Consider the following 288,358-nt stretch of genomic DNA (forward strand, 5'->3'; position numbering starts at 1 on the left):
GGCATATGGGGGCTAATGATGAGGCATATGGGGGCTAATGGAGAGGCATATGGGGGCTAATGATGAGGCATATGGGGGCTAATGATGAGGCATATGGGGGCTAATGATGAGGCATATGGGGGCTAATGGAGAGGCATATGGGGGCTAATGATGAGGCATATGGGGGCTAATGATGAGGCATATGGGGGCTAATGGAGAGGCATATGGGGGCTAATGGAGAGGCATATGGGGGCTAATGGAGAGGCATATGGGGGCTAATGGAGAGGCATATGGGGGCTAATGGAGAGGCATATGGGGGCTAATGATGAGGCATATGGGGGCTAATGATGAGGCATATGGGGGCTAATGATGAGAGGCATAAGGGGGCTAATGATGAGAGGCATAAGGGGGGCTAATGATGAGAGGCATTTGGGGGGCTAATGATGAGAGGCATATGGGGGGCTAATGATTAGAGGCATAAGGGGGCTAATGATGAGAGGCATTTGGGGGGCTAATGATGAGAGGCATTTGGGGGGCTAATGATGAGAGGCATATGGGGGGCTAATGATGAGAGGCATAAGGGGGCTAATGATGAGAGGCATAAGGGGGGCTAATGATGAGAGGCATTTGGGGGGCTAATGATGAGAGGCATATGGGGGGCTAATGATTAGAGGCATAAGGGGGCTAATGATGAGAGGCATTTGGGGGGCTAATGATGAGAGGCATTTGGGGGGCTAATGATGAGAGGCATATGGGGGCTAATGATGAGAGGCAGCATATGGGGTCTAATGAGAGGCATAATAACAGTGTCATCCACAGATGCCCCCATAACAGTGTGTCTTCCACAGATCCACCATAACAGTGCGCCTGCGCACTGACGAGAGACAGAAAGAAGGGGAAAGAATCCGCGGAAGCAAGCAGAGGACGGCACAGCAGACGACTGAATGGCTTCTTTTGTAAGTAAATAGTTTTAGTATAAATGTATCCCTGCAGACCGCAATTCTCTCATATTTTGTAATCCTATTTATATATACTTATTTTGTTTTTGCCCCCCCATATTTGACTGTGGTATCTTTGTGCTCCCCCTATATATTATTCCTAGAGTCGCCACTGTGCAACAGTAACGCCCTAGTTGCACCAAGGGGCTCATTAGCTTCAAGTTCGAAAGCTAATTTCTCCATATTGGGGGCACATATGAAGATAGGACCAAAAGGATTGAAATATGCTGACAAGTGTACATCTGCACATGGGGAAGGTTTTCTGTTCAAGGTACGCGGCTGATCTCCTTCAGGTTGAAAAATGGGACTTTCCCTTTAAGGAGGAGTTTCATGCCACTTCTCCAATACCTGAGCAATCTGTTTCTCATGTGTCCTGCAGAGAAGCTACGATTCCCAGTCATCATATGTAATGACACAAGATGGAAATAAGGCTCCTTTAAAAGACGGGGTTACTGATTTGAAAGCCTCATGCACACGGCCCCAGTGCACGAGCAACGTCCGTGCGGCGGCCGGGACGGATCGAGACCCATTCAACTTGAATGGGACCGTGATCCGCCCGCACCGCAAAAAAATAGAACATGTTCTATTTTTTTGCGGTGCGGAGGCACGGACAGACACACTCCGTAGTGCTTCCATGGGGTTCCATGCCTCCTTTCCGCACCGCAGCTCCGGATTGCGGACCCATTCAAGTGAATGGTTCTGCATCCGTGATGCGGGCAGCACACGACCGACGCCCGCATATTGCAGACCCACTGTTTGCGAGCACAATACGGCCGTGTGCATGAGGCCTAAAGGAGAACTTTGCTCGTAAGTAAGATGTTGCAATATTCCACAGTATAATTCGACACAAAGAAAAAAGTCACTCTGCCAATTTTATGCTTTTCTTATCTTGTTATGTTTCTTAATTACAGGATGTTTTATTGCCCTTTTACACTAGAAGAGACAATTAGCATTGTCCTGGGATTAGGGAGCGGTGCATTGTGGGAGCTCAAAAGCTGTTCGGTTACATGACCGATTGGGGTGGAGCTAAGTGTTCTCTGCAAGTAAAGGATTTACAGATTTACTCAATTTGTTTTCAAGTCATTCTGGTTATAACATGGCTGCAATTGCTACAATCTTACTTTGAATGGCAGGTTTACTGCTATTACGTAACATTTTGCAATATTCCATGGTATAATGTTACATAAAAAATGAAGTCTGCAAATTGTTTGCTTTTTCATTTACTTTGTTCTGTTTCTTAAATGGCATCTGTCAGCAGTTTTGTCCCTATGACACCGGCTGACCTGTTACATGTGCGCTTGGCAGCTGAAGGCATCTGTGTTGGTCCCATGTTCATATGTGTCCGCATTGCTGGGAAAAATGATGTTTTATTATATGCAAATGAGCCTCTAGGAGCAACGGGGGCGTTACCATTACACCTAGAGGCTCTGCTCTCTCTGCAACTGCTGCGTCCTCTGCACTTTGATTTGACAGGACCAGGTGTGATCATATTTACGCTGCCTGGTCCTGTCAATTAAAGTGCAGAGGGCGTGGCATTTGGAGAGACAGCAGAGCCTCTAGGTGTAATGGTAACGCCCCCGTTGCTCCTAGAGGCTCATTTGCATTATATAAAAAAATATCATTTTTCTCAGCAGTGTGGGCACATATGAACATGGGACCAACACAGATGCCTTCAGCTGCCAAGTGCACATGTAACAGGTGAGCCAGTGTCATAGGGACAAAACTGCTGACAGATGCCCTTTAAATACAGGATGTTTTCTTAGTCAGTCAACCTGAAAGTGACAATTAGAGATGAGTGAATTTTTCAAAAATTTGATTTGCGGTACGCCACATTTTTTGGGAAAAATTTGGTTCGATCCGAATAAATTTGCAGCGAATTGCGTTAAAAAACGGCTATTTCTGGGCTGCAGAGAGCCTGTACAGTGGTAGAGAACACTGTGCCTTGCAGTAACACACATAAGGAGTCTGCTGTGGTAGTGAAATAATACTGTGAGTCAGAGTGACATGCAGATGACAGGCGTCGCTCTTAGAATCACTGCACACTTCACTTATTAGGGCAGTTACGGGGCCAAAACTGACCAAATAACTCAAGTATGAACTCAGCCTTACAGGTCGATGTTGGCGCCAAGAAGAAGCGCACTCCTTTTACACCATCATCAGTAGTGTTGATCGCAAATATTCTAATCGAGAATTTTTATCATGATTATCGGCACTTCGAGAATTCGCGAATATATAGAAGATAGCGCTATATCTTCGTAATTGCGAATATTCTAGATTTTTTTTCATCAGTACCCATGATCCCTCACTGCTTCTTGCTTGTGGGCCAATGAGAAGGCTGCAATGTCTTTGACTTTAGGAGTAGTGTTGATCGCCAATTTTTATATCAAATTTTCCGATTGCCGATTTTCGCAATCAAGAAAATAATGACTGGAGATCACGAATTCGCGAACATATGACGAATATTCGCGAAATATCGCGGATTCGAATATTGCCCCTGCCACTCATCACTGGTCGTCAGTTGATTCCACATAGATGTCTACAGATCCTGTTCTATTAAATGCTTATACAAGTAGAGCCCCCGACAGAGTGGAGAGGGTGTCAGCAGTAAGTTTGTGTTGATGTCACTGATTATTTTGCTCTTCCTCTGATCCGTCAGGACAATAACCCCCCAAAAAACGGATCCTGTCTGTGGAGCATCTGCCTTCACTCGGTCAGCATTTAGTCAGTAATCCATCAGTATTGCTAAAGCCAAAAGAAACAGGAGTGGATCCAAAACAGAGATGACACATGAATGGAATATTTGCATGTCTTCTGTGTTTTGTACCCACTCCTGCTTTGGGCTACCAAATCACAAACCAATTTTTTTTTTTTTAAACGGGCGAGAAAAAACAACATTTATTTAACAAAATAATAGCAGTGTGTTTATGAAAGTGAATAAAGCTCAAATTCCTTCTAATATCTTTTATTTCTATACACACAAATGCATTGGGAACACTAGACATTCTATTCCAAATCAAAACATGAAGAAAAATAGATCAAATTGAATATTAGACTGTTCAAAAAAAAAGCAGTGTTTGTATTCTTCTTTACAAACTCAAACATTCATTATATAAACTGAAAAATGTTTGAAGATTTTGCTTTCCTTTGAATCACTTCACTAATATTTAGTTGTATAACCGCTGTTTCTGAGAACTGCTGGACGTCTGTGTTACATGGAGTCAACCAACGTCTGGCCCCTGTGAACAGGGCCGGACTGGGGATAAAAACCAGCCCTGGAAAAAGTTGCACACCAGCCCCACAGCGTTGCGTCATTATTTACTTGTTTATAATAGGAGAAAGCATTCATTTTAAAACACGTGTGTAAACGCGAATATGAACTTTGCCCCACGATAGCTCTTTTGTAGAACCCCCATAAAAACTTACAGTTACTTGACTTGGCCCTTGGGGATCTCGGACGCCACTTCAACACTTTGGCCGGGGGCTCGGCGGAGCTGATGTTGTGCTTTAACCTAATGAGAAAGATTTCATAATAAGGATTTGGAGAAGGGGCAGAGGAATAGCAGAGCAGGGAGAGGCTGGTGCTGCTACTAGGGGGTCATACCATGGGGGAGTAATAAAACCCACCATAATGCCCCCCAGTAGTAATAATTCTCCTTATAATATGCAAAACATACCCCCTTGTAATGCCCCAGTTGAGCTAATGTTCCCATAATGTGCCAATATAAAATACCCCTTCTCAGTGCCCCCGTAGATGACCCCCATAGTGCTCCCCCCCTTCCCCATAGTACCCACCATAATGTGTCCCAGTATAAAATGCCCCTATACAGAGCCCCCATATAAAATATCTTATTTTTAGCCTCAGTAGATGCCCCTATAGTGCCCCCCAATAATCTGCAGTAAGATGTGCCCCCATTGATGCCCCCAATCATGTGCCAGTAATAAGAGCCCCCCCACCATCATGTGCCAGTAGCCAGAGCCCCCCCATATCATGTGTCAGTAGCCAGAGCCCCCCATATCATGTGCCAGTAGCCAGAGTGCCCCCAATCATGTGCCAGAAATAAGAGCCCCCCCACCATCATGTGCCAGTAGCCAGAGCCCCCCATATCATGTGCCAGTAGCCAGAGTGACCCCATATCATGTGCCAGTAGCCAGAGTGCCCCCATATCATGTGCCAGTAGCCCCCCCATATCATGTGCCAGTAGCCCCCCATATCATGTGCCAGTAGCCAGAGTGCCCCCATATCATGTGCCAGTAGCCCCCCCATATCATGTGCCAGTAGCCCCCCTTATGTACCAATAGCCCCCTTATGTGCCAGTAGCCCCCTTATGTGCCAGTAGCCCCCCTTATGGTCCAGTAGCCCCCCTTATCATGTGCCAGCCCAGTAGCCCCCCTTATCATGTGCCAGCCCATCCCAGTAGTCCCCCCATTATCATGTGCCAGCCCAGTAGCCCCCCTTATCATGTGCCAGCCCAGCCCAGTAGTCCCCCCATTATCATGTGCCAGCCCAGTAGCCCCCCTTATCATGTGCCAGCCCAGCCCAGTAGTCCCCCCTTATGTGCCAGCCCAGTAGCCCCCCTTATCATGTGCCAGCCCAGCCCAGTAGTCCCCCCCCTTATCATGTGCCAGCCCAGCCCAGTAGTCCCCCCATTATCATGTGCCAGCCCAGTAGCCCCCCTTATCATGTGCCAGCCCAGCCCAGTAGTCCCCCCATTATCATGTGCCAGCCCAGTAGCCCCCCTTATCATGTGCCAGCCCAGCCCAGTAGTCCCCCCTTATGTGCCAGCCCAGTAGCCCCCCTTATCATGTGCCAGCCCAGCCCAGTAGTCCCCCCATTATCATGTGCCAGCCCAGTAGCCCCCCTTATCATGTGCCAGCCCAGCCCAGTAGTCCCCCCTTATGTGCCAGCCCAGTAGTCCCCCCCCTTATCATGTGCCAGCCCAGCCCAGTAGTCCCCCCATTATCATGTGCCTGCCCAGTATTGTACCTATATAAAAAATAAAAAAAAGAATACACTTATACTTACCTCCAGCGATGCGATGCAGGCCGCCTCTTCCGTCTGTTTCCCTCGCTATACGGCTCAGGCGACGCAGTGACGTCATCGCGCCACCTGCACCGGCCTCTGATAGGCTGCCAGCACTAGGCCGGCAGCCTATCAGAGGAACAGGAGGGGACACGCCTCTCCCTCCTCTGCCGCAGCACAGGCATCTGTATTGCCGTCCTGAGGACGGCAATACAGATGACTATGGAGATGAGCGCTTCCGCAATGGAGGCGCTCATCTCCTGCTCTGCCCTGCCGCCGGCCGCCCCCACTTGTCACCAGGGCCGCAGCCTTGCGGCACTCAGGCTTGCCGGCCCACCGGGAAATTTCCCGGTATCCCGGCAGGCCAGTCCGGCCCTGCCTGTGAACAGGTATTCCAGCCCAGGATGATTGGACTACATTCCACAGTTCTTCTCTATTTCTTGGTTTTGCCTCAGAAACTGCATTTTTGATGTCACCCACAAGTTTTCTATTGGATTAAGATCCGGGGATTGGGCTGGCCACTCCATAGCGTCAATCTTGTTGGTCTGGAACCAAGATGTTGCACGTTTACTGGTGTGTTTGGGGTTGTCTTGTTGGAACAACCATTTTCCTCAGAATTTCAGAGAGAAATGCACTGTAAACAGCATGTACAACATTTTCTAAATTACTTCCTTAAATAAGGGCAATAATTGGCACCTGTTTTTCAAAGAATGAATGTCCTCACTAATTGAACTCCACACTGCTATTATTTTGAACATGCCCCTTTCAATTAGTGATTCAATTACACAGAATCATCAGCATGCATGTCATGACTGTTGGGTCTGTTGGGTTTCTATTACTCTACTACACCTGCTAGTAAATTATTTGCCATGTAGAAATATCATTTCTACCAAAAACAGTGATTATTAAGGTTAGTGATGTCTGACTGCTATTATTTTGAACACAACTGTAAAATACAACACAGAAGGGGAAAAAACACAAGATTCAAAAGACAAACTAGAAAAACAAAGTGTTTCCTCAACAAGAATGGATTGACGACCAGTGTCGGGGTGACATGGCTTGTATACACTACATGTTTCCAACATAATTTTTGGATCTCTACATGAAAATAATGTATTTAGCGTAAATCGCGAGAGGGGCATAGTTGGAGACATTGACGTTACAAGAGATACAGAGCAGCGGAATTTGCTTTGAAATGTAAAATTTCAACACTGCGTAATTCAGCCCATACACCAAAAGGAGGTGTACAGTCACCCATCAATTTTCCCAAAAAAAGCCCGTTTCACATAACACATTTATCCACTATGTAATTCGGCCCATACCGAAAAGGAGGTGTACAATCATCCATAAATTTTCCCAAAAAAAGCCAGTGTCACATAAAGAATTTCACCACTAAGTAAGTCGTTCCACACCGCAAAAGGAGGTGTACATTCACCCATACATTTTCCGAAAAAAAGCCAGTGTCACATAAAGAATTTCACCGCAAAAAGGGCTTTACCACATATAACTGCACAGCTGAACGGCAATTAGGCCCTTAATTGAGAGGGGTCGCACATGGCTTGCATACACTACATGCGTCCAACATAATTCTTGGATCTCTACAGGAAAATTATGTATTTGCTGTAAATCACGAGAGGGGCATTTCTGTAGACATTGACTTCACAAGAGATACAGAGCAGCGAAGTTCAGCCACCTCTATTTGCTTCCCGCTGTTTACTGCTCCTAAATTCAAATTGGGGCAACCAGCTTCAGCTTCCTCTGATGTGCATGCCTACGGATTCCTTTTGTTATGGCTTTGCACAGGGAGCAATATTGTTACGCACAATTCTGATGGAACTTCTGATCTTAAGATACTGGACTTGGACTCCAAAGCAGAGGCTCTCCTGTCATGTCTTGTGTGTTGTGGAGATCGAATGCAGATGGAGCAGATAAAAACTCATGAATGTTTTCAACTTAGTGAAGCTACTTGATTTAATTGTGAATAGATGGTAAAGGCAAAGTCTGCTGGTGTGTTGTCATCAGCGTCTTCATTATGTTTACTGCAGGACCCACGAGGACATTATTCGGGCCATACCGCAAAAGGAGGTGTACAATCAGCCATCAATTTTCCCGAAGAAAAATTGGTTGAAATAAACATTTTCACCAAAGAAAGGATAATAAAATTAGATTCATACAGAAGAAAGTCTACTATCACCCATCAATTTTCCCAAAAAAGCCTGTTTCCCATAAAAAATTTCACCACTACCTAATTCAGTCCAGCCCGCAGATGGAGGTGTACAATCACTCATCAATTTTCCTGAAGACAACATGGTTGAAATAAAAAAATGTCACCAATAAAAGGATAATGGAATTCGGTTCATACAAAAGAAAGTCTACTATCACCCATCAATTTTCCCCAAAAAAGCCTGTATCAGCCTGTGCCTGTAAAAATTTCACCACTACGTAATTGGGTCCAGCCCGCGAAAAGTGCTTCACCACATATAACTACATTTCCTTTCTCCATGTCCTCACACATGCAGCAGCCATTTTAGGAAAAATGCTATTCGTTACCACGAAGCGCAAGGGAATTCGCATTCGGTGCGAATCTAATTGTTCCTGAAATTCATAACAAATTCCACTTCGATTCGTTCATCTCTAGTGACAATTAATATTGTCCTGATATCAGGAGGAGGTGCATTGCGGGAGCTCAGATGCAACACAAGTAAAATAAATCCTAGAAGTTGAAATAGATCCTAAAAACAAAACCTACAGGGCAGGAAGATGTAAATCCAGTTCTTCCAGATCTTCTTGTTTACCATAACATGTTGTGTCATCCATACATTGGATCAGATTCAGGGCCGCTCTAGAGAGTGTATGAAGGGTGACGCCACAAGCACTTAAGGAGTCCACAATTCACCTAATGAACGAGCATTTCACCCGTTTAACCTGTGCGGCAGCTTTAGACGGGCAGATTATCAGAAACGAGCGTTCATTTCCAATAATTGGCCCGAACAGCAAGCCGTGTAAATCTAGCTTTAGGGAGCTGCTGCCCAAAAAGCTAGTAAATAGATGTCTCTCAAGTGACAAATCCTCGTAATCCTTAAAGGGGTTGTGTCATCTCATGCATTGGGGGCATATTGCTAGGAAATATCTTATTGGTGTGGGTCACACCTCTGGGACCCACACCTACAGTATCTCTAGAACGGAGCCTGCAAAGCGAAGGAGGGCGCACTGCGCATGCGTGGCTGCCCTCTATTAATTTCTTTGGGAGTGCCGAAAATAGCAGAGCAGCGTGCTCGGCTATTTTCGGAAGCGCATCGTGCATTTGGAGGTGTTAGTACCAGAAACTAGGGGCAACAAGGGGTAAATACCCTGCAATTCCAGTGTCAGGTGGTTGTATGATTTACTCTAGTTGATACATGTAAAAGTGATGGACGTGTTTGCGTGGGTTTCCTCTGGGTTCTCCGGTTTTCGCTCACACTCCAAAGACATCCTAAGAGCAAAGGATCGGTATCCTAAAGGTAACTGATTACAAATTTATCAAATTTGGAAAGAATTCACCACATCTCACTGTCCCAACTGTCATCTATTTCGTATAGATACCTGAGGCAACTATAGCACGGGCTGAATCTAATCTGTTAGGGAGCGATGTCCGTAAGGACAGCTGGAATATGTTGCCCCGTTTCCATATGATTATAATGGCCAGGATCTAATAATTAGGCAATCAAGACCAAGACATAATGAGAACAAAACCTAACAAAAGGAAGAGGGAGGGGGAGAGGGGGAGGGAAAGGAAGGAAGGTAGAGTACCTAATTGATAGCAAGATATGTGCGTGTCAAGTATGGAGGAAGAAAAAGTGAACTGAACTCGATCAATATAGTTCCCAAATTGGGTCCTAAACTGAAAAATTTGGTAGCCAAATTTAAAATACATATAATTATAATAAAAAAGACATGGAGGAGAATACAGCACCACATACCTCTTACATCCAGTGACATCTCCTGTCATGTAGAGCTACTCTTTCCTCTTCTCCTCCATTTGACCCAGACCACCATGGCAAATTCTTTCAGCCGCATCTCGCCTCTACAGTTTGTAACACACCTCATCCTGGTGTCCCCACAGTGTCATCCTCCTGCCACCCCCAATACTGTGCCCGTTTTGCTCCCCAATGCCCCAGGTACTATACTGCTGAAAAATAGTGACCCTAATAGACAGTCATTTATCAAACTGGTGTAAAGAAGAACTGGATTTCCAAAAGAGCTGTCAAATATGAAAGGTGGAATCTGATTGGCTGCTATGGGCAACTAAGCCAGTTCTACTTTACACCAGTTTGATAAATTACCCCAAATGTTCCTATAGTGTCTACAGCAGCTATAATGTCCCCTAGAGTGCCCAGAGTAATAATAACACCCTCTATTGTGCTCCAGGCAATAATCCCTGTATAGTGTCCCGAAAAATAATAGAATTGCCCCTACAGTGCCCCCCCAATAGCAACACCCGCATATAGTAATTTCCCCCACACTGTCCCCACATAGCAATTTCCCCCACACTGTCCCCACACAATAGTTTCCCCCACACTGCCCCCACATAGTAATTTGCCCCCACACTGCCCCATATAGTAATTTGCCCCCACATAGTAGTCCCTCCCATAATAATTTGCCCCCACATAGTAGTCCCTCCCATAATAATTTGTCCCCACACAGTAATTTGTCCCCACATAGTATTCCCTCCCATAATAGTTTTGCCCCACAGCCCCCACATTCTCCCCCCATGTACTCGATGTCTCTTAATATGTCCTACTGTTTGTCCCCCAACCCCCCACATGTCCCCCAAAGTAGGCACATGAAATAAAAAATGAAAAAAAAAAATGAAAAGATAAATACTCACCTATGTCCAGGGCCAGGCGCTTGCTCGCAGAGGAAGGCGTGATGAGGCAGTGCTGCGTCCCGGCACAGGCGCGCGATGACGTCATCACGCACGCCTGTGCCGGGATTTCACTACCGCATAGGCCTCAGGCGCTCCCGTCCCCCACCGCAGTATGTGGGCGTTCAGGTCGGCGTTGGGCAGCCAATCAGCAGCCAGCCAGCCCCGGGAAAGATTATTCAAGGTGTAGGGAAAGTGTAGGGAGGTATCATCTACACTATAAAAGGAGATCAGGATGCAATAGGAGAGTGTACAGCCTGGGTAATAGGAGCGATTCTATTATACCTTGCTGCACTATTTGGGGATCCAAATTGCAGTTATACTGCTGCTGTTAGGTTGTTTGCACTTTATGATACATCACTAATTCCAGCAAACCTTGCTTGTGATTGGGGTGAAAGTTCTGTGTGACACAGCCATTTATGGGGTGTTTTAATTAGCTGTTCTGCGTTGATTTTATATTGTTTTACATTTTGAGGGGGGGATGTATTAATAGGAAAAAAAAGGAAAAAAATATGTCATAATTGTCGTTCAGCTGTGAAGATACATTGTACTACAGCCATTTACGGGGTGTATTGAAAGGAAATAAATCTACTTCCTATTATCCGTTCTGCAGTGAATTGTGATTGCTATTTTTTTTTTGGGGGTGGGGGTTTATTAATCAGAAACAATATACGGTATGTCTTAAATGCCATTCTGCGGTGAAGTTACTTTGTACTACAGCCATTTACGGTGTGTATTGAAGGGAAATAAACCTACTTCCTATCTATTATCCGTTCTGCGGTGAATTTTTTTTTATTGTGATTATTTTTTTTTGGGGGGGTGATTTATTACTCAGAAAAAATATATGTCTTAATTGCCGTTCTGCGGTGAAATTACATTGTACTACAGCCTTTTTTTGGGGGTATTATTTTAATTTTCATTTTTCTTTTATTATACAGTATGTCAGACAGACAGGTGACAGGCCCTTCCAAGGAAACGGCAGTGGGCAAAATGTTTCTGTCGCAGTCAGCAGAAGAAGGGGGGTGGCAGCAGGAGTCGCAGCGAGAGGCCTGAGCTCCCAGTGTCATCTAGCGGTCGTGTCTTGACCGGCAACCAAGCGGTGCTTGAATAGTTGACTTGGTCTTCGACTTCATCACAAGTGACATCAGACACCCCTGCCTCTGTCATTTTCTGTTCCCTCAGCACTTTTCAGCGAGGGCGAGCTACTAGAGGACAGTCAGCAGCTACTGCCCATCCAAAATCTGGAGGAGAGATCCGCTGCTTCCTCCATTAGGCAGGCAAGTAGTGATGATGAGAGTCGCGTGGGAGCTGGTGTTGCGAGCGGTCAGGCTTCTGACCCTAAAACCGTTGAGGGGGACATCAGTGACGTGCAGACAGTAGCGGATGATGATGATGATGTATCTTATCGCACTTGGGAGCTGGGTGAAAAAGGGGCTTTATCATCATCATTAGGAGAAGAGGGTGGCAGCTTGCGTATGAGGCAGCGTCTGAGCCAGCATGGTGGTAGCGTCGCCGTGAGTCAACGGGTTGGGAGGTTGGAAGCCAAACGTGCCCAGGGTAGACCACCCGCTTCGAGGGAGCCTACCTGCCCGGAAAGTAGCGGTGCAGGGGTTCATGGAGGCAGTGGTAGCAGGCAGTCAGCGCGGAGTGTTGCGGGGAAAATGCCATACTCAGCAGTGTGGCAATTTTTTGTTAGGCCGCCGGAGGAGGTGAACATGGCCATTTTCCGAATTCGTCGGCAGAAGGTGAAGCGTGGCCAGGGTGCAAATGTTGGCACCACGGCCCTGCGTCAACACATGCAGCGTCACCATAAAGTGACCTGGGAGAACTGTGGCTCCGATGTGGTGGTCCAGCATGCCGCAGAAACTGCGGCATCGCCCAGTGGCATGCACCCAATTTCACGCAGTCAAGGCTCCACCACCTCAGCCGAAGGGAGCTCTGTCCTTCCCATCATCTGCTGGTCCTAATGTTCCTGCTCCTCCCACTCCTCGTCAGTCATTTCGTCAGCAATCGATCACCGAAGAAATTGCCAAGAGGCAACAGTATGCGTGCACTCATACAACGGCGCAGAAGCTGAACGTGCTCCTGGCCAAGTTGCTGGTGTTGCAGTCCCTCCCTTTCCAAGTGGTGGACTCTGCACCTTTCAGAGAACTGATGGCTTGTGCCGAGCCAAGGTGGAGAGCCCGAGGCCGTCATTTCTTTGCCAAAAAGGCAGTTCCAGCCCTGCACACATATGTAGAACAGAAGGTGGGCCAGTCCTTGAACCTTTTGGTGTCTGCCAAAGTGCACGGCATTGCCGACGTGTGGAGCTGCAACTATGGCCAAGGACAATATATGTCCTTTACGGGACACTGGGTAAATGTGGTTCCTGCCCAGCCACACCAGCAACTTGGCCAGGTGACGCCACTTCCGCCTCCACGTTTTCACGCCATTGGTCTTGCGACAATGTCCGCCTCTGCCTCCTCATCCTCCACTGTGTCCCCAGCCTCCACTGCAGGGACAATTCACATTGCTCCTCCAGCATACCACATGTGCAGGCCACGGTGGTGTCATGCTGTTCTGCACCTAGTTTGCCTGGGCGAACGGAGTCACACAGGGGAGGAACTGCTCCACGTCCCTCATTAAGGAATCAAATCCTGTCTTTCTCCTCGACAACTAAAAATCGGAACCATGGTGACCGATAACGGGAAAAACATGGTGTCAGCGCTACATCAAGGAGGGCTGAGAAATGCGCTCTGTTTGGCGCATGTGTTCAATTTGGTTGTAAAGCGGTTCCTGAAGTCTTCCGCCCATCTGCAAGACATCCTGAAAATGGCCAGGAAACTTTGCATGCACTTCAGCCACTCGTACACTGAAAAACACACCCTCCTTGAGCTGCATCTGCAGAATGGTGTCCCCCAATGACGTTTCCACCCGTTGGAATTCCACCCTCCATATGTTGAACCAATTACAGTCAGGTCCATAAATATTGGGACATCGATATAATTCTAACATCTTTGGCTCTATACACCACCAATGGATTTTAAATGAAACAAACAAGATGTGCTTTACCTGCAGACCGTCAGCTTTAATTTGAGGGTATTTACATCGAAATCATGTGAACAGTGTAGGAATTACAACAGTTTGCATATGTGCCTCCCACTTGTTAAGGGACCAAAAGTAATGGGACAATTGGCTTCTCAGCTGTTCCATGGCCAGGTGTGTGTTATTCCCTCATTATCCCAATTACAATGAGCAGATAAAAGGTCCAGAGTTCATTTCAAGTGTGCTATTTGCATTTGAAATCTGTTGCTGTCAACTCTCAAAATGAGATCCAAAGAGCTGTCATTATCAGTGAAGCAAGCCATCATTAGGCTAAAAAAACACAACAAACCCATCAGAGAGATAGCAAAAACATTAGGCGCGGCCAAAACAACTGTTTGAAACATTCTTAAAAAGAAGGAATGCATCGGTGAGCTCAGCAACACCAAAAGACCCGGAAGACCACGGAAAACAACTGTGGTGGATGACTGAAGAAATCTTTCCCTGGTGAAGAAAACACCCTTCACAACAGTTGGCTAGATCTAGAACACTCTCCAGGAGGTAGGTGTATGTGTGTCAAAGTCAACAATCAAGAGAAGACTTCACCAGAGTGAATACAGAGGGTTCACCACAAGATGTAAACCATTGGTGAGCCTCAAAAACAGGAAGGCCAGATTAAAGTTTGCCAAACGACATCTAAAAAAGCCTTCACAGTTCTGGAACAACATCCTATGGACAGATGAGACCAAGATCAACTTGTACCAGAGTGATGGGAAGAGAAGAGTATGGAGAAGGAAAGGAACTGCTCATGATCCTAAGCATACCACCTCATCAGTGAAGCATGGTGGTGGTAGTGTCATGGCGTGGGCATGTATGGCTGCCAATAGAACTGGTTCTCTCGTATTTATTGATGATGTGACTGCTGACAAAAGCAGCAGGAGGAATTCTGAAGTGTTTCGGGCAATATTATCTGCTCATATTCAGCCAAATGCTTCAGAACTCATTGGACGGTGCTTCACAGTGCAGATGGATAATGACCCAAAGCATACTGCAAAAGCAACCAAAGTTTTTTAAGGGAAAGAAGTGGAATGTTCTGCAATGGCTAAGTCAATCACCTGATCTGAATCCGATTGAGCAATCATTTCACTTGCTGAAGACAAAACTGAAGGGAAAATGCCCCAAGAACAAGCAGGAACTGAAGACAGTTGCAGTAGAGGCCTGGCAGAGCATCTCTAGGTATGAAACCCAGCGTCTGGTGATATCTATGCGTTCCAGACTTCAGGCTGTAATTGACTGCAAAGGATTTGCAACCAAGTATTCAAAAGTGAAAATTTGATTTATGATTATTATTCTGTCCCATTACTTTTGGCCCCTTAACAAGTGGGAGGCACATATGCAAACTGTTGTAATTCCTACACCGTTCACCTGATTTTTGTCGATGTCCAAATATTTATGGACCTGACTGTATGTGAACAGAGAAAGGCCATAAACGATTTCTTGATGATACAGTCGGACAGAGGTACTTCACTGTGTAACTTCGATGTTAGCCAGTTGCAACTCATGCGTGACACCTGCTGTTTGCTCAGGCCCTTTGAGGACGCCACTTTATTTGTCAGTCGCCAGCACTACGGGATGAACAACGTCATTCCACTGATTCATGTCCTGGAACAGATGCTGCTAAATCTGGCTAGTCAGAAAACAGGCAACATGGCGACTACATCTCACGACCACATAAGCCCTGTGGGGGCTGAACTAGAGGAGGAGGAGAACATTCGCGCACAATCAATGCATAGAGAAAGGGGTGTTTTTTCTACACAGGTGACAGGAAAGGAGGAACAGGAGAAGCAGGAGCAGCTAGAGGAGCTACAGGGCGATGAGGAGGACCCAGAGATACTGTGGCAGTATGCAGTGGAGATGAGGCAGGGAGTCCCTCTGAGTCACTTGAGCAAATAGCCCGATTCATGCTCAATTGCTTGCGTAGTGACAGCCAAATTGTCACCATTCGGCAGATGGATGACTACGGCTATCCCCCATGTTAGACTCTTGCTACCCGTCCAAAATGGGAGCCTTTTTTACACCGGCTGAGAGGGAGGACAAACTGAACTACTATTGAGACATCCTATGTAGTCAGTTGGCCGCTGCCTTTGTGCGCCATCTCCCATCCTCACGCAAGTCTAGAGTCGCTGATGAGCAGTTTTCTTCAACCGCCTACTGAACAAACTACTCACCAGCAGCAGCAGGTAGACATAGAGCGGGACCTGAACCAGCAGGTTGTGGCATACTTGGAGTGCACACTGCCACCCCACATTGAAGATCCCCTGGACTACTGGGTAGCCAAACTCGATTTGTGGCCGCAACTGGCCGAGTTTGCCCTGGACAAACTTTCCTGCCTGGTTAGCAGTGTGGCATCAGAGCGTGTGTTTAGTGCAGCGGGGGCAATAGTTGCCCCAAGAAGAACTTGCCTGTCCACCCAAAATGTGGAGAAACTGACCTTTGTGAAAAAGAATCAGGAGTGGATCAGCCAGGATTTTCAAATATCAGTGCTGATGCATCAGACTAGATCATACATCTACACTTTGTCAAAAGAGACTTGTTTCTTCTGGCTACCTGCTTCAGCTACTATTCTGATGCTGCCACCCGCCTGATGCCACACCTGCTGCCAGGTGCTCCTACTACCACCCACCATCTTCAGCCCCCCACCTTCCTACTTTGTCACTGGTCCACTCTGTGGTCTCTTCATGTTACTACCACCTCATCACTCTGTGGTCTCCTCATGCTGCTGCTTCCTTCCCACTATGCCACTGGGCTACTTTGTGGTCTCCTCATGCTGCTGCCACCTCTTCACTATGTCACTAGGCCACTCTGTGATCTCCTCATGCTGCTGCCACATCACCACTCTGTGGTCTCCTCATGCTGCTGCTTCCTCCCCACTATGTCACTTGGCCACTTTGTGGTCTCCTCATGCTGCTGCCACCTCTACACTATGTCACTGGGCCACTATGTGGTCTCCTCATGCTGCTGCCACATCACTACTCTGTTGTCTCCTCATGCTGCTGCCACCTGAACACTATGTCTCTGGACCACTCTGTGGTCGCCTCATGCTGCTGCCGCCTCACCACTATGTCTCTGGGCCACTCTGTGGTCTCCTCATGCTGCTGCCACATCACCACTCTGTGGTCTCTTCATGCTGCTGCCACCTCAACACTATGTCACTGGGCCACTCTGTGGTTTCCTCATGCTGTTGCAACCTCATCACTATATAACTCTGCCACTCTGTGGTGTCCTCATGCTGCTGCCACCTGAACACTCTGTCATTGGGCCACTCTGTGGACTTCTCATGCTGTTTCCACTCTCCCCACTCCATGATGGGACCACTATTTTGCCTTTTTGGCCTTGTTGACATCAACATTTATTTGACCCTTCTTCTGATCTGTCAGAAGGAAGGAAAAATGAGACGCACTACGGATCCTGTCTATGTAGCAGCTGTAAGGCCTGCATGACCTGGTCCCATCAGAATTGGCTTATGATTTGATAGCCAAAAGCAGGAGTCGGTGCAAAAGAAGACATGCAAATATTCCATTCACATGTCATCTCTGTTTTGGATCCACTTTTTTTGGGCTTTAGCAATACTGATGGATTACTGACCAAATGCTGACCGAGTGAAGGCAGATGCTTAACAGACAGGATATGTTTTTTGGGGGTTATTGTCCTGACGGATCAGAGGAAGAGCAAAATAATCTGTGACGTCAACACAAACTTACTGCTGACACCCTCTCCACTCTGTCGGGGGCTCTACTTGTATAAGCGTTTAATAGAACAGGTTCTGTAGACATCTATGTGGAATCAGCTGACGACGGTGTAAAAAGAGTGCGCTTCTTCTTGGCGCTAACATTGACCTGTAAGGCTGAGTTCATACTTGAGTTATTTGGTCAGTTTTGGCCCCATAACTGCCCAAATAAGTGAAGTGTGCAGTGATTCTAAGAGCGACGCCTGTCATCTGCATGTCATACTAACTGACAGTATTATTTCACTACCACAGCAGACTCCCTATGCGTGTTACTGCAAGGCACAGTGTTCTACACCACTATACAGGCTCTCTGCAGCCAGGAACTAGCTGTTTTTTTAATGCGACTCGCCATGAATAAATTCAGATCGAATCAAATCTTTTTGGAAAATTTGGCAAACCGAATAAAATTTTTGAGAAATTCGCTCATCTATAATTGTATGCAATGTTGCAGTAAAAGGCAAAACACAATGAAGACACCCAGCGCCACCAACCAGTTCAACTTGGTATCACAGTTTAGTCAATACTAGGCTTGAGCAAATCAAGCTTTGGATCATATATTCGAAGTTTATTCATTCAAAAACGTTGTTTGAAATGCTTTTTCCTTACAACAATAAAATGTATTGGCTCCGTGGAGGAAAACCTTATATAGCCCGAAGTTGGGGAAGACTTCGGTAAATAACTTCGGTATTCCTATGTACTTATTTAAAAACATTTTAAAATTGAAATCTGGTCAGGTTTGGTACTGGCTGGTACCTCGGTACCAAATCCTACTTCAGATTACCGAATACCGAAGTTATTTACCGAAGTATCGAACAACTTCGGGCTGACACGAGGACAATTGTGTGTGAACGGCCAAGAAAACATCCTGTAATCAAGAAACAGAACAAGATGAGAAAAGCAAACAATTTACAGAGTGACTTCATACTCTATGGAATATTATACCGTGGAATGTTGCAAAATGTTACTTGAGTGACTTCCCTTTAAAATGAGTAACCCCGCAGGGCAGCCAATCAAAAAGCTTTTAAGCTGTGGGCACTTAGAAGCCATCACAGCCATGCATAGTAATGGCATGGCCGTGATTGGCCGGTGCATCATGTGACCCAGCCTCTATACAAGCAGGATCACGTGTAGCACCGCCCATCGGCTCTGAGTAGTGCAGGGACAGGAAGCAGGCAGCTGAAGTGAGGGAGAGTGTTAGGAATCTGGCTATTTGTTTTGTGGGTGACCTATAATGATTTGTTGTGGGTGCAATGCATCATTTTTGTACCCCTGACACAAAAATATAATAGTTAATGCATCTGTTACTTCGATGGGTGTGAGATACACGTGCACTGCATATGTGACAGGGAAATTAATATAGTTAATCTGACTGTTAGTTCGGCCGATGACATATACCCATTTTTGGTGTGAGGCACACCTGCACTGTATATGTGACAGGGAAATTAAGAAAGTTAATCCGTCTGTTAGTTCGGTGGGTAAAATATTCCCATTTTTAGTGTGAGGTACACCTACATTGCATCCGTGACAGGGAAATTAATATAGTTAATCTGTCTGTTAGTTCAGTGGTTGACCTCAAAGAATAAGGAGACCATCAAATAAGGGACGTGGCCCTGGTTGTGGAGCTCCTGTTGCTGTGCCAGATACACGCCCAAATGAAACACCTTCCTCAGGTGCACGTAGGCGACAGGATGTTCAGCGTCATTTGGTATGCCCGAATACCGGTGTATGAATGGTGAGGCCAGAACAAGTAGAGGGGGTAGTGGATTGGATGGCTGACAGTGCCTCCAGTTCCTTCACATTGTCTCCCACCCGGTCCCCTGCTGAAACCGCACGGTTGGCACTTGCAGCCCATGGGCATCAGTCTTTCACCTCACCCCCTTGCAAATAAGCCAAGCAGTCTGAGCCGCAAGTCATGCAGCAGTCTCTTATGCTTTTTTTGATGACTCTGCTGGCAGGGTTTCCATGGGGCATCCACCTAGCCGTGCCCTAAAAGTGGAAGAGATGATGCCCAACCACTTATGTTTCAGGATGTGGACATGGGAGGACCACCACAGCACGTCTCTGTCTGGCTCCCATGCTGCATAAGCCTGGGGGCCATTGACTGAAGTGCGCAGGGGGTAGGAATGTGTTAAGTGGTGGGAGGGCTCTTGCTGGACCGAGCGCGCCTAAACGGGGGTATATAAAGGTTTAACTCCTCCTCCTCTTCCTCTTGGTGTGCGCTCGGCCAGCGAAGAGTTTTCCCACCCTCCCTTCCTGTTGTTTTTTCAATGATTCTGTGATGGGTATGTTGAATGCGGTTGTTTTGTTTTTATTTCTTGGTTAGCTCATAATACCTTTATTTTCAGATGTCACAGCTGGCGGAGGGAGGACCTTGTCTAAGAAGAAGACGGAGAAGTGGCAGTCACCTGAAGTTTCCACAAAGACATGCTCACCGTGGCCACAGTGACCAGGCATGCGAGGTGACGAAGAAAGTGCTATTCAAGGGTAGACAAGGTCCTCCTGTTTTTTGTAATAAAGCTGTGGCCTCCCCCACTTTTACCACAAATCAAGACTCTGTTAATTTATTTGTTAGTTAGAGAGCCCCTGTATGCGTGTTGGCTGTTGAATGTCTCTTCAGTCGATGATGATGACGAAACACAGGTGCTAACTGCTGCGGCTTTCTGCATTGTGCAGACTGGCAACGAGGGCAGGGGTGAAGGGTGGGTGGAAGATGATGAGGAGGATAATGAGGTCCTAGACCTCACATGAAATCAAGGTCATGCGAGTGACGTGTGCAGTTCGGAGTAAGAGGTGGTGGTCACACAGCGCCAGCCGCACACACACTTCGGGCGATGATAGAAGAGGATGTGGCACAGGAGGAAGAGGAGGAGTAAGAGGGATCATTTCCATGGTTATCAGGGCAGTCATCCACATGTGGCTTGGAGGGTGGGCTCCTGCACCAACAAAGGCCAGGTACACAACTGTCCAGCCAGGGCACAGTTCTGGAGGATGGGGAGGAGGATGATGATGAGGAGGAGGAAGAACCGTGTTCACAGAAGGGTGGCACCAAAAGCAGCTCATGGGCATCACTGGAGCGTGGCTGGGGGGATACAGAGGACACAGACGATACACCTACCACAGAGGACAGCTTGTCGTTGCCTCTGGGCAGCCTGGCACACATGAGCGATTACATGCTGCAGTATCTGCGCAACGACCACCGAGTATCCCACATTCTAACTTGTGCTGATAACTGGGTGGCCACGCTGCTGGATCCCCACTACAAGGACAACGTACCGTCCTTAATTCTGTCACTGGAGCGTGATCGGAAGATGCGCAAGTACAAGCGCACGCTGGTAGGTGGCATTCCCACCTGACAGCGGGGGCACAGTGGAAGCACAAGGCGAAGGCAGAGGACGAGGAAGAGGTCGCCAACGCAGCTAGGGCACCGCCAGCACCTCAGAAGGCAGGGTTAGCATGACCGACATGTGGAAAAGCTTTGTCAGCACGCCACAACAACCAGCACCACCAGCTGATATGACACGTCTTAGCAGGAGGCAGCATTTCACCAACATGGTGGAGCAGTATGTGTGCACACACGTACTGAATGACGGGTCTGCCCCCTTCAACTTCTGGGTCTCCAAATTGTCCACATGGCCTGAGCTTGCCCTTTACGCCTTGGAGGTGCTGGCCTGCCCTGCAGCCAGTGTATTGTCTGAACGTGTGTTTAGCACGGCAGGGGGCGTCATCACAGACAAGGGCAGCCGCCTGTCCACAGCCAACGTGGACAATCTCACGTTCATTAAAATGAACCAGGCATGGATACCACAGGACTTGTTTATATCTTGTGCTGAGTAGACATGTATACCGGCCAAACCCAGCCATTGTTATACTCCAGAGCACTTTCTCTTTGCATTCTCTTTTTTATTTCCCAATGTTTTGGGGTCTTCTCAAATTTATAAAAAATAAATAAATAAAGGAGAAAATAAATAAAAAAATAACAATAAAAACAGTGCTGGCTACCTCCTCCTCCTCTTCCTCCTCCTCCACCTCCTACTCCACTTTGACCTCTGCCTCCTAGTTCAAGATTATATTTTTTTGTTTTTTTTCTATTCTATGTTATTTTAAAGAGGACCTTTCACCGATTATTACACTATGAACTAAGTATACAGACATGTAGAGCGGCGCCCGGGGATCTCACTGCACTTACTATTATACCTGGGGGCCGCTCCGTTCTCCTGCTATGTCCTCCGGTATCTTCGCTCACTAAGTTATAGTAGGCGGAGATACCAGTCACTAAGTTATGGTAGGCGGAGTCTGCCCTTGTTCTGCTGTAGCGCTGGCCAATCGCAGCGCAGAGCTCACAGCCTGGGAGGTTCTTTTCTCCCAGGCTGTCAGCTCTGCAATGCGATTGGCCAGCGCTACAGCAGAACAAGGTCAGACTCCGTCTACTATAACTTTGTGAACGGAGATACCGGAGGACATAGCGGGAGAATGGAGCGGCGCCCGGGGATAATAGTAAGTGCAGTGAGATCCCCGGGCGCCGCTCTACATGTCTGTATAGTTAGTTCATATTGTCAGGATCAGTGAAAGGTCCTCTTTAAGTCATTTCCCTATCCACATTTGTTTGCAGGGCAACTGTCCTTCTCTTACCCCCATTTTGCTTTCTTTTGCAACCCTCACTACGACTATCTTACAGACATTTTAGTGCCCCAAAGTTCAGGTCCCCATTGACTTCAATGGGGTTCGATTTTGGGTCAAGTACAGGTCCCGAACCCGAACTTCGGGTCAAACCCGGCAAACCCGAACATCCACGGGTCCGCTCATCCCTATATGCCACCACTGATATTTCTGGCAGACTGCAGGAATACAGGTGTCACACCCTCACTGATCGTATCTTCATGACCTAAGTATAGTTCATCAATATTTAAGAACCTGGACAACCCCTGTAAGTTATCTTCTGTCTATAGTAATTTAGTGATAAACCTTCACCTTAAGAGATTTAATCACAGGCAAATACCAGCACAATACAGAAGGTGATGAAATGATTGATCGCTGCCTAATCAATGAGACTCCCACCAGTATACGGTAAATAGTGATTGTATTCAGAGCCCAGGCTTCACCTCTCCGATGTCCACACCTAACACAGATACTGGATATTAATAGAAGCCGCCTATTTACCTCCTTGTATGAAGATAAACCTATAAACCGAGAGGTGAAAGCTCCTAGATCAGGGATCAGCAACCTCCGGCACTCCAGCTGTTCTGAAACTACAATTCCCAGCATGTTCCTTTCGCTTCTATGGGAGATACAAGAACAGCCAAGCAAGTGTGCATGCTGGGAGTTGTAGTTTCACAGCTGCTAGAGTGCCGAAGGTTGCTGACCCCTGTCCTAGATAATGGAGGTCCCTAGGCAGCTGCCTTATTTGCCTTCAATATAGGTGCAGTTTGAAAAAAAAAAAAAAGCCAGTCCTGCCAAAGGAGCGGTACAGAATAGTGTGATCTGCTCTTCTAATATAAGCCTTAGGCCGTGAGGTGAACGCATTGCACCCGCACTGAATCCGGACCCATTAATTTCTATGGGGCTGTGCAGATGAGCGGTGATTTTCACGCATCACTTACATACAGTCCCCGTTAAATAATCCCAGCTCCCAGCATTGTTCTGCCTCTCCCCTCACTTACCTCACCAAGCGTAGCAGACATCACCATAGCTTCTTTTTTATTCTTCACTGCCGTCCTCTGCTGAGTGATGAAGTGCGTTGCGTGAAAATCGCAGCATGCTCTATTTTGTGCATTTATCACGCAACGCAGACCCCATAGAAGTGAATGGGGCTGCGTGAAAATCGCAAGTGCGGATGCGGTGCGATTTTCATGCATGGTTGCTAGGAGATGATCGGGATGGGGGACCCGATCATTATTATTTTCCCTTATAACATGGTTATAAGGGAAAATAATAGCATTCTTAATACAGAATGCATAGTAAAATAGGGCTGGAGGGGTTAAAAAAAAAAATAATAATAATTTAACTCACCTTAACCCACTCCGGCATCTCTTCTGTCTTCTTCTTTGCTGTGCAGGAGGAAAAGGACCTGTGGTGACATCATTGTGCTCATCACATGGTCCGTCACACGATCCATGGTGATGGATCGTGTGACGGACCATGTGATGAGTGCAGTGATGTCATCAAAGGTCCTTTACCCAGGTCCTGAAGAAAGAAGAAAGAAGAGAAGCCGGGCTGCGCAAACAAGTGGATTAAGGTGAGTTAAAAAAAAAATGTTAACCCCTCCAGCGCTATAAGGGAAATAATACAATCTACACAACACCTAACCCAAACCCGAACTTCTGTGAAGAAGTTCGGGTCTGGGTACCAAACATGCCGATTTTTTTTCACGCGCGTGCAAAACGCATTAAAATGTTTTGCATTCTCGCGGAAAAATCACGCAATTTCCGGCGACGCACCCGCATCTTATCCGGCCCAAATCCATGACGCCCGTGTGAAAGAGGCCTTAGGCCTCATGCACACGACCGTAGTATTTTGCGGTCCCCAAAAAACGGCAAAAATCGGCAAAAAATAAGTCCGTGTGCATTCCGTATTTTGCGGAACGGAACAGCTGGCCCCTAATAGAACAGTCCTATCCTTGTCCGTAATGTGGACAATAAGGACATCTTCTATTTTTTTGTGGAACGGAAAGATGGACATACGTAAAGCACACGGAGTAACTTCAGGGTTTTTTGCGGACCCGTTGAAATGAATGGTTCCGTATACGGTCCGCAAAAAGAATGGAACGGACACAGAAAGAAAATATGTTCGTGTGCATGAGGCCTTAAAGGGATTGTCCATGCTTTTAATATTGATGACCTACCCTCAGGATAGGTCATCAATATCAAATCGGTGGGGGTCCGATACCCCTTCCAATCAGCTGCTTGAGGAGACGGCGCGGGCACTGACCGAATCACTGAGGTGTGAATGAGGCATTAGGGTTTTTTTTTTAGTCCCACTTCTAATCCTTGTGGGTTTCAACTCTTTTTGGATTTAAATCCTTTAATTTAAAGGGTCCCACTTACCAGACATTTCGCCAGAGTTCCTGCAGTTCCAACTACCGTATCATTCCTGGGGCCCCCACTGAGGATACCCTAGGCCTTTAAAGGGGTTGTTCCATTGCATATAGTGAACGGAAAAATGAAACAAAAAGTTATGGCTCCAGGACGCCAGGGAAGGAAAAACAAAAAACACAATCATCTGAAAAATCTCCAGTCAGGAAAGGGTTAAAGATAAACAACTGTTTCTGTAATATTAGGGTGGGTTCACACTAGCATTAGGGATTCCGTTACGGCTTTCCGTTATAACATGGTTGTAACGGAAAATAAAGGAATCCATAAGACGGAAGGACGGATCCGTTCTTCTGCCCATAGACTTGTATTATGATAGAATGCAAACCGGAAGCCTTTAAAAGACATTCTGTTTGCTTTCCGTCCTAATAGAAGTCTATGGGAAAGCATGATGGATCCGTCTGGGTCCCGTTATGCAAGCAAGACGGAAAACAAAGTCCCGTCGACGGGACTTTCCTATAGACTTCTATTAGGACGGAAAGCAAACGGCTTCCATTTTGCATTCCATCATAATACAAGTCTATGGGCAGAAGAACGGATCCGTCCTTCCGTCGTATGGATTCCATTATTTTCCGTTACAACCATGTTATAACGGAAAGCCGTAACGGAATCCCTAACGCTAGTGTGAACCCACCCTTCTGAATTGATTTTTTTCTTAAAGGGAATGTGTCATCAGAAAATTACCTGCTGTTTAAATTACTTTTTATGTTTAAAATAATTTTATTTTTAAAAATTTTTTGATGATGTTTTTAATTTTCCATGTCATTTTTTATATTTAAACTAAAACCAGAAATTCAGCATTTTTTGCACTGGTCACTAAGTCTAATCATTGGCGCCACTTCTTGGTTAATACAGATCACTTTACTGCAGTTAACTCATTGTAATCCTGCTGTAATCCTAAGACAGATACAGATAAGACAGGATCCACCATTAACAATAGGTGATTGTCAGAGCTTATCTATTCTTTCCTTGTACAATGACCCAGGGTCCCCTCCTGACCATTGTGTCTATGGCCCATCGGGCTGCCATAAAGCAATTTTTTTTTAATGCTGTGTAAATGCTGCTAAGAACAGCTCAGGCAAGATGGCCGCCCCCATAATCATGTTCAGTAAATAAAATTAAAAATCTCCAATCAAAAAATAAAAACGGATCAGAAAAAAGTAGATGTGCTACTATCTGATTTTAACTTGCAGATACAATTTTTGGTGACACATTTCCTTTAAGACAGCGCAAATCTTTTTGGATTTACAAAAAGGTAGCTTGCAACCGAGTGGACTAAATTTTGTTGGACTAAATGATGTTGGGGTCCTCATTTTAGTTATCAGTTTTAATCTTATGTTTTAATTTTTATTTGCTTTTTGAAATATTGTTTTTATGCAAACATATCTGAGAAACAAGACTGAGGTCATAGCAGGTGGCAATGGAGCAATGGCGGAAACAGTCTAAGATCAGGGCAGGCGGCGAAGAATCAGGGTAGGTTATCTGGCAGAAGTTTGGTACACGGGCAATGAGATAGAATACCGCACCTTCACTGGTTAACTAGGGACTAGGAACCTAAAGCTCAAGCACCCTCCCACTAGGGAAGGCTCCTTATATACCCACGGGTGGCCAGCCATAGGCTAGCGAAGAATTTGGATGCATATGTAGGCCCTTTAAGAAGCTGGTAAAGAGAACACACCTGCCTACACAGGGAATATTTTTGTTTGAATAAAGACTTTTAAAATTTTCCTTTAACCTGCACCCTTGGGGTCCTTTCTGACCTTGCGGCTGCAGCGCAGTGTTTCCACAGTTTGGGTTGGAGGAATGAAATGTCTTTCACCTCCCTGAAGATCGTACCTATACATACATATACAAGATAGTCAAAGGATCTATATCCTTGGGGTGCATTCTTAGCATAAAAAAAAATGGCTGGGATTTATCTCATCTGCCGTGTGCCATATGACTAGAGATGAGCGAATCGAAGTTGATGAAGTGGAATTCGATCCGAATTTCCTCTGGCTGCTGCACGTGTGAGGACATGGAGCAAAGAACTCTGGAAACGAGGGATCACCCACAATGCCATGCATGCAGCCAATCAGCAGCCAGCCAGCCCTGTGATGTCACAGCCCTATAAATAGCCTCAGCCATTTTTCAGTGTACTTAGTGCAGGGAGAGACGTCAGCAGGCGCTAGGGACAGTGCTAGGAAAGACTTCATTGTGCTGGAAAAAATGATTTACAAGTTCAGGGAAAGATTATTCAAGGTGTAAGGAAAGGATAGGGAGGCATCATTTACACTATAAAAGGAGAACAGGGTGCAATAGGAGAGTGTACAGCCTGGGTAATAGGAGCGATTACTATGACACCTTGCTGCACTATTTGGGGATCCAAATTGCTGCTGTTTTTAGCTTGTTTGCACTATACAGTCAGGTCCATAAATATTGGGACATCAACACAATTCTAACATTTTTGGCTCTATACACCACCACAATGGATGTGAAATGAAAAGAACAAGATGTGCTTTACCTGCAGACTGTCAGCTTTAATTTGAGGGTATTTACATCCAAATCAGGTGAACGGTGCAGGAATTACAACAGTTTGCATATCTGCCTCCCACTTGTTAAGGGACCAAAAGTAATGGGACATAATAATAATCATAAACCAAACTTTCACTTTTTAATACTTGGTTGAAAATTCTTTGCAGTCAATTACAGCCTGAAGTCTGGAACGCATAGACATCACCAGACGCTGGGTTTCATCCCTGGTGATGCTCTGCCAGGCCTCTACTGCAACTGTCTTCAGTTCCTGCTTGTTCTTGGGGCATTTTCTCTTAAGTTTTGTCTTCAGCAAGTGAAATGCATCCTCAATCGGATTCAGGTCCGGTGATTGACTTGGCCATTGCATAACATTCCACTTCTTTCCCTTAAAAAACTCTTTGGTTGCTTTTGCAGTATGCTTTGGGTCATTGTCCATCTGCACAGTGAAGCATCGTCCAATGAGTTCTGAAGCAGTTGGCTGAATATGAGCAGATAATATTGCCCGAAACACTTCAGGATTCATCCTGCTGCTTTTGTCAGCAGTCACATCATCAATAAATACAAGAGAACCAGTTCCATTGGCAGCCATACATGCCCACGCCATGACATTACCACCACCATGCTTCACTGATGAGGTGGTATGCTTAGGATCATGAGCAGTTCCTTTCCTTCTCCATACTCTTCTCTTCCCATCACTCTGGTACAAGTTGATCTTGGTCTCATCTGTCCATACAATGTTGTTCCAGAACTGTGAAGGCTTTTTTAGATGTCGTTTGGCAAACTCTAATCTGGCCTTCCCGTTTTTGAGGCTCACCAATGGTTTACATCTTGTGGTGAACCCTCTGTATTCACTCTGGTGAAGTCTTCTCTTGATTGTTGACTTTGACACACATACACCTACCTCCTGGAGAGTGTTCTTGATCTGGCCAACTGTTGTGAAGGGTGTTTTCTTCACCAAGGAAAGATTTCTTCAGTCATCCACCACAGTTGTTTTCCGTGGTCTTCCGGGTCTTTTGGTGTTGCGGAGCTCGACGGTGCGTTCCTTTTTTTTAAGAATGCTCTAAACAGTTGTTTTGGCCACGCCTAATGTTATCTCTCTGATGGGTTTGTTTTGTTTTTTCAGCTTAATGATGGCTTGCTTCACTGATAGTGACAGCTCTTTGGATCTCATCTTGAGATTGACAGCAACAGATTCCAAATGCAAATAGCAGACTGGAAATGACCTCTGGACCTTTTATCTGCTCATTGTAATTGGGATAATGAGGGAATAACACACACCTGGCCATGGAACAGCCGAGAAGCCAATTGTCCCATTACTTTTGGTTCCTTAACAAGTGGGAGGCACATATGCAAACTGTTGTAATTTCTGCACCGTTCACGTGATTTGGATGTAAATACCTCAAATTAAAGCGGACAGTCTGCAGTTAAAGGGAACCTGTCACCAGGATTTTGTGCATAGAGCTGGGGACATGGGCTGCTAGATGGCCGCTAGCACATCTGCAATACCCAGTCCCCACAGCTCTCTGCTCTTTTATTGTGTTAAAAAACCTTTTTGATTAATATGCAAATTACCTGATATGTGTCCTGTGTCCGGAGATGAGTCAAGCAGAAAGGAGCCCAGCACTGCCCCGCGTCCTCGGAATCTCCTCCTTGCTGGCTGACGTCACAGAGCTGGAGCGCCGAAATCTCGCGATGCGCAAGCTAGCGCATGCGTAGTTCGTTCCCTGTGCTGATGCCAGCACAGGGAATGAACATGATGCCGACACTGCGCGTGCGCTAGCTCGCGCATCGCGAGATTTCGGCGCTCCAGCTCTGTGACGTCAGCCAGCAAGGAGGAGATTCGGAGGATGCGGGGCGGTGCTGGGCTCCTTTCTGCTTGACTCATCTCCGGACACAGGACTCATATCAGGTCATTTGCATATTGATCAAAAAGGTTTTTTAACACAATAAAAGAGCAGAGAGCTGTGGGGACTGGGTATTGCAGATGTGCTAGCGGCCATCTAGCAGCCCATGTCCCCAGCTCTATGCACAAAATCCTGGTGACAGGTTCCCTTTAAAGCACATCTTGTTTGTTTCATTTCAAATCCATTGTGGTGGTGTATAGAGCCAAAAATGTTAGAATTGTGTAGATGTCCCAATATTTATGGACCTGACTGTATGTTATTTTAAGTCATTTCCCTATCCACATTTGTTTGCAGGGCAACTGTCCTTCTCTTACCCCCATTTTGCTTTCTTTTGCAACCCCCACAACGACTATCTTACAGACATTTTAGTGCCCCAAAGTTCAGGTCCCCATTGACTTCAATAGGGTTCGATTTTGGGTCAAGTACAGGTCACGAACCCGAACTTCAGGTCAAACCCGGCGAACCCGAACATCCACGGGTCCGCTCATCCCTATATGCCACCACTGATATTTCTGGCAGACTGCAGGAATACAGGTGTCACACCCTCACTGATCGTATCTTCATGACCTAAGTATAGTTCATCAATATTTAAGAACCTGGACAACCCCTGTAAGTTATCTTCTGTCTATAGTAATTTAGTGATAAACCTTCACCTTAAGAGATTTAATCACAGGCAAATACCAGCACAGCATGGACCTGACTGTATGATACATCACTAATTCCAGCAAATCTAGCTTATGATTGGGGTGCAAGTTCTGTGTGATACAGCCATTTGCGGGGTGTATTAATAGGAAATATACGTATGTCATATTAACCGTTCTGCAGTGCATTTAAATTGTTCTACAGTTTCTTTTGGGGTGTATTAGTGTAAAAAAAAAGTACGTCTTATTTTAAGTTCTGCAGAGCAGTTACTTTGTACTACAGCCTTTTTTGGGGTGTATAAGTGTAAAAAAAGTAGATCTTATTTGCCGTTCTGTGGTGCAGTTACTTTATACTACAGCCTTTTTTGGAGTGTATACGTGTAAACAAAAGTACGTCTCACCACTATGTCACTGGGCCACTTCGTGGTCTCCTGATGCTGCTGCCACATCATCACTATGTCACTGGGCCACTCTGTGGTCTCCTCATGCTGCTGATACATAAACACTGTGTCTCTGGGCCACTCTGTGGTCTCCTCATCCTTATGCCACCTCACCACTATGTGGTGTTCTCATGGTGCTGCTATCTCAACACTCTGTAAATGGGCTACTCTGTGGTCTCCTCATGCTGCTACCACATCACTACTCTGTGGTGTCCTCATGCTACTGCCATCTCCCACTCTGTCACTGGGCCACTCTGTGGTCTCCTCATTCTGCTGCCTTATCACTACTCTGTGGTCTCCTCATGCTGCTGCCACCTCAACACTATGTCAGTGGGCCATTCTGTGGTCTCCTCATGCTGCTTCCACCTCACCACTAAGTCATTGGGTCAATCTGTGGACTTCTAATGCTGTTCCCACCCTATGCACTTCATGACTGGGCCACTATTTTGCCTTTTTGGCCTGGTTGAAATCATCATTTATTTGACCCTTGTTGTGATCGGTCAAAAGGAAGGAAAAATGAGACGCACAACGGATCCTGTCTGTGTAGCAGCTGTAAGGCCTGTATAGTTCCATCAGAATTGGCTTATGATTTGGTAGCCAAAAGCAGGAGTGGGTACAAGACACAGAAGACATGCAAATATTCTGTTCACGTGTCATCTCTGTTTTCGATCCACTCCTGTTTTTTTTGTCTTTAGTAATACTGATGAATTACTGACCAAATGCTGACTGAGTGAAGGCGGATGCTCAACAGACAGGATCCATTTTTGGGAGTTATTGTTCTGATGGATCAGAAGAAGGGCAAAATAATGACGTCAACACAAACTTACTGCTGACATCCTCTCCACTCTGTCAGGGGGGCTCTACTTGTACAGTACTGATCAAAAGTTTAAGACCACTTGAAAAATGGCAAAAAATCATATTTAGCATGGCTGGATCTTAACAAGGTTCCAAGTAGAGCTTCAACATGCAACAAGAAGAAATGGGAGTGAGACAAAACATTTTTTGAGCATTCAATTTAATGAAAACAACGAATAAACTGAAACAGGCTGTTTTTCAGCTGATCAAAAGTTTAGGACCACACCTCCAAAAAAAATCTAAACCCCCCCAAAACAGAAATCCAACTTCCAAACATGAACTCAGTAATGAGTAGCTCCGCCGTTATTGTTTATCACTTCCAAAATTTGTTTCGGCATGCTTGATGCAAGCGTTTCCATGAGGTGAGTGGGAACATTTCTCCAAGTGGTGAAGACGTCTGCACGAAGGCCATCTACTGTCTGGAACTGTTGTCCATTTTTGTAAACTTCCCTTGCCATCCATCCCCAAAGGTTCTTAATTGGATTTAGATCAGAGGAACACGCAGGATGGGCCAAAAGAGTGATGTTATTCTCCTGGAAGAAGTCCCTTGTCCTGCGGGCATTGTGTACTGTAGCGTTGTCCTGTTGAAAAACCCAGTCGTTACCACACAGACGAGGGCCCTCAGTCATGAGGAATGCTCTCTGCAACATCTGGACATAGCCAGCGGCCGTTTGACGCCCCTGCACTTCCTGAAGCTCCATTGTTCCACTGAAGGAAAAAGCACCCCAGACCATTATGGCGCCCCCTCCACTGTGGCGCGTAGAAAACATCTCAGGTGGGATCTGCTTGTCATGCCAGTAACGTTGGAAACCATCAGGACCATCAAGGTTAAATTTTTTCTCATCAGAGAATAAAACTTTCTTCCACCTTTGAATGTCTCATGTTTGGTGCTCTCTTGCAAAGTCCAAACGAGCAGTTCTGTGGCGTTCAAGGAGACGAGGTCTTTGAAGATGTTTTTTGTTTTTGAAGCCCTTCAGTCTTAGATGCCGTCTGATGGTTATGGGGCTGCAGTCAGCACCTGTAAGGGCCGTAATTTTGGTCGAGGGTCGTCCAGTGTCTTGACGGACAGCCAATTGGATCCTCCGGCTCAGTGCTGATGAAATTTTTTGGGGTTTTCCACTTGACTTTTTTGTTCCATAACCCTCAGGATCATTTTATAAATTCCAAATTACTGTCTTACTGCATCCCACCTCAGCAGCAATGGCGCGCTGTGAGAGACCCTGCTTATGCAGTTCAACAACCCGACCACGTTTAAAAAGGGAGAGTTTTTTTGCCTTTGCCATCACAACGTGTGACTACCTGACAGAAAATGACAATGAATCCACATCTTTGCACATATTTGGCCTTTTAAAGGCATGTGGTCCTAAAATTTGGATCAGCTGAAAAACAGCCTGTTTCAGTTTAATCATTATTTTCAATTAATTGTATGCTCAAAAAATGTTTTGTCTCACTCTCATTTCTTCTTGTTGCATGTTGAAGCTCTACTTGGAACCTTGTGTCACGGATGGTGTTGCAGAAAACTAGAAGTCACAAATAAAGATCCGACTGACTTGATCCAAAACTAAGGAACATATGGGTGAGCCCTATAAAAGCCCTAAAGCTCTCCCTGACTGCTCAGCCCATGGAAAGATCTTTATGATAGAAAGTTGCATGCCCCCGTACCTAGACTGAGTGACACCTGAAAACCCTATAATAGTGAGGGGACACGACCACCGGCTCCCTGCACTCAATACGGAGGGAGTCAGGGTCACCTAGAATCAAGCCAACAGGAAAACACAAATAAAGGAAAAGACTTATCTGAGGAACCAGCAGTTGCAGCCTCTAGCAGTGAGCACAATCCAGGAAGTAGTATAAACCGCAAAGTGAAGCAGTATGGGACGGGATATAAAGGGAGGCGATCACTGATAATAGAAGACAGCTGGGAGAGGGAGGAGAGATGACAAAACGAAACCAAACTAAAGAACATCATGCAAGATGTACTGAAGAACGTCTGTCAGAACTTCTCAGAGATCTGGCGGTGACACCTTGTTAACCTCTTCACGACCGCAATCTGTATATATACGTGATAGCTGCACATACCCCGTGCAGCTATCACGTGTATAGACGTCAAGCCAGCTCTTTAATCCAAGCGCTGCAAAGCGCTTGGATTAAAGCTTCTGCCCGAGCCCTGCTGCTGTCACGGACAGCATACAGTCTAGTAATGCCAGCAAGGGGCCAATCAGAGTGGCCCCTTGCCGGCAATCGATCCGATTGGTTAGTCTGTGCAGACTAACCAATCGGATTGCGGCAGTGTTAAAATGCCGGTTTCAGGCTCTGATCTGCGCTCTGCAGATCACAGCCTGAAATCGGTAATGTGTCCTGAAGCCCCCGATCTGTGCCCCCTTCTTGTCCTTCTTCTTACCCTGCCCCCGATGCGGTCCGCCCCCTCCTGCCCCGATCTGTAATAAATAAAATGCTGCGCCCTGCCCCCGATGCGTCCGCCCCCTCCTGCCGCCATCTGTAATAAGTAAAATGCTGCCCCCTGCCCCCGATGCGTCCGCCCCCTCCTGCCCTGATCTGTTATAAGTAAAATGCTGCCCCCGATGCGGTCCCCCTTCTGTGAGTGATGGCGGCGTCTCCATTCCTGAGCCGCCGCCATCACCAGCGTGTGTCAGCTCTATGCTGACACTGCTGTAACCGCATAGATGCCGCAGTAGCGGCATCCATGGGGTTAATAGAGGGAGGGGGCTCCCTCTCTCTCAACCATTAGGGCTGCTGCGATCGCAGCGCCCGATGGTTGCCATGGCAACCGGACGCTTTGCAAAGGCGTCCGGTTGCCATGGCATAGGCGTCCGGTGCTGCCACCTACTGGCATCTGATTGTATTATACTTTGCAATGCAAAAGCATTGCAAAGTATAGTACAACCATCAGCCCCACTGGATCTTCAAGATCCAAGAGGGAACTGATAAAAAAAAAATTGAAAATAATAAAAGTAAAAATAAATAAATAAAAATGTAAAAAAAAAAATCCTTTTCCTATAAAAAAAAACAAAAAAACTAACAAAAACCACACATATTCGGTGTCACCGCGTCCGTAGCGACCATCTCTATAAATATATCACATCATCAACCCCGTCCAATAAACACCATAAAAAATAAAAACGGTGTAAAAAAATAAGCCATTTTTGTCACCTTACATCACAAAAAGTGCAACAGCAAGCGATCAAAAAAGGCGTATATACCCCAAAATAGTACCAATCAAACCGTTACCTCATCCCGCAAAAAAAGCCCATATTTAAGACAATCGCCCAAAAAATAAAAAAGCTATGGCTCTCAGACTATAGAGACACTAAAACATCATTTTTTTGGTTTCAGAAATGCTATTATTGTGTAAAACTTAAATAAATAAGAAAAAGTATACATATTAGGTATTGCCACGTCCGTAACGATCTGCTCTATAAAACTGTCACATGACCTAACCCCTCAGATGAACGCTGTAAAAAAAAAAAAAAAAAAAAAGGTTCCAAAACAGCCAATTTTTTGGCCACCTTGTCCCATAAAGTGTGATAATGAATGATCAAAAAATCCTATGTACCCAAAAATGGTACCAATAAAAACCTCAACTCTTTCTTCAAAAAATGAGCCCCTGCACAAGACGATCGGTAGAAAAATAAAAAACATATGGTGTTCAGAAAACCAATCCAGCAAAATCTGCCTTCCAAAAACCATACGGTGTTCCTTTCCTTCTGCGCCCTGCCGTGCGCCCTTACATCAGTTTACGACCACATGTTGGGTGTTTCTGTAAACCGCAGAATCAGAGTAATAAATATTGAGTTTTGTTTGGCTGTTAATTCTTAATGTGTTAAAGAAAAAAATGTAATAAAATAGAAAATCTGCTAAAAAAGTGAAATTTTGAAATTTCCTCTCCATTTTCCTTTAATTCTTGTGGAACACCTAAAGGGTTAATAACGTTTGTAAAATTGGTTTTAAGTAACTTGAGGGGTCTAGTTTCTACAATGGGGTCATTTATGGGGGTATCTACTATATAGGCCCCACAAAGTGACTTCAGACCTGAACTAGTCCTTAAAAAGTGGGTTTTGGAAATTTTCTTAAAAATTTTAAGAATTGCTTCTAAACTTCTAAGCCTTGTAACGTCCTAAAAAAATAAAATAACATTTCCAAAATGATGCCAACATAAAGTAGACATATGGGGAATGTTATGTAATAAATATTTTATGAGGTATCACTTTCTGTTTTAGAAGCAGAGAAATTGAAATTTAGAAAATTGCTAATTTTTATTTATTTTTGGTAAATTTGGGATTTTTTCATAAATAAAGGTGATATATATTGACTCAAATTTATGACTGTCATGAAGTACAATGTGTCACGAGAAAACAATCTCAGAATGGCGTGGATAAGTAAAAGTGTTCCAAAGCTATTACCACTTAAAGTGACGCATGTCAGATTTGTAAATTTTGACCTGGACACTGGGGCATCAATGACCTTTGGTCATGAAAGGGTTAAGATCCAACAATGTAAAATATGATTTTTTTTCCATTTTTCAAGTGGTCTTAAACTTTTGATTAGGACTGTATAAGTGTTTAATAGAACAGGTTCTGTAGACATCTATGTGGAATCAGCTGACGACGGTGTAAAAGGAGTGCGCTTCTTCTTGACGCTAACATCGACCTGTAAGGCTGAGTTTATACTTGAGTTAGTTAATTTTGAAGAAATTCGCTTATCTCTACATATGACCGGTGATATGCTGTTTTTAGAAAACTGGTGAATCATGTGAATCGATGCTATTTCTGCTTCCATCCTACGCCACCAGCAGAAGGTATTTTGAAAAGTATACAAGGAGATACATTATATAATATTCTCATAACGCCCAACTTTTTAGATAGCCATAGAGGGACACTTTGAGTTCATTATACATAGTGTATATTGTAGTGTATATGTGATAATGCAAATCTATACCTCAGATCCAAACAGAGGGGCATTTAAGGAGCAAAGAGGGACAGAGTGACTTGGGTAAAAAGTAGGGACTGTCCATCCAAAAGAGGAACGCTTGTGAGGTCTGTATTCTGCAGTTCTGGGCTCATACAGGTTCCATGTGGCCCATGGTAAAATCCTTTCCAGGTTATAAAGAGACAAGGTTGGTGAGCATATCTTTGTTTTAGCATTGGGGTGTTCTTTACTGACCCAGCACCAGGTTGGGACCCTATACTTCATCTCTTACTTCTCTCCGCAAGGTATAAATTATTTTTTTTTAAAGGGTAGTTTAGTCTCCAGAGAGACATCTACATTGTTTCCTTTAATCCTCTCCGACAACTGAGGAACCACACTTGTAAGTGACAAGTGCCTATGTCCTCAGGCATCTGAAGGACATTAAGAAGATGGAAAGAGACAGCTTCATTCAACGTGAACTGACCTCTACATAGATGTAAAACATGATATCTAGTGATATAGGAAATACTAATGTTGACTGGATCCTGTTAATTAAAGGGTTGTGTCATCTCATCTAGAATCAGATATTAGGACAACCCATAAGGACACCTAATAGAGATGAGCTAATGGAGGCAACTGCAAATATTAAAAGAGCTCTCTGAATAGGATAGGACTGGTGTATCACAGGTTCTGATATCACAGTGGACTTCGAAGGTCCAACAGACGACAACTCCATCTTTAATTAAGTGGAATGAAACAAATAAATTCTGACTGCCTTCTGCCGCCACCAGGGGGAGCCCCTGAGCTTAAAGCACATCATTGCAGAACACAATACACTCTTAAACTCTCCTAGTGATGGATGTAGGAAGCTGATCACAGGTTTGTCTTAGAATAGAATGCAACTTATAAAAAAAAAAAACAAAGCCTTCTACACACACTTCCATCTTAGACACATTGCTACCCTCCAAAATGAAGGGGTCATGGTCACTCCAATAGATTTTGCACAGTGTTGTTTTGGACATGGCGCTGTGCAAGTAATGTCTAGAACACCCCATTCCAGTAAGTGAAGTTATGCAGGAGTTACTGTGTTTACTAGCACTGTGGACTCTTATTTCATGAAATCTTGGGCATCCCAAAGGTCTGATCTCAACTGCTTGTTAAGATCTAGCAGATTCTAATGATGCCATAGTAAAGCATACCAGGTGAAAGTGGATTTCCTTTCCACTGAAAATAATCTGATACTCAGACAAAAAAGGGAAAAAAGGGTTGTCCACCACTTAAATGACTGCTGCATATTACATCGGGCCAATGCAACCAGTACTAAATCTTCTCTATGTACAGTGGATATAGGCCCCTTTCACACTGGCGTTGCGGATTGGGGCCGGATGCGTTCAGGGAAAATGGTGCGATTTTGACACTAAAACACTGCGATTGCGTTCCATGTTTGCGTTTTTTCTGCGCGGGTGCAAAACATGGTAATGCGTTTTGCACTCGCGTGAGAAAAATCGGCATGTTTGGTACCCAGACCCGAACCCGGACTTCTTCACAGAAGTTCGGGTTTGAGTTAGGTGTTGCGTAGATTGTATTATTTTCCCTTATAACATGGTTATAAGGGAAAATAATAGCATTCTGAATACAGAATACATAGTACAATAGGGCTAATTTAACTCACCTTAATCCACTTGATCGCGCAGCCGGCATCTCTTCTGTCTTCTTTGAGGAATAGGACCTTTGATGACGTTACTGCGCTCATCACATGGTCCGTCACATGATCTTTTACCATGGTGATGGATCATGTGACGGACCATGTGATGAGCGCAGTGACGTCATCATAGGTCCTTTTCCTGTGCACAGCAAAGAAAAAGACAGAAGAGAAGCCGGGCTGCGCGAACAAGTTATGTTATAAGGGAAAATAATAATGATCGGGTCCCCATCCCGATCGTCTCCTAGCAACCGTGCGTGAAAATCGCGTTCCTCTTCATGTTCAGCTTTCTAGCAGAAGCCTGAAGGTTTTGTGCCAATATTGACTGGTATTTGGAACTGTTCATAATTCCCTCTAGCTTAACTAAGGCCCCAGTTCCAGCTGAAGAACAACAGCCCCTTGGCATGATGCTGCCACCACCATGCTTCACTGTGGGTACGGTGTTCTTTTGGTGATGTGCAGTGTTGTTTTTGCGCCAAACATATCTTTTGGAGTTATGGCCAAAAAGTTCAACCTCGGTTTCATCAGACCATAACACCTTTTCCCACATGCTTTTGGGAGACTTCAGATGTGTTTTTGCAAAATGTAGCCTGGCTTGGATGTTTTTCTTCTTAAGAAAAGTCTTTCGTCTTGCCGCTCTACCCCATAGCCCAGACATATGAGGAATACGGGAGATTGTTGTCACATGTACCACACAGCCAGGACTTGCCAGATATTCCTGCAGCTCCTTTAATGTTGCTGTAGGCCTCTTGGTCGCCTCCCAGACCAGTTTTATTCTCGTCTTTTCATCAATTTTGGAGGGACGTCCAGTTCTTGGTAATGTCACTGTTGTGCCCCACTTGATGATGACGGTCTTCACTGTGTTCCATGGTATATCGAATGCCTTGGAAATTCTTTCGTCCCCTTCTCCTGACTGATACCTTCTAACAACGAGATCCCTCTGATGCTTTGGAAGCTCTCAGTGGACCACGGCTTTTGCTGTTCGGTGCGACTAAGAAAATTTCAGGAAAGACCAACTAGAGCAGCTGAACTTTATTTGGGGTAAATCAGAGGCATTTTAAATGATGGCCGGTGTATGCTGACTCCTATTTAACAGGATTTAGAATGTGATTGCTTAATGACTTAAGAGATGGAAGATACCCAGGCAATAAACCACCCATCTACCTTACCGCCCCTTCCTGTTCCCCAATTAACACACAGAAACATCTTCTTGGGAAAAGAGCCTTCTCGGCCAATTTATTTAACAACATTAATTATCACTTCACAGAAAATACGTAATAACACGCATAACATATCAATTACCATAACAATTATCATAACATCTGAACCATTGAATAGGATCCTAGAAGGCAACAGGTAAGCTGTGTTCTCCACCATTCACCTCCACTTGTAATATCGCCTTACCCTCGGCCGCGGTCACGGACCCGAGAGCACCGAATACTCCAACTGTAATTAGTCTCCCCTGTAGGCACATCTGCCCACAGGAGCCCCATGCACAAGCTTACCGAACCTCCTGAGATGCACACTCCACCTTTGTCATGCACCTCTTAAACCTATCATTGCCTTCCAGGACCCTCCATTACCACGCCACAACAAACCCTTTCAACCCCCTGCCGATATACCGGGCGGGCGGGCGGGAAAAACCTTCCTGCTTCTTCACAAGCTCCTGTCTGATAAACTCCGCCCCCTATTCCCTTCATATACTGCCCGGGAAAATAGCTGACCGAGGCCCCTCCCCACGACCTAACCTTAACCCTCAGCTGCCTGAACTTCCCCCCAAGTCAAAGAGCACTACGCCCAGGCTGCGCCCAGCTCCGTTGCTCCCATTCTGAACACAGCTACATCCCCAGTTATAAGAGGGTGCGCACACTTATGCAACCACAGTATTTTCGTTTTTTTGTTTTCTTCCCTCCACCTAAAAGATTTCAGTTTGTTTTTCAATTGAGTGGTACAGTTTATAGGTCACAATCAAGTGGAAAAAGTTCATAAATTATTTTTTTTTTGTCTTATTTTTTTTTTACAGCACAGAAACCTGACATTTTAACAGGGGTGTGTAGACTTTTTATATCCCCTGTAGCTTTCATTTACTTGGACCATCTCCTGGACATGGCCAAATACAGGTAAGGCCTCATGCACACGACCGTTGTGTGCATCCGTGGCCGTTGTGCCGTTTTCCGTTTTTTTTCGCGGACCCATTGACTTTCAATGGGTCCGTGGAAAAATCGGAAAATGCACCGTTTTGCAGCCGAGACCGTGATCCATGTATCCTGTCCGTCAAAAAAATATGACCTGTCCTATTTTTTTGACGGACAACGGTTCACGGACCCATTCAAGTCAATGGGTCCGTGAAAGAACACGGATGCACACAAGATTGGCATCCGTGTCCGAAGATCCGTCTGCATTAAAGCTTTTTCATAGCTGAGTTTTCACTTCGTGAAAACTCAGAACCGACAGTATATTCTAACACAGAGGCGTTCCCATGGTGATGGGGACGCTTCAGGTTAGAATATACTAAAAGAACTGTGTACATGACTGCCCCCTGCTGCCTGGCAGGTGCTGCCAGGCAGCAGGGGGCAGCCCCTTTCCCCTGTAGTTAACACATTGGTGGCCAGTGGGCCCCCCCCTGTAGTTAACACATTGGTGGCCAGTGCGGCCGGCCCCCCCCTCCCTCCCCTGTAGTTAACTCGTTGGTGGCGAGTGGGCCCCCCTCCCTCCCCTGTAGTTAACTCGTTGGTGGCCAGTGCGGCCGGCCCCCCTCCCTCCCCTGTAGTTAACTCGTTGGTGGCCAGTGCGGCCGGCCCCCCTCCCTCCCCTGTAGTTAACTCGTTGGTGGCCAGTGGGCCCTCTCCCCTCCCTCCCCCTCCTAATTAAAATCTCCCCCCCTATCATTGGTGGCAGCGGAGAGTACCGATCGGAGTCCCAGTTTAATCGCTGGGGCTCCGATCGGTAACCATGGCAACCAGGACGCTACTGCTGTCCCGGTTGCGATGGTTACTTAGCAATTTGTAGAACCATTATACTTACCTGCGAGCTGCGATCTCTGCGTCCGGCCGGGAGCTCCTCCTACTGGTAAGTGACAGGTCTGTGCGGCGCATTGCTTAATGACCTGTCACTTACCAGTAGGAGGAGCTCCCGGCCGGACGCAGAGATCGCAGCTCGCAAGTAAGTATAATGGTTCTACAAATTGCTAAGTAACCATGGCAACCGGGACAGCAGTAGCGTCCTGGTTGCCATGGTTACCGATCGGAGCCCCAGCGATTAAACTGGGACTCCGATCGGTACTCTCCGCTGCCACCAATGATAGGGGGGGAGATTTTAATTAGGAGGGGGAGGGAGGGGAGAGGGCCCACTGGCCACCAACGAGTTAACTACAGCGGAGGGAGGGGGGCCGGCCGCACTGGCCACCAATGAGTTAATTACAGGGGAGGGAGGGGGGCCGGCCGCACTGGCCACCAATGAGTTAACTACAGGGGAGGGAGGGGGGCCCACTGGCCACCAACGAGTTAACTACAGGGGAGGGAGGGGGGCCCACTGGCCACCAATGAGTTAACTACAGGGGAGGGGGGGGCCGGCCGCACTGGCCACCAATGTGTTAACTACAGCAGGGGGCAGTCATGTACACAGTTCTTTTAGTATATTCTAACCTGAAGCGTCTCCATCACCATGGGAACGCCTCTGTGTTAGAATATACTGTCAGATTTGAGTTTCACGATGTAACTCAAATCCGACGGTATATTCTAACATAGAGGCGTTCCCATGGTGATGGGGACGCTTCAAGTTAAAATATACCATCGGATAGGAGAAAACTCTGATCTGATGGTATATTAACTCCTGACTTTACATTGAAAGTCAATGGGGGACGGATCCGTTTGAAATTGCACCATATTGTGTCAACGTCAAACGGATCCGTCCCCATTGACTTGAATTGTAATTCAGGACGGATCCGTTTGGCTCCGCACGGCCAGGCGGACACCAAAACGACTTTTTTTTCATGTCCGTGGATCCTCCAAAAATCAAGGAAGACCCACGGACGAAAAAACGGACACGGATCACGAAAAAACGAAACCCGTTTTTGCAGACCGCAAAAAAATACGGTCGTGTGCATGAGGCCTAAGGCTACTTTTACACTCGCGTTTTGTGCAGATCCGTCATGGACGGATCCGTTCAGATAAAACAACCGTCTGCATCCGTTCAGAAACGAACCGTTTGTATTATCTTTAACATAGCCAAGACGGATCCATCTTGAACACCATTGAAAGTTAATGGAGGACGGATCCGTTTTCTATTGTGCCAGATTGTGTCAGTGAAAACGGATCGGTCCCCATTGACTTACATTGTGTGTCAGGACGGATCCGTTTGGCTCAGTTTCGTCAGACGGACACCAAAACGCTGCAAGCAGCCTCCAGTGCGGAATGGAGACGGAACTGATGCAAACTGATGCCTTCTTAACGGATCCTTTTCTATTCAGAATGCATTAGAATGCAAACTGATCCGTTTTGGACCGCTTCTGAGAGCCTTGAACAGATCTCACAAACGGAAAGCCAAAACGCCAGTGTGAAAGTACAGTAGACTAAGTCACCAATTATTTTTGAAAATTGATCCTAGATACACGCTATGCAGGAACATGTAAATCCAGTTCTTCCAGTTCTCAATAGACTGGATCCTGTTCTGAGTTCATCACAATGGAAAAGACGTATGTAAGCAGAAAAGAGGGACTTTACAGTATGCAGTCAAGACAAAAACAAAGTCCACCCTTTTTGAATTTTATGGTTTCACGTGTAAAGGCATAATAAATAACACCTGATCCGTAGAAGGTATTGAAGAAGGTAAATACAACCTCAGTTGAACAATAACACACAACACATTCCATTGTGTCATTAATTCTTTAACAAAAACTAGGCCAAAATGCAGTGTGTGTGAAATATAAAGTACACCTTTACTATTTCCATAGGAATTAAGAGGATAAGTAGCAGCCCTTGATTAATTGATTATCTCTGTAAAAGCAGACATTTTGGAAGTTTGCTGGTCTGGAACATTCAGTCGTGTGTTAACACGATGCCAAGGAGGAAAGACATCAGCCATGATGTTAGAGAAGCAATTGTTGTTGCCTATTAATCTGGGAAGGGTTTTGAGGTTATTTCTGCACAATTTGAAGTCCATCACTCTACAGTGAGAAAAATTATGCACAATTGGAAAACATTCAAGACACCTGACAATCTTCTCAGGAGTGGACATCCAGATTCCCAGCAAATCCACCCCAAGGTCAAACCGTGCAATACTCAAGAGCTACATCTAAGACTTGATAGATGTCAGTTAGCATGTTAAAAGGGATATATCTCCTCAGACATTGGTGATATATCACTAGGGTATTTCACCAATTTCAGATAGGTGCTTGTCCCACCTCTCGGACCCCCACTTATCTGTAGAACAGGGCCCCCAAAGTGAACAAGAGTGCTCTGCGTCTATGCAGCGTGCTCTCCATTCACTTCTAGGGGAGTTCCAAAAATTGTCAAGTAAGTGTGCTCTGTTATTTCCGGAAGTGCTATAGACATAAATGGAGAGTGCACCATGTAAGCACTTCCAAACACTTCTGAAACAACATGCAGTGTAACGAACAGGAAGCACAGCTCACATGGAGCGCCGCCTCCTCTTCAAACAGCTAATCAGTGGGGGTGTCGGACCCCCACCGATCTGATATTGATGACCTATCCTGAAGATGGGTCATCAGTATATATGGCAGGACAACCCCTTTAAGTTTGCAAAATTACATCTGAACAAACCACAAGACATCTGGAACAATGTTCCTTGGACAGATGACACCAAAGTGGAGATGTTTAGCCATAACCACAGCACCATGTTTGGCGAGAACCAAACACAACATATCAGCATAAACACCTCATACCAACTGTCAAGCATGGTGGTGGAGGGTTGTTTCATAGCCACAAGACCTGAGCACCTTGCCATTTTTGAGTCGAACATGAACTTCTCTGTATACCAAAGTTTTCTAGGATCAAATACGAGTCCATCTTTCCAACAGCTAAAGCTTGGCCAAAACTGGGTGTTGCAACAATCTGTAGCATGTGCCATTTATAATACTGTTGCCTTCTAACGAGGCTGAGGAACCTTTGGGCCACGTTAGGCACCAGAGCCTGCGTGCAACTGCTAGATGTACTCCACTTATAGTTACACCACTCGGGTAACCGAGTGATAGTTTAGAGGTAGCTAAATATCAGAAAATATGCAAATCATAGAGTCTCCAAAAAATGGGATGAGACCAAGAAGACTTTTGCAACTAGATTTGTAGACTAGAATGCTGAGGGTTGGATGGCTACTACATGAAAGTGGTATATAGAGAATACGAGCTGCACAGTCTGTATGTCTATATACTACTTGACTCTGGATAATAAGCATGCATGATACAGCACCCAGAAAGAATTGTAGAATTTTTGCGAAACTCGTCATGCAGTTATGTCTCAGGCACATATATAAATTATTACAGGAGTGGTCTAATTAGACACTGGGTCTTTCTACTAGAAGGCATAAAAGTGCTTCCCCTGCTGCCCTATAAAAAGGCTCTCAGAGGCTACTTTTGGGTAGTGTATCAACAAGCACAAGCAGTTCCCACAGTTTTGCTGTCCACCATCCAGACACAAGAGGCTCCTTCATTAGACACTCCTGTCTCTACCTGGACCATTTCCAGGCACTTAGCAGAAGGGAATTTCATGTCATGGTGCCCATTATGTGTCCTGCCATTGACAGTCAGCCACCTTCTCCTTTGTCTGCAGTGGTGTCATGAAAAGAAACCTGAACTGCTATGAAGTGAAACGATGAATCCAGGATCTGTCGGGTTTGAGTATGGTCAAGGCCTGGTGGTGAGCACATCAATCCTGCTGTGGAGTGACACACTGCCCCGACTGCTGATGTGATCATCTGTGGAGCCATCACATACGACAGTCGGTCACCCCTAGTAGTGATATGAGAGACACTAACAGCTAGGCGATATGTGCAGGACATCCTGTGGCCACATGTGTTCCTCTCATGGCAGGGCTTCCACTTTTCAACAGGATAATACTTGTCCACACACAGCAAAAGGTTTCCCAGGAATGTCTCCAGCAGATTACAACACTTCCTTGGCCAATATTAACATACGATATTAAATTTCATAAAAAAAGGATTACTTTCGGAGGCATTGTTCAGACCAGTATTATCAAATGGGACTTTATTAACAATCATGGATTGGTTGTTTTACCACATAGGACAGAAGGGTCTGGGGTTTGTTTCCATTCTGTGCTCTTTTCTAAACCCTCACTCATTTTTTGGCAAAAATTCAGTTCCTCTACAGGTTAAAAATTCTCCACTCATTATCAAAGTGGATCAATCAGGGTTGGACCACTTCTCTCTATTAACACATATCAGCCTCTATATACAGTACATACAGTCAGGTCCATAAATATTGGGACATTGACACAATTCTAAAATTATACCCCACCACAATGGATTTGAAATGAAACAAACAAGATGTGCTTTAACTGCAGACTGTCAGCTTTAATTTGAGGGTCTTTACATCCAAATCAGGTGAACGGTGTAGGAATTACAACAGTTTGCATATGTGCCTCCCACTTGTTAAGGGACCAAAAGTAATGGGACAGAATAATAATCATAAATCAAACTTTCACTTTTTAATACTTGGTTGCAAATCCTTTGCAGTCAATTACAGCCTGAAGTCTGGAACGCATAGACACCACCAGACGCTGGGTTTCATCCCTGGTGATGCTCTGCCAGGCCTCTACTGCAACTGTCTTCAGTTCCTGCTTGTTCTTGGGGCATTTTCCCTTCAGTTTTGTCTTCAGCAAGTGAAATGCAGCTCAATCGGATTCAGGTCAGGTGATTGACTTGGCCATTGCATAACATTCCACTTCTTTCCCTTAAAAAACTCTTTGGTTGCTTTTGCAGTATGCTTTGGGTCATTGTCCATCTGCACTGTGAAGCGCCGTCCAATGAGTTCTGAAGCATTTGGCTGAATATGAGCAGATAATATTGCCCAAAACACTTCAGAATTCATCCTGCTGCTTTTGTCAGCGGTCACATCATCAATAAATACAAGAGAACCAGTTCCATTGGCAGCCATACATGCCCAGGCCATGACACTACCACCACCATGCTTCACTGATGAGGTGGTATGCTTAGGATCATGAGCAGTTCCTTTCCTTCTCCATGCTCTTCTCTCCCCATCACTCTCGTACAATTTGATCTTAGTCTCATCTGTCCATAGGATGTTGTTCCAGAACTGTGAAGGCTTCCTGTTTTTGAGGCTCACCAATGCTTTCCATCTTGTGGTGAACCCTCTGTATTCACTCTGGTGAAGTCTTCTCTTGATTGTTGACTTTGACACACATACACCTACCTCCTGGAGAGTGTTCTTGGTCTGGCCAATTGTTGTGAAGGGTGTTTTCTTCACCTGGAAAGAATTCTTCGGTCATCCACTACAGTTGTTTTCCATGGTCACCCAGGTCTTGTGGTGTTGCTGAGTTCACCGGTGCGTTCCTTCTTTTTAAGAATGTTCCAGACAGTTGTTTTGGCCATGCCTAATGTTTTTGCTATCTCTCTGATGGGTTTGTTGTGTTTTTTCAGCCTAATGATGGCTTGCTTCACTGATAGTGACAGCTCTTTGGATCTCATCTTGAGAGTCGACAGCAACAGATTCCAAATGCAAAAAGCAGACTGGAAATGACCTCTGGACCTTTTATCTGCTCATTGTAATTGGGATAATGAGGGAATAACACACACCTGGCCATGGAACAGCTGAGAAGCCAATTGTCCTATTACTTTTGGTCCCTTAACATGTGGGAGGCACATATGCAAACTGTTGCAGTTCCTACACCGGTCACCTGATTTGGATGTAAATACCCTCAAATTAAAGCGGACAGTCTGCAGGTAAAGCACATCTTGTTTGTTTCATTTCAAATCCATTGTGGTGGTGTATAGAGCCAAAAATGTTAGAATTGTGACGATGTCCCAATATTTATGGACCTAACTGTATACCCTTGGTTGGTTTCTCAGTAGAGAATGGATTGTTTTATAGACATTCAGGAGCTACAGACTTTAGAGAACAGGTGGATTTCCCAGCAACTAAATTATTTTTGGAATATTTTAATAGTAAAATGTGTGGATTATGCATGCCATGATAGGTAGTATTAAAGAGCACAGGGAGAAGACAGCTGCTGACATTGGTGGTTCTGGATATGATCATCTAAGGTCTATGGTTGGCTATAGTAACGATGGAAAGACATCCAAAAACCTTCCAATCTGGGAAAACAGGTTGGACAAGAAGAGAAGCCATACTGTAACTCATTAGGTATGGAAAGGTCATGGATAATAAAGTCATGCAGTTTGCTGCCCTAGTCTTTCATCTACATAGTCTGGTCATAGCAGAATAGCTTGTTGGCCACTCCTCAGCAGCCAAAACTTGAGCAACTTGTACAACCAACCAGTAGCTCGAGGCTGTAACACTTCCAGGGTACATCCACTACATCCAGAAGATAGATGGTATCACCATCAGGATGGAAAGGAGTGTTCACTAAAAGAGCATTAAATAAATTTCCACCAGGGGGTACTATGATGGATCTTGCAATATTTTTAACCTTTGACGTCTTCCCTCAAAATTGGATGTCCCGTATAATCCATAGATCCCATCAATATTAATTAAACAGAGGCCCATACCTATATGGCCCCATTACAAGGAGGAAAAAAAAAACTTTTGTGGTGACATTAATCTGCCACCCCTTACTACCCTAGACGACCAGGGATGCTTACATAGACCAACATGAATGCTTACATGAACTTTTTGGTTCCCTTAGATCATTAGGATTGTTACATTAACCCTTATTCCCTTGGTTGCTAAAATTAACTCTTTTTCTCTCGGAGACCACCAAGGATGCTTATATTAAACCCCTTTTCTCCTCTAGACCACCGGGAAACCAATATTCAGACCATAACGAAAATTAGTGCCATAAACCACTTGGAACAATTTCTTGAGGTTGTCCGCTTTTTTTTTTTTTACTATTGATGACCTATCCCCAGGATATCAGATCGGTGGAGGGTCTGACACTCGACAAACCCACCAGTCAGCTGTTTGAAGAGAAGGCAGCGCTCACAGGAGCGCTGCCTTCTCTGCTGTTTACCTGCTCGCTGCAGCAATTGCAGTGGTCAGCAGGTGTAATTACAAGTATGGCGATTCTATTCACTTCTACGGAACGGCTCAGTCTGTTCAAGTGAATAGGGACGTCGCAATTGTAATTATACACGTCACCACTGCAGTTGTAAAAAGAGCAGAGAAGGCAGCGCTCGTATGAGCACAGCTTTCTCTTCAAACAGCTTTGGAGTCGGACCCTCACCGATCAGATATTGATGACCTATCCTGAGGTGAGGTCATCAATAGTAAAAAAGCGGACAACCCCTTAAACCCTTTCACTGCCACTGCCTATCACTTTTTTTTATCTGTTTGGCTTTTTTTGGTAGTAAAGTTGTTAACCAAACACCCAGCGTCACAGGCAGATGCGCCACCAGCCCCACCGCCGCTTAGCTAAAGGGTAATGGGTGGTGGCAGCTTGTAGGCACACCAAGAGATATTTTAATTTTGCAATGGAGAAACCGTATATTGTTCTCCTTACCAAGTCTAATGATGTTCTGTCTGCTACAAACTTTAATATCATTTGGGATTGGTCTTTGACAGGGGTATAAGAAAGCGAGTGACGGAGGGCAGGTATAAAACAGTGAACCTGGTGTGATCTGGCGCAGACTCAGGTGGCACGTCTAGGCTCAGTGACGTATCCTTCTACAGTGACTTGTCACACAGGCGGGGGTGAGGTGTGCAGGGGGGAGGGTGGGCTCATTTGCCTAATAATAGCATGTAAATACAGGCAGGGCTCAGGTAGACTCAGTCCTCAGATCCACACTCACCTGGCGGCAAAGAAAAGAAAACTCAAGAAACAAACCAATTAATGATTGGCAAACAGACAGAAAGACAGATACAATAGGCCAATGTTTAACCAAGGCAAGGACATTACTGGCTGCTGCTGCTGCTGAAGAAGTAGGAACAATACTAAGGAAATACAATATAAGACCCGGGGACTGGAGGAGGGAGACCAAACTTGGACTGTGACTTGATGGTTGCTTGAAGCTCCTTAAGGTAAACTGCGTTCCCATTGAGACGACTACCACTGGGGTCTTGTGTCCCGAGACTCTAGACATGATTATTGTTAAGTCTTAGGCACCTATGTAGTTGTGGAACTAACGGTCCCAGCATAACTTGTAACTATGGGGCTTGCTGGGACTTGTGGTCATAAAAAAGTTGAATTTCCATTCATTCAGGTAGATACTACAGACTGCTTTCCTACTATTGTAAGGCGTGTGCAGATTTCTAATGTGTTTTCCATTGGTATTAATATTGGTTTCGGGCAGAGGGGGCTCCTAAAGGAGGCATGGGGGGGGGGGGGGGATGCAAAAAGGTGGTACGTGGGGCAGACACTGATCTGGGCACGACAAGGAGACTGAAAGGTGGCACCTGGGGCTGGGATGCTAGAAGAAGCACCTGGACCAGGTACATTTAAGGCAGCACCTGAGGCATCACATTAAACTTGGCATCTGCGACAAGGACGTTGAAAGGGAACATCTTGGGAAGGGAGACCAAAGAGGCACCTGGGTCAGAAACTAAACTGGGCGATGAAATGCAGTACCTGGGGTAAATACTAATGTTCTTCTAATCAGTCACATGTGAACCCAGCCTAAGACTACATTCACACAACCGTAAGCGTTTTGCGGTCCGCACACGGGCAGCCCTATGATAGAAATTCCTATTTTTGTCTACTTATGAGGGACGTGACTGTGAACAGCTTACAATTTATCAATTGTTTTAGATATGTATGTTTTTATATATTTTTATTCAGATATTATGTTTGAAAAAAATTGCCTATAGATATCGCCTTTTGCGAGACGGCCATTTGTGTATATTAAAAATAGGACATGTTCTTTCTTTTTTTGTGGGCCTGCGGAATGGAACTTCGGATGCGGACAGCGCACGGTGTCATTGGAATGAATGGGTCCGTACTCGTTCCCGCAAAATTGTGGAACAGATGCTGACCCAGAAATACGGTCGCGTGAATGGACCCTAAGGACCCTTTCACACGAACGAGTTTTCCGCGCGGGTGCAATGCGTGAGGTGAACGCATTGCACCCGCACTGAATCCGGACCCATTCATTTCTATGGGGCTGTGCACATGAGCGGTGATTTTCACGCATCACTTGTGCGTTGCGTGAAAATCGCAGCATGCTCTATATTCTGCGTTTTTTCACGTAACGCAGGCCCCGAAGAAGTGAATGGGGCTGCGTGAAAATCGCAAGCAAGCGCGGATGCAATGCGATTTTCATGCACGGTTGCTAGGAGACGATCGGGATGGAGACCCGATCATTATTATTTTCCCTTATAACATGGTTATAAGGGAAAATAATAGCATTCTTAATACAGAATGCATAGAACAATAGCGCTGGAGGGGTTAAAAAAAATTAAAAATAATATAACGCACCTTAATCCACTTGATCACGCAGCCGGCATCTCTTCTGTCTTCTTCTTTGCTGTGCACAGGAAAAGGACCTTTGATGACGTCATTGCGCTCATCACATGGCCCGTCACGTGACCCATCACCATGACAAAAGATCATGTGATGGACCATGTGATGAGCGCAGTGACGTCATCAAAGGTCCTATTCCTCAAAGAAGAAGACAGAAGAGATGCTGGCTGCGCGAACAAGTGGATTAAGGTGAGTTAAATTATTTTTTATTTTTTATAACTCCTCCAGCGATGTTTTACTAAGCATTCGGTATTCAGAATGCTATTATTTTCCTTTATAACCATGTTATAAGGGGAAATAATACAATCTACACAACCTTGAACCCAAACCTGAACTTCTGTGAAGAAGTCCGGGTCTGGGTACCACATTCAGTTTTTTATCACGCGCGTGCAAAACACGTTGCACCTTCGCAATAAAAACTGAACAACGGAACGCAATCGCAGTCAAAACTGACTGCAATTGGGTACCTACTCACGCGGGTTTGACGCAACGCATCCGGACCTTATCCGGACACGCTCGTCTGCAAGGGGCCTAAAAGTGGCATCTCTGAGACAGACACTAAAATGGACACCTGGGGCAAGGAGGCTGAAAGGTGGTACCTTGGGTCATGTACTGATATAGGCTTAGGTAGGCAGTGAAGTGAGGTATTTGGAAAAACTATTTACAGAACAATGTAGAGGAAAAATATGCTGCGGATTCTCAGATTTGCAGCCTGCCTGGAGAGTCACAGATTTCCACCATGGACTTCATCATTTCTGGAAATTCTGTGGTGGAAAAATACTTCTGAAAGCCTGCTAAGAGGTTTCTAAAAAAAAAAATTGCCATTTTGTGCGGTTGTTCATAGCCATATGTAAGTGAGCAAGTGTATATGTCCCATGGCCTGTGTATGATCCCTCTAGGTAGTGTGCAGACTAGATAGTGATGGACAAACATTGTCCGGGATGTTTTGCGGTGGGCCCCATTGACTTTAATAGCAGGCGAACCTGAAAAACCTTCAGGTCATATTTGCAGCCACCAAATACTTACTAGAAGTACACAAATCGTCCCACAACATGGACAGTGACATACCAGAGGGGGATTAATGGCAAAAATTCCCACAAAATATATGTATTTTAATCAGGGGCCATTTTTATGCATCTTAAAGGGAAACTGTCAAAAATGTGCCCTGCTGGAGCCTAAAAAACTTATATTTTAGGCCACGGGAGTATAGGCCCCAAAAATTATGCATTCACCTGACAGAAAAGAACTTGTGATTCTGTGGCTGGACGTACATTAGGCGGTCACTGGATACAAATTGTACTGTACGCCAGTACAGGCCCCAAAAATTAGGCATTCACCTGACATAAAAGGCCTTTTATGCCGCTGTATATACATAAGACAAGGACCATTCTTTGTTCTGGGTGGTGGCGGATATGTGTGGGCTGGCATGAGGAAATTCAATTACACGTGGTCGTCACAGGTGTTGAATTCCTCCGAGATCCATGCCTCATTTATTTTTAGAAATGTGAGGTAGTCCACACTGTCGTGAGATGGGCGAGTGCGCTTATGGGTCAAAATCCCCTCTGCTGCACCGAACGTCCTTTCAGACAGGACACTCGACGAGGGGCAAGCCAAGAGTTCCATGGCAAATTGTGCCAGCTCTGGCAACAGGTCAAGCCTGCACACCCAGTAGTCCAGGGGTTCCTCGCTTCTCAGAGCGTCCACATCGGCCGTTAACCCGATGTAGTCGGACGCCTATCGGTCTAGGCGTTCCCTGAGGCTAGATCCGGAGGGCAGCTGTCGATGGGTTGGTTGAAAGAATGATCTCACATTCAAGGTGACCAACACATCTTCAAACCACCCTCTTCTTGCAGGCGCGGTAGGATTGGTACCCGCAACTGTTTCTCTGTGTGTGGAAATTCCTCTGCCAGCGCCCGCAACAGCAGAATGCAGCATTTCTCAAAGCAAGGCCTGGAAGTGCTGCATTCTGACAGCCCTCTGTGATGGTGGTAACATGTCCATCATTTTGTGTTTGTACCGGGGGTCTAAGTACGTTGCCACCCAGTACTGGTCCTTGCCCTTTATGCTTTTTATACGGGGGTCCCTCTTCAAACACTGGAGCATGAATGCCATCATTTGCACTAAACTGGAAGCGGTAGAGCGGCCTGGCTCCTGCTCATCGTCCAGGATAATGTCGTCCGCGGTCTCCTCCCCCCAGCCACGGACAACACCAGGGACCCCCTAAAAGTTTAAAGTCCCCCTCAAAGCCTGATCTTCTTGCTCCTTCTCCTCTTCGACAGACATCACCATAGCACCCGCACTGAATCCTGACCCATTCATTTCAATGGGTCTGTGTACATGAGCGTTTTTTTTCACGCATCAGTTCTGAGTTTTACCCGCAGCCCTGTCCCCATAGAAGTGAATGGGGCTTCAGTGAAAAAACGCATTGCATCTGAAAGCAAGTGCGGATACAATGCGTTTTTCTCTGATGGCTGCAAGGAGATGTTGTTTGTAAACCCTAAGTTTTTTCATCACGCGCGTGAAAAACATATCAAAACGCATTGCACCCACGCGGAAAAAACGGAACAACTGGACGCAATCGCAGACAAAACTGACTGAACTTGCTTGCAAAATGGTGCGAGTTTCAGCGAACGCACCCTGAACGCATCCGGACCTAATCCGTCACGCTCGCGTGAAAGAGGCCTTAGGGTCAGAATAATTAGTATTTTTTTTTTTTTCACAAAATAATCTACTAAATAATTAACAATAATAAATTGAAACTTTGTTACATTGTGTTTATCGTTATGTAAACAGAAGCCTTTTATTTCTAAACAAGAATGAACTAAAAACTGTGCCTTGGGAAATTGTCTTTTTTAATTATTTTAAATTATTTTAATGAGACGTGTAGAAGTGCCTGACAAGACTTGGAAATTGCTTTACATTGTAATCAGATGTAGAAGCTCCCATGGTATAAAAACTATAATATTGAAAGGGGCAAAAGTCTTCGCTGGATAATTCACTTATGTCTGGCTAATGGTCTGTCCATCCCGCAGGGGAATACACTGTATATACCGGGTCCATAGCCATCAAAATGCAAAACTTTTTCAATTCCTGTTTTACTTGGGCCAAATGTTGCTGAGTGTAGGACATTGAATTTCCCTTAAAGGGGTGGTCCAGTGTTAATATAGCTGCTTTCTTCCAAAAACAGCACCAGAATTGTCCACAGGTTGATTGCAGACCAGCCCTATTCACTGCCATAGAGATGAGCTACAATACCAAACAAAAACCTATGGACAGGAAGAAAGCAGTTATTTTTATTGTAGACAACGCCTTTAAGGTGCCCATACAATTTTAATGGCTGTCATTAAACTTCCCCATGAACATGCTCACTTGGCTCAAATTAGCATATATGTGTTTTCAGTGGGGGGGAGAGGAGAAAGCCATTGCTCGATTCTTCAATTCCCCAACATCATTTGATTTTGAGTTCCCTGAATATTGGCCAATGCTGCTGAAAATGTCAGGTTTGGCTGGCCATAGATATTGAATGTGAATGGCCGCCCGAGGGAAGAGATCTCAGATGGAGAATGTCATGGACTTCGACTGGACTCGGACTGGTCTCAGCCTAATATTTTTTTTGTTTTGGGTAAATGCCTGATCAGATCCTCACTCCTCTAAATGTTCTATAGATTCCTATTGAGCAGTTAGAGATCTAAATCCCAAGAAGAGATCAATTAATTCTTTTACAATTTATAAAAACGCTTCATCTACAAAACACGGAAACCCTTAAATGCCAAAGATCCCAACTAGAGATGAGCGAATTTCTCAAAAATTCAATTGGGCCGGATCGGCAATTTTTTTCGAAAAGATTCGATTCGATCCAAATTTATTTGTGGCAAATTGGGTTAAAAAAAACTGATATTTCCTGGCTGCAGAGAGCCTTTATAGTGGTCTAGAACACTGCCTTGCAGTAACCCGCATAGGGAGTCTGCTGTGGTAGTGAAACAATACTGTGAGTCAGTATGACATGCAGATGACAGGCGTCGCTCTTAGGCCCCTTTCACACGGGCGAGTATTCCGAGCGGGAGCAATGCGTGAGTTAAACGCATTGCACCCGCACTGAATCCTGACCCTTTCATTTCTATGGGGCTGTGCACACGAGCGGTGATTTTCACGCATCACTTGTGCGTTGCGTGAAAATCGCAGCATGCTCTATATTCTGCATTTTTCTTGCAACGCAGGCCCCATAGAAAGTGAATGGGGCCGTGTAAAAATCGCAAGCATCCGCAAGCAAGTGCGGATGTGGTGCGATTTTCACGCATGGTTGCTAGGTGACGATCGGGCTGGGGACCCGATCTGTATTATTTTGACTACAGAATGCAAAGTAAAATAGTGATGGAGGGGTTAAAAATTAAAAAAAATTAACTCACCGAGTCCACTTGATCGCGTAGTTGCGGATCTCTGTCTTCTTCTGTAATGTTGAGCTGCCGGCTAAAGACCTGAGGTGACATCACATCACATGATCCAATCACATGGTTCCTCACCATGGTGATGGACCATGTGATGAGCACAGTGACGTCATCAAAGGTCCTATTCCTGTGCACAGCAAAGAAAAAGACAGAAGAGAAGCCGGGCTGCGCGATCAAGTGGATTAAGGTGAGTTAAATAATATATATATTTTTTTTAATCCCTCCAGCACTATTGTACTATGCATTCTGTATTAAGAATGCTATTATTTTACCTTATAACCATGTTATAAGGGAAAATAATACAATCTACAGAACACCGATCCCAAGCCCGAACTTCTGTGAAGAAGTTTGGGTTTGGGTACCAAACATGCCGATTTTTCTCACGCACGTGCAAAACGCATTACAATGTTTTGCACTCGCGCGGAAAAATCGTGCATTTTCCCGCAACGCACCCGCATCTTACCTGGGCAAAAAACATGACGCCCGTGTGAAAGAGGCCTTAGAATCACTGCACACTTCACTTCTTTGGGCAGTTACAGGGCCTAAACTGACCAAATAACTGAAGTGTGAACCTTACAGGTCAATGTTAAGGTCAAGAAGAAGCGCACTCCTTTTACACCGTCGTCAGCTGATTCCACATAGATGTCTACAGAACCTGTTCTATTAAATGCTTATACAAGTAGAGTTCCCCCGACAGAGTGGAGAGGGTGTCAGCAGTAAGTTTGTGATGATGTCACTGATTATTTTGCTCTTCCTCTGATCCGTTAGAACAATAACCCCCCAAAAAACGGATCCTGTCTGTTAAGCATCCGCCTTCACTCGGTCAGCATTTGGTCAGTAATCCATCAGTATTACTAAAGCCCAAAAAAACCAGCATCTGTTCTAGGATATAAAGCAGTGGAATGACGTTGTTCATCCCGTAGTACTGGCGACTGACAAATAACGTGGCATCCTCAAAGGGCCTGAACAAACGACAGGTGTCACGCATGAGCTGCCACTGGCTAACATCGAAGTTACACAGGGGAGTACCTCTGTCCGCCTGTATCATCAAGAAATAGTTTATGGCCCTTCTCCGGTCATATAGTCGGTCCAACATATGGAGGCTGGAATTCCAACGGGTGGAAACGTTGCATATCAGCCTATGTTGGGAAATGCTGTTCTGCCGCTGCAGCTTAAGGAGGGTGTGATTTGCGGTGTACGAGTGGCTGAAGTGCATGCAAAGTTTCCTGGCCATTTTTAGGATGTCTTGCAGATGGGTGGAAGACTTTAGGAACTGCTTGACAACCAGATTAAAAGGGGCGCATGACTCTGCCCTCCTTGACGCAGCGCCGACACCATGTTCTTCCCGTTATCGGTCACCATGGTTCCGATTTGGAGTTGTCGCGGAGAAAGCCAGGATTCAATTTCTTGATGAAGGACACGGAGAAGTTCCTCCCCTGTGTGACCCTGTTTGCCCAGGCAAACGAGGTGCAGAACAGCGTGACACCGCCGTGCCCTGCCCGTGTGGTATGCTGGAGGGGCTTTGTGAATTGTCTCTGCAGTGAAGGATGAGGAGGCAGACATTGTCGCCGGACTAACGGTGTGAGAATGTGGAGGCGGAAGCGGCGTCACTGGCCAAGTTGCTGGTGTGGCTGTGCAGGAATTACATTTAGCCATTGGGCCGTAAAGGACATATATTGTCCTTGCCCGTAGTTACAGCTCTACACGTTACACCTGCCACACCGCCAAGTAGGTGATTTTACCCCAACACTCCGCACTGACTGACTTCTACCGCAGCTGCCTCCCTGAACCCCTGCACCACTACTTTCCGGGAAGGTAGGCTTCTGCTAAGCGGGTGGTCTACCCTGGGCACATTTAGCTTCCAACCTCCCACTGCTGCCACCCTGCTGACTCCCGGCCACGCTATTGACTTGCTTGCTCTGCCGCTGCCTTATGCGCAAGCTGCCACCCTCTTCTCCCAATGATGATGAAGCCCCTTTTTCACCTGGCTCCCAATTGTGATCGGCTACATCATCATCATCGAGTACTGTCTGCACGTCACTGATGTCCTCCTCAATGGTCTCTGAGCCAGGAGCCTGACCGCTCGCAACACCAGCTCCCACGCCATTCTCCTCATCACTACTTGCCCACCTACCGGAGGAAGCAGCGGATGTCTCCTCCGTATCTTGGCTGGGCAGTAGCTGCTGACTGTCCTCTAGTAGCTCGTCCTCGCTGTATAGTGGGGCTGAGCCCACAGCATATAATACTTCTCTGACTGAGGGAACAGAAAAGGACAGAGGCAGGTTGAGGACAGGTGAGGGCACAGGGCCTGCTCCCGGGTCATGCCAACTGTAACGGATCCGCTTCCGTTAATGGGCGCTTCCTAGCTTGCGCCGAGGACCACAAGAACCGCACTGGACACTACAAGCACCGCAGACTCCACAACCGCCGTAGCTTAACTGGAGCCGTGCCGTCTTCCTTCCACCCTGAATGAACCTCCAGCATTCAGGACCGTGTGGGAAAGATCTCTCCTCCAGGGAATATGCAGAGCATATCAATCCCCAGCGTGATGCAGCAATTCCCTCCACAGAATCCCCAGCATACACCGCTGACCGCGTTCGGTCCCACCAACAGTCCAGACATGCGGCACAGTTCTGTCACACTGTTCTTGAAGGGCAACATGTCCAGGGCCATAGTCGTAGGGCAGGAGGCTAGCCATAAGTCCTCTACAATGCCCAGTGGCAAATGGCAGTTTGTCACACATCTCCCCTTTGGGGGGAAGACAAACCAGGCACCTGACCTTCTGTCGGTCAGTGCCTCCGTTAGTCGATCCACCAACCCACCCACAAGAAACAGTTACTGCACCTGGGTATTTTGCTGTGGTGATGGGGCAACATGCTGTGGGGACTTGAGGGAGGGCAGAGGCCGACTGCACTCTGCCCAGCTGCCAGCTCTTCTGCTGGGGTGCTGAGACCATAGTCCGGCTCAGTAGCCAGAGGAACATGGGAGTCAGCAGGGGTTAACATCGCCTCTGTTAACCCTGAGGCCACGTTAGGAGTTAACTGGGAGGGGAATTTGTACTTACCCCCTCCTCCTGTTGTCCTGGTGAGGGTAGTGGGGGATCTGGACAGGCTGTCCAGCATCCCAGTAGGTCAGGCGCAGAGACCACGGTCCCATCTGCGCCGTCTGGGCGATTGGTGTCTCCCCTTGTTATGGTAAGCTGCCGCTGGGGAGAGAGGGTGCTTCGCTCCTCTCCCTGAAACACAGGCTGCCGCTGGGGAGGAAGGAGGACACCTTCAGCTCCCTGGGGTACACACTGCCACGGGGGGGAAGGAGGACACCTTCAGCTCCCTGGGGTTCACACTGCCGCAGGGGGGGGGGGAGGGGGGACACCTTCGGCCCCCTGGGGCACACACTGCCGCTGGGGAGGAAGGAGGGCACCTTCAGCTCCCTGTAACACACACTGCTGCTGGGGAGGAAGGACGCCACCTTCAGCTCCCTGGGGTTCACACTGCCGCTGGGGGGGAAGGACGACACCTTCGGCCCCCTGGGGTACACACTGCCGCTGGGGGGGAAGTACGACACCTTCGGCCCCCTGGGGTACACACTGCCGCTAAAGGGGGGGGACGACACCTTCGGCCCCCTGGGGTACACACTGCCGCTGGGGGGGAAGTACGACACCTTTGGCCCCCTGGGGTACACACTGCCGCTGGGGGGGGAGGACGACACCTTCGGCCCCCTGGGGTACACACTGCTGCTGGGGGGGGAGGACGACACCTTCGGCCCCCTGGGGTACACACTGCCGCTGGGGGGGAAGGACGACACCTTCGGCCCCCTGGGGTACACACTGCCGCTGGGGGGGAAGGACGACACCTTCAGCTCCCTGGGGTTCACACTGCCGCTGGGGGGGAAGGACAACACCTTCGGCCCCCTGGGGTACACACTGCCACTGGGGAGGAAGGACGACACCTTCAGCTCCCTGGCGTACACACTGCCGCTGGGGGGGAAGGAGGACACCTTCGGCCCCCTGGGGTACACACTACTGCTGGGGGGGAAGGACGACACCTTCGGCCCCCTGGGGTACACACTGCCGCTGGGGGGGAGGACGACACCTTCGGCCCCCTGGGGTACACACTGCCGCTGAGGGGGAAGGACGACACCTTCAGCTCACTGGGGTTCACACTGCCGCTGGGGGGGAAGTACGACACCTTCGGCCCCCTGGGGTACACACTGCCGCTGGGGGGGAAGTACGACACCTTCGGCCCCCTGGGGTACACACTGCCGCTGGGGGGGAAGGACGACACCTTCGGCCCCCTGGGGTACACACTGCCGCTGAGGGGGAAGGACGACACCTTCGGCTCCCTGGGGTTCACACTGCCGCTGGGGGGGGAAGGACGACACCTTCGGCCCCCTGGGGTACACACTGCCGCTGGGGGGGAAGGACGACACCTTCGGCCCCTGTAACTCACGTTTCTGGGGGCGCAGGGACGGAATACTTCGATTTCTCTGCCCGATATTCTGCTTCCTGCTGCAGATACTCCGCCAGTTCTCTCCTCACTTCCGGTACAAGTTCCTCTGTTGGGTGGGGCCCGTAGATAGCCAACCGCCTCTTCAGCATAGCGTCAAACCGTACGTGACTATACCAGTATTCCAGCTCTGCTTGGTGTTCCCAGGATGCTGCTCCTCGCACTAGGGAAGACATCCCACCGCTTGCCACCAATGTAACGGATCCGCTTCCGTTAATGGACGCTTCCTAGCTTGCGCCGAGGACCACAAGCACCGCACTGGACACCACAAGCACCGCAGACTCCACAACCGCCGTAGCTTAACTGGAGCCGCGCCGTCTTCCTTCCACCCTGAATGAACCTCCAGCATTCAGGACCGTGTGGGAAAGATCTCTCCTCCAGGGAATATGCAGAGCATATCAATCCCCAGCGTGATGCAGCAATTCCCTCCACAGAATCCCCAGCATACACCGCTGACCGCGTTCGGTCCCACCAACAGTCCAGACATGCAGCACAGTTCTGTCACACTGTTCCTGAAGGGCAACATGTCCCGGGGCCATAGTCGTAGGGCAGGAGGCTAGCCATAAGTCCTCTACAATGCCCAGTGGCAAATGGCAGTTTGTCACACCAACTAAGGGTTGTGTCTGACCAACCCACCGACTGTTGGCTGGGGGTGTCTGATGTCACTTGGGACAAAGTGGATGACCGAGTCAACCATTCAAGAACTGCTGGGTTGCTGGTCAAGACACGACCGCTAGATGACACCGGGAGCTCAGGCCTCTCGCTGCGACTCCTGCTGCCATGCTCCCTTACTCTGCTGCGACCTGTGCCTGCGCTAAAAACATTTAGGCCTCTGCCACTCCCCTGTGCAGGGCCTGGCACTTCTCTATCTGACATACTGTTAGATCAAATAAATAAATAAAAAGGAAATTAAAACATCCCAAAAAAGTCTGTAATTTTCTCACTTCACCGCACAACGGCTAAAAAGTCCTTTTTTCCCCACTAATACACGCCAAAAAGGCTTTAGAACATATAACTGCACCGCTGAACGGCAAATAATATAGTTTTTTTCACTAATAGACCCGAGAAAAGGCTTTAGAACATATAACTGCACCGCACAAGGGCTAATAAGACATAGAAATATTTCTTATTAATAAACCCTGTTAATGGCTGTACCAAACAGAGCTTACACCCCAGGTATCATCCATTTCAAACCTGAAAGCAGCAGAATGATTCCTCTCTATCCTTTCCCTACACCTTGAATAATCTTTCCCTGAACTTGTAAATAATTTTTCCAGCACAATGAAGTCTTTCCTAGCACTGTCCCTAGCGCCTGCTGACGTCTCTCCCTGCACTAAGTACACTGGAAAATGGCTGAGGCTATTTATAGGGCTGTGACATCACAGGGGCTGGCTGGCTGCTAATTGGCTGCATGCATGGCATTGTGGGTGATCCCGCGTTCCCAGAGTTCCTTGCTCCATGTCCTCACACGTGCAGCAGCCGTTTTAGGAAAAAATGTGATTCGTTACCACGAAGCATAAGGAAATTTGGATTTGGTGCAAATCAAATTTTTCCTGAAATTTGGATCGAATTGCACTTCGTCAACTTCGATTCGCTCATCTCTAATCCCGACTAAACATTTCTGTCCTTAGAGCGATATTTTCCCCTCCTTGTGCTTTTCCTCCGATGGAACGTCCCGGGTCCTAAATCTTCACCTAATGATCCGCACTGGAAGCCAAACAACTCTTCAGCCATTGATTTCTGCGGCAGCGACCAAGGAGATGGACTTTAATGTACAATCTAATACAATTCCAGCTCCAGGAGCCGCTCCCTCCTCGGACGCCTCTTCAGGCTCCATTAGCTTCATCTCAGATAATTAGATTAGAAATAATTTGTTCTGGGGAAAAGTGTAAGATTTATGTATAAAGAGAAGGATGTGAGAGCGATGGATGATCCACCCAGAGTCTACATAACCCATAATTATCTATCTATCTATTATCTATCTCATATCTATCTATTATCTATCTCATATCTATCTATCTATCTATCTATCTATCTATCTATCTATCTATCTATCTATCTCCTATCTATCTATCTATCTATTATCTATCTATCTATCTCATATCTATCTATCCGTCTATCTATCTATCTATCTATCTATCTATCTATCTATTATCTATCTATCTATTATCTATCTCATATCTATCTATCTATCTATCTATCTATTATCTATCTATCTATTATCTATCTATCTATCTATTATCTATCTATCTATCTATCTATCTATCTATCTATCTATTATCTATCTATCTATCTATCTATCTATTATCTATCTATCTATCTATCTATCTATCTATCTATCTATCTATCTATCTCATATCTATCTATCTCTCATATCTATCTATCTATCTATCTATCTATCTATCTATCTATCTATCTATCTATCTATCTATCTATCTAATATCTATTATCTATCTATCTATCTATCTCCTATCTATCTATCTATCTATCTATCTATCTATTATCTATCTATCTATCTATCTATCTCCTATCTATCTATCTATCTATTATCTATCTATCTATCTATCTATCTATCTATCTCATATCTATCTATCTATCTCCTATCTATCTATCTATCTATCTATTATCTATCTATCTCTCTATCTATCTTATATCTATCTATCTATCTATCTATCTATCTATCATCTATCTATCTATTATCTATCTATCTATCTATCTATCTATCTATCTATCTATCTATCTATCCCCTATCTATCTCCTATCTATCTATCTATCTATCTATCTATCTATCTATCTATCTATCTATCTATCTATCTCCTATCTATCTATGAATCTATCTATCTATCTATCTATCTATCTATCTATCTATCTATCTATCTATCCCATATCTATCTATCTATCTATCTATCTATCTATCTCATATCTATCTATCTATCTATCTATCTATCTATCTCCTATCTATCTTTAAGGAATCATGGAGTCTTGATCAATCTGGCACTGATCACGTTGGCCTGTAATTAGCTTGTGCATTGAGAAATCACCTTTGTTAATTATCTGGTGCATTAACAATCATGTTTATATAATTATTTTTTAAATCTCAGAATTATGTGTTGATTTTCATTCTATTTGGTTGTTCATTTTGGATTTATCATAATCTTTCTATTCTTGGTTTATTGTTACCCAGTATTTCTCCCCTGATGAACCTATATTTGGGGAAACGCGTTGGGATGTTTAGGGTAATATGAGGGTGAGTCAGGACAGGCACGAGACCACGGGCCATCCACCATCAGGGTGTTCCTACTAATCAGGGTCCTCGTAGGGTTAGTTTGTTCCCACGTGGCCCCCCCCCCCCCCTTCCCCACTGTCTGTCTCCCCATTTTTTTTTTTTTGTACTAACAGATTGGAAACGAGGATATAATATATTTTTTTGTTTTTCATTTGTTTAATTCTTGCCTTCTGTGATTCACCTGGACAATGCTGTGAGCGTTGAACCGCCCGGCGTCCAGATCTATACTTTGTATCAGTGCAGGTATAAAGTAACAAGCTGATGGGTTTACTTCCCCGAGGATTGTCTAGGCTGGATACAACTGTAACAAACATCAGCTGTGAGAAGTCTTGGTGTATATGTGTTTTTTTAAAAATATTTTCTAGAGTCTGTGAGGTAGTGACAGGCCTCACGGCTGCTAGGGGAGAGATATGGCAGGAGTTTCCATTTCTTCGCTGTCAATCAGCAGGTCAGGGGCCGCACCAGGTGGAACAATCAGTCTGGGATAAGAGCCCAGTCCAGACTGTTAGGCCTCTTTCACACAGGTGTTGCGGGAACATGCGCGATTGCAAAACATTGTAATGCGTTTTGCACGTGCGTGAGAAAAATCGGCATGTTTGGTACCCAAACCCGAACTTCTTCACAGAAGTTCGGGTTTGGGTTAGGTGCTGGGTAGGTTGTATTTCCCCTTATAACATGGTTATAAGGGAAAATAATAGCATTCTGAATACAGAATGCATAGTACGATAGCGCAGGAGGGGTTAAAAAAAATAATAATATTAATTTAACTCACCTTAATCCACTTGCTCGCGCAGCCCGGCATCTCTTCTGTCTTCCTTTTTGCTGTGTGCAGGAAAAGGACCTGTGGTGACGTCACTCCGGTCATCACATGATCCATCACCATGGTAAAAGATCATGTGACGGACCATGTGTTGACCGGAGTGACGTCACCACAGGTCCTTTTCCTGCACACAGCAAAGATGAAGACAGAAGAGATGCCGAGCTGCGCGATCAAGTGGATTAAGGTGAGTTTAATTATTATATATTTTTTTTAACCCCTCCAGCGCTATTGTACTATGCATTCTGTATTCAGAATGCTATTATTTTCCCTTATAACCATGTTATAACTGGAAATAATAATGATCGGGTCTCCATCAGCCTGGAAGTGCTGGATTGTTAGGCTGGGAAAAGCCGCATGTTCTTCCCGTGTGTGAACGGGGCTTTCAGTGAGGTAGGTAGTCCTCATGTTTAGTTAGAGCCCAGCCGGGCAGGTGTTTTATTTGAATTGTTTGTTTTGGTTTTGCTGAGGTGCCAAATAAAAGCAATGTTTGGCCCCTAACCCTGTGGTCGATGAAGATCATTGTGAGAATGACCCCCGAATAAGAAGCGATCCCTTACATATGGTGGAGGATGCGGGCAATAACAACAGCAGGTTGCTAGGGGCAACGACCTGACTGAAAAGAGCAGGTGCTGCTGAATGTTGCCAAGGAATTGCTGTGTTGCTGTGCAGTGATTTAAAGGGCCGGAAGCCTGCTTGTTCGCTGGAGCTGCTGGAAAACTGCTGGTTAATCTGGACTTTTTTTTCTGAGGTGCAAGCTGTGCAGGGATTTAAAGGGCACAGTAAAAGAAACTGACCTGTCAAAATGGCTGCCAAATGGTGGAGCACATGGGAAAAGTCCTGTGAGATGGTGATCGGGGGGATCCCGCTGGGGGTTATACTAGACTCCCGCCAACAAGTGTCTCAGGTACTGCCCGAAATTCTGGACTTTGTGACAAGAGGGCCAGAGACAACCACTAAGGTGTCACTTACCTTTATAACAGACTATGGCTCTGTGCAATGGGAGCTCTTAAAATGTGAGACCCTGGAAGTGGAGTTTGTGCTTGGCAAAGACTTCCCGTTATTTTGGCCGCTGTGGAGCGGAGAAAATGCTACAAATTGTGTACCTGGAGAATCCGATGAACAGCAGATATGTGCCGTTGCCGCGGGCAACCGTCGGGAAGACAAAGAGGTGGAGAGCGGTGCGGTTCTCAGGAGTGCATATCCTCCCTGCGACTGTGTCCGGAGTCCTAGAGAGGAAGTGCGGAGGTGCAGGAAAGCTGTTGCTAGGAGCAACCACAACCTTGATGAGTCCGCGGGAGAGACTGTCACTGCTTTACCGGAATGGTTGATTACAACAAGGGGTAAGATCGTTCCAGCAATTACTTGTATAGCTGACAAAGTGAGAGTGAGCTCAGCTCTGGAGGGTGGGCATGTTAATGACCCGTGCCCTGGTACCTCAGAAGCCGTGAACTGGGGTGTGAGCCGGTCGGGAGGTGTTGAGACACCGGGAATAGAGACTGCTAAACAAATGTGTGACATTATGGTAAAGTGCAGTCCAGTCCAAGTGTTGGTGGACACCGAAAGCCAGATGAGCCTGGTACATGCCAGCTTGGTAGCTGGGGACTATGCCAGGAAGCTGCACAATGGTTTAAGTGATATGACCATTGAAAACAATGGTGCCAAGTTTGGAGATAGGCATAATGGCAATGTGGATACTAGTGAAAAATATCATGATGATGATGATGATCCTTTTCCTTTGCAGGCTGTGATTGGGGAAGGAGCTCCCCCTCTTGGTAAAAATGTATGCGTTATAAAAATGCTGATTGATGTTGAAAGCTCACAGCTGAGTAAACCCACTGTAGTGAATGTGCAGGAAACTGTGGCAATGCTGAGGGGTGTACCACACGTACCAGAGGTGGATGTGCAGTCTCCACAGGTTTCTATGATTAATAAAATGTCCCAGGTGGGGATTGACTCGTGGGTGCCCCTAGAGGTCAGGCTTAATAATGACACGAGCAGTATAAGTGGCGTATGTGCTGTGACAGTTAGCAACTCCGAGAGTGAGGCTACCATGTCAAGACCCAGCAAAACTAAAGTGGTTACTAGTAGAGACCAGATGACAGTTATATCTGACGAGACGAGAGTTCAGTCGGGTGACAGCCTAGTGTCTGAAGCTCATATCCAGTCAGTTGTAGATGACCTGACAGGACAGTACAGCTACAAACTTGAAGATGTTTTCGCTCGCTCTGCACAGTCCCTAGTCACACTAGAGATGGGGCTAGCGGTTCTCGCAGGGCAACTGCAGGAATCTCCAGAGGAGTCACAGAAAGAGATGAATGAACTGAAGGAACTAGAGTCACTAATAGAAGCGGAAATTCTCCAACTTCAAGAGGAACTTGCAGCTTCTGAGCGATCCAGACTTCATGCAGAGCAGGAAAGAGATGTGCTGGCTGATGAGGTTCTAAACAGCGCCTCAGAAAAATCTGCTCTCTTGGAGGAGAAAAGACATTTGGAAGCCAGGATGGCTTAACTTGATTAAGAGTTGCGTGATCGGATGGTAGACCTGGACCATCAGAAACAAATTGTGTCTAAATTGTAGAAGAAACAGAAGATGTTGGACAAGCTCCTGGCTGAAGAGAAAACCAACTCGGCCAGATATGCCGAAGAACGTGACCAAGCGGAGACTGATGATCGAGAGAAGGCGACCAGAGCAGAGATAGAAGATCTCATGAGCTCAAAAGATGACGTCGGGAAGAACGTCTATGAGTTGGAGAAGTCTAAGCGTGTTCTCGAGCAGCAGGTGGAAAATGAGAAACCTCAAGAGGAGAGTCCTCTGAAGGATGTCAAGAGGTCTAAACCAGACCCTGTTAGGAGGCGGTCTGGAGATGGTGGCGCTGTAGTACTGCCCGAGGCAGAGAAGATGGAAGGTCTTTCTGCTGAACCCGTTGATGGGGCTGATGTGAATGCAGAGGCCAAGAGTCTCATGGCAGTGTGTAACCAGGACCAGGTCGCAAAAGACGTCCCCTCCGCCTACAAGGCCTTCCAAGTAGCCAGCAGCCTGCTGGGGAAGAAATATGAGGAGATGGACGACCAGTATGCAGATCCTGTCTACTATTGTGGGCTTGCTCTCCTGAATTCCTCCCAAAAGGAGAACAGTGTCCTGGGTGAGCCTCTGGAGAAAAAGAAGGACTTAAAAGGCCAAGTATATGATGCCGGGTCCAAAGAAACAAAAGCTGAAGAAGTTAACGCCGAGGTGTTGGGGGACGTGAAGTCCTCAGGTGCTGCAGAGACCGAAGGAGTGGCTACTGGTGTGGAAAAAGCCACTAAAGAAGCAGAGGTCTCTGAAACTGCTGCCAAAGTAGGGGAAACCACAGCTGGGAAGATGGAAGATGTGCACCGGAGGCACTTTAAAAAAGCATGCGGGGATAAGCCTGCTCTGCTGAAGGAGAAAGGGTTGAGACACAACCATGAACTGGAACCGTTCAGTCAACAGTTGTAGCAGTCCAAGAAAGGACATGAGGAGCATGTACAGAAGCCCGAGAATGAAAAAAGAGAGCTTGCCGATCATATAAAAACATCTTCTGAGAGAAGTTCCAGAGGCCGAAGGCCAAATGTGGAGAGAAAAAGAAAGAAAAGAGAGAGGCCACGGGTGCGAAGGCGTAACATCCTCGCTCGTGAAAGAGAGTACCTGCTCATGAGATGGGGAAGAAAGTCCCATAGATATGATCTACTCCATGATAAACTCGTGTTCGTGACAAACCAAGCGCTGTTGTCCTGGGTCTGGCAGAATAAAGGGAAGACTGTAGGCCAGGTAGATGCCCTCTCACAAGCATCTGGGTTTGGTGCTAGTGTTCACCCCTACGGGCTTGAACAAAGGGGGGGGGGGATATGAGAGGCAGTGACAGGCCTCACGGCTGCTAGGGGAGAGATATGGCAGGAGTTTCCATTTCTTTGCTGTCAATCAGCAGGTCAGAGGCCCCACCAGGTGGAACAATCAGTCTGGGATAAGAGCCCAGTCCAGACTGTTAGGAGGAGGAAGAGTCTGTGTGCAGCAGAGGCCTGGGAAGGCTCTGTACAAGTGGGCTCAGCCGAGCTGGCTGAGGGGCCACGGGGCTAGGTGTTAGCCTGAACTTTGGGGGACTCCGCGAGGTCTTGGAATCGACGGTCGCTAGGCCGGAGTCAGGAGGACTTCTGGGCCACAATCCCCCAAAAGGTACTGGACTTTGTTACAGCCTGGAAGTGCTGGATTGTTAGGCTGGGAAAAGCCGCATGTTCTTCCCGTGTGTGAACGGGGCTTTCAGTGAGGTAGGGAGTCCTCATGTTTAGTTAGAGCCCAGTCGGGCAGGTTTTTTATTTGTATTGTTTGTTTTGGTTTTGCTGAGGTGCCAAATAAAAGCAATGTTTGGCCCCTAACCCTGTGGTCGATGAAGATCATTGTGAGAATGACCCCCGAATAAGAGGCGATCCCTAACAAGTCCTATAGTGTCAGTTGCTGCTACAGGAAAGATTGTTTTATGTCGGCAGAATAACTTGTACTATATCACTTTAGTCACATCCTCTGGTCACAGGGAGAGATATGTGACTTCTTTCAGTTTGATGGAGGATACAGTATAAAGGGGTGTAATGCCAACCCATGGAAATAAAAGGGGTTGTCCGAGATTTTGATATTGCTGGCCTATCCTCAGAAAAGGTGATTGGTTGGGGTCTGACTCCTCTGCTCTGGTGAGCGCTGCCGCCTCTTCCTTTGTCAGTGACGTCACGTTCATCAGTCACATGACCTAGGCGCAGCTCAGCCCCCCTTCAAGTTAATGAGCCTGGGCTGCAATACCAAGCACAGCCACTATACGATGGATGGCGCTGTTCTTGGTGAGCTGCAAGGAGGCGACAGATCTTCCCAAAGAGCCTCAGTCCCTACAAACAGCTGATCGTCGGGATTGCCCGGCGTCAGACCCCCACAAATCTGAGGATAGGTCATCAATATTAAACACCTGGAAAACCCCTTTGTCTAATTAAAAGGTTCCTTTAAAGGTGCAGTTCTCCCTCTATAAGAAACATGGAAGCTGAGGAAGTGCAACCACCTTTCCATCCAGTCTGCTGCAGCTTTTCGACACTGTTTCTGTTGGAAGGGTGGGCAGAAGATCCTTCAATCCCAATAAGACGTAGAAAAGCCCTGGATATATGCCATAAAGGCTGTATATGGCAGTACCCCCTTCTTGTAGTATCAGTATCACTGGTCTGTCATTTTCTAGGAATGATGTGCTCGGAACAAGTCATTGACAAGGCAATAAACCTCTGGGTAAACATTCGTGCAGAGCTGTAAATTACATTGGGACATAGATCCAAAGGGTCATTTACGTAGAGTGCGGATCTACCAGAGGTGACAGACTGCAGAGGTGGTGAAATATTACTACATGGCCGCTAACAGTCACAGGGAAATGTTTTACTAAGATATTAGAAAATTCAGGGCTTCTGATCAACTTAAAGGGGTTGGCCCATCAGGAACATTGATAGCATATTGCTAGGATATGCCATCAGATAGGAGCAGGTCCCAGAGGTAGGACCCACTGCTATCTAGGGAATGGGTCCACCAAAGTGAAGGAGAGCACACTGCGCATGCACGCCATTCATTGTTATGGGAGTTCTGAAAATAGCCAAGCAACCATGGAAGTCCTGAAGTCCCATGGACTGCACTCTGCCCAAGCGCGTGCCACCTCTGCCGTAAATAGCTGAGCCGGTGCTAGTTTTAGAACTCCCATAGCAGTGAACGGAGGGTGGCCGCTCATGCGCAGTTGCCCTTTGTTCACTTCATGGGTCCCTTCCTGGACATAGGAACTGGTTCTAGAGGTGGGACCCGCACCTATCGTAACAATATACCATGAATACCCCAGATGGGAATACCCCTTTAACCATAGAGCAATTTTTGCAAGGTCACATGACATTGCCTTGTGAACAATATTTTCTCCTTGTCCATGTGTCACATGGATGTTCCCTTTAATTTGAATCACCGGCTTGTAATACTACATTTCCTCCTCTAGGGGGCACAATTGCATCCACTTTACCAGTGTGACTATAGGCTGGAATATAGCTTGCCAGTTATGCCCCCCACTACTGTCACCCCTCTCGAACATTCTGCAAATTTGAGATGGGTCACATTACATAGATCCCGAAGAAAGACGAGGAGTCCTGTTTCTTAAAGGGGTTTTTGGCACTTGAATGACTTGGCTGTCCGCATTGATAAACTGAACCACTTTTGCTCATGGGGGTGTATGAGGTGACGATTGGATGAGCTGCAATGATAGATACAGCCTATGGTCACAAGTGGTGCTGGTTCTGCAAGAAGGCAGCCATGTTTTTGTAATTTTATATAAGGAGTCAGGAAGGCGGTTCACATTTTTTGCATATATGACTGGCACTTTTTTTGGATGCAATTATTCAGATGCCTCAATCTTTTACTCTATTTTTTTTAACTGTTGTTAAGGCTCCAGGGCCTTTGCACACTCCTATGTGCCATTAGAGGTAAGCTATAGATCCTGTAAGTGAATGTTAGACCAGTTAAACAGGCCTTGTAACATAAGATAGGATTATAACCAAGCCAGAACCTCAACTGTAGCCATTGCAGGTGCCCTTAACCTACCACGTGCCATTTCTCTAGGCATTTTGTTAGCCATCTGACTGGCCTTCTTAATTACAATGACTTGTACAAGAAACATCCTGCATTAAATACGGATGCCTCATGCTTCAGTCAGTATAATCTGTTTGTCATAATAAACACAAGGTCAAGGACCTCATAGAGGTAAGGTTTTGGATGCAATTTTTCATTCTTGAAGCTATTAGGTGTGATTTACCTACCTCAGGAGAGGTGTTAGAACAGCATTGTAAGTGGCAGACAGAAGATGAGACCCTTCTATATGAGAATGAGAACCTGGTGTCTTCGTATGTATCATAAGTGCCTTTGAACCCCCTAAGGCACCAGGACTTGGGTGAGATTGCTACCTCTGCATCCCTTATAGTTACATCCCTGTTTATAGCCATGGCCACATCCATAATTTGAAGTTATGGAATAGGAGGAGGAACCTATTGGGACCCTCAGGTTCCAGACCCCGGATGCATCTCCAATATCTGCACCCTACTACTGAACTACTGAAAGTATCTTCTATAACGGAAAAAGTTTATTTATTTCCGGGTGAGATGAGTACAGAACAGACGATATATTACATAACATGAAATGCAGAGGTATTACGTCTTCGCTTGGAAAGGCCCTGCGTGACCTCGCTTGTGATTTTCATGGGCCAATTATCTTTATTTGCTTTAATTATAACACTTGTATGAAGAAAAGCCAAGTCAGAACATGAAAAGCAGGAGAAGAGATAAAAGCGAGTAAATTGAAGGTCGGAAACAGCGGAACAGTCGGTGTACTTGGCTCCCGCTGTTTGTACAGGAAATCAAGTTGTTTGTATGCACCGAGCGACATATAACGGCGCGTCTGATAATAACCCTCATCAGATCTTCTGATTATTCATTATAACATAGAAGATGTTGTTAAAAGTGTCTTAAATTTGTTATAGTTTTGCTAACTTTTGAAACTATTTTTTGTTTGCTTTTACTACTACTGGATGAAATATAGAATTCTCTGGGTAATTGCATCGCCTTCCCATCAGTGTATTAGAAGTACAGAGACGGCTCGTGTGTTGGCGTTTCTATGACACTTGAGCTGGCCATGGACATTAGAACGTCAATTTGCTTCTAATTTGAATAAAATGATTTGACTGCTTACAGGAATGAACAAGGCAGTGAAAAAATATCCAGTACTTAAATGAGGAGATATGAGCTCCTTCCAGGTGATCTCTATGGTGCAGTCATTCTCCAAGCCTGCAGGTTGGAAACATTTTAAAGGGGTTCTCTGAGCTTTTTAGGAAATCAGTCCTTTTCTTCTGTCCTGTGTTTATGGAAGGCATGGATTTAAAAAACATAGCTTTTATTATATATAATTAAAAAGACACTAATATGGTTCAAAAATAGGAAAAAAGAAGGAAAGGAAACCAAAGGCTATTTAGAGGCTGGAAGCTATAGCTGAGGTACAGCAGGGAGGGGATACTCTCTCTAGCTACCCCTGACCACAGGGAATCACCCTGTAGCGGAACCTACCCCTGGATTACCCTAACACACCCTACACTGACCCAATGCGTTTCTTCCTGTTGGGTTCATCAGGACCTATAGAGACAACGAAGTTATAAATACGCTGCACTGATGATCTCTACCAGACCAACCACCCTAAGATAAAGAAATAAGTCCAAGATAGATGTCTTCTGTCCTGTAGAAAAAAAGACAATGTAGTGGGTACTTACCATTTAGTTGTGCCGCCAATGCCATAATTTCCGCTGCACTCACACAGACTGCTGGCTCTTCCACCCGGGTCCTGACTGGATGTGCGTCCTACTCTTCTGGTTCAGCTGCATTTACAAAAATTACAATAATACCTTCCACACTAGGGATGAACGTGCAGAGGTATAATGTCTCAGCTGAATTTACTATTAGGGCACACAACCAGTCAGGACCCAAGTGGAAGAGCCTGCAGCCTGCATGAGAGCAGCGGAGATCCTAGCATTGGTGGCAGGACGGAGGGGTAAGTACTCACTAAGCTTTCTTTCTTCCACAGGATAGAAGAAAGGACGAATTTCCTTAAAAAAATTAAAAAGTTCATAGAACCCCTTTAAAAGGTTCCCCACTTGCAGGTTTGGAAAATAACTGCACCGTAGAGATCACTTGGAAGCAGCTCTTATCTCCTAATTTAGGTACTGGATATTTTCCCCTTTATTCAAATTAGAAGCAAATTAATTTGTAAATAAACAACGTAAATTACAGTTGGGATGTTGATACTTTGAAGGTACACTGACGGGTTTGCAAACCGAATGTCTGCCTAAGTAGTGAAATCTAATGGTCAGTTACATAGATGACGTTTTTTTTATAGCTACTAATATCATATTGTGTAACTCTTCTGTTTCCTTTGATAGCCTTAAGCCATAATGCCAATCCCCGGGGTATATCAAAAAGTGGCAGAGGGGCAGCAGTCCCAGAGAAAAACTGGGACCGTAGAGAACCCCAAAAAGTTCAAAGGACAAGACTTTAACAGCATACGGGACCTGTGCATCAGCAGAAAGCAGCTGTTTGAGGATGAAATGTTCCCGGCCAACCTCTATTCCATCGGAGAGCGTTTACTATCTCAGGACAAACTGCTGAGCATCAAATGGAAGAGGCCAACAGTAAGTTAAAATCTTTGAAAATACTAAATATGTTTATTATATTATTGTTCTGTAAATATGAAAAAATGGATATCAAGTGGTTCTCAGATGGCTCCAAAACTACTTATTTGTGCAACGAAGGATTAATGGGAGTCAACATTTGCAGAAGTGAATAATGAAAAGATATTTGTGTCATGTTTGCTCCCTGAAGCTCTTGTCTGGTTTCGAAAGCCAATTTGCAAATATTCTACTAAGGACTAGGAACTTTTGTGTCTTTAGTATTCCTTTAATTACGTAAAGGGCTTGTCCAGGATTATAATATTGATGGTCTATATGCAGGATAAGCCATCAATATTGTTATGTCGGCGGCTCATGCCCGCTGCTGTCTCGCTTTCTGTTACCCTGCTGCAGTCACTGTTGCTAATCCGGCCCCCAGGGGCTCTCTGGAATCCTATGTGCAGTCTTCTACTGCAGCCTGCGGCCTGTGCTTTCGCAGCCACGTCTTCTCTCCGGCTTTTAAACGGCCAGCATGCGTGCACCCTAATTTTCCCCACCATATGGCAGGCTATTTCTGGGTACTTAAGGCACCTACTCCCAGGAGAGGTTGCCTGAGCAATAAGTTTACTAGCTTGCTAGCTTCTGTGAAGTTCTCTGTCTGTCTATGTAGTAAACTGCCCGTTTCCTGGATTTTGACTCCCTGCTGCCTGATCTGACTCATGCCTGATTACCATATTGACCCTTCGCTGCCTTTCCTGAAATCGGACTGTTTAATGGATTCACACGTACCCTGCCTTCCCTAACATTGGCTTGCTACTGACAACAAGCCTGTCCCTTTGGTGCTATGCACAAGAGTGTCTTGACCCCCATGAGTCAACAGCCAATCAGATGAAAACTACTTCAAGAGTTAGTGGCCTGGTGCTTTCCCTGCAGTGAAGTCCAGATCCCTGTATAGGCGTTGAAAGAGTAAAAAACAGAACTGCCAGGATAACGCCCTTAGGTTTAGCCCAAAGTCAAATACGTTTGTTGGCACAATGGTTCTACACCCACTGCAGAAACAAATATCATATCAGTAGGGGTCATACACGCCATAACCCTGCCGATCAGCTGTTCAGGAGTAGGTCCAGTACCAGAAGCAGGCTCCAGAGCTACACAGCCCTGTCCATTGTGTAGTGGGTGGAGGTGGTTACCACTCAATTGAACGGGAGCGGTGCTGCAGTAACTGGCTCCATCCACCACAAAATGGAAGGAGCTGTGCACTGCTAGTAGCACAGTTACTCCTGAACAGCTGATTAGTGAGCATGCAGGGTGTCGGACTACCACCAATCTGATATTGATGTCCTATGCTAAGGATAGGCCATAAATATCAAAATATTGGAAAGCCCATTTAACAACCCATAATGAAAATGCATGTCATGGGCATCTATCTGGATGTACACTAACGAGCAAAAGGGTAACAATGTTTGGAACTTTTGACTTTCCGGCTCCATAACTCACCATCCACTACAGCTATAAACGTGACACTACTATCATTTTATAGACAATCATCTTGGCTATCTCATACATGAATTGGACTTGCAACTATTTAGCATATGATTAGTTATGCAGATTCTTGTCATGTAACTGGAGTGTTACTGTTTTGCTTCTAAAATTCTAAATTTAGATTTTTATTATTTTGTTAGTATTTTGTAAATCCACCTTTGGCTTTCATCACTGCCTGAATCCTCCTGGGCATGCTCTCGATCAGATTTAAGCATATCTCGACTGAAATCTGTTCCCAGTCTCTTCTAAACATTCCCAATGTTGGTGCATACTGGTCGACTCACTTGGGTACAAATACAGCTTTTTCTTCAACTCTGTGTTTAATTGGGCGGAGGTCTGGGGACTGTGGGGGCCAATCCAGCACCTCTACTCCATTGTCATTGAACCATTTCTTCGCCAATCTTGATGTACGCTTTGGGTTGTCCTGCTGGAAAACTATGTCGTCCTCGAGTGTACGAAGTAACTCGTCTTGTAGGATACTCACATAGAGTTCAGCATTGAGACCACCATCCGATTGCCTGTGAAACAACCCCATATCATCAGGCTTCCTCCACTGAACTTGACAGTTCCTTCAGTTTCTTGATTCGTTAGCCCATTTTTCCCTTGTTTCTTCTAGACCCATTTGCACCCATCAGAGCCCAGTCTATTGACTTTCGTCTCATGCCCCCAAATCACCCGTTTCCAATCTCCTACTGTCCACTGTTCGTACTTTTTTGCAAACTCGAGACGATGCTTCTTATGACGATATTGAAGGGGAGGCTTCTTCACCTTTTTTCGGGCCACCATTCCAGACTTGTGTAATGCGCGTTGCACGGTGCTTGCATTGACGTCTGTGATTTCACGATTACGAAGCATACGAGCCGCCTCCAATGCCATGTTTGTGGCGCCAAAACTGATGTACCTTGTGATGGGCCAACTTGTTGACTCCGATATTTTGCCTGGATGTCCACCTCTTGGCTTTGAAATAGATGGACAGACTTTATTTTGTATTCTTCCAACTGTCATGGCGCTCACATGATGTACTTTGGCGATTTTCTTGGCAGAGATACCGCTATGGATGAGCTGGATGATGCTATTTCTCTTTTATTGGGAAATCTTCTTCATGGCTGCTCCTGGATTCCAACCAGTGACCTTTCAGTTGGCAATCAACCAAATAACACACTGAGCTATTAGGGAATGTGAGAACAGGTGGTAATTTGTAGTCTACAAGAAGAAAAAGATTGTTCCACCACCAGGAGCAAAACAGTAACAATGCAGTTACATGACGAGAATCTGCATAACTAATCATATGCTAAGTAGTTGCAAGTCCAATTTATGTATGAGATAGCCAAGATGATTGTCTATAAAATAATGGTAGTCTCACATTTGGAGCTGTAGTGGATGGTTACCCTTTTGCTCATCATTACGTTACCACACAGACGAGGGCCCTCAGTCATGAGGAATGCTCTCTGCAACATCTGGACATAGCCAGCGGCCGTTTGACTCCCCTGCACTTCCTGAAGCTCCATTGTTCCACTGAAGGAAAAAGCCCCCCAGACCATTATGGCGCCCCCACCACTGTGGCGCGTAGAAAACATCTCAGGTGGGATCTGCTTGTCATGCCAGTAAAGTTGGAAACCATCAGGACCATCAAGGTTAAATTTTTTTCTCATCAGAGAATAAAACTTTCTTCCACTTTTGAATGTCCCATGTTTGGTGATCTCTTGCAAAGTCCAAACGAGCAGTTCTGTGACGTTCAAGGAGACGAGGTCTTTGAAGACGTTTTTTGTTTTTGAAGCCCTTCAGTCTCAGATGCCGTCTGATGGTTATGGGGCTGCAGTCAGCACCAGTAAGGGCCTTAATTTGGGTCGAGGATCGTCCAGTGTCTTGACAGACAGCCAATTGGATCCTCCGGCTCAGTGCTGATTACATTTTTTGGGGTCTTCCACTTGACTTTTTTGTTCCATAACCCTCAGGATCATTTAAGAAATTCCAAATGACTGTCTTACTGCGTTCCACCTCACCAGTGATGGCGCGCTGTGAGAGACCCTGCTTATGCAGTTCAACAACCCGACCACGTTCAAAAAGGGAGAGTTTTTTTGCCTTTGCCATCACAACGTGTGTCTACCTGACAGAAAATGACAATGAATCCACATCTTTGCACAGATTTGGCCTTTTAAAGGCATGTGTTCCTAAACTTTTGATCAGCTGAAAAACAGCCTGTTCCAGTTTAATCGTTATGTTCAATTAATTGAATACTCAAAAAATGTTTTGTCTCCCTCCCATTTCTTCTTGTTGCATGTTGAAGCTCTACTTGGAACCTTCTTTAAGATCCAACAATGTAAAATATGATTTTTTTGCCATTCTTCAAGTGTTCTTAAACTTTTGTTCAATATATAATACGTAGGCCTACATAACATTAAGGGGTTGCCATTTAGGCAGGGAAACCATTACTAGTCTTCTCTAGAATGTCTTCTGTGCAGAAATAGCAAATTTTGACCATTTTAAATTTATCTCTCAGAAGACCGAATCCCTACCTTTCTTGAAGCACCAAATCTGTCACGTAGGGATCGAGCGGTAGATTGTGCAAAACCTAATACAATAAGAATTGAACAGGGACGTCTGGTCGTTGTGGCAGGGAGCAGTGGGTGGCATAGTGGCACTGGGTGGGGTCTGGCACAGGAGGCAGTTATAGGACAGTCTTATACACGATATATTGGACTGTTGCACAGTATAGTGTACCCTATAGTCCTCCCTGTGATCTCTGGGCAGTGCACTCCATACATAAACCATACAGGAAAATAGACCCTTCAGTGGTCCAGGGTACTTACATAGAAAAACTAATAGCCAAGAGGCTAAACAAAACCCTGTTTCTGACCCTTATGTTAAAACGTAACTTTCATTTCATTATTCTAATACCTAAAGGAAAAAAAGAATTTAAAAAACCTGCTGTTTCTCTAGAGGACCTTATGTTGATAGTAAAACTATCAGTATTTTTGGAATATGAGAAAAAGCTGGAGTATTGAGAGGAAACCCACATAGATAGGATATACAAACTCCTTGCAGAGATTGCACCTTGCAGAGGTTGCACTTGGACAGAGTCGACCCCATGATTCTAACGATGCAAGGCAGAGGTTCCGACCACTGAGAGACACCGTGCCACCTAAATCAGGACTTGAAGGGAATATCTTTGGTGTCATTTACTGCAAATCATAGCAAACATAAATCAGTAGTTGTTCTATGAAAAACCAGCTCACTGCCCTGTAATAAAGATGATCCTGACCAGTAACACCAGTTATACATTTATGACCTAGTCCAGTACTACCAGTTATAAATTCCAGCAACACCAGATTCTATGTAAATGACCCCTATTAAACTAAACAAGCATACCTATCATAAAGAGAGTGTCAGACTAGGGGTTCCTTGGGCCCACCAGAGGAAATGATTCTCAGGGCCCAGCCCCATATCATCAAAAAATCTAATAGATTGGGATTCAAAGAAGTAGACCCTGGTGGGAAGTGACTGGCTCCAAAGGCAGCTCCAAATGTTTTCCTTTACCAGACCTTTTGGTTCTACTATATGGTATGAGTGCCTGGGCCTACCAGAGGATTCTCTGGTAGGCCAGTCCGACGCCGACAACTCTGATTGTGCACAATACCGCAGAAGTGGACTTCACCTATAGCAGTCGTCCTTACAGTGCCTCAGTACTTAGATACCCTCAGGACTTATGGTAGGAATTGCACATTGCACGTATCAATAATGGCAGAACCGAAGGCTGAGGCTCAATCCTCAAGAATCCAAGTCAAGAGCCTGGACTATACAACAAAGCAGCAATAAACAAATCCCAAACACAGTATGTAAGTCCAGAGGTCTGCAGATCCCAGAATACAAAGAAAACACACTAGACTAGAACAGGAAACAATTGTGTAAAGACAACTTACCGAACACAGATCAAAATGCTGAATGTCTGGAAAGAAGTGCAACTAGCAAATACCAGACAACCAGAATGAAGTAAGGCCTGGATATATAAAGGCTCAGCAATCAGCAACTCTACCCTAACCGACCAGGCAAAGCTAGCCAAAAACTTGAGCACCTATTGACTTTTTTGGGACAGTGTGGTGACCACGCTGTATGACCTGAGTAGAGGTCACTGTACAGGAAGGGATGGAAGATAAACGGTCACGTCGGCTATACTGAAGGGTGACCCTGTGTCATCTGTATGTAGGTCTTACCTGTTATTGAAATCGTGCTCGGGATGATAATGGGCTGACTATTGATAAGTGATCTCTACAGAATTGGAAGTGTCAGATTATCACAAGGCTTAGAGTGAAAACTGCAAAATTTCTGGATTTTATTTAATGTACGGTATGTAACCATATTAATATTTTAAAAAAATCTACAAAAATTCTTAAAACAGAATCTAAATAATATGTAATTTTCTAGCAACACATTCTCTATGAGACAGTACATTTTTGGTATTTAGTTACCTGAATAGGTAGTAGTATGCAATGTCTTAAAGTGGGTTGTTTAGTTTATACAATTTCATACACCCCATCAGGGAATTTTAAGTTGTACTGTTCAGGATCCTCATCCCGTGGCCAGTTGATACAGGAAATATATAATAGAAAATTGTAGAAGATAGTCAGGGTCCTGGACAGTATAGCGCTGTTGGAACTCCCATTGATCACCTGTGATCTGTGAGGGAAGTTGGCAGCAAGTATTTAATTTCCCTGCAGCCCCCCCACAGGAGAAAAGCTGTGTTGCACAATACTCTTAGATATCAAGCGGCTGTTCATTTAGTTCCTGGACCAGCTGGGTCATCCAGAGAGCGATAAGCTCTTTGTATCTGCTCTGGCTGATAGATAAGGGTCCTAGATGACCAACATATTACCGAAAGGCTTTCTACTGTATACCATGTAACCAAGTGACCCAAAAATATCACCTTCTATAGAATCAGGTCTTTTCAAATGCGGAATTAACCTGTTGGCATAAAAAAAATTGATGAGACCGAAGTTCTTTATTTGGACTAATCTGCTCCATGTTGACAAAAGGCTTGTTCTGGGATCTGATGTATGGCTTATCAAGAGTTGTACAATGAGGAGGCTAGGATTACACACCAACACTAATCCACCACTAAAACCAATATGTAAATTCTGGGTGTGCCCCAGGGGAGAGAGCGAATATTCCCATGAAATCTATAGTGCAACAAATGTATACATTATGTATAGCTCAATGAATGTACAGTATGCTGCCAACTGCGGCCACTAGAGGGGGGATGAGGTATTACATGCCGTTTCTTTCAAGTTTCCACTCCTGCTCGTACAGGGGGTCCTAGGTGGGGAGCCACTCTCCATGATGTCCATTTACATTACTAGGGTAACAGCTCTCTCTTTTGCAAAAAATACTGTAACCCGTAGGACTAGTCATCTACTAATCCTGTATCTTTTCCAGGTGGGATTTTTTTGCTAAAATTATTATGCCAATCACTTAGTTTTATCACATGTTAAAGAGATTGTCCACTATTAGAAAAAACATGGCTGCTTTCTTTTCAAGAACAGAGCCACCACTATCCACAGGTTGTGTGCCGTATGTTTTTCTAATCTTGGACAACCCGTTTAAGCAGATAACACAGGTCTTTGCACCACAGAGCATTGCTCATATATGCATAGTCACCTAATGATGGAAATATGTTATTCATTTTCTTAAAGTAAATGTTGATCTTGTATCATCATGTTGTTTTGAAGTCCAAAATTCTGTGCTAATTCATGTCTTAATATATCATATTTTTTGCCCTATAAGACGCACCGGGCCATAAGACGCACCTAGATTTTTAGAGGAGGACAATAAGATCAGATAAGCAATCAGACCCCCAAAGTTAATCAGACTTCAATAAGACCTCAGATCAGACCCCCAAACAGACCTGAGCTAAGACCCCAATGTGAATGACCCCCAATCAGACCTCAGTTAAGAGACCCATGCCTCTCATCCGCCCCATATGCCTCTCAGTCTCATCCGCCCCCATATGCCTCTCATCCGCCCCCATATGCCTCTAATCAGTCCCCATGCCTCTCATAAGCCCCCAGCAGCCTTTCATCAGCCCCCATATCCTCTCATCAGCCCCCATATGCCTCTAATCAGCCTCCGTTGCCTCTAATCAGCCTCCGTTGCCTCTCATCAGCCCCCATTGCCTCAGATCAACCCCCATGCCACATGCTTGATAAAATAAAAAACAATTACCTCTCCTGCTCCGGACGCCACCTGTACTCACCGCCAGCGCGATCTTCTTCCTCCTGCTGTCGGCTGTGCTGTGAACCAGCGCGCACAGCATGAGGTCACAGAGCGCCCTCACGCTGTGCACAGCCACAGCACAGCTGACAGCAGAGGACCAGGAAGTACAGAGCCTTCACCGCTTCCCGGTCCTCCGGTACTAATGAGCACTTCCATAATGGACATAGATTTAAACAAAAATATTCAAACTACAGCCACCAATAGAGGGAGCTCAGGAGCTTAATGCGTTATTATTGCGTTCTATGCATAACCAGTATGCAGTAAACTCCTGAGCTCCCTCTGGTGGTGGCTTCTGGTAGTTAGAATATTATCTTGCCACTGTAGAGATTTGGAGCTCCGATCACTATAAAGAGATATTAAGAAATGAATTACTGCAGAATGTTTAGCCTATTAAGATTACAATAGAAGAAAATTGTGTTCACGGCTGGAAATTCACCATCACAGGGGGTCCTGGCCGTCAGTAGCTTATCATTATGGGACCTTTCTGACTAAGGGATTGTACAAATGAGTAAACAGTTTCGATGGGTGGAGAGAGGAGCCGTGGGTTATTCAGATTTCTTTTCCTGCAGGTGTTTCTCTGCAGTCCGGAGTCCTGTAACATGATCTATGTGGTTATCATAGTACTGTACTATTATACTGCCCTCACAATGAGCTATGTATAGCTAATACTCTGCACACACACAGGTTCTAAAGTTCAGCTGCTTTTATTTTTTTTTTTTCTTGATCTCTTGCCGCATAAGCTCACAATTAATTTGACAACCAGGACCCTTGCTTCTGTGTACCAGCTCCAGCTGCTCATGGACATACAGTATGGTGAAGGTGCGGTCCACTTATAATAACCTCTATATTGGCATGGGGAGCTAATTATGGGGACATGTGTTTTAGCCCCTTGCATACACCATTTCTATTTGTCCCTTAGTACTCCCTCCATAGAAATCAAAGCTGACACTGTGGTCAAAACTGGACAATCTCTTTAAATGTCAATGAGAACAGTTGTAATCAGATGCCAGATGTTTCCAGCGCCACTTATTTACCCTTGAGAATAATACTGTGTATATACACTCACCTAAAGAATTATTAGTGCCCCCATACTAATACGATGTTGGACCCCTTTTGCCTTCAGAGCTGCCTTAATTCTACGTGGCATTGATGCAACAAGGTGCTGATAGCATTCTTTAGAAATGTTGGCCCATATTGATAGGATAGCATCTTGCAGTTGGTGGAGATTTGAGGGATGCACATCCAGGGCACGAAGCTCCCGTTCCACCACATCCCAAAGATGCTCTATTGGGTTGAGATCTGGTGACTGTGGGGGCCATTTTAGTACAGGGAACTCATTGTCATGTTTAAGAAACCAATTTGAAATGATTGGAGCTTTGTGACATGGTGCATTATCCTGCTGGAAGTAGCCATCAGAGGATGGATACATGTTCTCATTCTGTTTACGCCAAATTCAGACTCTACCATTTGAATGTCTCAACAGAAATGGAGACTCATCAGACCAGGCAACATTTTTGCAGTCTTCAACAGTCCAATTTTGGTGAGCTCATGCAAATTGTAGCCTCTTTTTCCTATTTGTAGTGGAGATGAGTGGTACCCGGTGGGGTCTTCTGCTGTTGTAGCCCATCCGCCTCAAGGTTGTGCGTGTTGTGGCTTCACAAATGCTTTGCTGCATACCTCGGTTGTAACCAGTGGTTATTTCAGTCAACATTGCTCTTCTATCAGCTTGAATCAGTCGGCCCATTCTCCTATGACCTCTAGCATCCACAAGGCATTTTCACCCACAGGACTGCCGCATGTTTTTCCCTTTTCACACCATTCTTTGTAAACCCTAGAAATGGTTGTGCGTGAAAATCCCAGTAACTGAGCAGATTGTGAAATACTCAGACCGGCCCGTCTGGCACCAACAACCATGCCACGCTCAAAATTGCTTAAATCACCTTTCTTTCCCATTCTGACATTCAGTTTTGAGTTCAGGAGATTGTCTTGACCAGGACCACAACCCTAAATGCATTGAAGCAACTGCCATGTGATTGGTTGACTAGATAATTGCATTAATGAGAAATAGAACAGGTGTTCCTAATAATTCTTTAGGTGAGTGTATATATATATATATATATATATATATATCTCATGTATATAATAATAATAATGTATCATTATAGTGTTTCTGATACAGAGCACTGAATCTCTTACATAGATAGAGTAAAATGATAAAATTCTTTCTGTCTGCAGTCACCACTAGGGGGAGCTCAGCTTACTGCATTTTATGTTATTACTTAGTTCCATGCATAAACAGTATGCAGTAAGCACCTAAGCTCTCCCTAGTGGTGGCGGCAGAAAGTAGAATTTCACCATTTATTTTTATGTCTACGCATAGGATTTGGAGCTACAGTATGTATTAACAATGCAGGATGGTAATAGATACAGTGTATCTCAGGAGAGGTGGAGAGTGTCAGTAATGTCCTGTCATTCCCACCTGCCCAGCAATTTACATGCAGACGTGTCTATTGTTGTAACTATTAGATTTTTCCTTTTTAGTAAATTAGTTCTTCGTTCACTTCCTTATGTAACGTTCCATCATCATTAATCAAACACCACAGATACAGATCAGCCGGTGATTTGAGGCCAAATGAGAGCAAATGATTACAAGGTAATTAGAGTGTTACTAAAACCAATCTCCTTTGAATGACTTTATAGTGGAGCGATTCCTACCGGACAGTGTAAAATCTTAAATTAGCCATTCACTTTCCACAACTACACATAATAGCTGGTGCTGAGATAACTGACGGGTTCGGCCTACTTTGTCCTTTAGTGTATGGGCACCTTTAAAGTTTCTTAAAGGGATTCATCACAATTGGTGTAAATCTTCTTTTGTCCATCAAACTTTTATTACAAACATTAAATTTTTCCATGCTTGCCATTTTTATGACATCTCCTGTCTCCTGCAGCTTACTTTTCAGCTTTACTGTTTAGACTGGGAAATGATCAGCAGAGTCATCTTACTATCATTAAAGGACTGGGTCAGCAGTTATCTCATCATTGTTATCTCATCACTGCAGGGTTAGCAGTCATTACATTATTATTATTATTATTATTATTATTATTATTATTAATAATAATGCATGGAGGTTAACGGAGTTATCAAATTATTGTTACAGGGCAGCTCATTATCAAATGAGGTGTCAGCATTGCTATCAAATGACAAGGTTCATCTCATTATCATTAGTGGACAGATTGAACAGAGTTATCTCATTATCTTTTGAGAGCTTAGTCAGCTCAGGGGCGTGGCCATGGGTAGCCCTTGTGCCCCTACTTATACCAACTTATATCTGGGCTGGTGGGAGAGAGAGATTGTATCTGGCGAAGGTATGGGAAAGTGGTCGGCCCTAATTGATTTATGGGCCAGGTATATCGATGATATAATTACAGTCAGGTCCATAAATATTGGGACATCGACCCAATTGTAAAATTTTTGGCTCTATACACCACCACAATGGATTTGAAATGAATCGAACGAGATGTGCTTTACCTGCAGACTGTCAGCTTTAATTTGAGGGTATTTACATCCAAATCAGGTGAACGGTGCAGGAATTACAACAGTTTGCATATGTTCCCCCCCACTTGTTAAGGAACCAAAAGTAATGGGACATAATAATAATCATAAATCAAACTTTCACTTTTTAATACTTGGTTGCAAATCCTTTGCAGTCAATTACAGCCTGAAGTCTGGAACGCATAGACATCACCAGACGCTGGGTTTCATCCCTGGTGATGCTCTGCCAGGCCTCTACTGCAACTGTCTTCAGTTCCTGCTTGTTCTTGGGGCATTTCCCTTCAGTTTTGTCTTCAGCAAGTGAAATGCATGCTCAATCGGATTCAGGTCAGGTGATTGACTTGGCCATTGCAGAACATTCCACTTTTTTCCCTTAAAAAACTTTGGTTGCTTTTGCAGTATGCTTTGGGTCATTGTCCATCTGCACTGTGAAGCGCCGTCCAATGAGTTCTGAAGCATTTGGCTAAATATGAGCAGATAATATTGCCCGAAACACTTCAGAATTCATCCTGCTGCTTTTGTCAGCAGTCACATCATCAATAAAAACAAGAGAACCCGTTCCATTGGCAGCCATACATGCCCACGCCATGACACTACCACCACCATGCTTCACTGATGAGGTGGTATGCTTAGGATCATGAGCAGTTCCTTTCCTTCTCCATACTCTTCTCTTCCCATCACTCTGGTACAAGTTGATCTTGGTCTCATCCATAGGATGTTGTTCCAGAACTGTGAAGGCTTTTTTAGATGTTGTATGGCAAACTCTAATCTGGCCTTCCTGTTTTTGAGGCTCACCAATGGTTTACATCTTATGGTGAACCCTCTGTATTCACTCTGGTGAAGTCTTCTCTTGATTGTTGACTTTGACACACATACACCTACCTCCTGGAGAGTGTTCTTGATCTGGCCAACTGTTGTGAAGGGTGTTTTCTTCACCAGGGAAAGATTTCTTTGGTCATCCACAACAGTTGTTTTCAGTGGTCTACCGGGTCTTTTGGTGTTGCTGAGCTCACCGGTGCTTTCCTTCTTTCTAAGAATGTTCCAAACAGTTGTTTTGGCCACGCCTAATGTTTTTGCTATCTCTCTGATGGGTTTGTTGTGTTTTTTTTCAGCCTAATGATGGCTTGCTTCACTGATGGTGACAGCTCTTTGGATCTCATCCTAAGAGTTGACAGCAACAGATTCCAAATGCAAATAGCAGACGTGAAATGACCTCTGGACCTTTTATCTGCTCATTGTAATTGGGATAATGAGGGAATAACACACACCTGGCCATGGAACATCTGAGAAGCCAATTGTCCCATTATTTTTGGTCCCTTAACAAGTGGGAGGCACATATGCAAACTGTTGTAATTCCTGCACCGTTCACCTGATTTGGATGTAAATACCCAAATTAAAGCTGAGAGTCTGCAGGTAAAGCACATCTTGTTTGTTTCATTTCAAATCCATTGTGGTGGTGTATAGAGCCAAAAATGTTAGAATTGTGTCGATGTCCCAATATTTATGGACCTGACTGTATTTTTTGGAAAGGATCCAGAGAGGACTTTGCCAGTTTTGTGGAGGCCTTGAACGCTAACAACTTAGGCCTCTTTTTTTACCTCAGAGATATATGAGACCACAATTACGTTTTTAGATCTACGAATTATCAAGGAGTCAGATGGTAGTGTGGTGACTGATCTATTTCGTAAGCCCACCGCTACGAACAACTTATTAAGGTGGGACAGTTGGCACCCACAACCACTGAAACGTGGTGGCATCCTCAAAGGCCAATTCCTACGGGTCCGATGTAATTGCTCCACTATCTCGGATTTTCAAAGAGCGGCCAGTGACCTTACCAACAGGTTTCAAAGGCGGGGGAATCCGCGAAAGGCACTCAAATCCGCCTATCAACACACCTCAGGCAGTAACAGGGAATCCCTCTTACATCCGAGATCTAGGGCTGAGACCAAAGATACCATCCGCATTGTGGGCACATTTGATGTTGCCCATCAAGAGGTGCGGCAGATACTGGGACAGTTCTGGGGTATCTTGCAGGCGGACCCCGATATTTGTCATCTGGTTGGGTCCGCCTCGTCTAATTGTAAGGCTGTTACCAGCCTGCATTTGTGGGAGGGGCGTCTGGCTATTTAGTCACCCCCCTCCGTTTCAGCCGGGCGCCCGAGTCTCACGCATCACAGCGTATCGCGCTCCTTCTTCCGACCAGTGTCCTTACTTCCGGTATACTGTGATCACGTGCCGCCGACATCCGCATCGCTACACGCCAGCCTGCCAGGTAATCGGGGCTCAGCTGGCTCCGTTCCAGCTGTGCCTCACGCCCGTCCTGGTCTCCAGCCCCCGGGGTGCGCGGTTGTGATGCCGCTCTCCCCCAGTTTGTTCCGCTCACAGAAGTGCGCGCGGCTGGGTTGGGGGAGCGGCATCCTAGCTTCAGTGATCTGCCGGTCACATGCCGGCTCAGGATGAGTTCCTTTGAATGTATAACATGCTCGTTCAGCATATACTGATTCCTGAATCTTACCTGGAAACCAGTTATGCTCCTAGGGCTTCCAGCACAGGAGGTGTTCTCAATTGTGGTTTTATGATGCAGGCAGTATTCCTGTGTCTCAGGGGGGGCGCAGTTTTATTAGTGCTCCCCACCTACAGCAGTGTTTCTGCGGGCTAAAGCACCAGCCCTTAATGCACGTGACCATTTAAACTCAGAGCAGCTATACTTAGGCTGTTCAAAAAAAAAAAAAAAAAAAAAAAGGCAGCATCATAATACCAGAATTTGCGGTTCAGGTGCAAGGGATGTTTTCACTTTTACTGTTTTGTGACAGCGGGTTTTGTTGTCTGTCTCGATCTGCTTCTGTCTCCTGGTCTTTTCGTTTCCAGGGTCCCTGGTTCACCCCTATTTTCAATGTTCCTGGATCGCCCAGGTTTTCAATGTTCCTGGATCGCCCAGGTTGTCAGTGTTCCTGGATCGCCCAGGTTGTCAGTGTTCCTGGATCGCCCAGGTTGTCAGTGTTCCTGGATCGCCCAGGTTGTCAGTGTTCCTGGATCGCCCAGGTTGTCAGTGTTCCTGGATCGCCCAGGTTATCAATGTTCCTGGATCGCCCAGGTTGTCAGTGTTCCTGGATCACCCAGGTTGTCAGTGTTCCTGGATCGCCCAGGTTGTCAGTGTTCCTGGATCGCCCAGGTTGTCAGTGTTCCTGGATCGCCCAGGTTGTCAGTGTTCCTGGATCGCCCAGGTTGTCAGTGTTCCTGGATCGCCCAGGTTGTCAGTGTTCCTGGATCGCCCAGGTTGTCAGTGTTCCTGGATCGCCCAGGTTGTCTATGTTCCTGGATCGCCCAGGTTGTCAGTGTTCCTGGATCGCCCAGGTTGTCAGTGTTCCTGGATCGCCCAGGTTGTCTATGTTCCTGGATCGCCCAGGTTGTCAGTGTTCCTGGATCACCCAGGTTGTCAGTGTTCCTGGATCGCCCAGGTTGTCAGTGTTCCTGGATCGCCCAGGTTGTCAGTGTTCCTGGATCGCCCAGGTTGTCAGTGTTCCTGGATCGCCCAGGTTGTCAATGTTCCTGGATCGCCCAGGTTGTCAGTGTTCCTGGATCGCCCAGGTTGTCAATGTTCCTGGATCGCCCAGGTTGTCAGTGTTCCTGGATCGCCCAGGTTGTCAATGTTCCTGGATCGCCCAGTTTGTCAATGTTCCTGGTTCGCCCAGGTTTTCGTCTGCATTTTCTTAGGTTTTTACATCTATGTCGATTGTTCCTTCCTTTAGATTGGGCAGTTGTTATTTTTCCTTCGTTTCATCTAGGGATCTCGAGGCAATTCCAGGTAAGTCGGCTCAGAGACGGTCACTGGGGTAGGGTTAACTCTCAGTTTGATACTCAAGTCCGTTCTTTTTGTTAGTTCCCACTTAATCGTTTGGGGTTTTTGGAAATCAGCATTCTAAACCGTTCACATTCCCGTCAGGTAGGTTTTTCGTTGGTCACTTTTCACACAATTCAGTCTCTCACCTTCTTTCGGCCGCTACCACCGCTTCCGTCTGTGCTTCTTTTTTGTTTTCCGGTAGACATAAGTCCCCTTTCTTTCCCAGGTCGTCATGTCTCACATGTCCGATATGGAGGACAATCTCTCCATGCCAGGATCATCCGTCTCGGGGCATCTTAGCAACACGTCTCTGAGGAGTTGGACCGTGCCAAAGTTAATCGCCGAACTCAATCGCAGGGGGATTCGGCATCCCGCGACGGCCCGCAAGGCCGAATTATTCCGGCTCCTGATGACCACTCCGGGTCCGTCAGCTGAGCAGTCCAACAGCGACTCCATCCGGCTGGCTCTAGCCCAGATCCAGTCATCCATCACCGGACTTGTTAGCTCAGTCACGGACATTCAGAACAGGGTCGCGGTTTTAGAATCCAGGCCAGCAGCCTCACCGCAATCTCCAGGTTCGGCAGTCATTTCTGCCATTCCTCCGGACGTTGCAGGTAGGCCTTCTGCCACCCCCCAAATTGCTCCTTCCCACTTCGTTCCGGAGCATATTAAGAAGGATATCCTGGCAGGCAAGGACGTTAATTTAGCATCCATTTTGATTGCCTCCCAGGATATCTCCGAAAACCGGGTGATTAATTGCGGAGAGGTTTCCGTGGTCTTGAAGGCCAAGGATGCTCGGTTAAATAGGAAGCTGTCGGTTTCCGAGTTTGTCCTGGCCTTCAGTCTCTACAGGGATGTAATATGCTCCGCCCATCCCACTCGTAGGGAGGAATTGGATACTTACTTGTACCGGATTGCGGATTTGGGGCACAAGTACGGCGGCTCGGCATTTTACGATTATCATCGTTCGTTTTCTGCCAAAGCCGCCGCAGCCCTGAATCAATTCCAGTTCATGTCCAACTGGGCAGACTTGGACATGGAATTATTCTGCCGGCACTTCGCAGGTCTGAAGGCTCCCCTGTGTGCCATCTGCCAGTCCATCTTTCATTCCACGGAATGGTGCCCTAATCCGGTGCAAGATCCTCAGTCAGCGCCCACTCCAGGTCCGTCCGGGTCCTCCAGGTCTTCCTCATCATTAGATAAATTGGGTAGGCCCATTGTGTACCTTGGCAGTAGCCAGGTGTGCAATAATTTTAATGCTAAGGGCTGTGCTTTCAATGCGTGCCGGGCACTACACATCTGCTCCCTTTGTTTTCGGGCCCACCCCCGTTCCTCCTGTCCCAGGAAGTCAGCCAGGGACTCCTGACTAGCCGACCTCAACTTGGAGTTACTGGCTACACTCCTGCAGGACCACCCTGATCGTTCCTTTGTCGCCTTCTTATTGGATGGGTGCAGAGACGGGTTTCACACCGGCATTATCACGCCCCCTCAGGGCTGCTGGTTGGGCCCCAATCTGCTATCCGCCTCCAGTGACCCTGAGGCGGTGTCCACTCTCATTCAGGCAGAGGTCGACAAAGGGTTCGTCATTGGTCCTTTCCTTCAGATCCCATTCCGGTCGTGGCGCATCAACCCTATCGGTCTGGTCACGAAGTCATCTTCAAATAAAAAACGTCTAATTTATGATCTCTCCGCGCCTCATATGTCCTCCATCCCCAGTCTTAATTCACTCATTCCGTCTGAAGAATATTCCATGCAATATTCCTCAGTTGACGAAGCCATCCAGTACATTCTTCAAGCAGGTGTCGGGGCTTGGTTGGCCAAGGTAGATATTGCCGATGCCTTTAAGCTGCTTCCAATACACCCGCAGCTTTGGAAGTACTACGGCATCCAGTGGGCAGGTAAATTTTATTTTGCCAACCGGCTTACTTTTGGCTCCAAGAGCAGCCCCTGGCTTTTTGAACAGCTTGCTAAAGCTTTGCACTGGATTCTCAACCATCACGGTGGCTTATCCATGGTCGTTCACTACCTGGACGATTTTCTCCTCGTTGAAAGGCCCAGTCAGGTCCCTTCCATTCCCCATTCACTTCTGGACATTTTTTCCCGACTCCAGGTTCCCGTGGCCACGGCCAAGACTGAGGGTCCGGCCACTACAGTCACCTTCCTGGGCATTATTCTTGATACCGTTAGAATGGAAGCTAGCCTCCCCAGCGAGAAGTTGCTCAGGATTCGCTCAGCCATCTCCCGGGCAGTCCAGTCTCACTCACTGACCAGGGCGGAGCTCCAATCCTTGCTGGGGATGCTTAATTTCGCCACCAGAATCATGCCTCAAGGTAGGGCCTTCCTTTCCAGGTTGCTATGTCTCCTGCCCTCGGCCCCGGAACAAGATTCTGTCGTCCATTTGGACAGCCAGGCCATTGCAGATCTCGACATGTGGAGCAGTTTTCTCGCTAACTGGAACGGCATTTCCTTGTTCGTTCCGCAGTGGGATTCCTCTTCCCCCATGGTTTTCTCAGACGCCGCCGGTTCCTCCGGGTTCGCTGCCATCTTCAGATCTCATTGGCTGGCTGCCGGATGGCCGCCAGAATTAGCCTCGGACTCTGCAGCTCTAAAATCTTCCCCCCTTTTGGAACTATATCCCATAGTGGCGGCTGCTCAGGCCTGGGGTCACCTCTGGTCTAACTCTTCTGTGACGTTCGTTACGGATAGCCAGACCTTGGTGGACATCGTCAACAAGGGCAGAGCCCAGTCCCTCAGGATCATGGCGTTATTACGCAAATTAGTGTGGTTATCCCTCCACCATAATTTTCACATGCGCTGCGTACACATCTCAGGCGAGCAGAATAGGGCTGCGGACGCGCTTTCCCGTGCTAACTTTGCAATTTTCTTTCAGGAAATGCCCGACGCGGATCGGTCAGGCACGCCGGTGCCTCAATTCAGCACCCTCACTCTGGTTTAAGCTCACTCTTAGAGGAGGCCAAGGGCCTGGTCGCCAAATCCTTGTCACGTAATACGGCGAGGAATTATGAGGCTGGTCTAAGGGCGTTTGATAAATTCTCTAGGAATCATCCGAGGGGTCAACTCTCCGAGATCTCCTACATCATGGCCTTCCTGGCCTATTGTCATTCGCATCTCTCCCTGTCGTATGGTACCATCAGACTTTATTTGGCCGGACTTCAACATCACGCTATGCTGGCCAATCCTCGTCACAGGTCCTATTTTTCCATCCAAGCTATTAAAGCCACCCTTCGGGGCATTCAAAAGGAAGGGAAGGGATCCGTGGGCCATAGGCAGCCAGTATCCGGCCAGTTGTTCAGGGATCTCTCCTCGTCATTGGATGGTAATCCTTTTGGGCCCTCCACTAGCCTGATTCTGAAAGCGGCTATGTATCTCGCTTTTTATGGGTTCCTCCGGCCCGGTGAGGTTCTGGCTGGTCCAAATCGGAAAAACCATCCTCTGAAGCAACATCTGTCCTGGGGCCAGGGCCACTACACTCTGCTTCTACCCTCCACCAAAACCAATCAGACGGGTCCTCCCTCTGAAATCAAGTTCTACCCGACCTTGAACAATTGGTGCCCAGTTCACGTGCTGCACCAACTGACGGCACTCATCCAAGGTTCATTGCCCGACAGTCCACTCTTGCCGCACGCAGGCAAGCCTCTCAGCACCTCGCAATTCATAGCTTATATCCGTGCTCTCGCCCAGGGTTTAGGCTATGACCCCAAGGTAATCTCAGGGCACTCGTTTCGTATAGGGGCAGCCTCCGCTGCTTCCCGTCATCGGGTGCCGGCCCACGTCATCCGGTCTATGGGGCGGTGGCGATCCTCCTGCTTTACCAGGTACATACCCAATCCCCAAACGGAGATATCCCATGCCTTTCGTTCTCTGGCTTTGTAATTTGTAAATAAAAGTGTTGTACCTACCTGTTGTTTTTTTGCCCCCTTTTTCCCTCACTGGTGTACCCGCGCCCGTGGCTTCCGGCACAATTCAGCCACTATGTTCAGGGCAGGTTTCTCTGCGTACGCCGATGTTGTCCTAGCCCTGACCATAAATTGTAAGGCTGTTACCAGCCTGCATTTGTGGGAGGGGCGTCTGGCTATTTAGTCACCCCCCTCCGTTTCAGCCGGGCGCCCGAGTCTCACGCCCCTCCCTCCCGACCCCTTTTTTCTCAGGTTTCCATCAGGTATGCCCCCTTTTTCCCTCACTGGTGTACCCGCGCCCGTGGCTTCCGGCACAATTCAGCCACTATGTTCAGGGCAGGTTTCTCTGCGTACGCCGATGTTGTCCTAGCCCTGACCATAATTACATTTAGACGGGGTTGTAATTTGCGTGACCGTCTTTTACACAGCCTGTATGAGTCGTCCACTCCCCGTACTTGGCTGGCTCACGGCCTAACCGGCACCTTCAGATGTGGTAACTGTGTTGCCTGTGATTTCATTGGCACTGGTAACTCTTTCATGGGTATGTCGGATCATAAAACATACTATATACGGTCGTTTATTAATTGCAGAACCACAAGACTAATTTATCTGATCTCTTGTGTCTGCGGGGTAAAATACGTGGGCAAAACAATCTGTGAGTTTAGACAAAGGATTGGAGAACACCTTGGTGATGTGCGCAATGACAGAGACACCGCTATTGCGCGACATGTCGTGACACATGGTGACAGTGATGACAGGGTGCCGCGTTTCCAGGGGATTGAGAAGGTTCGGCCTTCTCCCCGAGGGGGCGACTTTGATAGATTCCTCCTCCGAAAAGAAGCTCAATGGATCTTTCGATTAGATATCATGCAACCGAGGGGTCTCAATGAGCAGATCTGTTTTGCATGTTTTTTTTATAGTAGCCGGATTTCATGGCTATTTATTGCATGTTTATTGATTTGCGTTGCTGATAGCTATCCCCTCGTCTTTTTATTATCTTCTACCCCTAGTTTTGCTATCCGTCTTTGGCTACTGCATGGGTATCATTTTATCCCATGCTTTTGGGGATATAGTTTTGTTTTTTCATCTTTATGTTTCATCTTCCCCCATCCTCTTCCCCTCCTGTTCCACCTACCCTTGCGACTTGCCTTTTGCCGCTTGGGATTCCCTCCTTCACATATGTTTGTCACTATCGTGAAGCACACACTCTGCTGGGCTTCAGATGGGGAGGCGGAGCTTAGGGAGGCTCGTCCCGCTCCTACAACCCGGCTGGCTACAGCTGCGCGACTTGTTTCGCCCTATGGGCGCGCCTTTCCCTTTATCAGCTGGTCCTGCGGTGCGCGCGCCGGACGCCGCACCATGCTGTACCAGTGCAGACATAATCTTAGCCTATGTGTTTGTATGTCCTCGGCTCCTGATGATACTCCTTATTTAAAACGCGTCGAGCCCACAAATTAATCAATTGGTCTCTGGGTCCCCGGCTATGCGCCATTGAGCGCTGCAATATTAGATGTTCGTGGGGGACATGTTAAATGTGCACTTGTAGTATAGGTCCCTAGATCAAGAGACACATTGACTGTGGAACTATAGGCTTCTTTTAGGGGTTTTGCGCTCGAATACAGAGGTGATTGCCGTGTATTCACCAAAGGTGGATGGTACTAAACTTATTCACCCCATTTTGTAGCATCTCCTGCTGTTGTTTACAATACCCCTAGCACATATCCTCTGTGCTCTGCTACCTATGCACACGATATGTGCCGTCTAGGCTGTGATGTCTAGTATCTGGCAGCAACTTTTTAGGTATATTGGTAGCTTCGGGTGTTGGTTTTCGGGTTGGCCTTTGTCATATTATTGAGGTGGCATCCTGTAGAGCATCACCTGCTCTTGCATACCGCAGCCCCAGTCTAATCCAATTTTACCTATTTATCTCCTCGGTGTCTACACCTAGCCTACACCAGGGGAGACGCTTTTCGGTGTGTAGAGGAGACGTTTGTTACATCTAGGCCTGTTCTTCTGGGTGGTGATTTTCTTTTTAACCCGTTATTTCAATAAAGATTTATTATTTTGCTTTTAGCGTTTATTTCAGGCAGTGACCCGAATTTATATATTAGACGCACACCCTATTATCTTTTTCTGTGAAATTCTTTTGAGAGCTTAGTCAGCAGAATGTTCTCAGTATCTTTAGAGTACCAGTAAAGCAGAGTCCTCTCATTATTATTAGAGAGTGAGGGCAACAACAGAATCATATACAAACCGGATTCCAAAAAAGTTGGGACACTATACAAATCGTGAATAAAAACTGAATGCAATGATGTAGAGGTGCCAACTTCTCATATTTTATTCAGAATAGAACATAAATCACGGAACAAAAGTTTAAACTGAGAAAATGTACCATTTTAAGGGAAAAATATGTTGAATCAGAATTTCATGGTGTCAACAAATCCCCAAAAAGTTGGGACAAGGCCATTTTCACCACTGTGTGGCATCTCCCCTTCTTCTTACAACACTCAACAGACGTCTGGGGACCGAGGAGACCAGTTTCTCAAGTTTAGAAATAGGAATGCTCTCCCATTCTTGTCTAATACAGGCCTCTAACTGTTCAATCGTCTTGGGCCTTCTTTGTTGCACCTTCCTCTTTATGATGCGCCAAATGTTCTCTATAGGTGAAAGATCTGGACTGCAGACTGGCCATTTCAGTACCCGGATCCTTCTCCTACGCAGCCATGATGTTGTGATTGATGCAGAATGTGGTCTGGCATTATCTTGTTGAAAAATGCCGGGTCTTCCCTGAAAGAGATGACGTCTGGATGGGAGCATATGTTGTTCTAGAACCTGAATATATTTTTCTGCATTGATGGTGCCTTTCCAGACATGCAAGCTGCCCATGCCACACGCACTCATGCAACCCCATACCATCAGAGATGCAGGCTTCTGAACTGAGCGTTGATAACAACTTGGGTTGTCCTTGTCCTCTTTGGTCCAGATGACATGGCGTCCCAGATTTCCAAAAAGAACTTCGAATCGTGACTCGTCTGACCACAGAACAGTCTTCCATTTTGCCACACTCCATTTTAAATGATCCCTGGTCTAGTGAAAACGCCTGAGCTTGTGGATCTTGCTTAGAAATAGCTTCTTCTTTGCACTGTAGAGTTTCAGCTGGCAACGGCGGATGGCACGGTGGATTGTGTTCACTGACAATGGTTTCTGGAAGTATTCCTGAGCCCATTCTGTGATTTCCTTTACAGAAGCATTCCTGTTTGTGGTGCAGTGTCATTTAAGGGCCCGGAGATCACGGGCATCCAGTATGGTTTTACGGCCTTGACCCTTACGCACGGAGATTGTTCCAGATTCTCTGAATCTTCGGATGATGTTATGCACAGTTGATGATGATAGATGCAAAGTCTTTGCAATTTTTCGCTGGGTAACACCTTTCTGATATTGCTCCACTATCTTTCTGCGCAACATTGTGGGAATTGGTGATCCTCTACCCATCTTGGCTTCTGAGAGACACTGCCACTCTGAGAAGCTCTTTTTATACCCAATCATGTTGCCAATTGACCTAATTAGTGTTAATTGGTCTTCCAGCTCTTCGTTATGCTCAAATTTACTTTTTCCAGCCTCTTATTGCTACTTGTCCCATTTTTTTGGGGATTTGTTGACACCGTGAAAATTGGAATCAACGTATTTTTCCTTTAAAATGATACATTTACTCGGATTAAACGTTTGATCTGTCATCTACGTTCTATTACAAATAAAATATTGACATTTGCCATCTCCACATCATTGCATTATGTTTTTATTCACAATTTGTTTAGTGTCTCAACTTTTTTGGAATCCGGTTTGTATTTATCACTAGAGATCAATGTCAGCAGAGTCATCTCATCATTAGTGGACAAGGTCATCGGAGTTCCTTCATAACCATTGGAAGGCAGGATCATAGGAGTCATCTCGTTATTAATAGAGGACTGGGTCAACAGAGTTGTCCCAACATCATTAGAGATAAATGTCAGCAGAGTCATCTGGTTATCATTAGAGGACTGGGTCACAAGACTTATTATCTTTACAAGGCAGGATCAGCAGTCATCTCATCATCATTAGAGGACTGGGTCAGAGAAGTCATCTCATTAACATTAGAGAAAGGTGTCAGCAGAAAAGCAGGGTCAATAGAGTCCTCTCATTCCCTTTAGAGGACTCATTATCATTAGAGGATAAAGTCAAATAGGTCAAGTTCCTTTACTGCTGCTGCTCCAGTTCCATCTGCTTTCTACTTCACATCTTAGCTCAATATATCAGAAATGCCCGGAAAGGCTCACTCAGTCACTAGTAGAGCTAGGTCACTCAGTGATGGGCTGGGCTGGACTTTCCTGACATTTCCGACATATTAACTTGGGGTAGGAAGTGGAGAGCAGCAGAGATCGGAGCAGCAGTGGATTGGTGGAGTAGAGCAATGCTTTATTTTTAACATTTTATGAGTGGTCATCTGTCGGTGGGCAGTATTTTATTTTTTTCTGGCTGTATGGCTATTTTTCCAGATGGCACACTGACAGACAGGCCTCTGAGTTGGTAGGGCCCCTGACAGCAGTAAACCCTGTACTGCCCTGATGGCGGCTATGTATGCAGGTACTGATGCAGAATTAGACATATATACATGCGTGTTATTTTGTCAGCCTGATCTTACATGCACCTTAACAAACAAACATGATAACAAACCCAGAGTGATATTTCTCCTTTTCCTTTGGTCTTCTCCTCGGCAGCACTAACCAAAGTGCATCTGTCAGGCTGTTTTCCCTTCACTGCAGAATTTGCACTTTAAGGTACACTGAGCGCCCCGCAAAGCGTCTGCATGTTTATCATTTGCATCAAAGCCCTACAGGGATCTGTCAGTAAAATTAAGTTGTGTGAAGATCAGGGCAGAGCCTCCGCTTCACAACACGTCTCTCGATAGAGGTTTATTTCACAAGGTCTGCTTACCCTTCATACTTTCAGATTCCCCTCCCCCACCCCCAACGCTATATGTCGTACTGCTCCATTTACCATCGCAGTATAGCAAAATCTACCATCTGCTGTAAAGCTTAAGACGCTCTCAAAAGGCAGAAATGCATCTCACTACATCTAAAAAAACTTGATAAGGGTTGCCAAGAGCTGCTTTTCATGTCATTCTTAGGACCTTATAATAATACAGCAAAATCACATGCAAAATAGGAAAATTCAACTTCACTGACTCCTGGGACAATGGTAGAGTTATTTACCGCACCATTAACCAAAGATTCATTAGAGCTACCATATTCAAATGGAAAAAATTTAGCAGAGCTGAAGCTATAATTAACTTGATACCTTAGCAGATTGACCTGCCTCCCTATGGACAGCACAGCTTGACCAAGATGATATCAGGAAGTGATAAATGATGGTGTCAGCTCTGCTGCATCTATAAGACTGCTCGGGAGTGGGATTTATGATGTTAAGATGTCATCCTGGCACAACTAGATCACCTAGTGTGAGAAAATAAGCTATTTCTGTAGCAAGTCACTCCACTAGCTTTCAGCTGGAGGTCCACCACCTTCCAACGCTATGTTGGCTACCAGCCCTCCAAGCTGCTAGACTTTTGGATTTAGAAAAAGTCTAATCCTGAAAGGCAATTCCTATCCATATGTAGTATTATGGGTGTTTAAAAGATGCCAAGAACTACATCACATGTTAAGAATTCATTCTATGACTTCAGGACCTTGCATGCGAATAAGAAAAGTCTACAAAGTTATTGGAGATCAGGTTTTGAAGACCTTTGATGACTTCTTGCCATGAAATGGAGCTTTTGGCATCTTCTAAACTACTCCATAGGGTATATAACCTTCATACAGGGAGATATGGACATCATGGAGTGAGGTCCACCACTTGGAACTCCATGGAGAGAGGTCCACGACTCTGGACAAGAAAGACTTCCTTTCCCAGGAAAGGGCCTAGTCAAGAAAGACATTGCAAAGATTGTCAGCTTTCATCAGAGACTGGGTTGAATTGATATGACCACGATAATGTCCCCATAATGCAGCTCTCTATTGGGCTCTAATCATAGTAGTAATACTAGCAGGGAACTTCTTTAACCCACAAAAGTCCAATGAGCTTCATGTATGAAATCAGTGGTATCGTCCATGTGCATCATTGTGTACCTAATGAACAAAATATTTGAGGAGCTCCAGGTGGACTTCCATGAATGAAAGCCTTCTTCATACTCTTGAAGGCTCTGCCAAGATGACCTCAGACCAAAGTAACCTTAGGGTATTCCATCCTCCATATCTCAGGTATAGTTTATTGCAGGGAAAAATTTACGTCTTTAGAATTTATATTTTACATATGATGCTGTCCAGCTGGACCTGAGACGCGCCACCTCAGTGCACATCATAAATCTATACAGTTATGTAATGAGAAAGCAGTCACCAATTAATTCCTCCTGAAGGTGACCTCCAGCCTGAGCTGTGGGCTGCGCTGCTTACCTGCCGTATCTCCAATCTGCATGAGACTGTGTTTGAGGAGACAGAACTCTATGTGACATCTAATAAATATTTAAGACCACATTAAACTGGAGCTGAAAATATAAATATGGAAACAGGAGGAACAAAGACGGGAAACAAAACCATTAACCGGAAATAACTGACACCTGCTGAACATTGTGATGTGTCCAAAATATGAGATTTATAATAATCCCGAAATATCATCTGTCTATAAGACTACAGAGAAACACCAGCCACGTATGAAAATAGCCCTAGATGCAAAATGCCACAATTCTATCCAGAGGGGGCAGTATTATAGTAGTTATATTCTTGTACATAGGAGCAGTATTATAGTAGTTATATTCTTATAGGAGCAGTATTCTAGTAGTTATATTCTTGTACATAGGAGCAGTATTCTAGTAGTTATATTCTTGTACATAAGAGCAGTATAATATGAGTTATATTCTTGTACATAGGAGACAGTATTATACTAGTTATATTCTTATAGGGGCAGTATTATAGTAGTTACATTCTTGTACATAGGAGCAGTATTATAGTAGTTATATTCTTAACCAAATTTATTTTTATTAAAAGAATAAAGTACACCATACAATTACATACCATCATACTTTGATGAAAGGCAGTATGACAAGCATTTCATGGAAGTGAAGTGACAGATAATGCAAATCAAAGCTGTACATGGTGTCTAAAATAAAACCATTAATGGCAAAATAATAACAGTAAGGAACAATGGGAAAGGAAAGGAATGGTAAGGGGGGGGGGGGGGGGGGTTGGGGGGGGAATCAAGAGATATCTAACTCTGTCAAGTAAACTTTCTAAAGTTTTTCCATGGTGACCAGATTTTAAGAAATCGAAGGCGGGTGAAGGATTCCCAATGGGCCAGCTCTTCAAATCTATAAATCTGATCCACCTTGTCTCTCCACATCATTACAGTAGGAGGTTCAGCATTCTTCCAAAGCAGCGGTATCAGCAATCTCGCCGCCGTGATGAGCATAGTGGGAAGATCAGATCTACAGGGGGACAGCGAGTCATTGGGGCACCAAAGTAAGATCAGTTTGGGATCTAGTTTGACCTGCGTAGCACAAACCTCATTGATCAATGCTTCTATGCTTAACCAGAACGCTTTGATCCTCTCACAATACCACCAAATGTGTGATAGGGAACCTATATCCTTCCCACACCTCCAACACTCACTTGAGATGTCTACTTTGAGCTTGTGTAGAAATTCTGGGGATTTGTACTATCTGGTAAGTAGCTTATATGAATTCTCTTGTATTCTAATACAGCGACTAAAGCCATGGGAGTGTGAGAGGATAAAAGCCCTTTCCGGATCTGAGAGCCAAATAGAGAGCTCCCTTTCCCAAGAATTGAGGAAGTGTAGCTCAGGAGGGGAGGATAGGAGCAATTTTTTATATATGGTAGACACCGGTTTAGGAATCTTACATGTGTCTGAAATCCGTTTTTCTAACCAAGAAGGGGAGCTAGTGGTAGTTGAAGGTGGAAGTTTAATTAATTTAATATCTTTCTGCAGGGCGAACACCTGAAGAAAGTGGGCATTTTTAATTTTGAGGTCATTCAAGACTGGAGTCCAATCTAGGTTCCCATCTGGAGTCTGGATCTCACTAATGGGAATTTCAGCCAGATGCCTGAAGGCGTCTTAGCTTCCGGGTAAACGTGGAACTGTAAGGAGGAGATTGGTGTGCCTGGGATAGGAAATGTAAGCACTTTGGCTTTGTATTGCCTGGCCCATTCTACCAATAGGCTCTTCCATAGGGGCAAGAAGGAGGAGCTACCAGGTGAACAAGGGGATAGACCTCAGAGTATCCGTCTCATTTTAGTGGTAAGCAGAGAGCGCTCTAGACGCACATATGGCGCATCATAGGAGTTATTAAGAAGAGACAGACCTCGGAATAGTTGATAAGCCGCATAGTAGGAGCGCATGTCAGGCAGACCAAAGCCGCCAAACCTTTTCTCTCTATAGTAGTTATATTCTTGTACATAGGAGCAGTATTATAGTAGTTATATTCTTGTACATAGGAGGCAGTATTATAGTAGTTATATTCTTGTACATAGGAGCAGTATTATAGTAGTTATATTCTTGTACATAGGAGCAGTATTATAGTAGTTATATTCTTGTACATAGGAGCAGTATTATAGTAGTTATATTCTTGTACATAGGAGCAATATCATAGTAGTTATATTCTTGTACACAGGAGGCAGTATTATAGTAGTTATATTCTTGTACATAGGAGCAGTATTATAGTAGTTATATTCTTGTACATAGGAGCAGTATTATAGTAGTTATATTCCTGTACATAGAAGGCAGTATTATAGTAGTTATATTCTTGTATATAGGAGCAGTATTATAGTAGTTATATTCTTGTATACAGGAGCAGTATTATAGTAGTTATATTCCTGTACATAGGAGAAGTATTATAGTAGTTATATTCTTGTACATAGGGGGCAGTATTATAGTAGTTATATTCTTGTACATAGGGGCGGTATTATAGTAGTTATATTTTTGTACATAGGAGGCAGAATTATAGTAGTTATATTCTTGTACATAGGAGCAGTATTATAGTAGTTATATTCTTGTACATAGGAGCAGTATTATAGTAGTTATATTCCTGTACATAGAAGGCAGTATTATAGTAGTTATATTCTTGTATATAGGAGCAGTATTATAGTAGTTATATTCTTGTATACAGGAGCAGTATTATAGTAGTTATATTCTTGTACATAGGAGCAGTATTATAGTAGTTATATTCTTGTACATAGGAGAAGTATTATAGTAGTTATATTCTTGTACATAGGGGGCAGTATTATAGTAGTTATATTCTTGTACATAGGGGCGGTATTATAGTAGTTATATTTTTGTACATAGGAGGCAGTATTATAGTAGTTATATTCTTGTACATAGGAGCAGTATTATAGTAGTTATATTCTTGTACATAGGAGCAGTATTATAGTAGTTATATTCTTGTACATAGGAGGCAGTATTTTAGTAGTTATATACTTGTACATAGGAGCAGTATTATAGTAGTTATATTCTTGTACATAGGAGCAGTATTATAGTAGTTATATTCTTGTACATAGGAGGCAGTATTATAGTAGTTATATTCTTGTACATAGGAGGCAGTATTATAGTAGTTATATTCTTGTACATAGGAGCAGTATTATAGTAGTTATATTCTTGTACATAGGAGGCAGTATTATAGTAGTTATATTCTTGTACATAGGAGGCAGTAAAATACACTGCTCAAAAAAATAAAGGGAACACTTAAACAACACAATGTAACTCCAAGTCAATCACACTTCTGTGAAATCAAAATGTCCACTTAGGAAGCAACACTGAGTGACAATCAATTTCACTGCTGTTGTGCAAATGGGATAGACAACAGGTGGAAATTAGAGGCAATTAGCAAGACACCCCCAATAAAGGAGTGGTTCTGCAGGTGGTGACCACAGACCACTTCTCAGTTCCTATGCTTCCTGGCTGATGTTTTGGTCACTTTTGAATGCTGGCGGTGCTTTCACTCTAGTGGTAGCATGAGACGGAGTCTACAACCCACACAAGTGGCTCAGGTAGTGCAGCTTATCCAGGATGGCACATCAATGCGAGCTGTGGCAAGAAGGTTTGCTGTGTCTGTCAGCGTAGTGTCCAGAGCATGGAGGCACTACCAGGAGACAGGCCAGTACATCAGGAGACGTGGAGGAGGCCGTAGGAGGGCAACAACCCAGCAGCAGGACCGCTACCTCCGCCTTTGTGCAAGGAGGAACAGGAGGAGCACTGCCAGAGCCCTGCAAAATGACCTCCAGCAGGCCACAAATGTGCATGTGTCTGCTCAAACGGTCAGAAACAGACTCCATGAGGGTGATTTGAGGGCCCGACGTCCACAGGTGGGGGTTGTGCTTACAGCCCAACACCGTGCAGGACGTTTGGCATTTGCCAGAAAACACCAAGATTGGCAAATTCGCCTCTGGCGCCCTGTGCTCTTCACAGATGAAAGCAGGTTCACACTGAGCACATGTGACAGACGTGACAGAGTCTGGAGACACCGTGGAGAACGTTCTGCTGCCTGCAACATCCTCCAGCATGACCAGTTTGGCATTGGGTCAGTAATGGTGTGGGGTCGCATTTCTTTGGAGGGCCGCACAGCCCTTCATGTGCTCGCCAGAGGTAGCCTGACTGCCATTAGGTACCGAGATGAGATCCTCAGACCCCTTGTGAGACCATATGCTGGTGCGGTTGGCCCTGGGTTCCTCCTAATGCAAGACAATGCTAGACCTCATGTGGCTGGAGTGTGTCAGCAGTTCCTGCAAGACGAAGGCATTGATGCTATGGACTGGCCCGCCCGTTCCCCAGACCTGAATCCAATTGAGCACATCTGGGACATCACGTCTCGCTCTATCCACCAACGTCACGTTGCACCACAGACTGTCCAGGAGTTGGCAGATGCTTTAGTCCAGGTCTGGGAGGAGATCCCCCAGGAGACCGTCCGCCACCTCATCAGGAGCATGCACAGGCGTTGTAGGGAGGTCATACAGGCACGTGGAGGCCACACACACTACTGAGCCTCATTTTGACTTGTTTTAAGGACATTACATCAAAGTTGGATCAGCCTGTAGTGTGTTTTTCCACTTTAATTTTGAGGGTGACTCCAAATCCAGACCTCCATGGGTTAAAAAATTTGATTTCCATTTTTTTTTTTTCTGTGATTTTGTTGTCGGCACATTCAACTATGTAAAGAACAAAGTATTTCAGAAGAATATTTAATTAATTCAGATCTAGGATGTGTTATTTTTGTGTTCCCTTTATTTTTTTGAGCAGTGTAGTAGTTATAATTTTTTACATAGAAGCAGTAGTATAGTAGCAATATTCTTGTACATATGGGCAGTATGATAGTAGCTATATTTTTTTTTACAAAGGGGACAGTATTATAGTATATTTTTGTACATAGGAAGCACTATTATAGTAATCCTCTAGTATTAAGAACAGTATTATATACTTACGGTATACTGGGTAAAATCAACTGTATCTTGTACAACATTACCGTATGACTGTATATATTATATCATTTATTTTCAATTTCGTATATTTAAAATAATCACAGAAATTCTTCTATTCCTGCCTCTTTCCGTGTTACATTATGATCCATATTTTCTCAGATTTCTCGGCCACATTCAGTGTTTGACTTATTCTTATTTCTCCTGGGACTGCAGGCTGTAAATGTATCATGAATAATGTACCTTTAATGTTCCCCTGGACTGGATTAAAGGGATTAATGCTCTGTAAAATGATCTGCGCTTTTCAATTTTGTGTGTGTTTTTAAGCATGAATCAGAGAATTATTTTTTTTATTGTCTTTTTACTTTTCAGGCGTTTTAGAATGAAGTTAATAGTGTGTGAAGAATTTAATTTATTTGAATGCGGAATTGTATACGTAATGTAATGTAACCTAAAAAAATAAATAAATAAAATGGCCGTATAATGAGCGAACATGATCTTAAATACAGGAAGCGATGAGCTAAAAATATTACATTGAAGATTAGCAAATTTACAAATGCTTGGATGTAAATCATTTTAGAAGAAATAAAAAATTGGGAAGAGGACGAGATGATCATATATGCAATAGGGGTAATCACCCTACTCCCACCATGGCACCTGGTGTTCATGTTGTATAAGTAGCATATGATACTGATATATGCGCATTATTTGGCTCTTCTTTGTAGACACTACACAATACAATGCTATGTGATGGACATTGTATGGGAATCTAGATCTGTACGGTTGTCTTTTTAGGAATTATATGACACTATTTCCATTTCCCACCTTTCAAAACAAAAACAACGGGTCTCAAAAGTCTTGTCTTGGATCCTCCCCAGGCCTAAATCCAACACTGATTGGGAAGGAAAAGGTTTGGAATATGGAAGTATAAAATTAATTATGAAAAAATGCTTCTTAATGATTCTAATCTACTCTTGGAGTCCTTTTTAAAATTCTGACCTACAATAGTCCGCAAGGAAAAAGAATAAATAAATAAGAAAGTGCACAGAATTTTTTTAAGATATACACTCACCTAAAGAATTTTTAGGAACACTTGTTCTATTTCTCATTAATGCAATTATCTAGTCAACCAATCACATGGCAGTTGCTTCAATGCATTTAGGGGGGTGCTCCTGGTCAAGACAATCTCCTGAACTCCAAACTGAATGTCAGAATGAAACCAGACGGGCCGGTCTGAGTATTTCACAATCTGCTCAGTTACTGGGATTTTCACGCACAACCATTTCTAGGGTTTACAAAGAATGGTGTGAAAAGGGAAAAACATCCAGTATGCGGCAGTCCTGTGGACAAAAATGCCTTGTGGATGCTAGAGGTCAGAGGAGAATGGGCCGACTGATTCAAGCTGATAGAAGAACAACGTTGACTGAAATAACCACTCGTTACAACCGAGGTATGCAGCAAAGCATTTGTGAAGCCACAACACGCACAACCTTGAGGCGGATGGGCTACAACAGCAGAAGACCCCACCGGGGACCACTCATCTCCACTACAATAAGGAAAAAGAGGCTACAATTTGCACGAGCTCACCAAAATTGGACTGTTGAAGACTGGAAAAATGTTGCCTGGTCTGATGAGTCTCGATTTCTGTTGAGACATTCAAATGGTAGAGTCCGAATTTGGCGTAAACAGAATGAGAACATGTATCCATCCTCTGATGGCTATTTCCAGCAGGATAATGCACCATGTCACAAAGCTCGAATCATTTCAAATTGGTTTCTTGAACATGACAATGAGTTCACTGTACTAAAATGGCCCCCACAGTCACCAGATCTCAACCCAATAGAGCATCTTTGGGATGTGGTGGAACGGGAGCTTCGGGCCCTGGATGTGCATCCCTCAAATCTCCATCAACTGCAAGATGCTATCCTATCAATATGGGCCAACATTTCTAAAGAATGCTATCAGCATCTTGTTGAATCAATGCCACGTAGAATTAAGGCAGTTCTGAAGGCAAAAGGGGGTCCAACACCGTATTAGTATGGTGTTCCTAATAATTCTTTAGGTGAGTGTAGTTCCCCCTCCATAACCACTCCTGCATATTCAGAGAATCACCTCTCAATATTCTGGGGGCCAACCCTGAATTTCCTAGGTACTACCCGTAAATACTCAGGAACCACCCATGCATATTCTGAGAAGCATTGAATGCCCAGGAACCACTCCTGAATATCATGGGAGTCATCGCTATCCTCAGAACCATTCCCAAATATCTTGGAAACCTCCCCTGAGTATCTAGGAGCCATTCCTGAATGTTCTGGAAACCACCCCTGAATTTTCTGGGAAACACCCCTGAATATCCTGGGAACCACCCCTGAATTTTCTGGGAAACACCCTTGAATATCTTGAGAGCCATCCCTAAGTATCTTGAGAACACCCCTGAATATCCTACAATAATCTTGTCTCATGGGCAGAAGAGTTTTAAGTGGAGACTTTTTTGAGTATAAGAGATTCACACCAATAGTAAAATACACTCCTCAACATTAAAATTGCAGCTCCAAGAAGGAAAAGTTGTGGAAATGTTAATGATATGCAAATGATAATTAAATGAAAGTATTGGGTATGAGTGCCACCTGTAGGAATACACAAACATACACGCCTTGGCATGCTATTGGTTAGGTTACTAATGGTTGTCTGAGGAATGTTCTGCAACGCTGAATGCACTTGGGCACATAAATCATCAAGATCCACTGCTGGCAGCTCTCTTTGCAATTGCTGACCAACAATGTCCCAGATGTACTCGAGTGGAGACAAGTCAGGAGACAATGCAGGCCATGGTAACATGTTTAGGCCCCGCAGGCTACTCACAGCAGCACAAGCAACATCTGGCCTGGGGTCCTGACACACTTTGAAAAAATGGCCGTACTACTGGTAACATGACCAAATCCATGTAACGCCGAACTGTTAGTGTACCTGAAATGAAGACTAGATGATGCCACCCTACACCCTAATCCTAGGAGTAGGACCGGTGTCTTCTTTATGGCGTTTCCCACGTGCTCTCCAGACCAATCTCCAGCTATCATTGCGTCCAAAACAAAAACAGGACTTATCGCTCAAGAGGACAGACCTCTTTTCCAGCTGTCATTGCCATCTTGTCGTGCACCATGATAGCTTTTAAGAACAGTGACAAAAGTCAATGGAGCACCTGGAACTGGACGTCTGGCTCGTAGCCCAATGTCAATCCAGACGCCTGATGGTTTGTGTAGACACTGTTTGCCGCCCTAGGCTTGGGATGTGACATCCAATTCCACTTGCAGTACAGAATAAATTATTGTGCATCATTCTTCTAATAAGACAATCAGTCCATGCAGAGGTTCTCCTCAGTGCACCTCTTACTGTCATTCCAGTTTGTTGTTCTCCCAACCACCGGGACACACATAGGTTGAACAGTACTGACATCATGGCCTAGGCATGTAGCAATCTGCCAGAGTGATAAACCAAGGCCTCTCAGTTCAAGGATTCTATCCCTCTCAGTTTGTGACAAGTGGTGATAAAGGGGCATGTCGATGAACAGGAGGTAATGCACAATCATCTCACATGTTTGATTTTTGAGGTTTTATGTGGCAAAATTCTTTTTTCAATCAGGCTTTTATGCCCCTCCCACATGCCACCGATTGGAGCTAGGTGCTTGAAAATGTCATCATCTACAAATCTTAGCAGCACCTACGACTTCTTCGATTTGCATAACTTTATGGCTTATCCTTCTTGATTCTGCAATTTCAATGTTGAGGAGTGTATGTTTTACTACAGAAAAACCTTTTGGGGGTCAATGTTTTTTATAGCTTTTATTTCCATTTTTTGTGAGTTGGAATAAAAGTTATTGTTCTATATACATTTTCATGTTTTTTTTTTAAAATCCCACTATGCGATCTCTTATTCGTTATAATACACTGCAATACTTCCGCAGTGTACTACGCCTGTCAAGTAATGCTAACAGGCATTGAATTAGGCCCTATCTCTGGCAATCACACTGTATAAATTTGGTGCATGTCGCCAAGGGTTTAAAAGGCGCTGTATTTGTGAGGGACGTTGCTGACATTATTGTTTTTAGAGGCCACGTTGTTGGCATTTCATTGGGGCCACTCTGATGGGGACACGCTGGCTGCTGTTATGGGGTCGTGGCCTGTACTTTTGGGTGGGTTTTACACAAAATGTCTACAGTGTACAAAGCATTTTGTATCAGGTCTCTCACCCTGTGGATCTTCTCAGACAAGATGTGCAAAGTAAAAGTTTCTCTGGAGAAGTTGCAAATCACAAGTGATATTTTTTCAGTCCCTCGAGAAGCGATGAAGGAGAGCGCCGAGTACAGTTCAGTTATTAGACGAAGGCGGCTTCTCAAAGGAAAGCAAGTGAAATAATCACTTCACCTCTGAATAAGATACTGATGAAAATCTCCTCTGTAATTGAGAGGCGCAGATTACAATCTGCACTTATTGTGAGAATCCTGAATATGAAATCTAATGTGACGGGAGAGTGTTAGCAATGGAGTACCACGGCCGAGATTTCCAGTCTGAGCTTCACGCTTGTATTTATGTAGCCAGATACATATGAAGGGGCCCCATGGCTAGACCTCTTTACAACCCTAGACCACCATTGATAAAAAAGTATTTTAACCATTAAACCACCACAGGCCCTCAGGGATATGATTGCTCCCAAGCCACGCTCATTAACCCTTAAGATTCCGCATTCGCCAGCAACCTACACAACTCCTTTTTATATTGTCTCAGGGCTTCTAAAATGAAAAGTGAAGCAACTTTGCAAACTATTAATGCAAATATCAAGATGGTGGCTCACTCCAAACGAGATACAGGAACAGGTGCTGCTAGCCCAAATTAGAGGGACACCCACCCTCTGGTAGAGTTTATATAATAGAAGCTATAACGATGGGCGAGCACACTTCATTTGGACTGATGCAATTAATAAAATTTCATTAAATCACACAATTGTATACTGCACACGTGTATAACATATAGTAATCTAAAATCAGATATAAACAATATACTGTCAAATACACTAAAATCGAATAAAAATGAATATAATGCACTTATATTCTTATTCAGTCAATATTTTCCGTGCATACTAGATGTAGATATAGTATGCACGAAAAATATTGACTGAATAAGACGATGTGATGACAAATTTGAAAATTATATAACTTTGTAAGGCAATCATAAATATCAATTCTGTTTATACGATAAGTCCACAAGGTTAAAAGGAACATATAGCATAAAAAACGCATATGTACCATAAAAATCGCATGAAAAACGCATGAACAGCCCCCTTTTCCAAAAGGAAATCCAGCTTTCCACAATTTGAGTGCTCTCTCGGAAATAAAAGGCGGAGGCTAACAGGTGTTGCGATACCACTGATGAAGGGAAGGCTAATTCCCGAAACGCGTCTGGGCGGGATCGGACACCTGTAAAGAGCACCTCCGCAGTTATAAGAGTGGCCACGCTATGAAAATTGAAACCAAAGGACAGCTGAAAAAATATTGGAACTAAGATCTATAGACCGAAAAGAAAAGAAAAGATACCTTCCTCTGTACTACGCTGGAAGAGAAACAAGCACGGACCAAGTATACACTGAAGTCCCGTCCGAATTCCGGTAAGCTGGCTAGAGGAGTACGGAGTGAGACGCCGGCATTGTCCCGCGCCGCCCGATCCTTGCCAGAATATACTATTGACGCCGAGGAAGGTAAGAGGACCTTACCTACAAATATATCATCCATTATATATGTGGGAAAAATAAACTAACGGTCTATCAGCACAAGAGACTGACATTTCAACAATTCATTAAACGCCAAAGTGTCTGAATACCCGTATAACAAGATTTTGGACATACACCTATATCTATATGTGGATTTATCCCCATGGGACTTCAATCAAATACTATTAAGAATTTTGACACAATATAGCTAGTCTATTATTGTGCGAATTAGGAACCATCTTGGCAGTTGCTGCCAAATCCTGTGGACCTTGCCAGATATATGTGGTGGTATTAGCCTTCATGAAGTGCATTATATTCATTTTTATTCGATTTTAGCGTATTTTACGGTATATTGTTTATATCTGATTTTAGATTACTATATGTTATACACGTGTGCAGTATACAATTGTGTGATTTAATTACATTTTATTAATTGAATCAGTCCAAATGAAGTGTGCTCGCCCATCATTATAGCTTCTATTTGCAAACTATTGTTTTGCGCTTTCAGTTTCTTTGCAAATCTATGTGTCACCATGGTAACAGACTGCAAACATTTGATTCCAATGTGTCATTTGATTCCATAGTCATATTTACTTCCATTTAGCCCTTACCTCTGAAGCTGGACATGCACTATAGATACATGTTGGTCAAACCTGCCAACTGGACATCCATCTAAAGTGTATGTATCATGACTTTCCTCCGAAGACAGATGTCGCAGGTAATAAGGATCGGACAGGGAGATGAGTCTGGCAGTATCTTTCTTGTCTCTCCCCTAAGCCAAGGGTGCAGGTGTATGGGGGGGGGGGGACCAAGAAAGAAAGCTTTCAGCCAAATAAGCATTCACCAGGCATGGGGAGGCTTAGTAACATATTTGTACAGTTAGTAAGAACCATGAAAAACATGGAGGACAAAGACTCCAGGATCAGACTACACAAGGTTTGTTTGTTGTCTGTTGCTATGGAGACACATAGGTCTGAATAAGAGCTGCACACACAAAAGAGTAGAAGATTAGACTTTTATGAATATTATGTACAAAGTTTGCTTTATTTTTAACTACAAAGTAGTTGTGAAGATGGACGCAGCCTTTAAGATCTCCACATTCATGAGTGTAGTAAATGTTGTCTGTCCTGGAAGCCACCATGTCAGGGTTACAATTTTCTGGGTCGATGGTCATCCTGTTTCTCAGAAACAATATGTAGTATTATTACATAAGATGATACAAGGTGAATTTTATGTGATGATTTAAAGGGGTAGTCTGGGTTCAGAGCTGAGCCCGGACATATCCCCATTTTCCCCCCGGCAGCCCCCCTGACTTTAGCATCGGAGCAGTTCATGCTCCGATGCTCTCCTTTGCCCTGCGCTGAATCGCGCAGGGCAAAGGCATTTTCTGGAGTTCCGGTGACAAACCGGGTTCTCCATGGGGCTGCCAGGCGGAGGCTTCCGCCTAGCAGTGAGCCCGGTGACATCACCGGAACTGATGGGCAGGCTTTAGCGCTGTCCTAGCCTGTAAGACGGCCGGCAGTGTGTTATTGTAAACAAAAGAGCCCTTGCCCTGCGCGATCCAGCGCAGGGCAAGGTAGAGCAACGGAGCATGAAATGCTCCAATGCTAACATCAGGGGGGCTGCCTGGGTGACACTATGGGTATGTCCGGGTTCAGCTCTGAACCTGGGCGACCCCTTTAAGTGCATATGAGGGAGTTACAGTTCTGGAGAAGAAGAAACACAAAGCCATATCTCACTGATACAAAGTTACAAACTCCAATGATGTCAGCAGTAATAAAGGATGTGCGCTTGGCAGCTGAAGGCATCTGTGTTAGTTACATGTTCATATGTGTCCAAAGTCAGTCAGTTTCATAGGTCCACATCTCCCGACAGATACTATTTAAATAAATGCATCGTATCAAACCTCAACTCTAAATGGAGTGTAAAGAATAGAGACTTTCATTATGGTCATAATAGCTGCGTCCTGGGACATGTGCACTGTACATTTGTATCATTGTCTTTGTATTTCTTGCAAGAAATTTTGCAAACACACATAGATAGATAGATAGATAGATAGATAGATATGAGATAGATAGATAGATAGATATGAGATAGATAGATAGATAGATATGAGATAGATAGATAGATAGATAGATAGATAATAGATAGATAGATATGAGATAGATAGATAGATAGATATGAGATAGATAATAGATAGATAGATAATAGATAGATATGAGATAGATAGATAGATAGATAGATAGATAGATATGAGATAGATAGATAGATAATAGATAGATAGATAATAGATAGATAGATAGATAGATATGAGATAGATAGATAGATAGATATATATGAGATAGATAGATATGAGATAGATAGATAGATAGATAGATAGATAGATAGATAGATAGATAGATAATAGATAGATAGATAGATAGATAGATAGATAATAGATAGATAGATAGATAATAGATAGATAATAGATAGATAGATAGATATGAGATAGATATGAGAGAGATAGATAGATAGATGGATAGATAGATAGAGTCACAGAGATTTTATAATGAATTACTACGTCTTCCATTTCTCTAAATTCTCTGTTTTAACTTGAACATTTTCATTTCTGTTATCAGGAGCTCCAGAGAGACGCCAGGTTCCTGGTAGATGGTGCCAGCCTATTTGACATTATGCAAGGAGAAATAGGTAGGAATATTTTATGGTCCTACTTATAATAGCTGCGTATTGCATAATACCAATCATCATAATATTACATATAAGCAATAAATATAATAGGATAATTATTTTTGATACTTAAAAAAGTAATTAATTAGTTAGGAACAGCCTGCCAGATTCACCATATCCAGCAGGCCAAATAATGCTGGGAACCCCCGGCTACCCACTGACTATAATGGGATCCGGCCACTTTCTGCCAAAAATGCAGTATTTCAGCCGGACAAGTACAGATGCATGCGGTGGATTTTATCCGACCTGTTCCGGATCCCCAGAGCAGGCTGCTGGATCTCCTCACCACTGTTAACCTAACATCAGGTCTCGTTTACATTTCAGTGAATTACGGACACGTGCTCTCCATGTCCTCCTCAAACAGCACATTGATTTTTAATGTGTTTGGCCTCATGCACACGACCGTTGTTTTGGTTCCCATCCGAGCCGCCATTTTTGCGGCTCGGATGCGGACCCATTCACTTCAATGGGGCCGCAAAAGATGCGGACAGCACTCCGTGTGCTGTCCGCATCCGTTACTCCGTTCCGTAGCTCCGCCAAAAAAATATAACATGTCCTATTCTTGTCCGTTTTGCTGACAAGAATAGGCATTTCTACAATGGGCTGCCCATTCCGTTCCGCAAATTGCGGAAAGCACACAGACGGCTTCCGTTTTTTGCGGATCCGCGGTTTGCGGACCGCAAAAAACGGAACGGTCGTGTGCATGAGGCTTTTGTTCACACATCAGTGATTTTCCACTGACCGTGGGTCAATGGAAAAATCACAGAGACAGGCACCATTTTTCTCCGCGATGCGGACCAAGCCCCTTGAAGTCTATGGGTCCATGAAAACCACTGACGGAACACAGATAGCATTTGTTTTCTGTCAGTGGCTACAGTGGTTACCTGGATATTCATTTTCAGCTGACCAGTGACCAGTAGTGTCCGTGGAATACAGAGGACATAAAACGGACACACGGACCAAACACAGATTCTTCACGGACGAATTTTCCACGAGGCGAAGCCTTACACAGACATAGAATAAATTGACACAATTCTGTATACCTGAGGCCACCAATAGGGGGAGCTCACAGTATACAAATTAATACACTCCTACTGAAATCAGGGCTAACAAGATATATTTATGTGAAGAGCTCCACCTGCTGGTGGCTGCAAGGAGAAATCATTTTACCAATTAATTTTCTATGTTGCTTCTGTGTTGTTTCTTCCTGAATCTGCGTGACTTCCTGAGACCCTGAGCCACCGGAAACTATGGCCGTAGATTCTCTTATGTTTATGGTTCAATCTTTGGTTCCGGCAACATCTATTAAGATCCTTACAAGATTTCTTTTTGCTCTACAGGAGACTGTTGGGTTCTCTCTGCTGTCGGGGCTTTAACTTTGAATCGAAAATATCTGGAAAATGTTGTTCCCAAAGATCAGGAGTTCACGTCCAAGTACGCTGGGATCTTTCATTTCAGGGTAAGTGGTGAATAGTTTTGTTGGATATTTATTTGGCAGCATGGGGTGTGCAGAGATACTATGGGGGGAGGTTCACCATAGACTGACATCCTAAGGCGCATCCTCTGGCAGTCCATGTACCTGGACTGAAATCTACAGCAGTTCTCAGGTTTCTCTAACAGTGATTCAGCTTCGACTTTACGTGATGAAACCCTTTAGACCGGGGAAGGTTACAAATCCTTTCCTACCACTGAGCTGCCTTAAAAAAAGCATTAGAGGTCACATGTGAAGATATTTTGCTGTGCTCCTGCAAGACACCTCAAGACAACTCTCAAGTCCTCATCACTGAAATGAAGAATGATGGAGGAAGCGTCCCAAGAAAAATAACCCCGAATGGGGTCATCCAATTTGGAAAACCAATTTTCATTTACCAGTTAGGAAATTTTGAGTTAATAGAGGTGGGGTCCTCTGGTAGGGATTGTCAAGAATAGACACTTGCTTGAATGAGAAACAGGAGGAGCCCAATCACTTCTCTTACATCTGTAAGATGTCCAAAAACACCTAAACAGTGGTTCTGGAAAACCCTTTTCCTAGAGGAACATGTCCAAGGGGCCACATACTGAAATGTATTCTTACTATTGAAGGAGCCACCATGTTGTACAGCGCTGTACTGAGTCAATCTGAGAGTCAACTTAGGTAAACAAGAGAGGGATGAGATGACCCTTTTAAAAACAGAAATCTCGGGTTCAAGAAGTCATGGAAAGCCACTTCTTCTGGCCTCCTTACATACATTTGCTCACACAAGATCACATTTGATGGGGTGGCCTATGTATGGACCAATATGGGGACACATTCTATCCTATAAATGCTACTCAGTAGACCTACTAATCTGATCTTCTGGGATGTCGCAACATTGTATCAGGTAGAATGTTTATCTAATAATCCTCTTAGATGCAGTTCCAATTTTTTGGCTGCAATTTGTAAAAGAGAGAATTATGGAGCAGAATTCATTTAAAGAGATAATTGATTGTTAATCCTTACCCATAATGAGTAGAATTTTTCGTATAATAATTATAAGTATCAGTTGATGTAATGAGGCAGACGTATCACCCGCAGGAGCCTCGTCAGGTGTTTTTTCAGTTCAGCTCTAGAAGTCTTAATCCCATTTTAAGAAGAGTTTTGTTTGTCCTCACACCTGGATTAGTCTGGATATTTTATTCCAAACAATGGGCAGATTACCAGAGGAGAGCCCGGTGTGCAAACATTTGTCTATAGTACGTGACGGGGGTGCTATGAGGTGACCTTTCTGTGTACATATAAAATGTGACTATGTAGGAGTCAAAAAACAAAACAAAAACAACGCCTATGCTAGGAGATTCTGACTGGAAGGTATCACCCATGGTGACTATGTCTGATGAGATTTGTGCTTTTCTCCCTTAGTTCTGGCAGTATGGAGAATGGGTGGATGTGGTTGTCGATGATCGGCTGCCGATGCTTAATGGAAACTACTTGTCTGTGCAACCACGTGTCAGCAATGAGTTTTGGCCTTCCCTATTAGAGAAAGCATATGCTAAGTATGTATCATCATTATATGTATTTATTTTATTCACGGGTGTAACAGTGATGTCACAGTACAGGGATAATAAACAGAGTGATGTCACAGTACAGGGATAATAAACACAGTGATGTCACAGTACAGAGATAATAAACACAGTGATGTCACAGTACAGAGATAATAAACACAGTGATGTCACAGTACAGGGATAATAAACACAGTGATGTCACAGTACAGAGATAATAAACACAGTGATGTCACAGTACAGAGATAATAAACACAGTGATGTCTCAGTACAGAGATAATAAACACAGTGATGTCACAGTACAGAGATAATAAACACAGTGATGTCACAGTACAGGGATAATAAACACAGTGATGTCACAGTACAGGGATAATAAACACAGTGATGTCACAGTACAGGGATAATAAACACAGTGATGTCACAGTACAGGGATAATAAACACAGTGATGTCACAGTACAGAGATAATAAACACAGTGATGTCACAGTACAGAGATAATAAACACAGTGATGTCACAGTGCAAAGATAATAAACACAGTGATGTCACAGTACAGGGATAATAAACACAGTGATGTCACAGTACAGAGATAACAAACACAGTGATGTCACAGTACAGGGATAATAAACAGACTAATGTAACAGTGATGTCACATGCAATTTCAAAGCACATACAATGTCATGGGATATGCAAAATGCAAAATAAATGCTGCACAAAAGGGATAAAGCAAATAAGATGAAACCATGAGGCTTCATGGTCATTAGAGATGCAGTCATTAAAGATAAGCAACTTTTTCAAAAATTCGATTCGGCCGGTTCACCGAATTTTCCGAAATGATTCGATTCGATCTGAATTTATTTGCAGCGAAACACGTTATAAAAACTGATATTTCCGGGCTGCAGAGAGCCTTTATAGTGGTGTAGAACACTGTGCCTTGCAGTAACACGCATAGGGAGTCTGCTGTGGTAGTGACATAATACTGTCAGTCAGTATGACACGCAGATGACAGGTGTCGCTCTTAGAATCACTGCACACTTCACTTATTTGGGCAGTCACGAGGCCAAAATTGACCAAATAACTCAAGTATGAACTCAGCCTTAAAGGTCGATGTTAGCGCCAAGAAGAAGTGCACTCCTTTTACACCGTCGTCAGCTGATTCCACATAGATGTCTACAGAACCTGTTCTATTAAACGCTTATACAAGTAGAGCCCCCCGACAGAGTGGAGAGGGTGTCCGCAGTAAGTTTGTGTTGACGTCACTTATTATTTTGCCCTTCCTCTGATCCGTCAGTGTGTTTTGTACCGACTCCTGCTTTTGGCTACCAAATCATAAGCCAATTCTGATGGGACCATACAGGCCTTACAGCTGCTACACAGACAGGATCCGTTGTGCATCTCATTTTTCTTTCCTTCTGACAGATCAGAAGAAGGGTCAAATAAATGATGATGTCAGCCAGGCCGAAAGGCAAAATAGTGGCCCAGTCATGAAGTTGGAGGGTGGGAACAGCATGAGAAGTCCACAGAGTGGCCCAATGACATAGTGGTGAGGTGGAAGCAGCATGAGGAGGCCACAGAGATGCCCAGTGACATAGTGGTGAGGTGGCAGCAGCAGCATGAGGAGGCCACAAAGATGCCCAGTGACATAGTGGTGAGGTGGCAGCAGCAGCACGAGGAGGCCACAGAGTGGCACAATGACAGAATGTAGAGGTGGCAGCAGCAGCATGAGAAGGCCACAGAGTGACCCGGTGACAGAGTGGGGAGGTGGGTGGTAATAACAGTACCCGCTGACGATGGTGGGTGTAAGAAGGAGCACTTCGCATCAGATATGTGGCATCAGGCGGGTGGCAGCATCAGAATAGTAGCTCAGGTCAGTCTCTCCACATCTTGGGTGGACAGGCAAGTTCTTCTTGGGGCAACTATGGCCCCTGCCGCACTAAACACCCGCTCTGATGCCACACTACTGGCCGGAAAGGACAGCTTTTCCAAGGCAAACTCGGACAGTTGCGGCCACTAAACCAGTTTGGTTGCTCAGTAGTCCAGTGGATCTTCGATGACGGGTGGCAGGGTGCACTCCAAGTATGCCACCACCTGCTGGTTTGGGTTCTGCTACAGGTCTAGCTGCTGGTGATTAGTTTCTTTACTATGCAGGTGAAGAAAGCTGCTCATCAGCGACTCTAGACTCAGGCTGCTGCTGATGGAGCTGGTACTGCTCCTGCCACCCTCTCCCTCTCTGCGGGTGTAAAAAATGCCCCTATTTTGGACCGGTAGCGAGGGTCTAACATGGTGGAGAGCCAGAAGTCATCCCCCTGGCCAATGGTGACAATTCAGCTGTCATTACCCAAGCAAGTGAGCATGCATTGGGCCATTTACACAAGTGACTCGGAGGGACTCCCCGCCTCCATCTCCAATGAATACTGCCACAGTGTGCCTGGGTCATCTGCCTCATCTTCCTCATCTCTCTCTTGCTCCTCCTCTCCTGTCACCTGTGTAAAAAAAACACCCATTTTGCTACACATTGCTTGTGCTCCAATGTCCTCCTCCTCCAGTGCAGCCCCCACAGGGCTCATGTGGCTGTGAGATGTAGTCGCCACGTCTCCAGTCCCATGACCAGCCATTGTTACCACCATCTTTTCCAGGGTATGAAGCAGTGGAATGACGTTGTTCATCTCGTAGTCCTGGCGACTGACAAATAAAGTGGCCTCCTCAAAGGGCCTGAGCAAACAGCAGGTGTCACGCATGAGCTGCAACTGGCTGACATCGAAGTTACACAGGGAAGTACCTCTGTCCACTTGGATCATCAAGAAATTATGGCCTTTCTCTGTTCGTACAGTCGGTCCAACATATGGAGGGTGGAATTCTAACCGGTGGAAACGTCGCATATCAGCCTATGTTGGGGGATGCCGTTCTGCCACTGCAGCTCAAGGCGGGTGTGCTTGGCGGTGTACGAGTGGCTGAAGTGCATGCAAAGTTTCCTCAATTTTTAGGGTGTCTTGCAGATGGGTGGAAGACTTCAGGAACCGCTTTACAACCAGATTGAACGCATGCACCATGAAGGGCGCATGGCTCAGCCCTCCGTGACGCAGCGCCGACTCCATGTTCTTCCCGTTGTCGGTCACCATGATTCCGATTTTGAGTTGTCGCGGAGAAATCCAGGATTCGATTTCTTGATGAAGGACACGGAGCAGTTCCTCCCCTGTGTGACTCCGTTCGTCCAGGCAAACGAGGTGCAGAACAGCGTGACACCGCCGTGCCCTGCACAATTAGTATGCTGGAGGGGCACTGTGAATTGTCCCTGCAGTGGAGGCTGAGGACACGTGGAGGATGAGGAGGCAGAGGCATACATTGTCGCAGGACCACCGGCGTGACGTGGAGGCGAAAGCGGTGTCACTTGGCCAAGTTGCTGGTGTGGCTGGGCAGGAACCACCACCATTTACCCAGTGGTCCGTAAAGGACATATATTGTCCTTGACCGTAGTTACAGCTACCGACCATTTTTCCCAAAAAAGGCTGTATTACAAACAAATTTTACCACTGAATGGCTAATCGACGCAATTACTCAGTCCCTACAGAAGAAAGTCTACATTCATCGACCAATTTTCCCTAAAAAGGCTGCATCACAAAAAAATGTCACCGCTGAATGGCAATGTAAATTCACCGCAGAACGGCTAATAAGACGTTCTTATTTTTCCTTTAGAACATATAACTGCCGCCGTGAACGGCAAATAATACTTTTTTTTGCCACTAATACACACCAGAAAAGGCTGTAATTTTTTCACTTCAACACACAACAGCTAATAAGACCCTTCCCCCTCCCTCCACTAATACATGACAAAAAAAAAGGGCTCGTTCCCAGAGTTCTTTGCTCCATGTCCTAACATATGCAGCAGTCATTTTAGGAAAAAACGCGATTCGTTAGCATGAAGCGTGAGGAAATTTGGATTCGGTGCAAATCGAATAATTACTGAAATTCGGATCGAATTCCACTTCGTCAGCTTAGATTCGCTCATCTCTAGCAGTCGTATTACATTTTCCATGGCACCCAGAACAATCCTTCTTGTGTGGCATCTTGCTGAGGATTAGCTGATCTTGGGGGACGGATGCCATCCTGGGTGGACAACCCCTTTAAGAGAGTGTACGAGGTATATGCACAATGCCTGCTTTTTACCCTATTATACTATGGGGCAGATTGAAGCCCTCTGCTTATTTTGTAGGGAATAATTTAGTGACCGTGTGAAGTGCTTGGGTGTAGCAATTTCCCCTTACATCCTTCAAATTGTTGCTTTTATCTTTTCAGGCTGCGAGGGTCGTACCAGAACCTGCACTGGGGATTCATCTCCGAGGCACTGGTGGATTTTACAGGAGGGGTGCAAATGGATTTTAACCTATCCAAACCCCCATCAGACCTGAGAGACATTGTTTTAGCTGCTGCACAATCAGGATCTCTTATGGGATGTACAACACCAGGCGACGTAAGTATATAATCCAATAAAAAGAGCAGCGGCAAAGAAAAGCTATGAAAGTATTTACCATATGTATTGTAAACAGATAACATTACAGAACGTTATAAAACTTTGCTTTTGCCAATTTTGTGGGACTGTCCAGCAAAGCAGATCATAGGCTGAGTTACATTCTGTATCAGAGTACATTAATGGTGCAGATTTCCTCCAGTGGAAATGTTGCATGTTGAAAATCGGAAAGTCCTGTGTTAAACAGTAGCAGCTCCATCCAGAGCATTTTAAATCTTTAGCATGTCAAGCAGATTTCCACTGTGAATTTCACATAGGGTTAAATCTACTGCAAATCAACAACACATTTTTATTGGAAATGATAATGTCCCAATCCTTATATTAGATAGTTATGTTCAATTTTCTGCTGGTGCAGTCACTGTGTACATACATTACATTACTTATCCTGTACTGATCCTGAGTTACATCCTGTATTATACTCCAGAGCTGCACTCACTATTCTGCTGGTGGAGTCACTGTGTACATACATTACTTATCCTGTACTGATCCTGAGTTACATCCTGTATTATACTCCAGAGCTGCAATCACTATTCTGCTGGTGGAGTCACTGTGTACATACATTACATTACTTATCCTGTACTGATCCTGAGTTACATCCTGTATTATACTCCAGAGCTGCACTCTGCACGCTATTCTGCTGGTGGAGTCACTGTGTACATACATTACATTACTTATCCTGTAATGATCCTGAGTTACAACCTGTATTATACTCCAGAGCTGCACTCACTATTCTGCTGGTGGAGTCACTGTGTACATACATTACATTACTTATCCTGTACTGATCCTGAGTTACAACCTGTATTATACTCCAGAGCTGCACTCACTATTCTGCTGGTGGAGTCACTGTGTACATACATTACATTACTTATCCTGTACAGATCCTGAGTTACATCCTGTATTATACTCCAGAGCTGCACTCACTATTCTGCTGGTGCAGTCACTGTGTACATACATACATTACGTATCCTGTACAGATCCTGAGTTACATCCTGTATTATGCTCCAGAGCTGCACTCACTATTCTGCTGGTGCAGTCACTGTGTACATACATTACTTATCCTGTACTGATCCTGAGTTACATCCTGTATTATACTCCAGAGCTGCACTCACTATTCTGCTGGTGGAGTTACTATGTACATACATTACTTATCCTGTACTGATCCTGAGTTACATCCTGTATCATACTCCAGAGCTGCACTTACTATTCTGCTGGTGCAGTCACTGTGTACATACATTACATTACTTATCCTGTACTGATCCTGAGTTACATCCTGTATTATACTCCAGAGCTGCACTCACTATTCTGCTGGTGCAGTCACTGTGTACATACATTACATTACTTATCCTGTACTGATCCCGAGTTATATTCTGAATTATACTCCAGAGCTGCACTCACTATTCTGCCGGTGCAGTCACTGTGTACATACATTACTTATCCTGTACTGATCCTGAGTTACATCCTGTATCATACTCCAGAGCTGCACTCACTATTCTGCTGGTGCAGTCACTGTGTACATACATCACATTACTTATCCTGTACTGATCCTGAGTTACATCCTGTATTGTACTCCAGAGCTGCACTCACTATTCTGCTGGTGTCAAATGTGTACATACATTACATTACTTATCCTGTACTGATCCTGAGCTTGTACACTGACATACCCCTAACAGTTTAGCTGAGCTCATATAATGCAGGAAAATAGGGAGTAGACATTTGCCAGGAGGGTTCCCTTAAAGGGTTTCTATCACTTCGTTTCACATAATTAGCTGTCAGACACTAGCGATCCGCTAGTGTCTGCTCTGCCAAACCATCCTAATATAATTGCTTTTTGGGCAGCCGTTTTACTAAAAAAAGAACTTTTATTAATATGCTAATGAGCCTCTAGGTGCTATGGGGGCGTCATTAGCACCTAGAGGCTCCGTCTACCTTCACAAACTGCCGCCGCCCAGCGCGTCCCTCCAGCCCGCCCATCTCCTCCTGAATGCGATCCTCCCTGTGAGCGCCTGTATTCGGCGCATGCGCAGTGAATGTCTGACCGCTTCCCTGCTCAAACATCTCCACTGCGCCTGTTCCTCGGAACACTATGACATCATCGTGCAGGCGCAGTGGAGATGTCTGAGCAGGGAAGCGGTCAGACATTCACAGCGCATGCGCCGAATACATACGCTCACAGGGAGGATCGCATTCCGGAGGAGATGGGCGGGCTGGAGGGACGCGCTGGGTGGTGGCAGTTTGTGAAGGTAGACGGAGCCTCTAGGTGCTAATGACGCCCCCATAGCACCTGGAGGCTCATTAGCATATTAATAAAAGTTTTTTTTTTAGCAAAACGGCTGCCCAAAAAGCAATTATATTAGGATGGTTTGGCAGAGCAGACACTAGCGGATCGCTAGTGTCTGACAGCTAAATATGTGAAACGAAGTGATAGAAACCCTTTAATGAAAGAATAACATCTCTCAGGCAATAAAACAGGAGGAAGGACCTCACATGAGCTCATGTTGCAGTGCCACTGTTTTGTGGTGGTTGTAGAGCATCGCTGCACCTTTAAATACTCTGCTCAATCCTGCATGAGATCTTCACTTCTGTTTTTCCCCGGCCGTCTTATTTGCACATCATTGTGAACACAAATCCCAACCTGTATTCGAGCTTCTCCTGCCAGCAACAGTCAGTAAACTCTCCTAAGCCTTCACTAATCTGTCCACCGGGCAGGAACCTGGCACCACAAGCAGAGGTGAATGCAAAGTCTAACAAACCGAGGCAAGACTTAGTGGTTTGTATAAAAGGGGTTGTCCGGGATGACAGTCTTTTTAACTAACATTAGTATTCACCGTTAAATGTATCTGTAATGTCCCACTGAAGGTTTCCAGTTGTTTTTTTATTCACTCCTACGGGGCTCCTACGGGTCCCCGAGGCTGCGCTCGGTATTGTTTACATTGCAGCGCTCCCTCTATGTAATTTCTTGCCACACTGCCTTATGGGTTCCGCAATATTCCTTTGCCTTCCATTCCTCCCCCTCATCTGTAAGGACATGGGAGGCGTCCCATATGCATAATCCATGCGGCCCCATTCAGTGTAAACGCAGATGAGAGGCGTGCACTATGCTAAACAGAAGTGCTCCCTGCCTCCAAATCAACCTCCTTCAGCCCAGAATAACGCCCCTTTGTGCCCGGTCACGTAACCGGCACAGAAGGGCGTTCTCTAGCGATGCCAGTTCCCTCCTACAAAACACGTACCGGGCTCCTTACTGGTGTGCTAAGCCTCGTCTTCCGCTTAGCACACCAGTAAGGAGCCCGGTACGTCACCAGCTGAACAAAAAAAAATCACACTTCCGGTCCGCAAATCCAGTGGAATGGGGTCATCCTCCGCAAATCCAGTGGAATGGGGTCATCTCCGCAAATCCAGTCTGAGGAATGGGGTCATCAGAATAAAGAAATAAAGATAGCACCCACATATATGTAGGCTGTTAGTGAAAAGCAGCCTATTTACTAATAATCACCGAACCCGGACAACCCCTTTAAGGCCTGAAGTTTGTACATATCCTTACCTGAAACGTCTGATCAGATCAGCTGATATTGTAAGCACTAAGAAGGGGAAATTAAAGGACACTGTCTCATTACGGTCAACTCCTTTAATCTCAAAAGTTTCTCAGAGTCCAAGGCAGGGACTCTTCCCATGATGTTCATACGCCCAAATAATGCATCAAATGCAACAATCCTTTTAAATTGTGTGAACACCTTTAAGCCAAATTATTTATGTTTTTATTATTTATTTTCTTACTAAATGCAATATGAAGCTGTCACAGCCAGACAGCTGAGAAGCTCTGACAGGTGCCTTTCAGATCCTCCTCCTTGAATTTCTTTGTTTTGGTTTAGTTCCTCATCTCGTTAGTCTATCTCAGCTGTCATGCAGTTGGACTGATTGCTGCCCTTTGAGTTCCTCCCCAGAATGCAGTAGTGTGCGGCTTATACAACTTCCTGGAGTGTGTGTGCATGCTGTTCCTAGTTCCCAGTCCACAGTCCCCAGTCGTCTGCAAGATAAGTTCTGTTTATGTATTTATGATTTTCTGTTTTCTGGATCCAGGTGACCCTGACTCCCTCCGTGTCTGTGTAGGGAGCCGGTGGTTGTGTCCCCTCACTATTGTAGGGTCTTCAGGTGTAAGATAGTCGAGGTACGTGGATATGCGCCCATCCACCTTTGGGGTGGTCGCATAGGCTGAGCAATAAGGGAGAGCGGCAGGTCCCATGCAGGGGTCTCCCTTTTGTTCCTTAGTTGTGGATCCAGTGAGTCATTGTTTATATTGTATTGTCTTGTTTCCTGTACACCATCCGTGACATTATAAGCCGCCCAAAACCGTCTCAAGCATGGATCCGGTTTCACTTTTGGCTGAGCGCTTCCAGGATCTTTCATTGGAGGTAGCTGATCTCCGTAAGACTTTTTCTCAGTTTCAAGTGACCGGTTCAGCTTGCGTTCATGGAGTTTGTTCTGAGCCTAAGATCTCGCTCCCGGATACGTTCTCCGGGGGTAGTGAGTATTTTGTGCGTTTTAGAGAGGCTTGCAAACTCCATTTTCGCCTTCTTCCCCATTCCTCTGGTGATGAAGAACGGAGGGTGGGGATCATTATATCGCTGCTCAGGGGTAACGCTCAATCCTGGGCCTTTTCGCTGCCGGAGGGGGCACGGCCCCTCCGTTCAGTGGATGAATTCTTTTTAGCCCTGGGTCAGATATATGGTGATCCGGATCGTATTGCTCTGGCTGAGTCTAGACTACGTCTGTTATGCCAGGGTAAACAATCCGCAGAGATATACTGCTCAGAATTTCGGAGATGGGCAGCTGATACTGGTTGGAATGATGCTGCACTCCGAAGTCAATTTTGCCATGGTCTTTCAGAGGGATTGAAAGATGCATTTGCCTTTTATGAGAGACCTACCTCCTTGGATTCTGCTATGTCTCAGGCCGTTCGTATTGACAGGCGTCTTAGAGAAAGAGGAGAGATCTCTCCTTCCTGTCATACTCAGTCCCGGGACAGTGCAGCGGTCTCTTTCTGTGCGCAGGGGTCTCAGTCGCTGTTAGCCCCCTCTGAGCAGGAGCCCATGCAGCTGGGGTTGATTGCCTCAGACAATAGAAGATTCAGCCCGCATGGGAGGGTTTGTTTTTGTTGTGGAGGTATAAATCATTTGGCAAATGTTTGTCCCTCTAGGAGATTCAGGCAGTTTTCTGGGAGTAATAAAGAAACAAAAAGGAAAAAATCTTTTAAAAATGTTCCGTCTGTTACTATTGGCAGGGTTGAGGCAGAAATTGAAGGTTTTCCGGTTGCTTGTAGTTCCCGTTTTGTCCTGCCTGCTAGGGTGGCGCTAGAGAGCAAAAGCATTTTTTGTGAGATTTTTGTGGATAGTGGAGCAGCTGTCAATCTCATTGATAATCAATTTGCAATAACTCATGGTTTCCAGGTATGCACTTTGGGAAAGGATATTCCTGTTTTTGCTATTGATTCCACTCCACTTTCTCAGAAATCATTAAAGGGCATAGTTCACAATATCCGTTTAATTGTGAGTGATGCTCATGTTGAGGATGTGTCATGTTTCGTCCTTAGTGGTTTGCCTACTCCTCTAGTGTTGGGGCTACCCTGGCTCACTAAACATAACCCCACCATTGATTGGCAAGCGAGGCATATAAATGGTTGGAGTGACTTCTGCAGAGAGAATTGCCTCATAACATCTGTTTCTGAGGTTTCTACTAAGACTGTACCACCTTTCCTCTCTGAATTTTCGGATGTCTTCTCTGAGAGTGGAGTTCAGGATTTGCCCCTGCACAGGGAGTACGATTGCCCTATTAATCTCATCCCAGGCGCCAAGCTGCCTAAATCTCGTTTATACAATCTTTCCCAACCTGAGAGGGTCGCTATGCGTGCTTATATCTCTGAGAGTCTGAGAAAAGGACACATACGACCCTCGAAGTCACCTGTTGCCGCTGGTTTTTTCTTTGTTAAGAAAAAAGATGGTTCTTTAAGACCTTGTCTGGATTTCAGGGAGCTGAACAGTATCACTATTCGTGACCCTTATCCGCTTCCTCTGATCCCGGACCTGTTTAACCAGGTTGTTGGGGCTAAAGTCTTTTCCAAATTAGACCTAAGAGGGGCATACAACCTGGTCAGGGTCAGAGAAGGAGACGAATGGAAGACGGCTTTCAATACCCCTGAGGGCCATTTTGAGAATTTGGTTATGCCTTTTGGTTTGATGAATGCCCCAGCCGTTTTTCAGCATTTCGTGAACAGCATTTTTTATCATTTAATGGGAAAATTTGTATTAGTGTATTTGGATGACATTTTGATTTTTTTCTCCTGATTTCAAGACTCATAAGGAACATTTACGTCAGGTCTTGCTCATCCTGCGGGAGAATAAATTATACGCGAAACTGGAAAAATGTGTGTTTGCGGTTCCAGAAATTCAATTTCTGGGGTTTCTTCTCTCCGCTTCTGATTTTCGCATGGACCCCGAGAAGGTCCGCGCTGTGCTTGAGTGGGAGCTTCCTGAGAATCAGAAGGCGCTGATGCGTTTTTTGGGCTTTGCCAATTATTACAGGAAATTTATTTTGAATTATTCCTCTGTTGTTAAACCACTCACTGATATGACCAGAAAGGGGGTAGATTTTTCTTCCTGGTCGGTAGAGGCGCGTAAGGCCTTTTCTAATATCAAGGAGAGTTTTGCTTCCGCTCCCATCCTGGTACAACCTGATATTTCGTTACCCTTCAAAGTTGAGGTTGATGCTTCTGAGGTAGGGGTGGGTGCGGTCTTGTCTCAGGGTTCCTCTCCTGCCAAATGGCAACCATGTGCCTTTTTCTCGAAGAAACTCTCCTCCGCAGAGAGAAATTATGATGTGGGAGATAGGGAATTGTTGGCCATCTAGTTGGCTTTTGAGGAATGGCGCCATTGGCTAGAGGGAGCCAGACACCCTATTACCGTGTTTACTGACCATAAAAATCTGGTCTACTTGGAGTCAGCCAAGCGTCTGAACCCGAGACAGGCCAGATGGTCTTTGTTCTTTTCAAGGTTTAATTTTGTTGTCACGTTCCGCCCTGGGGTTAAGAATGTGAAGGCAGATGCCCTGTCACGTTGTTTTCCGGGAGGTGGGAATTTTGAAGACCCGGGTCCCATTTTGGCTGAAGGTGTGGTGGTCTCTGCTCTTTTTCCTGAATTGGAGGCAGAGGTGCAGGCAGCCCAGTCAGAGGCTCCTGATCTTTGTCCTCCTGGGAGGTTGTTTGTGCCTCTCGCTTTGAGACACAAGATTTTTAAGGAACACCACGATACGGTCCTCGCTGGGCACCCGGGGGCAAGAGCCACACTGGATCTCATCGCTCAGAGATTCTGGTGGCCTGCGCTTTGTAAGTCGGTTGAGGGTTTTGTGGCAGCTTGCGAGACTTGCGCTCGTGCCAAAGTCCCTCATTCACGGCCATCAGGTCCTCTCCTTCCCTTACCCATTCCTTTCCGTCCTTGGACACATCTGTCCATGGACTTCATAACGGACTTGCCTCGTTCCTCGGGGAAGACTGTGATTCTGGTGGTGGTGGACCGTTTTAGCAAGATGGTGCATTTCATCCCTTTTCCTGGTTTGCCCAATGCTAAGACGCTGGCGCAGGCATTTATTGACCACATTGTCAAATTGCATGGTATTCCTTCAGACATAGTCTCTGATAGGGGCACGCAGTTTGTTTCCAGATTCTGGAAGGCTTTCTGTTCTCGCTTGGGGGTTCGATCGTCATTCTCTTCTGCTTTCCACCCGCAGTCGAATGGCGCGTCAATCAGAATCTGGAGACATATCTGCGCTGTTTTGTGGCGGAGAATCAGGAGGATTGGTGTTCTTTTTTGTCCCTTGCTGAGTTTGCTTTTAAATAACCGTCGTCAGGAGTCCTCTGATAAGTCACCATTTTTTGGTGCATATGGGTTTCATCCGCAGTTTGGGACTTTCTCGGGAGAGGGGTCTTCTGGTTTACCTGATGAGGATAGATTCTCCTCGTCTTTGTCATCTATTTGGCAAAAGATTCAGGATAATCTAAAGAGCATGAGTGAGAGATATAAGCGTGTGGCAGATAAGAGACGTGTGCCTGGTCCAGGCCTGAATGTTGGTGATCTGGTGTGGTTGTCTACCAAGAATATCAAATTGAAGGTTCCCTCCTGGAAGTTGGGTCCTAGGTTTATTGGGCCTTACAAGATCCTGTCTGTCATCAATCCTGTTGCCTACCGTCTTAATCTTCCTCAGACTTGGAAGATCCATAATGTTTTTCATAAGTCGTTATTAAAACCTTATGTTCAACCTATTGTACCCTCGCCTTTGCCTCCTCCTCTGGTTGATGGAAATCTTGAATTTCAGGTCTCTAGGATTGTGGATTCTCGTCTTGTCTGCGGTTCCCTCCAGTACCTCGTTCATTGGGAGGGTTATGGTCCTGAGGAGAGGATGTGGGTCCCAGTGACGGACATTAAGGCCTCTCGTCTCACCAGGGCTTTCCATAGGTCCCATCCTGAGAAGGTGGGCTCTGAGTGTCCGGAGTCCACTCGTAGAGGGAGGGGTACTGTCACAGCCAGACAGCTGAGAAGCTCTGACAGGAGCCTTTCAGATCCTCCTCCTTGAATTTCTTTGTTTTGGTTTAGTTCCTCATCTCGTTAGTCTATCTCAGCTGTCATGCAGTTGGACTGATTGCTGCCCTTTAAGTTCCTCCCCAGAATGCAGTAGTGTGCGGCTTATACAACTTCCTGGAGTGTGTGTGCATGCTGTTCCTAGTTCCCAGTCCACAGTCCCCAGTCGTCTGCAAGATAAGTTCTGTTTATGTATTTATGATTTTCTGTTTTCTGGATCCACGTGACCCTGACTCCCTCCGTGTCTGTTTAGGGAGCCGGTGGTTGTGTCCCCTCACTATTGTAGGGTCTTCAGGTGTAAGATAGTCGAGGTACGTGGATATGCGCCCATCCACCTTTGGGGTGGTCGCATAGGCTGAGCAATAAGGGAGAGCGGCAGGTCCCATGCAGGGGTCTCCCCTTTGTTCCTTAGTTGTGGATGCAGTGAGTCATTGTTTATATTGTATTGTCTTGTTTCCTGTACACCATCCGTGACAGAAGCATCTTTGTAAATAGTCTTCATTAAAAGTTTTCTACCATTTTGCTTCTGCGTAAGTCTTTCACCTAGCTGCCAGTGCTCTGCTCCTGTTTCTAACTGTTCTCTCTGCTCTCCCCCTCCCTGCTCTCAATATTAGAGATAGCAGCATGGAGGGGAAGGAAGTTCTTGACAGCAGATGTGTGTGGAGAGGAGGGAAAGCATCCACGGAGCAACCACAAGGCATTCTGCTGGGGGAGAAGCACATAGTTTGTGTACAAGTGTAGAGAGAATGCAGAGCACCCATGGCAGACTGTGCAGGAGGAGGGAGGGGGAATCACACAATCCTGAGCATCAGGGACTGTTACCGCAAGAGGGCTGTAAGGGGAGAAATATACTGATACATGAGAACTAGTCAAGCCAGCAGTATCCTATACACACAGGCATCGCATATAGTACAGAAGGGAGAAAATAGTGAGGTCAGGCAATCCAGAAGTTGGCAACAGAAATGAGACAGATATAGATGTTGTACCAGGGCACAAATGTAAATTTAGTCAGGAAGGTAAGGGTTGGTAACAGAGATGTAGCAGAGCTCAGCGTGTGGTATGGCAGCATGTAATCCAGGAAGGGTAGTCAGATGAGCCAGTGTTGTAGTGGAGCTTAGAATGCAGTGCAAAAAAGTAGTCAAACAAGTTGGGTCAACAGAACCTCAAAAACAAAGTGATCAATCACAGGATGCAACTAAGAAACCAAGAGGACAAAACCCGTTTGTGGCAGTGAAAGTAGTGTGTTGCCATCTTCAGTGTGGTGCCACATTGCCGACTTGGTCGTCTCCTCGGTCTGAGAGCCCCTTGGCACAACTGTCATTCTGTTGTGAGTCTCACTGTGCAGGCAGCTGGCAGGATGAGAGAGCGCTGGATCAGATTGTAATGTCGACTGCTTCATCTTGCAATTCCTATATACAGTACATATATATCTAATATATAAAGCTGAGTGTGTGTGTGCGTATGTATGTCCGCTAAAAGGGATGTGCACCGTCGCATTTACAATCATGAAATTTGGCACACAGGTACATCAGGTGTCCGGGACGGTTTTAGACCAGGCCTTAGCTCTCTAGGACGTACCGTTCCTGAGATATTCCAAAAAAATGCATTAGCCAATAGAAGCTTGGTCACATGACCCTTATGAGCCAATAGAAGCTTGCACGTCCTCCAGTCTCCACATACACAGTTTAACTCCAGGTTTCCATAACAACTCAGCCATTTATCTTCACTGCTGTAGGAGAGCTTTAAAGGAAATCTGTCACCAGGATAATCGCTATTGAAGTAAAGTCATGGCCTAATAGCATTTAGTACCTTATTTCAAGATGTGCCTTTATTCCAGCAATAGATGTTTTTATCCTCTGAAAATCCAGTTTATTTGGTATGCAAATGCGCCAGTAAGGTGCCCAGAGGGGCTTCACTCTTGCATGAAGGAGCCCAGACACACCCCCTGCCACAATGTGCCAACCCTCAAAATACTTAAAACCCCACCCCCAGGTACCGCTAAGCCATGCCCCTGATCCTGTGAGGTCACACCCCCTCCCACTCCTGAGCCGACGGGGATTGAAAAATTGAAAGTTTCTCCCTGCAGCTCACACTCAGACAGTACAGTGCAGCTGTCTTAGAGGGAGCTGTTCAAAAGGACTCGCCCCCAATCCAGTAAAGGCCACTTTTAAGGGGGCGGGCCCCTGTGGAGGTCACTGTCAAGTGGGTGGTATGCTGTGAAACTCACTGTTAAAGGGGACGGCTTCTATAAAGGTCAATGTTAAGGGGGTGGGCTGCTGTGGAGGTCCAATTTTAAGGGACGGAGCACTGTGGGGAGGGGCTGTGGAGGTCACTGTTAAGGGGGCGGGGTGCTGTAGATGTCACTGTTATAGTGGACAGTGTTGATATCTTTTACCGACACACACAAACATTAAATGAAATAGATTAAATATACCCGAGCAAAGCCGGGTCCTTTAGCTAGTGTATATATATATATATATATATATATATATATATATTTTATATACACAGTATACAGTACAGACCAAAAGTTTGGACACACCTCATTCAAAGAGTTTTCTTTATTTTCATGACTATGAAAATTGTAGATTCACACTGAAGGCATCAAAACTATGAATTAACACATGTGGAATTATATACATAACAAACAAGTGTGAAACAACTGAAAATATGTCATATTCTAGGTTCTTGAAAGTAGCCACCTTTTGCTTTGATTACTGCTTTGCACACTCTTGGCATTCTCTTGATGAGCTTCAAGAGGTAGTCCCCTGAAATGGTTTTCACTTCACAGGTGTGCCCTGTCAGGTTTAATAAGTGGGATTTCTTGCCTTATAAATGGGGTTGGGACCATCAGTTGCGTTGAGGTGAAGTCAGGTGGATACCCAGCTGATAGTCCTACTGAATAGACTGTTAGAATTTGTATTATGGCAAGAAAAACGCAGCTAAGTAAAGAAAAACGAGTGGCCATCATTACTTTAAGAAATGAAGGTCAGTCAGTCAGCTGAAAAATTGGGAAAACTTTGAAAGTAAGGGCTATTTGACCATGAAGGAGAGTGATGGGGTGCTGCGCCAGATGACCTGGACTCCACAGTCACCGGACCTGAACCCAATCGAGATGGTTTGGGGTGAGCTGGACCGCAGAGTGAAGGCAAAAGGGCCAACAAGTGCTAAGCATCTCTGGGAACTCCTTCAAGACTGTTGGAAGACCATTTCAGGGGACTACCTCTTGAAGCTCATCAAGAGAATGCCAAGAGTGTGCAAAGCAGTAATCAAAGCAAAGCAAAAGGTGGCTACTTTGAAGAACCTAGAATATAACATATTTTCAGTTGTTTCACACTTGTTTGTTATGTATATAATTCCACATGTGTTAATTGAATGATTTTCCTAAAATATGACGTAAAGTCATGATTTTATGAAAGACACGGAGGCGAGTATTGCTTAACCCTTTCTTTACTTTACACAATAGCAGCAAAGAATTAAACAACAAAATCCACCAATGGGCATAAAGCCCTCCCCCTAGTCACAGTATAAAGGGAACATCCCATAAGTCCTTCCTCCTCTTTCTTTGTCTTCATAACTTCACCAACGAACCAAACTGGAACCGGAACCAGGAGAACTCTAACCGGAAGACCAACATGTCTTGAACCACCGACTTGAAGAAAAAACGGCAAACAGAAATTGAAGAAGATCCTCTCCATTCTTCAACGAGTCTGATGAGATCAACCTTAAAAAGAGATAGAAAAACAAACAGATAATCTCCAGCAACGTCAAAGCGTTAATCCTATTGATGTGACATAGCGTCAGACAAGGTAAGAAAAGTTAATAATTCAACAATATCCACAATCGTCATAAATAACAATAATGACAGAAAACATTTATAAAAGAAATATATACATAGCAAATAAACCCCAGGGAGGGACAATACATGGGCGGGGCAATACTCGCCTCCGTGTCTTTCATAAAATCATGACTTTACGTCATATTTTAGGAAAATCATTCAATTTTATTTCAAGACACGGAGGCGTCATATTGCTAGTTTAAAGTCGATTCACAATAGAAGCGAAAACATGTGAATCTAGCCTAAAATAAAATTCCCTAAACGTGGATACACGCGACCAGTCTGCCAGCTTCATGACGTCCTCAAGGCGCGCACTGGACAGAGTTAATGAAGTTGCGGAAGCGCCGCGAACAGAATGTGCCGTAAAAATGGAAGTATCTATACCAGAGAGAGACAAAATCCACTTCACCCAACGCGACAGAGTTACCGCGGCAACCGGAGCAAAGGGCCTACGGAAAGAAATAAACAACTGGGAAGCAGAGGATGACCTTAAAGACCGAGTTCTGGACTCGTACTCCTTCAGACATGTAACTGGACAGACCGCCACAGAAGAAGGAAAAGAGGGATAAGATACCGAAGTGATATTTGTTTTTGTACGTCGGGAAATATTGAATGTTACCCCTTCAGGAGTAAAGGACCGGGCGTCATGATCTAATGCCCGGACGTCCGAAACCCTTTTACAAGAGATCAGGCAAAAAAGAGTAACCAATTTAGCCGATAACTGGCGCAGGGATAAATCTTCATTGGAATGCCAAGATGACAGGAAAGATAAAACGGACGACACGTCCCACGAGCTAGAAAACCGAGGCCTGGGAGGACGCGCAAAACGGGAACCCTTAAGTAACCGGCACACCAAAGGGTGACGTCCCGCAGAACAACCGTCAAAGCCCCTATGCCCGGAAGAAATAGCCGATCGAAAAACATTTATAGTCCGATAAGCTTTACCTTCTTTATAAAGAGAACTAAGAAATTGAATCACATTGCCTACAGCGGCCGTAGTGGGATCCAAGTTCCGAAGGCTGCACCAACCAGCCCAGGATCGCCAAGCTGTCCGATAGGCTCTTCTGGTCCCTGGGGCCCATGCGCTCTCCAATAGGAAAATAGCTGTCTCCGAAAGTCCCTCGGTCTGCCAGGACAACCCGACACTCTGCACGCCAGAAGACGTAGGGACCCCTCCAGTACCAGCGGATGAGGATGGTTCAGCGGATCCAGCAGTAGCGATGACCGGAGAGGAAGTAACCTGGGGATCTCCACCAGAATTTCCAACAGTTGCGGAAACCACGACTGTGTGCTCCAGAAAGGAAGGATCAGCACCAGCTCCGAAGATTGAAGACGTATCTTGGCCAAAGTCCGAGGAATCATCGAGAACGGTGGAAATGCATACATCACGTCCTCCGACCAATGTTGGAGAAAAGCATCCACTGCCTCCGCGGACGGGTCCGGTCTCCAACTGAAGTATCTGGGCAGTTGGGCATTCCAGCGTGATGCAAAGAGGTCGATCGAAAACGGGCCCCAGAGAGATTCGATGATAGAAAATATCTCCATGTCTAACCTCCAGTCGCTGGCGTCTGAGATGTAGCGAGAGTTCCAATCGGCCAGCGTGTTGTGTAGTCCCGGCAGGTACTCCGCCACTACCGAAACTCCATTGGACAGGCAATAATCCCAGAAATCCTTGGCCAGGTGTGTCAACATCCTCAAACGGGTACCTCCCATGGAATTGATGTACCGGACTGCTGAGATATTGTCCATGCGAAGGCGAATACAGGCCTTGGCCCTCCCACCGGTGAAGCTGCGGATGGCAAAAGAACCCGCCAGAAGCTCCAGAGCATTGATGTGCAAGTGGGACTCTACTGTGGACCAAGGACCTCCTGTGGAAACACCCTCGCAATGGGAACCCCAACCGTGAAGGCTGGCGTCCGACTCTATCACCATATCCGGGTGAGGGCCGAAGAGGGCCCTGCCATTCCAGGCAGAGAGGTTGGCAATCCACCATTCCAACTCGTCTCTCGTTTCCTGATCCAGAGAGATCAGGTCCGCATAAGAAGCACCGGCATGCAGGTGCGCGATTTTGAGGCGCTGCAGGGCCCGATAATGGAGGGGAGCCGGAAAGATAGCCTGAATGGAGGATGACAATAGACCTATCACTCTGGCCAAATGACATAGAGACATCTGCGGGAGGGATAGAGTGCGACGCAACTCCTTGCGGATCGAACGCACCTTCGAATTGGGAAGACTGAGAGTCAAGGACAGAGAGTCCAGTTGGAATCCGAGAAACTCCATGGACTGAGAAGGAATTAGGCAAGACTTCTCTCGGTTGATAATGAAGCCCAGAGCTGAAAGAAGATGAATTGACATCTGCAGGTGGGACAGCAGAGAGGGACGGTCCTCCGCCATAATCAGAATATCGTCCAGATAGATTATGAGTCTCACCCCCCGATAGCGGAGCCATGCCACTACCGGACGCATCAGTTTGGTGAAACACCAGGGGGCGGACGAGAGACCGAAGGGGAGGCACGAGAAGCGCCAAACCGTCCCCTGCCAATGGAAACGTAGCAGATCCCTGGAAGGAGGAGAAATCGGAACCGTCAAGTAAGCATCTTTGAGATCTAACTTGGCCATCCAGTCCCCGGGCAGTAGCATGTCCCTTAGAAGATGGATGCCCTCCATCTTGAAATGTCTGTACCTGACGAATACATTCAGTGCCTTGAGATTGATAACGGGACGGAACTGGCCTCCTTTTTTCTCCACCAGAAAAATACTGCTGATTACCCCTTCGTGATCGAGAGGGGCCGGTTCTACTGCCCCCTTGAGATACAAAGCCCGTAGCTCCACATTTATAAGGTTTTGGGATTTCTGTGAACGGACTGTGGGATACAGTGGGGATGGAAGCACCGGCGGAGCGACTAGCTCTATGTGGAACCCCATGAATAAAATGTTGGAGTCTGCCCCCTACACAGTTTTCCGAAAAAGGAAGAAGGGGAGGTAGACTTACCGAATGGGCGTCTGAGGTTTGGGTTTCCTCTGTAAGGTCTTCCCCGTCCGGAAGCACCACGGGAAGGGAAGAAGGACGGTTGATGTCTCTGTTCATGGGTAGGCGGTCGGTATGACGAGAAGGAGCCTCGACCCGAACCTCGGGTCTGGAAAGAGGAACGGCCGGACAGGCGGCCCCTGATACTGCCGACCCTGGTGGAAACCCTACCACTGAAAACCCTTCGCATCGATGTTTGGGCTTTATCCAATGCGGTAAAGGTCCCTACGAACTTTCCTAGTTCCTTAATAAAGGGATCCCCAAAGAGGAAACCCTGGGCATCCTTGCCGGACTCCGACAAAGCCATATTGGTCAATTTTGGCTACATTTTTAACAAAATGGCTTTACGCCGTTCAATACTGAGGGAGGTGTTTGCATTACCTGCCATGCAAATGGCTCTTTGGGCCCAACCACGGAGTTCGTCCGGGTCGACCATTTGGCCTTCAGCCTTGGCGGATTCCGCCAAATCAAAAATCTTTGATAAGGGCCCCATAATATCAAGTAGCTTGTCCTGGCAAGCTTTTAGGGCCGAGTCTAGGCCTCTTTTGGGGCTAAATCCTGTTTTGGACAGGAATTGGACCATCTTTGGGTCCACGACCGGCGTTTCGCATACCTTATTGGGTATCGCTGGGCGAGGGCATTCTGCCCGGAGCTTGTTCCGTGCCTCCTTGCTGAGGGGCTTACGGACCATAGACTCTAAGTAATTAGAGATGTGGGGGGCTGGAAGCCACTCTGCGGACCTGGGGTGGTGTAAGGAGTCCGGGTCAAAAAGAGCCTCCCCTGCCGGATCCATAAGGGAAACGGAATGGGTCGTGTCCGCCGGGTCGACCTCTACCGGTCGCCGAGGCAAGGATGAAAAGGAGACAGATGTCCCCTGAGCAGGTGACACATCATCATCAAATTCCTCTGAATTATTATAGGATTCAATCAAAGCCTCCTCCTCAGATTCACCGTTGGAATCAGAATCTAGCTCGGGGTGGGACCGAGCAGACTTCCAATGCCGTGCTTTTTCTGCCTGGCGCGGACAGGCTCTTTTGCGCGGCCGAGGCGCGCTGTCATTGGATGGAACCAGGCCATCAGTCATAACAGTTCTGGAGGCATTAGGGGCCGGTATAGACATGGAATTAGGGGTCACCGAAGATGAGGTATTGGCTATTAGGACCTGGGATATAGAGTGTGTTAACACTGATGACATAGAGCCCATGGCAGAGATAATGGCCTCAGAGATAGATCTCTGCAGAGTCAGGGCCTGCGGGTCAGATGGTACCGGAGTAGCTACCCCTGTACATGGGATAATCCCCATGTTCTGTGTGAGACCAGGGGAGTCCCCATGAGAGGGGGTCCCAAGGGCCGCAGGTGGAGCCTTCTGGGCTGACATAATCCTGCACAGTAAACAGGGGATAATGGTCCAGGGAAAAACTACCTGAAACTAACTAAAATAACCTAACCAAAGGGCTGACCAGGAGAATGCTCACAGAGTTAGTCACCCTGTAGCAGGAGGAGCCGCCGTTCCGGACTGCTGAAGGAGAGGAGAGACCGCAAGCCGAATGAATGCAGCAGTGCGGCTCACCTCAGAAGACGTCCGAAATCCCGCTTAAAGTAACGCGAGATCTCGGACGTAGCAGTCGGAGTGGCGGGAACGAGCGGTAGGAGAAGAAGAGATGGCGGCCGAGATCCCGCGAGACGCCGCGAGATCTCGGACGCGACGGAGCGGCGGAGGATAAGGTAACCGCCGGTATAGAGTAAAGGAGGAAACACACCGAAATTAGTCACAACAAACCCCCCGATCCTAAGGGGAGGGAAAGGAGGGGGGAAAAAGGGGGGGAGAAACAGATCGGAGCCTGTAAGGAAAAATGGCAAGACAAAAAACCTGCGCAGCAAACAGTCAGAACAGACAATAAACCATAAGGGGCAATAAATCACCCTATAATGTAATAACCAGTAGAATTATATATATAACCGTAATACCACCACCCCTGCAAGCAGGAGGGTGGAATACTTATCTTGTGCAGCAGCAAAGAAAGAGGAGGAAGGACTTATGGGATGTTCCCTTTATACTGTGACTAGGGGGAGGGCTGTATGCCCATTGGTGGATTTTGTTGTTTAATTCTTTGCTGCTATTGTGTAAAGTAAAGAAAGGGTTAAGCAATATGAAGCCTCCGTGTCTTGAAATAAAATTCATAGTTTTGATGCCTTCATAGTCATGAAAATAAAGAAAACTCTTTGAATGAGAAGGTGTGTCCAAACTTTTGGTCTGTACTGTATATAATTATATCACATGAGAATCTATTCCATAAATAATATTTTATGTCATTTTATTTCAGCTCCATACTGGGAACATTGAGCTGGAGAATGGTCTCGTCAAGGGTCATGCCTACACCGTGACTAACGGCACCCAGGTAACGCATAGGGATAGGGCCGGCTTATATCTGATAATGGAAGGTGTTTCTCCTCTAAATACTGAGCATCCTACTCTTAGCTCTGGGTGAGGGAAGGACAAGACTAATAAGACTTTGTAGAGATCCTAATACTGTATATGAAGGCATTCAATCATTGCAGCCATATTTATATCCCTCTATGGGAAGGCTGAGGACATCAACCATCCCATTATAATATAACAAACATCAGAGGGAGATGATATCTGCAGGCTGGAATCCTACGTCATTCTTCATCATTGTCATTAGTAACTATTGTATAATGTCAATGATTCAATATGGCTGTCATTTGAATCGCCTCCTAATGGACCTAGAGTGATGGAAGATAGGATTGATCCTACATAGAACAAAACAGCCAACATTATAGCTCTAAGGGTGTAGTGGTAAGAATTGCATCCGGTACCTGGTGCCTATGGGGGCTCATCCCTGACAACTTGGCTGCTCTCTCATAATGCAAGAGGGGACATTAAAAGGGTTGTCTCATCTCAGACAATGGGGGCATATTGCTAGGATATGCCCCAATTGTCTGATAGGTGCGGGTCCCAGCGTTGGGACCTGCACCTATGTCCTAAATGGAGACCCGAAAATGGTGGAGGGTGCAGTGCGCATGCACAGCCACCCTCCATTTATTTCAATGGGGTGGCATGGCAATTTCCGTCTGGACCATAGAAGTAAATAGGAGCGGTGGCCGGTCATGCGCGGTGTACTCCCATTCACATCTATGAGGAGAGCGCTTGGTGTTGGCTGGACTGGAGTCCTTCAGCCACCACTTTGTAGGGCTCCGTTCCCGAAATAAGTGTGGGACTTATGCCCCCATTATGTAACGATATGCCCCCATTGTCTGAGATGAGACAACACCTTTAAGTTTTTCTATATCAGAAAACTGTATGGTGCCCAGTATAAAGATAGCATTTCCCAGACTGCAAAGAATCAGTGTGTAGACACTGAAAAGGTTGATTACCGCTGTATAGTCCACAGAATTGTGACTGCAGGTTTGAACTATTAGAATATGAAATACAATGTATCTACTCCATGGCTGTTAAATTCCAGAATGCAAATCACCAGATATGTATATGTTGATTTGGATCGAAACAAGAAGGTATAATAGAAACCAAAAGATATTAAAAAAAAATTTCAACTTTTGTAATGCTCTCCAATGAGCCATTTTATGTCCATTCTATTCTTTATCTTCCAATTCAACCCAAAAAGAGGTTGATAGATTGTGGGGTTAACTCTAAATTCTAGAATCCGAAGGACAAACTCAACCAGTTCCTGTACTCTCTTTGATCGATTTGACAGCTGAAGCAAAGTTAAAGATTCTGTGGTTGAGACATTTACTGAGGTTCTGACAGACAATTGAGAATTTTTCATTTCATTTTTTTCATTTCTCTTCCGATAAGAATTTTTTTTTTTTTTTGGGAAACAGTGTAATTTACTCTCCAGTTTCACTGGATAATCCAAGCATTGTTCTAATTACAATATCAAGTAACAGAATATGGTTCTGCTAACAACAACCTGTTTGCAGAGAAACAATGATAAATTCAACAAAGTTGGAACTATTTCAATGCAAATATTGCTCCAGAGAGTTACTTATTTTTCAAAGAGCCTGGAAAAAAGAATATAACTAAATGATTTTCCTATTTCATGACGTAAAGTCATAGTTTTATTAAAGACACGGAGGCGAGTATTGCTTTCTCCTTCTTTACTGACCACCAATAGCAGCAAAGAGTGAAAATTTACATACAAGGAACCATAGCAACCAAGGTCCCTCCCCAATGGCCCCTATAATAGGCCGCTCTTCCTCTGGAACTTCCTCTTTCTTTGAAAATCTGGTGCTGACATCCCGAACATCCCAACGATAACTCCGAACTTTAACTGGAACGGAAAGTCCAACGCCCATGAAGCGCAATCAACTAGCCAACCTGGCTAAACTGTAGAAGACATCAACCGGTAACACGGCATCTTATAACGGAAAGAACTTCATCCTGGAAAATAAAACAGACCATAGGCCTAGGTGAAACAAACATGTCAGGACAGAATGTCCGGAAGCCATCTACGCAACTGACTCAACAGGCGTCAAGTGACAGAAAACAATATACATTGCAATAAATAACATGAAATACAATGGCAATGAAACAAACATTAGGACAATAAATACCTAAAACAAAATAACTTAAAAAGGTTAATAATACATAGAGGCAATGATACATGACCCCTGTAACAAAAAAACGCGAGAAAAAACCCAAGGGAGGGAATAGGGCGGGCAATACTCGCCTCTGTGTCTTTAATAAAACTATGACTTTACGTCATGAAATAGGAAAATCATTTAGTTTTACAGCAAGACACGGAGGCTTCATATTGCAAGTTCAAAGCCCGTCTATAATAGAAGCAAACAAATTAGACGGAGGACGAAAATAAAATTCTCTGAATGTGGTAACACTCGACCAATCAGTCAAACGCATGGCATCCTCCAATCTGGCCCCCGAAACCGCCAAGGCAGTGGCAGAGGCGCCCCGCGCAGAATGGGCCATGAATATAGAAGTGTCGATACCTGCAAGGGACATGACCCATTTAAGCCAACGTGCCAACGTAGGGATAGAAACTGGACCAAACGGGTGCCGAATCGAAAGGAACAATTGGGAAACAGTGGAAGACCGGTGTGGCAAAGTTCTGGACTCGTACTCCTTAAGGCAAGCCACAGGGCACAAGATAGGAGAGGAAGGAAAACTGGGATAGGAGACTGACCGAATGTAAGTCTTGGTTCGACGCAAAATGTTAAAGGTGACCCCATCCGGGGTAAACGAACGAGCGTCGTAGTCAAGGGCCCTGACATCCGAGACCCTTTTACAAGAAATAAGGCAAAACAATGGCAACAATTTTGCGGACAATTGCCTAAGCATAAGAGCGGAATTCCCGGGCCAAGAAGATAAAAAGGATAGGACCAGGGAGACGTCCCACGTAGTGGAAAAACGAGGCCGAGGAGGGCGAGCCAACCGTGACCCACGTAAAAGGCGAGATACCGAGGGATGTTGACCAGCCGGAACACCCTCGTACCCAGCATGGGAAGAAGAAATAGCGGACCTGAAAAGGTTGATGGTCCGATACGCCTTCCCCGCCTCAAAAAGAGAGGTGAGGAACTCCAGCAGGTGGACTACAGAAGCCGAAACGGGATCCAAGTCCCGTTCCACGCACCAATTAGCCCAAGTTCTCCAGGCTGCCCGGTAAGACTTTCTGGTACCGGGAGCCCATGCGTTGTCCAATAACTGTCGAGTCGCTGCCGAAATGCCCTCGACAGCTCCAGGTGTCCGGAGATCCGGCACGCCAACAGCCGTAGGGATCCGTCGAGGAGAAGTGGATGGTGTAGACCCTGAGGGTTGCGTAGGAGATCTGGTCGGGTCGGGAGGAGAAGAGGTACCTCCACTAGAATCCTCATCAGCGAAGGGAACCAGACCTGAGACCCCCAGAACGGAACCACCAACACCACATCCGCCAGGTGACGTTGGACCTGAAGGAGAGTCCTCGGAATCATCGAGAAAGGAGGGAAGGCGTAGAGGCGGGATACCGACCAATCTTGGAGAAACGCATCCACCGCCACTGCTTCCGGATCTGGACGCCAGCTGAAAAACCGGACAAGTTGCCTGTTGAGCCGAGAGGCAAAGAGATCGACAGACATCGGACCCCATATCTCCGAGATTGCTGAGAAGATCCGTGGATCCAACTGCCAATCGCTGCCATCCGCTAGGTAGCGTGAGTTCCAGTCCGCACGAACGTTTCTCAGTCCCGGCAAGTATTTCGCCTGTACCATGATGTCCCTGGTCAGGCAAAACGACCAAAAATCCTTGGCCAACCGAGCCAAGGTTGCCGAGTGGGTACCTCCCAAACGGTTGACGTACCGGACCGCCGATATATTGTCCATCCGTAGCCTGATGCACGCGTTGGCGATCCCGTTGGAAAAACTCCTCACCGCAAACGAACCGGCTAGTAGTTACAAGGCATTGATATGGAGTAGGGATTCCTCCGCCGACCAGGCTCCCCCCGTGGAGACCCCATTGCAGTGGGCGCCCCAGCCCTGGAGGCTCGCATCCGATTCGATGGTCAATTCCGGCAGAAATCCAAAGATCGCTCTGCCGTTCCACGCCTCCAGATTGGCGATCCACCAACTCAACTCCTCTCGGGCCTCCGAGTCCAAAACCACCGCGTCCGCAAAGGAGGCACCGGTCCGAAGAAGGGCGATCTTCAGCCGTTGTAGAGCCCGGTAGTGCAACGGGGCCGGAAACACGGCCTGAATTGATGAAGCCAACAAACCGATGATGCGAGCTAGGTGACGCAATGAGAGGCTGGGCATGAGAAGAGCATGCCTCAACTCCTTGCGGATGGCTCGTAGCTTCACCGCCGGCAGACTGAGGGACTCCGAGAGCGAGTCCACCATGAATCCCAGGAACTCCATCCTCTGGGATGGGATGAGAGAGGACTTCTCCTTGTTGAGGAGGAAACCGAGATCTGACAGTAGGTTCGCTGTCCACTGGAGATGTTCCAGTATTCCCGTCCTGGACTCGTGCATCAACAAGATGTCGTCCAGATAGATGATAAGGCGCACGCCCCGTGTCCTCAACCATGACACGACCGGACGCAGCAACTTGGTGAAACACCAAGGGGCGGATGACAGTCCGAATGGTAGACAGGTGAATCTCCAGATCTCGCCTCTCCACCGGAACCGGAGGAGATCCCTGGAATGACTGGCCACTGGAACCGTCAGGTAAGCATCTTTCAGATCCAGTTTTACCATCCAGTCCCCGGGAACTAACAAGTCCCGAAGGAGGTGGATCCCCTCCATCTTGAAATGCCGGTAGCGTACTACCGAATTTAGAGCGCGAAGGTTGATGACAGGTCTCATCTGACCCCCTTTTTTCTGGACGAGGAAGATGTTGCTGACCACCCCTCCCCCATAAGGGGGCGCTCGTTCTATCGCCTGTTTTTGCCTGAGAGAGACCAGTTCCGCGTCCACCAAAGCACAATCTGGGGGTGACAAGGGTATGGGTGGAGGGGAGGGGATTAGGGATGTGGAACCCGTGAGTTCTATGTGAAATCCCCTGACCGTGGAAAGTACCCATGGATCTGAGGTGATGAGACTCCAAGCATGCGAAAAAAGATGGAGTCTGCCCCCTACACAAGGAACCATAGAATCCCCAATCTGGGGGGAACTTACCCAAGGGTCTGCGATGGCTTGGATTTCCTCTGAAGGAACGAGATCTCCATTGATTTCCTCTGGTGGAGAAGAACGGTGACGGGTTGCGCTGGTCCTGGAATGACGGTCGTTGACCACCAGCACCTCTGCTCGTGCCACGGGCCTGAAAGTTTGCACGGCCGGACAGGCGGCCCCTACTACTTCCGGCCCGATGAGAGACCCGTCCCTGGAATACTCTGCGCATATTGGCTTGGGCCTTGTCAAGTGTGGTAAAGGTACCCACAAAACGGCTCATGTCTTTAATGAAAGAGTCTCCGAAGAGGAGACCCTGGGCGTCCTTACCCGCCTCAGTAAGAGCCAAATTTGCCAACTTGGGGATCTTAAACAAGATGGCCTTGCGCCTCTCGATTGCCAAAGAGGTATTGGCGTTACCGGCAATACAAATTGCCCTTTGGGTCCAACCCTGCAGTTCCTCGGGGTCTATTGGAGAGCCCTCATTTCTAGCTGCTTCAGCTAATTCAAAAATCTTTGCCAACGGGCCAAAGATATCCAAAACCTTGTCCTGGCAGCTGCGCAGAGCTGAATCCAGGCCCTTCTTAGGGTTCCAGACAGTTTTGGCCAAGAATTGTGACATCTTGGGGTCCACTATGGGGGTGTCACACACTTTGTTAGGCACTATTGGCCTGGGGCACTCTGCCCTAAGCTTGTTCCGTGTCTCACGGTTAAGAGGGTGACGTACCCAATGTTCTAAATAGGACCCCACATGTTCAGTGGGGAGCCATTCCGCCAAGCGCGGATGATGCAGAGTCTCAGGGTCGAACATGGGTTCGTCTGACGCATCTAGCAAAGCCTCTGAACGATTAGCGTTAGAAGAGGATGCCGCATCTTTGGCACAGGAGGCCGCAGTAGCGAATCCAGAGGGACCCTGCACTGGGGGGGCGATATCCTCCTCTGACCTGTAGTCAAAGTCCGCCATAGCCTCCTCGTCTGATGCTCTATCTGAGTCAGACATATCTGGTGATTGTGCTCTAGCGCACTTCCATGTCCGCGCCCGTTCTGCCTGGCGGGAAAAGGCTCTTTTCCGTGAACTATGACAGAGCATGGGTAATAGTTTGTGACAAAATAGTCGACATGGAACCCATGGCCGCCATGATAGCGTCTGATAAAACTAAAAGCACCTGATATAAAACTAAAAGCACCTGATATAAATAGCGACCGCTGCTAAAGGCAGAGCAGGAGCCGCCGACCGCAGAGCACAGGAGCAGACGCAGGGCCGGAAGTGACGGAGGTACCGGACGTTGCGCTGTAAAGCCCGCGAAATGCGGTAAGCTAATACAGAACGGCCGCTGAGATCTCGCGGCCGGCCGGGTCACTGAAATAATTTTAAAATGGCCGCCGAGATCTCGCGAGATCCCGCGGCCGCACTGACTATCGGAGGCGCTCCGGAGAGGCACCGCTGGAGCCCGGGAGAGGAGCCACCTTACCCCAAGGAGATTGCTCCGGTGAGTGAGGAGAAGGTGGGGGATGCGCCGCACAAGCAATACCGATCGCCGCAGTGAGCAGCAGAAAGCAGTGGAGGGGAGAGCAGTGAAGCGCAAGCGGAGGCACAATAAGCGCAGTGAATAAACGCAAAGCCCTAAAGACTCAGCAGGGGAAAAAGCGGGCAAAAGCAAAATAGTTAGTGCTGCTAGCAAAGACAGGGTTAGTCACCCTGGGTAAATAGCGCAAATCAACAGTAACACAAATCACTGATAAACACAAGTCACTGATAAGAAATCTCACAAGTGTACTTATCTGGTGGCAGCAGCAAAGAAAGAGGAAGTTCCAGAGGAAGAGCGGCCTATTATAGGGGCCATTGGGGAGGGACCTTGGTTGCTATGGTTCCTTGTATGTAAATTTTTTCTCTTTGCTGCTATTGGTGGTCAGTGAAGAAGGAGAAAGCAATATGAAGCCTCCGTGTCTTGCTGTAAAACTACTATAATACTGCTCCTATGTACAAGAATATAACTACTATAATACTGCTCCTATGTACAAGAATATACCTACTATAATACTGCCTCCTATGTACAGGAATATAACTACTATAATACTGCTCCTATGTACAAGAATATAACTACTATAATACTGCCTCCTCTGTACAAGAATATAACTACTATAATACTGCTCCTATGTACAAGAATATAACTACTATAATACTGCTCCTATGTACAAGAATATAACTACTATAATACTGCTCCTATGTACAAGAATATAACTACTATAATACTGCTCCTATGTACAAGAATATAACTACTATAATACTGCTTCTATGTACAAGAATATAACTACTATAATACTGCTTCTATGTACAAGAATATAACTACTATAATACTGCCTCCTATGTACAAGAATATAACTACTATAATACTGCTTCTATGTACAAGAATATAACTACTATAATACTGCTCCTATGTACAAGAATATAACTACTATTATACTGCACCTATGTACAAGAATATAACTACTATAATACTGCCTCCTATCTACAAGAATATAACTACTATAATACTGCCTCCTATGTACAAGAATATAACTACTATAATACTGCCTCCTATGTACAAGAATATAACTACTATAATACTGCTCCTATGTACAAGAATATAACTACTATAATACTGCTTCTATGTACAAGAATATAACTACTATAATACTGCCTCCTATGTACAAGAATATAACTACTATAATACTGCCTCCTCTGTACAAGAATATAACTACTATATTACTGCCCCTATGTACAAGAATATAACTACTATAATACTGCTCCTATGTACAAGAATATAACTACTATAATACTGCTTCTATGTACAAGAATATAACTACTATAATACTGCTCCTATGTACAAGAATATAACTACTATAATACTGCTCCTATGTACAAGAATATAACTACTATAATACTGCTCCTATGTACAAGAATATAACTACTATAATACTGCTCCTATGTACAAGAATATAACTACTATAATACTGCTTCTATGTACAAGAATATAACTACTATAATACTGCCTCCTATGTACAAGAATATAACTACTATAATACTGCTCCTATGTACAAGAATATAACTACTATAATACTGCTTCTATGTACAAGAATATAACTACTATAATACTGCCTCCTATGTACAGGAATATAACTACTATAATACTGCCCCTATGTACAAGAATATAACTACTATAATACTGCCTCCTCTGTACAAGAATATAACTACTATATTACTGCCCCTATGTACAAGAATATAACTACTATAATACTGCTCCTATGTACAAGAATATAACTACTATAATACTGCTTCTATGTACAAGAATATAACTACTATAATACTGCTCCTATGTACAAGAATATTACTACTATAATACTGCTCCTATGTACAAGAATATAACTACTATAATACTGCTCCTATGTACAAGAATATAACTACTATAATACTGCTCCTATGTACAAGAATATAACTACTATAATACTGCTTCTATGTACAAGAATATAACTACTATAATACTGCCTCCTATGTACAAGAATATAACTACTATAATACTGCTCCTATGTACAAGAATATAACTACTATAATACTGCCTCCTATATACAAGAATATAACTACTATAATACTGCTCCTATGTACAAGAATATAACTACTATAATACTGCTTCTATGTACAAGAATATAACTACTATAATACTGCTCCTATGTACAAGAATATAACTGCTATAATACTGCTCCTATGTACAAGAATATAACTACTATAATACTGCTTCTATGTACAAGAATATAACTACTATAATACTGCTCCTATATACAAGAATATAACTACTATAATACTGCCTCCTCTGTACAAGAATATAACTACTATATTACTGCCCCTATGTACAAGAATATAACTACTATAATACCGCTCCTATGTACAAGAATATAACTACTATAATACTGCTCCTATATACAAGAATATAACTACTATAATACCGCTCCTATGTACAAGAATATAACTACTAGAATACTACTCCTATGTACAAGAATATAACTACTATAATATTGCCTCCTATGTACAAGAATATAACTACTATAATACTGCTCCTATGTACAAGAATATAACTACTATAATACTGCTCCTATATACAAGAATATAACTACTATAATACTGCTCCTATGTACAAGAATATAACTACTATAATACTGCCTCCTATGTACAATAATATAACTACTATAATACTGCTCCTATATACAAGAATATAACTACTATAATACTGTCCCTGTTAATGATATTTTATATTTGTAATGTTTTCATGCATGTATTATCTCATTAGGTTACTGAACGGATGGTTTACACAGTGGTTTATATAACTGACATGTCGGTACCTGCAGGTTATGGACATGGGGTGGAGTGATTATTTACTTTGATATGCAGTGCACATTCCATCCAGATATAACACAGCTGCTGTTACACATATAGAGGGGTTATTGTTTGGCATATTTATTTATGGTTTTATGCTCTGGTCGCTGTCTGTTATTATTCTGGTGAGGGGCACTTACTACAACAATCAATTTCTTTGTTTTTTCTTTCAAATAAATAAATCTTTTGTTGTAATGTTTATGTATAATATACATTCTGGTAAATATTGTGAGCACACTGCCACCTACTGGAGGTAATGAAGAATGCATGCATACAAGCAGACACCTACAAGTGCACAGCTTTTTTTAACGTTAATTTCTGCGTTTTAAGTGAAAGTTTTTCTTTTGCAATTTTGTATTACAGCAGTGATTGCATCTGTGTTTTATAAACTGAGTTTAAAGGTCTCTATCCGGAGATCAGCACCCTAAGTGTTTAAATGACATTGGGGGACATTCTTGAGTTCTTGTACTGGGTCTTTAAGTTTTACCTAAAGTTCCACATATAGATGTTCTGCACCAGGTGTGTAGTATGTGTTTCTTCACTCCATGCCATTATATGTAAACCAACCATCTGACTCCAGTAGACAGTGCAGATAAGCTGAATTAATACTTAGTCTGATCTGAAAAATGTAATTTTTTTTCTCATAGATTGAATACAACAACAGAGTAGAAGACATTGTTCAGGTTTGGAATCCATGGGGCAAAGGAGAATGGAACGGACGCTGGAGCGATGGGTAAATATCAGTCCTTGATAATTTCTGAGTTATTATAGTTATGACGAACCTTTTTTTTTTTTTTTGCAAAGCTCAAAAGGGTATTCCTACCTTAGATATTTATTTATGGGGTCCCTTGCCCTTCGTCTTCACCTAGTGAGGCAGCCTCCTGTGTCCTGGAGGAGAGTGAATGTGGAGGCGCAGTGTTGGACTCACTTGTATGGGAGTTATAGAAACAGCTGGACAGGATACAACAGGATGGGAGTCAGAGGTCCCCCATTCTGGAGCTAAAGATTCTGTGGATATGCAGTAAATGTCTAAGGTGAAAATATTATATAAATCTCTGTACCTTAAATGTTCTGCAGCTTTCTTCAGACTTTTTTATTTTATTTCCCCACCATTTTCAAGGTATGTGCCTGCTGTCAGTGAATTAGGACACTCACCGTTACAGTTAGAGGTTGCAACCCTTCACATAGCTCATTCTGTCCTCATATGATAAGTGGATACAATTATATCCAGTCCAGACTAGTGTTGAGCGCGAATATTCGAATATCGAATTTTTTTAGCGAATATCGCCACTTCGCTAATTCGCGAATATTTCGAATATAGTGATATAAATTCGATATTTCGAATATTCTTTTTTTTTTTTTTATTGTTATATTTTTTTCTTTCCCACTTTCCTAAAGTTGTTCTTACCTGTCCTTTGGATTCCTGGCTTCCTGGCTGCTCCAGTCAGTGCCCGTTGCCGCTTCTGCCAACTTCCGTGCTCATGGAGCGTCCCCATCACCATGGGAACGTCTCCATAGACTAGAATGTACTGTCGGATTTGAGAATTACGTGAAAAATCGCAATTCGATTATTTCAAGTTATAATAATCGAATTTCGATTTTAACTTAACACTGCTATATTTAATTCTAGCCTAATATGGAATATAGCAGTGCTAAGTTAAAATCGAAATTCGATTATTATAACTTGAATTTTTTTTTTATTGTTATATTTTTTTCTTTCCCACTTCCCTAAAGTTGTTATTACCTGTCCTTTGGATTCCTGGCTTCCTGGCTGCTCCAGTCAGTGCCCGTTGCCGCTTCTGCCGACTTCCGTGCTCATGGAGCGTCCCCATCACCATGGGAACGTCTCCATATACTAGAATGTACAGAATCTGGAAACAAACTGAGCAGTCGGGAGAAATTAGGTACTACCAGTCAAAGACAAATGCAGAATTTACCCCTCACCCCTCCAAGAGTCAGATGGGAATTAAATATCCCTCTTATTTTTTTTTCCGTTGATTGAATGGACAAACTCTGATAAAATGTCCCTTCTGTCTGCAGAAAAAAACCACACTCCCTTCCTATTACCAGTATGCTTAAAAGCGGATCCAGGAGTAGCTCCCCCTAATTGCATGGGTTCGTCTCGGGACATAAACCCAGGAGTAGCTTCACCCAAAGTGTCAGAGGAGGACGATACATCATGTGATAGTACGTCCTGAGAGTGGGGGCCCCTAGATCTCTCTCTCAGGCGTCTATCAATGCATATAGCCAGAGAAATAGCAGCCTCCAGAGACACTGGGTTTTCATGAAAGGCCAAAGCGTCCTTCAGCCTCTCTGATAACCCTTGACAAAACTGGCTACGGAGGGCAGGATCGTTCCACTCCGCATCCGTAGCCCACCTCCTAAACTCAGAGCAATAAATCTCAGTGGAACGATCACCCTGACGACAGCCGCGCAGCTTGGTTTCGGCTAGAGAGGTCCGAACCGGATCATCACAGATAAGACCCAAAGCTTCAAGAATTCATCTACTGACCGGAGAGACTGCGTTTCAGTCAGCAGAGAAAAAGCCCATTACTGCGCATCCCCCTTAAGCAAGGAAAGAACCACACCGACTCGCTGTTTCTCCTCCCCAGATGAGTGTGGACGTAGCCTAAAATACAGTTTGCAATTTTAGGCTCCAGATAGGCCTGGTCTCCACCACTACCACCAGGACCAACAGCCTGTCATCTCTACATTAGTGATGGACGAACATCGGCTGGGACGATTCGCGAACGCGATCAAATGTTCGCGAACTGCAAGTTCTCGGCGGGCCCCATTCACTTTAATGGCAGGCGAACCTGAAAAACCTTCAGGTCATATTTGCAGACACCAAATACTTACAAGAAGTGCACAAATAGTCCCACAACATGGACAGTGACATACCAGAGGGGGATCAATGGCAAAAATTCCCACAAATTTTTATTTTATTTTAATCAGGGGCCATTTTTATGCGTCTTAAAGGGAAATTCTCAGAAATGTGCCCTGCTGGAGCCTAGAAAGTTTTTATTTTAGGCTACGGGAGTACAGGCCCCAAAATTAAGCATTCACCTGACAGAAAACATTAAGTGATTATGTGGCTGGAGGTATATTAGACGGTCATCGGATATCAATTTTACTGCAGGACAGTACAAATAGATGTCAAATACATATGTTTAAAAAAAATAAAAATATAAAATTGGATTAAAAACATGGCTAACGAAATCCCCCCTCTTGGAAAAACCCCAAATGATAATAGTTGAAATTCGATAACACGTAGTCGTCTTCAACAGGTGTTGAATTCCTCCGAGGTCCCAACAATTATTCATTTACCGGACAGAAAAGAACAATTGATAATATGGATGGAGATACATTAGGCGGTCACCGTATAACAATTGGTGCTGAGCGCTAATATTTGAAAAGCAAATTTTTATCGCGAATATCGGCACTTCGAGAATTCGCTAATATTTAGAATATAGTGCTATATATTCGTAATGACGAATATTCGTAGTTTTTTTTAAACACAGTACACATCAGGTGATCATCCCTCCCTTCTTCTAGCTTGTGGGCCAATAAGAAGGCTTTTTCACAGCTTAGAAACACCCCTAGCAACCAATAGAAAAGTTGCCTGCCCCTCACTATACAAGTTGCACGTATTGCGAAAAAATATGTGCATCATTAATTTCCGAAAATTCTCAAGCGCAAATATATTGGAGCACTCTATCTGTATATAAAGCTATTCTAATGTCCTGCCGTGTCAACCATTTTATCCAGTCTCAGGAAACTTATACCAGCTTGAAAAATGTAGCATAAGTGACCCATGCCGGTATTTCGCGCGCATTACGCGAATAATACATTGCCAATTTTCACAATAAAAAATATAATCTTGAATTCTCGAACCCGCGAATATATGACGAATATTTTACAAAATATTCGCGAAATATCACAAATTCGAATATTGCCCCTGCCGCTCATCACTAATAACAATTTTACTGTTGGCCAGTTAGATTACAGGCCCCAAAAATTATGCATTCACCGTACATAAAAGATCAAGTGATTCTGTGGCTGGAGGTTTATTAGACGGTCAATGGATATCAATTTGACAGCAGGCCAGTGGACTACAGTCCTCAAAAATTATTCATTCTTCCTACAGAAAAGCAAAATTGATAATGTGGCTAGAAGTAAATTAGGCAGTCACCATATAACAATTTTACTGTTGGCCAGTTAGATTACAGGCCACAAAAATTATGCATTTACAGTACATAAATGATCAAGTGATTATGTGGCTGGAGGTATATTACACGGCCATTCAATATAAATTTTACTGCAGGCCAGTGTAGTACAGGCCCCAAACATTAGGCATTCACTGGACAGAAAGGAACAAGTAATTATGTGGCTGGAGGTATACTAGACGGTCATTAGATATAAATTTTAATGCAGGCCGGTACAAATAGATGTCAAATACATTTAAAAGAACAAAAAATATAAAATTGGATTAAAAACATAGCTAACAAAATCCCCCGTCTTGAAAAAACCCCAGATGACAATAGTTGAAATTCGATAACACGTGGTCATCACAGGTGTTGAATTCCTCTGAGGTCCCAAACATTAGGCATTCACCGGACAGAAAAGGCCTTTTATGCCGCTGTATTTACCTAAGACAGGGACCATTATTTGTTCTGGGTGGTGGTGGATATTTGTGGGCTGTCATGAGGAAATTCAATTGCATGTGGTCGTCACAGGTGTTGAATTCCTCAGAGATTCATGCCTCATTCATTTTTAGAAATGTGAGGTAGTCCACACTGTCATGAGCTAGGCGAGTGCGCTTATCGGTCACGATCCCCCCTGCTGCACTCAACGTCCTTTCGGACAGGACACTCGACGAGGGGCAAGGCAAGAGTTCCATGGAAAATTGTGCCAGCTGTGGCCACAGGTCAAGCCTGCACACCCAGTAGTCCAGGGGTTCCTCGCTTCTCAGAGCGTCCACATCGGCTGTTAACCCGATGTAGTCGGACACCTGTCGGTCTAGGCGTTTCCTGAGGCTGGATCCGGAGGGCGGCTGTCAATGGGTTGGCTGCAAGAATGATCTCCTATCCGAAGTGACCAACACATCTTTAAACCGCACTCTTCTTGCAGGCTCCTAGGATTAGTACTGGCAAACGTTTCTCTGTGGGTGGAAATTCCTCTGCCAGCACCCGCAACAGCAGAATGCAGCATCTCTCGCAGCAAAGCCTGGAAATGCTGCATTCTACCCAGTACTGGTCCTTGCCCTTTATGCTTTTGATACGGGGGTCCCTCTTCAAACACTGGAGCATGAAGGCCACCATTTGCACTAAATTGGAAGCGGTAGAGCGGCCTGGCTCCAGGAGAATGTTATCCTCAGTCTCCTTCGCCCATCCACGGACAACACCAGGGATCCCAGAAAAGTTTGAAGCTGCTCTTCTTGCTCCTCTTTCTCCTCCTCCCCCCAGGCACCATCCTCCTCTAAATCCTCTTTAGACTCCTGCTGACTTGTCTCAGATGGAGTAGCCCCCTGGGAATTCATTAAGCATTGCGACTTCCTCATCTTCCAGCTCCTGCTCCTCTATGGCTTAATCAATGACACAACGCAATGCAAGCTCCAGGAAGAAGGGGTAAGGTACAATGTCACTGATGGCGCCCTGGCTGCGACTGACCAGTTTGGTGATCTCATCAAATGGCAACAGAAGTCTGCATGTGTTGCGCATGAGCAGCCACTGGCGTAGTAAAAAAGAAACCAAGCTCCCCAGAACCTGTCCTGCCACAGAGTTTGTACAGGTCGTCGTTAATGGCACGTTTCTGCTGGAGAAGCCTATCAAGCATATACAAGGTGGAGTTCCATCGCGTCGGGCAGTCACAAATAAGACGTCTGACTGGCAGGTGGTGTCGCCGCTGAACATCAGCAAGGCGAGCCATGGCCGTGTAAGATCTTCAAAAATGGCCAGCGATTTTCCTGGCCTGCCGCAAGATGTCCTGGACCTCAGGGTATTTGGCAACGAATCACTGCACTACTAAGTTCAGGACGTGTGCCATGCACGGCACGTGTGTCATTTTGCCCTGTTTCAGCGAGCTCAGCAGATTGGCACCGTTGTCGCACACCACTTTACCAACTTTCAAATTGAGCGGGGTTAGCCACTGATTGGCCTGTGACCGCAGAGCTGAAAGCAGTGCAGGACCGGTGTGGCTCTTGGCTTCCAGGCACAACAGCCACAGCACAGCATGGCAACGTCTCACCTGGCGTGTCAAATAGGTTCTGGGGAGCTTGTGGGGTGCAGCGGAAGAGGCGGTAGCAGTGGAAAAGGAGGAGTCAGCCGAGGAGGAGACAGAGGATGGAGTAGGAGGAAGAGAAGAAGAGGCAGGCCTGCATGCAATCCGTGGCGGTAACACCACACGGGTGCCACGGGTTACATGCTTGACAGCCGTCAGAAGGTTCACCCAGTGTGCAGTAAAAGTTATGTACCTTCCCTGCCCGTGTTTGCTAGTCCACGTGTCTGTGGTCACATGTATCTTGGCACCGACACTGTGTGCCAGAGATATATTCACTTTCCGCTGAACGTGGCCATATAGCTCTGGGATGCCCTTCTGGGAGAAATATTTCCTTCCGGGGACCATCCATTGTGGTGTGCCAATGGCCACACATTTTCTAAAGGCCTCCGAGTCCACCAGTTTATATGGCAGTAGTTGGCGAGCTAGCAGTTCCGACAAGCCAACGGTCAGCCGTTGGGCAAGAGGATTATCCGGCATCATAATTTTTTTCCCCTCGAACATTTGGGTCACGGAAGCCTGCCTTGTGCCAGATGAACGTGACGACAGCGCGGTGGAAGGTGGAGTGGAGGACAAATGGGAGGAGAGAGGAGAAGGAGAAGAGGCAGGATGTGGAGCGCCAGGAGTGTGGCTTTGTGGGTTCTGACGATGTTGCTCCCACTGGGCTCGGTGATGGGAGGCCAGGTGCCTTCTTAAGGCGGTCATCCCTAGGTGAGTGTTGGGCTTACTGCGACTTATGCGTTGACAGCACAGGCTGCAGATAGCAACACTATTGTCAGCAGCTGACAAGTTAAAAAAAAGCCTACACTGCGGAGCCATGTGCCGGCGTCCTGGGAGTGCAAGATGTGACCGTGCATGGTGGATGGCTCGCTCCAGATACATTTGCAGTCTGCTTTTTGCCTCCTGTGCCCTGCGAACTCTGCCTGCTTCTCCTCCTTCCCCTCCCTATCTGCTGCTCCGTCTCTCCCTCTGAACTCCCCTCCTCATCCTCTCTTGTGGGCACCCACGTGACGTCCATCGACATGTCATCATTGTCACCTTCACCACCACTGACATTAGAGATCTCGGAGTAGGCAGCAACATCGGGGACCACCCTCCTTGGGCTGATCTGGGTACGGTCGTCAGAGCGCTGAGTGGCGGCCGTTGCTACCTCCTCTTCCTCATCCGATGCCAAGAATGGTTGCGCATCGGTAAGGTCTGGGAATTGATGGGAAAATAATTCCTCTGACTCGAGTGGAGGGGCTATGGTGGTGGTGGTGTCTTTGGGGGTGCACACAGCAGAGAGTGAGGAGGGTGCAGATTCAGAGGATGAGGAGGGTGCAGAAGCAGAAGGCTGAGTGAGCCACTCAGCTAACTCTGGTGCAAGCATCCTTTGACGTAATCGCATGCACCTTCTCCAACTTCCCACTTAGGCTCCGGCCTGGTGCACCTGCCCGACCCCTACCACCCCTGCGGAATGGATTGCCTCTTCCTCTGCCTGTCATTTTCAAAATGACCCTGTGACAAAGTCCCTATAGAAGAGCAATATTTGTGGAAGCAGGTATAAAGAACCCCTTTATCAGTTTTTTTGGGGGGCAACTGGTATATCACACCAGTTGCAATTAGTTGTTCCAATGACGTTTGTCCCTCTATATACCTGCGGTATCTCAGCAGAACCGTACACAACTGCTGCACAATACAAATGGACTATATAGAAATTATATTATAGGTATATCACACCCCTGTCTCAATCAGATTTTTTGGGGGGCAACTGGTATATCACACCAGTTGCAATTAGTTGTTCCAATGGCGTTTGTCCCTCTGTATAGATGTAGTATGGCAGTATAACCGCATACAACTGCTGCACAATACAAATGCACTATAATATACTTTCTATGTTAGAAAGTATATTATAAGTATAGTAAACCCCTCAGTATGTCACACCTATCGATAGCACACCTATACCAGTCCTTAAAAGGACTTTTGTGGCCCTATTAGCTAGCGTTTGGTGTCTCTAACAGTCTGTCCCTGCTCCACACAGCAACCTATCCCTAAACTGGCAAAAAACGGAATGTAAAATGGCGGCCAGATCGGGTTTATTTGTTGGGTAGGGGGTGTGTCCATGTGCTGAAACGTCTCAATTGGCTGTCCTTTACCACCTGATGGATGTGTCATGGGTCAAAGTTCTGCACAATGCAAAGAATATGGCGCCGCCGGCGGACATTGCCATATGTTTGCCTGTTCGTCTCGAAACGACCGCCGGGTGAACCGCAAGGCCATCTCTACTCTGCATCTGCGAGACGGTCGTGCGGAGGTCAGCTACCTCCAAAGATAGCCCTTGCAGCTGACCTGCCAGTGCAGCAATAGGATCCATGGCTGCACACAAACAAACAAAAATGATGGTTTTGGTGGTTTATAATGTCACGCTTTGGTGTGGGAGGGAAACATAACATCGAGCATAGAAGGGAAGGGGGGACCAGGCCTGAAAACTAGGGAAGGAAAATGGACACCTCCTAGTGAAAACCCTAACCAAAATCCTGACTGACTACTAGTATGAACAGACCCCAAAGGTAGGTGAGTTCATACGTAAGAATACCTAGAATCCTTTCAAGCCCTATAGGACCCTGGTACTAATGGTAGGGACGAGACTACCTGTTCCTCCAAAAGGAAGGATGAACAGGAGTCTCCTTCAGGCCTAATACAAACAATAGAGAAATGCAACACACAGAACTCAAACAAAATACAAAAGGGAAAGGAAAGACTTAACTTCAAAGGAGCAATGGAAGCACCAGGAACTCAGCCGAGATCCAACCACAATCTACCCAAAAGGTCCAAACAGAAGCTATAAACCGCACAGCATTGTGGGAGAAGCAACTATAAATAGAGAAGGTTAAATGACCCTAAGAGCCACACCTGGGGAAAGAAGGTGTGGCAAGCACCAGAAACAACACAGACGTCATTTTATCCAAACAGAAAACATGTCAGATCAAACCACGCGTTGCCTGTCTCACCGATCTCCAAATAGGATGTCAGAAGTGGGATTATTTAACAGATGATCCCACTTCTGACATCACAATAAGCAGCTTTCCCCATTTTTTCAAAAATGTCCCTGAATAGGTCAGAAAGCTGCTAACATAAGCTGCAAAAACATATCAATCACTACAATAACACATTTTTATACCTCATTGTACATTATATAGTCAATTCTGCCTCTCCTCTATTACATGTTATTCTGCTTTGTTTATAGAGAAAGTTGTCACTCTGCTAATGTCGTTAAACTGGCGTATATTTCTATTCCATTAGCAGAGAGAATGTAGTCGACTTTCCTGTAATTAGACGACTGCTCCTAGAAATAATTGATATTCTTGATATGGAAATAATGACTCTCTGCAGATCTGTTGTTGATTTTTCATCGGGCTGTTCACAGTAAATATAATGATACAGTATAAGTGGTGGAATATGTCATCCTGGCGCTGTATTAATATATGGAATGTGAATAATAATTGCATGCAAAAATTTAATTGCTAAACATGAGCAGGACTGTTTCAAGGACGGAAGGAGGGAAATTTTGCATTTTTTTTTTACTTTTCAGCTTTCAGCAACAGTGCTTTATGGCAGCAATCCCAATTTTGTTTCAGCAGGCAAAAAATGATCTAGCAATGGTTACAGTGCCGCTAGATTGGGCTTTTGTGTATTGCATTACATGTGCTCGAATGGGTGTTTTCTCTAAAAAGCACATCATGTGGTCAGACATGGTACTGCAAATACAAGACAGTGTTTATATCTGCATTACTTGAAGATTTCTTCATATATAAGTGACACAAATTAACAAATTCATAAAAAAAAGTTACAATTTTAGCTTAATAGAAATTATAACACTTTCCACAATAATCTCTAAACCATCTGGATTTGTGTAAGTATAAAATTTAAAGTAATATGGTGGACGCCTGACTCTATTCATAGAACTGTAGGTTTGATTGTCCTATGTAGTTGCTATACCTGATATTGAATTTATTAGTGACCATGCTATATACTCCGGTTATGATTCCATTCAAGTAATCAGGTCTTCTTTCATTACACAGTAGGACTCACTAACTTAAAATAAAACATTAGGTTAATACCAGTCCTATGTCCAACCAAAGCGAACCTGAATTTAAATATATTAGAACTGTAGGTTTGGTTGTCCTATGTAGTTGCTATACCTGATATTGAATTTATTAGTGACCATGCTATATACTCTGGTTATGATTCCATTCAAGTAATTAGGTCTTCTTTCATTACACAATAGGACTCACTAACTTAAAATAAAACATTAGGCTAATACCAGTCCTATGTCCAACCAAAGCGAACCTAAATTTAAATATACTAGAACTGTAGGTTTGATTGTCCTATGTAGTTGCTATACCTGATATTGAATTTATTAGTGACCATGCTATATACACTGGTTATGATTCCATTCAAGTAATCAGGTCTTCTTTCACTACACAGTAGGACTCACTAACTTAAAATAAAACATTAGGTTAATACCAGTCCTATGTCCAACCAAAGCGAACCTAAATTTAAATATGCTAATATACTCAACTTTGCAACATCTAACAAAGTTAGGACATGCAATTCAAGGCTATAATTGCATGTATTTTTATGGGACATCATTTTTTTTCTATGTAAAAATTATGTGCAGTACACGCAATACCACAGCTGACCTCTTGGTGTGCTACAGTGTAGAAGATCAATGATAGAATCAGAGGACAAACAACTAATGCACCACCTAGTGGTACAAGTATTTACAACAGTCCTTTAATTTTCTGTTCTGTAAAATCCAACATACTATGAAAAACTAACTGATTTCTATCTGCACTCAAAATGTGTCTCTTCTCTATTCCAGATCACCTCAATGGGACAGAGTCCGGCCTGAATTGAGGAAAAAACTGAATGTTGACAGGAATGACGGCGAATTTTGGTATATTTATATACATTCATTCCATACTCCATCATTGAGCCCTAGGATTAATAGAGCTGTTCACATCATATAACCCTCACAGAGTTAAAGGAACTGATTTCTTTATATCAGAGAGTGTTAAATACAGTGCTGTGAAAAAGTATTTTCTCCCTTCATGTATTTTTTGTTTTATATCTGTAAACAATTTAATCCTGAAGTCATTTTAATTCAGTCACATTGGACACTTTTAAGTATAAACCACCTTTTTAAATGGGTTCTCCGATTTGGACAATCTCTACTTGTTAGAGCGGTCTCTATAGGCAATCAGCACAACAAAAGTGTCCTCTTGCTGGGACCTCCCAGCTGTAATCTTTAGGGAAACCTGACTGTAAGTGTTCAGTTTCCCTGTAGCGCCACCATGGGGTGAAATGAAGCATTACAGTGTTCATTCCAACCAATGGGTTGTTTATGTAACTCAGGACAAGAGACATTCTTTATGACTGCAGGGCAGGAGATGAGGATTTTGAATAGGGAACTCTCTCAATTAATTTGGATTTCCCTAAATGTTAGCAAATGTGCAAAAACACAAGAAAGCAGGAAGGGGACAAGATAGTGTATGCCAAAAAATATTTGAACTACAGGATATAACTATGTTCTTTTCCAAATGGACTTTTAAATACATGCAGAAACAGTAGATGCCCTAAAGCCTGGTGCCTGAGGACCCCACTATTATGAATGGCACATGGTCTGTGTGTGTGTGGGGGGGGGGGGGGGGGGGGCTCCAACATATTTTCATCTAGGGTGCAGGAGCTTATGCTTCTGCTACTTGCCATTGTCCAGTCAAGTAGGGTGATGTGACACCAATCCTTCCAGATTCACATGGGTTAGAGAAATGCAAATACCGGGGTGGACAAATGTGTGGACAAAAGTAATGAGTGACAAAGATGAATAGACTTGGGATATAAAGATTTAAAAGGGGTATTTCAGTAAATCTAGAAAAATAGTGGGGATATAAAGCTCCCACATTGAGTTCCTCCTGACTGCTACCATGTGCATCTGTCAGATTGCGGACAGGGTGTCGCTTTGCTAAGTGGTAGGCTTAACATACTTTGTTAGTGGGGGAGACCTTGTGCTACAAAGGAGTGCCTTACAGACACTTTAGTCTTGAGAATGGTGGACCTCACCTTACTTTTATGGCCTGTCTGATGAGTAATTAGTAGATAACCCCTTTAAGCACTTAAAGGGGTAAATATTTATGTCTTCAGTTGTTAATATATTAAAGGAAATCTGTCACAAGGATAATCGCTATTGAAGTAAAGCCATAGCCAAATAGCACCCAGTACCTTATTTCCAGATGTGCCTTTGTTTCAGCAATAGATGTTTTCAATCTTCTGAAAATCCAGTTTTTTTGGTATGCGAATGAGCCAGTAAGGTGCCCAGAGGGGCATCACTCTTGCAGAAAGGAGCCTAGGCACACACTCATGCTGGGAGCAGGGAAAAGGGGGGCAGAATTATGGCTTGAATGTGATGTAGGAGGGGTGGGTGGACACATTGTGGGAGGGGGGGGGCCGTGCCTTGGCTCCGTCCTTCAAGAGTGACACCCCTCTGGGCACCTCACTGGCTAATTTGCATACCAAACTAGAAAAGCTACAATTTCTGGGGAAATTGTGTGAAGTGTTCTTGCCTCCACCAGTAGTCTAAGACTGGAGTGGGCGGAGTAACTGGGTGGAGTGGCTTGAGTAACTGTTGTGTGGTTGGAGTGGCTGGAGTAGCTGTGGAAAGGTTGGACTGGGCAGAGTAACTTTATGGAGTGGGCAGAGTAACTGTGTGGAGTGTTTGGAGTGAGTAAAGATAGTAAACATTACACTAACCAATTGATTGGTCAAATGTAAAAAGTGCACATGGCAAGCTTGATAGAGTGAGAAATGCATTTCAACTTTTATTTATTTATATAGCACATTTAATTGCAATGTTGTTGCCCAAAGTGCTTCACAATTACATTAAAACATACATTTATAAAAACATTAGAGGCCGATTTGTGTAGGTGGGCTTGAAAATGAGGGAGTGGTGGCAGTTTAGAAATCATGTCCTGATTTTTCAGCTCACACTCTAGCTTTTGTCACTCTGCTGGCTGCTCACACACCTGGGTTCCTATGGCAACTCACTCTACAGCAAGGGCAGAGAAGAGCGGTTAAAAACAAACTGCTCACACTTGCTCACTTCACTGGCAGTTGCCATTTTCAAACGGTTGTAGTTAAAAAATTATAAATCCTACAGCGAAGAGCTTTATATTGTGAGAATCACAAGACCCAGAACTACATTTTGATGCATAGTATGTCTCTGAAATATTAAAAATGAAGGCACAGTCACAGTTTAGAAATTGCCCTTCAAATTTGAGGTGGCTAGAGTGGAGTTTCAATGAATGTCAATGGGCAGCGTGAATTGCAAACAAATGGTCATATTGTGAAAACTATCAGGACTATGGCTTAGCAGGGATAGCTGAACGTTTTGATATAAGATTTGTGTAGGTGGGCTTGAAAATGAGGGAGTGGTGGCAGTTTAGAAATCATGTCCTGATTTTTCAGCTCCAACTCTAGCTTTGAACATTCCGCCATTCATTCCTATGGGACCAATTTCGCCACAAAAACGCCGATATTTCGTGAACCATTTGGCGAAATGTTCCACAAAGTAATAGCACACCAATCGGGAACAATCCGCACGTTTCGGTATATTACTGTCTATGTAGTGTAAAAACTGTGGGAGGAGTTAGGGTGGTAAATTTGGCTATAATAAGAATATATATGTGAGATAACACTAAGTGGTCTTGCCATGCATGAACACTTAATAAACTGGATTTTCAGAAGATAGAAAACATCTATTGCTGAAACAAAGGCACATCTGGAATTAAGGTACTAAGTGCTATTAGGCTATGGCTTTTCTTCAATAGCGATTATCCTGGTGACAGATTTCCTTTAAAGGGGTTGCCTAGCCCCTTAAAATTCTTGACAAAAGCTTAAAATGGTATAAAAAAAAATTGCAATACTCACCTACCTTTCCCCTGCTGCTTCTGGATATCCTGCAATATCTTGGCCTCTAGAGCTAAAGTCTTGACATAGACACCAGTTCACAAGTAACTTGCTGTAGCAGATACCATTAAGGTCACCAATAACTGGTTAAAATGAACACCACTGAGTTCACAGGTAACTGGCTGCAGCAGACACCACTGAGATCACCGGTAACTGGCTGCAGCAGACACCACTGAGATCACCGGTAACTGGCTGTAGCAGACACCACTGAGGTCACCAGTAACTGGGTGCAATGGACACCACTGAATTCACCTGTAACTGGCTGCAGAGGGCACCACTGAGGTGACCAGTAACTGGCTATAGCGGAAACCACTGAGGTCAGTAGTGATTGCCTGCAGTGGTCACATACAGTTGTTGAAATGTCATCACTGAAGTATCAGCATGAGAGCAGTGAAAGTAGGTAAGGTATTACCCAGTTTATTTTTTTTTACCATTCTGAGCTTTTGGCCAAACAATTCAAGGGTCCAAACAACCTATTTTGGAGGGTAACCCTTTCAGATGTTGTCTATATCATTTATTTAGACCTTGTTCATTTGTATTCCTCCTCTTAGGATGTCCTGCAAAGATTTCGTGCAATATTATGCACAAGTGAATATCTGTAACCACATGCCAAGCTACTTGGATTTTGGAAACCCACAGTGTGTCTGGGAGATCACCAGCTACTACAACCAGTGGGTGAGAGGCAGCAGCGCCGGAGGCTGTAACTCCGCAGGTAGGTCAAGCAATTGCTGCATTTAATAAACAAAATGAATTTAAATGGATTTTCCAGAATTCTACATGGCTGACTTATACATGGGAAAGTCCGTCAATTTGCGATTAGTTGGATCCTCCCTTCACTTCAGTGCCTGATGCAGCAATTTCCATATATCTGTGGTGTGTATGGTGCAAGTCGCCTCAGTTTATTCAGGGACTATGTTGGTATGGCAGCTACTTGCTTAAAGAGTTGCCTGATGCTGATTTATAGGGTCCCAGGGATCAAATATTGATGGACCTATTATTTCAACCAATTTACAACATTAACAAACAACTCTTATGTCATGCTGCATCTTCAGGAAAATTTTTGGTAACCAAATCTGTCTCTATTATATACAGAGGATATGTGGAAAAATCCCCAGTATGTGATCACAGTGCCAGAGTCCCAAGGAACAAAGAGGGAGTACAATGTGACCGTGGCCCTTATGCAAAGTCTCATCAATGAAAGGAAATACAATCCTCGATGGCTACCTATTGGCTTTGCCTTCTGTAAGGTATGAAAAATGTGAAATAGTGAAAGGGAGAAGTGCTCTGAACAAATGTCAGCCATTGTCCTGTAAAACTAGGCTAGAAATTGTTGCTACCCCAGCATCGCTATTGTGACTTGCAAGTACAAAAAAACAACAACTACAGAAATGCCCCTATGTACAATAATATAACTACTATAAAACTGCCCCTATGTACAAGATATAACTACTATAATACTTCTATGTACAATAATATAACTACTATAAAACTGCCCCTATGTACAAGATATAACTACTATAATACTGCCTCCTATGTGCAAGAATATAACTACTATAATACTGCCTCCTATGTACAAGAATATAACTACTATAATACTGCTCCTATGTACAAGAATATAACTACTATAATACTGCCTCCTATGTACAAGGATATAACTACTATAATACTGCCTCCTATGTACTAGAATATAACTACTATAATACTGCTCCTATGTACAAGATTATAACTACTATAATACTGCCTCCTATGTGCAAGAATATAACTACTATAATACTGCTCCTATGTACAAGAATATAACTACTATAATACTGCCCCCTATGTACAATAATATAACTACTATAAAACTGCCCCTATGTACAAGATATAACTACTATAATACTGCCCCTATGTACAAGATTATAACTACTATAATACTGCCTCCTATGTACAAGAATATAACTACTATAATACTGCTCCTATGTACAATATAACTACTATAATACTGCTCCTATGTACAAGAATATAACTACTATAATACTGCCTCCTATGTACAAGAATATAACTACTATAATACTGCCTCCTATGTACAAGAATATAACTACTATAAATACTGCCTCCTATGTACAAGAATATAACTACTATAATACTGCCTCCTATGTACAAGAATATAACTACTATAATACTGCTCCTATGTACAATATAACTACTATAATACTGCTCCTATGTACAAGAATATAACTACTATAATACTGCTCCTATGTACAAGAATATAACTACTATAATACTGCTCCTATGTGCAAGAATATAACTACTATAATACTGCTCCTATGTACAAGAATATAACTACTATAATACTGCCTCCTATGTACAAGGATATAACTACTATAATACTGCCTCCTATGTACTAGAATATAACTACTATAATACTGCTCCTATGTACAAGATTATAACTACTATAATACTGCCTCCTATGTGCAAGAATATAACTACTATAATACTGCTCCTATGTACAAGAATATAACTACTATAATACTGCCCCCTATGTACAATAATATAACTACTATAAAACTGCCCCTATGTACAAGATATAACTACTATAATACTGCCCCTATGTACAAGATTATAACTACTATAATACTGCCTCCTATGTACAAGAATATAACTACTATAATACTGCTCCTATGTACAATATAACTACTATAATACTGCTCCTATGTACAAGAATATAACTACTATAATACTGCCTCCTATGTACAAGAATATAACTACTATAATACTGCCTCCTATGTACAAGAATATAACTACTATAAATACTGCCTCCTATGTACAAGAATATAACTACTATAATACTGCCTCCTATGTACAAGAATATAACTACTATAATACTGCTCCTATGTACAATATAACTACTATAATACTGCTCCTATGTACAAGAATATAACTACTATAATACTGCTCCTATGTACAAGAATATAACTACTATAATACTGCTCCTATGTACAAGAATATAACTACTATAATACTGTCTCCTATGTACAAGAATATCACTACTATATTACTGCTCCTGTGTACAGGAATATAACTACTATAATACTGCCTCCTATGTACAGGAATATAACTATAATACTGCTCCTATGTACAAGAATATAACTACTATAATACTGCCTCCTATGTACAAGAATATCACTACTAAATTACTGCTCCTGTGTACAAGAATATAACTACTATAATACTGCTCCTATGTACAGGAATATAACTACTATAATACTGCCTCCTATGTACAGGAATATAACTACTATAATACTGCCTCCTATGTACAGGAATATAACTACTATAATACTGCTCCTATGTACAATAATATAACTACAATAATACTGCTTCTATGTACAAGAATATAACTACTATAATACTGCTCCTATGTACAAGAATATAACTACTATAATACTGCTCCTATGTACAAGAATATAGCTACTATAATACTGCTCCTATGTACAAGAATATAACTACTATAATACTGCTCCTGTGTACAAGAATATAACTACTATAATACTGCCTCCTATGTACAAGAATATAACTGCTATAATACTGCTCCTATGTACAAGAATATAACTACTATAATACTGCCTCCTATGTACAAGAATATAACTACTATAATACTGCTCCTATGTACAAGGATATAACTACTATAATACTGCCTCCTGTGTACAAGAATATAACTACTATAATACTGCTCCTATGTACAAGAATATAACTACTATAATACTGCTCCTATGTACAAGAATATAACTACTATAATACTGCTCCTATGTACAAGAATATAACTACTATAATACTGCTCCTATGTACAAGAATATAACTACTATAATACTGCCTCCTATGTACAAGAATATAACTACTATAATACTGCTACTATGTACAAGAATATAACTAATATAATACTGCTCCTATATACAAGAATATAACTACTATAATACTGCTCCTATGTACAAGAATATAACTACTATAACACTGCTCCTATATACAAGAATATAACTACTATAATACTGCCTCCTATATACAAGAATATAACTACTATAATACTGCCTCCTATATACAAGAATATAACTACTATAATACTGCTCCTATGTACAAGAATATAACTACTATAATACTGCCTCCTATGTACAAGAATATAACTACTATAATACTGCTCCTATGTACAAGAATATAACTAATATAATACTGCTCCTATGTACAAGGATATAACTACTATAATACTGCCTCCTGTGTACAAGAATATAACTACTATAATACTGCCTCCTATGTACAAGAATATAACTACTATAATACTGCTCCTATGTACAAGAATATAACTAATATAATACTGCTCCTATATACAAGAATATAACTACTATAATACTGCTCCTATGTACAAGAATATAACTACTATAACACTGCTCCTATATACAAGAATATAACTACTATAATACTGCCTCCTATATACAAGAATATAACTACTATAATACTGCCTCCTATATACAAGAATATAACTACTATAATACTGCTCCTATGTACAAGAATATAACTACTATAACACTGCTCCTATATACAAGAATATAACTACTATAATACTGCCTCCTATATACAAGAATATAACTACTATAATACTGCCTCCTATATACAAGAATATAACTACTATAATACTGCTCCTATGTACAAGAATATAACTACTATAACACTGCTCCTATATACAAGAATATAACTACTATAATACTGCCTCCTATATACAAGAATATAACTACTATAATACTGCCCCCTATATACAAGAATATAACTACTATAATACTGCTCCTATGTACAAGAATATAACTACTATAATACTGCTCCTATGTACAAGAATATAACTACTATAATACTGCCTGCTATGTACAAGAATGTCACTACTATAATACTGCCTCCTATGTACAAGAATATAACTACTATAATACTGCTCCTATGTAGAAGAATATAACTACTATAATACTGCTCCTATGTACAAGAATATATCTGCATTAATGCTGCCCCTGTGTATAATTACTATATTGCTAATAAACAGTATGATAAAGCTCCCCCTAGTGGTGGCTGGAAATAACCAGCATGTTATCTTTTGAATCTATAGTATGCAGAGGATTTACATATTTTACTGTAGAAAAAGGGACTAATATTTATTTTTATTTTCTTTTTTTTGCAGGTTGTAGCCAAGGTATGAAATTCATGATATTTTAATATCTCTGCAGATACCTAATGCTATGTATGATGTATGTCCAGTGGTATGCCCTGGTAATAGCATTCTAATAATTCTACAGACACCTGTGTACACTGATCTCTGTATTTGCAATTGCTGCAAAAAAGAACAGTCATAATGTAACAGCTGCGACTACTAGATGTAAATGTAAGGCAGCCATTTGCAATACATATAGATTTTAGATGGCAAATTCAGATAATTTTGGTTGGATATGATAACAATCTAATTCCTGATCTAAGACCCATCAAAACATCTCCAGTTATTTCCTTCAAAATTATCTGGTCACCATTATCAATGGTTGTCTTATGGGCCTGTCCTAACTGCTTAAAGGGTCAACTTACTCCTTTATTACATGTCCATAAATCAAATAGACTGAGATCCCACCTCTAAAACTCTAACCTAGCTGGGAGTGAGCCTCAGTACCAAACCTAAAGTGAAGGATATGAGGAGTGGCCATATTTGTACGTGGTGCATTCAAATCTATGGGATCTGGGGAAACTGCTGATCAAGCTAGAGACCCTTATTCTCTGGAAAGGTAGGGATCCATAGGTGCCATCTCCATGTATCAGATATTTATACCATTACACATGTGTATGTCAGTCTGCATGGCCTAGCTGGCTAAAAAGGAACTTTTTGGACAAAAATATTACTTCTATGAAGATTGGTATTGGGCTATTTGGTTGGAAGATGGATCTGGATGTATCTATGACAATATAATAACTTATCATACAGTAGAACTGAGAGTTGTTAGTAATTGGGGATTATGCCCCTGAGATGGGACCTCCAAATATGACCCAATGTAACCACCGTCCATGTGGTGAAGTGTATAGAAATGAATATAGGACAAGATAAGGCAAAGATCAGTTAATTCTAAAAGGTATTGAATGCCTACTGATGTGACCTGCCATATCAGAGGGTCTGATCAGGACTGGATGCCATGCTTGAATGGTGGACTGCGGGGGGCACTTAATAAGTATTCGGCATCGTGGATTAAATTTCACATTTCACCCTCCAGCAATCCTTTTTTCCTAGATTGGCTGAAGCTGTTTGTTAATGGCTCACAGCTGAGCCCCATCAAAATTACAGATATGATCTACTAGTTGAGGAAATAGCTAAAATGACATTGAAATGGGAAGTTATCATTATGGGAGACTTTAATCTTCCTGATGTAAACTGGAAAACCAAAATAGCTAGTTCTGCCAGGAGTACAGATATTCTAAATTCCTTACTGGGATTATACCTACAGCAAGTAGTGGAGGAATCAACCCGGAAGGAGGCCATTTTAGAGTTAGTATTCACAAATGAGAATTTGGTATCTGATATTACTGTATAAGTTCAGTGACTGAGTCACACCACACAAAAACAAAAGTTTTAGATTTTAGAAAAACTGACTTTTCTAAAATTAGATTAGTGGTATACGAGTCTCTATCAGATTGGAACAGTTTCAATGGAGTCCAGGAGAAATGGGACTACTTAAAAGTGGCACTATTGAAGGCAACAGATAATTGCATTAGGCTTGTCAGTAAAAGCAAAAAAAGAAAGAGACCACTGTGGTACTCAGCAGAAGTGGACAAAATCACTAAAAACAAAAAAATAGCATTTAGTAATTATAAAAAACAAAACAAAACGAGGATGACAGGCAAATTTATAAGATTAGACAGAGAGAGGCCAAACAAGTTATAAGAGCTTCTAAAGCACAGGCAGAAGAGAAATTAGCTCAGTCAGGGAAAAAAGGCGATAAGACATTCTTCAGATACATAAACGAAAAAAGGAAACTAAAACAAGGAATTACCAAATTAAAAACTAAAGAAGGAAGGTATATGGAAGAAGATAAAGAACTAGCTGACGCCTCAATGAATACTTCTGTTCAGTTTTTACAAAGGAAAATGAAGGAAAAGGACCTCAGTTACGGGAGAAAGACTTGATGTATGTGTCTTTACAGAGTAAGAGGTTCTAAATCAGCTGTCTAAAATTAATACAAATAAGTCACAGGGGCCTGATGGGATACACCCAAAGCTATTAAAAGAGCTTAGCGGTGAACTAGCAAAACCATTAACAGATTTATTTAACCAATCACTGGTAACAGGAGTCGTCCCAAAGGATTGGAAATTAGCAAATGTTGCGCCCATTCACAAGAAAGGTAGTAGGGAGGAATCGGGCAACTATAGGCCAGCAAGCCTAACATCAATAGTGGGGAAATTAATGGAAACCATACTTAAGGAGAGGATTGTGGAACATCTAAAATCCCATGGATTGAAAGATAAAAAACAGCATGGGTTTACTTCAGGGAGATCATGTCAAACTAATCTTATTGATTTTTTTGATTGGGTGACTAAAATAATAGATGGCGGAGGTGCAGTAGACATCGCTTATCTAGACTTTAGTAAGGCTTTTGATACTGTCACACAAAGAAGGCTTATCAATAAATTGCGGTCTTTGTGCTTGGACTCCCATATTGTTGAATGGATTAGGCAGTAGCTGAGGGACAGGCAACAGAGGGTTGTAGTCAATGGAGTATATTCAGACCATGGTCTTGTTACCAGTGGGGTACCTCAGGGATCTGTTCTGGGACCCATATTGTTTAACCACCTCAGCCCCCAGTGCTTAAACACCCTGAAAGACCAGGCCACTTTTTACACTTCTGACCTACACTACTTTCACCGTTTATTGCTCGGTCATGCAACTTACCACCCAAATGAATTTTACCTCCTTTTCTTCTCACTAATAGAGCTTTCATTTGGTGGTATTTCATTGCTGCTGACATTTTTACTTTTTTTGTTATTAATCGAAATTTAACGATTTTTTTGCAAAAAAATGACATTTTTCACTTTCAGTTGTAAAATTTTGCAAAAAAAAACGAGATCCATATAGAAATTTTGCTCTAAATTTATAGTTCTACATGTCTTTGATAAAAAAAAAATGTTTGGGTAAAAAAAAAATGGTTTGGGTAAAAGTTATAGCGTTTACAAACTATGGTACAAAAATGTGAATTTCCGCTTTTTGAAGCCGCTCTGACTTTCTGAGCACCTGTCATGTTTCCTGAGGTTCTACAATGCCCAGACAGTACAAACACCCCACAAATGACCCCATTTCTGAAAGTACACACCCTAAGGTATTCGCTGATGGGCATAGTGAGTTCATAGAACTTTTTATTTTTTGTCACAAGTTAGCGGAAAATGATGATTTTTTTTTTTTGATTTTTTTTTCTTACAAAGTCTCATATTCCACTAACTTGTGACAAAAAATAAAAAGTTCTATGAACTCACTATGCCCATCAGCGAATACCTTGGGGTCTCTTCTTTCCAAAATGGGGTCACTTGTGGGGTAGTTATACTGCCCTGGCATTCTAGGGGCCCAAATGTGTGGTAAGGAGTTTGAAATCAAATTCAGTAAAAAATGACCTGTGAAATCCGAAAGGTGCTCTTTGGAATATGGGCCCCTTTGCCCACCTAGGCTGCAAAAAAGTGTCACACATCTGGTATCTCCGTACTCAGGAGAAGGTGGGGAATGTGTTTTGGGGTGTCATTTTATATATACCCATGCTGGGTGAGAGAAATATCTTGGCAAAAGACAACTTTTCCCATTTTTTTATACAAAGTTGTCATTTGACCAAGATATTTATCTCACCCAGTATGGGTATATGTAAAAAGACACCCCAAAACACATTCCTCAACTTCTCCTGAGTACGGGGATACCAGATGTGTGACGCTTTTTTGCAGCCTAGGTGGGCAAAGGGGCCCATATTCCAAAGAGCACCTTTCGGATTTCACTCCTCATTTTTTCCTGAATTTGATTTCAAACTCCTTACCACACATTTGGGCCCCTAGAATACCAGGGCAGTATAACTACCCCACAAGTGACCCCATTTTGGAAAGAAGACACCCCAAGGTATTCCGTGAGGGGCATGGCGAGTTCCTAGAATTTTTTATTTTTTGTCACAAGTTAGTGGAAAATGATGATTTTTTTTTTTTTTTTTTTTTTTCATACAAAGTCTCATATTCCACAAACTTGTGACAAAAAATAAAAACTTCCATGAACTCACTATGCCCATCAGCGAATACCTTGGGGTCTCTTCTTTCCAAAATGGGGTCACTTGTGGGGTAGTTATACTGCCCTGGCATTCTAGGGGCCCAAATGTGTGGTAAGTAGGTAAATGACCTGTGAAATCCGAAAGGTGCTCTTTGGAATGTGGGCCCCTTTGCCCCCCTAGGCTGCAAAAAAGTGTCACACATCTGGTATCTCCGTACTCAGGAGAAGTTGAGGAATGTGTTTTGGGGTGTCTTTTTACATATACCCATGCTGGGTGAGATAAATATCTTGGTCAAATGCCAACTTTGTATAAAAAAATGGGAAAAGTTGTCTTTTGCCAAGATATTTCTCTCACCCAGCATGGGTATATGTAAAATGACACCCCAAAACACATTCCCCAACTTCTCCCGATTACGGAGATACCAGATGTGTGACACTTTTTTGCAGCCTAGGTGGGCAAAGGGGCCCATATTCAAAAGAGCACCTTTCGGATTTCAAAGGTCATTTTTTACAGAATTTGATTTCAAACTCCTTACCACACATTTGGGCCCCTAGAATGCCAGGGCAGTATAACTACCCCACAAGTGACCCCATTTTGGAAAGAAGAGACCCCAAGGTATTCGCTGATGGGCATAGTGAGTTCATGGAACTTTTTATTTTTTGTCACAAGTTAGTGGAATATGAGACTTTGTATGAAAAAAAAAAAAAAAAAAAAAAATAAGCATTTTCCACTAACTTGTGACAAAAAATAAAAAATTCTAGGAACTCGCCATGCCCCTCACGAAATACCTTGGGGTGTCTTCTTTCCAAAATGGGGTCACTTGTGGGGTAGTTATACTGCCCTGGCATTTTCCAGGGGCCCTAATGTGTGGTAAGTAGGTAAATGACCTGTGAAATCCTAAAGGTGCTCTTTGGAATATGGGCCCCTTTGCCCACCTAGGCTGCAAAAAAGTGTCACACATGTGGTATCTCCGTATTCAGGAGACGTTGGGGAATGTGTTTTGGGGTGTCATTTTACATATACCCATGCTGGGTGAGAGAAATATCTTGGCAAAAGACAACTTTTCCCATTTTTTTATACAAAGTTGGCATTTGACCAAGATATTTCTCTCACCCAGCATGGGTATATGTAAAATGACACCCCAAAACACATTCCCCAACTTCTCCTGAGTACGGCGATACCAGATGTGTGACACTTTTTTGCAGCCTAGATGCGCAAAGGTGCCCAAATTCCTTTTAGGAGGGCATTTTTAGACATTTGGATACCAGACTTCTTCTCACGCTTTGGGGCCCCTAGAATGCCAGGGCATTATAAATACCCCACATGTGACCCCATTTTGGAAAGAAGACACCCCAAGGTATTCAATGAGGGGCATGGCGAGTTCATAGAAATTTTTTTTTTTTGGCACAAGTTAGCGGAAATTGATATTTTTTATTTTTTTCTCACAAAGTCTCCCGTTCCGCTAACTTGGGACAAAAATTTCAATCTTTCATGGACTCAATATGCCCCTCACGGAATACCTGGGGGTGTCTTCTTTCCGAAATGGGGTCACATGTGGGGTATTTATACTGCCCTGGCATTCTAGGGGCCCTAAAGCGTGAGAAGAAGTCTGGAATATAAATGTCTAAAAAATTTTACGCATTTGGATTCCGTGAGGGGTATGGTGAGTTCATGTGAGATTTTATTTTTTGACACAAGTTAGTGGAATATGAGACTTTGTAAGAAAAAAAAAAAAAAAATTCCGCTAACTTGGGCCAAAAAAATATCTGAATGGAGCCTTACAGAGGGGTGATCAATGACAGGGGGGTTGATCAATGACAGGGGGGTTGATCAATGACAGGGGGGTGATCAGGGAGTCTATATGGGGTGATAACCACAGTCATTGATCACGCCCCTGTAAGGCTTCATTCAGACGTCCGGATGCGTTTTGCGGATCCGATCCATCTATCAGTGCATCCGTAAAAATCATGCGGACGTCTGAATGGAGCTTTACAGGGGGGTAATCAATGACAGGGGGGTGATCAGGGAGTCTATATGGGGTGATCACCACAGTCATTGATCACGCCCCTGTAAGGCTTCATTCAGACGTCCGGATGCGTTTTGCGGATCCGATCCATCTATCAGTGCATCCGTAAAAATCATGCGGACGTCTGAATGGAGCTTTACAGGGGGGTAATCAATGACAGGGGGGTAATCAATGACAGGGGGGTGATCAGGGAGTCTATATGGGGTGATCACCACAGTCATTGATCATGCCCCTGTAAGGCTTCATTCAGACGTCCGGATGCGTTTTGCGGATCCGATCCATCTATCAGTGCATCCGTAAAAATCATGCGGACATCTGAATGGAGCTTTACAGGGGGGTAATCAATGACAGGGGGGTGATCACCACAGTCATTGATCATGCCCCTGTAAGGCTTCATTCAGACGACCGGATGCGTTTTGCGGATCCGATCCATGTATCAGTGCATCCGTAAAAATCATGCGGACATCTGAATGGAGCTTTACAGGGGGGTGATCAGGGAGTCTATATGGGGTGATCACCACAGTCATTGATCATGCCCCTGTAAGGCTTCATTCAGACGTCCGGATGCGTTTTGCGGATCCGATCCATCTATCAGTGGATCCGTAAAAATCATGCGGACGTCTGAATGGAGCTTTACAGGGGGGTAATCAATGACAGGGGGGTAATCAATGACAGGGGGGTGATCAGGGAGTCTATATGGGGTGATCACCACAGTCATTGATCACGCCCCTGTAAGGCTTCATTCAGACGTCCGGATGCGTTTTGCGGATCCGATCCATCTATCAGTGGATCCGTAAAAATCATGCGGACGTCTGAATGGAGCTTTACAGGGGGTTGATCAATGACAGGGGGGTAATCAATGACAGGGGGGTGATCAGGGAGTCTATATGGGGTGATCAGGGGTGATTAGGGGTGATCAGGGGCTAATAAGGGGTTAATAAGTGACGGGGGGGGTGTAGTGTAGTGTAGTGGTGCTTGGTGCTACTTTACTGAGCTACCTGTGTCCTCTGGTGGTCGATCCAAACAAAGGGGACCACCAGAGGACCAGGTAGCAGGTATATTAGACGCTGTTATCAAAACAGCGTCTAATATACCTGTTAGGGGTTAAAAAAAACACATCTCCAGCCTGCCAGCGAACGATCGCCGCTGGCAGGCTGGAGATCAACTCTCTTACCTTCCGTTCCTGTGAGCGCGCGCGCCTGTGTGCGCGCGTTCACAGGAAATCTCGCCCATCGCGAGATGACGCGTATATGCGTGACTGTGCGCAGCGCTGCCACCTCCGGAACGCGATCCTGCGTTAGGCGGTCCGGAGGTGGTTAATATCTTTATCAGCGAAATTGCAGAAGGCCTTGATGGTAAGGTGTGTCTTTTTGCTGATGACACAAAGATTTGTAACTGGGTTGATGTTCCTGGAGGGATACACCAAATGGAAAAGGATTTAGGAAAACTAGAGGAATGGTCAAAAATCTGGCAACTAAAATTTAATGTTGATAAGTGCAAGATAATGCACCTGGGGCGTAAAAACCCAAGAGCAGAATATAAAATCAGTGATACAGTCCTAACCTCAGTATCTGAGGAAAGGGATTTAGGGGTCATTATTTCAGAAGACTTAAAGGTAGGCAGACAATGTCATAGAGCAGCATGCTTCATGCTAGCAGAATGCTTGGGTGTATAGGGAGAGGCATTACCAGTAGACAGAGGGAGGTGCTCATGCCGCTCTACAGAGCACTAGTGAGACCTCATTTGGAGTATTGTGCGCAGTACTGGAGACCATATCTCCAGAAGGATATTGATAATTTGGAGAGAGTTCAGAGAAGAGCTACTAAACTAGTACATCGATTGCAGGATAAAACTTACCAGGAAAGATTAAAGGACCTTAACATGTATAGCTAGGAAGAAAGACGAGACAGAGGGGATATGATGGAAACTACTAAATACATAAAGGGAATCAACAAGGTAAAAGAGGAGAGAATATTTAAAAGAAGAAAAACTGCTACAAGAGGACATAGTGTTAAATTAGAGGGGCAAAGGTTTAAAAGTAATATCAGGAAGTATTACTTTACTGAGAGAGTAGTGGATGCATGGAATAGCCTTCCTGCAGAAGTGGTAGCTGCAAATACAGTGAAGGAGTTTAAGCATGCATGGGATAGGCATGAGGCCATCCTTCATATAAGATAGGGCCAGGGGCTATCCATAGTATTTAGTATATTGGGCAGACTAGATGGGCCAAATGGTTCTTATCTGCCGACACATTCTATGTTTCTATGTTTCTATGTAGATGGCAGAAAATCCTTGGGAGATATCCCTCTGCTGAAATACAGAGAAGAATTTAGGGAAACAGATTCTGGTTTAACTTGAAGCTTGCAAAAACAGCAATAGAACCTCACTACAATGTACCATTTATGATACAGGTGCCTTCTTAATTGGCCTTTGCTTTCTATCCAGTACCAGGGCCTAGGTTGGTCTGCTACATACAGTACCATGGAGTTAGTTGAAGTCCAGGTTATAGTAACCCAATTTGATTGGGCTTTAAGTTCTTACTGAAATATGAGAGTCCAACCCATTGACTATTTTGCTCATACTTATTCTTCTTTGCTTTGGGTAGGTTTTATAATGCCTTGGGGAGCACTGATACATTGCAGCGCCAAAGAATAAACATCTTCCCAGCTGATGATATTTGGTGATGGTCAGGTGTTCCCAATGTGATGGAAAAGTTCATGTGAACTTGCCAAAAACTACAATGTGGTTGAAATTGTCCTCCAAACCAGTTTTTCACATTTTTGCCCCAACCATCCGATGTCCAGAGGTGTCTGTGAAGCCCAGTCAACAAAGTGACTACTACCCATGTTTTTTGGCACAAATCAAGATGAGTGAATTATACTCATGGATAAAAATATTCCTATGTGTCTCATAGCTTTGTGTCTCAGTCTATATTACCCAAATTTACAAATTTGCAATTTCCTGTTTTTGCCCAAATAGTGTTGTCTACATCATACATCCATTTTTTCCAAACTGAAGTCTTATCCCTTATAATTCACAATAGTTTTTTTTCCCCTCTGTTTATCCTGTAGGGCGTTAAAAATGGGTCACAACAAAAATTTTCCTGGCAGCAGGGAGCAGAAACGATCAACTCAGGACTAGAACAGGCCAGAGAAGTGACTAGATCTTTCATGGCTCCACCTGGCACCTACGTCATTCTACCCTTCACCCAAAACAAGGGACAAGAGTCTGAGTTCCTTTTAAGAATCTTTATGAAGACATCACAGATTGCTCAGTAAGAATTTTTGGTTTTTATTTCAGTTTTCTTGGGAAGATTAAGGAAGGGTAAAGATTTTGCAATCAAAGATTAAAAGTCTTAAATTATTCTGGAAAGTAATGGAGAACCTTATTTACATAGGATCTGATGAAGGTTGCAATTGATTAGTCTTGTGAAAATTTGATGCACAATTCTTCTACTTTAATTTTCAAATGTTTCACGAATGTTGCAACTTCGTTATACCCAAGGGCTTACAAGGACTACATTGTGAGCAAACTCCAACAATGTTGGACATCCCACTGATGTGTCCTTCTTTACTGTTCCATACTTTTAGGATGCTCTATTGGGAGCTGCTTATGGTATAGGTGTCTATGTGCAACCACCCAGGGGTTGTGATGTGGCTTGCAAACTGTGGAGGATTTTTCTAGTATGTTGTGATAATATAGTGAATTTATTTGTGAGAAACGGAAGTTCTTGACAACATTTTTGGAAGCGAAAGGGCGGACACATCTGTAGTTTGATCTTGGCGCTGTGCCACCTCTCACATCAGCCACTGGCCACTTAAATCGAAAAACTAGAGTATTGGGTCAAACTAGATCATAGCCTTGACTCATAATTGTCATCATATTATAACTGATCAAGTCGGTTTTGACTCCCGACAACCACAAGACCAAGGCTTCTTTGTGACCTCTGTTTGGACCTACAGTACATACTTCTAGAGCAATTTTTTTTTTTTATGGCAGCTATCCATCTTCTCCGCTTTCAGGTTGTCCACTCATCTCTATGCATCTTTAGTCTCCTTAACACATGTCCATAATCTCCCTGATTGTCTTCCTCCTTCTTGGCACTGGTCATGCTCTTTTCCCTTAAAGAGGTTGTCCGGGTTCAGAGCTGAACCCGGACATATCCATAATTTCACCCAGGCAGCCCCCCTGACAAGAGCATCTGCCCAGCAGTGTGATCGGTGAAGTCACCGGCTCTGATCGGCCGGCTTTAGCACTGCCCTAGCCATTTTACAGGCTAGGGCAGCGCTAAAGCCCGTCCATCAGTGCTGGTGATGTCACCTGGCTCACTACTGGGCAGCCGTAAGGAGAGCCCGGTTCGTTACTGGAACTTCAGAAAACGCCTTTGCCCTGCGCGATTCAGTGCAGGGCAAAAGAGAACATCGGAGCAGGAACTGCTCCGATGCTCAAGTCAGGGGGGCTGCCGGGGAAAAAATGAGGATTAGTGTTGATTGCAAATATTCGAATCGCAAATTTTTATTGCGAATATCGGCACTTCGAGAATTCACGAAGATGTAGAATATAGTGCTATATATTCGTAATCGCGAATATTCTAGATTTTTAAGTAACCTCCCTTCTTGCTTGTGGGCCAATGAGAAGGCTGCAATATCTTTGTCAGAGCTTAGCAACATCTCTAGCAACCAATAGGAAAGTTGCCTCCCCTTACTATATAAGAAACTCCCCAGCAGCCATTTTCTTCTGTTTTTTTGCAGTTCTGAGAGAGAGCAGTGTCATTGCTGTGCTCTGTGCTTTCATCTGGATCCTATTCCTTATCCAATTACATTAGATAGTTAGTTAGTTAGTTAGTTAGTTAGTTAGTTAGCTTATATATATAATACAAATAGTTAGTGGGAGATAGTCAGTGTAGGTTAGATAGTGATATACAGGGAGTGCAGAATTATTAGGCAAGTTGTATTTTTGAGGATTAATTTTATTATTGAACAACAACCATGTTCTCAATGAACCCAAAAAACTCATTAATATCAAAGCTGAATATTTTTGGAAGTAGTTTTTAGTTTGTTTTTAGTTTTAGCTATTTTAGGGGGATATCTGTGTGTGCAGGTGACTATTACTGTGCATAATTATTAGGCAACTTAACAAAAAAAAAATATATACCCATTTCAATTATTTATTTTTACCAGTGAAACCAATATAACATCTCAACATTCACAAATATACATTTCTGACATTCAAAAACAAAACAAAAACAAATCAGTGACCAATATAGCCACCTTTCTTTGCAAGGACACTCAAAAGCCTGCCATCCATGGATTCTGTCAGTGTTTTGATCTGTTCACCATCAACATTGCGTGCAGCAGCAACCAGAGCCTCCCAGACACTGTTCAGAGAGGTGTACTGTTTTCCCTCCTTGTAAATCTCACATTTGATGATGGACCACAGGTTCTCAATGGGGTTCAGATCAGGTGAACAAGGAGGCCATGTCATTAGATTTTCTTCTTTTATACCCTTTCTTGCCAGCCACGCTGTGGAGTACTTGGACGCGTGTGATGGAGCATTGTCCTGCATGAAAATCATGTTTTTCTTGAAGGATGCAGACTTCTTCCTGTACCACTGCTTGAAGAAGGTGTCTTCCAGAAACTGGCAGTAGGACTGGGAGTTGAGCTTGACTCCATCCTCAACCCGAAAAGGCCCCACAAGCTCATCTTTGATGATACCAGCCCAAACCAGTACTCCACCTCCACCTTGCTGGCGTCTGAGTCGGACTGGAGCTCTCTGCCCTTTACCAATCCCGCCACGGGCCCATCCATCTGGCCCATCAAGACTCACTCTCATTTCATCAGTCCATAAAACCTTAGAAAAATCAGTCTTGAGATATTTCTTGGCCCAGTCTTGACGTTTCAGCTTGTGTGTCTTGTTCAGTGGTGGTCGTCTTTCAGTCTTTCTTACCTTGGCCATGTCTCTGAGTATTGCACACCTTGTGCTTTTGGGCACTTCAGTGATGTTGCAGCTCTGAAATATGGCCAAACTGGTGGGAAGTGGCATCTTGGCAGCTGCACGCTTGACTTTTCTCAGTTCATGGGCAGTTATTTTGCGCCTTGGTTTTTCCACACGCTTCTTGCGACCCTGTTGACTATTTTGATTGAAACGCTTGATTGTTCGATGATCACGCTTCAGAAGCTTTGCAATTTTAAGAGTGCTGCATCCCTCTGCAAGATATCTCACTATTTTTGACTTTTCTGAGCCTGTCAAGTCCTTCTTTTGACCCATTTTGCCAAAGGAAAGGAAGTTGCCTAATAATTATGCACACCTGATATAGGGTGTTGATGTCATTAGACCACACCCCTTCTCATTACAGAGATGCACATCACCTAATATGCTTAATTGGTAGTAGGCTTTCGAGCCTATACAGCTTGGAGTAAGACAACATGCATAAAGAGGATGATGTGGTCAAAATACTCATTTGCCTAATAATTCTGCACGCAGTGTAGTGTAGCTGATAGGTTCCAGTGCAGGGTGTTAGGTAGTGTGATAGGGATTACTGTTTCTCTGCTGTCCATACATACATGCTACAGACATAGTGCTGTGATGTCACAACAATACTTAGTGCACCCATCAGTAATATCTACTCAGACCTGATAAAATGTGAAGTTGCATGTATTGCGCAAAAAATATGCGCATCATTAGTGCCGATTTGCGCAATCGCGAAAATAATGACTGGAGATCATGAATTTGAGAATTCTAGAATTTATTGCGAATATTATGCAAAAAATTAGCAATATATTGTGAAAACGAATATTGCCTATGCTGCTCATCACTAATGGGGATATGTCTGGGTTCAGCTCTGAAACCGGACAACCCCTTTAAATACTTTGGACCTTAGTTGTCTTCTTCTCCAATGAGTTGATCTTCACAAAATCAAATCTTCGGATAGGTCATCAACATCACATCGATGGGGGTCTGACTCTGGGGATGGCCACGATAACCTGTTGGAAGAGGCTGCAGCAGTCTTTAAGTACTTAGGCCTCTTCCTAGGCCAGTGACATCCCGCTCATCAGTCACATGGCCTAGTAGCAGCTCATTCCTGTTCAAGCGAATGGGGCAGATCTGCAATACCATGCACAGCTGCTATACAATGTACTGCGCTGTTCTTGGTAAGCAGTGAAGAGACCGCAGCACCCACAGGAGCACCAGTGAGCACAGCAGCCTCTTCAAACACCTGATTGGCAGGGGTGCCAGGAGTCAGAAGCCTGCTGATCTGATATCGATGACCTGTCCTGAGGAAAGGTCATCAATGTCAAATTCCCAGATAACTCCTTCAATTTCATGTTGTCCAGTTGTTTGGATCTTCAGTATTCTCCATACCATGTCCATAATCTATCTGATTGTCTCCCTCCTTCTTGATGCTGGTCATCCTCATCCTCTTTTCTCTTCAACTCTTTGGATCGTAATTGTCTTCTTCTCCAGTGAGTTAGATCTTCTCAAATTCAGATGGATCTTCAGTCATGGTTTTGGTCATGCAACGTGTATCTCCCCCTAGGGCCCCTATATCACGAGTCCAGGTTTAGTAGGAAATGCCCAAGTGGTATAGTGCGGCCTAAATGTCTCTTATTGTGTGTCATGGTGCTCCTACCTGGAGCCCGCTGGACCCCAGGCTTCGGCTCTGAAGCAATAAATAGGGGGGAATAATTGAGGGATAAAAGAATAACTTGAGTCCAGTCCTTGAGATGAAGTTCAATGGCAGTTTTACTTTGCATAAACGTTCCCTAAAACAGTATACAGGCTTTGTCTTGGTTCCAGCAGGCTTTAGCATGAAACTGGCAGGCAAACTCCACTCTGCTATATCTGTTTCTCTCTGAATCTGCTGTACTGACAGGCTGGCTATATAACTCAACTTCTTCTGTATGCTGCACTTTACTTTGTAGTCTGACTCTAGGTTATGCCAGGGAACTTTCCTCCTGGCTCCTGAAGTTTCAAGCCTTGGCCTCCATGGCCAGCAGAGCTTAGGGTGCTCTTGCTGGCCTGGGCACGTCCAGCAGAGACGTGGCCATGCACACCTTTCCCCTAGCAGGGGGTAAGATAGACTGACTCTAACTGGTCCCGACCCATCCTGAAGGAAGTAGGACAAGCCCACTTCTCTCCAGAGGGGGGTTAGAATGGAACGGAAAGCTCCATTCTACCTAAGTACAGTGCTGCCGTGTTTGATGCCACCTGCTGGTGAACCAGGCACATTACATATGAACAGTTACATAACAACATTGTTAGGAATGAACAGTGTGGAGGACCTGGAAATATGGTAAATACATCAGATGACATGAGGTTAGACCAAAAAAGACAGTAGTAAGGTGCAGAAGTGGTAACACCACTCTGGGGTGTTACAGTCCCGCTTCCACTTGTTTTACTTGTTGTCTGTGGTAGGTCTGGGCCAACTCTAAAGTTACATGCATTCAGTTAAAGGGGTATCTTCATGGCTATATCTATTGGCCTGATATTACTCTAAAAATAATGCTACCCTACTGAATCTATAGACTTTGTATCAGCTAGACAGTATTATGGCATGTTATCATTGTAGATCTCCAGACACCGGAACAACACCGAGTGAAATGAACCAAAAACTCAGCACCAGCAGCTCCTCGTCTCGGTAAGTATCACAGAATCCATACTACTGTCATCTTCATGTTTCCCCTGTATCTGTATTAGTCGAGCTATTACCTTCCATTCTCTATTAGCTCTGTCCACTTACATAGACCATGTAAGGCGAGGGTCGGCAACCTTTTAAAAAAAATCTAAGTTGAAGCGCTCAGTGTGCCGAGCCATACAGGAAGGTAATATGTGACATTAACCAGGTATTTACTAGCTATGTCCCAAAATTCTCAGCAACACTGCCTCACCTGCACGGCTTAAAGAGGTTTACAACATTTCAGAAAAATTGCCTTCCGGCAAATGTATGGGTAGCAAAGATGGTCACTGCTCCTTGGAATCCTCCTAAGAAACCAATATATGGGGTAACCCCCCCACCGACCATACACTTATTGACAGTGGGGAAGAGCAGCACTCACTCATTTTAAGTGACTGAGGGCTGCCCTCCCCCACCACTGTCTGACATACATCGGTGCCCCATATACTGGTGACCCCCACAGAGCTGCACCAATCACAATTAGATCTCACCCCCTCACAGACTAATTACATTCCAGCACCCCCCCCCCCCCCCCCAAAGTAGTCAGATAGCTTGTTCCCCATCCCCCCAGAAATCATTCTAAGGCTCATCACTCCTTCCCCCAAAGTAGTCAGAAAGCTGGTTTCCCTTCATAACGAGCCTCTCCTATCCCCCCAGCTATTGTGTTCAGACTCACCAACCTCTCCCCCAATCTGGTCCAATGCTGGTTTACCAATCTCTCCATCATCTCCCCACCCCCCAATCTGGTCCAATGCTGGTTTCCCAATCTCCCCATCATTTCCCCACCCCCCAATCTGGTTCCATGCTGGTCTCCCAATCTCCCCATCATCTCCCCACCCCCCCAGTCTGGTCCCATGCTGGTTTCCCAATCACCCCATCATCTCCCCACCCCCCAATCTGGTTCCATGCTGGTCTCCCAATCTCCCCATCATCTCCCCACCGCCCAATCTGGTCCCATGCTTGTTTCCCAATCTCCCCATCATCTCCCCACCCCCCAATCTGGTCCCATGCTGGTTTCCCAATCTCCCCACCTCCCAATCTGGTAAACCAGCATGGGACCAATCTCCCCATCATCTCGCCACCCCCCAATCTGGTCCCATTCTGGTTTCCCAATCTCCCCATCATCTCCCCACCCCCCAATCTGGTCCCATGCTGGTCTCCCAATCTCCCCATCATCTCCCCACCCCCTAATCTGGTCACATACAAACTCTCAGTATACCTTTGTTTATAGCAGTCCTGAGGAGAAGCGCAGCGGCGAGGTACAGTGCAGGCCAGCCAGTAGCATAGCAGAGTGCCACTCTCTGCTATCGCTCCTCTGTGGAGTTCGGGGCGGGAAGCGTGAGGGGGTCTAGCAGACGCATCGGGCATGACCTGTCTGAAGAGCTTTACTTAAAGCGGTATAGCGCAGCGGCAGGGCATCCAATAAATGGCGACAAGATTGAAAAGTCTTGCTGTCATCTGGCGTGCCAGCAGAAAGCAGTCTGCTGTCCATACATACATGCTACAGACATAGTGCTGTGATGTCACAACAATACTTAGTGCACCCATCAGTAATATCTACTCAGACCTGATAAAATGTGAAGTTGCATGTATTGCGCAAAAAATATGCGCATCATTAGTGCCGATTTGCGCAATCACGAAAATAATGACTGGAGATCATGAATTTGAGAATTCTAGAATTTATTGCGAATATTATGCAAAAAATTTGCAATATATCGCGAAAAAAAATATTGCCTATGCTGCTCATCACTAATGGGGATATGTCTGGGTTCAGCTCTGAAACCGGACAACCCCTTTAAATACTTTGGACCTTAGTTGTCTTCTTCTCCAATGAGTTGATCTTCACAAAATCAAATCTTCGGATAGGTCATCAACATCACATCGATGGGGGTCTGACTCTGGGGATGGCTACGATAACCTGTTGGAAGAGGCTGCAGCAGTCTTTAAGTACTTAGGCCTCTTCCTAGGCCAGTGACATCACGCTCATCAGTCACATGGCCTAGTAGCAGCTCATTCCTGTTCAAGCGAATGGGGCAGATCTGCAATAATATGCACAGCTGCTATACAATGTACTGCGCTGTTCTTGGTAAGCAGTGAAGAGACCGCAGCACCCACAAGAGCACCAGTGAGCACAGCAGCCTCTTCAAACACCTGATTGGCAGGGGTGCCAGGAGTCAGAAGCCTGCTGATCTGATATCGATGACCTGTCCTGAGGAAAGGTCATCAATGTCAAATTCCCAGATAACTCCTTCAATTTCATGTTGTCCAGTTGTTTGGATCTTCAGTCTTCTCCATACCATGTCCATAATCTATCTGATTGTCTCCCTCCTTCTTGATGCTGGTCATCCTCATCCTCTTTTCTCTTCAACTCTTTGGATCGGAATTGTCTTCTTCTCCAGTGAGTTAGATCTTCTCAAATTCAGATGGATCTTCAGTCATGGTTTTGGTCATGCAACGTGTATCTCCCCCTAGGGCCCCTATATCACGAGTCCAGGTTTAGTAGGAAATGCCCAAGTGGTATAGTGCGGCCTAAATGTCTCTTATTGTGTGTCATGGTGCTCCTACCTGGAGCCCGCTGGACCCCAGGCTTCGGCTCTGAAGCAATAAATAGGGGGGAATAATTGAGGGATAAAAGAATAACTTGAGTCCAGTCCTTGAGATGAAGTTCAATGGCAGTTTTACTTTGCATAAACGTTCCCTAAAACAGTATACAGGCTTTGTCTTGGTTCCAGCAGGCTTTAGCATGAAACTGGCAGGCAAACTCCACTCTGCTATATCTGTTTCTCTCAGAATCTGCTGTACTGACAGGCTGGCTATATAACTCAGCTTCTTCTGTATGCTGCACTTCACTTTGTAGTCTGACTCTAGGTTATGCCAGGGAACTTTCCTCCTGGCTCCAGTTAAAGGGGTATCTTCATGGCTATATCTATTGGCCTGATATTACTCTAAAAATAATGCTACCCTACTGAATCGATAGACTTTGTATCAGCTAGACAGTATTATGGCATGGTATCATTGTAGATCTCCAGAAACCGGAACAACACAGAGTGAAATGAACCAAAAACTCAGCACCAGCAGCTCCTCGTCTCAGTAAGTATCACAGAATCCATACTACTGTCATCTTCGTGTTTCCCCTGTATCTGTATTAGTCGAGCTATTACATTCCATTCTCTATTTGCTTTGTCCACTTACATAGACCATGTAAAACGAGAGTCGGCAACCTTTTTAAAAAAAATCTAAGTTGAAGCGCTCAGTGTGCCGAGCCATACAGGAAGGTAATATGTGATATTAACTAGGTATTTACTAGCTATGTCCCAAAATTCTCAGCAACACTGCCTCACCTGCACGGCTTAAAGAGCTTTACAACTTTTCAGAAAAATTGCCTTCCGGCAAATGTATGGGTAGCAAAGATGGTCACTGCTCCTTGGAATCCTCCTAAGAAACCAATATATGGGGGACCCCCCCACCGACTATACACTTATTGACAGTGGGGAAGAGCAGCCCTCACTCATTTTAAGTGACTGAGGGCTGCCCTCCCTCACCACTTTCTGACATACATCGGTGCCCCATATACTGGTGACCCCCACAGAGCTGCACCAATCACAATTAGATCTCACCCCCTCAACAGACTAATTATTTTCCCACACCATCCCCCTCTCCAAGTCAGATAGCTTGTTCCCCATCCCCCCAGAAATCATTCTAAGGCTCATCACTCCTTCCCCCAAAGTAGTCAGAAAGCTGGTTTCCCTTCATAACGAGCCTCTCCTATCCCCCCAGCTATTGTGTTCTGACTCACCAACCTCCCCCCCAATCTGGTCCCATGCTGGTTTACCAATCTCTCCATCATCTCCCCACCCCCCCAATCTGGTCCCATGCTGGTTTCCCAATCTCCCCATCATCTCCCCACCCCCCAATCTGGTTCCATGCTGGTCTCCCAATCTCCCCATCATCTCCCCACCCCCCAGTCTGGTCCCATGCTGGTTTCCCAATCTCCCCATCATCTCCCCACCCCCCAATCTGGTCCCATGCTGGTCTCCCAATCTCCCCACCCCCCAATCTGGTCCCATGCTGGTTTCCCAATCTCCACACCTCCCAATCTGGTAAACCAGCATGGGACCAATCTCCCATCATCTCCCCACCCCCCAATCTGGTCCCATGCTGGTTTCCTAATCTCCCCATCATCTCCCCCCCCAATCTGGTCCCATGCTGGTTTCCCAATCTCCCCATCATCTCCCCACCCCCCAATCTGGTCCCATGCTGGTCTCCCAATCTCCCCACCCCCAAATCTGGTCCCATGCTGGTTTCCCAATCTCCCCACCTCCCAATCTGGTCCCATGCTGGTTTCCTAATCTCCACATCATCTCCCCCCCCCAATCTGGTCCCATGCTGGTTTCCCAATCTCCCAATCATCTCCCCACCCCCCAATCTGGTCCCATGCTGGTTTCCCAATCTCCCCATCATCTCCCCAACCCCCCCAATCTGGTCCCATTCTGGTTTCCCAATCTCCCCATCATCTCCCCACCCCCCAATCTGGTCTCATGCTGGTTTCCCAATCTCCCCATCATCTCCCCACCCCCCAATCTGGTCCCATGCTGGTTTCCCAATCTCCCCATCATCTCCCCACCCCCCAATCTGGTCCCATGCTGGTTTCCTAATCTCCCCATCATCCCCCCCCCCCCAATCTGGTCCCATGCTGGTTTCCCAATCTCCCCATCATCTCCCCAACCCCCCCTAATCTGGTCCAATGCTTGTTTCCCAATCTCCCCATCATCTCCCCACCCCCCAATCTGGTCTCATGCTGGTTTCCCAATCTCCCTATCATCTCCCCACCCCCCAATCTGGTCCCATGCTGGTTTCCCAATCTCCCCATTATCTCCCCACCCCCCAATCTGGTCCCATGCTGGTTTCCCAATCTCCCATCATCTCCCCACCCCCCAATCTGGTCCCATGCTGGTTTCCTAATCTCCCCATCATCTCCCCCCCCCCCCCAATCTGATCCCATGCTGGTTTCCCAATCCCCCCATCATCTCCCCAACCCCCCCTAATCTGGTCCCATGCTTGTTTCCCAATCTCCCCATCATCTCCCCACCCCCCCCAATCTGGTCCTATGCTGGTTTCCTAATCTCCCTATCATCCCCCCCCCCCCCCAATCTGGTCCCATGCTGGTTTCCCAATCTCCCCATCATCTCCCCACCCCCCAATCTGGTCCCATGCTGGTTTCCCAATCTCCCCATCATCTCCACACCCCCCATTATGGTCCCATGCTGGTTTCCCAATCTCCCCATCATCTCCCAACCCCCCAATCTGGTCCCATGCTGGTTTCCCAATCTCCCCATCATCTCCCCAACCCCCCCTAATCTGGTCCCATGCTTGTTTCCCAATCTCCCCATCATCTCCCCACCCCCCAATCTGGTCCCATGCTGGTTTCCTAATCTCCCCATCCTCTCCCCCCCCCCCCAATCTGGTCCCATGCTGGTTTCCCAATCTCCCCATCATCTCCCCACCCACCAATCTGGTCCCATGCTGGTTTCCCAATCTCCCAATCATCTCCCCACCCCCCAATCTGGTCCCATGCGGGTTTCCTAATCTCCCCATCATCTCCCCCCCCCCCCCAATCTGGTCCCATGCTGGTCTCCCAATCTCCCCACCCCCCAATCTGGTCCCATGCTGGTTTCCCAATCTCCACACCTCCCAATCTGGTAAACCAGCATGGGACCAATCTCCCATCATCTCCCCACCCCCCAATCTGGTCCCATGCTGGTTTCCTAATCTCCCCATCATCTCCCCCCCCAATCTGGTCCCATGCTGGTTTCCCAATCTCCCCATCATCTCCCCACCCCCCAATCTGGTCCCATGCTGGTCTCCCAATCTCCCCACCCCCAAATCTGGTCCCATGCTGGTTTCCCAATCTCCCCACCTCCCAATCTGGTCCCATGCTGGTTTCCTAATCTCCACATCATCTCCCCCCCCCCAATCTGGTCCCATGCTGGTTTCCCAATCTCCCAATCATCTCCCCACCCCCCAATCTGGTCCCATGCTGGTTTCCCAATCTCCCCATCATCTCCCCAACCCCCCCAATCTGGTCCCATTCTGGTTTCCCAATCTCCCCATCATCTCCCCACCCCCCAATCTGGTCTCATGCTGGTTTCCCAATCTCCCCATCATCTCCCCACCCCCCAATCTGGTCCCATGCTGGTTTCCCAATCTCCCCATCATCTCCCCACCCCCCAATCTGGTCCCATGCTGGTTTCCTAATCTCCCCATCATCTCCCCCCCCCCAATCTGGTCCCATGCTGGTTTCCCAATCTCCCCATCATCTCCCCCACCCCCCCTAATCTGGTCCCATGCTTGTTTCCCAATCTCCCCATCATCTCCCCCCCCCCCAATCTGGTCTCATGCTGGTTTCCCAATCTCCCTATCATCTCCCCACCCCCCAATCTGGTCCCATGCTGGTTTCCCAATCTCCCCATTATCTCCCCACCCCCCAATCTGGTCCCATGCTGGGTTTCCCAATCTCCCATCATCTCCCCACCCCCCAATCTGGTCCCATGCTGGTTTCCTAATCTCCCCATCATCTCCCCCCCCCCCCCAATCTGATCCCATGCTGGTTTCCCAATCCCCCCATCATCTCCCCAACCCCCCCTAATCTGGTCCCATGCTTGTTTCCCAATCTCCCCATCATCTCCCCACCCCCCCCAATCTGGTCCTATGCTGGTTTCCTAATCTCCCTATCATCTCCCCCCCCCCCAATCTGGTCCCATGCTGGTTTCCCAATCTCCCCATCATCTCCCCACCCCCCAATCTGGTCCCATGCTGGTTTCCCAATCTCCCCATCATCTCCACACCCCCCATTATGGTCCCATGCTGGTTTCCCAATCTCCCCATCATCTCCCAACCCCCCAATCTGGTCCCATGCTGGTTTCCCAATCTCCCCATCATCTCCCCAACCCCCCCTAATCTGGTCCCATGCTTGTTTCCCAATCTCCCCATCATCTCCCCACCCCCCAATCTGGTCCCATGCTGGTTTCCTAATCTCCCCATCATCCCCCCCCCCCCAATCTGGTCCCATGCTGGTTTCCCAATCTCCCCATCATCTCCCCACCCACCAATCTGGTCCCATGCTGGTTTCCCAATCTCCCAATCATCTCCCCACCCCCCAATCTGGTCCCATGCGGGTTTCCTAATCTCCCCATCATCTCCCCCCCCCCCCCCAATCTGGTCCCATGCTGGTTTCCCAATCTCCCCATCATCTCCCCAACCCCCCCTAATCTGGTCCCATGCTTGTTTCCCAATCTCCCCATCATCTCCCCACCCCCCAATCTGGTCCCATGCTGGTTTCCCAATCTCCCAATCATCTCCCCACCCCCCAATCTGGTCCCATGCGGGTTTCCTAATCTCCCCATCATCTCCCCCCCCCCCAATCTGGTCCCATGCTGGTTTCCCAATCTCCCCATCATCTCCCCAACCCCCCCTAATCTGGTCCCATGCTTGTTTCCCAATCTCCCCATCATCTCCCCACCCCCCAATCTTGTCCCATGCTGGTTTCCTAATCTCCCCATCATCCCCCCCCCCAAATCTGGTCCCATGCTGGTTTCCCAATCTCCCCATCATCTTTCCACCCCCCAATCTGGTCCCATGCTGGTTTCCCAATCTCCCTATCATCTCCCAACCCCCCAATATGGTCCCATTCTGGTTTTCCAATCTCCCCATCATCTCCCCACCCCCCAATCTGGTCACACACAAACTCTCAGTATACCTTTGTTTATAGCAGTCCTACGGAGGAGGAGAAGCGCAGCGGCGAGGTACAGTGCAGGCCAGCCAGTAGCATAGCAGAGTGCCACTCTCTGCTATCGCTCCTCTGTGGAGTCCGAGGCGGGAAGCGTGAGGGGGTCTAGCAGACGCATCAGGCATGACCTGTCTAAAGAGCTTTACTTAAAGCGGTATAGCACGGCGGCAGGGCATCCAATAAATGGCGACAAGATGGAAAAGTCTTGCTGTCATCTGGCGTGCCAGCAGAAAGCGGTCTGCGTGCCACGTCTGGCACGCGCGCCGCAGGTTGCCGACCCCTGATCAATGGGTATCAATGGATGAAGTCACCTGCAGTAAACAGCTGCAAATAATAATGCTCACCCTGCATCTACATGCATAGAAGAGGAAAACAACATTCTGTATACCTGCAACCACCACTAGGGGGAGTGCACATAGATTTTTATACTGAAGCTCCAATTGAAGTCTATCAGTATGCAGGGAGCTCCCCCCAGTGGTAACTGGAAGTAGGCAGAATTTATCTTCTTTACCTATGCTGACCAAAGCATAGAGATTTGGAGCGTTTTATCGGAAAAGCAACTCTCCAACCCCTGTATACAGTATATTTACTGCCCGTGCAATTAAACAGCAAATTAAATAGATGCTATTAACTTATAACCAGGATGAATATATATTGATTATTAACACATATCTAAAAAACCATAGGGTATATTATGAGGAATACTCAGTAACCCCTAAATAACCGTATGTGAAAATGCTTGGTCAAGATTATATAAAAAAAATTGGGTAAAAAAATAAATAAATATCGAGAAACAATAAAAAGTGAAAAGGGACGGGCCAGGACAACTTGGTGTGCTAGCTGGAAGGCAGCTTGCAGGAACAGACCCCCCCCCCCCCGCCTATCAGCTACAGAGATCCAGGGAAATGTCAACAATGCCTAATGGGGCCTAGAACAAGTCACCCCCTACCCCAAGAATCAGTTTTGTCATTTGCATCTTGGGGAGGAGTCAGTAATCAGTATTATGTATCTTTAATTTAGATCTGAAAACAGCAGAAGAGTCCAAAGGAATGGAAACCAAGCGCTGTACCCTAACGATGCTTTATTAAGGTATATACATTTTGCATACCAACCCCAGTTTTCCATGCATTGGCTTCCTACTGAACAGGGCTGCAGTGTCAAGCATGGGGGAGTGACAGACAGATCAGCAGCCTGAGACCCTGGAGAGACAGGAGGTGGATTTCTGGCACCATGAGTCTCTTAGAGACAGTGCAGTTAATCTGGAGTCATAGCTGCTTAATATACATGGTGTGTTTTGGGTAACTGTACCTTTAAATGTTGCTAAAGTCGTTTCTATGAAGAAATATAAAGTTTCATTGTAACTTTTTACCATTCTCCGCAGTGACTTTGGCTCCAGGCTCAGCATAAATGCACAGAATCAGAAGGTAAATGGCGACTCGTCTACTTAATTGCTTTTATCAATATCTGTCACCCATTAGACGCCCGACTTACAAATGTATTTCGCCGCTCGGATCTTTCTCGTGCAGCTCTTGCTCCTGTGTATGGCATATTCCGGGCACTTTGATTTACAACCTTGTAAAAATACACTGCCACAATGTCTGTAGAATTAATTGGGCAGTCACAGGTCCAGGCTTCAGAGCTCACCGCAGCCGGCGCACCTACAACACTGCTACATCGGCAAGAGAAGAAGAGCTGCGACCGCCCTGTCCCTCTATAGGCACTTGTTTAAAGGGGTACTCTGCAATGATATCACTATGGGTAATACATACATACAATTTTTGAAATGTACAGTAGAATGCCCCATAAAGTATACATTATAAGCAGAGAACTTCCTTAAAATATACCATTATCCCAGTGCCTCCATAAAAAATTCTTGCAGAGTTCCTGTCATACACTATACTACCAGCAGAGTGCCCCCATAAACAATATAACCACAGTGTGCCCCTATATACTATACTACCAGCAGAGTGCCGCCATAAACAATATAACCACAGTGTGCCCCTATATACTATACTACCAGCAGAGTGCCCCCATAAACAATATAACCACAGTGTGCCCCTATATACTATACTACCAGCAGAGTTTCCCCATAAACAATATAACCACAGTGTGCCCCTATATACTATACTACCAGCAGAGTTCCCCCATAAACAATATAACCACAGTGTGCCCCTATATACTATACTACCAGCAGAGTGCCCCCATAAACAATATAACCACAGTGTGCCCCTATATACTATACTACCAGCAGAGTGCCCCCATAAACAATATAACCACAGTGTGCCCCTATATACTATACTACCAGCAGAGTGCTCTCATAAACAATATAACCACAGTGTGCCCCTATATACTATACTACCAACATAGTGCCCCCATAAACAATATAACCACAGTGTGCCCCTATATACTATACTACCAGCAGAGTGCCCCCATAAACAATATAACCACAGTGTGCCCCTATATACTATACTACCAGCAGAGTGCCCCCATAAAAAATATAACCACAGTGTGCCCCTATATACTATACTACCAGCAGAGTACCCCCATAAACAATATAACCACAGAGTGCCCCTATATACTATACTACCAGCAGAGTTCCCCCATAAACAATATAACCACAGTGTGCCCCTATATACTATACTACCAGCAGAGTGCCCCCATAAACAATATAACCACAGTGTGCCCCTATATACTATACTACCAGCAGAGTGCCCCCATAATCAATATAACCACAGTGTGCCCCTATATACTATACTACCAGCAGAGTTCCCCCATAAACAATATAACCACAGTGTGCCCCTATATACTATACTACCAGCAGAGTGCCCCCATAATCAATATAACCACAGTGTGCCCCTATATACTATACTACCAGCAGAGTGCCCCCATAAACAATATAACCACAGTGTGCCCCTATATACTATACTACCAGCAGAGTTCCCCCATAAACAATATAACCACAGTGTGCCCCTATATACTATACTACCAGCAGAGTTCCCCCATAAACAATATAACCACAGTGTGCCCCTATATACTATACTACCAGCAGAGTGCCCCCATAAACAATATAACCACAGTGTGCCCCTATATACTATACTACCAGCAGAGTGCCCCCATAAACAATATAACCACAGTGTGCCCCTATATACTATACTACCAGCAGAGTGCCCCCATAAACAATATAACCACAGTGTGCCCCTATATACTATACTACCAGCAGAGTTCCCCCATAAACAATATAACCACAGTGTGCCCCTATATACTATACTACCAGCAGAGTTCCCCCATAAACAATATAACCACAGTGTGCCCCTATACACTATACTACCAGCAGAGTTCCCCCATAAACAATATAACCACAGAGTGCCCCTATATACTATACTACCAGCAGAGTTCCCCCATAAACAATATAACCACAGTGTGCCCCTATATACTATACTACCAGCAGAGTTCCCCCATAAACAATATAACCACAGTGTGCCCCTATATACTATACTACCAGCAGAGTGCCCCCATAAACAATATAACCACAGTGTGCCCCTATATACTATACTACCAGCAGAGTGCCCCCATAAACAATATAACCACAGTGTGCCCCTATATACTATACTACCAGCAGAGTGCCCCCATAAACAATATAACCACAGTGTGCCCCTATATACTATACTACCAGCAGAGTGCCCCCATAAACAATATAACCACAGTGTGCCCCTATACACTATACTACCAGCAGAGTTCCCCCATAAACAATATAACCACAGAGTGCCCCTATATACTATACTACCAGCAGAGTGCTCTCATAAATACTACCAGCAACGTTCCCTCATACACTATACTACAAGAGTGTGGCAGAAATAATACTAACAGCAGAAGGTCTGCATAAAGAGTTCCAGCAGAGTTCCCTTTACTGCCATCAGAGTGCCTTATAAAAAATACTAAACGCAGAGTGCCCCTATAAACATTGCCAGCACAGTGTTCTCATAAATACTACCAGCAGAGTGCCCCCATAAACTACACTACCAATATGCTGTGCTAACAGTGAAGTCCCCCCTTACACTATACTACTAGCAGAGTGCCCCAAAAAGTACCTGCAGAGTACCTCCATAACTACTCCCAGCAGAGCGCCCCCCTAAACAATATAACAGCAGAGTTCCCCTATAAACAGTGCCATAAGAGTACAGAGTCCACACCAGGACAGGGTCCCATTCTGATTTTACCATTGAGCTCTTGCGCACAAACTTATTTTTCTCCGCATCCGATCCGAATGTTTTGCCGCCCGGATGCAGAACTGTTCACTTCAATGGGGCTGCAAAAGATGCGCAGAGCTTACCGCGTGCTGTCCGCGCCTGTATGGCCGTTCCGCTGCATTCTCCAAAAACATAGAACATGTCCTATTCTTGTCCGCACTGTTCTATTCTGGACCAGACGTTCCGTTCCGCAAAATGCAGATTGCACATGACCGTCAATTTACGGACCGCCAAACAGACTGCGATTGTGTGCATGACCCCCTACAGTACACTATTCTGTCCTAACGCCTCCTCTTCTTCTTCTTCCCCATATACAGGTTGTTTTAAAAAGATATCAAGATGGCAACTACGAGAGTATTTTTGCTCGTTATGCAAACCAGGTGACTATACTGAGGACTTCACGCTCAGGGTAGAGGCGAACATAGTGGCCCCTGTTTTTCTGAGGGCAGGGGCCACCACATGTGACTTTACCCTCACTGCTCCATTATTTAAGTGATGTACGTGTAGTGGATATGGAGTGATGGAGCGGGCGGAGGTGGTAGGTGAACCGAAAAAACTGACCATAGAAAACAATATAATGTGCCAAAATACTGATCCCCGCCTTAGGCCTCTTGCACACGACCGTGTGCTGGCTGGGCCCGTGCTGCGGACCGTGCATTGCGGTGGCGTTGTGGCGTTCCGGATCTTGAAACCGGAACGCCACAACGCAAGTGTGGAACAGGCCTTAACTGCACTGATACATTGTAACAAGAGAGAGATTTGTGCAGCAGCTGCTGATATGATGTGTCTAGACAGGACACAATTGTTACAAACCCTCAGCTGATTAGGTCCAGACCTGTGGGATGTAAACAAGAGTATTCCCAGTCACTGACAGCAAGCAGAGATCATTCAAATCAAATATTTTTTATTAACCTTAATTTACATAACACATAAGGTTAAGCCCAAAGTAATGGAACAAACTATCCTATTACTGTGCGGAGGTAAAGTTACCTGCTGTCCCCATGATAACACTGCCTGTCACTCTTCTATGTGTAATAGAGTCGAGACTCCTATCGACCAATCAGACCTCTTTTTCCTTCCTTATGCTGTTGTTACGAGGCCTAGCGACCCCGTACTGATGCTGAGCTGCCAGAGGACAGGAAGTGTTGTCATGGGGGAAAGGCTTCAACTTCGGATAACTCAACAGAGGAACACAAAAGGGATGATGATACAGCTTCTAATATAATCACAGAGCTCATATCACATCAAAACAATAATAATAATAACAATAAAATAAAACTAGAATAAAAATAGATGTGAAAAAAAAATAAAAAATTCTAATTGTTTTTTTCCTCCCAGAATTCAGAGATGTACGCGGAGCACCTGCAGATGCTTCTGAACGATGTGGTGACCACAGGTAAGTCGGAGAACTACCTATATCCAACGGCTGTAACTAGTGTGAAGCGAACTTTGTGTTTCAAGGTCGGCGTACAAGGTTCGCGTTATCTAAGAATTCCGTTACGGATTCCGCTACCACAGTGATTTGCATTAAAATAGTACATTTTGGGAGGCTTCTAGTAGGAGGACAGGATGGGGCGGATGGGACATCGCAGTTGACCATGGAGATGCTTCTCCTCCAACCACCGTCTCGCTGGAGGTTCGCTCTAATAATTCCTCTTTCTTCATTTGCAGATCAAACCTTTGTAGCCGACAGAGGAGAATTCAGCCAGGACTCCTGCCGAGGGATCCTAATGCTGATGGATGTATCCTTCACGGATATAGGGAGCAGGGCAGACACCCACACACAAACCCACACACTGTACACAGCCTCATGACCAAACAACACAATAAATAATACTGCCACGCAGTACCGTATTTCTCCCACCTGTCAAGATCCATTCCTACTTTCGATTTAAAAATGAGATATGGGACTTTATACCGCCATCCAGTGCAAAAATAAGACCTCTAGTAGTGAAAGGTTAATACCGTTTTCCTTAAAGCTTTAAAGTAATTGAAGGGTCAATGACTAATTATTCGGCTGTCCAAGGTAATAAAAGGGTGATGGCTGATTCCTTGGTGGTTCAAAGAATAGTGGCTGTTACCCTGGTGGTCTAGAGTAGTGATGGGGTTAATATCTGTAATGGTTGAAAGGGCAAAAGGAAAAACAAAACATGCAACAGCACAAATAATAAAGTAAATACAATCGTACCATACTCACTATAGAAAATGTACTAATGCTACATTATAAATGGCAGATTCTTGGCAAATACATTTTGTACAAATTCATTTGTGCCTGTCCACCAACGACAAGGCGATCTCTTTAGGACAGGAACCTACACTGAATACTACGTCCACTGGTGCCATACCGGCCTCTATTAGATTTAGAGAATGCAGGTTCCCTATGCAAGCTGAGCCTACACTAATATAGTGTGGACACAACAGGCATGTGGAACCTGCATTCAATTAATTTAAAGGGACACTCCCACAAAATAATATTCTACAGCTTTCAGACCAGCACCTGGATCTGAATACTTTTGTAATGTGCTATATGATAGCAAACAAAAACGTATGGCAGCACACCATTACACATGCAAACAATAGAACTAAGGATTAGGATATATTCTGGATTAAAGCAGTACAATACCTACTATATATAAAAAATGGAAGCTCTTTGCGCACATTTTTGATCAAACATGTGTCGGGGCCATCTACCAGCAAGGTGGCTTCCACAGATTATTGTTAATTAACTGACAACAGCAGAAGCAAGACCGCTACAGTACCTCAATGTGTGAATGGAATCTATGCAAAAAAAGATTGAAATAACGTATTAAAAGTTATAAAAATAACATACATATAAAATTTTTAGCAATCTAAGCAGAAATACTCCCAGCAAGTATACAGACACACAGTAAAGACAATATTCCGAGAATTATATCGTAATACACTGTCACCCTCTGTTCACTGATGTCACAGCAACATCTAGTGGGGAGTTCTAGTTCTACAAGCTGAAAACCTAAGATACTTAACCAAACTGCAGCTGAACGCCAATGGAAAACTGAGCCTCAGTGAATTTGGCCGCCTATGGAAACGGCTGAATATGTGTAAGGTACAAGAAATCCTCACTGTGTAATACATGTCTAATACTCCCATCATACTAGTAGTCTCAGGGGAATTATAGTAGTTTTATTCTTATACATAGGAGCAGTATTATAGAAGTTATATTCTTGTACATAGGAGGCAGTATTATAGTAGTTATATTCTTGTACATAGGAGCAGTATTATAGTAGTTATATTCTTGTACATATGAGGCAGTATTATAGTAGTGATATTCTTGTACATAGGAGGCAGTATTATAGTAGTTATATTCTTGTACATAGGAGGCAGTATTATAGTAGTTATATTCTAGTACATAAGAGACAGTATTATAGTAGTTATATTCTCATACATAGGAGGCAGTATTATAGTAGTTATATTCTTGTACATAGGAGGCAGTATTATAGAAGTTATATTCTTGTACATAGGAGCAGTATTATAGTAGTTATATTCTTGTACATAGGAGCAGTATTATAGTAGTTATATTCTTGTACATAGGAGGCAGTATTATAGTAGTTCTATTCTTGTACATAGGAGCAGTATTATAGTAGTTATATTCTTGTACATAGGAGCAGTATTATAGCAGTTATATTCTTGTACATAGGAGCAGTATTATAGTAGTTATATTCTTGTACATAGGAGCAGTATTATAGTAGTTATATTCTTGTACATAGAAACAGTATTATAGTAGTTATATTCTTGTACATAGGAGGCAGTATTATAGTAGTTATATTCTTGTACATAGATGGCAGTATTATAGTAGTTATATTCTTGTACATAGGAGCAGTATTATAGTAGTTATATTCTTGTACATAGGAGGCAGTATTATAGTAGTTATATTCCTGTACATAGGAGCAGTATTATAGTAGTTATATTCTTGTACATAGAAGGCAGTATTATAATAGTTATATTCTTGCACATAGGAGCAGTATTATAGTAGTTATATTCCTGTACATAGGAGTAGTATTATAGTAGTTATATTCTTGTATATAGGAGCAGTATTATAGTAGTTATATTCTTGTACATAGGAGGCAGTATTATAGTAGTTATATTCCTGTACATAGGAGCAGTATTATAGTAGTTATATTCTTGTACATAGAAGGCAGTATTATAGCAGTTATATTCTTGTACATAGGAGCAGTATTATAGTAGTTATATTCTTGTACATAGAAGGCAGTATTATAGTAGTTATATTCCTGTACATAGGAGCAGTATTATAGTAGTTATATTCCTGTACATAGGAGCAGTATTATAGTAGTTATATTCTAGTACATAGGAGCAGTATTATAGTAGTTGTATTCTTGTACATAGGAGGCAGTATTATAGTAGTTATATTCTTGTACAGAGGAGGCAGTATTATAGTAGTTATATTCTTGTACATAGGAGCAGTATTATAGTAGTTATATTCTTGTAAATAGGAGCAGTATTATAGGAGTTATATTCTTGTACATAGGAGCAGTATTATAGTAGTTATATTCTTGTACATAGGAGGCAGTATTATAGTAGTGATATTCTTGTACATAGGGGCAGTATTATAGTAGTTATATTCTTGTACATAGGAGACAGTATTATAGTAGTTATATTCTTGTACATAGGAGCAGTATTATAGTAGTTATATTCTTGTACATAAGAGCAGTATTATAGTAGTTATATTCTTGTACATAGGAGCAGTATTATAGGAGTTATATTCTTGTACATAGGAGCAGTATTATAGTAGTTATATTCTTGTACATAGGGAGCAGTATTATAGTAGTTATATTCTTGTACATAGGGGCAGTATTATAGTAGTTATATTCTTGTACATAGGGGCAGTATTATAGTAGTTATATTCTTGTACATAGGAGGCAGTATTATAGTAGTGATATTCTTGTACATAGGGGCAGTATTATAGTAGTTATATTCTTGTACATAGGAGACAGTATTATAGTAGTTATATTCTTGTACATAGGAGCAGTATTATAGTAGTTATATTCTTGTACATAAGAGCAGTATTATAGTAGTTATATTTTTGTACATTTGAGAGAGTATTGTAGTAAATAAACATTATTATATTATATTATAAACATTATTGTATATTAATGTGTTTTTATCTTCCGTTATCAGTCTAGTTACTTTGACTAATATTCTGTCAATTCTGATCTGGTAAGTTCCAATATTTTCACTAACATCTTTTTGTTATGGTTTCAGGATCTATTTCGCTCCATTGATGTGAACCAGACGGGATTCCTTGATGGATTTAGCTTGGCAAGAGCCGTTCAAGAAGCAGGTAAAATTCTTTCCGGCAGTGTCCGGCAGGAAATAATCTCCCAGTCCCCATATAATTTCAATCCTCCTCCCTCCCATTCCTCCACATGCTCTCTCCTCTTTTGACCCTATAACAGAGGAAGAAGTCTACAGGCTTCTCTCTTCTTCTCGACCCACGACCTGTAGCAGTGATCCTATTCCATCACACCTCCTCCAGTCCCTCTCCCCGGCTGTCATCACTCACCTAACTACAATTTTTAACCTCTCTCTCTCTTCTGGTATCTTTCCCTCCTCTTTCAAATACTCTACAGGGTGGGCCATTTATATGGATACACCTTAATAAAATGGGAATGGTTGGTGATATTAACTTCCTGTTTGTGGCACATTAGTATATGTGAGGGGGGAAACTTTTCAAGATGGGTGGTGACCATGGCGGCCATTTTGAAGTCGGCTATTTTGAATCCAACTTTTGTTTTTTCAATAGGAAGAGGGTCATGTGACACATCAAACTTATTGGGAATTTCACAAGAAAAACAATGGTGTGCTTGGTTTTAACGTAACTTTATTCTTTCATTAGTTATTTACAAGTTTATGACCACTTATAAAATGTGTTCAATGTGCTGCCCATTGTGTTGGATTGTCAATGCAACCCTCTTCTCCCACTCTTCACACACTGATGGCAACACTGCAGGAGAAATGCTAGCACAGGCTTCCAGTATCCGTAGTTTCAGGTGCTGCACATCTCGTATCTTCACAGCATAGACGATTGCCTTCAGATGATACGAGATGTGCAGCACCTGAAACTACGGATACTGGAAGCCTGTGCTAGTATTTCTCCTGCGGTGTTGCTATCAGTGTGTGAACAGTGGGAGAAGAGGATTTCATTGACAATCCAACACAATGGGCAGCACATTGAACACATTTTATAAGTGGTCAGAAACTTGTAAATAACTCATGAAAGAATAAAGTTTCGTTAAAACCAAGCACACCATTGTTTTTCTTGTGAAATTCCCAATAAGTTTGATGTGTCACATGACCCTCTTCCTATTGAAAAAACAAAAGTTGGATTCAAAATGTCCGACTTCAAAATGACCGCCATGGTCACCACACATCTTGAAATGTTCCCCCCCTCACATATACTAATGTGCCACAAACAGGAAGTTAATATCACCAACCATTCCCATTTTATTAAGGTGTATCCATATAAATGGCCCACCCTGTATTATAACCCCACTACTAAAGAAACCATCTCTTGACCTGACCTGTGCTGCTAACTACCGACCTGTTTCTAACCTCCCCTTCATCTCTAAACTCCTTGAATGTCTTGTCTACTCTCGCTTAATAAGCTGTCTCTCTGCAAACTCTCTTCTTGACCCCTTACAATCTGCATTTCGCCCTCTTCATTCGACAGAAACTACCCTTACTAAAGTGTCTAACGATCTCCTAACAGCAAAAAGAAATGGTGACTATTCTCTACTGATTCTGCTGGATCTCTCTGCAGCGTTTGATACCATAGACCATAAACTCCTCCTCACCATGGTCCACTCAATTGGCCTTAAGGACACTTCTCTCTCTTGGTTCTCTTCCTATCTCTCTGGCTGCTCCTTTAGTGTATCATTTGCTGTCTCTTGTTCTTCTCCTCTTCCTCTTGATGTCGGCGTTCCTCAGAGCTCAGTACTAGGTCCTCTACTCTTCTCCCTCTATACAGCCCCCATCAGACAGACTATCAGTAGATTTGGCTTTCGATACCATCTCTATGCTGACGACACCCAACTATACACTTCATCCCCTGACATCACCTCTGCTATACTCCAAAACACCAGTAATTGTCTGGCAGCTGTCTCTAACATCATGTCCTCTCTGTATCTAAAACTGAACTTCTTGTCTTTCCCCCATCTACTAACTCACCTAAACTTGATATTTCAATTTCGGTCTGCAGCACTATCAGGACTCCTGTGCAACATGCTCGCTGTCTTGGGACCACATTTGACTCTGATCTTTTCTTTGTTCCCCAAATTCAATCACTTACACGCTCTTGTCATCTGCACCTCAAGAATATCGCCCTTTTCTTACGGTGGAAACCGCAAAAACTCTTGTTGTTGCCTTGATTCATTCTCGTCTTGACTACTGCAACGCATTACTAACCAGTCTCCCTCTCACTAAACTCTCCCCCCTTCAGTCTGTCCTAAATGCTGCAGCCAGGCTCATCTATCCATCCAGCTTCTACACTGATGCTACTAGTCTGTGCCAGTCACTTCACTGGTTGCCCATCCACCACAGAATACAGTTCAAACTTCTCACCCACAAAGCTCTCCACAGTGCTGCACCTCCATACATCTCCTCCCTCATCTCCATCTACCACCCTACTCGTGCTCTCCACAGTGCTGCACCTCCATACATCTCCTCCCTCATCTCCATCTACCACCCTACTCGTGCTCTCCACAGTGCTGCACCTCCATACATCTCCTCCCTCACCTCCATCTACCACCCTACTCGTGCTCTCCACAGTGCTGCACCTCCATACATCTCCTCCCTCATCTCCATCTACCACCCTACTCGTGCTCTCCACAGTGCTGCACCTCCATACATCTCCTCCCTCACCTCTATCTACCACCCTACTCGTGCTCTCCAGAGTGCTGCACCTCCATACATCTCCTCCCTCATCTCCATCTACCACTCTACTCGTGCTCTCCACAGTGCTGCACCTCCATACATCTCCTCCATCCTCTCCATCTACCACCCTACTCGTGCTCTCCACAGTGCTGCACCTCCATACATCTCCTCCCTCATCTCCATCTACCACCCTACTCGTGCTCTCCACAGTGCTGCACCTCCATACATCTCCTCCCTCATCTCCATCTACCACCCTACTCGTGCTCTCCACAGTGCTGCACCTCCATATATCTCCTCCCTCATCTCCATCTACCACCCTACTCGTGCTCTCCACAGTGCTGCACCTCCATACATCTCCTCTCTCACCTCCATCTACCATTCTACTCGTGCTCTCCACAGTGCTGAACCTCCATACATCTCCTCCCTCATCTCCATCTACCACCCTACTCGTGCTCTCCGTTCTGTTATCGACCTAAGATTAATAACATCCATAATTCGTAACTCTCACTCCCGTCTTCAAGACTTTTCTCGAGCTGCACCTACTCTCTGGAATTCTCTGCCCCGGAATACTAGGTCAATCCACAACTTCTCTACCTTTAAACGTGCCTTAAAAACACATCTTTTCAGGCAGGCTCATCAAGCTACCTAAAATGACTATTCCCCGACTAAACCTCCCCCCACCAACTCCTCTGGCCTGAACTCGAACCTCTAGTAGTCCCAAACCCGAATCAGATCAGCCGGCACCGCTCCTGTCAGTTCAATAATGGCTCAAATCCTACTTATCACAATCAACTACTTTATGTGTCACCCCCGATTCCTGATAGATTGTAAGCTCTTGCGAGCAAGGCCCTGACTCCTAGTGTTTCAGTTGCATATTAGCCAGTTACGTTTGTTTTGTACATGAACCCTATGAATTTGTAAAGCGCTGCGGAATATGGTGGCGCTATATAAATACATTTTATTATTATTATTATTGAATGAGTAAAAGAAAAAGCGGCACTCACTGAATGTTCAAAACTCGCAGCTTTATATGTCGGTTAAAACACAAATGTAAGGCAACAGCCATTTCGCGCTAGATAGCGCTTTGTCAAGCCCAAAGCTCGAAACGGCTGTTGTCTTACATTTCTGCATTGGTGACCCGCATCTGCTGTGTTTTAACCGACAATAAAGCTGCTAGTTGTGAACATTCGGTGACTCGTTCATTTATGTGACTCGTTCATTTATGTGGTCTGGATCGCTTATGTAGCAGAGCGCCACCGGTATCACTGCATGTTGGATTCATGGACGGGAGTTCCGCTGGCACCGTATTACGCTGAGTAGTGCCGACTGTGGTTCTATATATTTTTGTATTATTATTATTTAGATCACACAGGATTTAACTGTACCAAACCCTCAGCTGTGAGATGTACTAGATCTGTACAGGGTTTCAGCTTTTGCATATAAAGACTGAAGGTTACTGAGGTAACTGACTGAAAGCAGAGGTGTTAAAAATGGTGATGAATGGCTACACGCTCTGTAAGAAAGCTGCAGAACATTACATTATGCATTACGTTACTTCGTTAAGACTGGGATCACAGTAAGAATGAAAGGGTTAAACCCATCAATGTGAATGACATTAGAGCAGCACGACCTTCATGTCTCTACCCAGTCAGTAAATCACTGCAGTCCCAGATCTTTAAGCTGGAAAATAAGGATGGATACATTGTTCCAGTGAACAGACAAGGCTTATTACTTACACTTCTAGAAGAACGTCTGGTAACGCTGATGTATCGGCCACGGCAAATCACAGACTTTGAGTTTAATGATATTGAAGTTTCAGGCAGGGTTCATTGAGGGGTGATCGCTGTGTAAGGACATTAATTGTCATTCACGAGGGGACAGAGCTTGACATGAGGGTTCCTGGAGGTTCTTCTGTGGTTTGTTCAAGTCTGTAGGGTTTGGATCATGATTATGACATGGGCAGTGCTTTACTAACCCAAACCTTGACCATTCAGATGTGAATGTGCAGCGAGCCCCTGAGGAGCCGGTGCAGAGGATGGGGGTGGTAGTGACGAGGTGTTGTGTCATGGTGTACTCCCTTAGACTGTCGCTCCCTGGGGATTAACGCAGTGGAAATGAGATTTGAAAAAAAAACGTATAAAAGTCTCTTTTTACTTAGTGCAGAATATAACTTGTGCCACATCCAGCAGTTTGAAGTACAAAGTGCAGATCCTGGCACCAGATGCGGAAGTATGGTGGCTGGATAAGTGGCAATTAAATGGCACTTACAGGCACTTGTGGATATAGGTGTTCACTGGGTGATAGAGGCTTGATATTAGAATGTTCTAGGTGATGGGTGTCTCACCTATTTTCCCTCACTGGCAGCAGGGTCTGTGAAGCTGAATGTTGCTGATCACTCTGCTGTCTTTTGCTGAAGCTTTTTACAAAGCAGGCTTCTTGATTCGGATAATCTCCCTGGAATGAGGATTTCAAAGGAGAACTGGTTAAGGTCCCTTGGGGTAGGAGCTCTGGCATGTGCTTCCTATCTCCACTCTGTCTGGACTCAAACTCCCCCTCCTGGCAGGAAGTAGGACCAGCCCACTCCTACCAAGAGGGGAGGAAGATGGTGGTTAGCCCTGCTCCTGCCAACCATTGCCAACATAATACATAATAAAACATTTTCAGATGAGCCCAGGTCTGGGGTACAACACATACAGTTAGCCCCCACATAGTTCTCGTCCCATAGTATGCCCACAGGGGTCTAAGAAGCTGAGGTATGAGGAGCTGTTTGCAGGGACCTCATTGGGGAGCTTGCTTTAGCTGTGGTCACCAGGATGCTTTGAGAGGGATGAAAAACTATTTTGGACTTCTTTGGCAGGTCTGCTGGTTAGTGACGCGGTGCTGAACATCATGCTCCTGAGATACGCAAACTACGCACAGAAGCTGAGCTTTGCGGACTTTGTCTGCTGTATGATCCGACTGGAGACTGTGACAAGTAAGTGATGTAAATGTGGGGATCAATATTTGGTATTTTGGGGGATTTGTAGTGAAATATTAGTACGGGCTGCATGGATAGCCTATGAATGCCTCTCTCGTGTACTACAGGAAGTACTATGGACACCTACCTGGGCTTTAGGCTACTTTAAGTCTAAGTCTATGGGTGAAACTCATGAATGAACCATAGCCCATTGTTGTCTGTGGCTTGAACCCTGGGAGCAGCCAGTGTGGCAGCGATCATAACCTATTAATAAGGAATCACACAGCTGAAATTACATGCAGTAGGGTGTAGATTAACCCCTGGGTCACCGCTGCTTCTGCCGCACATCACGGTCACATTACCACACATTGACATGAAACTTATTAATGGGTATCAATAGCTGTAAAGTCACAGCAAGAAAGTAAATTCAGTCCATGAAGATCCATTCATATCACATGCAGCGCTGCACCGGTGTCATGTCCCAGCTCCAGCCTGTATTACCCTTCACTGACTGACAAATCAGAATAGACACTGACTATGACTGACAGTATTATGGAGGCACTGACTATGACTGACAGTATTATGGAGACACTGACTATGACTGACAGTATTATGAAGACACTGACTATGACTGACAGTATTATGGAGACACTGACTATGACTGACAGTATTATGGAGACACTGACTATGACTGACAGTATTATGGAGGCACTGACTATGACTGACAGTATTATGGAGGCACTGACTATGACTGACAGTATTATGGAGGCACTGACTATGACTGACAGTATTATGGAGACACTGACTATGACTGACAGTATTATGGAGGCACTGACTATGACTGACAGTATTATGGAGACACTGACTATGACTGACAGTATTATGGAGACACTGACTATGACTGACAGTATTATGAAGACACTGACTATGACTGACAGTATTATGGAGGCACTGACTATGACTGACAGTATTATGGAGACACTGACTATGACTGACAGTATTATGGAGGCACTGACTATGACTGACAGTATTATGGAGCCACTGACTATGACTGACAGTATTATGGAGGCACTGACTATGACTGACAGTATTATGGAGACACTGACTATGACTGACAGTATTATGAAGACACTGACTATGACTGACAGTATTATGAAGACACTGACTATGACTGACAGTATTATGGAGGCACTGACTATGACTGACAGTATTATGGAGACACTGACTATGACTGACACTATTATGGAGGCACTGACTATGACTGACAGTATTATGGAGGCACTGACTATGACTGACAGTATTATGGAGACACTGACTATGACTGACAGTATTATGGAGGCACTGACTATGACTGACAGAATTATGGAGACACTGACTATGACTGACAGTATTATGGAGGCACTGACTATGACTGACAGTATTATGGAGGCACTGACTATGACTGAGAGTATTATGGAGGCACTGACTATGACTGACAGTATTATGAAGACACTGACTATGACTGACAGTATTATGGAGGCACTGACTATGGCTGAAAATGTTATGGGTGCACAGACTATGGTTGACAATATTATGAAGGCAATGACTATACTATATTGGTACTGATGGAGGCAATATTATGAACGCCATGAGGATGTCTGACATTTTTGTGGAGGCACTGACTATGACATACAATGATAAGAAAGCACTGACTATGTCAGACAATATTATAAATGTACTGACTATTTCAGACATGGTTATGGAGGCACTGACTATGACTGACTGTATTATGGAGGTGCTGACTATGTCTTGCATTGTTATGGAAGTTCAGACTATGGCAGACCGTATTATGGAGGTACTGGCCATGGCTGAACATATTATGGAGGTACTGACAATCTCAGGCAATATTATGAAAGCCCAGATTATGTCTTGCATTGTTATGGAGGTTCAGACTATGGCTGATCGTATTATGGAGGTACTGACCATGGCTGACCATATTATGGAGGTACTGACAATCTCAGGCAATATTATGAAAGCCCACATTATGTCATGCATTGTTATGGAGGCAATGACTATGGCTGACCGTATTATGGAGGTACTGACTATGTCTTGCATTGTTATGGAGGTTCTGACTATGGCAGACCGTATTATGGAGGCACTGGTGTTATGGACTATTGAAACAGTATGGATATTTGCTTGTTCTACATACACTTGCATCACACTGCTCAGACACCGCTTAGTAGAAAACTCCTGCTTCCTGTATGTACCACCAGGCACGCACACAGCTTTCCCACTATCTTGAAGATGGGAGGGGGGAAGGAGAACATTCCAAAGCCCTAGGTACATGTCAATGAGGGGCTGCGGAGCTGCGCTGTTAGATGATTTCTTAAGTCAACCTGATGAAAAAGAAGTGTAAGATTAACCCATTGAATGCTTGCTATTGCTTTCCAGTAACCAATAAAAATACACCACATTTAGTCACCTCCTACCGGGAGGGTATATTCTGTGTGAACACTTACAATAAAATTAGAGATTTACTTTGACTCCAACTGGGTGTGTCTGAGTTTGATTTCTCCGTGCACGTTAAGATAATTTTCTACTAATTTGGAGCAGTACATCAACCTACCTGGTACCCTGACCAGATCCAAAACAGTGGCCATGGCTGACTGTATTATGGAGGTACTGACCATCTCAGGCAATATTGTGAAAGCCCAGACTATGTCTTGCATTGTTTTGGAGGCAATGACTATGGCTGACCGTATTATGGAGGTTCTGACTATATCTTGCATTGTTATGGAGGTTCTGACCATGGCTGACCGTATTATGGAGGCACTGACTATCTCAGGCAATATTATGAAAGCCCCGGCTATGTCTTGCATTGTTATGGAAGCACTGACTATGGGTGAGAAATATATTTTGGAGACACTGACTATAACTTGCAATGTTATGGGGGCACATATATATGGCTGGTAATGTTATGGATGCCCCAGGTATGGAGGGCAGGGTTATGTGGGTACTAACTACTGTATATATGGCAGTGTTAAGCAGTCACTGACAATAACTGTGGACATCAACGTGTTGCCCGATACTGAAAACGGCTGGCAATGTTATGGAGGCACTGAGCATGGCTGATGGCAAGTGAAGACGTGTGTGTATGAGGCAGGATATGGAGGCACTGTACATGCTGTGCGGCCTATGTGACAGATATAACTCTCCGGTTATCATCATCCATTTCCAGAAGTCTTCAAGAACTTGACAAAGGATGGAGCGGGAGTATACCTGAGCGCAGAGGAGGTGAGTGTCACATGACAGCGTACCACACAATACTACTACATTTAGGGGGTAGCGTGGGTCGCCAGCACCTGACCTGAGACACTTGGTGATCGCCATCTCCAAAGCCGCTTCCTCTATTCACTGTATTGTGCTCATTGAGTGCTATGCCCTGAGCAAAGAAGAAGGCAGAAATGGTAATAAACCACTTCCATCATCTCCTCGGGGGTCGTGAGATTGTAGGAGCTTCAGTCTGGCACCATACATGTACAGAGCTCCAGATTAAAGTCCAGCACCAAAAGGTGAGACGTAGAATGGCACGGGTGGACTGCTCCGACATTGCCCATCAGTCTCCTGTGCACATAGTATAAGCCACATACCCAGTCCACGGTGCAGGGGGCAGACTCCGGCCAAACGGCCTAGAAACTAGTAGTCTAAAGAAGTGCCAGCCACCAGGTAACCCTGACCCGATCCCCTTTATCACCATCCATGCCTGACTCAACGAACCATATTAAAGGGATAATACCATCCCTTTATGATCATGGGGGTCTGACTCCAGTGACCCCTAACAATCCTGAGATTAAGGACTCACATCACTAGTGTAGCACTGGACAACCCTCCATTCTCAGGTCCCAGTGTTCGGACCCCCTCCTTATCATAAAGCGATGGCCTCTCCTTGTAAGAGATACTGTATAGCCCCTTTATTACATTGTAGCAGATGCACAATGAACCTGCTCTTAGTTTGCTACAATGTATCAGTGCAGATAAACTGTATCCGTTTTGAGTGCAGACTGTTAATGTCACACAGAATTGTCAAGACTGGATACAGCTGTAATAAAACCTGCGCTGTGAGAAGCTTTATAACTGTACAGGGCTTCCAGGAGCTACTACCATTCACTGACAGCAAGGAGAGATCTTAAAAAAAAGATGGGAATTGAACCAAAAAGTGGATTACAAAACATTACAGAACTTTTGATTATGCAAGGTCTATTTTCTGAAAACCCAAAGAAAACTCATCCTCACAGTTTCTACTGGGTGTCTGAGCCTGTCAGCAAAATATAGCATACCTGCTGTAATCCCCTTCAGAGCAGGCGCTCATCTAACGTAGATCAGCCATCTCTAACCTGCAGCTGTCCAGCTGTTGCCTGATGGGAGTTATGATTTCACTACTACTAAATTATAAGATCGTTCACGTTGTATATGATCTACGCTGAAACTACTTCCTGCATATTTATTAAATGACTGTGCGGATTGTGTGTTTTCTTTGCAGTGGATGCAGATTATTATGTCCAGCTGACCAAGGAGGCAGGTAAGTCACTGTACAGACCGCCATAAACAGAAAGGGTGCGGGTACAAAACTCTGAACAGTGCAAAAGAGTGAGCGCAGCTCTGGAGTATAATACAGGATGTAACTCAGGATCTGTACAGGAGAAGGAATGTAATGTACCGTATGTACACAGTGACTGCACCAGCAGAATAGTGAGTGCAGCTCTGGAGTATAATACAGGAAGTAACTTAGGAACAGTACAGGATAAGCAATGTATGTATGCAGTGACTTCACCAGCAGAATAGTGAGTGCAGCTCTAGAGTATAATACAGGATGTAACTCAGGATCAGTTCAGGATAAGTAATGAGATGTATGTACACATTGACTCCACCAGCGGAATAGTGAGTGCAGCTCTGGAGTATAATACAGGATGTAACTCAGGATCAGTTCAGGATAAGTAATGTAATGTATGTACACAGTGACTGCTCCAGCAGAATAGTGAGTGCAGCTCTGGAGCATAATGCAGGATGTAACTCAGGATCAGTACAGGATAAGTAATGTATGTACACAGTGACTGCACCAGCAGAATAGTGAGTGCAGCTCTGGAGTGTAATACAGAATGTAACTCAGGATCAGTACAGGATAAGTAATGTATGTACATAGTGACTCCACCAGCAGAATAGTGAGTGCAGCTCTGGAGTATAATACAGGATGTAACTCAGGATCAGTACAGGATAAGTAATGTAATGTATGTACACAGTGACTCCACCATCAGAATAGTGAGTGCAGCTCTGGAGTATAATACAGGATGTAACTCAGGATCAGTACAGGATAAGTAATGTAATGTATGTACACAGTGACTGCACCAGCAGAATAGTGAGTGCAGATCTGGAGTATAATACAGGATGTAACTCAGGATCAGTACAGGATAAGTAATGTGTGTACACAGTGACTCCACCAGCAGAATAGTGAGTGCAGCTCTGGAGTATAATACAGGATGTAACCCAGGATCAGTACAGGATAAGTAATATAATGTATGTACACAGTGACTCCACCAGCAGAATAGTGAGTGCAGCTCTGGAGTATAATACAGGATGTAACTCAGGATCAGTACAGGATAAGTAATGTGTGTACACAGTGACTCCACCAGCAGAATAGTGAGTGCAGCTCTGGAGTATAATACAGGATGTAACTCAGGATCAGTACAGAATAAGTAATGTGTGTGTATACAGTGACTCCACCACCAGAATAGTGAGTGCAGCTCTGGAGTATAATACAGGATGTAACTCAGGATCAGTACAAGATAAATAACATAATCTATGTACACAGTGACTCCACCAGCAGAATAGTGAGTGCAGCCCTGGAGTATAATACAGGATGTATATCAGGATCAGTACAGGATAAGTAATGTATGTACACAGTGATTTCACCAGCAGAATAGTGAGTGCAGCTCTGGAGTATAATGCAGGATGTAACTCAGGATCAGCACAGGATAAGTAATGTATGTACAAAGTTACTCCACCAGCAGAATAGTGAGTGAAGCTCTGGAGAATAATACAGGATGTAACTCAGGATCAGTACAGGATAAGTAATGTAATGTACTGTATGTACACAGTGACTGCACCAGCAGAATAGTGAGTGCAGCTCTGGAGTATAATACAGGATGTAACCCAGGATCAGTATAGGATAAGTAATGAATGTATGTACACAGTGACTCCCCCAGCAGAATAGTGAGTGCAGCTCTGGAGTATAATACAGGATGTAACTCAGGATCAGGACAGGATAAGTAATGTAATGTATGTACACAGTGACTGCACCAGCAGAATAGTCATTGCAGCTCTGGAGTATAATACAGGATGTAACTCAGGATCAGTAAAGGATAAATAATGTAATGTATGTACACAGTGACTCCCCCAGCAGAATAGTGAGTGCAGCTCTGGAGTATAATACAGGATGTAACTCAGGATCAGTACAGGATAAGTAATGTATGTACACAGTGACTGCACCAGCAGAATAGTCATTGCAGCTCTGGAGTATAATACAGGATGTAACTCAGGATCAGTACAGGATAAGTAATGTAATGTATGTACACAGTGACTGCACCAGCAGAATAGTGAGTGCAGCTCTGGAGTATGATACAAGATGTAACTCAGGATCAGTACAGGATAAGTAATGTATGTACACAGTGATTTCACCAGCAGAATAGTGAGTGCAGCTCTGGAGTATAATACAGGATGTAACTCAGGATCAGTACAGTATAAGTAATGTGTGTACACAGTGATTTCACCAGCATAATAGTGAGTGCAGCTCTGGAGTATAATACAGGATGTAACTCAGGATCAGTACAGGATAAGTAATGTATGTACACAGTGACTCCACCAGCAGAATAGTGAGTGCAGCTCTGGAGTATAATACAGGATGTAACTCAGGATCAGTACAGGATAAGTAATGTATGTACACAGTGATTTCACCAGCAGAATAGTGAGTGCCGCTCTGAAGTATAATACAGAATATAACTCAGGATCAGTAAAGGATAAGTAATGTTATGTATATGACAACTGTTTTATATTAACCTTTACATTGTATCTTGTAGGAGATGAGAATCCTCTGTGAAAGTATCTGACTGATCTGCACAGCTCTTTGATTCTTTATGCTTGAGACTAACGATGTCTTGCTGTTTACATTTCTTTGTTCCCTGTACAATGTGTGGTAAATGTATTTTATATAATGTGAATGTCCGGAGCTCTTAAGCCAACTGATCTCTTATATCTGTGAAGTTTCATGTAGATAATTTCTTAATTGTTAAATTAAAGTTTACATTGTGTCACACAGAAAATCTACTTTTTTGTTTTGTAAAAATGGTTAAATAAAATAAATAAAATCATCTGTGTTGAGTCTCTATAGGTAGAGTACATATACAGTATCTGCCAACACAAAACTGCGAGTCTCGATTGAATGACTGTTGTGCAGCATGCAGAGACACGTACAATTCTACATACATTACTAACAAGGTTGAATTTTTTTTTACGGATATCCTCACTATAAGGCCTCTTGCACACGAGCGTTGTGCATCCGTTCCGTGCATTCGGGACCGCAATCTGTGGTCCCCAATGCACGGACAACGTCCATGTGGTGGCCGGGATGGATCGAGACCTATTTAACTTGAATGGATCCTTGATTCGTCCGCACCGCAAACAAATAGAACAAGTTCTATTTTTTTTGAGGTGCGGAGGCATGGACAGAAACAGCACGGAAGCACTCCGTAGTGCTTCCGTAGGATTCCAATCCGTGCTTCCGTTCCGCATCTCCGTGATTGAATGGGTCCGCATCCGTGATGCGGAGTGCACACAGGCCGGTGCCCGTGTTTTGCGGACCCGCCGTATGCGGGCCGCAATAAGGCTTTGGGCACACAACGCTCGTGTGCAAGAGGCTTAAGACAAGACACAGAAGGGCGAGTTCAGTGTAAGAAACTCCTAGCATGTGGCGTGTGATTTCCCATTCTGACCTCTGCTTCTCTGGCAGGATCGCACAGATTTATGATGATTTATGACGCTGTGTGTCGCTGTTATACCAGGAATCTACTGAATTAGGCCTCTTTCACACTACCGTATGGCTATTTCAGTGTTTTGCGGTCCGTTTTTCATGGATCCGTTGCTCCAAATGGCGGTATTTTAAATATCTGAATATAACCCAAATGTATAAAGGGTGTATCTCACAATGACATATGCAGCAAAGGCTGCCAAATAAACTTTTTTTGCCCAAACGGGTTTGTTTAATAACTGAATATGGCAGCAGTATAGAACCCTGGAATTTCAAACATCAAGATGCTGAAAGGCCTGAAATATTGTGTATTTTGCCCCAAAAAGGGTGTTTTATTAATAGAAAAAATATAAGCCCTGTATATACAGGGTGTATCTCACACGGCCTGACCCACACTAGGCCTCAGTTAAAGATTTGTGCACCAAATGGTGGTATTTCAAATATCTGAATATAACCCTGTATATACAGGGTGTATCTCACACGCCCTGATCCACACTAGGCCGCAATTAAATTTGTTGGCCCAAAATGGCTGTATTTCAAATACCTGAATAGAACCGCTGTATTTAAAGGGTGTATCTCACATGCCCTGATCCACACTAGGACGCTAACAAAGAATTGTGCCAAAAATGGCTTTATTTCAAATAACTGAATAGAAAGACAGTACGTAAAGGCAGTATCTCACAATGACACCTGCAGCAAAGGCTGCCAACTATTTTTTTTTGCCCAAACGGGTGTTTTTAAAAAAAATCAAGAAAATGATGGCTGTATTTCTAGCTTAAATTGCACACTGACTAATCCAGATGTTGTATATTGCCAAAAAAGTGTTTTTTTTGGTAACAGGATATGAAAGCTGTATATATTAAACTTGAATTTAACACTTGCAGATCAGGAAAATAGTGTTTTTTGGCAAAAAAGTGTGTTTTTAAAACCCAGAAAATGATGGCTGTATTTATAGCTTAAATTGCACACTGACTAAGCCTGCAAATGCACCAGATGTTGTAAATTGCCAAAAAAAGTGTTTTTTTGGTAACAGAATATGAAAGCTATATATATTAAACTTGAATTTAACACTTGTAGATCAGGAAAATATTTGTTTTTGGCAAAAAAGTGTGTTTTTAAAAACCCAGATGTTGTAAATTGCCCAAAAAATTTTGATTTTCAATGTCCCAAAAGCTCAGATGCAGTGTTAGTGCACTGAGCTTGCATAAAATGGCCGCCGCCGCCCTCCTAACTGACTTATAAAAGTTTTTTTTTTCCGGTCACTGGGCTCAGGGCAGGATAAAAAAAATTGTGCCCTGCACCCACAAAACACAATGTATGTAGATCGCTGAGTTAGATTCAGGTTTTGAGCAAAGATTCTCTCCTATTCTCTCCCTGAAATCACCAGCAGCAACCTCTCCCTACAATTGTAACAGCAGAGTGACGTGCAGCGCTACGTGACTCCAGCTTATATAGAGGCTGGGTCACATGCTGCTCTGGCCAATCACAGCCATGCCATTAGTAGGCATGGCTGTGATGGCTTCTAAGGTCAGACAGTTAAACGCTTGTTGATTGGCTGCTCTACAGCCTTTCAAAAAGCGCCAAGAAAGCGCCGAACACCGAACCCGAACTTTTACTGAAATGTTCGGGTTCGGGGTCCAAAAATCCTAAAGTTCGGTACGAACCCGAACTTTACAGTTCGGGTTCGCTCAACCCTATATATAATACATACAAATTTGATAATAATTTCAATAGACAGCAGCTGCGTTAGCTGTGCGTTTTGTGTATTAGTCCAAAAATATAGTACAAATAATGATGATAATAATAGGAAATATTCATGAGGGAGATAATGAAATCAACCATTAAATTGCTCTTATGACTCATATTTTAGATATGCATGCGCATATAATGGAGAGGTGATGGAGTAGTAAATAGTAGATAGTAGTGAATAGGGATGGGAGCCCTCCAAGGAGAGGAGAGCGAGGTGCTGATAAGCAGCCAGACACTCGAAGTCCCGTCCTCAAAGGACACCCACCCCAATTTTACCGGAAACTGGAAAGTTCAATTTCTGCGTTTAAGCCTTTAGGGATCATAGTATCAAATTCGAAGATTCTCCTAGATTCAATTCTCGACATGTTTGCTATATGGTTCCCCCCCCCCCTCTCCAGTGTCTTCAAATTTTCTCAAAGGCCACATATGTAAGTGATGATGGATCTTGATTGTGATGGTCCTTGAAGTGTTTGGAGACTGAGTGTTGTTCATAGCCTTTTGTGATGTTAGAAATGTGTTTGGCTACCCTTTTCTCTTAGGGCTCTTTCACACCTGCGTTCTTTTCTTCCGGCATAGAGTTCCATCGTCGGGGCTCTATGCCGGAAGAATCCTGATCAGTTTTATCCTAATGCATTCTGAATGGAGTGAAATCCGTTCAGGATGCATCAGGATGTCTTCAGTTCCGGGACGGAACGTTTTTTGGCCGGAAAAAATACTGCAGCATGCTGCGCTTTTTGCTCCGGCCAAAAATCCTTAAGACTTGCCGCAAGGCCGGATCTGGAATTAATGCCCATTGAAAGGCATTGATCCGGATCCGGCCTTAAGCTAAACGTCGTTTCGGCGCATTGCCGGACCCGACGTTTAGCTTTTTCTGAATGGTTACCATGGCTGCCGGGACGCTAAAGTCCTGGCAGCCATGGTAAAGTGTAGCGGGGAGCGGGGGAGCAGTATACTTACCGTCCGTGCGGCTCCTGGGGCGCTCCAGAGTGACGTCAGGGCGCCCCAAGCGCATGGATCATGTGATCGCATGGATCACGTCATCCATGCGCATGGGGCGCTCTGACGTCATTCTGGAGCGCCCGGAGAGCCGCACGGACTGTAAGTATACCGCTCCCCCGCTCCCAGCTCCTACTATGGCAACCAGGACTTTAATAGCGTCCTGGCTGCCATAGTAACACTGAAAGCATTTGAAGACTGCTCCGTCTTCAAATGCTTTTAGTACACTTGCGTTTTTCCGGAACCAGCGTGTAATTCCGGCAAGTGGAGTACACGCCGGATCCGGACAACGCAAGTGTGAAAGAGGCCTTAGTTCTTCCTATAAACTGTTTATGACATGGACATTGTAATAGATAAATGACATCGGATGAGTCACACAATAGATGATATGATGTGATATATGTGGGAATTGTATGTCGATCTGATTGTGATTGTTTTCTTCGGGAAGTTTGTAATCTTGCAGTTTTTACATCTAGCGCATCTAAAAAATCCCTGAAGTGTTAGCCAACTAGACAACTCCCGATGATATCTTTTTGATCGAGGGAGCTACTTGTAGGCCTAAGTTGGGAGCTCTAGTGTATGTAATCAAGGGGCTTGTAGATAATAGATGCCCTATCAATTTGTCTCCCAAGAGATATGTTACGACACTCACCGCCAGGTAGATGAAGCAGCCGTTTAGTGAATAATCCCCTTTCTCCAGAAATGAAGTTTTTAATCCAGCCGATCGTTAAACTCCTTCCACAGCTAGCAATAAACGAAAGCGCTGTCCCAATAATAAATCCCTCCACAAACGAGACCAAGCTCCGTCTTGAAGGTCAAACAGGAATGTTTTATTGAGGGCTAACTGCCCGTATTTATGCAGGTCCCCATCTGGTGGACACGCCCCTAGGGGACTAGAATTGAGACTGTGACACAGGACAGACATGTAGCACTACAGAGACAATACATCCCCACAATGCATCATGGTTTCCTTCTCTCTGCCCTGGAGACACCCGAGGAGTAATCCAATTATCGCTCAAGACAGAGGGAAATCACCAATACACATGTGGGGACAACAGAACAGAAATCACCATTTAAACATACAATGTCACAACCCTTTTCAATACACAGACATTTAACATCCCACAATGGCACAAATTAGACCAGGAGTTCAAGTTAGTTCAAGTCCTTTGTGAACAATGAGGCCATTTAGGTTAACTAGCAGCACACTCCTCTCCTGGGTGGCCGTCCGTTCGGTAGTTTCAATCGGTATTTGGGGAAACACACGAACAGGGGCATACGGACAGGAGATCCAGCGAAATGAAGGCAAACAGACGAACCAGCAATATAGGTCTATACAGATGGATCTGTCACACGGCTCTCCCCTTGTGGGACACTCCGGCAGACCCGACTTGACCCTTTAGCGCGTCAACTTGGGGATGACCGGACTAGGAGGTAGCAAGAACGTCGGTTTGCCGGGACAATCCATCTGCATTCCCATTCTGCTTACCGGGTCGGTAGCTGATGGTGAGGTTATATGGTTGTAAAGCTAAACTCCACCGCAGCAGTCTACCATTGTCTCCTGAGACCCGGTTAAGCCAGACAAGGGGATTGTGGTCCGTCACAAGGGAAAATTCCTGTCCATACAAATAAGGGCTTAACTTTTTCAATGCCCAGACCAGGGCCAAGCATTCCTTCTCCACTGCCGCATAACTCACTTCTCGGGGTAACAGCTTTCTACTGAGATATGCGACAGGGTGCTCTCCTCCATCTTCCCCGACCTGGCTCAGCACAGCCCCCAGTCCATACATGAAAGCATCTGTATGGAAAAGAAAACGTTTGTTAGGGACTGGGGCAGCCAGGACAGGGGCATTTACAAGAGCCTGTTTGAGTGCTTGAAACGCAGCTTCACAAGCCGGAGACCACAGGACCTGCTTAGGGAGATTTTTCTAGGTCAGGTCAGTCAGGGGCTTAGCAATAGTGCTGTAGTCTGGGACAAAGCGTCTGTAATACCCTGCTGTCCCTAGGAGGGCTAACACCTGGGTCTTAGTGATAGGTGTGGGCCAGTTAGCTGCCGCCTCTATCTTAGCCGGCTCCGGTCTCTGGCTCCCACACCCCACTCTGTGACCCAGGTATTGCACTTCAGCCATGCCTAGATGGCACTTCTCTGGCTTCAATGTCAAGCCAGCAGCCCGAATTTTGTCCAAAACTACCCCTACATGTACTAGGTGTTCCTCCCAGGACCCACTGTAGATCGCAATGTCATCCAGGTATGCACAAGCAAATTCCTGGAATCCATCGAGAAGTCTATCCACCATACGCTGAAAGGTAGCCGTGGCATTCTTCATCCCAAATGGCATGACCTTAAATTGGTACAAGCCAAATGGGGTGACGAAGGCCGACTTGGGGATAGCATCCTCGGCCAGGGGAATCTGCCAATAGCCTTTACACAGGTCTATGATGGTCAGATAGCGTCCCCTGGCAATACGATCTAATAATTCGTCTACCCGGGGCATCGGGTAGGCGTCAGTGGTGGTCCGCTCGTTGAGCCGCCTGTAGTCTACACAGAACCGGGTGGTCCCATCTTTCTTAGGCACCAGGACTACAGGCGAAGCCCAAGGGCTATCGGAGTGTTCGATGACCCCAAGCTGGGTCATCTCCTGTATCTCCTTCCGCATTCCTTCTCGGACTGCTTCAGGGATACGGTAAGGGGGCTGTCGCAGGGGGTTCTGTCCAGGGGTCTCTACCTTATGTACAGCTAGGGTAGTGTAGCCAGGCTCCTGGGAGAACGTTGCCTGCTTCTCCCACAGAAGCTGTCTTGCCTGTCCCTTCTCTGTGGGGCTTAATCTATCCCCTAGCTGTACAAGACTAGTAAGGTCAGTCTGGGAGTCCCTCTCTAACAAATCGGGTAAGGGTAAACTCTCTGTATCGTCTGCAGCAGGGGCACATACTGCAGCGACATCCTCCGGTCTCTCCTGATACTCCTTTAGCATGTTCACATGAAAGGATCGCTGGATCCTTTCATCTGAACAGCTGGCTATAAGGTAGGTAGTATCACACACCTGAGCTAACACCTTATACTGGCCCTGCCAAGATGCTTGCATCTTGTTCGCCTTCACGGGTTTGAGCACTAGCACTTTCTGCCCAACCTGGAAGACTCGCTGCCGGGCACCCCGATCATACCATCTCTTCTGTCTCCCCTGGGCCACCTGGAGATTCTCTCTTACCATCAGGGACAATTTCTCCATGCGGTCCCGGAGTTCCAGGACATACGGTACTATGGGGGTCCCTTCCTGCTCTGTCTCCCCCTCCCAGTGGCCTCTAATGAGATCTAGGGGTCCGCGGACCCTCCTCCCATAGAGCAACTCAAAGGGGGAGAACCCAGTAGATTCCTGGGGCACCTCTCTGTAAGAAAACAACAGATGAGGCAGGAATCGCTCCCAGTCTCTGCAAGTGTCAGAAAAGGTCCTCAACATCTGTTTGAGGGTGCCATTAAATCGCTCGCAGAGGCCGTTAGTCTGTGGATGGTACGGGGAACTAAGTATCGGTTTAATGCCGCACACCCTCCACAGTTGCTGGGTGAGCACAGCGGTAAATTGGGTTCCCTGGTCAGAGAGAATCTCCTTAGGGAACCCGACTCTAGTAAAAATCCTAACCAGGGCATCAGCAACTGTCTCTGCCTCTATATTAGACAGCGCTTAGTCCACCACGGTGAGAATATACTTCTTACCAGATGGACTAGCCCTGGCCAGTGGACCCACAATGTCAACGGCTATGCGGGCAAAGGGCTCCCCAATGATAGGCATAGACATAAGCCTAGCTCTTGGGTGGTCCCCCCGCTTTCCTACCCGTTGACAAGTGTCACACGTACTACAATATATCCGCACAGCCTGATTAAAATTTGGCCAAAAGAAGTTCTGCATGATCCTATAGGCTGTGCGGCGGGACCCTAGATGTCCGGCTAATGGAACATCATGCCCTATCCGCAGAATCTCCTGCCGGTATTTTGCGGGCCCCACCAGCTGTCGATTCGGCGGATGGGCAACACTTTTCTGGGACGGTTTAGGGATCCTATATAACCTGTCCCCCACTCATTCATACCGCTCCCCATCTACTCCTTCCTCTCCAGTATCTGCTCTGTCTCTATACTTCTGGAGAGTCGGATCTGCCTGAGTTTCCCTCCCAAACTCCTCTGGGGAATCCCAGCTAGCAAAGGTCTGTCCTAGGGTATCAGTCGGGGAATCGGGTCTTACCTGGGTCTCAGCGGCAGGTGGGCTGGTTCCAGCAACACGGGTCTGGGCCCGTGTAGTCACTGGGTTGACATCAGCAGGTCCCATTGGAGCATAAGCAGAAACCAAAGGGGCCAGGTCATTCCCGAGCAAGACATCAGCAGGCAAGTCTTTCATAACCCCCACATTCACATGTCCAGAGCCCACTCCCCAATCCAAATGAACCCGGGCAACAGGTAGACGGAACACGGCGCCTCCTGCTACCCTCACTGCCACAGTATTTCCAGTGTGTTGGTGTTCCGAAACAAGGTTCTTTTGGAGCAGGGTCATAGTGGCTCCGGTGTCTCTCAGACCAGTGACCACTTTGCCATTTAGTCTAACGGTCTGCCTGTGCTGCTGCCGGTTATCCTGCTGGGCTGCTTGTACTGGATCCGCCTCATGTAGTATACCCCAAAATTCCTCCTGCTCAAGACAGTGAGCGGAAGGCCGGGGTGGCTGCTGATTTCCGCCAGCTGGTTTTCTCCACGACTGCGCTTGGTTGGTATTGTTCAATGGGCACTCTGGTCTCTTGTGCCCCAACTGTTTGCACCCATAGCGCCGGATAGGCTGAGAGTAATCCCGGACGTTGAACCGAGCTGGCTGAACATAATTGTTCGCTGGTGGTATTGTGGGGGTGCGTTGCGCTGGGGGGTGATACACAGTAGTGGTTGGAGGTGCTGCCGATTTGTACTCCACTCGGGTAGGGACCTTGGCTGCTGTCTGGTCTAGCCTTCGTGCATCTGTGTATTCATCAGCCAGACGAGCAGCTTCAGGTAAGGTAGCAGGTTTGCGGTCCCTAACCTACTCTCTGACTCCTGCAGGTAACCTATCAAAGCAGTGCTCCAACAAAAATACTTGCAGCACCTCTTCCCCAGTTACCGCTTGGCACCCTGCCATCCAGTGGGCTGCGGTGCGGTGTACCCTGCATGCCCACTCAACATAAGAATCGCCAGCCTGCTTGTTAGTGTCCCGGAATCGCCGAAGGTACGCCTCAGGGGTGACAGCGTATCTGGCCAAAAGGGCATCTTTTACTGCCCGGTAACTTGTAATTTCCTCCTCTGGGATGGCCCGAAAAGCCTCACTGGCCCGGCCGGATAATTTCCCAGAGAGGATAGTGACCCATTCCTCTGCGGGTACCTGGTGTAAGGCACACTGCCTTTCAAAATCGGCCAGGAACCCGTACCTCTGCTGCTGCAGCTCCTCTTCCCTGGAGCGCCTGTTGTGCCGCTACTGCTGCTTGCACCTGGACCACAATATCTGCTGCAGGGTTGGGGCCAAGGTGTGGCAGCCTTATCTGGACTGCCCGGTTAAATTGTACCTCCTCGGGTGTTAAATCCAGTATGCCAGGCACATTAGCTCTCTCCGTTCCCTGTGCTGCATCCATCTCCAATAATATAGAAATAATCTCTCTCTTCTTGAGATTACTCGCTGATCGTCCTCTGCGTTCCAATATATTTTTAAGGGTAGCACGCCTTAATTCCTCATACTGCATTTCCACCCTGGGATTTGTAGCTGGCCTTCTGGGCGGTGGGATTCATCCCGTTGCTTGCCACCAATTGTTACGACACTCACCGCCAGGTAGATGAAGCCGCCGTTTAGTGAATAATCCCCTTTCTCCAGAAATGCAGTTTTTAATCCAGCCGATCGTCAAACTCCTTCCACAGCTAGCAATAAACGAAAGTGCTGTCCCAATAATAAATCCCTCCACAAACGAGACCAAGCTCTGTCTTGAAGGTCAAACAGGAATGTTTTATTGAGGGCTACCCGCCCGTATTTATGCAGGTCCCCATCTGGTGGACCAGAATGGACACTGTGACACAGGACAGACATGCAGCACTACAGAGACAATACATCCCCACAATGCATCATGGTTTCCTCCTCTCTGCCCTGGAGACACCCGAGGAGTAATCCAATTATATCTCAAGACAGAGAGAAATCACCAATACACATGTGGGGACAACAGAACAGAAATCACCATTTAAACATACAATGTCACAACCCTTTTCAATACACAGACATTTAACATCCCACAATGGCACGAATTAGACCAGGAGTTCAAGTTAGTTCAAGTCCTTTGTGAACAATGAGGCCATTTAGGTTAACTAGCAGCACACTCCTCTCCTGAGTGGCCGTCCGTTCAGTAGTTTCAATCGGTATTTGGGGAAACACACGAACAGGGGCATACGGACAGGAGATCCAGCGAAATGAAGGCAAACAGACAAACCAGCAATATAGGTCTATACAGATGGATCTGTCACAAGATGGTGCCAGTGTCTCCTAATGATCTTTTCTGTGGTCTTATATTGGGCATTAAATGGCAATATTAAATGGATCTTGTCATCTACTTTGGTCTCATTCTCTATCTCATTATCAGAAAAAAAAAATCGCTCCTATTCTGTCACGGCTGTATGTGAGCAACAAGAGCATACACAGTAAATAGAGCTACTGACCGGACCCAAACTAGGGAGGATAAAGGGTGACCCCTGTCAGACCCTCAAAGCTCTCCCTATGCTGCTAAAGCACATGCCCGGATCCGAATGGTGGAACGAGGCATGCCTGCGTACCTAAGACTGATGACCACTGTAACCCCTACAATAGTGGAAGGAGCACGGCCACCGGTGCCCTGCTCAGTATATGGAGGGAACCATGGTCGCCTCAGATCCAGTCAGAAAATAAACAGATACACTAAAATGTCTGCACACTTAGCTGAAGGAGCTGCAGCAGCAGAGAAGACGGATCCAAAGACAGCTGGCAATATCCGGAGTACTTGCTGCAGCAGAACACAGGTCCAGTGAAATGATAGCTTACAAGTGAAGATACTCAAGCAAGAGCTACAACTCAAATGAGAAATATAATCCACACCCTACAAAAGGAGGAGGGGTGATTTAAAGGCAGGGAAATCAAACGCAGGAGGAACAGCTGGGAGGAAGGAAACAGAAAGTAAAAACCTCATCACAGGGGCGGAGAAACAGAGCAGTGAGAACTCCTCCAAGCTCTAGTAGTGACATCATCACATGGGTGGAGAAACAGAGCTGTGAGAACGTCTCAAAGCTCTGGTAGTGACATATTCATTGTTCTTACTTTGTTTAATGAGCCATCTACTATTTATATCTAGAAATTGTTGTCTTAGGTCATTGGCTTCTTTTTTGATTTTTTTCTGTGCAATTTCGTTTCAGTCGTCTGAATTTACTAGACGGAATATTAATTGACTATCTAGGAAGATGGCAGCTAGAATATAAGATGTAGTTATTCTTCATGACTGGTTTCTGATATGTATTGCATATCAGTTTTTGCCCCCAAATTTTCACTGTCAGAGCTAAGAATTCCACATGGGTGCGACTTATGTTCGTGGTGAAATTCAAGTTTCTGTCATTATTATTAATTTCTTTTAGGAAGCTCTGTAGATTCCCCTATGTGTCTTGCCATATAAAAATAATATCGTCTATGTACCGTCGCCATAGCACCAGGCTCCCCCCCAGTCTAGGTCGGATGACTTCCATTTCCCACTGTGCCATAAAGATGTTGGCATAACTGGCATAATTTATCTGAATTACACTGACAATAGGTGTAAGAATATGGCTACTTTAAATCTACACTCTAGAAAACAACTACTACTATTACACTGTTCTCTGATGAAATGAACAGTTATCAGATCTAGAAGAATTATTTTATGAAAAATATTTTTCTTAGTGTTTTAGTAGACATTTTTTATATAATACATCTGTAATCTAATTTTGAAATGTTCCTAGTATGTATAGTGACAAAATCTTATTTAACTCTTTTCAGACCTCCACATACAAGTCATTCTTTAAAGATGCTGCCCGCTCCTGAGGGCAGCAGGCATCATAGCTGCAAGGTTTCTGCTGTTTAATACATGTGATTGGTGATAACGGCATCTGAAGCGGCTTTACTCATGATAGCTGCTTTCCTGGGACCTGAACGGCTCTCCCGTGCTTCGATTTTGGGAGTCTTTCCTTCTTCGTGGTGATCTCAGATGGCAAGACTCCATAGGAACATAGCTCAACCCCCATAGGCTGCAATGGTTCATTGCAGTCTATTGGACAAACAATCTAACAATCACTTGTTAAAGTCCCCTTAAAAAAAGTAAAAAAAAATGTTTATTAAAAAAAATGACAGCTTCATTTCCCCCCTACTGTCCCTAAAAAAAAAAGAACAATAAAAAATAAAGATAATTTACTATTAACCTGTAGGATATCAGCGCTGTATATGTACGGCGCTGGAAAGTGTGTCTGAAATCCCAGCACCTTACAGCTACGATGCCCTGATCGGGCGGGACCAGGAGCTGCGCCCGCGCAATCAGCTGCAGGGGTCCAGAAGTCACTGATAGCCAGATCCCTGCTATATGCGCCGGCATCAGTAAAAACACTGATGCTGGCACATTAACCCTCGCACTACCACGGTCAGCGCTGACCACGGCATGTGCGGTATCCTCACAGGTCTCAGGTGTCCATCGGGTCCCCGCACTGCTATGACGGGGATCCTTAGGCATCGTGCTGCCTTGCCTGTCAGCCTGTGAGATCCAGCCCCCTAGATCTTACAGGCAGGAAGCTGTGAGTGTATTACAGTGAGAAATACACTTACAGCCTGTCAGAATTATTGAGGATAAAAATATACGTATTGAAAAGGCCTGTCTCAATATGTAAAAATGAACATTGGGGGTCCATTTTGTCTAGTTTTAAAAGGTTAAGGTAAGGTGAATTTCTCAAGACTTGGAATTGCTAACTAAGAAATTAAGAGTGTTTGCATAGTCTGCTCTTGTGTGAATGAGGTTTAGACAGATACAATAAAATGCATTTACTCAGATAAGACAATGGAGTATAAATGTGCTGAGTTTTAGTTTATTTTCAGTGAGTAAAATGTTATATAATTTAGTATTCATTGTAATGTTTATATTAATCCTCATATGAATAGATTTTGGGTTTTTATATTATATGTTCTAATATTGGGTGTTTCATATAACTAGAAGTTTGATAAAGGGATATTCATTTAGTGTTAGAAATAAGGTGGAAATTCCAATGTAGTTTCAGAATGCTATGTCAGAGAGTGAGACTGGTGTGAAGTTAATTATCTGTTTCTCAGAAGATCTCGGGAAGGGGGGATTGTAAATACAGATGTCCATAAGCAAACAATGTCTTCATCAAGGGCAAAGTATCAATTGAATCCTGTTTTATCACAATGACTAGGAAAGGTGTTTAGTCAAGTCTAGGAGTTGTGTACCTACAAGTCCGTGAGAATAGAGGTCTAATCCTGGATACACCTTTATATTTACATTCTATTGTTCTAGAAGTTCTGTCTAAAATCCCAGTTAAAGATTACTTCTTCAAATTAAAAAGGAAAATATAGGAAATAGCTATAATTGTCAAAACTTTTTACATAGAGCCCTAGTGCCATCTAGTGGTAGAGTAAAAATGTAAGACATGTATTACAAGATAGTTGGGGGAATTAACATTTGTGATGTCACTAGTTAATGAACAGACCAATCCCATTTTTGAATGGGATAAAAAGGTGGCATGAGCTGAATGCCATCTGATCCCATCTGATCCATATGATACACCTATCTGAGGAAGTCATCAGAACCATCCAATGAACTAGAACCACCTATCCAGTCATCCAGGGGGATCCACCCATTCCTTGAGATCATCATTCCATTCCTCAATCTTTCCAAGAAAGACACAACCGTCCGGGAACAAATATCATTATCATTAATTTCTTTTAGGAAGCTCTGTAGATTCCCCTACGTGTCCTATAAAAATAATATCGTCTATGTACCGTCACCATAGCACCAGGCTCCCCCCCAGCCTAGGTCGGATGACTTCCATTTCCCACTGTGCCATAAAGATGTTGGCATAACTGGCATAATTTATCTGAATTACACTGACAGCATTAGGTGTAAGAATATGGCTACTTTAAATCTACCCTCTAGAAAACAACTACTACTATTACACTGTTCTCTGATGAAAGGAACAGTTATCGGATCTGGTTTGGAATAAGCTAGTCTGTAACTGCAGTATCATTCTGGTTTTTTTTACAATCCAGGGACATTTATTCATACTGTTGAAAATTATTCTTATATCACGGTATTATCTCCAAGGAACTGAGTTCAGTTTTATACATGTATGGTTGATTTTATATATATATATATATATATATATATATTATATATATATATATATATAAATATATAATACAAAACAAGGGCAGCACAGCAGAAAAGCAGCAAGAAATTTTTGAGATGTAGTAGGGTGCCAGCGGCTGTGGGGGTGATCCACCCACCTTACTTACAAAAATTGATAAACTCCACGGCACATCCAGAAGTAGAAAAAGTAACAAAAATGCGTATTCACCAGACATACAGCAACGTTTCAATCCTCTCAGTGTGATCTTTCTCAAGCAAATGGTGATGACAAAATAGTGCTCACATACAGGGGCATATATACACACCCACGAACCAATCAATCAATCAATAGAAGTAATTAATATAAAACAGTGTAAAAACATAAGAAATCAATGGATGTGCATGTACAGCTTCAGTATAGAAGCATAATAAATACAATAAAAATAAATAGGGTGAATTTATCATATAAAAATATTCACAAGCCCTAATACAGACAAAGTTACTAAAGTGTCATAATTATCTAATCATATACATCTGTGGAAACCCATGTGAACACAGTTAAAATCAATAGTTGGCAAGAGGGGTAAGTTGTAAGCACTAACCAGCATAAGAGCATCACGTCCATCTGAGCGTCTTCCAGTGTGAACTGCGCATGTCAGAGAACAGTGTCGAGTCACCCAGTGTGACGTAACCACCCAGCATCAGCTGGCTCCGATCACATGACTCACTAGACACACCTCCAAAGGTCCTTGCAGACAAAGTTAGAAAATTAACATGCAGCAAAAGATCCTGGAGGTTCACCAAATATATATACAGTCAGGTCCATAAATATTGGGACATCTACAAAATTCTAAAATTTTTGGATCTATACACCACCACAATGGATTTGAAATGAAACAAACAAGCTTTGACTTCAGACTGTGAGCTTTAATTTGAGGGTATTTACATCCAAATCAGGTGAACGGTGCATGAATTACAACAGTTTGCATATGTGCCTCCCACTTGTTAAGGGACCAAAAGTAATGGGACAGAATAATAATCATAAATCAAACTTTCACTTTTTAATACTTGGTTGCAAATCCTTTGCAGTCAATTACAGCCTGAAGTCTGGAAAGCATAGACATCACCAGACGCTGGGTTTCATCCCTGGTGATGCTCTGCCAGGCCTCTACTGCAACTGTCTTCAGTTCCTGCTTGTTCTTGGGGCATTTTCCCTCCAGTTTTGTCTTCAGTAAGTGAAATCCATGCTCAATCGGATTCAGGTCAGGTGATTGACCTGACCATTGCATAACATTCCACTTCTTTCCCTTAGAAAACTCTTTGGTTGCTTTTGCAGTATGCTTTGGGTCATTGTCCATCTGCACTGTGAAGCGCCGTCCAATGAGTTCTGAAGCATTTGGCTGAATATGAGCAGATAATATTGCCCGAAACACTTCAGAATTCATCCTGCTGCTTTTGTCAGCAGTCACATCATCAATAAATACAAGAGAACCAGTTCCACTGGCAGCCATACATGCCCACGCCATGACACTACCACCACCATGCTTCACTGATAAGGTGGTATTCTTAGGATCATGAGCAGTTCCTTTCCTTCTCCATATTCTTCTCTTCCCATCACTCTGGTACAAGTTGATCTTGGTCTCATCTGTCCATAGGATGTTGTTCCCGAACTGTGAAGGGTTTTTTAGATGTCAGTAGTAAGGGGGTATATGTTTTGTCAAACTTCGTCAAGTGACAGGTACCATGCCCCCTTTTATACAGATACCCCCGCCCCTTTTATATTGCTTGATATTACATTTTTATTGCTTGATATTAAATTTATATTGATTCTTACTACAGTTGTATTCGACCATTAATGGTTTATCACTTCTCAGATTCCTGCTAATATCCTCCAGTTTACAAATTAAGACAAAAGCACATCTGTTTAAAGCAAGACTTTCTAATGCAAAGGTCATGACATCTTACTACACAGGATGCGTTCTACAAGGTCATGACACCTGTCATGGACATCAAAAGCACCGCTGTTTAAAGCAAGACTTTCTACTGCAAATGGTTTCGATTATGTGCTTAAAAGTATGACAGATTATTGATATATCTGATTGGTATATCTGACACGTCACAGGAGGTGCTCTACAAGGTCATGACATCTGTCCTGGACATCAAAAGCACAGCTATTTAAAACAAGACTTTCTACTGCAATGGTCATGACATCTGTCTGGACAAGCCACAGGCTGTATTCTTGTCATTGATTTTATTCCCCTTATAAAATCTTACATGCCTATAATAAACATATAAATTGTACAGTAATAGCCGCAGACCGTACTAATGGCGTCTTGTATTTGGCTGTTTTGATACCTTATAGTCTTAGAATTTTTATATAAAAACTTTATAAAGTCGCCAGGAAATATTTCATTGCGGCTTTATAAATACATTTTGTGATTTGATAACATTTGATAAAGGCATTTTTTATTTTTTTTTTTTTTTCAAATCCTTTATTATTTTCTGGAACAAATATACACATTTTCATATCAACCAGTTAAAATTTACGAATATACTTTATACAAGTTAATACACTTGTTCCTTTTAACTCACCCCATCCCTTTTGCTTCCCTGCTGCGGGGTCCATCCGCATTTTAATAACTACCTTAACTTCTGTTTCCAGAAATTCCAAATATAAGGGATCCTGGGGGCCTGAAGCGAGTAAGGGAGCCTGCCCCCGCAGGAGCCATCACTCCAATTTCCTTGTCATTCTTCTATAGGCCTCAATAGTGTCTAGCCGAGCCCTCCATTCATTAAAGCTAGGACTATTCTTCGTACCCCAATATTTAATTATCAAGGCCTTTGCGACCATAAAACTTTCCATGCTAACTCGTAATTGGTAGGGGGTCAGTTCAGAGCGGGGGAAAAGACCCAATATTGCCTGCGTAAAACTTCGCTTCAATTTGATCTTATATCTTTTATATAGTTCCTCATAGATGCTAGTCCAATACCCCCACACTTCCGGACAATCCCATAGTAGGTGACTTAACTCCGCATTTTCTGACGAACATTTCCAGCACAGGTCCTTCCTTTCCTTGTATATCTTGGCGAGGAAGGAGGGGGAGTAGTATAGGCGGTGAACAATCTTGAACTGTATCAATCTGTATTTCTGAGAGATCGATACTTTTTTTATGTTTTGATATACGATATCCCATTCCAAGCTGTTCCCTTCGCCCAATTCAGCTTCCCAGCCTCCCTCACTTTTAAATGTGGTTATTTCCCCCAAACAGTCCCGGAGTTTATGATATATTTGAGAGAGTGTAAGTTGAGTATCCTTAAATCTAAAACAATAATCCAAAAAGGGGCTTGTCCTAATGGCCAATAAATTTTTGTCCTGAGTGCTCATATATGCGTGACTAATTTGTACATACCTATATCTATCTACAAAGGACAGTATACCTTTTATTAGTGCATCTAAAGGAATAATATTACCATGTGATATTATATGAGTTAAGCGGTTAATTCCGCGTGAATTCCAATATTTATAGTCTACAATTGACTTAAATTCTTTTAAATTATAATTGTGCCAAAGTGGAGTAAAGTGAGTAGGGAATGTCTCACCCAATAATTTTTTTATCTTATTCCAAACCTTGTTTAGTGTATCACTAATCAAACATTGTTTTTTCCTCATGTCCAAATGGCCAGTCTCCAAGACAGAAAAAATGTCCCCATATGGCCCCTGGAAATCCCTTGAAAGGATACCCAACAGCAAAGCGGCCTGACTTTCTGCCCTCCCCCCTCCCAGACACCACTTTATCTGTGCTGCAATATAATATCCCTGGAGGAATGGAAGGGAAAGGCCACCCCTTCTCTCCGATATACGTAGATATTTTTGCTTAATCCTAACCCTTCCCCTCCCCCAGATTAAGTCGTTCATCAATTTGTCCACTAACCCAAAAGTGGAGTCATCAATCCATATCGGGCATGCTGTCAAAGGGTATAATGCAATAGGGAGGACCACCATCTTAATCAATGCAATCCTTTCCTCCTGTGACAAAGGCAGCTTCTGCCAGGACCGGATCTTCTCCCTGATCTTATTAATCATGGGAGTTATATTTAAGGAGTTATATCGGGACAAGTCCGCGCTTATACTGATACCCAGGTAACGGATGGAGTCATTTAATCCAAGAACCTTAATGCCTAAGGATCTATCAGGGGGCACTCGAACCAGAGGGAGAAGTTCAGATTTATCCCAGTTTACTTTATACCCCGATATCGCCCCATATTCTCTCAAGATATTCATTACAGGTATAACGGCCTTCCATCCCTGCCTCAGAAATACGAGAATGTCGTCCGCGTATAGACTAATCCTATCTTCTTTTCCTCTCCCTCCAAATCCTACAATCTGACTAGACTGCCGGATTTTACAGGCGAGAGGTTCCAGAGCTAGGGCAAATATCAGAGGTGAAAGGGGACAAACCTGTCGAGTACCTCGCTGTAGGGGGAGCTGTTCCGAGTCAATCCCATTTATCTTAACCCTGGCCCTAGAATCTGAATAAAATAACTGTATCCATTTAATGAAATGTTCGCCCAAGTTCATTTTATCCAAAGTCGCCCACAGGAAGGGCCACTCCACCCTGTCAAAGGCCTTCTCGGCATCCAAAGACAGGATGGAGTGATCCTCCCCCTCCCCAACATATACATTTAGAAAGGCCCTGCGGATATAAGATTGTATATCTCGTTTTGGGATAAAACCCGTCTGATCCGGATGGATCAGACGGTGAACAACCCGCCTTAGTCTATTTTCAAGCACTTTCGCTAGTATCTTGTAATCGGTGTTAAGTAGCGAAATAGGGCGATACGCCCCCACCTCTATCTTATCTTTATCTTTCTTCAGGATTAAGGAAAAATAAATATAGGCATTTATAACATTTGATAAGCTTTTGATATAAAAGCCACCCACTTTGTTTTTGATAAGCCCACTAAATTTTGTAATTTGATAACATTTGATAAAGGCATTTATAACATTTAATAAGCTTTTGATATAAAAGCCACCCACTTTGATATGAATTTATATTAATTTATACAGTTTGATAAGTTTCATTTTGATAAAATCCTTTTTGATAACACTCATATTTTATAAACTTCATTTTGATAAAAATCCTTTTTGATAAAATCCTATTTTGATAAAATCTTTTTGATAAGCCCATTTATAATATTTTGATAAGCTTTTGATATAAAATTAAGATTTGGACATAAAAAAGGCCTATAATAAACATATAAATTCTTATAAAACATAATCTAACTATTTGAGCTACAGTACAGACCAAAAGTTTGGACACACCTTCTCATTCAAAGAGTTTTCTTTATTTTCATGACTATGAAGGCATCAAAACTATGAATTAACACATGTGGAATTATATACATAACAAACAAGTGTGAATCAACTGAAAATATGTCATATTCTAGGTTCTTCAAAGCAGCCACATTTTGCTTTGATTACTGCTTTGCACACTCTTGGCATTCTCTTGATGAGCTTCAAGAGGTAGTCCCCTGAAATGGTCTTCCAACAGTCTCGAAGGAGTTCCCAGAGATGCTTAGCACTTGTTGGCCCTTTTGCCTTCACTCTGCGGTCCAGCTCACCCCAAACCATCTCGATTGGGTTCAGGTCCGGTGACTGTGGAGGCCAGGTCATCTGGCGCAGCACCCCATCACTCTCCTTCATGGTCAAATAGCCCTTACTTTCAAAGTTTTCCCAATTTTTCGGCTGACTGACTGGCCTTCATTTCTTAACCACTTCAGCCCCCCTAGTTTAAACACCCTTAATGACCGGACCACTTTTTACACTTCTGCACTACACTAATTTCACCGTTTATTGCTCGGTCATGCAACTTACCACCCAAATGAATTTTACCTCCTTTTCTTCTCACTAATAGAGCTTTCATTTGGTGGTATTTCATTGTTGCTGACATTTTTACTTTTTTTGTTATTAATCGAAATTTACAGATTTTTTTGCCAAAAAAAAGACATTTTTCACTTTCAGTTGTAAAATAAAAATAAAAAAACTACATCCATATATAAATTTTTCTCTAAATTTATTGTTCTACATGTCTTTGATAAAAAAAAAATGTTTGGGTAAAAAAAAATGGTTTGGGTAAAAGTTATAGGGTTTACAAACTATGGTACAAAAATGTGAATTTCTGCTTTTTGAAGCAGCTCTAACTTTATGAGCACCTGTCATGTTTCCTGAGGTTCTACAATGCCCAGACAGTAAAAAAAAAACCACAAATGACCCCATTTCGGAAAGTAGACACCCCAAGGTATTCGCTGATGGGCATAGTGAGTTCATAGAACTTTTTATTTTTTGTCACAAGTTAGCGGAAAATGATGAATTTTTTTAACTTGTGACAAAAAATAAAAACTTCCATGAACTCACTATGCCCATCATGAAATACCTTGGGGTGTCTTCTTTCCAAAATTGGGTCACTTGTGGGGTAGTTATACTGCCCTGGCATTTTAGGGGCCCAAATGCGTGCGAAGTAGTTTGAAATCAAAATCTGTAAAAAATGGCCGGTGAAATCCGAAAGGTGCTCTTTGGAATGTGGGCCCTGGCATTTTAGGGGCCCAAATGCGTGCGAAGTAGTTTGAAATCAAAATCTGTAAAAAATGGCCAGTGAAATCCGAAAGGTGCTCTTTGGAATGTGGGCCCTGGCATTTTAGGGGCCCAAATGCATGCGAAGTAGTTTGAAATCAAAATCTGTAAAAAATGGCCGGTGAAATCCGAAAGGTGCTCTTTGGAATGTGGGCCCCTTTGCCCACCTAGGCTGCAAAAAGGTGTCACACATCTGGTATCGCCATACTCAGGAGAAGTTGGGAAATGTGTTTTGGGGTGTCATTTTACATATACCCATGCTGGGTGAGATAAATATCTTGGTCAAATGCCAACTTTGTATAAAAAAATTGGAAAAGTTGTCTTTTGCCAAGATATTTCTCTCACCCAGCATGGGTATATGTAAAATGACACCCAAAACACATTCCCCAACTTCTCTTGAGTACGGTGATACCAGATGTGTGACACTTTTTTGCAGCCTAGGTGGGCAAAGGGGCCCACATTCCAAAGAGCACCTTTCAGATTTCACCGGCCATTTTTTACAGATTTTGATTTCAAACTACTTCTCACGCATTTTGGCCCCTAAAATGCCAGGGCAGTATAACTACCCCACAAGTGACCCCATTTTGGAAAGAAGACACCCCAAGGTATTTCGCAATGGGCATAGTGAGTTCATGGAAGTTTTTATTTTTTTGTCACAAGTTAGTGGAATATAAGACTTTGTAAGAAAAAAAAAAAATCATCATTTTCCGCTAACTTGTGACAAAAAAAATAAATTCTAGGAACTCGCCATGCCCCTCACGGAATACCTTGGGGTGTCTTCTTTCCAAAATGGGGTCACTTGTGGGGTAGTTATACTGCCCTGGCATTTTAGGGACCTAATGCGTGAGAAGTAGTTTGAAATCAAAATCTGTAAAAAATGCCCTGTGAAATCCTAAAGGTGCTTGTAACGGATCACCTGGCACCCCGACCGGGTACCTCCGTTGAATGAATGCTCCTAGTGCTTTCCGAGGACTCCAAGCACTCCACTTGACACCGTACGCACTGCAGACCCCACGAACTGCCGAAGCTTGGTTGAGGTCTCACCGTCTCCTACCCACCCTGGACCTACGACAAGGCTCCAGGCTCCAGTGGGTGGACCTCTCCTAAAACCAGAGATCAGGAACAGCCCTTAAAAGAGCTAGTAGTTATAGCCAGGGGAGTATACACGTATAGCAATCCCCACACACATGAGACGAGGCTCTATGTTGAAGGTGAAACAAGAACTGACTGTACTTCACGTACAGCCTCTTTTATTCACAAAGCAAAAACATAGTACTGCCCACAGGGGTTTGAAATACAACCAATCAGTAATTAACAACACATACAATGTAACTACAGCAACCAATCGTTCACGCCCCCCAGAGGACCAGAATGAAGACTGGGACATAGGACAACATATCCCCACAATGCATCATGGTCTCCTCCCCTCTGTCTGGAGACAACCTGAGGAGCAATCCAATTATCTCTCAGAACAAAGGGAGATCGCCAATACACATGTAGATACAACAGGACAGACATCACCATTTAAACACACAATGGGACAATGGCACAATAGAAACACACCCAGCATTTTCCTCCCAAGCTGACAAGTTACAATTATTATAGATTGTTACAACTTTGTGAGTTTACATTGGCCATACATATAACTTACATTAATTCAAACCTATCCAAAATTCACTTGAATCGGTTCAGGGGTTTAAAAGTTAGTATATGGCCCATAATCCTGGGGCAAGAGGCCAGCAGCCAGTCCTCTCCAAAACCCAGTGGCGAGGTCGGTTTCGCCACAGTGCTCTTTGAAATGTGGGCCCCTTTGCCCACCTAGGCTGCAAAAAAGTGTCACACATCTGGTATCGCCGTACTCAGAAGAAGTAGGGCAATGTGTTTTGGGGTGTCATTTTACATATACCCATGCTGGGTGAGAGAAATATCTCGGCAAATGACAATTTTTCCCATTTGTTTATACAAAGTTGGCATTTGACCAAGATATTTATCTCACCCAGCATGGGTATATGTAAAATGACACCCCAAAACACATTGCCCAACTTCTCCTGAGTACGGAGATACCACATGTGTGACACTTATTTGCAGCCTAGATGCGCAAAGGGGCCCAAATTCCTTTTAGGAGTGCATTTTTAGACATTTGGATCCCAGACTTCTTCTCACGCTTTAGGGCCCCTAAAATACCAGGGCAGTATAAATACCCCACATGTGACCCCATTTTGGAAAGAAGACACCCCAAGGTATTCAATGAGGGGCATGGCGAGTTCATATAAAAAAAAAATTTTTGGCAGAAGTTAGCGGAAATTGATTATTATTTTTTTCTCACAAAGTCTCCCTTTCCGCTAACTTGGGACAAAAATTTCAATCTTTCATGGACTCAATATGCCCCTCACGGAATACCTTGGGGTGTCTTCTTTCCGAAATGGGGTCACATGTGGGGTATTTATACTGCCCTGGCATTTTAGGGGCCCTAAAGCGTGAGAAGAAGTCTGGAATATAAATGTCCAAAAATTTTTTACGCATTTGGATTCCGTGAGGGGTATGGTGAGTTCATGTGAGATTTGACACAAGTTAGTGGAATATGAGACTTTGCAAGAAAAAACAAACAAAAAAAATAAAATAAAATAAATCAATTTCCGCTAACTTGTGCCAAAAAAATGTCTGAATGGAGCCTTACAGGTGGGTGATCAATGACAGGGGGGTGATAAATGACAGGGGGGTGATCAGGGAGTCTATATGGGGTAATCACCACCCTGTCATTGATCACCCCCCTGTAAGGCTCCATTCAGACGTCCGTATGTGTTTTGCGGTTCCGATCCATGGATGCGTGGATCCGCAAAACACATACGGACGTCTGAATGGAGCCTTACAGGGGGGTGATCAATGACAGGGGGGTGATCAATGACAGGGGGTGATCAGGGAGTCTATATGGGGTGATAACCCCCCTGTCATTGATCACCCCCCTGTAAGGCTCCATTCAGACGTCCATATGTGTTTTGCGGATCCGATCCATGGATGCGTGGATCCGCAAAACACATACGGACGTCTGAATGGAGCCTTACAGGGGGGTGATCAATGACAGGGGGGTGATCAATGACAGGGGGTGATCAGGGAGTCTATATGGGGTGATAACCCCCCTGTCATTGATCACCCCCCTGTAAGGCTCCATTCAGACGTCCATATGTGTTTTGCGGATCCGATCCATGGATGCGTGGATCCGCAAAACACATACGGACGTCTGAATGGAGCCTTACAGGGGGGTGATCAATGACAGGGGGGTGATCAGGGAGTCTATATGGGGTGATCACGACCCTGTCATTGATCACCCCCCTGTAAGGCTCCATTCAGACGTCCGTATGTTTTTTACGGATCCACGGATACATGGATCGGATCCGCAAAACACATACGGACGTCTGCATGGAGCCTTACAGGGGGGTGATCACCCCATATAGACTCCCTGATCACCCCCCTGTCATTGATCACCCCCCTGTAAGGCTCCATTCAAAGGTACATATGTTTTTTACGGATCCACGGATACATGGATCGGATCCGCAAAACACATACAGACGTCTGAATGGAGCCTTACAAGGGGGTGATCAACGACAGGGGGGTGATCATGGAGTGTATATGGGGTGATCACCCCCCTGTCATTGATCACCCCCCTGTAAGGCTCCATTCAGACGTCCGTATGTGTTTTACGGATCCGATCCATGGATGCGTGGATCCGTAAAACACATACGGACGTCTGAATGGACCCTTACAGGGGGGTGATCACCCCATATAGACTCCCTGATCGCCCCCTGTCATTGATCACCCCCGTGTAAGGCTCCATTCAGACGTCCGTATGTGTTTTGCGGATCCGATCCATGTATCCGTGGATCCGTAAAAAACATATGGACCTCCGAATGGAGCCTTACCGGGGGGTGATCAATGACAGGGGGGTGATCAATGACAGGGAGGTGATCACGGAGTCTATTTGGGGTGATCACCCCCCTGTCATTGATCACGCCCCTGTAAGGCTCCATTCAGACGTCCGTATGTGTTTTGCGGATCCGATCCATGTATCCGTGGATCCGTAAAAAACATACGGACGTCTGAATGGAGCCTTACAAGGGGGAGATCAATGACAGGGGGGTGATCAATGACAGGGGGGTGATCAGGGAGTCTATATGGATTGATCAGGGGTTAATAAGTGACACGGGGGGGTTGTAGTGTAGTGGTGTTTGGTGCTACTTATTACTGAGCTGCCTGTGTCCTCTGGTGGTCGATCCAAGCAAAAGGGACCACCAGAGGACCAGGTAGCAGGTATATTAGATGCTGTTATCAAAACAGCGTCTAATATACCTGTTAGGGGTTAAAAAAAATCGCATCTCCAGCCTGCCAGCGAATGATCGCCGCTGGCAGGCTGGAGATCCACTCGCTTACCATCCGATCCTGTGAACGCGCGCCTGTGTGCGCGCGTTCACAGGAAATCTCGCCTCTCGCGACAGGACGCGTGTATGCGTCCACCCAGAATAGCAGGGCCGCCGCCAGGACGCAATACTGCGTACGGCGCTCCTGAGGAGGTTAATGCTTGCCTTTAAATTTTTTATAAAAGTCGTAATGACATATCTATCTATCTATCTATCTATCTTTCGCGGTGAGCTGTTTTAATTAGCGCTTGAAATTCTTAATACTTATATCTTAATGTTTGTCTTTAAATTTCAGCCAAAAGAAAAGAAAACACCAAATCCCGCGTCGTTAAAGAGAGACGACGATCAACCACAAAACATCATCAGGAACAGTTTACACCGATAGCTGGAATTCTAACAACGCCGCAGCCGGTTCTTCAGAGTGGTGAGCCAACTAGCGTAATAAATGATATTACAGCTTTATGCGACATAACACCAATACCCAATACGCAAGATGTAATACCTTGTAAAAAGCGCATCACATTTCATACGCCAGACACATGCAGCAGCGTACAACAGATACGCGAACCCCAACATCGATACGCGCCTCTTGTCCATTCCTGTTATTGAGAGACGTATGACGCGTTGAGGGATATCGCGAAATGTAACGACAAAATGGCACGTGTGGTGATGTATTTAAAATGTTACGTTAAAGACTCTACGTCTCTAGCGTTTAACAGTCCCAACAAAATTACTGCGGGGCAAATACACGCTACGCGTAACAAATACACACGACTGATTACGCATCTTGATGCTCTTGAAAAAGAGCTGCTAGACAGAGATCGACTAGTGATGACTGGTGGAGGTGGACAACCTTTTAAAAGCGCAACAACAAGTGCTAGGGTTAGAAAGTTAAAACAGGCTATAAAATTCTGTTTTTCAGTTAAATGTTCTAAAATAACTAGAGAAAAAAGGCGTCGCCGGCGTAACAATGCGACGCTGGCGCATCCGAACAAAATAGCTATAAAAAAAAAGACAGGAATGTCGTAACAAGACTGGTGCGTCGGCTCGTCTGAATGCTGGACAAACACATCAGCAATCGCAGACCGCGCAAGCGGAGCACAGTCGTCCAAACAGCTCGCACACTAAAAGACCATCAAATACGCAATCAAAGCGTATTCAGTCAGGCGGCCCACAAAATGACGACATGACCTATAACATGGATGTTACAGACGAACCCCCTGAACCACAAAACGTAAGATCCGTTTAGCTAGAACGTGTATACCATCAACAGCGTGACTTAGCGAATTTTAATAGTACCATGTACACGGAACACTTCAGATTGGCTAACCTCGAATCCATTCGCTCATTTGTTGGCGCTCTTGATGCAATACGCGCTTCTATACAGAGATTGTTAGATAGGGTTTTACGGGACCCCGATCCGGGTGATTTCATACAATTGCGTTTAGACGGCGGCGAAACGTTTGATTAGATTTTTTCTAATAGGTATTCTAGAGATGGATTTAGAGCCCAAAAATTTTTGGACAATATCGCTAATGCTTTACAGGGTAACGCGGAGTGCATAGCCGGTATTACACTTAAACTAGTTGTCATCATTGTCAGGTGTCGACGTGGTGGGGCCAGAAGGCGTTTGGGCGGTATCGCGTATAGTCGGATTATTGATCGTAAAAAACAACATTTATAAGATTTTAATTATTACAATAATAACGTCTGCCTGGCCGCTAGTGTTTACGCTATGTTGGAGGGTGGAGCGACGTCGCATTGTTAGAGAAAGCTCGACAACTGCATAGAGACTTACAAATACCCGAGGGGTATTTGGTGTCTTTTACTGACGTTGCTGAATTTGAAAAAAAGATTAAACATCACAATTAAAATTTTGTACCACAATAGGGGTCAGTGGCGTTATTATCACACAGCCCGCACAGCTAAAGAAAAGACCGTCTATATATTGCACCATGAAAAGCATTATTATGGCATAAAAAATCTAAAAGCTTTTATCGGTTTCGATTATTTTTGCGACGTTTGTTGCACTGTATACAAACATAAATATCGACACGGGTGTATGCAGTTATGTAAAGCGTGCCAGAGACCGAATTGTGTTGAGCAGTTTAATAATACACGTTGCCCGATATGTAGGACGTATTGTCGTTCAGAGGATTGTTTTGAAACCTGGCACATAGTGATAACGCTCTTTGTAAGAAAAAAACTTTTTGCAGATTTTGTTACAGATATATAGACTGCGGCGGTGATCACAAATTTAACGGTTTAAAATGCACCATCTGCGGCGGACAGGTTGACATATTTGACGACCATGTTTGTTACATGCAGCCATACAATCCCAAAAAAATTACTGACAAGTATATCTTTTACGATTTTGAATGCATGCAAGAAACAGGCTTGCATATACCCAATTTCATTTACGCAACCACACTATACGGCTCAAACTCCTGGCATTTTAGCGGAAAATCCTGTACTGGTGACTTTGCGCGATTTTTTGCTGACGGTAAGTTTTCGGGGTACGCGTTCATAGCTCACAATGCAGGACGCTACGACGCTTATTTTGTTTTACAGGAGTTGATTAATGAAAAATTTAAAATTGATATTATAAATGAAGGCGGTCGGTTAATGTGCGTTACCCTGAAGGACTTAAAAATTAGATTCATAGAATTTCATGCCTATGAAGCTCAGCAAGATGCCCGAGGCTGTGGGTTTTTCAGGCGCCAAGGGTCACTTCCCGCATTTTTTCACACGGCAGAAAATCAAAACTACATAGGCGCCCTACCGGCCGCTATGTATTACGGCGTCGATTACATGATGCCCGGTGAGAAAAAATAATTCACGGATTGGTACGAGAAACATAAAAATGACACCTTTAATTTTCAGGAAGAGTTATAAGCTTACTGTAAGCAGGATGTTGAGATTTTGAGAAGGGCTTTTGAGTGTTACAGGGAAACGATTATGGCCATGACGGAACAAAAAGTTCTGCAATACATTAAACGTGAAAAGAAATACAGAACGGTCACTAAATGTATTGATCGGCTCCAACTTATCACATTGGCATCCATGTGCATGGCTATGTACCGGTTAAAATTTCTACCCAAAAATACCATAGCGATTGTACCTGCAGATAATTACCACAAGACCCAGAAACGATTTTCAACACCCGCTATACAGTGGCTCATGTACATTGAACATGCTGAAGGCATTTCTATACAACACGCATTAAAGGGCGGTGAAAAAAAGGTTGGTAAATATTTTTTGAACGGGTATGCGTTTGTTAATGGTAAATACACCGCTTTTGAATTTCAGGGATGTTTTTATCACGGGTGTCCTGTGTGCTATAACAAGCATGACAGCAACGAGCTTACTAAATCGTCCTACGGGCAGCTGTACCAATCTTTCCTAGTCAGGAAAAGCCGACTACAGAGACAAGGATTTATGGTCCGCGTCCTGTGGGAACAGGAGTGGCGGGAAATGATTGCAAACGATTCGGGGGTCAAAGACTTTCTGATTAAAATTAAATTCCCGACTCCTTTGGAACCTCGTGACGCGCTTTACGGCGGTCGCACTAACGCCATTAAACTTTATCACAAGGTGCAGCCCGATGAAACAGTGCATTATTACGATTTCACCAGTCTATACCCTTTTGTTAATAAAACTAAGACTTACCCTGTAGGACACCCAAAAATCATTTATAATCATTTTGGTTACATCAAAAAATACTTTGGCATGACCAGAGTTAAAGTGTACACGCCCCCTTAATAACACATTGTTACACGTCGTTTGCAGAATCGTTAGTCCTGATAACACACCCATACCAGAAGGATCCCGCGTTGCACTTATTAACTACCCTATAGCGAGTCTTTTTAATCAACTGGATATAACGCTCGGCGACACATTGATTTCAAGAAGCGACAACCTTTATACGTACAGAGCGTATATAGAGGCCCTAATAAATTATAATTCACAAACTTTAGTGTCCCAATTTACAGCCGGTTTATTCTATAAAGACACAGCGGGACATTATGATGACCGGGTTCTCGACGGGCGTAATGTCGGTTTCAGCAAGAGAGCACAGTATTCCGCACGCTCTAGAAGTGTGGAATTAATGGGACCCATTTACGCCGATATATTTAATCAGCCGAAGTTAATACTGAACGGTTTAGATCTAAAGATAAAATTGACCAGAAACAAAGACACTTTCTGCCTTATGTCGGCCGAGGCGCCCCATTTTAAAGTCCAAATACAGCACGCTTGCCTGTTTGTCAAAAGAGTACAAGTATCGCCCGCTGTAAGAATCGGTCACAGTCGCTCTGTTAACAGCTAACGCAAAGTACTCGATCGATCGGGCGTCGCTTAAAGTGTATAGCGTACCCGCCGGTACTCGCATGTCTAACCACGAGAATCTGTTTCTCAGAAACCTACCAAAAACAGTAATACTAGCGTTTGTGGATAACAAATCATTTTCCGGGAGTTACCAAAGAAATATTTTGTGCTTCAACCACTATAATGTGAATTATGCAGCCTAGTACATTTTTCGGGGAAACACAAGGCCGACAACGCTTTATCCGTGGATCGGCACAAATTTTTGAACGGTTACACTTTGTTCGCTTTTGATTTATCGCCGGATCAAGAGCTCGGCGGTCATTTCTCTCTAGTAAAAACTGGCAATCTGAGAGCTGAAATTAGATTTGCCGAACCGATTGCGAACACAATTAACATGATTGTATATTCAGTTCATGAAAATATTATTGAAATAAATAAACGGCAGGAGGTATTATATGATTTTCAATAAACATGAATAATTATGAAATTGCCTGTGTTATTAAAGCTGATATTAACGCCAGGCGCATATTTAAAGGTGTATTTCCGTGCGATTTATTACCGGGGGGTAAAATCATCGACAGGCCCACGGCATACATTGTAAATACGGATAATTCGTATTAGCGGGTGAAGCATTGGATTTTAATTATATTATACCCGAATGATGTATCTATTTTTTTTGATAGTTATGGTTTATCACCCGCAAATGAAATATTTCCTGGCGACTTTATGCAGTTTTTATATAAAAATTCTAAGACTATAAGGTATCAAAACAGACAAATACAAAACGCCGTTAGTACGGTCTGCGGCCATTACTGTATCTATATCTTACAATGTCTCCCTAAAGGAATGTCTTTTGAAAATGTGTTAAAAATGTTCACTAACGATTTTAGAAAAAATTACCGTATTGTACGTTCATTTGTAACAAAACGCATGAAACGCTTATGCATATGATGCTGTAATTACAATCAAACGTGTCTGTCCCTACGGGACTGTTGTAAATAAGGAAAATTACTAAAGCTTTTTAAAACGAATTAAATTTGTCATCGTTTGATTTTTAATGCTATTATTATATTAAATTAATATCACGCAATATAAATTTAATATCAAGCAATATAAATTTTATTATCAAGCACTATAAATTTAATATCAAGCAATATAAATTTAATATCAAGCAATATAAAAGGGGCGGGGGTATCTGTATAAAAGGGGGCGTGGTACCTGTCACTTTGCAGTTTGACAAAACATATACCCCCTTACTACTGATGTCGTTTGGAAAACTCGAATCTGGCCTTCCTGTTTTTGAGGCTCACCAATGGTTTACATCTTGTGGTGAACCCTCTGTACTCTGGTGAACTCTTCTCTTGATTGTTGACTTTGACACACATACACCTACCTTCTGGAGAGTGTTCTTGATCTGGCCAACTGTTGTGAAGGGTGTTCTCTTCACCAGGGAAATAATTATTTGGTCATCCACCACAGTTGTTTTCCGTGGTCTTCCGGGTCTTTTGGTGTTGCTGAGCTCACCGGTGCGTTCCTTCTTTTTAAGAATGTTCCAAACAGTTGTTTTGGCCACGCCTAATGTTTTTGCTATGCCTCTGATGGGTTTGTTTTGTTTTTTCAGCCTAATGATGGCTTGTTTCACTAATAATGAAAGCTCTTTGGATCTCATCTTTTAGAGAGATGACAGCAACAGATTCCAAATGCAAATAGCACACTTGAAATGAACTTTGGACCTTTTATCTGCTCATTGTAATTGGGATAATGAGAGAATAACACACACCTGGCCATAGAACAGGTGAGAAGCCAATTGTCCCATTACTTTTGGTCCCTTAACAAGTGGGAGGCAGATATGCAAACTGTTGTAATTCCTACACCGTTCACCTGATTTGGATGTAAATACCCTCAAATTTAAGCTGATAGTCTGCAGTTAAAGCACATCTTGTTCGTTTCATTTCAAATCCATTGTGGTGGTGTATAGAGCCAAAAATGTTAGAATTGTGTCGATGTCCCAATATTTATGGACCTGACTGTATATAATGATATAAATCTTACTTGAGTTTAATCTGAGACATCTGTCAGCTGAGAGAAATCAGATATCAAAGTAATTAAAAATATATTGTAGGGTATTCTCACAAAAAGAAATTGTAAGGAATATATGTATATCCTATAGATTATTTTGGGCTTTCTTAAAAGGTTGCATATCATTAATTAATTTTCATAATTTTATTGTCCCCGATTTATATTTGATTAATTTGCACTGTATTATTATTATTTTAATAAATATATATTTTGATTTACCACTGCTCTTATTGTCTTGGTCTTTATGATAATAAATTAGAATTTCCTCCCTTACAGATTCTAATTTATTTACATAAAGAATATAGACTGTTAAAGGGGTTGTCCGGGTTCAGAGCTGAACCCCGACAAACCTCCATTTTCACCCAGGCAGCCCCCTGACTTGAGCATCGGAGCAGTTCATGCGCTGATGCTCTCCTTTTCCCTGCGCTAAATCGCGAAGGGCAAAGGCTCTTTTGGTTACAATAACACACTGCCGTGCGGAGGCTGCCGTGTTCGATGACGTCACCGGCTCTGATGGTCAGGCTTCAGTGCTTCCCTAGACGTTTTACTTGCTAGAGAAGCGCTAAAGCCTGCCCATCAGTGCCAGTGACGTCACCGGTCTCCCTGAGCAGCCGGAAGAAGAGGCTTCAGCTCGCCTGCAAGAGACCCGGTACGTCACCAAGTATAAGAAAACAGTCACTTCCAGCTAAGAATATCCTATATGAAAACGGGGCTTCAGAAAAATGTGGCAAAGGTAGGACATGCATGTATGTAATATGTATGTCACTCTAGTACTATTACACTAATGTCCCTAATCCCGGACAACCCCTTTAATCAGAGCAGTATAAATATTCTAAAAAGCCAATGCATTACAATACAGATGTATTGTAATGCATTGTAAAGGGGATCAGACCTCCGCAAAAGTTGAAGTCCTAGAGTGGGACAAAAAAAAAGTTTAAAAAAAAGTTTAAAAAATAAATAAAGTTTTACAAATAAAAAATTAAAAGTTTCAAGTAAACAGAAAGAGTCCTTTTCCCAAAATAAAGTTAAAATAAATGGTAAAAATTAGGGAAAAAAAGGAAAAGTTTACATATTAGGTATCGGCGCATCCGTATGGACTGGTTCTATAAAAATATCACATGATGTGGTGTCAGGTGAACGCCGTAAAAAAAAAAAAAAAAAACAGTGCCAAAACAGCCATTTTCTGGTCACCTTGCCTCACAAAAAGTGCAATACCAAGCAATCAAAAAGGCTTATTTAGCCGAAAACAAAATCAATCAAACTGTCATCTCATCCTGCAAAAAATGACACCCTACCTAAGACAATCGCAAAAAAAAAAAAAAAATAGGGTTCTCAGGCAACACAAAAACAAGATTTTATTCTGTTCAAAAATGCTTTTACTGTGTAAAACTTTACAAAAATAAAAATAATAGACACATTGGGTATCGCCGCGTCCGTAAAAATCCATATGGCGCTCCTTTCCTTCTGACCTTTCCTTCTGCTCCTTTCCTTCTGCCACGTGCCCATAGGGCAGTTTACCACCACATATGGTCTATTTCTGAAACCTGCAGAATCAGAGTAATGTACCGTATTTTTCACTTTATAAGACGCACTTTTTCCCCCAAAAAAGTGGGGGGAAAATGGCCCTGCATCTTATAAAGCGGACACTTCGCTGGCCGCAATGCTGCACAGCGCGGCCAGCGAAGTATCAGTGTGGAGGGAGGAGGCGGGGATACTCATGGCGGGGCCCGGTGCAGTGACTCTACTCTAATACACCGGACCCCGCAACTGCCCCAGCTCCCTCTGTCATGCGCCGCCTGCCTGTTCATTCATAAACTGAGATAAGCACCGAACAGAGCGTATACATTTAGATATAAATCGGATTGAATGTATTTAACAGTTGCGGGGCCCGGTGTATTAGAGTAGAGTCACTGCACCGGGCCCCGCCATGAGTGTCTCCGCCTCCTCCCTCCACACTGATGCATCTGATGGGGGATCTGTAGATGACACTTATGGGGATCGGATTACATAAGTGTCATCCACAGATCCCCCATCAGTGTCATCCACAGATCCCCTATCAGTGTCATCCACAGATCCCCCATCAGTGTCATCCACAGATCCCCATCAGTGTCATCCACAGATCCCCTATCAGTGTCATCCACAGATCCCCCATCAGTGTCATCCACAGATCCCCCATCAGTGTCATCCACAGATCCCCCATCAGTGTCATCCACAGATCCCCCATCAGTGTCATCCACAGATCCCCCATCATTGTCATCCACAGATCCCCCATCAGTGTCATCCACAGATCCCCCATCAGTGTCATCCACAGATCCCCCATCAGTGTCATCCACAGATCCCCCCCCATAACAGTGCATCATCCACAGATCCCCCCATAACAGTGCATCATCCACAGATCCCCCCATAACAGTGTGTCATCCACAGATCCCCCCAATAACAGTGCGTCATCCACAGATCCCCCCATAACAGCGTAAAGCGTAAAATACAGTATATTGAGGTTTATTTTGCTGTTAACCCTTGCTGTGTTGCAAGAAAAAATTGATTGACAAAAAAAATCTACCAAAAAAGTGAAATTTTAAAATTTCACCTCCAATTTCCTTTAATTCTTGTGGGACACCTCAAACGTGAATAAAGTTTGTAACATCAGTTTTGAATCATTTGAGGGGTGTAGTTTCTAAAATGGGGTAATTTATGGGTGGTTTCCATTACGTAATGGCTTCTAAAATTCTAAGCCTTCTAACGTCCTAAAAAAATAAAATGATATTTACAAAATGATGCCAACATAAAGCAGACATATGGGGAATATCAATTGATAAATATTTTATGAGGTACTACTATCTGTCTTAAAAGTAGAGAAATTCAAATTTATAAAACATTTTTATTTTTTATTTTTAGTAAATTTGGGATTATTTTAAAAATAAAGGTGAAATATATCGACTCAAATTCACCACTGTCATGAAGTACAATGTGTCACGAGAAAACAATCTCCAAATGGCTTTCCAAAAGCGTTCCAAAGTTACCATAGTGACACGTGTCAGACTTGCAAAAATCAGCCTGGGATTTAAGATGAAAAGTAGCTTGGTACTGAAGGGGTTAAAATATAAATGTATTTATCCGATCGTCACTTCACCTCCCCCGAAAAATGGAATATAAAGTGATCAAAAAGTTACACACACTCCAAAATGGTATCTATAAAAAATAAAGATCACATGCAAAAAAAATTAGACCGCACACAGCTCCATAGACATAACTATAAAGTTATAGGGGTCAGAATATGGCACTGCAAAGAAAAAAATCAGTTTTTTTTAGTCATTATTTTTATTTTTCAGTATTAAAACACATGAATAAATGTGTTTCCACCGTAATTGTACTGATCCAGAAAATGAAGGTAATCAGTGAGTTTTATTGCATAGGGAATACCGTTAAAATGAAACTTAAAACTATGGTTGAATTGCGTTTTTTCCATTCCAGCCAATTTGGATTTTTTTTTTTCAACTTTCCACTATATCGTATCCAATATTCAATGGTGCCAGTAGAAAGTGAAACTTGTCTGGAAAAAACAAGCCTTCCTATGGCTATGTAAACAGAAAAATAAAAAAGTTATGGCTCTGAGGAGACAGGGAGTAGGGCACTAAAACACAAAAGCAGAAAATCGCAAGGTCCTGAAGGGGTTGCTATACTTGAAAGTAATGCTCTCCTGCCATCTAGTGGTGATTCAGGTAAATTCAAGACATTTAGTAAGTTTCTCAACCCATTGAAGACGTTGTCCAGAGGTAGAGAAACGGTTGCTTCATCCAAAAACAGCTCCACATCTGTCCACAAGTCTTGTGCGGTATTACAGCTCAGTCTTATTCACTGATTGAAGCTGAACAGGTTCAAAACTTTGAATAGAAAATCCCAGAGGCTCAACCTCTAACCTTGGATGGATAAGGTGCTCACCTAAATGGCCCACCCTCAGGCCCAGATAGGAACGTAAATGAAAAATGATATATAGGGGCACACTCAGACTCAAATGGGGGCACTAAATCTGCCAAATAGGTACAATTTATTAAAACATACACATATAAAAAATATCAATAAAATGGCGACAATACATAAAATAAAATAGGCCCTAACAGCCAAGACTCCTATATATCCTGTGCTGGCTGTATATCACTTTTGGAGCAAGTGTTCCGTCTCATGCACCAGTGTATAGCTGCTCCTCAGACCGTCCAGCATAAAATTGATGACAGCTTGATGGTGAGTCCCATGTGCCAATACACTATATATAAATAGCTGTTGCGCTATAGAGGAACATGCAACAATTCATCCACTGACATCAATGGCTAGCCCACTGTATAGGCTCAAACTCCAAACTTAGTCCAGTTCCTTGAAGCAGTTCGAAATAAGCCTCAGCAGCAGTGCTCAGTCTATGCACAACTATCAAACAAACTCCTCACCGGAGCCGGGTCTTACCCTTCTTCACTGCGACTCTGCAGCGCTGGTTCCCCGCGGCCGCACACCAGCGGCGTCCCACGTGGTGTGCTGAACCTCTGCCTTAGTCTGGAAACCGGATGAAGCTGAAGTGACGTCACTAGTGAGGGATGGCTTTCACCGGATCCGAATATTCCCGATTTTCTTTCTTTATGTATAAAGATATTGTCTCTGCTGGATTAATGAGACCCACGCTCACTCCTTATGCCAGACGCGTTTCGAGGTACTGTACCTCTTCCTCAGTGGCCAACTGAGTGAGCGTTTCCACACTCTTATATAGGGGACTAATACTCCCATAATGCTTCGCTTCATTCTGCATTACTAAAACTCTGGAATGGAGTAGGATATCCACATTGGCATACATATTCAAACCCTAAGGTATAGTGAGCCTATATACTCTAAAGTGCCCAGTTAGATGCTAAAAACCACATAACAATACAATATACTGTATAATATACAAACCGGATTCCAAAAAAGTTGGGACACTAAACAAATTGTGAATAAAAACTGAATGCAATGATGTGGAGATGGCAAATGTCAATATTTTATTTGTTATAGAACGTAGATGACAGATCAAACGTTTAATCCGAGTAAATTTATCATTTTAAAGGAAAAATACGTTGATTCCAATTTTCACGGTGTCAACAAATCCCAAAAAAGTTGGGACAAGTAGCAATAAGAGGCTGGAAAAAGTAAATTTGAGCATAACGAAGAGCTGGAAGACCAATTAACACTAATTAGGTCAATTGGCAACATGATTGGGTATAAAAAGAGCTTCTCAGAGTGGCAGTGTCTCTCAGAAGCCAAGATGGGTAGAGGATCACCAATTCCCACAATGTTGCGCAGAAAGATAGTGGAGTAATATCAGAAAGGTGTTACCCAGCGAAAAATTGCAAAGACTTTGCATCTATCATCATCAACTGTGCATAACATCATCCGAAGATTCAGAGAATCTGGAACAATCTCTGTGCGTAAGGGTCAAGGCCGTAAAACCATACTGGATGCCCGTGATCTCCGGGCCCTTAAACGACACTGCACCACAAACAGGAATGCTACTGTAAAGGAAATCACAGAATGGGCTCAGGAATACTTCCAGAAACCATTGTCAGTGAACACAATCCACCGTGCCATCCGCCGTTGCCAGCTGAAACTCTACAGTGCAAAGAAGAAGCCATTTCTAAGCAAGATCCACAAGCTCAGGCGTTTTCACTGGACCAGGGATCATTTAAAATGGAGAGTGGCAAAATGGAAGACTGTTCTGTGGTCAGACGAGTCACGATTCGAAGTTCTTTTTGAAAATCTGGGACGCCATGTCATCCGGACCAAAGAGGACAAGGACAACCCAAGTTGTTATCAACGCTCAGTTCAGAAGCCTGCATCTCTGATGGTATGGGGTTGCATGAGTGCGTGTGGCATGGGCAGCTTGCATGTCTGGAAAGGCACCATCAATGCAGAAAAATATATTCAGGTTCTAGAACAACATATGCTCCCATCCAGACGTCATCTCTTTCAGGGAAGACCCTGCATTTTTCAACAAGATAATGCCAGACCACATTCTGCATCAATCACAACATCATGGCTGCATAGGAGAAGGATCCGGGTACTGAAATGGCCAGTCTGCAGTCCAGTTCTTTCACCTATAGAGAACATTTGGCGCATCATAAAGAGGAAGGTGCAACAAAGAAGGCCCAAGACGATTGAACAGTTAGAGGCCTGTATTAGTCAAGAATGGGAGAGCATTCCTATTTCTAAATTTGAGAAACTGGTCTCCTCGGTCCCCAGACATCTGTTGAGTGTTGTAAGAAGAAGGGGAGATGCCACACAGTGGTGAAAATGGCCTTGTCCCAACTTTTTGGGGATTTGTTGACACCATGAAATTCTGATTCAACATATTTTTCCCTTAAAATGATACATTTTCTCAGTTTAAACTTTTGTTCCGTGATTTATGTTCTATTCTGAATAAAATATTAGAAGTTGGCACCTCCACATCATTGCATTCAGTTTTTATTCACGATTTGTATAGTGTCCCAACTTTTTTGGAATCCGGTTTGTATATGCTAAAATCCATAAAATAATAAAACTTATGAATGTGCTACCATATTTGGAATTGGAGAAAATAGCGTAAATTACACAACAATGTGTCGCATAAGTCATACCGTAACGCAGCACAAACGCATGAAAACCGCATGCGGTACTGCTGTCAATGAGTTACGCTTACCCATCATATGTGGGGTATATACCTATATCAGCGTACCACTTATAAGATAGAGGGGAAAGCAACCATATACACAAGGAGCAAATATCCTGCATTTGTCTTCTATGGTTCCCTCAAAAAACGTCGCTCATATGCATTCGTTCCTCAAGAGCCCCATAGGGAATGGAACGTCCTGGATCCCGGAGAGGTACATGTACAAGGGGAGCTATCTGATAAAGAGGGGAGATCTGATAAAGATGTCGATAGACATACTAGACTCCGATGTCCCATGAACCACCAGACAACCTCCCAATTCTCACAGGAATCCAAAAACCTCAATTTCGGCATTAAGGCCCCTAGGGATCATTGTGTCAAATTCGAAGATCCTTCGTGATTCTTGTCTAGACATGTGCGCTATGTGATTCCCACCTCTCCAAGACTGTCTGACTTTCTCAATCGCCATAAATCTTAGACCGGTGGGATCACAATTGTGCATCAATTTAAAATGTCTTGACAAGGAATGTGTATCCAAACCCTTCTTGATGTTTGAGATGTGCTCCGCTACCCTTTTTTTGAGGGTTCTTTTGGTTCTCCCTATATACTGCTTTCTGCATTTGCATTCAAGCAAGTATATAACATCAGTAGAGTCACATGTCAAACATTCCTGTATATCCAAACTGAAGGAGTTGGATACAGACTCCGCCTGAGTAGTCTTCTTAGAGAAAGTGATCTTACAATTGCCGCATCTACCACACCTAAAGAAGCCTTTTCGTCACGGATGGTGTTGCAGAAAACTAGAAGACACAAATGAAGATCCGACTGACTTGAACCAAAACTAAGGAACATAAGGGTGAGCCCTGTAACAGCCCTAGCACTCTCCCTTACTGCTCAGCCCATGCAAAAATCTCTATGATAGATAATTGCATGCCCTCGTGCCTCGACTGTATGACACCTGAACACCCTATAATAGTGAGGGGACACGACCACCGGCTCCCTACACTTAATACGGAGGGAGTCAGGGTCACCTAGGAACAAGCCAACAGGAATACACAAACAAAGGAACAGATGTAACATCCCAGAGTATGTCACTAAACTCCGGAGATCCCGTCCTGACCAGGCATACAGGAACCGTCCTATGGTTCTCTGTAGAAAGAGGCGTGGGTTTCCTCCAAGATAACCATTCGGGCACAGAGGTATTTGTAGGCCGCAGATCAGTGAAGCGTCACTACTTGCCCCCAGGAGAGGCATAACTTATATATTGGGGACCAGGTGGAATATACCCCCATGCGGTCCATGCAAGGACTATTTGCAGCAGGAGTCACCCTGCTCCAGAAACCTCTCTCCCCTGCCATCACCCCAGAGACCTGGCAGGAAGACCCAGGCTCTGCGGCAAAGACCAGATGTCTGCAAGAGACCCCAGATGGCCGGCTGGTATTTAAAGAAAAGGAACAACCAGCCCCTGCACCTTTAATTCCTGACCTTTCACCGCCACCAACCCTGAGGGTAGGACAAATCAACAATTCAGTCCTGACCTTTAACCCTAAGGTCCAGCCCTGCTTCATGCCACCCTACATGCTCCCATGGAAGCAGCCACAGGCTAATGTTCCAGCACTCCCTGAGCCTTTGAAGCCAAAAATTCTTCCCCTTCCTGCACTGGCTGTGGATCCCGGTCTGCAGCAAGCAACGGCTACGTTCTCCAGGTTGGCTGTCCAACCAATACCTACAGTCACAGGTAGAGGCCGCTGGCGCACTACAATCAACACTACCCTCAGCCACCAGCAGAGGCAAGAGTTACCTCTGATGAGGTTCAGCAGCTCTAGCAGTGACGAGGAGCTGGACACCTACCTGTAAGGTGTCCCCACAGAAGAATAGCCACCAGTGACTTTGTTCTGGGAGCCACTCCGTGGACTGCTGCCTGACGGGTGAGGACCTGTTTTGGCATTGTTGTGTGCTTTTAACCGTTTGTGTTCCAGGTTGCCATTGTTCTGTCCTCATCCAGATGGTCATGTCAGTAAGGACTCCCCCCATCAGCACTTAACCCCTCAATTCCAAGTTGAAAGTTTTATCCCCTTTCTCAGGTTACCAGATAGCCTGCTGCTAGCTTATAACATTTTAACCCTTTGGATTACAATTGACTCTTTTGCCCTGTGGATTGCAAAGGAACTTTTATCAGTTTCCAGAGGATTCTGCAACTTTAAGCACTTTCAGGAAAACGGACTCAAGTTATTGTTGAGCCTATCCTTGCACTTATAAAATTGCACTATTTTATAAAATGTTTGCAACATAAAAGCTTGCACATAATTGTCATGCTATTTAATAATTTATGCCATTGTGACCTGTTTACAAATGTTATGCAACGTTAAAGTAACCTGCCCATTGTGTGTATTATCTTTTCAGGTGCCACAATGTGAATTTATGCACTGTCCAAAATGATTGCACTTACCATTGCACTTAACAAAAAAATGTAGCAACTTACTTTTAAGTGTGCCTTTTTACAGCTCTCCCCCTTATACGGACTGTCTTTATACGGACGCTGAATACTAATGGCCTACACCCGGTGATGTATACCCATAGGTACCCAGGGTAGGACCAAATGGTAAGTCCTGACAGGTCTAGTCACACAGGTACCCCTGCTGCTTCGGGAATCGTTAGAAGCCCTAGGCTGCTCCTTCCCGCTTGTTAAATGTTCCGGATTGTTCCCATCCGGAGGTGTCTCATTTCCAGGAGATCCATGGGAACGTACTGCCCTCCTCCTGTGACTTGCCAGAAGATGCGGAGATGAAGGATTCCTCCCCTTCTGAGCCTTTTGCCTAAGGTAAGGCACCTCAAACCTTAGAGCCACTACTTAGCTTCCTCTTAGCCATCATAGTGATCGTGCTATAAGCCAAATTTCTTCAGGCTATGATGCAGGGAAGGGAATACAGGATAAAGCCATCCTTTCATTTGCGGGCATTCCATTACATAATGGTGGGATTATGGAGTAAAGACACCCCCATGCTTTCTTTGATGTTTAAAGGATCCAGAACATACAAAGTCAGTCAGTAAAGGTTTTGCTTTGTGCAGTAATAGGTTACCTGGTTATACCAAGATAAGGAAACTGTGTTGGACACCTTATGCTAGCGGGCAGGAACCTCGAGGAAACCGTTAAATGTTTTGTCTTTGTATGTCATTATATGTAATTCATGCAGCACTTTGTATTAATTGGGTACCCAGAGCTTGTTCCTCTTATTATAGCATACGCCGAGGACGGCTTCACTTAAAGTAAGCGCGTATGTAACATCCCAGAGTATGTCACTAAACTTCTGTTACCCAGCTTCATGATGTTAAAGTGTAGATGTGTTGTCATCTTGTGTATTCTGACATTGCATTTATTTTGTATGCCATTTCTATGTCTGTATTGAATAGATTTGCTGTAATTCTTAATGTACACCAGCAGGTGGCAGCAATATGTAGACAGAATAAGGCCAGTTAGTATACCTAGACTGGAATATACCATTCCAGGCTAGCTTCCCCCTATCTGAGGAGGAGTGGAATGTTCCCACATCCTACTTCAGAGGGAGGACAGAAAGTTCTAGGCAGTGTACCAGCCACCCCCTGTTGGGGTAGGCTGTGTGAATAGGAGCTCCCAGAAAACAGGGATCCCAACCAAGGATTCAGGCCTTTGCTGAGGCCCAAAGCAAACTTCCCAGCCTGAGTTCCTTACCTCAGCTGGATGACAAAGAAAGCAGCCAACTTCAGAACTACTAGATCTCCAGGAAGAAACCACCATTCCCTGCGAGCAGTCCTGTAAGTACAGATTCCAGAACAAGGAGAAGATAAGTACCTCCATAGCTAGTCAGGCCCAAACAAAGCAGACCATAGACAGAGCAGAAGACAGATACCTGCCAGATTCTTAAAGGCGTATGTACTAGATGCAGAATATATGAATATAATTCCTGCCACATATTGCCAATACCTGCTGGGACCCAAGACTATTGCTGTAACATTGTATGGATCTAGAGCTGCATAAGATAACCTCAAGTAAAGACAAGTTGGACCCTATTCTCTGTGTGGAATTCCATCATTCCTCCATTACTCCTATTTACAACACTCAATTTGTTGCATGTGAGCCAGGATACAGGAGTCCGGCCGTACTAAGGTAGGAGACACCGTTGACACAATACAGAGACAATATCCCCCTCTGGCATTCCTAACCTAGTACATGAGCTATACCATCTTAAAGGGCCCTTCTACAGTACCTGCGCAAGCTGCAACTGGCGTCACGAACTTAGTTACACCTAAATCTGACCCAATGACCCAGTGTCCTGCTCATTGCACAGACTTATCTGTGGATGCAGCAGTATCAGCTTCTAGCATGAGCACAATCCAGGAAGTTGTATAAACCGCAAAGTGAGGAAGTATGGGAGGAGATATATAAGGAGGCAATCACTGCTAATAGATGACAGCTGGGAGAGGGAGGAGAGATGTCAAAGCGAAAGCAAAACAAAAGAACATCTATCAGAACTTCTCAAAGATCTGGCGGTGACACTTTTATTGCCAACCAATTATTTTTACTCTGAACCTTATTTTTTCTTCTTTTCACGGTTGGGGCTACTTTACCCGCCAAATTTCCTGCTCTCGTATATGTAATCTTTGGGTCCTCACTTAGAAGGGGACCTATCAATTTATCGTTTAGTAAGTGGCCCCAATGTCTCTTTATTATTTTTTCCAGTGCCCTATACTGAGAGTTAAATGGTAAGACCATTCTCAGGGTTTCATCATGTTGTTGAGGGGCACTATCGGAGAAAAATTCCTTCCTTTCCATTTTTTTCACCTTATGCAGTGAATTGTCTATTGCCTGCACTGGATAGTCCCTTTCTAGAAATTGTTGTCTCAAACTCTCTGCTTCCTTTTCAAACTTACTATCTTCAGTACAATTCCGTTTCAATCTTCGGAATTGACTGGTAGGGACATTAGTAAGCCAGCGCGGTAAATGACAGCTAGAAAACCTAATGAAACTATTCCTAGTGACTGGTTTGAAGAATGTGTTACAACATAGTTTGTCCCCTTGAACACATATCTCCAAATCCAGAAATTCTACCCTTTCTTTACTTGTATTGGGGCTAAACACCAGGCTCCTCTCATTAGTATTGATGTATTACAGAAAAAGATCCAGTGACTCGGGTGTATCTCGCCAGACGAACAAAATGTCGTCGATGTACCTGCGCCATAGCACCAGACTCGTCCCCAGCTTAGGCATGATGACCTCTCTTTCCCACTGTGCCAAAAACAAATTGGCATAGCTGGGGGCGAATCTGGTGTCCATGGCAGTGCCAGTACGCTGAACATAAAATTCCTGCTCAAACGAAAAATAGTTATGAGTCAGTATGTATGTTACTCCTTCTAATAAAAATGACAACTGCTCACCAGGAAGATTGTCATCTACCGACAGTTGTTCATGCAGCGCCTGCACCCCCTGCGTATGGTTAATCACTGTATACAGAGATCCGACGTCTATAGTCCCCAAAATCCACTTGTCCTCCCATTTTATCATTTCCAGGCATTTTATAATATCTGTAGTGTCTCTGATATAGGAGGGCATCCATCTAACATAAGGTTGCAACCACTGATCTATATACTTCGATAGGTTACAAGAGATGGAGCCTATCCCTGACACTATTGGACGTCCAGGGGGCGACTTCATATCTTGGGGATACAATAGAACGTCGGAATTATTTTATCTGTATCCAAAATAAATCTAGCTTCCTGAGTGGAAAGGAAGCCTGCTTCTAAACCTTTGTTGCAGTATTTCTCCAGTGTTTTATAATACATATCTGTTGGATCACCCTTTAATTTTTGATAGGTGCTTTTCTCTTCCAGTTGTCTTAGACACTCCTTCACATATGCTTCTGTATTAAGTATGACGACAGCACCCCCCTTATCCGCCGGTCTGATGGTAATATCATTAGTTTCATGCAATGTTTTAATTGCCTTTTTTTCATCATTACTTAAATTGGCACTTAACTTGCAACTTTTTATTTTCCTAAGGTCTCGTTCCACACTATTTTTAAACGTAGACATCTCACTGCTGATTTCCTGTCTAGGATATTTTTTAGATTTGGTTTTTAGACCAGTGTGTGAGTATTTCTCCACATTCGCTACTAGGTCTATCTCTCTATTTATGGGATTTTTTATATAAAATATAAAATGATGAACTTCTCTACCCCTATAAAGGTGGCAAATTTGTCGGGGCAAATTTTAGACCCTTGTTGAGAAGCTGAACTTGAGAATCTGTGAGCTGGATGTCACTGATGTTCACTATGTTGGACGTCGATTGTGTTGGTTTACATAATTTCTTTTTATTAGAATGTCGTCCTCTACGGATCTTTCTCTGTTGTGGTCTAATCTGTGTGTCCTGGTTTGTGCTGGTGTATAATGTTGTTCTGACCTCTGGTATGGTCTGTGACCCTGTTTCTGTGTCTGATAATTCCCCCTGCTGTGAGGGTACTCCATTGGACGTTCCACTAAATTGTAGTCGTGTTGGTATCCCTGTTTCTTGTGAACGTGATTTCTCGTGTTCTGTCGTGGGGGAGTTGGGGTGCGAACATTTCTCGTTCGTGTTTTGTGATGAGGTGGGGTGCAATCTAAAAAATGTGGTGTAGCCAATGCTTCAAATCTATTGGTCACCCTGACATTACTTACATCCGTGTGTGATATCTGTGTATTAATGGTGTCAACGTCAGTGACATCCTTATTCTCCATATGAATTATGATTATTTTATAAATAAAGGTGAAATATAGCGACTCAAATCCGCCACTGTCATGAAGTACAATGTGTCACGAGAAAGAAATCTCAGAATGGCTTTCCAAAATGGTATCCATAAAAAATGCAGATCACATGCAAAAAAAATTAGACCTCACACAGCTCGATAGACATAACTATAAAGTTATAGGGGTCAGAATATGGCACTGCAAAGAAAAAAAATCAGTTTTTTCAGTCATTATTTTTATTTTTCAGTATTAAAACACATGAATAAATGCGTTTCCACCGTAATTGTACTGACCCAGAGAATGAAGGTAATCAGTGAGTTTTATCGCATAGGGAACACTGTAAAAATGAAACTTAAAACTATGGTTGAATTGCGTTTTTTCCATTCCAGCCAATTTGGATATTTTTTTTTCAACTTTCCACTTTATCGTATCCAATATTCAATGGTGCCAGTAGAAAGTGAAACTTGTCTGGAAAAAACAAGCCTTCCTATGGCTATGTAAACAGGAAAATAAAAAAGTTATGGCTCTGAGGAGACAGGGAGTAGGGCACTAAAACACAAAAGCAGAAAATCGCAAGGTCATGAAGGGGTTGCTATACTTGAAAGTAATGCTCTCCTGCCCTCTAGTGGTGATTCAGGTAAATTCAAGACATTTAGTAAGTTTCTCAACCCATTGAAGACGTTTGCCTAGAGGTAGAGAAACGGTTGCTTCATCCAAAAACAGCTCCACATCTGTCCACAAGTCTTGTGCGGTATTACAGCTCAGTCTTATTCACTGATTGGAGCTGAACAGGTTCAATACTTTCTCTAAAAGAAAGCAGCCATGTTTTGTAACTCTGTACAGCCCCTTTAAGAGATGTATTTTCAGTATACTGTAGGAGGGTCTTTGCTCTGTCAGTTGTACCCTACAGTATACAATACACCATGTGTCGAGTATATAAGATTCATTGTATTTGTTTTCTTTAGTGTTTGTTATACTTACTATATTTGCGCAGATCAGTGGATTGTGTTTTCCTTTAAATGGTTTGTCTCATTTCAGCAAACGGCATTTATCATGTAGAGAAAGTTACTGATGTATTGTGATTCCCCATATTGCTTCCTTCGCTGGCTGGATTCATTTTTCCATCACATTATACCCTGCTCGTTTTCCATGGTTACAACCACCCTGCAACCACCTCATTTATCATCCTCTTAGGGCTCGTTCAATCCCCGTTATGGATTCCGTTATTGTTTTCCGTTATAACATGGTTATAACGGAAAATAACGGCGTCCATAAGACGGAAGTTAAAACGGAAGCCTTTAATAGGCTTTCCGCTTTGATCCGTCATAATAGAGGTCTATGGGCAAGCATAACGGATCCGTCTGGTTTCCGTGCTATAACGGAAAACAATAATGGAATCCATAACGGTAATGTGAACAAGCCCTTATGGGAGGAAATGGCTCATATTGTTGCAGACAATGGTGTTTTGTGGTGGTGTTTTGTCAAAAAGTCGCATTTGTGAAAGGAAAAACCAACCTGTTGTAGGAACGAGTGATCGGTAAGTATTAAAACAGGAGACATTTATTATCTAATAAATGAACTAAACGCAGGGTTTTGTCCGAAAATTGACATTCAACAAAAACAAAACAATTACAAAAACGTCTGAGACAAAAGTCGCAATTTACCACTGGAAATGTCACAAATATGCTTCAAAAGTCGCAAGTGTGGTCTGGACAGGGGGGGGTGGCTGAAATAGCACATTTCAGTTTTAAAAAAGTCTCATTTTAGTGTTATTAGTGTTAAAATGTCGCAAATCCAGAGAAATAGGCGAATAATCAAGTTTATATTTTAAAAAAGTCACATTTTACGAGCGGCGCGCACTTTTTGATATATGAGATGAAACAAATCACCAGTTTTGATTTGTAATGTTAGTATTTTTTTTTTGCCGCAAATTACGTCATTATTGATAAATGTCCACCAAGATACAGTTGAAACCAGAAGTTTACATTCACTATATAAAAACACACATCTGCATGTTTTTCTCAATATCGGACATGAAATCAGAATAAACCTTTCCTGTTTTTGGTCAATTAGGATTACCATAATGATTAGGATTACCATAGTAGTTATGCCCTCTTAGTGCACCCACAGTAGTTATGCCCTCTTAGTGCATCCCAATTATTATCCATGCCCAGTCCCCTTAGTGCCCCCACACAGTTGTTATTTTCCCTTACTGCCCACACACGGTAGTTATGCCCTCTTAGTGCCCCCACAGTAGTTATGCCCTCATAGTGTCCCCACAGTAGTTATGCCCTCTTAGTGCCCCCACACAGTAGTTATGCCCTCTTAGTGCCCCCACACAGTAGTTATGCCCTCTTAGTGCCCCCACACAGTAGTTATGCCCTCTTAGTGCCCCCACACAGTAGTTATCCCCTCTTAGTGCCCCCACACAGTAGTTATGACCTGTTAGTGCCCCCACACAGTAGTTATGCCCTCCTAGTGCCCCCATACAGTAGTTATGCCCTCATAGTGCACCCACAGTAGTTATGCCCTCTTAGTGCCCCTACACAGTAGTTATGCCCTCTTAGTGCCCCCACACAGTAGTTATGCCCTCTTAGTGTCCCCACAGCAGTTGTGCCCTCTTAGTGCACCCACAGTAGTTATGCCCTCTTAGTGCATCCACAGTAGTTATGCCCGCTTAGTGCCCCCACACATAAGTTATGCCCTTATAGTGTCCCCACAGCAGTTTTGCCCTCTTAGTGCACCCACAGTAGTTATGCCTGCTTAGTGCCCCCACACAGTAGTTATGCCCTCTTAGTGCCCCCACACAGTAGTTATGCCCTCTTAATGCCCCCACACAGTAGTTATGCCCTCTTAATGCCCCTGCAGAGTATTTATGTCCTCTTAGTGCCCTCACACAGTAGTTATGCCCTCTTAGTGCCCCCACAGTAGTTATGCCTGCTTAGTGCCCCCACACAGTAGTTATGCCCTCTTAATGCCCCCGCAGAGTATTTATGTCCTCTTAGTGCCCCCACACAGTAGTTATGCCCTCTTAATGCCCCCGCAGAGTATTTATGTCCTCTTAGTGCCCTCACACAGTAGTTATGCCCTCTTAGTGCCCCCACAGCAGTTATGCCCTGTCAGTGCCCCCACACAGTAGTTCTTCAACCTTAGTACCCCCACATACTATTGAGGCTCTTTTTGCACCCCCACACAATAGTTATGCACCCTTACTGTCCCCATCCAGCAGAATGCTCCTTTAGTGCCTCCTTCACAATAGTTATGCCCTCTTAGAGCCCCCACATAGTAGAATATCCCCTTTGTGCCCCTGCACCCTCAAGGGCCGATGATGTTCCAGGTTTATAGGAATGCTGAGTGGTGTGGTGCGGCCCAACAGTTTTCTGTGTGTGTCACGGTGCTCCTACCTAGATACCTTTAATAAAGTTCAACAGCTTTAGGCCTCATGCACACAACCGTATGTATTTTGCAGTCCGCAAAAAACGGATTCGCAAAAAATACGGATGACGTCCGTGTGCATTCCGTATTTTGTGGAACGGAACAGCTGGCCCCTAATAGAACAGTCCTATCCTTGTCCTTTATGTGGACAATAATTGGACATGTTCTATTTTTCTGTGGAACGGAAATACGGACATCGGAAACGGAATGCACACGTAACTTCCGTTTTTTTTTTAGGAACCCATTGAAATGAATGGTTCCGTATACGGTCCGCAAAAAAAAAAAACTGAACGGACACGGAAAGAAATACGTTTGTGTGCATGAGGCCTTACTTCAGTAAACTTGCATCCAGATAACCGAACTACTGTGTGGTAAAAATGCACAAACCGCCAAAGATACAATCCCACACATTAAATATGAACACATCCTTTATTTTATAAAATATAGAGAATGTCGCACTAGAATGAGATGGGGATCCAACAGAGGTGCACCCACTAACAGACACCACCCAGTCTGATAGGAATAAATGTATATAAAGAATGGAAGTGGGGCACACTCTTAAAGTATAGGGGTCTTTATTGCAATACACTAGTAAAATAATCACAGTAAATACCAACTGATAAAACAAACACAATGTAATATCAATAGTAAAAGAGCAGAATATTTATAAAAGGGTATAAGTGTTATCAATAGTATTTCAAAATAAATAATACAATAATGGAATAAATAGATAAAAATATATTAAATACACAATATCAATATAAATAAAATCCCAATGAGTGTGTGGATTTCTTTGGAACGAATTAATGTTCAATATTGTTCCTCCATACACTGGTGCTCACTCCGGTACCAGTCCTTATAACAAGTGTTGAAAAAAGTTTAAAGTCGGAAATCAGATCAACAACAAACAAACACTGCCACCAAATTAATGAATTCCTTACATGTAGCACAGAGGATGTCATTTATGTGATTGAATGCCCCTGTAAGCTCCAATATGTAGGAAGAACCAAAAGAACGCTGAAAAAACGTATCGCGGAACATGTTGGTAATATAAAGAAGGGTTTTGAAAATCACTCCCTATCGTACCATTTTAAAATAACACACAACCAAGACCCCTCCTGCCTGAAATTCTCAGCAATTGACAAGGTACATAAAGATTGGAGGGGAGGTAACCACATAGAGAAAATGTCACGTTTAGAAACCAAACAAATTTTTGAACTGAACACATTACAACCGTCGGGTTTTAATGCGGACTTTGAATTATTTGGCTTCCTATAGGATGGGTGCCACCTGTCGATGATTAACTGTACGATATTTTAAAGTCGTACAGTTTCTCCTCTACATCTGGCCCCCATCCACCAAATCTACCTATATACTGTACATATACAACAAGAATAAGGGATCCACTATGAAGAACTTTAGAAAAGCACATTAGAACCCTACTGTAGTCATCAATGACTCTGATGTGTTCCCTATAATATGTGACCTGAAGAAAAGAAAAGAAATATTGTACTATGTGGTCTAATAAATATTTTATTCTGTTTATATTTGTAAGTATTATAGTTATACCAACCTTAATTACATCACAAATCAACATTTTAATAATGTTAACACTCATTCAAGGATTTAAAGAGGGATCCATTCGAAAAATATCAAAAAAGTATTAAAATATTAAACTACCAAAAAGAGCATTTAGATCATATGCGATATTGGTGTGTCTTTTGAATGATGAGACCTCATAGGAGGTATTAGTTCTTTGAATGATAATTTATATTCTATATATATATAGAGATCTGCTATTAGTTTTTGGTTGTTCCTCTGAATGTTCGTTTTTGCCTTTATATGGTTGCTTTGATATAGATCTTTTATCACTATTTTACAATTAAAGCCCTTCAAGATGCCGATGTATTATTCAAGATGTGTTATTTTTCTGTGCAGATATTGATTCTCTCTGCAACCTCATCAGTAGACAATGTGTCGTTAATAGTTAATGACACATTGAATAAACTATTAAGATGCCGCGGAGCTGCACTATTATATTTGCGACATTGGTGCGCTTTTTCATGTGATGTGCTTTTAGAGGAAATACTGCACAATACAATGTAGGTTGTGCAGGTGGAGAATGTATTACCATTCATGTGCATTTTAAGGTATATTATCTATATTTATTCTTATGTTTTTTTGTAATATATACATCTCTTTATATATGATCCTATGTTATTCCAAGGATGTGACGGCCGACATGCTTGAAAACACAAATATGTTTAAGACACGTTTTAAAGCCAGTCATTACACTTATAGATCCCAATCCTTGCAAGTTTTGAATTCCAAACCAGTCCTTCCTTTATCCCCAATCCACTATAAAAGTGGAATAGGAGCAGAGGGATAGTAACCACTGAAGAAGGGGTCTCTCTTGTAAATCCCCGAAACGCGTCTGGTATCCCCCCCATCAACAGGAGAGGGTCTGCAAGTCCGAGGAAGCCTGGAGACTATTTTATTGCCAGTGAATCGCCGGTATATACGAACGCTACCACACGTGAGACGGACTCAACCACGTGTAGCAAACAATTCCACTGGCGCCAAATTCAAATCTGAGCATTACCCCTTGAGACCGGAGACATCAGCGACATGCCGAGTCGAGGGGCCACCATCCAGCATTAAGGATCCTCGGGTAAGATCTTGCATAGCCCACCTAAAGCGATCGCCTCCTACCAATACAGCGGGACGCCGCTGTGCGCATAAACAGCTGACTTATTATTCAAACTAACTTGCATTGCTGTATACGCCTGGGACTTTAAACTTTTTTCAACACTTGTTATAAGGACTGGTACCGGAGTGAGCAGCAGTGTATGGAGGAACAATATTGAACATTAATTCGTTCCAAAGAAATCCACACACTCATTGGGATCTTATTTATATTGATATTGTGTATTTAATATATTTTTATCTATTTATTCCATTATTGTATTATTTATTTTGAAATACTATTGATAACACTTATACCCTTTTATAAATATTCTGCTCTTTTACTATTGATATTACATTGTGTTTGTTTTATCAGTTGATATTTACTGTGATTATTTTACTAGTGTATTGCAATAAAGACCCCTATACTTTAAGAGTGTGCCCCACTTCCATTCTTTATATACATCCTTTATTTTATTACAAAATATAATTGGATTAAAATCATTACAAATATGCAGTATGAACTCACAATACAGTCACGACCCCACCTCCCAGACACCAGGTCTGATTGTCCACCAACCGACTCCTAAGGGCAAATGGTAAAATAATACCCTTCAGTAATGTTGGTTTGCTCATAAATAGATTAAGGAAAAATTACAAAACTTTACAAACTCTCACTCACATGCATAAGTCTCAAGGGTAAGAGGTTAATAATGACATCAGCATCAGAGCAATTCCAACATACTGTAGGCCCATCACATCTGTATGTGCAATGCAACATAGTATCAGGTGCTAAAAGAAGGCATCCCCGCTACAATTGTATACAAGCTGCTACATAATGAAAAAAGTATGGTAGAGTACAGACCCAGAGTCTAAAGCTGGGTTCACACGGGCGTTACGGGAAAATCTGCGGGTGCGTTGCGGGAACACCCGCGATTTTTCCGCGCGAGTGCAAAACATTGTAATGCGTTTTGCATTCGCGTGAGAAAAATCGCGCATGTTTGGTACCCAAACCCGAACTTTTTCACAGAAGTTCGGGCTTGGGATCGGTGTTCTGTAGATTGTATTATTTCCCCTTATAACATGGTTATAAGGGAAAATAATAGCATTCTGAATACAGAATGCATAGTACAATAGCGCTGGAGGGGTTAAAAATATATAAAAAATAATTTAACTCACCTTAGTCCACTTGATCGCGATCCCGGCATCTCCTTCTGTCTCCTTTGCTGAACAGGACCTGTGGTGAGCATTAATTACAGGTAAAGGACCTTTGGTGACGTCACTCTGGTCATCACATGATCCATCACCAAGGTAAAAGATCATGTGATGGATCATGTGATGACCGGAGTGACGTCACCAAAGGTCCTTTACCTGTAATTAATGCTCACCACAGGTCCTGTTCAGCAAAGGAGACAGAAGGAGATGCCGGGCTACGCGATCAAGTGGACTAAGGTGAGTTAAATAATTTTTTATATTTTTTTAACCCCTCCAGTGCTATTGTACTATGCATTCTGTATTCAGAATGCTATTATTTTCCCTTATAACCATGTTATAAGGGAAAATAATAATGATCGGGTCTCCATCCCGATCGTCTCCTAGCAACCGTGCGGATGCTTGCAATTTTCACGCAGCCCCATTCACTTCTATGGGGCCTGCGTTGCGTGAAAAACACAGAATATAGAGCATGCTGCGATTTTCACGCAACGCACAAGTGATGCGTGAAAATCACCGCTCATGTGAACAGCCCCATAGAAATGAATGGGTTATGATTCAGTGCGGGTGCAATGCGTTTACCTCACGCATCGCATCCACGCGGAATACTCGCCTGTGTGAAAGGGGCCTAAGGGGTGAGCGACCTCCCCAACATACGTTTCGCCCAGCTTCCTCATTGGGAGCGTATCTAACCTCACTACCTCATCTCCCTATATATCCTAACCCTGCCTAGATCACCTGTTTCTCCAATATTCATCACCTGTGATGTACTGGGTAGTTGGTCGGCTGAGCACAGTTTCAAGATGGCACCGGGAGTCTACGTGAGTCTACCGCCTCAGACGATGCTGTTTTCCGTGTGGTCATGTGATCACGGGCGTCACACCATCACATGACCCCAGCTGTCCGGAACCCAAACACCGTCCCTCCCTCAAGCAGGATAGGCGGGACCAGCTGCAACAGCTGTACATACAGGGGAGGCATATACCAGCCATATCTCCACCATGCCCAGTAGGTCACCTGATTGCACCAAATTGGGGGGGGGGGGCAGAGGGGGAAACGCCATCTTGGATAAGGGCATTTGCCCCAAACCGTATACACATGTATCAAAAGATCACCATAAGCAATAACTAAACAAACATAAATATAATTCTAAATATATATAACCTGTAGGATTTAAATTGTTATATAGAGAAAGGTGCATTTGTCAATAAAATTGATTCTGATCATAAGTAAACCATCATTATGAAAGTGCCATTTATGATATTAATATAGAAACCAATGAAATTTACAGTGACATAAAAGTGCAATAAAAGTGCCAGTGAAAGTGCATCATGCAAAGTGATAAAAAATAAATGAAAAAAAGACAGAAAAATATGATGTGTTGGTGAAAAGGCCCAATTGGGAATCATGATTAGACATTATACAAATTCAACCCATGATCTATAGTGCTTAATTCTACAGTAAAATACAAATCTACCCCACATAATCAATGTAATATATCGGTTATAAAAATAATTTCAATCCATATAACTTCCCAAAATCCAGACCCCCCCCCCCCCCCAAAACACACACACCATCCCAACCCTATATTTCAGAACCTCATCGTATGTCCCCCAACGTCCATTGTAATAAAATAATTGATCCTACGTTCCATCTGTATCGAGGAACTCCCTTCTTTACAGCAAATGTTGGTATGGCGATTCCATGCTTTGTGATTGAACCAACTTTATTGATTTCCCATTCCACATAACTCTCAATATTCAAGGATCCCACTGTGCCACGAGGGGGAAAGGAGATAAAGAACATAAACTTATCTATGAAAAAACAAATCACCAGGTAAGGCTACTTTCACACTAGCGTTCGGAGCGGGTCCGTCTGATGTTTCATCAGACGGATCCGCTCCTATAATGCAGACGTTTGCATCCGTTCAGAACGGATCCTTCTGCATTATAACTTAGAAAAATTTCTAAGTGTGAAAGTAGCCTGAGCGGATCCGTTCAGACTTTACATTGAAAGTCAATGGGGGACGGATCCGCTTGAAGATTGAGCCATATGGTGTCATCTTCAAGCGGATCCGTCCCCATTGACTTCCATTATAAGTCTGGACGGATCCGCTCGCCTCCGCACGGCCAGGCGGACACCCGAATGCTGCAAGCAGCGTTCAGGTGTCCGCTCGCTGAGCGGAGCGGAGGCTGAACGCTGGCAGGCGGATGCATTCTCAGTGGATCCGCCTCCACTGAGAATGCATTAGGGCCGGACGGCTGCGTTCAGGACCACTCGTGAGCCCCTTCAAACGGAGCTCACGAGCGGACACCTGAACGCAGGTGTGAAAGTAGCCTAAGTGAGGTCCAGTAGTGTAAACATGACTTTAGCAGTTAAAATAAAAAAAAATGTAAAACATTTTTTTTATACCAAAATTACTGAGCTGCGATCCAGAGTCAGACAAAATGGCTACAAGCATCGGCGTACCTAGAGAAGTCAGAGCCCCATAGTAAGGATCAAACCAGGCCCCCCACACAGGACAGAAGGGTTTCTGCCTAAACCCTTTTCAATGACCTTTGGGCCATTTTTCCACTGCCTCATTTGCTAAAAGTTGTTCCTTTATGGGGTAGAGTCCTGACCAAGTTTTCAACTCCAGTAGAACAGGAGATGATCCCAACTTAGACTGGGCCCCCTCTTGCCCTAGCCCCCTTAGCAGTCGCCGCAATGGTAGTTATGCCTCTGGCTACAAGGCTTGTTTGAGGGTCACAAAACCAGAAAAAAACTGGGCAATCGTATATATCCATTTTGTTTTCTGTTAGCTTAACAAATTTTTCCAATTACCCCCCCAGAGGAGATTATTATGTGATCAATTCCCCAGAATCTCAATCGTGTGCTATCTGATCCTTGCATTTCTTTGAAGTGTCCGGGGATTGCTTGTATTGTTTCCACATCTTCCACATCCTTGGCCGACTGTATCGCCAATACATGTTCCCTAATACTGCGTCTCAACTGACGGGAGGTCATTCCTACATGGATCTTTTTACAAGGGCATATTGCTCTATAGATGACCCCCATGGTAGTACATGTGATCGTATGTGTGTTCTTGAATTGTCTAGTTTCAGATGATTCCCAGAAACTGTCTGCCCTATCCATATTGCAGCATGTCACACATTTACCACACTCTTTATTACCCCATGTGGACTTCTTGGATCATAAAATGCCACTAAGTTTAGGTTTCACATAGTGACTTCTCACAAGATGGTCTCTTAGATTTTTTGATTAATGGATGTGGGGATAACGCTTTCCCTATATGTCGATCTATCCGTAAGAGGTCCCAATTTTTGGCTAAAGCCTGTCGTACCTCCTTCCATCATGTGTTATAACCTGTAATAAAACAAACTCCATCCTGATCTTTCTTTTTGTCCTCCATTTTATATAATAGATCTCTTCTAGATCTCCGATCTCCTTGGTAGCCTGCCTCAATACATTGCGGTCTATATCCCCTCTGTTGGAATCTTTTCCGTAGTTCCTCAACCTGATGCTCAAAGGATTGTTCAGTAGAGCAGATCCTTTTTATCCTCAGGAATTGCCCCGTAGGTATACTTCTAACCCAAACTCCTCTTCATTCCCCTGCCAGATGATCATGACGTCATCAACGTAACGTCCCCAGTATTTGACTTTACTGGCCAAAGGTAGGAGATCCGTGTGGAGGATCTCCCTCTTCCACAGCACCAGGAATAAATTATCATATGAGGGCACACAAGACGCCCCCATCGCGGTGCCCTGGAGCTGTAGGAAGAAAGATCCCCAAACGTGAAGAAATTATGGGTCAATACAAATTCCAATAGAGACAGTATGAACTTACATCTCGTCTCCTCCATATTCAAAGCTTGTAAAAAGATTTCCTTGATGTCTGCTTCCAAATGGATGAGGATGGTTGGATTAGGACAGATTTGTACTTAGGCTGGTTGAGGTGCTGTGTGTTATGTGCCACCTGTGTAGGGGGTGGAAGACAAGGGCCTCACCTTGCTCACTGGCCCACCGGGGGATTTCACCTGTATCCCTGTGGTCCAGTCCGAGCCTGCCTCCATTAGCCTCAGATCAAACCCCTCCATCAGCCTCAGATTGGACCCCTCCATCAGCCTCAGATCAGCCTCAGATTGGACCCCTCCATCAGCCTCAGATCGGATGCCTCCATCAGCCTCAGATTAGAGTCCATCAGCTTCAGATCAGACATTAAATTAAATAAACTTACCTCTCCTGCTCCGGACGGTGCTGCCACTCACTCACCGCTCCCTGGTCTTCGTCCAGACCCCGCTCTGCACTGTGAACTTACGTCGCACAGTGTCAGGTTATAGCATGCGCCTACGTGCCCTATGTCCTGATGCTGTATGCAGTCAGGAAACAGTGCAGAGCTGAGGCGGGAAGAAGACCAGGGAAGGTAAGTACGCCCAGTGCTTTCCTCACAGCTCCCGTGCCTACTGCATACTGATGACCAGTTCCACAACGGAAGCTGTCATTAGAATTCGGACTATGAGACGCACTGCCACTTTTGGCCCGCTTTTGTGGGGAAATAGTGTGTCTTATAGTCTGAAAAATAAAATTATGTTTCAGGTCTCATGTTTGCTGTGACCATGAATCCAGAACTGCAAAAAGTCCAGCAGTGTTGGATTTTTTGCGCTCCTGGGGACTTGGTTGTGGCACATGGGCAAATCATGCTGCGACCCGATTTATTTCTACGCTAGCACCGCTACATTGCATTTCCACTGTGATCCTTGTCACGTGACCAATAATGTCGTATATTCAAACCCTTAAATTTCAATGAAAGTAATTTCTATTTATAGACACCACATCTCCCCCACCCCGAGTAATTAGAGGTTACGGACATCTTAATGGCCAAAATCCACTAACAGCAAAAGTAAAAGGGAACATGACATCCAAGATTGTCATCGAAGATGTCATCCACCCCCCTGATGACCAGCACGCTCCAGATAATATGGTGCCTGCTGTCAATTATTTCTTTAATAGTATGGACCACTAGGGGGCAGTGCGTGTCCTTAGAAAGCTGAAGAAGCGTTCATGCTCATTGAGCTATCTATTTAGAGCAGGGGTCAGCAACCCTCCACACTCCAACTGTTGTGAAACTACAATTCCCAGCATGCTGCATTCATTTCTATGAGAGTTATGAGAACAGTAGAGGAAGTATGCATGCTGGAAGTTGTAGTTTCACGACAGGTGAAGTGTCGGAGGTTGCCAACCTCTGATTTAGAGACATATGATATATCAACTCCCTCTAGACATTGCAGAGCTGAATAGGTTATGCTGCATGGCTGGGTTTGTCATTTGGCATCCCCATGTTTTTTTTTGTGCTTTTAAAGTGACAAAAAATCCATTTAAGAGTGACCATGTGTCTCAGCTGCAGCCATGGACCTTGGTGACCGGAGATGAAAGAGCCGCAGATGGTGTTTGTGACAGGTACTGCTACTTGGCACTGTATGGTGGCACAATTTAGGCACAGTTTGATACTACAATTAGGCTATTATTAAGGAAATATTACTCTCACTTTCTCTCCTTCCAGAAAATTATCTGAAATAGGACACAAATCATTGCCAAGGAACCCCATAGACTTTTCGCAGAGGCTTTCATAGACCTACAAGTCCTGGCAATATAATTACTGAACCACTCTGATGACTAAGTATGGAAAATGACATTGAAAACACTATGTCATCTCCTAGCTTCAGATGTTTGCTGCTAATATAAAGCTTATAAAATCAGTACCTTCAGGATAATATTCCACATGACTTGACTTGATGATGACTCTTCTATCACCATAGACGATCAAGATGGCACAGAAGTTTTTGGATATCAAGGTTGACATGAATTCATATCACCTGCAAGAAGGTACAAGGAATCATCGTGGACGATAGGTACATGTCACCGAGGTTCCTGGCCTCGGTGGAGTAAGAACTGGCTTTTATGTGTCAGCAGCAGTTGCTGTTTGACACCTTGATACTTAGTATGGCTGTAATAGCTGATATGGGACGGCTCTTACTGGGAGTAGTCAAAGACCTGGGTGGGTGACTACTCCCCATGTTCCAGGCCGGGTTTTGCCAGGCATAAAAACCAGCCAGCACTGCCAGGTGGAGAGGATTACCTCCGTCTGACAGTGGAGCTCAGGTCTGTGTGCTGTGATCTGAGGGCTGTGTTGGGATCTGTGGCTTGAGCCGGGCTGGAAGGCTCAGACCCCTGTGAGGGCGAACAGGCCGCCTAACGCCTGCCTGTGGACTTGACAAGGCAGAACTTCCAACAGGGTGTGAAGTAACACCCAGGAGAAAAGGTGACTGTTTTGTATATGAACTTTTCATGTGTGAACGATCAAGCAACATCCGTTTTTGTTTTGCTTTCACATGTGAATAAACACTGATGTTTTGAATCAAGAACTTGTACTTTGCCTCTGTGCTGCACCCGCTAATCCTAACTACCAGAGCGAATCCCCACACACCATAGACCATGATGAAGACCTTGTCGATCATAAGGTTTGACCAATGCTTTATTGTATCACAATTGACCATCAAGAATGGTGGAGCCTGTTGGGTACAAAAGTTGGTGTGAACACTGATATCACCATAGAGCGCCAAGAGAGTACAGAGTTGTTTGGGTATATAGGTTGACGTGAACGTTTATAACTCCATTGACCATGAAGAAGACCCTGTCGAGCATAAGGTTTGGTCTTAGATTACTTGCATCACAATTACCAAACAGAAGGGCAGATCCTGTTAGGTATAAAGTTTGATGTTTTAGCCTAGTTAATTAATATGGTGGAGTCTGTCAAGTGTTATGGTGTTGAGCGAATCAAAGTTAAACAAATTGACTTTGATGCAATTTTCAGGAAAAATTCGATTCATCACGAGTCCGAATTTCCTGGCACTTGATGGTAACGAAATAAATTTTTCCTGAAATAGCGGTAAAAAAAAACAAAAAAAAACATACTCACCTCATCCATTTGCTTGTGGAGAGACCACTGCGGCCATCTTGATTGAAGAAAACGCACCAAATCTCATGCGCACTAATGTGTGACTTCACCGCATCATCACGCTGGTCGGGGACGGTGACGCCATCAGTGATCACGTCAGCGTGCACGAGATTTGGTGCGTTTTCTTCAATCAAGATGGCCGCAATGTCCTCTCTCTGCGAGTAAATGGATGAGGGGAGTATGTATTTTTTTTACCCCTGGTTAACCCCTGAATGGCCTCAATGTGATTGTCAGATGCCGCGATCAGTGTTGAACATGGCATCTGAGGGGTTTAATGCGGAAAGGGGGGGAGCGCGATTCTCCCGTCATTGCGCCTGCTACATACAATGGAATGATATTTGTGATGTATTAATTCGCATTTGAATCTTTGTGGACTTCAGCGAAGCAGCTGAATCGAATTTTGAGAACTTTGCTCATCTCTACAGCACCATAGCTCACCAAGATGGTGCAGAGTTTGTTGGATATAGAGGTCGATGTGCATATTTACAGTGTATGTCACCATGGACAATGGAAAAGGAGCTTATTGGTTATAGAAGTTACCTCCATGTACAATTTATACTGTATGGGTCTTGTTGGATTTAAAGGTTGATATGTATATATTTCTCCAGGAACCATCAAGAACACCATGTCTTGTTGGAGGTAAAGGTCGACATGTACAGTCGTGGCCAAAAGTTTTGAGAATTACATAAATATTGGAAATTGGAAAAGTTGCTGCTTAAGTTTTTGTAATAGCAGTTTGCATATACTCCAGAATGTTATGAAGAGTGATCAGATGAATTGCATAGTACTTCTTTGCCATATAAATTAACTTAATCCCAAAAAAACCTTTCCACTGCATTTCATTGCTGTCATTAAAGGACCTGCTGAGATCATTTCAGTAATCGTCTTGTTAACTCAGGTGAGAATGTTGACGAGCACAAGGCTGGAGATCATTATGTCAGGCTGATTGGGTTAAAATGGAAGACTTGACATGTTAAAAGGAGAGTGATGCTTGAAATCATTGTTCTTCCATTGTTAACCATGGTGACCTGCAAAGAAACGCGTGCAGCCATCATTGCGTTGCATAAAAATGGCTTCACAGGCAAGGATATTGTCGCTACTAAGATTGCACCTCAATCAACAATTTATAGGATCATCAAGAACTTCAAGGAAAGAGGTTCAATTCTTGTTAAGAAGGCTTCAGGGCGTCCAAGAAAGTCCAGCAAGCGCTAGGATCGTCTCCTAAAGAGGATTCAGCTGCGGGATCGGAGTGCCATCAGTGCAGAGCCTGCTCAGGAATGGCAGCAGGCAGGTGTGAGCGCATCTGCACGCACAGTGAGGAGAAGACTTTTGGAAGATGGCCTGGTGTCAAGAAGGGCAGCAAAGAAGCCACTTCTCTCAAAAAAAAACCATCAGGGACAGATTGATCTTCTGCAGAAAGTATGGTGAATGGACTGCTGAGGACTGGGGCAAAGTCATATTCTCCGATGAAGCCTCTTTCCGATTGTTTGGGGCATCTGGAAAAAGGCTTGTCCGGAGAAGAAAAGCGCTACCATCAGTCCTGTGTCATGCCAACAGTAAAGCATCCTGAGACCATTCATGTGTGGGGTTGCTTCTCATCCAAGGGAGTGGGCTCACTCACAATTTTGCCCAAAAACACAGCCATGAATAAAGAATGGTACCAAAACACCCTCCAACAGCAACTTCTTCCAACAATCCAACAACAGTTTAGTGAAGAACAATGCATTTTCCAGCACGATGGAGCACCGTGCCATAAGGCAAAAGTGATAACTAAGTGGCTCGGTGACCAAAACGTTGACATTTTGGGTCCATGGCCTGGAAACTCCTCAGATCTTAATCCCATTGAGAACTTGTGGTCAATCCTCAAGAGGCGGGTGGACAAACAAAAACCCACTAATTCTGACAAACTCCAAGAAGTGATTATGAAAGAATGGGTTGCTATCAGTCAGGAATTGGCCCCGAAGTTGATTGAGAGCATGCCCAGTCGAATTGCAGAGGTCCTGAAAAAGAAGGGCCAACACTGCAAATACTGACTCTTGGCATAAATGTCATGTAATTGTCGATAAAAGCCTTTGAAACATATGAAGTGCGTGTAATTATATTTCACTACATCACAGAAACAACTGAAACAAAGATCTAAAAGCAGTTTAGCAGCAAACTTTGTGAAAACTAATATTTGTGTCATTCTCAAAACTTTTGGCCACGACTGTACTTATATAACGAATGACCATCAAGAAGACTATGTGGACCACAAAGTCTGATTTTATAACAAGACACGGAGGCTTCATATTGCTTTCTCTTCCTTTACTAAAATCCATAGCAGCAAGAAGAGTAACCATGGTAACAAAAAAGAAACACCCCTAAGGGTAACCCCTCCCTCCATAAGTCCATAAGTAGCCCTTCCTCAGGGAACACTTCCTCTTTCTTTGCTGCTCCATAGCAGATAAGTAGTGGATTTTTTGTCATATTTGTGTGTCTTTAATATAAGTCTCTTTTGACCGATATTGCTTACAGTTTTCATCTCTCTTTCTGGGGGTCTTTCCCATCCCCCTTTTTCAGTTTGTATTCTCCTTGTTTTATTTTATTCTTCATTTTATAGTGTTACTTATATTTTGGTCCCTTTAGTCGCCGCGGCGACGTCCCGTTTGGGGGGGTCTCTTTGCTCTCTCACTGACTCCTCCTTCCCCTCCGTCCACCTCTTTACCGGTTTCTCTCCTTTCCTTACCGGTTTTTTCCTTGGGTGCCTGTTATCTTGTGCGTTCTGCGCCATTTCTTCGTCCTTCTTCTTGCGCCCGAACTCTCGCGAGATACGAGAGTTCGGGCGCCATCTTGCAGGCACTCGTTTTTGGCCACGGGCGCCATCTTGGTGTCCCTCACCGCTCTGGACGCACCTCCCTGGGCGGTCCTTTCTGTGGGTGGCAAGTTGTTCTCCCCCGCTCCGATTGGCTTCTGGGAGCGGAGGGGGCGTTCCCTTTGATTCAGGCGGCCGTGCACTTGCTTTCCCGGCGCCATTTTACGTACCAGCGTTACAGGTTAGGTAGGACTCTCTCTCTTAGCTAGCTGTTTTTTCTGGAGTGACTAACTCCTTATAAAATCATGTCAGCTCAGGATTCGGCTACCCCTGCCCCCAGCTCCCTTGTCCCCATACCCCAGGGATCTACTCCTGGCCTTGGGTCATTTTCTATCTCCCCTGCTGAAGCCCAGGCTCTTGCCCTACAGCAATCTATATCCCAGGCGATTGCTTCTGCCATGGGATATATGTCGTCTGTTATCACACAGTCCATCTCTCAGGCCCTTATCCCTATGGCTTCTCCCAGCATCCCACCACCTGCTGCTACTGCCTCCAGAAACCCTGTCACTGATAGCACTGTTCTATCACATGAGAGCGTGCCTAGTTCACGCAAACGAGCCTGTCCGCGCCAGGCAGAAAAGTCGCGTCGGTGGAAATCTGCTCGCAATCAGCACGAGCCTAGTGATCACTCTAATAATGAGTCTGATGAGGAGGCTTTGAGTTTCCATCCGGATGGTTCGGATGATGATATTGCAGGAGTTATGGTGGATCCTGATGTGGACGATTACGTCCTAGTTTCCCGGCCATCCACTAGTGGGGCCTCAGGTGCTGTCGCCTCTAGTGACACCCCTCTTACTGACCCAGCTGGGGAGCCCTTGTTTGACCCCGATAGCCTCCACCATCCCAGGTCGGCTGAGTGGGTCCCTGCCTCCCATGTGGCTCATTATTTGGAAGCCAGAATTAGAACTCCATTATGCAAGGAGACCCGCAACAAGCTAAGGGCGGAATGCCCACGCCCCATTATCCCCAATAAAGTCGGGGAGACGCCTAACGTAGACCCTAAAATGGTCCAATTTCTGGCCAAAACGGGCTTTAACCCTCGCAGGGGCCTTGACTCGGCCCTGCGGGCTTGCCAAGATAAACTTTTGGATATATTAGAGCCCCTCACAAAAATTTTTGAGTTGGCAGAGTCTGCCAAGGCGGATGGCACTCAGATTGACCCAGATGAGCTCAGGGGCTGGGTGCAACGTGCCATATGCGTCACGGGAAATGTCAACACTTCCCTGGCGATTGAGAGGAGGAAGGCAATCCTCATGAAAATCGAGCCTAAGTTAACCAACATGGCTTTGTCTGAATCTGGCAAGGATGCGCAGGGGCTCCTTTTTGGCGACTCCTTTATTAAGGAGTTAGGCAAATTTGTCGGGACCTTCACGGCTGTGGATAAAGCGCAATCTAGTATGCGCAAGGTCTTTTAAAATAGGGTCTCTACCAGGGCCGGCAGCTCAAGGGGCCGCCTGTCCGGCCGTACGCATTTTCAGACCCGTAACACCGGTCGAGGCTCCTTTCAACAACGCCAAACGTTTCAAGATCAACGTCAAACACCATTCTTTCCGTCCAGAGGTACCTTCGGAAGGTCCAGAGGCTTCAGAGGAGCTCCAGGTTCCCGTCGTCCGTTTGGTAAGTCCCCAAGTGTGTCCTCTGTCTTCTTCCCCATGCATAGGGGGCAGGCTCCTACATTTTTTGCATGCCTGGGATCACATCACCTCCGACCCATGGGTACTGTCCACAATCAGGGGCTTTCAGATCGAACTGGTAGACTTCCCAATTTGTCTGCCCCCGTTCAGACCGCGAGAGTTCTCTCTAGAGTCTCGCGCCCTCATAGACACGGAACTCTTGTCCCTTCTGGGAAAGGGTGCCATAGAAAGGGCCCCAAACCCCTACGGGGGAGTGGTCAGCGATATTTTCCTTGTGGAAAAGAAGGGGGGACAATTTCGTCCAGTGATAAATCCGAAGAATCTGACCATTTATGTGCGATACCGCCATTTCAAAATGGAGGGCATTCATCTGCTCAGAGACCTTCTCCTTCCGGGCGAGTGGACGGTCAAACTCGATTTAAAGGATGCCTATCTCACAGTTCCTATTGCCCATCAGTCCAGAGATCTTCTGCGTTTCCTGTGGGGGGATCAGTTATGGCGGTTCACATGTCTCCCGTTTGGTCTGTAATCAGCCCCTTGGTGTTTCACCAAACTCATGAAGCCGGTGGTTTCATGGCTTCGGGGTCAGGGTGTCCGTCTGATAATTTATCTGGACGACATGCTCCTGATTGCCCGGGATACTCCCACTCTCCTGGCACATCTGCGACTTTCCGTCTCCCTGCTCACCAGTCTGGGATTTGTTATCAATCTCGAGAAATCTTGTCTTCAACCATCCAGATCCGTGGAGTTCCTGGGGTTCCGTGTGGATTCCTCCACCCGCACGCTTTGTCTACCGATGTCCAAAGTTCGGGCCATCTGCAGGGAGTTACTTCACACTCTCCGGTTGCCTCACGTTTCCCTACGTCACTTGGCCCGTGTTTTGGGTCTTCTGTCTTCCTCAATTCAGGCGGTCTTTCCGGCCCCGCTTCACTACCGGGCGCTTCAACGTCTCAAGATTGCCCATCTTCAGGCGGGGACCTTCTACGGGGAATCGGTGGTCCTGGATCAAGACACCAAGGACGAGCTGACGTGGTGGATTCACAATCTCGAAGCGTGGAATGGCAAGGCTATCATGGGTCCTCAGCCGGACGTGGTGATAGAATCGGATGCCAGCCTGCAGGTATGGGGTGCTCGCTGCAATGGTGTGTCCACCGGAGGTCCGTGGTCCACGTCGGAGACGTTTCTACACATCAACGCATTGGAGCTACTGGCGGGATCCTTTGCGATTCAGAGCTTCGTCGACGGCAAGGTCAATGCTTGTATTCGACTCAGGATGGACAATGTGTCGGCTGTACGTTATGTGAACTCCATGGGCGGCACTCGGTCGGCAATGTTGACTCATCTAGCGAAGGAGTTCTGGTCCTATTGTCTGGACAGGGGAATCACGGTCGTGGCGGAGTATATTCCAGGTCTTCTCAACGTCCACGCGGATTGGAGTTCACGCTACATCTCGGACTTCAGCGACTGGATGTTGGATTCTACAGTGTTCTCCTCCATCGAATCCCTTTGGGGCCCGTTCTCCTTGGACCTGTTTGCTTCTCGTTGGAACGCCCAGCTTCCCAGGTATTACAGTTGGAGGCCGGACCCTCGTTCGGAGGCAGTGGACGCGTTGCTCCAGGATTGGTCAGGCGCCCTCTTATACGCTTTTCCACCCTTCGCCTTGATACCGCGGGTACTTTCTTAGGTACGTCGTCAGCAGGCGGAATTAGTCCTAGTGGTCCCGTTTTGGCGTCCGCAGACTTGGTTTCCACAGCTGATGGAGTTGTTGATTGTGGACCCATTTCTTCTTCCGACCCGACTGAATCTTCTTCAGGGCCCGCTGAGCACCATCCCCTTCTGTTGGACAACGCTCTCCGTCTCCTGGCGTGCAGGATCTCAGGGGTCGCTGGGACATCGCTGGAATATCGGAGACGACTAGATTCCTCCTGGAAAGTGCGTGGGCCCCCGGTACCATTCGGGCTTATCGGGCAGCCTGGGGAGTGTGGTCTAGTTGGTGCTTGGGATGGAACCTGGATCCCGTTACGTCTCCTGTAGAGGATGTTTTACGGTTTCTATCCTCCCTTTTTGAGGATGGTAAGGCCTATCGTACGATTAATTTGTACAGATCGGCCATTTCTTCCCGTCATCAAGGTTTCTCGGGCCTTCCAGCAGGTCAGCATCCTCTGGTTTGCCGGTTACTCAAGGGTTCTCGTCTCTCTAGGCCTCCTAGACCTCGGTTCTCCTCTTTGTGGGATGTGTCTTTGGTCATTGACTTCTTGTCTCGTTGGCCTTCGAATCCGGATCTTTCCTTACATCAGCTTTCAGCAAAGCTGGTTACTTTATTCTGCCTCGTTTCATGTAAGAGCGTTTCTGATGTCCGGGCCTTGGACTTTGACGCGGTCTCATTCACTCCCGAGGGGATTTCTTTTAATGTTTCTCGTCGTACCAAGACGAGCATTTCTACAGTGGCTTACCCGGCTTTTTCTGATTGTCCCGCGGTTTGCCCGGTTTCCTGTTTTAGGGAGTACGTCTCTCGGACGGCGTCCCTTAGGTCTAGGGACTCGCCACAGCTTTCTGTTTCCTTTCGCAGGCCGTTTGCCCCGGTTACTAGTGTTACCCTTTCTCGCTGGGTAAAGTGGATTTTGTCTCTTGCGGGTGTCGATACTTCCGTCTTTACGGCACATTCAGTTCGTGGGGCTTCCGCTACGTCTATGGCGGTTTCGGGAGCCCGTTTGGAAGACATCTTGAAACTAGCGGACTGGTCCAGGGCCTCTACGTTTAGGGATTTTTATTTTAGGCCTGGTCCTCTTGCGTTTTCTTCAGTTATTTCTTAGCTTTAAACTTGCAATATGAAGCCTCCGTGTCTTGTTATAAAATTTTATGATTTTCCTAGTTTATGACGTAAAGTCATGATTTTATTAAAGACACGGAGGCGAATATTGCCCTCCCTTTCCCTCCCTTTTATATGTTTTTTCTTTATATTTATTTGCTATACAGTTTATGCCATGTGGTATCTGTGATATTGCATTTTCGTTATGTCATTTATCATCTATGTGCTTGCCAGTTTATTTTGGCTGGGGTGCTGTTGATATTTTACAGTATTCTTTACTCTGAGATTACCATGCTGTTTGTTTTCCGTTTTTCCCCTAGGTTGAAGCTCCTGATCGGGGCGCACGTCTGTGCAGATCGTTACAACTCTGGTTCGCGGTTAAGGTCGTCTCCCGTTGGAGTGCACCGGTTTGGTAGATCCCAGTGTCTTCTGGATGTTCGTGATGTTACAGTTGGACAAAGAAAGAGGAAGTGTTCCCTGAGGAAGGGCTACTTATGGACTTATGGAGGGAGGGGTTACCCTTAGGGGTGTTTCTTTTTTGTTACCATGGTTACTCTTCTTGCTGCTATGGATTTTAGTAAAGGAAGAGAAAGCAATATTCGCCTCCGTGTCTTTAATAAAATCATGACTTTACGTCATAAACTAGGAAAATCATTAAATTGTTGCTATTGTTTATCACCAGTAACCATCAAGAAGAGTGGAGCCAGTTGAGTATGATGGAGTATGATTACTCTTCTTCTACCATGGTCCATCAAAAAGACATGGAGATCATTGCAGACATAGTATAGTTTACTATTAAAGTGGTTTTCAGGAACTTAGGTATTGTTGACCTATCCCAAGGATGATGAGCATTGGATCAGTGAGTGTCTGACACCGTGCACCCCCCAGCTATTTTGAGCAGCTGCAAGCCTCGGAAACTATACATTGGATGGAAGGCAACATCCAATGTGTATGTTCTGACACTGGAGTACTGCAGCTCAGCTCTCATTCACTTGAATACTGCACTACCCCGACACGGCCGCTACATAGTTGATGGAACCTTTTGCTTCCAGTTCCATCCACTGTATAGTATCCAGCGCTGGTGGCTGCCCCGAGTAAGCTGATTGGTGGAGTCGGTGGACCCCCACCGATCTGATATTAATTATAGGACATGAATATCTATGTACCAAAAAATCCCTTTAACATAACATATTATCAATGAGATGCTGTGCGGAAAAGAGAATTAGAAGAGGGCAAATGCATAAATCCACTGTCGGTTTCGAGAAGGATATCGGGACCCTTAAGGGGTTATATAAACTGTAATATAATAACAATTTGTATGAATGGTTTATGTGATTTGTTCTGTAGCTGCAGTCACAGAATCTTCTATTTGTCCCGTCTCGTTCTAGATAAATATTAATAGCCGAGCGGTTCCTTCCAGACACAATACAATGAAAATCATATTTACATAAAGTGTTTTTCCAGAGGACTCATTACCCAGATCATCAACGCAGCCATTCCCCTAATGCGATTCTCCCCTCTCAAGTCAGTAACGAGCTTTAATTAAATTTACTTTGCAGCGTGTGGTGTGAACAATGTAAATATTACTGCATGTTTTCTTCACATCCAGTACTTCATATAAATGAGGCATGTCCATATTCCATCTGGACTTCAGAAATGGGAGGTCTCCCACATGGGACCCCATCTATTGGCCAGAATGGAGAGGCTATGGCTCTGGGGGACTGATTGTGGTCATGTGTTACATGGTCAACAATTCATTTGAATGGACTCCATGTAATACCATGTTTCTCCTGTAGAGGCTACTGCATGGACACTATATGAAGGTATTATTTCAGCTTCATATGATAATATAGAATGGTAAATATTAAAGATGGTCTTGCAGTTCACCCAGCGGTCGTTTCGCGGCAAACTTTGCATGCAAACATATGGCTATGTCCGCCGGTGCCATATTCTTTTGCATTGCGCCGAACTTTGACCCATGACACATCCATCAGGTGTTACAGGACAGCCAATTGAGACATTTCAGCACATGGACACCCCCCCACCCTATAACAGAACCCAATCTGGCAGCGATTTTACATTCTGTGTTTTGCCAGTGTAAGGAGAGGTTGCTTTGTGGAGCAGGGACAGACTGTTAGGGACACTAAACGCTAGCTAATAGGGACACAAAAGTCCTTTTAATTAATGGTATAGGTGTGCTATCGATAGGTGTGATATACTGAGGGGTGTGATATACTTATAATATACTTTCTAACATAGAAAGTATATTTTAGTGCATTTGTATTGTGTAGCAGTTGTGTGCGGTTCTGCTGCGATACCGCAGATATATAGAGGGACAAGTGCTATTGGAACAACTATTTGTAACAGGTGTGATATACCTGTTGCCCCCAAAAAAACTGATTGAGGGTTGTGATATATCTAGTTCCACAAAATACTGATTGACGGCTGCGATATACCTCTTGCCCCAAATAAACAGGGTGGTGTGATATAACTGTAGTGGCAAAAAAAATAATTGAGGGGTGTGATATGCCTGCTTCCACAAAATACTGATTGAGGGCTGCGATATACCTGCTTCCACAAAATACTGAATAAGGCCTCTTGCACATGAACGTTATTTTTTTCCGTTTACGCTCCGTTTCTTGCGTTCCGTACACGGAACCATTCATTTCAATGGATCCGCAAAAAAAAACGGAAGGTACTCCGTATGCCTTCCGTATACATATTGCCGTTCCGTTCAAAGATAGAACATGTCCTATTATTGTCCGCATAACGGACAATAGTACTGTTCTATCAGGGGCCAGCTGTTCCGTTCCGCAAAAAACTGAATGCACACGGATGTCTTCCGTATTTTTTGCGGACCACAAGATACTGAAAAAACCATACGGTCGTGTGCAAGAGGCCTAAGGGGATTGATATACCTGCTTGCACCAAATATTGATTGAGGCCTGCGATATACCTGCTTCCACAAAATACTGATTAAGGGGCTCTATATACCTGTTTCCACCAAATACTGATTGAGGCCTGCGATATACCTGCTTCCACAAATACTGCTCTTCTCTAGGAACTTGAAAATGACAGGCAGAGGAAGAGGCAGGCCATTCTGCAGCCTTACGCTTCTGCACCCTCCTCACTCTCTGCTGTGTGCACCCCCAAAGACACCACCACCAACCATAGCCCCTCCACTCGAGTCAGAGGAATTATTTTCCCATCCATTCCCAGACCTTACCGATGTGCAGCCATTCTTAGCATTGGATGAGGAAGAGGAGGTAGCAACGGCCGCCACCCAGCGAGCTGATGAAAGTACCCAGATCAGCCCAAGGAGGGAGGTCCCCGTGTTGCTGCCTTCTCCGAGATCTCTAATGTCAGTGGTGATTAAGGTGACGATGATGAGTTGATGACGTGTCGATGGACGTCACGTGGGTGCCCACAAGAGAGGAAGAGGAGGGGAGTTCAGAGGGAGAGACGGAGCAGCAGATAGGGAGGAGAAGGAGGAGAAGCAGCCAGAGCTCGCAGTGCACAGGAGGCAAAAATCAGACTGCAAATGTATCTGGAGCGAGCCATCCACCATGCACGGTCACTTCTGGCGCTCCCAGGACGCCGGCACATGGCTCCGCAGTGTGGACTTTTTTTTAACGTGTCAGCTGTTGACAGTAGTGTTGCCATCTGTAGCCTGTGCTGTCAACGCATAAGTTGCGGTCAAGGCCGTCTTTAACACGGGGCAAGAGGGGCAGCTGCCCCGGGCCCAGTTGCTCCTGTGGGGCCCAATGAAGCTGCCTCTTGAGCCCCGCTGGCCACTGGCCACAAATTCAATGTCATTGAGTGGCGTGCCTGGGGGGGGGTCCGCATCGGGTGTCAGGCTGTCAGCTACACAGGGGGGTGCTGCCATGCCTGCCTGCGTGCGGACACTCCAGGCAGCGAACTGTGAGAGAGTGAGAGCTGTGATTCTCTTAGGAGAAAGTACCTTAGATGACATCATCACCATGTGACCAGTAACATAGCGATATCACTGGTCACATGGCTATGAGGTAATCAAAGGTCCTTTCTTTCTACCAGGAGTGTTGCTGCAGGAGAAGTTTGCCATAATTGTGGAGCTTTATCTTGTGAAGATTACATCAGGAAAAGGTGACAGGGGCTGTTATGCTAATATACTGCAAGCTACTGTATAGTGGGGTGCTGTATAGTGTAGGGTGCTATACTGCTCTAGTGTATACTATGGGGTGCTGTATACTGTGGGGTGCTGTATAGTGTGGGGTGCTATACTGCTCTACGGTATACTATGGGGTGCTGTATACTGTGGGGTGATGTATACTGTTGGGTGCTATATATTGTGGGGTGCTATATTGCTTTACTGTATACTGTGGGTGCTGTATATTGTGGGGTGCTGTATACTATGGAGTGCTGTACATTGTGAGGTGCTATACCGCTCTACTGTGGGGTGCTGTATACTGTATAGTGTGGGGTGCTGTATACTGTATATTGATGGGTGCTGTATACTGTGGGGTGCTGTATACTGTGGGGTGCTATACTGCTTTACTGTATATTGTGGGGTGCTGTATACTGTGGGTGCTGTATATTGTGGGGTGCTGTACTGCTCTACTGTATACTGGTGGGTGCTGTATAGTGTGGGGTGATATACTGCTCTACTGTATACTGTGAGGTGCTATGTTGCTCTACTGAATACGGTGGGGTGATGTATACTGTGGGGTACTATACTGCTCTACTGTATAGTGTGGGTTGCTGTATACTGTATAGTGTGGGGTGCTGTATACTGTATATTGTGGGGTGCTGTATAGTGTGGGGTACTATACTGCTCTACTGTATAGTGTGGGGTGCTGTATACTGTAGGGTGCTTTATACTGTATACTGTGGGGTGCTGTATACTGTATGATACTGTATAGTGTGGGGTACTGTATACTGTGGGGTGCTATACTGCTCTACGGTATATTGTGAGGTGCTATACTGTATGCTATAGGATTCTATACTGCATACTGTGGGGTGTTATACTATATGTTGCATACTGTGGGGCACTATATACTGTGGGGCGCTATACTATATATTGCATACTGTGGGGTACTGTATAGTGTGGGGTGCTGTATAGTGTGGGGCACTGTATACTGTGGGGTGCTATACTGCTCTACGGTATATTGTGAGGTGCTATACTGTATGCTATAGGATGCTATACTGCATACTGTGGGGTGTTATACTATATGTTGCATACTGTGGAGTACTATATACTGTGGGGCGCTATACTATATATTGCATACTGTGGGGTACTGTACACTATAGGGTGCTTTACTGTATACTATAGGGTGCTGACACATGTGACACATGTGCCGTGGATGGCACACGTCCTGAACTTAGTCGTGCATTGATTCGTTGCCAAATACCCCGGGGTCCAGGACGTCTTGCGGCAGCCCAGGAAAATCTCTGGCCATTTTAGAAGATCTTACATGGCCATGGCTCGCCTTGCTGAAATTCAGCGGCGACACCACCTGCCCGTCAGACGTCTGATTTGTGACAGCCCGACGCTCTGGAACTCCACCTTGTATATGCTTGATAGGTTGCTCCAGCAGCAACGTGCCGTTAACGACTACCTGTACGAACTCTGCGGCTGCTCATGCGTGACACATGCAAACTTCTGTAGCCATTTGATGAGATCACCAAACTGGTCAGTCGCAGCCAGGGCACTATCAGTGACATTGTACCTTACGCCTTCTTTCTGGAGCGTGTATTAGATTGTGTCATTGATCAAGCTGTCAAGGAGCAGGAGAAGGAAGATGAGGAAGTCGCAATGCTGAATAAATTCCCGGGGGGGCTACTCCATCTGAGACAAGTCAGCAGGAGTCTGAAGAGGAGTCAGAGGAGGATGGTGGCTGGGGGGAGGAGGAGCAAGAAGAGCAGGCTTTGAGGGGGACTTTGAACTTTTCGAGGATCCCTGGTGTTGTCCTTGGCTGGGGGGAGGAGACCGAGGACGACATTCTCCTGGGCGATGAGCAGGAGCCAGGGCACTCCACCGCTTCCAATTTAGTGCAGATGGGGGCCTTCATGCTCCAGTGTTTGAAGAGAGACCCCCGTATAAAAAGCATAAAGGGCAAGGACCAGTACTGGGTGGCAACGTACTTAGACCCCCGGTACAAACACAAAATGGCGGACATGTTACCAGCATCACAGAGGGCTGGCAGAATGCAGCATTTCCAGGCCTTGCTGCGAGAGATGCTGCATTCTGCTGTTGCGGGTGCTGGCAGAGGAATTTCCACCCACAGCGAAACAGGTGCGGGTACCAATCCTACCGCGCCTGCAAGAAGAGTGCGGTTTGAAGATGTGTTGCTCACTTCGGATGTGAGATCATTCTTGCAGCCAACCCATCAACAGCTGCCCTCCGGATCCAGCCTCAGGGAACGCCTAGACCGTCAGGTGTCCGACTACATTGGGTTAACGGCCGATGTGGATACTCTGAGAAGCGAGGAACCCCTGGACGACTGGGTGTGCAGGCTTGACCTGTGGCCAGAGCTGGCACAATTTGCCATGGAACTCTTGGCTTGCCCCTCGTCAAGTGTCCTGTCCGAAAGGAACGTTCAGTGCAGCAGAGGGGATCGTGACCGATAAGCGCACTCGCCTAGCTCACGACAGTGTGGACTACCTCACATTTCTAAAAATGAATGAAGCATGGATCTTGGAGGAATACAATACCTGTGACAACCACGTGTAATTGAATTTCCTCATGCCAGCCCACACATATCCGCCACCACCCAGAACCAGGAATGGTCCTTGTCTTACTGTATGTATATACAGTGTCATAAAAGGCCCTTTCTGTCAGGTGAATGCCTAATTTTTGGGGCCTGTACTTCTGTGACCTAAAATAAAAAATTTCTAGGCTCCAGCAGGGCACATTTTTGAGAGTTTACCTTTAAGACGCATAAAAATGGCCCCTGATTAAAATACATATTTTTTGTGGGAATTTTTGCCAATGATCCCCCACTGGTATGTCACTGTCCATGTTGTGGGACTATTTGTGTACTTCTAGTAAGTATTTGGTGGTTGCAAATATGACCTGAAGGTTTTTCAGATTCGCCTGCCATTAAAGTCAATGGGGCCCGCCCCAAACGCGTGGTTTACAAACATTTGATCGCGAACGCGCGTTCACGAACCGTCCCGACCGATGTTCGTCCATCACTAGTAAATATACACAGTCAAGTCATTTTATTCTGATCAGCACCTTATATCCAGAGTAACCGCTGTATGCAGCACGGACATCAGTTAGATTGGCCCGGAGTGACTCCATAAGGTCCTGGTAGGTTGTCACAGGTATCTGGAGCCATGGTGAGTTGTCTGTGAGTTGGACCTCACGCTCCTGTAATTTGCCCACTGGCCCCTGGTATTGCCCATACGGCTCAGTAGTTGAGTGTTAGGACCCGAGCTACTTGAGAAAACTTGGCGCGATGCTCGGGCTCAGACATGTCCTCCAGAGTAGGATATGTTGGCTATGGCTAATCTCTTAATTTTAACATGAGTTTGAGGGTTTAGGAAGACCGCAGAGTGCACCTGTCTTTGCTATTATATTATATTGTTATATTGGTTATCACATCCACATAATTGCTATCTTGTGTAGGATGTTTATTGTGGTACTTATGGTCTGCTGCGGGCATTCTCCACTGTATGCATTTTTGCTGGGGATCGCCATTAGCAACGGGCCATTAGCAAAGTGCAGGATTTGCTCCCCTGTATATATATGCACAACTGCATATGGGTTTGAGCACTTCCTGCCTGTTTAACACCACGCCATTATTTTCAGTTTCTATCTGGAGCCATGCTCACTGAAGTGCATCCCACAGTTGCTGGAGGGGGAGTGGGCAGGATCCATAGAGCGAACACAACCATTGTGGTGGTCCCACAAATGCTCAATTGGGTTCAAGTCTGAGGAATAAGGGGCCCAGGGTAGTACTTGAAAGTCTTGGTCATGCTCTTCCAGCCAATGTCACACATTTCTAGTCGTGTGACATGTTGAATTGTATTGCTGGAAGATCCCATCCACCCCAGACAAGACAATCAGCATGTATGGGTGTACCTGATCTGCAAGGATAGATCCATGGACCCAGAGAATGCCAGGAAAACATTACCCAGACCATAACGCTGCCACCACCAGCTTGTGTTCTTCCCGCAATGGCTGCAAGAAGTTTGTACTCTGGTGTTTCTCGCTTGACAAGCCAGCGTCCATCCTGACAAGTTAGCGGAAAATGATGATTTTTTTTTTTCCTTACAAAGTCTCATATTCCACTAACTTGTGACAAAAAATAAAAACTTCCATTAACTCACTATGCCCATCACGAAATACCTTGGGGTGTCTTCTTTCCAAAATGGGGTCATTTGTGGGGTAGTTATACTGCCCTGGCATTTTAGGGGCCCTAATGCGTGAGAAGTAGTTTGAAATCAAAATCTGTAAAAAATGGCCTGTGAAATCCGAAAGGTGCTCTTTGGAATGTGGGCCCATTTGTCCACCTAGGCTGCAAAAAAGTGTCACACATGTGGTATCGCCGTACTCAGGAGAAGTAGGGCAATGTGTTTTGGGTTGTCTTTTTACATATACCCATGCTGGGTGAGAGAAATATCTCGGCAAAAGACAACTTTTACCATTTTTTTATACAAAGTTGGCATTTGACCGAGATATTTATCTCACCCAGCATGGGTATATGTAAAATAACACCCCAAAACACATTGCCCAACTCCTGAGTACGGCGATACCAGATGTGTGACACTTTTTTGCAGCCTAGATGGGCAAAGGGGCCCAAATTCCAAAGAGCACCTTTCGGATTTCACAGGGCATTTTTTACACATTTTGATTTCAAACTACTTCCCACACATTAGGGCCCCTAGAATGCCAGGGCAGTATAACTACCCCACAAGTGACCCCATTTTGGAAAGAAGACACCCCAAGGTATTCCGTGAGGGGCATGGCGAGTTCCTAGAATCTTTTATTTTTTGTCACAAGTTAGCGGAAAATGATGATTTTTATTATTTTTTTTCTTACAAAGTCTCATATTCCACTAACTTGTGAGAAAAATTAAAAACTTCCATTAACTCACTATACGCAATACGAAATACCTTAAAAAAAAAAATATATCATCATTTTCCGCTAACTTGTGACAAAAAATAAAAAGTTCTATGAACTCACTATGCCCATCAGCGAATACCTTAGGGTGTCTACTTTCCGAAATGGGGTTATTTGTGGGGGTTTTCTACTGTCTGGGCATTGTAGAACCTCAGGAAACATGACAGGTGCTCAGAAAGTCAGAGCTGCTTCAAAAAGCGGAAATTCACATTTTTGTACCATAGTTTGTAAACGCTATAATTTTTACCCAAACCATTTTTTTTTTACCCAAACATTTTTTTTTATCAAAGACATGTAGAACAATAAATTTAGAGAAAAATGTATATATGGATGTCGTTTTTTTATTTTTATTTTACAACTGAAAGTGAAAAATGTCATTTTTTTGAAAAAATTTAGTTAAATTTCGATTAATAACAAAAAAAGTAAAAATGTCAGCAGCAATGAAATACCACCAAATGAAAGCTCTATTAGTGAGAAGAAAAGGAGGTAAAATTCATTTGGGTGGTAAGTTGCATGACCGAGCAATAAACGGTGAAAGTAGTGTAGTGCAGAAGTGTAAAAAGTGGCCTGGTCATTAAGGATGTTTAAGCTAGGGGAGCTGAGGTGGTTAAGCGTGTCACTTCCTGTGCTTTATGGTTTGGATCATGTGACCTCGCTGACCAATCCTAGCCCTCCTGCACATATACAGCCAGGTCCATAAATATTGGGACATCGACACAATTCTAAAATTTTTGGCTCTATACACCACCACAATGGATTTGAAATGAAACAAACAAGATGTGCTTTAACTGCAGACTGTCAGCTTTAATTTGAGGGCATTTACATCCAAATCAGGTGAACGGTGTAGGAATTACAACAGTTTGCATATGTGCCTCCCACTTGTTAAGGGACCTCCGCTGCATCAGCTCTGCTGCGTCTATGACAGGGTTCCTCGTCTGTGGGTCAGTACGCCATCCAGTTTCGTACCCTGGCTGCCGAACTTGCATGGAACAATGAGGCTCAAATGGCGGTGTTCTGGGAGGGCCTTTCTGACCGGATTAAGGATAATTTAGCTGGTCGCAACTGTCCGTCTACTCTGAATAACCTGATCACCTTGCCCACAAGGATAGATATGCATTTCAGGGAATGTTATAAGGAGGTCGTGTAAGACCGTGAACCGGGGAGGGACCCCCAGGATACAGCGAAGTCATGGAATAAGGAAAGAGACACGGACACCAGCTCTTGATGCAAAAACAGTAACTTTACTGAACAGTGGTATTAACAAATATTACAACAGTAAATACAGAGAGTATATATCATATATGGTATCAAATACAATGAACAACACAATGTCACATTCCCTTCTCTTGCCCCCAAACTACACTGTTCATGTGCCCTGTATACTCTCAGCCTAGTTGCTGGAGTAGCCTTGAAATGTCCAGAATACCCGATACTCCAGGCTCAGAGTCACGGTACCAGCCCAACAGAACAATCGCACCCAAGGCGGGGTACACAGCAGAGCCCGCAAGTCAATACTGTGCCGCAGGGTAA

General features: G+C 44.4%; 1 protein-coding gene across 1 annotated transcript; it reads left to right on the plus strand.

Moving 5' to 3' along the window:
* Positions 1-48,706: 48,706 nt before the first annotated feature.
* On the plus strand, positions 48,707-211,402 carry LOC120997544 (calpain-13-like). Its single transcript, XM_040427635.1, has 25 exons — positions 48,707-48,963; positions 72,448-72,696; positions 111,684-111,753; positions 113,133-113,251; positions 114,671-114,804; positions 119,101-119,275; positions 137,147-137,221; positions 147,510-147,595; positions 158,003-158,077; positions 161,694-161,854; positions 162,235-162,389; positions 166,331-166,342; positions 175,512-175,714; positions 181,010-181,078; positions 189,921-189,989; positions 190,282-190,324; positions 193,465-193,527; positions 194,486-194,543; positions 194,819-194,889; positions 196,164-196,232; positions 198,407-198,485; positions 203,934-204,050; positions 207,250-207,305; positions 208,552-208,590; positions 211,142-211,402. Exons 2-24 carry the CDS (start codon positions 72,460-72,462, stop codon positions 208,576-208,578), a joined length of 2,223 nt encoding a protein of 740 aa, XP_040283569.1. The 5' UTR covers positions 48,707-48,963; positions 72,448-72,459; the 3' UTR covers positions 208,579-208,590; positions 211,142-211,402.
* Positions 211,403-288,358: the final 76,956 nt, after the last annotated feature.

Source organism: Bufo bufo, chromosome 4, assembly GCF_905171765.1.
Source record: "Bufo bufo chromosome 4, aBufBuf1.1, whole genome shotgun sequence".
NCBI lineage: Eukaryota > Metazoa > Chordata > Amphibia > Anura > Bufonidae > Bufo > Bufo bufo.

What these genes read in the sequence shown, in the direction of transcription:
- LOC120997544 (XM_040427635.1), top strand. Translation starts at nt 72,460, where the DNA reads ATGCCAATCCCCGGGGTATATCAAAAAGTGGCAGAGGGGCAGCAGTCC. An exon ending in CATTATGCAAGGAGAAATAG is followed by an intron (nt 111,754 to 113,132) that starts GTAGGAATATTT and finishes TTTGCTCTACAG; the next exon opens with GAGACTGTTGGGTTCTCTCT. An exon ending in GATGTACAACACCAGGCGAC is followed by an intron (nt 119,276 to 137,146) that starts GTAAGTATATAA and finishes ATTTTATTTCAG; the next exon opens with CTCCATACTGGGAACATTGA.